This window comes from Hyaena hyaena, unplaced genomic scaffold, assembly GCF_003009895.1.
Source record: "Hyaena hyaena isolate Hyena2069 unplaced genomic scaffold, ASM300989v1 scaffold_932, whole genome shotgun sequence".
NCBI classification, from domain to species: Eukaryota; Metazoa; Chordata; class Mammalia; order Carnivora; family Hyaenidae; genus Hyaena; species Hyaena hyaena.
In genome coordinates, this window is record NW_024081563.1 from 82,096 (window position 1) to 347,866 (window position 265,771).

General features: G+C 40.1%; 1 protein-coding gene and 1 pseudogene across 7 annotated transcripts; one reads left to right on the forward strand and one right to left on the reverse strand.

Annotated features, from left to right (window-relative positions):
• Positions 1 to 64,488: 64,488 nt before the first annotated feature.
• On the reverse strand, positions 64,489 to 75,805 carry LOC120222960 (annotated as a pseudogene).
• Positions 75,806 to 78,592: 2,787 nt separating this feature from the next.
• HUWE1 (HECT, UBA and WWE domain containing E3 ubiquitin protein ligase 1) lies at positions 78,593 to 243,587 on the forward strand. 7 transcript variants are annotated; one of them, XM_039221009.1, is made up of 85 exons: positions 79,037 to 79,089; positions 82,206 to 82,339; positions 87,436 to 87,501; positions 107,752 to 107,820; positions 114,136 to 114,234; positions 114,942 to 115,148; positions 116,253 to 116,405; positions 133,184 to 133,246; positions 136,291 to 136,368; positions 137,436 to 137,483; positions 137,567 to 137,635; positions 138,229 to 138,328; positions 139,603 to 139,703; positions 140,005 to 140,155; positions 140,299 to 140,426; positions 141,023 to 141,163; positions 141,353 to 141,458; positions 143,172 to 143,306; positions 144,107 to 144,208; positions 144,697 to 144,777; positions 152,497 to 152,603; positions 152,777 to 152,954; positions 154,489 to 154,580; positions 155,178 to 155,389; positions 158,887 to 158,944; positions 159,969 to 160,145; positions 163,027 to 163,272; positions 164,531 to 164,664; positions 165,453 to 165,547; positions 178,861 to 179,052; positions 188,198 to 188,414; positions 188,819 to 188,941; positions 189,874 to 190,111; positions 190,498 to 190,728; positions 192,227 to 192,349; positions 192,846 to 192,941; positions 193,525 to 193,794; positions 196,465 to 196,617; positions 198,695 to 198,822; positions 199,051 to 199,132; positions 199,802 to 199,978; positions 200,432 to 200,591; positions 200,889 to 201,247; positions 204,631 to 204,826; positions 205,956 to 206,123; positions 207,143 to 207,288; positions 207,712 to 207,778; positions 208,770 to 208,984; positions 212,444 to 212,655; positions 213,335 to 213,517; positions 216,038 to 216,210; positions 216,548 to 216,696; positions 217,415 to 217,490; positions 218,333 to 218,431; positions 219,019 to 219,152; positions 219,340 to 219,508; positions 220,867 to 221,095; positions 221,718 to 221,896; positions 222,183 to 222,272; positions 222,432 to 222,586; positions 223,960 to 224,005; positions 225,453 to 225,737; positions 226,565 to 226,820; positions 227,021 to 227,151; positions 227,672 to 227,886; positions 227,963 to 228,251; positions 228,394 to 228,496; positions 229,256 to 229,802; positions 230,494 to 231,094; positions 231,788 to 231,909; positions 232,022 to 232,178; positions 233,625 to 233,757; positions 234,029 to 234,231; positions 234,838 to 234,965; positions 236,258 to 236,354; positions 237,232 to 237,387; positions 237,835 to 238,080; positions 238,370 to 238,487; positions 239,151 to 239,291; positions 240,225 to 240,512; positions 240,628 to 240,733; positions 241,305 to 241,422; positions 241,729 to 241,910; positions 242,197 to 242,387; positions 242,967 to 243,587. In XM_039221009.1, the coding sequence occupies exons 4-85, from the start codon at positions 107,776 to 107,778 to the stop codon at positions 243,067 to 243,069; spliced, it is 13,257 nt and encodes a 4,418-aa protein (XP_039076940.1). In that variant the 5' UTR covers positions 79,037 to 79,089; positions 82,206 to 82,339; positions 87,436 to 87,501; positions 107,752 to 107,775; the 3' UTR covers positions 243,070 to 243,587. The 7 variants fall into 7 exon arrangements, with proteins under 7 accessions (XP_039076939.1, XP_039076940.1, XP_039076938.1 ...); XM_039221008.1 differs by lacking the exons at positions 79,037 to 79,089; positions 87,436 to 87,501 and adding an exon at positions 78,593 to 78,849; XM_039221007.1 differs by lacking the exon at positions 87,436 to 87,501.
• Positions 243,588 to 265,771: the final 22,184 nt, after the last annotated feature.

A 265,771-nucleotide genomic window follows, 5' to 3' on the forward strand; every position in this document is an offset into this window, starting at 1 on the left:
GATGTATATATCTTTGAAAAAATGTCATATGTATAGTATTATGTGTAAAGGCACTTGTAAGACAATATGTATAGTATGGTCCCATTTTTGAAAGTGTACTGCTATTAGCAGAGAAAAAATGTATATAAATAATATGTACCAAACTATTGATAATAGTTATTTGGATTTGGAAATGAGAAAGGACATTTTCTGCATGAAATGTTTATGTAATATCCAAATTTTTATAACATGTATGTATTACTTTATAATCCAAAAAATAAATATACATATATTTTTTTAAATGTTTTATTTATTTCTAGAGGAGAGAGGAGACAGCGTGAGCAGAGGAGGGCCAGAGAGAGAGGGAGTCACAGACTGAAACAGGCTCCAGGCTCTGAGCTGGCAGTCAGCACAGAGCCCGACGCGGGGCTCGAACCCACGAACCGCGAGATCATGACCTAAGCGAAGGTCGGACGCTTAACCGACTAAGCCACCCAGGCGCCCCTAAATATACATATTTTAAAAAATATTCTAACCCTCATAACCTTTAGTAGTCAAGGCTCTTTAATGGAAACATCAGCAATGACTTTAGTTAATTATATCAAAGAATGAAATTATTGGGAGTTATGACAGAGCCATTTACTGTTGCTAAATATCTACATGCTCCTCAGTAGTCTTAGATTTTGGTGGGGCCATGTGACTAGTTCTGTCCAATAGGTGGTGCAATTAAGAACTGGTGTCAAAAAGGGAAAAAAAAGAACTGGTGTTCAATCCTCCAGCACTCTTGTGCTGCAGCACCCAGGGAAGGTAGTAGGTGCCTAGGTAGGTGGTAGAGAAGACAGCCACAAGATGTCAGCCTGTATCCCCGAGTTATCACTTGGAAAGGAGCTGTCTTGAAAAACCACTGGAATAAACTTATATGTGTTACGTCATTGAGATTTGGCTGTTATTTATTATTAAAGCAGATTCTACCTATCATGAATAACAGAAAAGGGCATAAGATAATCCATGGGATTCAAGAAAGGCCTGGAGAACCAGGCAGGGTCAGGAACCAAGGGTGGCATGACATGACACAGCAAAGATTTTGCTGCAGAAATGGTCTGATAGAATGATGTCTGTTGACCCCATTGCCAACTAGCACTTGCCACTACTTGCTGTCCCCTGGTATTATTACTGACTGATCTTTCATCTCCTTGACTTAACTAAAATTGCCTCACACCCGGAAAATGGAAATCTGCCCAATCTGCCATTGTCTGGTCAATAATGACCTCAATCACATGCCTTTTCATCTGTCCATCACCGCCTCAACCATAGATGAATACCAATTTTTCACTTTTCTATGTCAATCCTAGGCTCATATAATTTCTAAGATGGGGGCTACTAAAAAGTCTTGGTTCCCGACATTTACTAAGTCCTCTATGTTGTCCAAAAATCCCATTTCCCTGCTCAGTTCTCCAAGACTCCAAGGCAGCTTTCCCACATCCCCATTTCCTCACCCTTCCTATTATTCTTCCATCCCTTTTCCCCTCACTTCACCCCCTACCACACTTAAAATAGAAGACCCCAAACAGCAATGCACTTAACTCCTTGCCACAACTACCTTCAAACTCATGAGCATCCACACTTGACCACTCCTTGCTCTTTGGGTGGGGTGGGGGAGGGAGATAGAGAGAGAGAGAGAAAAGATAGCAGGACTCACCTGAAGCAGGGCTTGTGTTCACCTGATGTAGAGCTCATGCTAACCCAAAGCAGGTGCGCGAGCTCATCCAATGTGGGACTCAAACTCATGAACCATGAAATCATGATCTGAGCTGAAGTCAGATGCTTAACAACTGAGCCACCCAGGCACCCTGATGACTCCTTGCTCTTTTGACTTCTGTCATAGTGGAAGAGGTGCCTTTTTTCTTATTGACTGATATTTCCATTGGAGTTCTGTGTCCCATTTCCCTCTACCTCCTCAGTAAACATCTTTCGGCTTCCTCCTGTATTTTCAGTCTTACCTTTTGACTTAGCCTTTAAACAAATTGAATTTGGAAAAAAAAACTCAGAAAAACCATACTCTCTGTTTCTTATAACATCAAAATTAAATCTATCATGTGACCCAGCAATTCCATTCCTAGGTAACTACCCAAATGGAAACTTATGTTCACACCAAGACATGTACTTGGATGTTTACAACAACAGTATTCAGAATACCAGAAGGTGGAAACAACCCAAATTTAGTTCAATCACTGAATGCATTTGTACAAAACATGGTATATAAATTCAATGGAATGGAATTCAATAATAAAAACCAATAAAGTACTGATACATGGACACCATGAACGAATCTCAAAAATATTATGCTTAGTGAAAGAAGCCAAACACAAAATTATGCACATTATATGGTGCCATTTACATAACATTTTTCCCCCCACCCAAAAGAGGGAAATTTAGAGGGACAGAAAATAGATTCATGTTTTTCTGGGGCTGAGAGTGGGATGGGTGTGGCTGCAAACGGACACAAAGGATCTTTTTAGAGTGATATAAATGTTCTAAAAATGGATTTTAGTGATGGCTGTCCTACTCTGTAAACAAGCTAAAATTCATTAAATCGTATACTTTAAGTACATGAACCTTATGCTCTGTAATTATACCTCAATAGAGATACTTAAAAACAAAAACAAGAACGTTGACTTAACCACTTATTACATTCTAGCCTCTGCCCTATTTCCTTACTCTCTTTACCAAACAGCTTGAGAATGTTGTTGGCACTCACATCCATACTTCCTCACCTACTGTTCTCTTTTTCTTATTTATCTTTTTATCTTCAGGTCAATTCTTTTTTTAAAAAATTTTTTATAGTTTATTTATTTTTGAGACAGAGACAGAGCATGAGCGGGGGAGGAGCAGAGAGAGAGGGATACACAGAATCTGAAACAGGCTCCAGGCTCTGAGCTGCCAGCACAGAACCTGATGCGGGGCTCAAACCCACAAACCGCGAGATCATGACCTGAGCTGAAGTCTGACGCTTAACTGACTGAGCCACACAGGTACCCCTCTTCAGGTCAATTCTTAAGCCATTGCATTTTGCATTCCACTCCTTCCTTCATAACCCATTATAATTTGCCATCCACCACCATTACTCCTTGTTCTCTGCAAGACTACCAGTGACATTGTTGCTAAATCTAATGAATGTTTTTCAGACTTTGTTTCATGTAATTTGGCATGTTGACCCTTTTCTTCATTTGGAAGATGATTTGCTCTTTGTTTCTGTTACACAACACTCTCCTGGTTCTGTTTTTTACTCTTTGGCCACGACTTCTTGGTCCTTTTTTAGGCCCCTCTCCCACTGTCCTTTCTTCAAATGTTAGTCTCTCATAGGGTTATGTCCAAGACCTTTTTCTCTCCCTACTCTGTATAGTCACAGTGGGTGATCTCATCCATTCCTATGTCCTTAATAACCGTCCACATGCTGATTGCTCCTAACTCTATAGCTCCTGCCTACATTTCTTTCCTGAACTCCAGATCTATATATCCAACTGCTTCCTGAATATTTCCCCTTGGATATCCCACAGACACTTAAAAGTCACCAGGTCCAAAATTGAATTCAGTATTTTCCCTCTGAAACTGTTCTTCTTTGGGTGTTCTCTGTCTCAGTGAATCATTCCACTATTCATCCAGTAACCTCAACCATAAATCCAGGCTTCTTCTTTGACTCACTCCCTTAACTACCACATGCAATCCATTCTCTGATACTGTTGATTTTTACCTCCTAAATATTCTCTTATTCCGAGATTCTACACAAAGGTTCATGGACCCCAGAGGATTTTTAGAAAATCTATGAACATGCTGAATTGTAGGCAACATTTGGTACAATTACGTGTGTTTACATTTTTCTGGAAGAGTGTGCAGGCCTTAGCTTTCATCACATTTCAGGCAGGTTTATGACTCGACAGAAACTTAAGCACATTACCTTAACTCGATCCATTTCTCTTCAACCATACCTCCAACTCTGACCAGTTGTAGTCACTACAGAGGGTTATTTCTGTGTAACAGTTTCTTTGCTCTCTTAAGGCTGCAAAAAAGGAGGGGATCTTGCTGAAGACATGGGGTGAAACTAGCAGGGTAGGATGCACTCTATTGCCAGGGGCTCCTGTGGCTTGATCTTCTCTCCAATTTCTGCCAACAGATCATTTATTCTTTGCCTTTTCCTCCCCTCCACCATCTCTCCTTCATCTCTTTACCTCTTTTTCTCATTCTTTTTCCCTTTCTCTTTCTCTTCCCTATATTCTCCCTCATGCTTTACACATAACTTGAAGCCTCTTAAAACCAAGACTAGAGCAGTTTCACCCTTGGCTCCCACTGCAGAAAGCCCCAGAAATCCTTTCATAGAAGAGGAAATGAAAGTGGGAGGCCTGAGCTTGGAGGGGTAGGGCCTGTAAGGAGGCAGACTCCTACCACTGCTATAGCTGTCGTAGGTTAGGAATATGTGGGGCAAATCAAGGAATCACAGACCACACAATGTTTAATTAAAACAAAGTTTGAAAGAAATGTTAAATGTTATTGAACCTAATCTTCCTCCCATCTAGTACCTGTGGTGCTTCTTAACTTCTATTTTCCTCACTCTGTACATCTATCCATCAACAAGTTGTGTTAGATCTACCTCAAAGTATATTCCATTATGTTCCATTGATCTATATGTCCATTCTTTTCTTCATTACCACTCTCTTGTGTGTTGTGGCTTTATAGAACTGTAGTTATCTTGAAATAAGGTAGTGTGAATCCTCCAAATTTGCTATTTTTCTTCAATATTGTTTTGGTTATTCTAAGTCTTTTCCTTTTCTATATAAACCTTAGAATAATTTTGTCTATGCCTACAACATAACTAGTTGGAATTTGGACTGAAATTTTGTTATATATATAAAGTTCAGAAGAATTGACATCTTAATATTGAGTCTTATCCATGTACATGGAAATCTTTCCATTTATTTAGAACTCCCTTGATTTCTTTCATCAGTGTTTTATACTTTTCCACATTCAGATCTTGTACATATTTTGTTATAATTTCACCTTAGCATTTCATTACTTTGCTGCTATTGTAACTAGCATTTTAAATGTTTTTTCAAGTTTATTTATTTATTCTTGAGAGAGAGAGATACATATAGAGAGAGAGCAAGAGAGGGGCAGAAAGAGAGGGGGAGAGAGAATCCCAAACAGGTTCCCTGCTGTAAGCACAGAGCCCAATACAGGGCTCAAACTCACCAACCATGAGATCCTGCCTGAGCTGAAATCAAGAGTCCAATACTTAACCAACTGAGCCATCCAGGCGCCCCAGTAACGAGCATTTTAAAAATATTTATTTGTTTGTTTATTTATTTATTTAAATTTTTGAGACAGCGTGCAAGCAAGGGAGGGGCAAAGAGAGAGGGAGATAGAGAATCCAAAGTAAGCTCTGTGCTGTTGGCAGAGTCTGACATGGGACTCAAACTCATGATATGTGAGATCATGACCTGAGCCGAAGTCAATGCTTAGCCAACTGAGCCATCCAGGTGCCCCTACTATGTTTTAAATTTCAAATTCTAATTTTTCATTACTGGTATATAAGAAAGCAACTGATTTTTGTGTATTGATCTTGTATCCTGTGACCTTCTTTACTTTCTCATTACTTTTATGAGATTTTTTTTGGTAGATTGAAATTTTGTACATCCCACAAATTTCAATAGTTATACATTAATTTTCATTTATTTCAAAATATTTTTAAATTTTTTGAGTTTTTTTGGTTTGCTTACTATTTTTATTAATAAATGTACTGTTTAATTTCCAAATATTTGGAAAATTTCCAGCAATCTTTTATTGATTTCTAGTTTAATTTGATTGTGGTCTGAGAACATACTTTGTATGAGTCCTGTACTTTTAAATTCATTAAGGTATGTTTAGTGGCCCAGAATATGGTCTGTCGTGATGAATGTCCCACATAAGTTTGAGAAGAATGTGCATTTTGTTGTTAGATAGTCTATAAATTCTAATCAGATCAAGTTGGTTGATAATGCTGTTCAGGCAAAAATATATTCTAAATCTGTCCACTTACCTTTCTCCACCATCAATATTCTAGCCTAAGGTATCACGGTTTCTTGCCTGGACCTCGTAACTAATCTGTTTTTAGTTTTGCCTCCACTATAATCCATTCTCAACACATCAGACAGAGTAATCATAAATTAGATCATATCACTCCCTGCTCAAAACCTTCCATTGAAGTTTCAGTGTATATTGAATAAAATCTAAACACTTTCGTATAGCCAGTATGGCCCTACACATACCATACTGTCTCATCTAATACCAGTCTCCCCTCTTGTTCTTTCCAGTCAGACTTCTTCTTGAAGTCCTTTGAATATACCAAACTCATTCCCACCATAGGGCCTTTGCTCTGTTTCACCCTGCATGGGACCCCATTCTTCTGAATATTCATGAAATAACTGCCTTCTTGTCATTCACTCTTGCTTCAACTGTCACCCCCTTGGAGAATACATCCTTGATGACTCTGTTTAATCTTGTTCCCCATAACTACCTAATGACACTACCTTTGTGCTTTTTTTCTGTTTTCATTGCACTTTCGACTTTTTAAAATTATCTTTTTCATGTATTTGTTTTTGTTTGTCAACTTTTCTCTAAAGGTGTGAGCTCCAGGAGAGCATGGATCCTCTTTGCCACTAAGTTTCTAGCACCTACAAAAGGTCCTGGCATCTTGTTCCCCTGATGTCAAGACTGGAGGCATGTAGGACACAGAGGAATAGGTCAAGCATGATTCCAGGCAAGTGGGAATGAGCAGAGCAGAGAAGATCAAGTGGCAGAAGAAATAAGAACCAACTCCAGGTCAGGTTTTTGCCACCTTTATGAGCTTGAAGGCCACTACGTAAATGAATAAACTCAAAATTTCAGTTTTCCCTTCAGTATACCATTAATTAAATTCCAAATAATTACATATTTCATCATGTATCTTCCCCTTGGCTAGGCATGGAAAGAGCCCCAGAGCACTTTCTCCACCTGTTTTTCATTATCACCACCTAAGAAAACTTTTTAGACATTTTTGTTCTAATTGCCTCCCCCATAAAATTTGAATCCCATATATAGATCATATATCTATTTGATAACGATTTGTGCTTTACACATAAAATAGTAAGCATAAATCTTTAAAATTTCAATACAAGGTTAATGACTAAATAAAATGTTTAAGTTAAAAGTTAATTTAAAAATTTTAAAAGCTATTGATGAAAGAAATTGAAGAAGACACAAATTAATGGAAAGATATTATGAGCTCAGGGATTAGAACAATTTATATTGTTAAAGTATTCATATTACCCAAAGAAATCTACAGATTCAATGTAATCCCTATCAAAATTTCAATGGCATTTTCCCCACAGAAATAGAACAATCACAAAATTTGTATGGGACCGCAAAAGACCCCAAATAGTCGAAGCAATCTTGAGAAAGAAGAACAATGCTTCCTTATTTAGACTACATTACAAGCTATAGTAATCAAAATAGTATGGTATTAGCATAAAACAGACACATAGATCTATGGAATAAAATAGAGAGCCCAGAAATAAACCCATGCATATATGATGAATTAATTTATGACAAAGGATCCAAGAATATACTATAGGGATAGGACAGTCCCTGCAATAAATGATATCAGGAAAACTGGTCAGCCACATGCAAAAAATGAAACTGGACTACTATCTTATACTATGCACAAAAGTTAACTAAAAATGGATTAAAGACTTGAACATAAGACCTGAAGCCATAAAACTACTAAAAGAAATAAATGGTAAGCTCCAGGATATTAGTTTTGGCAATGATTTTTTTGGATTTGTCACCAAAAGCAAAGGCAATAAAAGTAAAAATAAATAAGAGGGACTACATCTAACTAAAAAGCTTCTGAACAGCAAGGAAAGCCATCAAAACATTAAAAGTATGCCTACCAAACAGGAGAAAATATTTGCAAATCATGTATCTGATTAAGGATTAATATCCAAAAAATATAAAGAACTCATACAACTCAACAACAACAACATCTTATTTAAAAATGGGCAGGGAATCTGAATAAGAATTTTCCCAGAGAAGACATATAGATAGCCTACAGGTACATGAAAAATACATCACTAATCATCAAGGAAATGAAAATCAAAACCACAAAGTGATATCACCTTATACCTCTTAGAATGTCTATTATCAAAAAGACAATAAATAACAAGTGTCGGCAACAAGATGGAGAAAAGGGAACCCTTGTGCGCTGTTGGTGGGAATGTAAATTGGTGCAAACACTATAAAAGCAGTATGGAGATTCCTTAAAAAAAGTTAAAAATAGAACTGCCATATGATCCAGCAATCTCACTTCTGGATATTTATCTAAAGAAAATGAAAACCCTAACTCAAATAGATGTTGGCATCCCCATGTTCATTGTGGCAGTGTTTATAATAGCCAAGATATGGAAGAAACCTAAGTGTCCTTCAATGGGTGAAGAAAATGTGGTACATATATACAATGGAATATTATTCAGCCATAATAAAGAAGAAAATTTTTCCATTTGTGACAACATGGTAGAACTTGAGGGCATTGTGCTAAGTGAAATAAGTCAGAGAAAGACAAATACTGTATCATCTTGTTAATATGTGGACTCTCAAAAACAAACAACAACAGACTCAGAGATACAGAAAACAGTTTGGTGGATGCCAGAGTTGCACATTCATGAAATGGGTGAAGGAGCAACTTTAAAGGTACCTTATTTACATTGTGATATATCAAATTACATACGAAAATTGGTAATTTTATAACTGTGACAATAAGAGTGTAATCAATTTTTTAATTATTTAGTTTGCTTCTCCAGCAAAAGTAAAATGATTGAAAATTTAAATTATTTTTGTAAAATTATCTTTAATGAACCTAATTTTTAAGTGTTGCTTTTAACTAGCAGTTAGATATTCATTCATGCTTTGTCAACAGTTTTTCTTTTCAGTACTTGACATAATTAATGACATATTGGATAACTTTTGTAGAATTAATACAAACTCTTTTAATTTAATTCTCAAAGCCCAAATAACACAAAGGCCCTGAGGATCAATGGCAGTCAATGGCAGCCTACAGGCACACGCAGGCCACTTCTCATTATATGATTGTAATGGAGGAGCAAATTGAACGTCTTCCAATCACAGCCATCTATTCTCTGAAGTTTTGTAATGCTGATCCTGCATACGTTTTGTGTATCTTCCATGACCTCAGCATCATTGCTGCTCATGTGATACCCAAGAAAACCCAGTTAGAGACATTAAAAACTGAGGAATAAGATTTTATCGGGTAGGCTTGAGCCTTAGAAGGCCACAAACTATGAAAGTGGCTGATTATTTTTGCCTTCCTAAGAGCCAACTTTAGCTCCTCTGGGAGTGATTACCCACCACCCCACCCATCACTCCTGCATTGAAAAGCTGAAAATGCAAGCCCTAGAGTAATATTTCCTTTGGACTGAATAAAACAAGGTAGAATGAATGTTGGGTACCCAGGAAAGGGAGAGTGAGGGGAGTGAGAGAGAGAACAAGAAATATCTGTCCTCAGTTTGTTCTCAACATTCAAGAGTCTCTCATGGTTTGCCTCCCTCCCTCTCCACCTCTATTTCCCCCCATCTTCTCCCCCACGGTACTCCGTGATGGGCATGGAGGAGGGCACTTGAGGGGATGAGCACTGGGTGTTAAATGGAAGCCAACTTGACAATAAACTATTTAAAAAAAAAAGAAATATCTACTAGAGATCAAGCATTTGTGAGAACAAAATGGATAGCAGACATTACCCCAAACTTACACTTTCAAAAATGCCTTTGTCCATATAATGTTACTAATTCATGCAAGATAGCATTCACCCCTTCTCCAAAAGGAGATTATCATAAATCTTATTGCTTACTATCTCCAGCTCTTAGCCCCATAATTTTGGGGTGATATCCTTTCCTGTTCTAGTTCCCTTGCAATCTTTTCTAGATATGCCACAACATATGAATTAAATTATACATTGAACCACCATGCATACACTATACTCTACAATGGAGTGAAGATGAAGAAAGAGGATGGAAATAAATTACACACACACACACACACACACACACACACACAGAGCAAGGAAGGAAAGAGAATGATTGTAGTCTTTGTTATTGAAACCAACCCAGAGGCCATAACTCGGTGTTATTGACTTCCCCTCTCTTTTGAATCCTTGTGTGATCTTTGCCTTTAAGTGTGAAGGAAACAATCAACAAAACTAAAAGGCAGCCTATGGAATGAGAGAAGATATGTGCAAATGACATATCTGATAAAGGGTTAGTATCCAAAATCTATAAAGAGCTTATCAAACTCAACACCCAAAAAACAAATAACACAGTAAACAAATGGGCAGAAGACCTGAATAGACACTTTTCCAAAGAAGACATCCAGATGGGAAACAGACACATGAAAAGATGCTCAACATGATTCATCATCAGGGAAATACAAATCAAAACCATGATGAGATACTACCCTACATCTGTTAGAATGGCTAAAATTAACAACACAAGAAACAACAGGTGTTGGCAAGGATGCAGATAAACAGGAACCCTCCCTCTCACACTATTAGTGGGAATTCAAACTGATGGTACCACTCTGGAGAACAGTTTGGAGTTTCCTCAAGAAACTAAAATTAGATCTACCTGGCAATTCAGCAACTGCATTCTTATGTATTTACCCAAATGATTAAAAAATACAGATTCAAAGGGACACATGAACCCCAATGTTTATAGCAGCGTTATCAACAATAGCCAAGCTATGGAAAGAGCCCAAGTGTCCATTCACTGATGAATGAATGAAGAAGATGTGGTCTGTATATATACCATGGGATATTACTCAGCCATCAAAAAGAATAATATCTTTCCGTTTGCAATGACATGGATGGAGCTGCAATATATCATGCTAAGCAAAATAAGTCAATCAGAGAAAGACAAATACCATATGATTTCATCCATACGTGGAATTTAAGAAGCAAAACAGATTAACATATAGGAGGGGAGAGGAAGAGGAGAGAGAAAAACCACAATACTCTTTAAAATTTTTTTCAATGTTTATTTATTTTTGAGAGACAGGGAGACAGAACATGAGCAGGGGGCGGTCAGAGAGAGAGGGAGACACAGAATCCAAAGCAGGCTTCAGGCCCTAAGCTATCAGCACAGAGCCTGATATGGGGCTCAAACTCACAAACTGTCAGATCATGACCTGAATGAAGTCGGATGCTTAACCGACTGAGCCACTCAGGCACCCCAAGATACTCTTAATCATAGAGAATGAACTATGGGTTGATGGAGGGAGGTGGGTGGGAGATGGGCTAGATGGGTGATGTGTACTAAGGAGGTCACTTGTTGTAATGAGTACTGGGTGTTTATGTAAGTAATGAATCACTGAATTCTACTCCTGAAACCAATATTGCACTTTATGTTAAGTAACTAAAATTTAAATACTAAAAAGAAGCACCTTATCTTCTCATGGTTATTTGCTTGGTAACATGAGGCCTTTGGTGGTCCTATGTGTGTATGGCTACTATGTATACTGGACATGATGTAGATGAAAACACCCAGGAGATTTCCTGGGACTCATATACTCATGTATAGAAAGTAGATTAAGCCCTGCTTCACTGGGTCCATCAATCTTGAGCACACCTTGTAGGAGTTAAGCTGTGAGTTATGGTCCTAAGGAAACCTCAAGGTTACCTCTACAATGATTGCATGGAATCTGAGCCCCTGGAAGTCCTACCTTTACTGGGTTACTGTAATCTGCCTTGAATTTTTGTCACTAGACATGGCAGAGCTAGGGTCACTCAGTGGATCTCCTGGATTCCAGACATGCTCTTTCGTAGTCACTGTGTAACAGACTTCCTATTTTCCCTTGATAATTAGGATCACTCATTCCATCCACATAGTAAACACCCATTTTTTTCTCTTTTGGTTCAATGTTATGGGGAGCTTCAAATAGCTAAGTGGAAGTCTCAACTTCCTGTGAATCAAATTTTCGCAAGAGTTTCACTAAGTCAAGTAATGAGAGGTGGCGCTCCCATTTCCGCCCTTTGGTTCCTAGATCTATGTATTCTTTTTATAGGACAAAAACCATCATATATTGGTTGTTGATTCAAAGAATACACTGAATTTTGTAGAATGGCCCTCAGACTTCACAAAGTGCTGTTCCCTAACGATTGCTACAACTAAATCTTCCATAGGCCATTCCACCCTTCTGTAAGGGCAGTTGTTTATGGATGATGGTGTATGTGATAAGAATAGGAAACCCATAGTCATTAGACCATTGTCTTACCTCTTTCGCTGTGAAATGTTTTCCTTAACCAGAAAACATATGTTAATAAGATATTTCAATGGTGTGTAGAGCATATAAAGAAATGAGAAAATCCAAAGATGATGGTGCCAGTAAAAGCACTGCAGGCAAGATAGCCAAATCCACCTTAGAATATGTGGTTATTTCAGTAAGGATAAATTGATATCCACTCCATGTTGGAAGGAGTCCAATGTAATTCCTCTTTCGTGCAAAGACTTGTTGGTATCCCCAAAGAATGGTGACATATTGGGGTTTCTCTTGTTGAGAAAGCAGGCACTTAACAGTGTTGGTAGCCATGTCAATCCATGTTGAAACCCTGTATAACATCCATCTCTTCTACTATGGCAATTTTTTCGTTGGCTCATCAAACAAGCACTGGGATTTCTGGAGGCAGAGACTGACAGGTTTCCAGAGGCTAGGTCATCATGCTCCCTTTGGTAAGCATTCACATAGGAGACAAATATTCTCATATGCAGCCCATCTTAGGATATCTATTCACTTACTCCTCAAATATATACAGGCAAAGCAATTAGACTATGCTTTGCACACAATAAGCACTCTCTAAGTATTTTGTTGCATTATTGTTATTGCTATCAGTTCTCCAGTCTTGTTCCTTCCCAATCTCTGGTGGCCAGACTTAATTGGCATTGATCAATGTGACTCTTCAGGTCACTTTCTGGATAAAAATATCAATCAGGTGCACAGCTCCCAGTTTTGCCTCCTAGGAGGATTTCTCTTTTTTACTGACCCTCAGGGTCACATCTGAGTGGGGCTATTAACACAACCACAGCTGTCAAACTTCCTATTTATCAAACAGCAGCACCTACAGACCATGCCTCTGGGGTTTTTTTCTTCTTCAGTAACCTGGTTATTGGAAACTACCAACAAGGACCTACGTGTGAGCTGACAGATCGAACAGTGTGGCAAGAGTAGTAGGCCCTATGGGAGTGTGAGCCCCCTATAACTCACTTGTTCATTCAGGACCTTCTTCAGACTGGTTTTGTTTGTACCACTGTCCTTTGGTGACGGAGTGCTGTTATTGCCTGCCCAACTTTTTGGCGTGGTGGATCAGATGGCACCAAGTGCGGGATGGGCACCTTAGTTTGCATGGTCAATTGGGGTCACATGGTAAGATATTTGAACTCTACTAGGGCCAGTAATTTTTTTTTTCCTTTCAATAATTATTTTATTATTTTATTTTTTCTTCAATAGTTTATTATCAAATTGGTTTCCATATAACAACCAGTGCTCATCCCAACAAGTGCCCTCCTCTATGCCCATTCCCCCCTTCCCCTCCCCCCCACCCTTATCAGCCTTCAACTTGTTCTCAGCATTCAAGAGTCTCTCATGGTTTGCCTCCCTCCCTCTCTTCAACTATTTTTCCCCTTCTTCTCCCCATGGTTCTCCGTTAAGTTCCTCCTAATCCACCTATACGTGCAAACATATGGTATCTGTCCTCTGCCTGGCTTATTTCGCTCAGCATAACACCATCTAGTTCCATCCGTGTTGCTACACATGGCCAGATTTTATTCTTTCTCACTGCATGTAGTATTCCATGGTATAGATAAACCACATCTTCTTGATCCATTCGTCTGTTGATGGACACTTAGGCTCTTTCCATGTTTTAGCTATTGTAGAGAGTGCTGCTATGAACATTGGGGTACATGTGCACCTATGCATCAGCAATACTGTATCCCTTGGGTAAATTCCTAGCAGTGCTATTGCTGGGTCACAAGGGAGTTCTACTGTTAATTTTTTGAGGAACCTCCACACTGTTTTCCAGAGGGGCTGCACCAGTTTCCATTCCCACCAACAGTGTAGGAGGGTGTAGGGCCAGTAATTTAACTTTGTTAAATTAACCATCAGCACCAGGAGTTGTTTCTTGAAAAGGCAAGTAATTATTTGACAAAGTGCACGACTTTTGCTCCCAAACCCTAGATGCTTGTGCTTTGATTCTCCAGTTGAACCTTGTCAGAGGCTCCATGCAGCATCCCAATCTGTCACAGATACTCACTTAACTCACTCATTTGTTTGTTCATTCAACAAACATGCATGAGTGACTATGGTATTCATGTAGTACCCTGTGCTGGGTACCAGGGTGTCCCATTCTCAAGACACAACCAGTCCATGGAAGGAAATGATGACAGCACGGAGAGGAACCATGAAGAGCTGTGGAAGCCCAAATGAGCAAGTGATTCACTCTTCTCCTGCATATAGACATGTTATTAGTCACAGATGGTGTGTGATGAACATCAGCACAAATGCATATACACAGGCACACATGAATATGTCCAAATATAGGCATTGTGTACATACATCTAATTATGGATTATGAGTCAGCAGTCAGAGTGCTCTGGTGGAAGGAGCCCTTGATTGGGAGATAGGTGATAAGGGTTAAACTGTCCCAGCTTTATTACATCGTCCCTGTGTGCCCTGGGACACATTCCTGCCTCTCTCTGACCTCATATCTCCTGCCTGTAAGATGCAAACAGCATTAGCTCACTCAGCCCTGTTTCTGTGAGTATCACATTAGATGGTGGACAAGAAGCACCCAAAGTGCTGTCTGACACACAATTGGTTAGAGCCATCATAACTGAATGTGGGTGATAGTCAGTGGCATAGTGCTTTATAAACTATACCTGGTGCACTGTGCCCAGGAGTCTGAAAGTTGGGGCCAGGCATATGCATGTACATGAGCATGTTTGTGTACGAGGGAGAAATGCTGTGTGAAAATGGCCAAGTGTCCAAGCTGAGTGCTGAATTGTGCTGGTACGGGCATGGCTGGCTGCAACCAAGAGACCCAGGCTGCAAGTGGTGTCATGGGGCAGGAGTGGATGATGCCACTAGTAGCCTCTATTCTGCTCTGAAGAATGAGAGGGGTGGAGTCAGAGATCTGAGTCCACCTCAAGGGGAGGCTGCCAGTCTGAAGGTAACAGAAAGTGAGCCATGGGCCTTCCAGTGCAGTGCCTTGCCGAGGACACCACCATCTCTGCAGTGGGGGATGCTGAGAGGCAGGCAGGAAAGCATTGTCTTCAGTCCTGGCTGCATGACCTGGGGCTATTCTTTGCTCCTCCCTGGGCCTCAGCTTTGTCAGGTTTCATAAACTGTTAATGGTAAGGCCCACACCACAGAGCTGTTGTGAAGATTAATTGAGGCCACACATGTGGAAGCAGATGGTACTGTGACTGTGTACAGGTGCCCAATAAAAGAGTGTTGTCCCTCCCTCCTGTACCTCATTTCCCGTTTGTCTTACCCAAGTCATCCTCCCAGCAAGAATAGCTGTGCTAACATGCCCAGGCCCAGAGCCAAACACTAAGGAAAATGTGTGTTTTTATTTTGTTTTGTTTTGTTTTGTTTTATTCTCATAATTCACAGGTTACTATGCTTAGCTGAAGAGAAAAGAGTCATGCCACAGAGTCAGAGAAGGACCAGGACTGGGAGAGATGGAGCCCAGGGCACAGAGACCTGCCTGGGAAGGCAGGGGAGGATAGGGGAGGGCTTCCTGGACCAAACCATGGAGGAGGAGCTGTACCCTGGAAAAGGGTGAGAGAGAGAGAACAGGAAAAGAGCAGCAACTGGTAGGGGACAAGTGTTGACAGTGGGATGACCTGCAATGGGGGCTGGAGGCTATGGCAACAACCCTGAGTGAGGGGGGAGAAGATGGATTCAAGGATGAGGCACATCAGGGTAGCTGTCTGTGCAAGTGATGGTGATGACCAGAGGAGGGTAGGCTAGGTGAGAGAAACTGTACAAGAAAAGGCACAGAGTTATGAGAGAGATGAGGGGATCAGGCAGGCAGGAGTGAAGGGTGTTCACTGTAATGTGACTGGTGGTGCAACCAGATCTGAGCAGGCCTGAAGTGCCAAGGCCAACCTATCAGACTTGAAGATGCTGTTGGCACATGGGTGCCATTCAAGGATGAATGGCTGATGGAGTGGAAGAGTAAGTGTGACCAAAACCTATTTTTACTCTTTCACTGAGCCCCACGCCCACCTCCCCCCCACCCCCCGCTTCCTCAGGACCCAGGCTGTGGCCACACCACCCACCAATAGCCAGCTCAGTCAATGCTTTAGGGTGCATGGGGCCCTTCCTACCTGCTTGCCCTGAGCTGAGAGGCCAGAGTCACCTCCAATGCAGCCTCTGAGGTTGAGTTCACTCTCACCATGCTGGAATAGGTAGATGGAGTGAGGTGTGACATGGATGTTCATGAGATAGTAGAGTGTACAGTTCTGGATGTGGTCCTGCACTCCGTTCACCATGTAGCGTGTGCCCACATCGAAGTTCTTTATCAAATACAGATGGCTGGACCAGCCCAAGGAGGAGCAAGGGCAGCTCAGAAGCTGATGGTGTTGGGCTCTTTTCGTTATTCCCCATTTGCTCCTCTTGAGCCATGTCTATCCTATTCTGTGCCCCAGGAGAATGACTTTCCTTGATTGTATCCTCTGGGCTCCCTTGTTCTGCAAACAAGACACATTGGCATAAGATGAAAGATGATCAAACTTTAGGGTATTTATTCCCATGTGTTCTTATCTGCTGGGTTGTCTTTTGGCCATGTATAAGTTGCCTAACTATGGTCATAACTCCTGTGGACAACTCCTTGTCCCAATTATAAATGTCACCATTCTTATGATCAATTGCCTTGATCCTTCAATTTTTGGAGTGGTAATGGCTTTTAGCTGATCAGTCCTTGGGTATCTGACCATTCCTTGTGGGCTCCCTTAACCCTGCCCATCTCTGAAAACTATGTCTTCACTAATATATCTTCCTTCAGTTACCCACTGAGTCTGTCATCTCTTTTTTGACAGCATTCCAAATGACACAGAGAGTGCATGTGAGAGAGAAATGGAATAAATGAATCTGTGAGTAAAGAAAGAGTGGGTGACAAGGGAGAGGGCAAGGGGAGTGATGGGCATGGAGGAGGGCACTTGTGGGGATGAGCACTGGGTGTTATATGCAAACCGACTTGACAATAAACTATTTAAGGAAAAAAAAGGAAGAGTGGGTGAATATAATGTGAATAAATGCATAAATGAATCAGTAAGTAAGTGTTAATGAGGGAATGACTGGATAGGTTGATCTGTAAACTTCCATATTTATTCCAATAAAGTGGTGGAAACCACACTTGCTTCCTCTCAAATGACCACTGAGAATGAAAGGGCAATGGGAGGTCAGTGTGAAGTGAAGGCTGCCCTTGAGGAAACCATCTCAGGCTCTATAGGCCAGTGAGATGCCCTGGTTGCCATCCTTGTTGTGAATTTCATCTACAGGTGTTTGAAGGCCAGACTAACTAAATCAGATTCACTATGTGAGCTATTTACCTTTGACAACTATTTACCTGGATCAGCCTCAAATTATCTCTGGTTACCTCCTTCAGCCTGTGCTCAAATAAGAAATGTGTAAGAAAGATTTATTTGGCTATATTGGTCATAAAGTCAGCATGGATCCATGACTTTAGGTACTACCACTCACTGACCTGCTTTACTGGGATCCCAAAAGTTCCCTTCCTTTTCCAGAAGGACAATATTGCAAATGTGAGCATGTTAAAACGCTGTATTATAATGTGATAAATCTCTAAATGCAGACCCTCTCCACCTAAAAGAAGACTTGTGTTTTCCTCCCCTTCATCTTGAACTTGATTTTATGCCAAGAGCATTTGGTACTATTGAGGTAAACTTATGCAAGAGAATAATTTTTCAGCATTTTTGTCCATGTATTTGTTTTTACTACTCTTAATTTTGCTTTTCTTCTGTAGCCCTTCCATTATTAAAACTACAAAACAAAACAAAACAAAACAAAAAAAAAAAAAAAAAAAAGAAATATATATTCCTGGATCCCATTCTTCCGGATTCTGTTCAGTAGGTGGGGGAAGGGCCCAGGAATCTGTTTTTAAGCCACTTGCAGGTGAATTTGATACCCAGCTCAATTGGAGACCCACTGAGCTGGCCTATGCACCTCCTCTGAGAGATGAACGGACAGGCACAGAGAAATCATTCATGCCATGGGGCCACCCTCATCAAGCTGTTTATCTTGGACGTCTTGGCCGATTTGACCCTGCTGACCCAGAGAGGCAGGGTAGTATACATAAATTATATTTATACATAGAGACATGCAGACCTGGGTTCAAATTCCAGCTTTGACCTTTTCCTAAAGTGGAGCCACAGGCAAATCACTCAGTTGCTCTTCTTCACTTTTCCCATCAGTACAATGGGTAGATGCCATCTATAGTTCAGGACCATTGCAAGAATTTGAGAAAATTCCGTCCTACAAATCACTGGTGCAGAGTAATGAAGATGTGATGATAATTATAATTGTTAGCATTATTGAGCACTTACTAAGATCCAAGTATGGTTTCAAATGCTTTACAGAAATGGTCTCATTTAATCCCCACAAACACTGTCTATGACATAGGAGATAATACCATTCCCATGGTACAGATTAGGAGACTGAGGCTTAGAGAGTGTGAATAATTTGTCCAGGGGCCCACAGGCAGCATCTGAATCCTTAGAAGCCTGTACTCTTAAGCCCTAAGCTATAAATAGCAGCTCCCTCTCCCTGCTCCTTAAAGGTTTGTAACAGAGGGTAAAGCCAATCCTGTGAGGATAAAACAGAGCAACGACCTCTAAAATGAAAGAAGCCAAAAAAATGTATCTGAGCAGGCACTACAGAAGGTTAGGGGCTCAGTTTGCCCCTAAGCTTCCTGACAACTGTAACAGGAAGATGTAGGCTAACAGAATTCTGAAGTTTGAATTTTCTTGATAAAAAGTGACACATAAGACATGTCTTGGACTATTCCAGGGGACTTGATCTTGTGGCCTGCTCAGTAAACATTTGGGACTGGAAATTTATCTGTGATTTTATGAGACATTAAGAGGCTTATTTATGGGGGCGCCTGGGTGGCTCAGTCAGTTAAGCATTCGACCTCGGCTCAGGTCATGATCTCACGGTTCGTGGGTTCGAGCCCCGCATCAGGCTCTGTGCTGAACACTTGCTCAGAGCCTGGAGCCTGCTTCAGATTCTGTGTCTTTCTCTCTCTGCCCCTCCTCTGCTCTCACTCTGTCTCTCAAAAATAAATAAATGTAAAAAAAATTTAAAAAGAGGTTTATTTATGTAAATGATTATGAACATCTCTCTCTGAAGGCAGAGGGAAATATGAAATTCTATACCATGTCCCTGTAGCAGTTTTGCCAAACTCCCATTGTCCGCAGCCCTCTCACACCTCCACCTAACCCTCACTCTTGCTTCACCTCCAACTACATCAAAAATAGAAGACACCAGACAGCAAGGTCAATTCCTTGCCACAAACTACCTACAAATTCATGAGCATCACTACCCATCCCCTCCTCACTCTTTCCCTCCTTTTACAGTAGAAGAGATGCGCTTTTCCTACTGTTTAATCTTTCCACAAGTGTTCTGTATCCTATTCCCTGATACCTCATCAAGAACCTTGATTAACCAGTTACCTCTCTCCTTCCTGTACCTTCAGCCTCTAATTTTTCTCCTGACTCAGCTTTTAAACATGTTTGAGTCTCTTATATCTTAAAACAAATTGCCAAGACATAGAATCCATTTCCAAGTTGTAAGAGCAAAAGGCTCCATGAATACAAGCTCCCCAGCATACAAGCAAAACTTTTGGAGATAATTTTTAAAAACAGCCATTTAGGGGCGTGTGGGTGGCTCAGTAGGTTAAGCGTCTGACTTCAGCACAGGTCATGATCTCACAGTTTGTGAGATTGAGCCCCGCGTTGGGCTCTGTGCTGACAGCTCAGAGCCTGGAACCTCCTTCAGATTCTGTGTCTCCCCCTCTCTCTGCCCCTCCCATGCTCATTCTCTGTTTCTCAATAATAAATAAAAATGCTTAAATTTTTTTTTAAAAAAACAAAAAAGCAACCATTTAAAATCTCTGGAAGTTGTCCAAGGGTATACACCAAATGAATCATTTACTCAAGAAAATCTATTAAACCTTCATAAGAACATTGAGAGTCTGTGGTTTCTGAGCGGTGACCCACTCCTTCCTTTCCTCTTTCTCCCACTCTTTCCTTTCCCTCTCCCCCTTTCCTCCACTCTGAGTGGATGTGGTCAAAAAGATGAGGCTCCCACTCTAATTGGCACCCATCCAATAATTACCATATCTCACCTGCAGGGGAAGGCCATGAGTATTTCTCATTCTGTCCAACTCTGAACTGAAGAGGTAGGGGGTTCCCTTCTTCAACCTAGCCCGCTACTCATAAGGCAGAGGCTCTACAACAGACATGACAGATCAGGAATACAGATGGTACCATCAACTTTACCCAAGTTTACTCATAAGACAGAGGTCCCACCCTGAGGGAGCACTCAGATTTTTCCCAGTGGGAAAGGCTCTACAAAAGAAAATAGCTCCAGAGCTTTCCCCAAAAGAACTGACGTTATTTAAAACAGAATATAGGGAAGTTCAAGCCTAAGAAAACTCTTGAAAACAATAGCCCTTCTTAATTAAGAACAACAAGCTAAATTATAGGCCAGCTAGTTCACCAGAAAGAATCAGAAAAATATGCAACTAAGATTCCTGCTGGGATCATAACAAACCTCAAAGTCTGACCTCAAAACTCCCTTCACACAAGACATAATGAATCAGATCATGGAGCAAATTATGACCTAGGACATTGTCAAAAATAATAGAGCAATCAGCCAGTAATTAGTGCAGACTGACAGCTGCGTATGATATCAAATGAGATTGAGAGCTTAACAAGGAGGTCAGGGAGAGAGAGAGTCAAATGAATACTGTAAAATCACTGTCATCCCATGGTGACTGTGCACATGTCCAAGGCGAGAACCCTGAGGCAAGATCAAAGGTTTCACACTATGGGGGAAGAGCCTTCACTTAAGTACTTTAGCCAAGCCACTCAGAAAAGCAAACGAGCAAACAAACCACAAAAACAAGCACTGGAGAGAGGAGAATCAATACCCAGAGTTACTACAATATATTACCTAAAATGCCCAGTTTTCAACAAAAAAAAATTGTGAGACATACAAAGAAACAAGAAAATATGACAATATGGGGGGGGGATCAGACAATAGAAACTGCCTATGAGAGGAGCCAGAAATCAGATATAATACACCAGGATTTCCAAGCAGTTGTTATAAATATGTTTAAAGAACTAAAGGACATCTTGCTTAGAGATACAGAAATGCTGATGCATAGGAGCACATGCACCCCAATGTTCATAGCAGCACTCTCCACAATAGCTAAAACATGGAAAGAGCCTAAGTGTCCATCAACGAACGAATGGATCAAGAAAATGTGGTTTATCTATACCATGGAATACTACATGGTAATGAGAAACAATGAAATCTGGCCATGTGTAGCAACATGGATGGACCTTGAGGGTGTTATGCTGAGCGAAATAAGTCAGGCAGAGAGGGACAAATATCATATGTTTGCATGTATAGGAGGATTAGGAGGAACTTAACTGAGGAACAAGAGGGAGAAGGAGGGGGGAAATGGTGGGGGAAAGGGAGAGAGGCAAACCATGAGAGACTCTTGAATGCTGACAAAAACTGAGAACTGATGGATGTGGAGGGGAGGGGGGATGGGCATGGAGGAGGGCACTTGTGGGGATGAGCACTGGGTGTTATGTGGAAACTAATTTGACAATAAACTATTTGTAAAAAAGAAAAAAAGAATAAAAGTAAATGATTGTTAAGGATGATCCTCTACCACAAATTCTGAAAACAGACTTGTAGAAAAGATCAAAAGTGTATGTTCTGAAAACACCATAGGAATGTGAGATGTTAACAGGAGAAACTGGGTGAGGGGAAACTATACTATCCTTGCAACTCTTTTCTAAATCTAATTCTATTCTAAAATAAAGAATTAATTTTTTAAAAATCTAATACATCCATAACTTGGTTGTTAGAAAAATTCTTACATGTAAAAAGTAAAGATATATAATCATAGAATGAAAACATACAACTTAAAAAATGTACATTTTATGTATAAATAAAACCATGAGAAATAATAAAAAAAAATAAAGGACATCTTGCTTAAAGAATTAGAGGAAGTGGACATTCAAAAGCAGGCACATATATGAGAAATTTAGAAAGCCACACACATGTTCAAGCATCCTCACAAATGACCTGAGAAAACTTTAAGCTTTGTCACCTCAGGTGATAGGTAGGCTCAGAGAAAGCCTAACTAATATATAAGGACTACCCTAGCAGAGAGCCAGCCTGCAAAGACTCAGAGAGGTGGGTGACCCCTTTTTCTTTGTTTATTTCTTTGTTTATACTTCTTAAATTCAAAGAAATCTCTGTCCAAGCAGAGATTTAGCTGAAGAAGAGCTAAAGAAACAGGGACATCAGCAAGCACACACAACAATGAATAGTTTTTGAAAAAATAGTTTGGTAAAGACTAAAAATAAACAGACTACTGTAGCCTTCAACAATAAAGAAAATAAAACCCAGCAAACCCTAGGGAAGAATAATTTAATTTCCAGAGTTATGACAACACAATAATCAAATGCTCAATTTTCAACAAAAAAAATCACAGGGAATAAAAAGAACAGAAAAACATAGTTTAATCAAAAGGGCAAAATAAATGGACAGAAATCATCCCCAGTGGGATTTTATGCATAAATAGAAAAATCTACCCAAAAATTTACATAAATCTTAGGAGAACACATATAGCCAAAATTATCTTGAAAAAGAAGAACAAAGTTGGAGGACTCACACTTCCTGATTTCAAAATTTACCATCAAGCTACAGTAATCAAAACAGTATGGTATTGGCATGAAGACAGACCTTTAGAACAGCTTGAAAAGAAGAGATATGAACTCTGATTTAAATGTCTGGTAGACCTCTCACCTCTGCCTGCGTGTCCTCAGGGGCTGGCTTCCTGGATTGGAAGTGAGACCTTCCCCAGCAGAGGCAGGAACAGCATCGACTTTTTGAATACCTTCCCACTGAAATGTAACACATTTTCTCCATCCCTACCCTTAAGAAAGGATATTCAAAATAATAATGACACATTTTACTATAAACTTGGAGTCCACTGAAAAGACAGCCTCATAGGGCTACCTCAAGAAACAAGCCAAAGTACACATGGCAGAGAGTCCCAAATATTACTATGAGTAGGGAAATAAAATAACCAAAGTCTCAACAAGAGAGACCAAGAGACACCATTCAAAGAACACTTCTTGAACAGACAGGCCCTGGACAGTCAATGAGCCTCCTTTAATATAGCAGTACTCGCAGGTGCAGACCTCATAACAAGCTTTTAAAACTGACAAGAGACAGAGGCGCCTGGGTGGCTTGGTCGGTTGAGCGTCCGACTTTCGCTTAGGTCATGATCTCGTGGTTCGTGGGTTCGAGCCCCGCGTCGGGCTCTGTGCTGACTGCCAGCTCAGAGCCTGGAGCCTGTTTCCGTCTGTGACTCCCTCTTTCTCTGACCCTCCCCTGCTCACGCTGTCTCTCTCTCCCTCTCTCCTAGAAATAAAACATTTAAAAAATTAAAAAAAAAAACTGACAAGAGACAGACAGCTAGCCAAAACATGACACAGAAAAACTCTCCTCTAAAGAAATTCCAGTAAGAAGTGACAGCTTAAAAATTGCTCAAAACAGATATAAGCAACATAACTGAATAAAAATTTAGAACAATAGTAATAAAAGTAATCGCTGGGCTTGAAAAGGGCATGGAAAACTTCAGATAAGCTAATGCTACAAAGACTGTGTACCTTAAAAATAGTCGTGATGGATTAAAAATGCTATAAATGAGATGCATAATAAAATGGAGGTGGCCAATGCACGGATTGAAGAGGCAGAGAGGAGAATAGGTGAATTAGAAGACACAATTATAGAAAAAGAAGAAGCCGAGAAAAAGAGAGATAAACTGATCCAGGAGCATGAAAGAATCCAAGAACTGAGTGATACAATCAAATGGAAAATTATCCATATCATAGGAATTCCAGAGAAGAAGAGAAAGAGAAAGGGACTGAAGGGGTACTGAAACAAATTATAGCTGACAACTTCCCCAATCTGGAGAAGGAATCAGACATTGAAATCCAAGAGGCAAAGAGAATTCCCCTCAGACGTACCTTGAATCGATCTTCTGCATGACATATCATAGTGAAACTAGCAAAATATAAGGACAAAGAGAGAATTGTGAAAGCAGATGGGATAAAAGGGCCGTAACATACAAAGGGAGACCTATCAGAGTGGTGACAGACCTATCTACTGAAACTTGGCAGGCCAGAAAGGATTGGTAGGAAATCCTTAATGTGATGAACAGAAAAAATATGCAGCCAAGAATCCTTTATCTAGCAAGCCTGTCATTCAGAATAGAAGGAGAGATAAAGGTTTTCACAAACAAACAAAAATTGAAGGAATTCATCACCACAAAACCAGCCCTACAAGAGATCCTAAGGGGGACTCTACGAGAGAAGTGCTACAAGGAACACAAAGTACCAGAGACACTACTACAAGCATGAAACCTACAGAGAACACAATGACTCAAAACCCATAGATTTCAATAATAACACTGAATGTAAATGGACTAAATGCTCCAATCAAAAGACATAGGGTATCAAAATGGATTAAAAAAAACCAAACAAACAGATCCATCTATTTGCTGCTTACAAAAGACTCATTTTAGACCTGAGGACACGTTCAGATTGAAAGTGAGGGGATGGAGAAATGTCTATAATGCTACTGGAAGTCAAAGGAAAGCTGGAACAGCCATACTTATATCAGACAAACTGGACTTTAAAGTAAAGGCAGTAACAAGGGATGAAGAATGGCATTATATAATAATTACAGGGTCTATCCATCATTAAGAGCTAACAATTATAAATGTCTATGCAACGAATTCGGAGCACCCAAATACATAAAACAATAAATCACAAACAGAAACAATCTTATGGATAATAATGTGCTAATTGCAGGGGACTTTAATACTCCACTTACAGAAATGGATAGATCCACTAGACAGAAAATCACTAAAGAAACAATAGACCTGAACAACACATTGGACCAGATGGATCTGACAAATATATTTAGAACTCTACATCCTGAAGCTATGGGATCCAATTTCTTCTCGAATGCACTCGGTACATTCTCCAAGATAGATCGCATACTGGGTCACAAAGCTGCCCTCAATAAATATAAAATAATTGAGATGACACCATCCAAACGTTCAGATTGCAATGCTATGAAACTTAATATCAACCACAAGAAAAAGTATGGAAAACCTCCAAAAGCATGGAGGTTAAAGTACACCCTACTAAAGAATGAATGGGTCAACCAGGCAATTAGAGAAGGAATTTAAAAATATATGGAAACAAATGAAAATGAAAATAAACAATCCAAACTCTTTGGGATGTAGCAAAGGCAGTCCTAAGAGGAAAATACATTGCACTCCCGGCCTATTTCAAGAAATTAGAAAAAGCGCAAATACAAAATCTAACAGCACACCTAAAGGAACTAGAAGCAGAGCAGCAAGAATGCCCTAAATCCAGGAGGAGAAGAGAGATAATAAAGATCAGGGCAGAAATAAACAACATAGAATAAAAAAAAAAAAAAACAGTTGAACAGATCAATGAAACCAAGAGTTGGTTTTTTAAAAAAATAAACAAATTTGATAAACCTCTAGCCAGACTTCTCAAAAAGAAAAGAGAGAGCACCCAAATAGACAAAATCACGAATGAAAATGGATTTATTACAACCAATCCCTCAGAAATAAAAGCAATTATCAGGGAATACAATGAAAAATTATATGCCAACAAACTGGACAACTTAGAAGAAATGAACTAATTCCTAAGCACACACATACTACCAAATCTGAAACGGGAAGAGATAGAAAACCTGAACAGACCCATAAGTAGTGAAAAAATGGAATCAGTTATCAAAAATCTCCCAACAAATAAGAGCTCAGGACCAGATGGCTTCCCAGGGGAATTCTACCAGACTTTTTTTTTTTTTTAATTTTTTTTATTTATTTCTAGGAGAGAGAGACAGCATGAGCAGGGGAGGGTCAGAGAGAGAGGGAGTCACAGACTCTGAAAGAGGCTCCAGGCTCTGAGCTGGCAGTCAGCACAGAGCCCGACGCGGGGCTCGAACCCACGAACCGCGAGATCATGACCTAAGCGAAAGGCGGACGCTTAGCCGACTAAGCCACCCAGGTGCCCCTATCTGATACTGTTCTTTAAAGAATAAATGGACACATGTCAAGTGCTGAGCAGGCACTGTGTCATTATTCAGATATTTAAATCAGAGTTAATACTGGGGCACCTGGGTGGCTTAGTCGGTTAAGCGTCCGACTTTCACTTAGGTCATGATCTCGCGGTTCGTGGGTTCGAGCCCCGCGTCGGGTTCTGTGCTGACTGCCAGCTCAGAGCCTGGAGCCTGTTTCAGTCTGTGACTCCCTCTCTCTCTGACCCTCCCCTGCTCATGCTGCCTCTCTCTCTCTCCTAGAAATAAATAAAACATTAAAAAAATAAAAATAAAAAAATAAAAATAAATCAGAGTTAATACCCATACTCCTCAAGCTGTAAAAAAAAAAAAAAAAGAAAAGAAAAAAAAAAGAAATGGGGGCGGTGCATGGGTGGCTCAGTTGGTTAAGCATCCGACTTTGGCTCAGGTCATGATCTAACAGTTCGTGGGTTTGAGCCCCACGTCGGGCTCTGTGCTGACAGCTAGCTCAGAGCCTGGAGCCTGTTTGGGAGTCTGTGTCTCCGTCTCTCTCTGACCCTCCCCGGCTCATGCTATCTCTATCTCATAAATAAATAAAACATTTTTTAAAAAAATGGAATGAAAACGTCCAGTCTCATTCTATGAAGCCAGCATCACTTTGATTCCCAAGCCAGACAGAGACCCAGCAAAAAAAGAGAACTACAGGCCAATATCCCTGATGAATATGGATGCAAAAATCCTCAACAAGATACTAGCAAATCGAATTCAACAGCCTATAAAAAGAATTATCCGCCATAATCAAGTGGGATTCAGTGCCTGGTTACAGGGCTGGGTCAATATTCGCAAATCAAACAATGTGATACATCATATTAACAAAAGAAAAGATAAAAACCATGATCCTGTCAATAAATGCAGAAAAAGCATTTGACAAAATACAGCATCGGTTCTTAATAAAAACCCTTGAGAAAGTCAGGATAGAAGGAACTTACTTAAACATGATAAAAGATATTTATGAAAAGCCCACAGCTAATATCATCCTCAATGGGGAAAAACTGAGAGCTTTCCACCTGGGATAAGCAACATAACGGGGATATCCACTCTCACCATTGTTGCTTAACAATGCTGGAAGTCCTAGCATCAGCAACCAGACAACAAAAGGAAATAAAAGGCATCAGAATTGGCAAAGAGGAAGTCAAACTTTCACTTTTCGCAGATGACATGATACTGTACATGGAAAACCCGACAGACTCCGCTAGAAATCTACTAGAACTGATCCATGAATTTATCAAAGTCGCAGGGCACAAAATCAACGTACAGACATCGATTGCCTTTTTATACACCAATAATGAAGCAACAGAAAGAGAAATCAAGAAATTGATCCCATTTACAACTGCACAAAAAAGCATAAAATACCTAGGAGTAAACCTAACCAAAGATATAAAAGATCTGTATCCTGAAAACTATAGAAAAACTTATGAAGGAAATTGAAGAAGACACAAAGAAATGGAAAAACATTCCATATTCACGGATCGAAAGAATGAATATTGTTAAAATGTCAATACTACCCAAGAGCAATCTACACATTCAATGCAATCCCAATCAAAATTGCACAGCATTCTTCTCAGAAACTAGAACAAATAATCCTAAAATTTGTATGGAACCACAAAAGACCTCAAGTAGGCAAAGTAATATTGAAGAAGAAAACCAAAATGGGAGGCATCGCCATCCCAGACTTTAGCCTCTATTACAAAACTGTCATCATCAAAACAGTATGGTATTGGCACAAAAACAGACACACAGGGCAATGGAATAAAATAGAGAACCCAGAATTGTATCCACAAATGTATGGCCAATTAATCTTTGACAAAGCGGGAAAGAATATCCAATGGAAAAAAGACAGCCCCTTTAACAGATGGTGCTGGGAGAACTGGACAGCAACTTGCAAAAGAATGAAACTAGACCACTTTCGTACACCATACACAAAAATAAACTCAAAATGGATGAAGGACCAGAACCATCAAAACCCTAGAGGAGAAAGCATGAAACAACCTCCTTGACCTCAACCGCAGCAATTTCTTACTCAACTCATCTCCAAAGGCAAGGGAATCAAGAGCAAAAATGAACTATTGGGACCTCATCAAGATATAAAGCTTCTGCAGGGCAAAGGAAACAATCCATAAAACTAACAGGCAACTGACAGAATGGGAAAAGACAGTTGCAAATGACATATCAGATAAAGGGCTAGTATCCAAAATCTATAAGGAACTCACCAAACTCCACACCCAAAAAACAAATAATCCAATGAAGAAATGGGCAGAAGACAGGAGCAGACACTTCTCCAACGAGGACATCCAGATGGCCAACAGAGACATGAAACGATGCTCAGCGTCCCTCATATTTAGGGAAATGCAGATCAAAACCACACTGAGATACCACCTCACACCGGTCAGATCGGTTCAAATGAACAAATCAGGAGACTATAGATGCTGGCGAGGGTGTGGAGAAACGGGCACCCTCTTTACACTGTTGGTGGGAATGTAAATTGGTGCAGCCCCTCTGGAAAACAGTGTGGAGGTTCCTCAAAAAATTAACAATAGAACTCCCCTATGACCCAGCAATAGCACTTCTAGGAACTTATCCAAGAGATAAGAGAGTGCTGATGCATAGGAGCACATGTACCCCAATGTTCATAGCAGCACTCTCAACAATAGCCAAAACATGAAAGAGCCTAGTTGTCCATCAACTGACGAATGGATCAAGAAGATGTGGTTTATCTATACAATGGAATACTACATGGCAATTGGAAAGAATGAAATCTGGCCATGTGTAGCAACATGGATGGAACTGGAGTGTATTATGCTACATGAAATAAGTCAGACAGAGAAAGACAGATGCCAATTGTTTTCACTCATATGTAGAACAGGAGAAAATTAACAGAGGACCATAGGGGAATGGAAGGAAAAAAATAGTTAAGGAGAAGGAGAGAGACAAGCCACAAGAGTCTCTTAAATACTGAGAACAAACTGAGGGTTGGTGGAGGGTGGGAGAGAAGGGAAAATGGGTGATGGCCATGGAGGAGGGCACTTGTGGGAATGAGCAGTGGGTGTTATATGGAAACCAACTTGACAATAAGCCATATTTTTTTTTAAAAAAAAGAATTTGTTTCTTGCTCTCTCTCTTATTTTTTTCCCTTTGCTTGATTCTTTAATTCCACATATGAGTAAAATCATATTGTATTTGTTTTTCTCTGACTGACTTATTTCACTTGGCTTTATACTCTCTAGCTCCATTCATGTCCTTGCAAATGAAAATATCTCATTCTTGCTTGTGGTTGGATAATATTCCATTGTATATATATGCTACATCTTCTTTATCCATTCTTCGGTCAATGAAAACTTGGGGTCCTTGCGTATCTTGGCTACTTTAAATAATGCTGCTGTAAATATAGGGGTGCATGTATCCCTTTCAATTAGTGTTCTTGTAGCCTTTGAGTAAATTCCCAGTAGTGTGTTTGCTGGATCATAAAGTAGTTATATTTTTAACACTTTGAGGAACCTCCATATTAATTTCCACAGCGGCTGCACAAGTTTGCATTCCCACTAACAATGCACGAATGTTCCTTTTTCTGTACATTCTCTCCAACAACTGTTGTTTCTTGTGTTGCTGATTTTGTCTATTCTGACAGGTGTAAGGTGATGTCTCATTGTAGTTTTGATTGGTATTTCTCTGATGATTAGTGATGTCGAGCATCTTTTCGTGTGTCTATTGGCCATCTGCATGTCTTCTTTGGAAAATATCTGTTCATGACTTCTGGCCATTTTTAAACTGGATTATTTGGTTTTTGTGCGTCAAGTTGTGTCAGTTGTTTATACATTTTGGATAGTAACCCTTTATTGGATATGTCATGTATAAAAATCTTCTCCCATTTTGTAGGCTGCCTTTAAGTTTGTTGATTGTTTCCTTAGCTGTGCAAAAGTTTTTTATTTTTATGAAGTCCCAACAGTTTATTTTTGCTTTTGATTCCTATGCTTCAGGAGACATATCTTGAAAGAATTTGCTACAGATATCAGAGAAATTAGAGCCTATGTTCTCCTCTAAGATTTTTATGGTTTCAGGTCTCACATTTAGGTCTTTAATCCACTTTCAATTTATTCTTGATATGGGTGAAAGAAAGTGGTCCAGATTCAGTATTTTGCATGTTGCTGTCTAGTTTTCCCAATAGCATTTGTTAAAGAAACTGTCCTTTTCCCATTGGATAGTTTTCCCTGATTTGCTGAAGATTAGGTGACCATATAGTTGTGGGTTCACTTTTGGGTTTTCTATTTTGTTCCATTGATCTATGTGCCTGCCTATTTTTGTGCCATTATCATGCAGTTTTGATTACTAAAGCTCTTAAAAAAACTTTTTATTAAATTTATTTATTTTCGAGAGAGTGAGACACAGAGTATATGTGGGGTAGGGTCAGAGAGAGAGGGGGACACAGAATCTGAAGCAGGCTTCAGTCTCCGAGCTGTCAACACAGATACAGATGCAGGGCTTGAACCCACGAACTATGAGATCATAACCTGAGTGGAAGTCGAACGCTTAACCAACTGAGCCACCGAGGCATCCCTGATTACTACAGCCTTAAAATATGAGTTGAAGTCTGGAATTGCGATGCCTCCAGCTTTGCTTTGCTTTTTCAATATTGCTTTGGCTATTCAGGGTCTTTAATGACTTTATACAAAATTTAGGATTATTTATTCCAGCTCTGTGAAAAATGTTATTTTGGGTTTTTTTTCTTAAAATTTTAAAACATTTTATTTATTTTTGAGAGAGAGATAGAGACAGCGTGGGCAGGGGAGGGTCAGAGAGAGAGAAAGACACAGAATCCCAAGACAGTCTCCAGGCTCTGAGCTAGCTGTCAGCACAGAGCCCGACGCAGGGCTCGAACCCACGAACCGTGAGATCATGACCTGAGTCAAAGTCAGATGCTCAACCAACTGAGCCACACAGGCGCCCCCAAAACGATATTTTGATAGGGATTGTATTAAATGCATAGGTTGCTTTGGACAGTATAGACATTTAAATAGTATTTGTTCTTCCAAGCCATGAGTATTTCCATTACTTTGTGTCATCTTCAACTTCTTTCACCAGTGTTTTATAGTTTACAGTGTGCAGGTCTTTCACCTCTTTGGTTAGGTTTATTCCTAGGAATCATATTATTTTTGGTGTAATTGTAAATGGGATTGTTTTCTTCATTTCTTTCTGGTGGTTCGTAATTGGTGTGTAGAAATGCAACAGATTTCTGTACATTGATTTTGTATCCTGTGACTACTGAATTTGTAGATTAGTTCTAGCAGTTTTTTGTTTTTTTTTTTTGGTGGAGTCTTGGTTTTCTATACAGAGAATTGTGTCGTTGGCAAATACTTCTTCTTTACTGATTGAATTCCTTGTATTTCTTTTGGTTGTCTGATTGCTGTGGCTAGGACTTCCAGTATTATGTTGAATAAAAGTGGTGAGGGTAGGGGTGTCTGGGTGGCTAGTTGGTTAAGCATTCAACTCTTGATTTGGCTCAGGTCAGGATCTCATGGTTCATGAGTTCTTGCTGACAGGGTGGAGCCTGCTTGGGATTCTCTGCCTCTCTCTCTCTGTCCCTCCTGTGCTCTCCCTCTCTAAAAAACAAAACAAAACAGCAACACAAAAACCCCAAAAACCTCAGGAAAACATGCTAAGAGTAGACATCCATGTCTTGTTTGTGACCTTAGAGGAAAAGCTCTCAGTTTTTCTCCATTAAGGATGCTGTTAACTGTGGGGTTTTCATATATGAGCTTTATTATGTTGAGGTATGTATCTCTAAACCTATTTTGTTGAGGGTTTTTTTTTTTTTGAGGGTTTTTATCATGAATGGAGGTTGTATTTTGTCAAATGCTTTTTCTGAGCCTATTGAAATGATCATATGGTTCCTATCCTTTCTCTTATTGATGTGATGTATGACTTTGATTGATTTGCCTATACTGAACCACTCCTGCAACCCAGGGATAAATTCCACTTGATTGTGGTGAATAATTTTTTAAATGTATTGTTGAATTTGGTTTGTTATTATTTTATTAAGAATTTTTGCATCTACTTTCATCATGGATATTGGCCTGTAGTTCTCTTTTTTAGTGGTGTCTTCATCTGGTTTTGGTATCAGGGTACTGGCCTCATAGGATAAATTTGGAAGTTTTCCCTTTTTTTTTTCTATATTTCGAGATACTTTAAGAAGAACGAATATTAACTCTTCTTCAAAAATTTGGTAGAATTTGCCTGTGAATCCATCTGGTCCTGGACATTTGTTTGTTGGGAGTTTTTTGATTACTGACTCAAATTCTTTGCTGGTTATTGATGTGTTCAAACGTTCTATTTCCTCCAGTTTCAGTTTTGGTAGTTTATATGTTTCTGAAAATTCATCCATTTCTTCTATGCTATCCAATTTGTTGGCATATACTTTTTCATATTATTGTCTTATGATTGTTTGTATTTCTGTGGTGTTGGTTGTTATTTCTCCTCTCTCATTTGTCGCTTTATTTATTTGAGTCCTTTCTCTTTTTGACTTGATAAATCTGCCTGCAGGTTTATCACATATGAGAGAGGAGAAATGGATAAATTCCTAGAAACATATAACTACCAAAAACAGGATGAAATAGAAAACTTGGACAGACCAATAAACAAAAAAGAAATTAAATCAGTAATCAAAAATTTCCCAAAAAACAAGTCTAGGTCTAGGTGGCTTCCCAGGGGAATTCTACCAAACTTTTAAGGAAGTGTTAATACCTACTCTTCTCAGACTGTTGCAAAAAATAGAAATGGAAGGAAAACTTCCAAATTCATTCTATGAGGCCAGCATTACTATGATTCCAAAACCAAAGACTTCACTAAAGCAGAGAGCTACAGGAGTGCCTGGGTGTCTCAGTTGGTTAAGCATCCAACTCTTGATTCCTGCTTAGGTCATGATCTCACGGTTTGTGGGATCAAGCCCTGCATCAGGCTCTCCACTGACAGTGAGGAGCCTTCTTTGGATCTTCTCTCTCCCTCACTCTCTCTGTGTCTCTGTCTTTCTGTCAAAATAAATAAATATTTAAACAAATAAAAATGAGAACTAGGGCCAGTATCCCTGATAAACATGTATGCAAAAATTCTCAACAAAATCCTAGCTAATCATATCCAACAGTAGGTTAAAAAAATCATTCACCATGATCAAGTAGGATTTATTCCTGGGCTGCAGGGGTGGTTCAATATTCACAAATCAATCAATGTGATATGCTACATTAATAAAAGAAAAGGTAAGAACCATATGATCCTTTCCAGAGATGCAGAAAAAACATTTGACAAAATACAACATCCATTCATGATAAAAACCGTCAACAAAGTAGGGATAGAGAGAACATACCTCAACATAATAAAGGCCATATATGAAAAACACACAGCTAATATCATCCTCAATGGGGAAAAACTAAGAGCTTTTCCTCTAAGGTCAGGAACAAGAGATATAACCATTTTTATTTAACATAGTACTGGAAGTCCTAGCCACAGCAATCAGATAACCAAAAGAAATAAAAGTCATCCAAATTGGCAAGGAAGAAGTCAAACTTTCACTATTGCCAGATGACATGATACTCTATATAGAAAACCCAAAAGACTCTCCCAAAAAATTACTAGAACTGATATACAAATTCAGGAAAGTAAAATACTTTTGTTCATTTTTTTCTCAAAGAACCAGTGTCTGGTTTCATTGGTCTGTTCCATCATTTTTTAAGTTTCTGTATCATTTATTTCTACTCTAATCTTTCTTATTTCCTTCCTTCTTCTGTTTTTAGGTTTTGTTTGTTGTTTTTCTTCTAGTTCATTTAGGTGCACAATTAGGTTGTTTATTTGAGACCCTACTTGCTTCTTGAGGTAAATTTCTATTGCTACAAACATCTCTCTTAGAACTGCTTTTGCTGCATCTCAGTGGTTTTGGACCATTGCATTTTCATTTTCATTTGTTTCCATGTTCTTTTTTATTTCTTCTTTGACTTCCTGGTTGACTCATTCAGTGTTTAGTAGCATGTTATTTAGCCTCCATATAGTTTTTGTCTTTCCAGGATTTTTCTTGTTGTTGATTTCTAGTTTTATAGCATTGTGGTCAGAAAATATGCATCTTATAATTTCAATCTTCTTGAATTTCTTGAGGTTTGTTTTGTGGGCTAATATGTTATCTATTCTAGAAAATGTTTCATGTTCACTTGAAAAGAATGTGTATTCTGCTGTTTTAGGATAAAATGTTCTGAATATATCTGTTAAATCCGTCTATTCCAATGTGTCACTCAAAGCCATCGTTTCCTTGATGATGTTCTGTTAAGATGAACTGTGCATTGATATAAATGAACTGTTAAAGTCCCCTACTATCTTTGTATTATTATCTATTAGTTGCTTTATGCTTGTTATCAACTGTGTAACATATTTGGTTGCTCCTATGTTGGTTGCATAAATATTTATAATTGCTATAACACCCTGTTGGATTGTGCCCTTTTATTATTATATAGTGTCTTTCTTTGTCTCTTATTACAGTCTTTGTTTTAAAATCTATTTTATGGAAACCAACTTGACAATAAACTATTAAAAAATTGTAAAAAAATCTATTTTGTCTGATATAAGTATTGCTACTCCAGATTTCTTCTGAAATCCATTTTCATGATAGATGTTTTTCCATCTTCTCACTTTCAATCTGCAAGTGTATTTAAGTCTAAAATGAGTCTCTTGGGGCACTTGAGTGGCTCAGTCAGATAAGCATCTGACTTCGGCTCAGGTCATGATCTCAAAGTTTGTGAGTTTAAGCCCCACTTCAGGGTCTGCACTGACAATGTAGGGCCTGCTTGAGATTCTCTCTCTCTCCCTCTCTCTCAGCCCCTCCCCCATTTGCACTCTCTCTATCTCAAAATAAATAAAACTTAAAAAATAAAATGGGTCTCTTGTAGGCAGCATATAGATGAGTCTTTTTTAAAATCCAGTCTGTCACTCTATATCTTTTGATTGGAGCATTTAGTCCATTTACATTTGAAGTAACCATTAATATATATGTTCTTATTACCATTTAATAACTTGTTCTGTTGTTGTTTCTGAAATTTTCTCTGATCCTTTCTTGTCTTTCCCTTTCATGCTTTGCAGATTTTCTTTAGTGATATATTTGGATTTTTCTCTTTATTCCTTGCATTTTTATTAGTGGTTTTGATATAAGGTTATCACTACATTTGTATATAATCTCTTCTGCATAAAGAAGTCCATGTTAAATTGATGGTAGTTTAAGTTTGAACCCATTCTTTTCTCCTCTCCTCCCCACATTTTAGGTATATGTTTATATTTTATATCCTTTTTTGTGAATTCCTTGACTGATCTTTTACAGAAAAATTCATTTTTACTGCTTTTGTGTTTCCTACCGCTATACTATCACTTTTGGTCTCTTCTTTCCACCCACAAAGTCCCTTTTAATATTTCTTGCAGGGCTGGTTTAGTGGTCACAAACTCCTTTAGGTTTTGTTTGTCTGGGGAACTCTTTATCTATCCTTCTGTTCTGAATGATAGCCTTGCAGCATAGAGTATTTTTGGTTGCAGATTTTTCCATTCAGCACTTTGAATATATCATGCCACTCCCTTCTGGCTTGAGAAGTTTCTGTTGAAAATCTCCTGCTAGCTTTTCCCTTGTAAGTTAATGACTTCTTTTGTCTTGCTGCTTTTAAAATTCTTTATCATTATATTTTGCAAGTTTAATTACAATATGTCTTGGTGTCAGTCTGCTTTTGTTGATTCTGTTGGGGATTATCTGTGCCTCCTGGATCTGGATATCTGTTTTCTTCTCCAGAATAGGGAAGTTTTCAGCTATTATTTCTGCAAATAGATTTTCTGCTTCCCTTTCTCTCTCTCTTTCTTTTGGGATGTCTACAATATGAATGCTATTATATTTGATGGAGTTACTGAGTTCCCTAAGTCTATTCTTATTTTGCATAATTCTTTTCCCTTTCTTTTGTCCAGCTTGATTATTTTCAATTACTCTGTCCTCTAGGTCACTAATTCATTCCTCTGATTCTTCCATCCTGCTGTTTATTCAATGAAGTGTGTTTCTCATTTCATTTATTAAGCCCTTTATCTCTGCTATGTTATTCTTTATCTCTGTATTAAGGATCTCACTCATGCCTTCCACTTTTTTCTCAAGTCCAGTAAGTATCCTTATGATCAATGCTTTAAATTCTCTATCAGTCATGTTACTTATATCTGTTTCACTTAGATCTCTGGCCTTGTCCTGTTCTTTCATTGAGATAAATTTGTCTCCTCAATTTGTCTGTCTATCTGTGTCTGTTTCTATGTGTCTAGAAGTCAGCTGCATCTTCTGCTCTTGAAAGTAGTGATTTTATGAAGAAGAGGTCCTGGAGTGCCCTGCAGTGTCCCCTGTTCACTAGAACCTGATGCTTTAGAAGAGTATCCTATATATGATACTATATCTTGCTGTTTTGTCTGAGTCACTTTTCCTTTCAGTGCAGTACTCTGTACTGACTCTCTGCCTGTTGTGTGTGGAAGAAACTATTAAGAGAATGAAATCATGGCCACAGAATGGGAGCAAATATTTGCAAATTATATACTTGATAAAGGATTTGAATCCAAGATATATAAAGAGCTGCTAAAACTCAATAATAAGGGGTACCTGGGTGGCTCAGTTGATTAACATCCAGTTCTTGGCTTTGGCTCAGGTCATGATCTCATAGTCTGTGGGTTTGAGTCTTACATTAGGCTCTGTGCTGACAGAGTGGAGCCTGCTTGGAATTCTCTCTCTCTCTCCCTCTCTGCCTCCCCCCCCCCACTTGAGCACACACACTCTTTCTCAAAATAAATAAATAATCTTTTAAAAACTCAATAATAAAAAAAGCAATTCAAATAAAAAACAGGCAAACAATTTGACCAGACACTTTACCACAGAAGATATATGGATGTCAATAGACAAATAAAAAGGTACTCAAGGGGTTCCTGGGTGGCTCAGTCAACTGAGTGTCCAACTCTTGATTTTGGCTTAGATCATGATACCACATTTCATGGGATCAGGCCCCCTGACAGGAATTCTTTCTCTCCCTCTCTCTCTCTGCCCCTACCCTGCTAGTGTGCCTTCTCTTTGTCTCTCTCTCTCTCTCAAAATCAGTAAATAAACTTTTTAAAAAATATACTTGGGGCGCCTGGGTGGCTTAGTTGGTTAAGCGTCCAACTTTCGCTTAGGTCATGATTCGAGCCCCGCGTCGGGCTCTGTGCTGACAGCTCAGAGCCTGGAGCCTGTTTCAAATTCTGTGTCTCCCTCTCTCTCTGACCCTCCCCCGCTCACGCTGTGTGTGTCTCTTTCTCTCCTAGAAATAAATAAAACATTTAAAAAATATATATATATATATATATACTAAGATAATTAGCGATTAGGGAAGTGCAAATTAAAATTACAATGTGATTACCACTACTCTCTTATTAGAATGGCTATAATTAAAAAGATTATCCAAACCAATTGTGGAATATGTGAAGGAACTGGAACTCTCACACAATGCTAGCAGAATGTAAAGTGGTACAGCCTCTTTGGAAAACAGTTCGATAGTCTTTTGAAATGTTAAATACACATCTTCTATATGATTCAATCATTCTTCTCCTAGGAATTTACCCACGAGAAAATGAAAGTATTTCACACACAGACATGTACAAGAGTGCTTATAGCCACTTTATTTTTAACAGTCACCAACTAGAAACAGTCCAAAAGCTCATCAACAGGTAAATGGATAAACTAATTGTGGTACATCTATACAATGAAATTCTACTCAGCAATAAAAATGAATGAACTACTGATACAACAGCATGAATGAATCTTGAAATAAAGTGCACTGAGTAAAAGAAGCCAGAAAAAAAAGACTGCATATTGCATGACTCCATTCATATAAAGGACTAGAATATGAAAGCTAATTAAGCCACAAAAGGACATGGAGGAATCTTAAATTCACTCTGTGGAGCAAAAGAAGCCAGGCCAAAGAATGTATGATTCCAACTATATGACAACCCTGAAAAAGCAAAACTATAGAGTGAACAGCAAAAAGATCAGTGGTTGCCAAAGGTTTGGGGAGAAGAAGGGAGGGATGAATAGGTAGAAAACAAGGGATTCTTAGGGTATCCTTAGTGAAACCTTTTATATGATACTGTAATGGTAGATGACATTAAATATTTGTCAAAACCAAGAGAACTACACAACACAGAGTGAACCTGAATGTAAACTATGGTTTTAGCTAATGGTAATGCTATCAATATCAGTTCATCAATTGTAACAAATGCACTATGCTAATGCAAAATGTCAGTAATAGGGGAGAATGGGGACATGGAGGAGGGGGGGTAGATGGAAACTGTATTTTCTGCACAATTTTTGTGTATACATAAAGCAGTTCTAAAAAATAAATATTATTAATTTACTTTAAAAAAGAGAAAGTTCAAGCTAATTTATGACAGAAGCAGAGCAGTGGTTGCTAGGAGTAGGGGCAGGGGGAGCCAGGGTAGGTGAGAGTGATTACAAAGGGGAATAGGGAAATTTTGGTGGTGATAGATATGTTCATTATATCGATTGTGGTGATGGTTTCATTGGCATATACATATGTCAAAACCTATCAAATTGTGCACTCTAAATATGTGCAGTTTATTAAATATCAATTAGTTCTCAATAAACCTCTTAAAAAATCTTTGCCTACATGAGTTAAGATGGGTTTTCTATTGCTCTTAACAATTTAAAAAAATGTTTAATGTTTATTTATTTTGGAGAGAGAGAGAGACAGAGCACAAGCAGGGGAGAGGCAAAGAGAGAGGAAGACACAGAATCTGAAGCAGGCTCAAGGCACTGAGCTCAGCAACAGAGCCCAAGGCAGGGCTTAAACTCATGAGCGATGAGATCATTACCTGAGCTGAAGTCAGATGCTTAACCGACTGAGCCACCCAGGTGCCCTACTTTTAACTAAAATCTTTACCTAATACAATCATCACAGCTAAGCAAACTATTCCTAAATGACATATTTAACCAACCTTCAATGTGCCCAGCTGCACAATGGTACATGAAAAAAACTAAATAGCTAAAATTAAAACTCGCATTTGAAGCAGAGAAAAGGAAATAGCACACTGCAGTTACTACCTGTCCAAGGTTCAGACTCTATTGGGGTAACAAGGATTCCATTCCTTCCTAGTACTGTACATTTCTTGATCCGCCAATCTGTCTGCTCCTACCTCTGGGTCTGTCTTGGGAGATATACCCTGACCTATTGTCCCCCTTTGTCCCATTGAAGATGGTTATTGGGAAGAATTCCTCTTCTTGAAGCTGTATCACTTTTTTCTTAATGTTTTATTTATTTCTGAGAGAGAGAGAGAGAGAGAGAGAGAGAGAGACAGCGTGAGCAGGGGAGGGTCAGAGAGAGAGGGAGACACAGACTCCGAAACAGACTCCAGGCTCTGAGCTAGCTGTCAGCCCAGAGCCCGATGCGGGGCTCGAACCCAAGAACCGTGAGATCATGACCTGAGCGGAAGTCGGATGCTTAACTGACTGAGCCACCCAGGCGCCCTGAGGCTGTATCACTTTAATGACACACTTCTTGTTGGCAGATTCAGTGTTTCTGAAAGTATGATCCCTGATCCACCTGAACTAGAATCACCTGTTTAAAATGCAGGCTCCCGGGGCGCCTGGGTGGCTTAGTCGGTTAAGCGTCCGACTTTCGCTTAGGTCATGATCTCGCGGTTCGTGGGTTCGAGCCCCGCGTCGGGCTCTGTGCTGACTGCCAGCTCGGAGCCTGGAGCCTGTTTCAGTCTGTGACTCCCTCTCTCTCTGACCCTCCCCTGCTCGCGCTGTTTCTCTCTTTCTCTCCTAGAAATAAATAAAACATTAAAAAAAAAAAATTTAAAATGCAGGCTCCCGTGGGTCTCACCTCTGGCCTACAGAATCATAATCACTGGGAGTGTGGCCTAGGAATCTACATTTTCTCAATCATTCTTGTAATTCTTAGGTATACTGTAGTTTAAAAAACATTGGTTGAAGCCTTGAATTGTCATTCTCATTTCATACAAAGGAATGTTTAATTTAGGTTTCAATATTATTTATTCTCATAATTCTTTCTGAGACTGTCCTAACAAAGTTTCTCAAACTAGGGTCCATGACCTGGGGTCCCCCCTTCCCTAAGGTCCAAAAGTGTATTCTCAGCTGTTCATAAATATTTTATTTAAAAAATGTTTCTTTTGATGATAATCTAAATGTAACAATTATAATTCTAGATTTGGATAATCACCTCATAGCAAAGTCCAGCTGTATAATTTTGGCAGCCATGTTACCACTAATTTTGTAATAAAGTTGGTACCCAGGCATATTATTTCAGTTGTCAGGTGTATAACAGTGTCTGTGCCCCTCTGTTCCTAGCTAGTGATGTACTCATATGTCTCATTCCTTGTCTCAAAGTGTAGATATAGGAGTTCCTCTTTGACACAATGCAGCTGATGTCCAAGGTAACCTGTAAGCACCCTTCAAGTGCTAGAGCTAAGGGTCTTCACACATTAGCTAGATGATAGTGATATAGGGTCTGGAGGCACATACCGAAACTTGTTTCTAGTCGTGTCACAAGAAGGCAGTGAGAAGGTGAGGTCCTGGAGTATAGGCAGGGGAACTGTTCTGTCATGAAGATGCCTAGGAGGCAATATCTCAAAGAACAAAGTGATGTTTCCATTCATGGGATGGATACCCTTGAGACTTAGCCCCTGGCCATGGTTTTGGGTTCTCTGGTCCAAATCAGTGTTTCTCATGGCAATACTCCTCACCCATTAAGAGGCCCTTCTCAAGCCCTTCTCAGGCTATGTAACTACAGCCAGTGGCTGGTTCCCATTACCTTAAAGGATGGTTAAATGTTTTCATTTTTTCAAGATCTCAACCTAGCCCCAAGGACTTCTTGCCACAATGTGTGTGTCACAATTGGAGCTCTCTCAATCTACTATGCTATGCTCCCAGTGAAAGTCTTTGTGTCTCCACAAGGAAAATTCAATCCCCATCCAAAGCCCTTCCCAAGAGAAAAAAGAATGTGTCATTTTCTAAAACTGATTCAAAAATTCCCATGTAGTCTTCCATTCTTCTTTCTGTCTTCCTCTATTGACAGCAAATCTTTCTTCTTGGTTGCAAGGTGGCTGTAGCAGTTCCAGCATAGCATGCGACACAGAAACATTCTGTTAAGAAGAGGGGAATTTCCTCCTATACATGTCCCTTTATTAGTGAGGAAAACCATTCCCAAAAGTCCCCCAGTAGACTTCCCCTCAGATCCTAGATCACATGTCCATAACTAAACCAATCATGGACCAGGAGAATGAGCCCATTCATGATTGGCATTGAGTATTCAAGGTTCCACCACCACCTCAAAAGAGGGCTGGGGTAAGACCCCTTCCCTAAGCACAGGACCACTTCATGACTATGCCAGCAAGGAAGAAGAGAGAGAAATGAATTTGGGCAAACATTCAGCATCGCCTGCTTTACCTACCTACCTTCATATTTCCCACATATGGATTGGTCCAAAGGGTGCTGCACAGGATCTCCCAGACGTGTAGTTGGGTGGGCATCTTGATAAGTGGCTGTCTCCATCTTCCTAATTGAATTCACCACCCAACCCCCTCACACGTGGTAGTTTAGGTTCTGTTTCCCTCAATTTTGTACACAGCTGAATCCCTCAAAGGATTTGTTCCTGCCTTCTGTTCTGGATATGGGGAGATTGTTCCCTGTCTTCACTGGGGTATGTGGAGGTAGTTTTTCTAGTCAATTAGAAAGCAATAAGTTATTCTGGTAGATCACTTTATCTGCACCTGACTACATTTCTTTTTTTTTTTTAATGTTTTTTTTTTTTTTATTTCTAGGAGAGAGAGAGAGAGACAGCGTGAGCAGGGGAGGGTCAGAGAGAGAGGGAGTCACAGGCTGAAACAGGCTCCAGGCTCTGAGCTGGCAGCACAGAGCCCGACGCGGGGCTCGAACCCACGAACCGCGAGATCATGACCCGAGCGAAAGTCTGGACGCTCAACCGACTAAGCCACCCGGGCACCCCTGCACCTGACTACCTTTCTGACTACACTTTGTACATGGTAGAGGGACCCAAGTTACCTTAACACGTGCTAGGAAATAGCTGTCTCGTGATGGCACACAGAGTGGCCTCAAATTTCACAGCAGCACTCAGGGCCCTTATCCTGTCTTTTCCCTTACTTTCTCCTCTTCTTGGTCATGATGAGAGGCAGTAGTAGCTAGCTTACCAATCACTAACAAGGGTATTAAGGGTAGATGAACACTGAATGAACTTACCTGTAGTCTTGCCTTCCTCACCTATTCCAAATTAGAGATCAGTGAGCAGCCAAGTATATTATCCAAATACCAAAAAGCAGTGGCAAATCCTACAGCATTAATTCATCCTGGTGACATTTCAGATGTGTGCCAAGAACACCTCATATTGGTTCCACTGCATTTTGTGATCAGGCCTGAACATCCCAAATATATCTAATACAAGTTATTTAAACCCCTCTGGTTGTGGGTCTCCCCAGGGATGGCTCAGTCCTGAACTTCTGTACCCTAGCTATTCAAAGTACTGTTGTCAGCAAACGTAAATCTAGGGGATAGGTCATATACGGATAATTTTAGAAAAGAAACTCCCTAAAGTTGTTATACATAGACTTCTTATCTTTGGAACCAAATGGCTACGATCAGAAAATATACTCTGGTGCCTGATTTTGTCCCCAGGTATGTTTGGGTGCATCCCATTAAGGGATCAAAGGCAACGGCTTGCTGAGAAAAGTACTCTAAATTCTCTCCCTCCACCCACCACCACCACCTACTTGTTCCCAGGTCGTCATGCCAGGACTTCTAGACAAGGAAGTTATATTCTGAGGACAACACGAATTGCTTTTCTCTGCCTTGTATAGGGCACTGAAACTCCTGGTACTGCTCCCAACCCCAACCATTAGGTAGTTCTCATTCCCTCCAATATTGCAGCAAAATATCAAGGCCCTGAGGGAAATAGAACCCTTGTTCCTTTTTTTGGATCACTTTCCTCTACTCTACCCCGAAATGAGGTAGCAATGACTAATTTGGTGCCACATGATACCAAGCAGCCCCTAACCGTCAGCCTGTACTGCGTCTTTTGCTGCTCTCTTTTGCATGTACATTTGAACCCACTTCCTCTGGTTAGGGACTTCCCCATCTTATGATTCTTGGAAGGAGTCAGAGCCTGCCTCCACAGACTTAAGAATGCTACATTTACTCTCTCTTGCCGCTAGGGTATTGGCACATAACCTAGACCAATCACCCTAGACTTTGTCTTAGGAGGTTAAGGCTCAGAGACTGAGTCTCTTAGGCAGCACTAGCATTCTCGGCCAGACAGAGCTTCCTGCCGGGGAAACAGTGGTGAAAGCTACAGATTGGAGTGCTCAGAGGTGCTACAGTGGGCTCCTCACCAGACCAGTTCTGCCACGTGGTTTGAGTGTTGTTCCTGCCCGCAAACCTGCTTTGCCAGCCTGCCTGCTCATCCTTTTAATGAATTCTATTTCTACCTAAATCAGCCAGAATCCAATACTGTTGCTTGCAATCAAGTAGCTGGACTGTTACACGGCTGTATCTCCTTCAGGAATTGGTCCTAGTTCCAAGAAGGGCCGAAAGGCTTTCTTTCTTTGTCCCCAGGGAAAGTTGAAGGGGATTCTTCGTAGATTTCCATTTTGTTATAAATACTAAAATTAGAAACAGTAAAGCTACCCACTATTGTCCCACAGTATCTAGTTTACTATTAGTGAACACATATGTTCTGAGCAATGCCAGAAAGCCCCTTTTAAAGAGATCTTGTCCTGGCAAAAGACTTTATAATGCTTCTTGAAATCATTAGTTTCATGACGTCCTTTACATAGTAGACCTGATCTTTGTAAACGCACTATTTTGAAATGGGGATTTAAAATGTACTTTGGCAGGAACTAAATATTCAAATGTAATGAATGTAATTGATTATGTTTCTTTTGAGATGATGCAATAGCTGCCTGGTATCGAGCTGCTTCTCCAGTGTGTGCTGGCAGGAAGATTTTCAAAGTTTACCTTGGCACCTTCAAAATCTAGTAAGCGACTAGTTTCCTTTCTAAGCTCTGGGATAGAAGCTCTCCCTAAATGATAAGGCACTAACAATGTCCTCAAACCTGACCAAAATAGGGCCATATCTTGCTGGGAAATTGGAATTTTAGCCATGTCAGTCTGTCCACCTTTCCCATTTATCTTCACCTATTGTGCTCACTTCAGGAGGGTCAAATGCATTGAGTGTTGTGTCCCTAGAGGCACTAAGCATCTGGGGCTTGAGGGGATGGATGGAAGGTTTCTGCGCATCAAGACTATATGAGCTGGTATGGGAATTTTGGGGAATGATAGAACTGTTCTATATCTTGATGTGGTAGTGGTTGTATAACTGACTCTAGGCTCTGTCTAAAATCGTAGAGTAAATTTTACTGTATATAAGTTAAAGAGAAATTCATTTTTTTCTTTAAAGAATAAGAGTGCTGGAGCATCTATTTTCCATGTGTAAATCATGGCTGGGCAGTAGCACAGCAAGCAGGTACATGACCACCACGAAGGACAGTGCCTCCAGCTAATCTGAAAGCACTATGTGACTGTCAGTTCACACTTAAATAGCCACCTCAAACATGAACTTCTTTTTTTTTTTTTTACAAATAGTTTATTGTCAAATTAGTTTCCACATAACACTCAGTGCTCATCCCCACAAGTGTCCTCCTCCATGCGCATCCCCCCTCCCCCCCACATCCATCAGTCCTCAGTTTTTGTCAGCATTCAAGAGTCTCTCATGGTTTGCCTCTCTCCCTTTCCCCCACCATTTCCGCCCTTCTTCTCCCCCTTGTTCCTCCGTCAAGTTCCTCCTAATCCTCCTATACGTGCAAACATATGATATTTGTCCTTCTCTGCCTGACTTATTTCGCTCAGCATAACACCCTCAAGGTCCATCCATGTTGCTACACATGGCCAGATTTCATTGTTTCTCATTGCCATGTAGTATTCCATGGTATAGATAAACCACATCTTCTTGATCCATTCATCTGTTGATGGACACTTAGGCTCTTTCCATGTTTTAGCTATTGTGGAGAGTGCTGCTATGAACATTGGGGTCCATGTGCTCCTATGCCTCAGCATTTCTGTATCCCTTGGGTAAATTCCTAGCAGTGCTATTGCTGGGTCATAGGGGAGTTCTAGTGTTAGTTTCCTGAGGAACCTCCACACTGTTTTCCAGAGGGGCTGTACCAGTTTACATTGCCACCAACAGTGCAGGAGGGTGCCTGTCAAACATGAACTTCTAAAACTTGTGAGTGACTGCACAATTTAGGGCCAGGAATTCAATTTTGTGAGGAGGGATTTGGGCATGGCTTTCTTTCAGGCTCCTGCTGGAAGCTGAAAGAATCTGTTCCCCTCTTGTCTTGATAGAGAACTATTTATTCCCAGACCCGAAAAGCTAACACCTATGTGCGTAATGAAAGGCTTAGTAGGATCATCTAACACCGAGAAAGCAATTTGCACTGAACAGCTCATAAGGCCCAAATTCTCAGTAATAGGACCAACTTTCCCTAAAAGTTTTATGGGGTGGCTGGATTCCCACCATTCTGCTACTTAGTTGGTGAAGTCCTGGTCCCAAGCGTCTTCAGGTGCTGTGCCGCACAACTCTTGCTTGACCTCTTATCCCAGTAATTCTCAACCTTGGCTGTAGTTTAGAATCATTTGATACCCAGGCTACCACCCAGACCAGTTAGATAAAAATCTCTGGGATGTGGGACTTAACATCAGTGCTATTTTTTAAAAACACCTTAGGTGATGTCTATACTTTGGAAAGGGGGCATCCTAGTGGTGCCTGGGTGACTCAGTCAGTTGAGCGCCCTACTCTTGATTTCGGCTGAGGTCATGATCTTGCAGTTCGTGTGTTTGAGCCCCATGTTGGGCTCAGTGCTGACGGCATGGAGCCTGGTTGGAATTCTCTCACTCCCTCTCTGTCTGCCCCTCCCCTGCTTGTGCTCTGTCTCTCTCTCAAAATAAATAGATAAAAATGGAAAGCGGGCATCCTTCCATTTCATGGACTGGCAGGAACACAGGAAAAGGAATATATTAGTCTGCTCAGGCCACCATAACAAAATATCTCAGACTGGGTGGCTTACACAACAGAAATTTTTTTTCTCACACTTCTAGAGGCTAGAAGTCCAAGATCAAGGTTGGTTTCCCCTGAGCTCTCTTTTTGGCTTGCACATGGATACCTTCTTGCTGCCTCTTCACCAGGTGATCCCTCTGTGTCATGCACCCTTGTATCTCTTTGTGTGTCCTCATCTCCTCTACTTATAAGGACATCAGTCAGACTGGATTAGAGTCCACCCTAATGGCCTCATTTAAAATTTTTTTGTTTGTTTTTAATGTTTATTTATTTATTTACTTACTTATTTTATTTATTTTTGAAAGTGAGAGAGAGCGAGAGAGAGTGAGCACGAGTGGGGGAGGGGCAGAAAGAGAGGGAGACACAGAATCCGAAGCAGGCTCCAGGCTCTGAGCTGTCAGCACAGAGCCCGACATGGGGCTCGAACGCACAAACTGTGAGATCATGACCTGCGCAGAAGTTGGACAATTAACTGACTGAGCCAACCAGGCGTCCCCCAATGGCTTCGTTTTAACTTAATTTCCTTTTTGGGGCTCTGGGTGGCTCAGTCGGTTAAGCATCCAACTTTGGCTCAGGTCATGATCTCTCGGTTTGTGGGTTTGAGCCCCATGTCGGGCTCTGTGCTGACAGCTCAGAGCCTGGAGCCTGCTTTGGATTCTGTGTCTCTCTCTCTCTCTCTCTCTCTCTGCCCCTCCACCACTCATGCTCTGTCTCCTTCTTGCTCTCAAAAATAAACATTAAAATTTTTTAACTTAATTTCCTTTTAAAAGGTTCTGTCTCTAAATACAGTAATATTCTGAGGTACTGGAGTTTAAAGCTTTATATGAGATGGGGATGGGGGACACAATTCAGCCTATAACAAAGGAGATCATGGTTTCTGTAATACTCCTCGACATTTTTAGCTTAATTTATTGGGTTTAATAGACAAATTCATGGTCCTTTGGGATTATGGCTGCCTGCATCAATAGTAAGAGACTAGAGTTCAACAGGACAGCCCAGTTTCTATCTTCACAAGACAATTCTCCCAATACCAACTACTGTTTCTCTTAGGACCAATGTCGGGCACTTTGCTTTGTCTCCAGAAGGCTCTGAAGTGGATAAGAATAGGACATTAATCAAATTAACTTCAAATTCCCTGCTGCACCCTATGCTGTAAAGTCTATACCTATTGTATTTCCCCTACCAGATTATGCCCAGTCACATGGTCTAAAACAGTTCACCAGAAGTTACATGTTCAGCCTGAATGGTAGTATTAAAATGTCCCAAATAATGTATAAATGTCCAAATTCTGAACAATGTGAAATTTCTCCTCTTCTGAAATTCTTGAGAGGAAAATAAATTTCAAAATTCGGAGGAAATTTAGGTCCAAAATAATTTCCTTCCCATTTACTGTTTCTGCTCATTGTCAGCAGGAAGGGTCTCTCTCTGAGGTAGGAAGAGAGTGGAGGTTCCTTTGGCAACTACAACCTGGGCTGCCATCCACTAGCATAGGTGAAGTTCACTTAGGACCTCCCAAAGAGGATTAATCCAACTTCAAGATTCTCATATATCCCACTGTGTAAGAGTTAAAAAAGTTACTTAGACACATAAGATTTTTCCTAGCTCCAATGCCACATGTACAAACGTCAGAAGAAAATAATGCAAAGAAGCAACCAGATAAACCCAGTTAAGTAACATATTCTGCAGAACAATCGGCCTGATATCGTCAGCAAATCAGTATTATTGAAGATGGCCTGTGATAGATTAAAAGAGACTAAGGGACACAAGAACAAGATGTAATGCATGGCCTGGATTGGGTACTACTTTGGTTGAAGCAACTGCAAGGGACATTTTTAGGTCATTTGGGGAAATATAAATATGATCTGGGTGTTAGGTCAGCTGAAATTTTACTGAAATAGCAAAATAGAGGTTGATAACTGGAAAAAAAAAAGGGTAATAGAACAGTATATGTAGCAAGAGCTCAGTTTGGTGATTTAAAAAAGGCATGTATAGACACACATGCTCGTGCACACACGCACATGCACACACACACGTAGAGTGAGAGAGAGAGAAAAAGAGAGAGAGAAGAGATCCTGAAAGCAACGCATCAGGGTCTTACAGTGGTGATTGCTGGGTGGTGGAAATTTTACTTATGTAATTATTTATCATATTTCTGCTTGCCTATATAGTCTCATTTCCTATAATGCACCGGCACTGCTTCTGTATTAACAAAATATTATTTAAAAAATTCTTAGTCACAAGCAAACCTCAGCCACTTGAAGCAGTTGTTTCAAGCAAAATTATGATGCTGGAAAGTAGTATATAATACTGTCCAGACCCACACCGCCGTCCAAAAGCAAAGCATATGTCTATCAGAGACAGTGATATCTGGAGGAAAGAAGAGTAACCACAGAAAATGTGAGAGAAAAAGGAAATTGTCTTGCTTTCAGTCTCAACAGGAGGCAACTTAAATTGTCCTATTTGTCTAGGGTCCACAACTTTTCACTTTGAACTCTACTGGGATTTATCAAGAGATTAACAATAGCACTCAGTTTGCTGTATGGGAGAGGGTGAAGTTCCATGCATGTTTGCTGTTACCTCTCTCAGAGAGTGGCACTTGAGACAATCCTGTCTTCTTGAAAAGTTAAAAGATATTTTTCGGTGGGACCCTAGTCCTTAGGTCATCTTTGTGGTTCCTTTCCTCAACCTTCACTCTATTTGAAACCACTTAATTCCCCATTTTGAATCCTGCACTCCTGGCATCCCGCATTCCACTAAGGATGGGCTTTGTGTGGTGACCCAGCCTCTACACTGTGAGCTGTTACATGTAGTAACCATGGCTCTGAGCATGGTTCAGAACTTTGCTGCTGCAGGAATTTTCTATTGCTGCGGAAACAAATTGCCACAAACTTAGTGGCTTAAAACACACATGTATTCTCTTACAGTTCCAATGGTAAGACATTTCACGAAAATCTCACTGGCTGAAAATCAAGTGTCACTGGGTCAGTTCCCTGTCTGGGGGCTCCAGAGGAGAATCCATTTTGTGCTCATTTGAACTGTTGGCAGAATTCAGGTTTCTTGTTTTTGTTTTTTGCAGTTGTTGAATAGAGGTTCCCATTTTCTTGCTGGCTACAAACTGGAGCTGACTACATTCCTTGGTTTGTGACCCCTCCTCCACCTTCAAAGTCAGCAACACTGAATCTCTCAGACCCACTCTTCCTCCACTTTTAAAGACTCCTGTGTTTAGACTGGGCTATCTCTGTTTCTGACCCCTGGAGAGCTCCTTTTTATTAGTTTTCAAGCTCAGCTATCCATTTTTTTAAGTTTAAAAATATTTTATGAAACTGTGGGACAACTGTTTCAAATTTAAGCAAACTAAAGAGACATAAAATCCAGTGCATGAAGCTTGACTGGATCCTGGTTTTTAAGAAAGCTATCAAAATTATATTAAGATATTTGTGATAGAGGATAAAGAATTTCCCCAATGGAAAGCTAAAGGACAATTTCAAATAAATCCCAACAGCCATATATGTCTCTGGACTACCTCATTGTCCTCGCCAACCAATAGTATAGAGGTTTTCTATGTCTTTTCATGCTTGTGTATTATTTAGTGTTCATTTGGAGAGAAGCTTCCTTTCTTCTTCTCCTACAATCAGTAAGTGACCAAGTGATATTGACACTTGAGATCATGAGCCCCTGAATATTTTGGAATGTTTCGGGTGCTTGATAAGAGTCAGATAGTTCAACATTAATGGAGATTGCTAAATGGGGGGGGGATATAACTTTAATTCACTGTTTTTATGACAGCATTTATAATAGTATAGCAGGGTTAGGGAAAATAGGTTAACTATATTAATAAGATCTCATGAAAACCAGGTAATAACTTTATGGGATTGGAACTATTTGCTTGAACACATCTTCTTCTTATGTTATTTTTTGAGATGACTCGTGTTCTATGTTTTAATTAGCTTCTTTCCTGGTGTTATTACCCATTAATTCAGTAGTAATGAGAAGCTGTATTCTCTGCTCCAACAATAATCTTGATATGATATTGAAAATGGCTTTCTACTAAGAGGATCAAGACTCCTTGATAACGTGTTTAGTACAGGAGAATTCAAGATGATCATGTTTTCTCTTGCTATTATCAGAAATCAAGGACTCACTGAGACATAGCAGGATATCCTTAAAAACAACAAAAACAACAAAAACAACAATGCCTTAGAGCATCCAAAAGGAAATGATAATGAAAGCTAAGTGGATCTACTTCAGTGTGTGTAAAGTAATAAGACATGATGCTTTAAAGAACATCCAAATATATATTGTACTAGAAATAATCCTATATGCCCAATTCTTGCTGTAAATATGGGGGATAAATCATTCAAATGATAAATTTGCAGTGTTTTAATCTGTAAAACCGATACAATACCTTCCTTACATGAGGAGTTTAAATAAATATTACGGTGAAATGGTAATATATTTATATTGCTTTCTTCCTACAGTACATGAAGTGGTAAATTTTATAAACATTCCACAGTATATATGGGTTTGCTTCATTTTGTTTTTATTTACATAGTCACTTAGATTTCAACTTTCTCAGTTACAATTATTCAGCTGCTTTCCACCTTTAAAATTGTTGTTGGTATCTTATCTACTACTGTCCTTGTGGTTTACTTCTCTTATATTCCTTTATTATAATTTTTTTATTTGAGAGAGAGAGAATGAACAGGAGAGGGGCAGCGGGAGAAAGAGAGAGAGGGAGGACAGAGAGAGAGAGAGAGAGAGAGAGAGAGAGAGAGAGAGAGAGAGACCTAAGCAGGCTCCATGCTCAGCATAGAGCCGGATTTGGGGCTCAGTCCCACAACCCTGGGATCATGACCTGAGCCGATATCAAGAGTCGTATGCTCAACCAACAGAACCACCCAGACACCCTTCCTTAATTGTAATTTTGGTAGAGTTGAAATGAGAAATAACAGTGTAAGTGAATATCCATTCAATTATGTTTAGTGTGTAAGTAGGAGGGTTTCTTTTTTTTAGAAAAAAAGTATTTCAGTTATAAATGAAAACAAAAGCTACTAAAGACATTTTTGGGACAACCAGGGAAATCTTAATATGGCCTAGGTAATATTATTAGATATTAAAATATTATTGTGAGAATATTATTGTTTATGTCCTTCAATGTGATAAAGGTTTTGTGATTATGTAAGAGGATCCTCTTTTTTTTTTTGAGGTAAAAAAATGTTTGTTGAGGTATAACTGACAAATAAAATTATAATACATTTAGAGAGCCCAGCGTGATGATGATATATACATATACATTTTGAAAAGATTTCTACCATGAAGTTGATTAACCATCGTCTCATATATTTACTTTTCTTAAGTTTTATTCTCAGCAAATTTCATTTATACAACACAGTATTTACAATACATTATTAACAACTATACATCTGGGTCTTAGGCTTTATTTATCTTATAAGTGAAAGTGCGTACCCTTTTACCAACCTCTCCCTATTTTTCGCAAACCCCAACCTCAGGCAACCACCATTCTATTCCCTATTTCTAAGTATTCAACTTTTTTTTCCCTTTAGATTCCACCTGTAGTGATGCTTGATAGTATTTGTTTTTCTCTGTTTGGTATAATTTACTTGGAATAATTTCCTCAAGGTCCATCCATGGTATCACAAAAGGCAAGGTTTTCTCTTTTTTAAAGCTGAATAATATTCCATTGGATATGCATACTACAATTTCTTTTTCCATTCATCCATCAGTGGGAAAAGACATATTTGTATTCCCATGTTCATTGTAGCATTATTCATAATAGCCAAAGAATGGAAACAACCTAAGAGAATGTTCTTTTGAGATGCATACTGAACTTTTTAGGAACAATGTAAGTCAACTCACTTTCAGATGGTTCAAAAAATTAGATAGATGAAGCAAATATAGCATAATGTTAACAACTGAAACTGAGTGGTGGGCATAATGATATTGTGCTAATTTGGACTTTTCTATGCATTTGAGATTTTTCACAATTAAAAACTGGGAACATTTTACACTAGCTTTCTAGGTATTGGAAACAGGGCTGAGGGCAGGTTTTAGCAAATGCTCAAGTCACCATCTTGATCCAGAAGTTCAACTAAATTTTTCATATTTTAAACTGCTTCTTGAGTTGGTTACCTTTCCTTCTCTAAAGTGTACATGGCTATATTCATTGGCATATAGGTTCAGCTTCTTATAACAGACATCCAAATTGACAGAGGCTTAAATAAAGCAGAAATTTATTTCCCTTGGATGTAACAGACCAGAAGAAGGCAGTCCAGGACTAGTGTGGTAGCTATTCTGTAAGATTATTCAGAGACTCAGGGGCGCCTGTGTCGCTCAGTTGGTTGAGCATCTGACTTCGGGTCAGGTCATGATCTCACAGCTTGTGAGTTCGAGCCCTGTGTTGGGCTCTATGCTGACAGCTCAGAACCTGGAGCCGGCTTCAGATTCTCTCTCTCTCTCTCTCTCTCTCTCTCTCTCCCCCCCCCCCCGCCCCTCTCCCACTTGCTCTGTCTCTCTCTCAAAAATAAGTAAAAACATTAAAAATTAAAAAAAAAGATTATTCAGAGACTCAGTCTCCACCTCATCACCAGAATCATGCTCCTATCCAAATGGTGGAAATGGCTCACATTTCAGCCAGTAGGATGAAGAAGGGAAGAGCTCTTACATTAAAGACTCTATCCAAAAGTTGTACACATCATTTCCAGTCACATCCCATCGGCTCATATTTAGCCACACCCAGCTGCAATGGAGAATAGGAAATGCAATCTTTAGCTGGGTAGGTATGTACATACCTAAAAGGATAATTACCTTGAAAGAAGGCGAGAACAGATATTGAAGGTCAATTAGCAGTGTCTGATGCCTTAGTTACTACTTTTTGAATCACAGTGCACTCCTTCCTTTTTCTTTTATTTTGGATTCAGACTCAGACACTTGGTTTTCCTAGCAAACTCCACTATCTTTTGTCATGTGAACTTCATCATAGTGAAAGACAAGTATTCAAGAAATTGCGGTTAACTAAACCTCTTGTGGCAATCATCTTACAATATATACATATTCAAATTATTATGATGTACACCTTAAACTAATAAGATGTTATATGTCCATTATATCTCAATAAAACTGGGAAGGGGAGAAATCCTAGATCTGGCAAAAGTATCCACAGTTCAACAATTCTTGTCTACCTTCACCTTCCAGAATTAGATAATTCCACCAGAAGGTATTCTCCCATTAAAATCAATATCTATTCCAGGCTTAACTCAATTCATTATTTTCTTGCCTGATTTCCCTATCATATGTCATCTTCCCCATTTCTTTCTCTTGGAGTCCTAACCCTACACAGGTTCTAAGCTTCTGCCCACAAGGATATGTTCCCCCACCCACAACTGTGTTGCCTTGAAACTTATCTAAAATGCTTGAAGTATTTTACAATACCCTCTTAGTCTCTCTTTCATAAATCTGTCCAAATTTTTATACCCACTTAATATTATGGTTTATAGTAGTTTTCTATTACCACAAACTTCCAGGTTTAACAATACAAATTTATTATCTCATTGTTCTGTAGATCAGCAGTCCAGATTGGCCCGACTGGTTTCTCTGTTCCAGATTTCACAAGGCCAGAATCAGGGTATCGGCCAGCCCAGCTCTTACTGAGAGGCTTTGTAAGTAATCTGCTTCCAAAGTTCATTCAAATTGTTGTCAAAATTTAGTTCTTTGCACTGATAGACCTCAGGACTGAGTTCCTTGTTGGCAGTCAGATGGGAGTGGCCCTTAGTTTTTAAAGGCCTGTTTCCAGTCCTTGCATATTGGTCCTTACATCTTATACTTGGAATCCTTCTGACTTATCCTTCTGCCATATCTCTCTTGCTGCCAGCAGTAGGTTCTCTGATTTTAAGGGCTCATGCTATCATATTGGGTCTTGATAGCTTATGCTATCAAGAAAATCTCCATTTTAAAGTCTGCACCTTTAATTATGTCTGGAAAACCCCTTTTGTCATGTAATACATCATATTCGGTTTCTAGGGATCAGAGTGTAAACATTTTGGGGGAGGCGGCATTTTGCCTACTCAACTAAGGTCTCTGAGGTCAGCTTTCAGTGAACACCTTTATATGCAAATACTTGCCCACAGCATTGTAGATCTGGAGTCTCACTGGTAGAGTAATTCCATTGTGTTTTTCTTCTCTCCCTATCTCTCTTTGGTTTCTTTGGGACTCAGAAAACCTCTCTGACCTAGTAACAATTAAAATATCTCCCTGTTTTCTAGTCACATCTTTAATAGCTTTTAGATCTGAGTACCTCTTTTTCCCTTTCATCTCTGTTTAGCTCATTATCCCAAGATCACATTTTCCTAAGACAATCCCTTTCTTTCTCCGGCTTAAATAGCATAACATCTTGTATCTTTTCCTTTCATTCTCCTTCTGCTCTTGTTCTGACAGTAATGCTTATTTTTATTTTTCTAGCATTTTATTATGGGAAATTTCAAACATACACAAAATTAGAAAAATACTATAATGAACCCCTATGAATAGTATAATGAATCACTCAGCTTCAATAATTATTGACACTTTGCCAATTTTATTTTAAGTTTTTTAAAGTTTATTTATTTATTTTGAGACAAAGAGACAGAGAGAGAGAGCAAGCAGGGGAGGGGCAGAGATAGGGAGAGACAGAATCCCAAGCAGGCTCTGTGCCATTGGCACAAAGCCTGACACAGGGCTTGAACTCGTAAACTGTGAGATCATGACCTGAGTGGAGATCAAGAGTCAGATGCTTAACCAACTGAACCACCCAGCTGCCCCAGCACTTTGCCAATTTTAGTTAATCTATTCATACTTTTATCTGGAATATTTCAAAGCAAATCTCAGACATGTCATATCACTCACACATAAATTAGTATAAAGCATTATTTTGAAGGAAATACAATGCCTCCTTGATTTCACAAGCAACCCCTATTCCTAGAGATGGTGGTCTTTACATTTTTTTTGGTTTAGTCTTTAGAACTTTAATAATTTTAAGACTTGTTTCCTCACCTCAATACACTCTATTTTTTATATGATAAGGGCTCCCATTTCTCTATCTATACCTTGATAAAAATCACCTGCCTTCCTAGGTGAAATCCAGAGTCTGGGTCTTTAAAATCCAAAGTCATAATCATAGTTCGTGTTATAAAAAGTCCAACCTGACACCATGCAGAGGAGGTGGTGGTGTTGGGGGGAAGGGGATGAGTCTAGGAGTCTGTGGACATGCAGCAAAAATTCAAGGCAGTTCCTCCATAGTTTTTTCCTTGCCTCTGTAACAAGATGCAGTTCAAATCAAGATAGAGGGATGGTACTGACAGAATGTCACCTACTAAATGCAAAATATATAATCCCACTCCTTATTATTTTGTCGTTCACAAGGAATTTACCTACTTTTGCAGTTAAAAGCCCCAGCCTACAATCCTGAGAAATAGGAAAAAAGGGGAGCAAAAATGTTCCAGCCCTCTGATGCTGAAAAATCTGATTGTTAAAGCTGTATTGAACATTGTAATTAATGTAACATTGTGTGTAAATGATACTTCAATATACAATAAAAAGCTGTTTTGAGGTGAACCTAAGGCGAAAATATTATTTTCCTGATACTCTAATCCCTGTCTCAGCCAAAAAAGCATGCACAGTCTGTTCTTACTAGGGTTCACTTGGTTCCACCTGCTTTTAGACACCTGCCACAGTTGTAAGGTCAAAAACCTCTGAGGCCTGTGATTTCTAAGGCTGCTCTCTATTAAAAGCAGTGTTATGCCTGCAGACACCAATCATAATGCAAACTGCTACAAACTCCCCAAGTCAATGATGAGCATGGCCAGTGCTTTCTAGGGCTTGCCCTGATGGTAAAAACAAACAAAAAGAAAAGAAAGAAAACCAGCTGCAACACTTGTGCACATAGGCCACCACACCCACAAAGAGAACTGCTTCCCTCAAATGTTATTCTAGGTCTCAAATGCATTTTTAAAAACATTGTATTTGTTTCTCAAGGTTTCTCAACCCATACACCATGGGGTACCTCTAAAGGTCCTATCTATAATCACATCACTCTTTCCCCTGAATTCCAAACTAATTAAGAAATAGACACAAGAGGGGCCCCTGGGTGGCTCAGTCCATTAAGTGTCCAACTTCAGCTCAGGTCATGAACTCGCTGTTTGTGAGTTTGGAGCCCCTCATTGGGCTCTGTGCTGACAGCTCAGAACCTGGAGCCTGCTTCAGATTCTGTGTCTCCCTCTCTCTCTGCCCCTCCCCTGCTCTCTCTCTCTCTCTCTCTCAAAAATAAATAAAACATTTAAAAAAAGAAATACACACAAGAGTCAATAGGGGATCCAAATATTGAGAATTTATTGTTGACAAGACTGGTTTGGAGAACCTGAATCAGGTTTTCAACTTTTTTATCCCAAACCTAGATTTTTGCACCTTCCTGAGGGAAGAGATGTGTCTATGCAATGGAGCCTTACCCTGCTAAGCTGGCCTTAGTGAGGCTTGCCCACATGGAGGGCAGATAGGAGGACACAGCATGCTATAGGCAAGGGAACTCTGAAAAACAGAGGGCAGGGAGCTCAGCAGGGGCTGACCAATAAGCCCTCAATTAAATTTTGGAATCTCACCATTAGTCACTGTGAGGAGGAGGTGGTGAGTGAAAGAGGTGGCGTGACACACAGTGGGAACTGGAAAGCTCTCGTCCCAGTGTTTCTGAATGGACAGAAATTTCTAGTTCATGTACAGATGGAAATACTAGAAAGGGAAACATCACATAACTAATAAATATGGTCAAAGGGAAAGAACCAAGAGAAGGGCTCCTTCCCCACAAAGCCAGGGCTTTCTCCATTGGCCAGCCTTACATGCTCATTGCATGACTGGAACAAACCAGAATGCAGTAATGTGTAGAAATGGGTACTCCAGTGTCCAGTAGAAACACTGGAATGTACTGGTTTCGCTCCACGAAGATCTCTTAAGAGTCTTGCCTGATTACTGTGGCCATATGGGAGGGAGAAAACTTTAGAACTAATTTAAGCCCAGTTATTGGTGGTTTGTTTTTTTTTTTTTTTGCCCCAGATGGTAGAAGACATGAAGTCCAAATGCAAGAGAGAGGATAAAAGAGAGCTTAAAACAGAGCTTGCAAAATGGTAGCCTGCTGAACAGATCCAGTCCACAGATGTGCTTGATTTGGCCTGTAAGAATTTTAAGATTTTTTTTAAAGTTTATTTATTTTGAGAGAGAGCACACGTGCACGTGCACATGAGGGGGTGAGGGGCAGAGAGAGGAGAGAGGGAATCCCAAGCAGACTGCACACTGCCAGCGCAGAGCCCAATGCAGGGCTCGAACTCACGAACTGTGAGATCAGGACCTAAGCTGAAATCAAGAGTTGGATGCTTAACTGCCTAAGCCATCCAGGCACCCCTAAAAAGTTATTTTTAAAATTACTTGTCAGCACATACAAATTGGTAGAGCTCCTATAAAAACCCAGATTTTATGGCTTCTCTGGAAAAGTTGAAAGATTCTGGCCAAGCGAATGTGCGTTTCTGTTTGGCAAAATCAGCTGGACATAGTAGCCCCTGCTGCTTCTTTTAGCAAGGACTGTGCCCCACCTAGGCTTTTGTGTGACCTGCCTACATTTGGGCTTGTGATCTCAGATTTAAATTGACCAGCATTAGCGATTGTTTGTGATCTGAAAGAAATGCAAATCACCCATCTCTGGGAGTGTTTAATCATGTCAGAGTGAATATTTGGCAATGTAGAGAGTGCCAGGGAGGTGTGTGCCAAGAATCTGACCATCCATCAGGAGGGGGAGGGATGAGAAGACATCTGTCTATGTAACGAGGATGAAGAAATTGTTATGAAAAGCAGGAGAAAAGGGGGCCACAGCCCGCAGTGTGGAGAAGCAGGCTAGGCTGGAGCAGGTGACAGCGGGAGTCAATTACAGCCAAGTGTTGCTAGGGCAACTCAGTCTCCATGAACAGCCTGGAGGGCCTCTGGCCCTCTCACTGCTAAGGCAGCTGATTTAGGAGGCCAGAGCTCTGAGGTCAGGGAAGTTTATGAGGAAAAAGATAAGGTTGCTGAAGCATTGTCCTGGGTTAGGACTCAAGTCTTGGTAGTAGGTACAGAGGGAGCCACAACATCCCACATAGAGCTAATGGTGGCTACTCTAAAGGCCTCTGGAATTAAGAACCATTACGTCTCCACCCTTCAGGCCACTTCTTTCCAACTGCAGGTTGTAATTCATTGGCAGGCTATGCAATTAATTTAGTGGGACAAGATCGGTATTCAATTTTTTTTAAATATTTATTTTTGAGAGAGAGAGACAGAGTGCAAGTGGGGGAGGGGCAGAGAGAGAGAGGGACAGGGAGACATAGAATCTGAAGCTGGCCCCAGGTTATGAGCTGAACTGTTAACACAGAGCCCCATGCAGGTCTCAAACCCACGAACCACAAGATCATAACCTGAGATCATGACCTGAGTTGAAGTTGACACTTAACCGACTGAGCCACTCAGGCACCCCGATTAGCATTTTTTAAAACAAAAAAAAAGTGTAGACAATATTTTATAATTTTTTAAAATGTTTATTTTTGAGAGAGAGCGAACGAGCGAGCGAGCAAGACAGCGAGAGAGAGAGAATGCAAGTGGGGGAGAGGCAGAGGGGGGGCAGAGAGAGAGAGGGGGCAGAGAGCGAGGGGGACAGAGGATCTGAAGTGAGCTCTTGGCTGACAGCAGAGAGCCTGACGTGGGGCTCAAACTTAAGAACTGTGAGGTCATGGGGCACCTGGGTGGCTCAGTCGGTTAAGTGTCTGACTTTGGCTCAGGTCATGATCTCACGTTCGTGGGTTCGAGCCCCGTGTTGGGCTCTGTGCTGACAGCTCAGAGCCTAGAGCCTGCTTCATATTCTGTGTCTCCTCTTCTCTCTGTCCCTCCCCCTCCCCTTCTCATGCTCTGTCTCTGTCTCAAAAATAAATAAAACATTAAAAAAAAAAAACACGACTACTGTGAGGTCATGACTGGAGCTGAAGTTGCACCCTTAACCAACTGAGCCGCCCAGGCACCCCTGAATACAATATTTTAAACAACAGAGTGCATTACACACAGTAAATACTGTTTTGTGAAACAGTGGTTTCAGATGTGTGTGTGTGTGTGTGTGACTGGAGCTGAAGTTGCACCCTTAACCAACTGAGCCGCCCAGGCACCCCTGAATACAATATTTTAAACAACAGAGTGCATTACACACAGTAAATACTGTTTTGTGAAACAGTGGTTTCAGATGTGTGTGTGTGTGTGTGTGTGTGTGTGTGCATGCATGTACTGAATTATGATGTCACATATGTTTCTTATTCTGTAAATTGAGCACAAAGAAGTTTGAAAGCCTCTGTCACAGGCTATGGAGTCAGTCCCTGAAGTCAGCTGACTGGATGTGCCTCATTTGGCATGTCTAGTGGAGCTTTTTGCTCTTTTGTTTTTGTTGTTGTGAGCAAGAATGGCAGATGTAGGCCAATTATAACCTTCTACGGAGCACTCTCTGGTATCAGAAAAAATACAGGTTATGTTGGGCCAGCTGGGAAACAGGTTTTGAGGTGTGTCTTCTCAGGAGAAGCGCAACTCCACTCGACTGCTTGAGACTCTACCCACTGGGAGTGGTAGCACTGCAGGTGAGTGTGCAGGTGAAGCCAAAAGGAGAGCCTGCTCCACAGTAGTGCAACCAAATTATGTTTTTGTCTGGAATTTTCCAGGTTTTTTTCCTCAAGTTTTCATTTAAATTCCAGTTAGTTAATATATAGTGTAATATGAGTTTCAGGTATAGAATCTAGTGATTGAACACTTCCATACAACACCCGGTGCTCATTACAACAAGTCCCCTTCTTAATGCCCATCACCTATTTCACCCATCCCCCCACCCACTTCCCCTCTGGTAACCATCAGTTTGTTCTCTATAGTTGAGAGTCTATTTCTTGGTTTTCCTCTCTTCCCCTACCACCATGTTCATATGTATTGTTTCTTAAATTCCACATATGAGTGAAACCATATGATATTTGTCTTTGACTGACTTTCACGTAGCATAATACTCTCTAGCTTCACCCCATGTCACTGCAAATGGCAGGATTTCATTCTTTTTTATGGGTGAGTTATATTCCATTGTGTGTGTGTGTGTGTGTGTGTGTGTGTGTGTGTGTATGTATGTATGCATACCACATGTTTTTTATCCATTCATCAAAGGGTATTTGGGTTCTTTCCATAATTTGGCTACTATACATGATGCTATAAACATCAGGGTGCATGTATCCCTTCGAATTAGTATTTTTGTGGTTTTTGGGTAACTACCTAGCAGTGCAATTGCTGGATCATAGGGTAGTTCTATTGTTAACTTTTTGAGGAATCTCTATACTGTTTCCAGAGTAGCTGGAACCAGTTTGCATTCCCCCTAACAGTGTAAAAGTGTTCCCCTTTCTCCATATCCTCGTCAACACCTGTTGTTTCCGATGTTAATTTTAGCCATTCTGACTGGTGTGAGGTAATATTTCATTGTAGTTTTCATTTGTATTACCTTGATGATGAGTGATGTTGAGCATCTTTTCATGTGTCTGTTAGTCATCTGTATGCCTTCTTTGGAAAAATGTCTATTCATGTCTTCTGCCCATTTCTTCAATGGATTGTTTTTTGGGTGTTGAGTTGTATAGGTCCTTTATATATTTTGTATGCTAACCCTTTATCAGATATGTAAATATTTTCTCCCATTTGCAAATATTTTCTCCCACTTTCTGAGTTGCCTTTTAGTTTTATTGTTTCCTTTGCTGTGCAGAAGATTTTTATTTTGATGAAGTCCCAATGATTTATTTTTGCTTTTGTTTCCCTTGCCTCCAGAGACATATCTAGTAGGAGTTACTACAACTGAGGTCAAAGAGGTTGCTACCTATATTCTCTTCTAGAATTCTCATGGTTTCCAATTTCGTATTTAGGATTTTCATCCATTTTGAATTTATTTTTCTGCATGGTGTAAGAAAGTGGTCCAGTTTCATTCTTTTGCATATTGCTGTCTAGTTTTCCCAACACCATTTGTTGAAGAGACTTTTTCCCAATGCATGTTCTTTTCTACTTCGTTGAAGATTAATTGATTATATAGTTGTGGGTTCATTTCTGGGTTTTTTATTCTGTTCTATTGACCTATATGTCTGTTTTTGTGCTAGTACCATATAGCCTCGATCACTACAACTTTGTAATATACTTGAAGTCAGAAATCGTGATGTTTCCAGCTTTGTTTTTCTTTTTCAAGATTGCTTTGGCTGTTCAGTGTCTTTTGTGATTCCATACAAATGTTAGGTTTGTTTGTTTTAGCTCTGTGAAAAATGCTGGTGATTAATAGGGATTACATTAAATGTGTAGATTGTTTTGGGTAATATAGTCATTTTGACAATATTCTTTCAAGCCATAAGCATGGAATGTCTTTCCATTTCTTTTCGACATCTTCAATTTCTTTCATCAGTGCTTTATAGGTTTCAGACTACAGATCTTTCACTTCTTTGTTTAGGTTTATTGCCAGGTATGTTATGGTTTTTAGTGCAGTTGTAAGTGGGACTGATTCCTTAATTTCTCTTTCTGCTAGTTCATTATTGGTGTATAGAAATGCAACAGATTTTTGTACCTTGGTTTTGTATCTTGCAACTTTACTGAATTCATGTATCAGTTTTAGCAATTTTTTGGTGGAGTCTTTTGGGTTTTCTATATAGAGTATCATGTAGTCTGTAAGTAGTGAAAGTTTGACTTCTTCCATCCGATTTGGAGGACTTCATTTCTTTGTGTTGTCTTATTGCTGTGTCTAGGACTTCCAGCACTATGTTAAATAACAAGGGGGACAGTGGACACCCTGTCTTGTTCCTAACTTCAGAGGAAAAGCTCTGTTTTTTCCCCCACTGAGGATGATATTAGCTGTGTGTTTTTCATATATGGCCTTTATTATGTCGGGGTATATTCCCTCTATTGCTACTTTGTTGAGGGTTTTTATCATGAATGGATGTTGTACTTTTCAAATGCTTTTTCTGCATCTATTGAGAGAATCATATGGTTCTTATCCTTTCTTTTATTAATGTAGTGTATCACATTGACTGATTTGTGAATATTGAACCACCCCTGCAGCCCAGGAACAAATACCACTTGATCATGGTGAATGATTCTTTTAATGTACTGTTGGATTTGATTTGCTAGTATTTTGTTGAGAATTTTTGCATCTATGTTCTTTAGAGAGATTGGCCTGTAGTTCTCATTTTTAGTGGATCCTTGTCTGGTTTTGGAATCAGGGTAATACTGGCCTCATAGAATGAGTTTGGAATTTTTCCTTCCTTGTCCATTTTTTGCAATAGGTTGAAAGGATAGGTATTAATTCTTCTTTAAATGTTTCGTAGAATTTCCCTGTGAAGACATCTGGCCTTGGACTTTTGTTTGTTAGGAGATTTTTGATTACTAATTTTTGATTACCAATTTTTGATTTTTGATTACCAGTTTCTTTACTGGTTATCAGTCTGTTCAAGTTTTCTATTTCTTCCTGTTTCAGTTTTGATAGTTTGTATGTGTCTAGGAATTTGTCCATTTCTCACAGGACATATATGATTTGTTGGCATATAGATTTTTCATAATATTATAATTGTTCATATTTCTGTGGTGTTGGTTCTTATTTCTCCTCTCTCATTTGTGACTTTATTTATTTGGGACCTTTCTCTTTTGTTTTTGATAAGTCTGACTAGGGGTTTATCAGTTTTATTAATTTTTTCAATGAACCAGCTCCTGGTTCCATTGATCTGCTCTACTTTTTTTGTTTGTTTTAGTTTCTATATCATTTATTTCTGCTCTAATCTTTTTTATTTCCTTCTTCTGCTGGCTTTAGGCTTCATTTGTTGTTCTATTTCTAGCTCCTTTAGATGTAAGGTTAGATTATTTATTTGAGATTGTTCTTGCTTCTTGAGGTAGGCCTGTATGGCAATATACTATGGAATTTTCCAGGGTTTTTAGGAGTGACACCATTCGCATCATCAGTTTTTCATGTCCTACATTGTTGGTACCCTACCCAAGGGCCATCCAGTTTCTCCCTCCCTGATACATCCCCATTTCTGTTGATATTTAGGGCAACCCTAGACTTCACAGGAGCTGGGATCTCAAAAGAAGACCTACAAAATGTCAGCCCCCAATTTTTATTACATTCGAAAGACATCACAATTACTCAGTCAACTTGTTATAAAACTTTATACATGTGTAATCTCAATTGCTGCACTTAGTTTGTCTTTGACTTGTAACCAACAGTTTGTAGACTAGCACCAGCCCAGGGACCAGTCTATGAGTGGCATTGGTATGATCTAACTAATTATGGTTATTATAGTTCCCTTGCCAAATGATTGGTTTGGACATGGACAAGAAACATGGACAAGAGGGTATGTTTACTGGGGATGCCTGGGAAAAGTTTCTCTTGGTCTTAATAAGGGACACATGACTTTTATAATCTTTCTTCCAGACTGTTGATGTTAGTGTATGACCATGTGATGCCTGAGTAGCTGCAGCCATTCTGGGGTCATAAGGTGAAGCACCAACAGGCTGAGGACAGTGGAACAGGATGGCAAGGATAAAAATGGTTGAACAAAGCTGCAATTATGTACTGATCCATCAGATATACCAGGTGTCATTCTAAATCTAGCTTCATTTTTCTGTATTTTAATTTATTTTTTTTTCAAACTTTCATTCACTTTATTTATCTTGTACAAAACTGTGTGGTGGCCCCAGCTGGAGCCTGGTTCCCCTGCACGAAGACTCTGTTGTGGGTCTTTACAAGATGGTCAGTGAATTCCTGATAGGGAGACTTGGTGAACACAGTCTCTTTCCAAAGGTCAGAACTGAGATAGCTGTAGGTCTTGGAAATAGTGTCAAAAGTGGCCTTGGCAAAATTGCTCACGGTGGCAGTGCAGCCCCTGGCTGAGGCATAGCAGTCATCAATACCAGCTGTCAGCAGCAGCTTTTTGGGCACAGGGGCTGAGACAATGCCAGTCCCTCTGTGGGCAGGGATGAGGTGCACTAGCACAGAGCCATGGTGGCCTGTCACCTTGCATGGGGCACTGTGGGGCCTGTAGATCTCGTTCCCCCAGTAGCCTCGCTGCACGGGGATGATGGAAAGCTTGGGCAGGATGATGGCCCCACGGATGGCAGTGGCTACCTCCTTGGAGCACTTAACACCCAGACCGACGTGTCCATTGTAATCTCCGATGGCAGAAAATGCCTTGAACCTGGTCCGCTGGCCAGCACAAGTCTGCTTTCACAAAGGTATAATCTTTGAAACGTCCTTGAAGGATGCCCCCAGGAAAAAGTCAATGATCTCAGATTCCTTGATGGGCACGGAGAACAGATCTCCAGAGACTTGATCTTCATGTCCTTCACCAGGTGGCCCAGCTTGGTGACGGGGATCCACTCCTCCTCCTCGGTCTTTCTTCGTGACCTCTGTGGTCCCGGCCCTACCCTCCTGCAGGACCAGCGTCATCCACCAATTGGTGTTTTCCCAGAGAAGAAGCTGTATTTTAATTTTAAATTAATATACAGTAAATTTGATTTTTGTGTGTATAGGTCCATGAATTTTAACACATGCAGAGACTCATATAACCACCAACATAATCAGGATACAGAGTAGTTCCATCATCCCATAAGACTCAATCATGCTATTGCTTTGAAGTCACACCCTCTCCCCACTCCAAACCACTGATCTCTTCTCCATCACTATATTTTTGTCCTTTCAAAAATATCATATAAATGGAAGGAAACAGTACATAACATTTTGAAGTCATCTTCTTTCACTAAGTGCAATGCTTCTGAGATTCATCCAAGTTCTTGCATATTCATTCCTTTTTATTGATGAGTAGTATTCCATTGGATGGACGTATCAGTTTATCCATTCATCCCTTAAAGTGTATTTGGGTTGTTTCCACGTTTTGGTGATTATGAATAGAACACTTTTAAAGATTTTATGTACAGGTTTTGTGTGAACACAGGTTTTTATTTCTCTAGGGAAAATACCTAGGCTTGGCATTGCTGGGTCATATGGTAAGTATATATTTAACTTTATAAGTTGCCTGTTTTCCAGGGTGTCTATAGCATTTTCCATCCTCACCAGCAATATTAGAAAGTTCCAGATGTATCCCTATATTTTCCTTAAAAAATCTTATAATTTTATGATTTACATTCAGATATGTGATCCATGTTGAGTTAATTTTTGTATTAAGCGTGAGGTTTTAGTCAAAGTTCATTTCTTACATATGGATCTCCAATTGTTCTGATATCATTTGTTGATATTTGTTCTGATATCATTTCCCCCATCGACTCTTTGTACCTTCGTCACAAATCAATTGACCATATTTGGGTGGGTCTATTTCTGAATTCTCTATTATGTTGCATTGGTCTATATGTCTGTCCCTTCACCAACACCACACTGTCTTGATTACTGTTGCTATATAGTAAGCCTTAAAATCAGGTGGTGTGACTCCTCCACGTTTATTAATCTTTTCAAAATTATTTTGGTTACTTTACTTCTTTTACCTTTCTATATGAATTTTAGACTCAATACAAGACTCTATTTACAAAAAATCTTGAGATTTTGACAGGAACTGCAGTAAATCTATAGGCCAACTTAGGGAGAACTGACATCTTTAATATTTTGTCGGTTCCAGTCCATAAACATGGCATGTTTCTCCAGTTATTTAGGTCTTTGGAAATTTCTTTTGTCAGAATTTTATAGGTTTAAGCATATAGATCCTATACATTTTTTTTAAAAATTAAAAAAAATTTAACATTTATTTATTTTTGAGAGACAAACAGAGACAGAGTATGAACAGTGGAGCGGCAGAGAGAGAGACACACAGAATCCCAAGCAGGCTCCAGGCTCTAAGCCATCAGCACAGAGCCCAAAGCAGCACTCAAACCCACAAACCGTGAGTCCATGACCTGAGGCGAAGTCAGCCACTTAACTGACTGAGTCACCCAGGCATCCCTTTAATTTTTTTTAATGTTATTTATTTTTTGAGAGAGAGACAGAGCATGAGCATGGGAGGGGCAGAGAGAGAGGGAGACATGGAATCTGAAGCAGCCTCCAGGCTCTGAGCTGTCAGCACAGAGCCCAATGTGGGGCTCGAACTCATGAGCCATGAGATCATGACCATGAGATCATCTCTTAAGTCGGACACTTAACCAATTGAGCCACCCAGGTGCCCCATGATTCTATACATGTTTTGTTAGATTTTTCCATAAGTATTTCATTTTCTAGAGCTATTATAAATAGTACTGTTTATTGCTAATATACAGAAATGTGATCCATGTCTGTGTGTTCATCTTGTATTCTGCAACCTTGCTAAATTCACTTATTAGTTCTAGGTGTGTGTGCATGTGTGTGTGTTTGTGTCTGGGTGTGTGCTATTTTGGGGTTGTCATCTGTGAATAAGGATGGTTTTATTCAACCCCTCTCTTTTCTTCTCCTCTCCATCCCTAACTGCCTAGAGTTGAGCTGCCTAATTCATATGGAATATAAGAGTGGAGGATAAATAGAGTTGTTATAGGTCATCTGCAAATTATTAAAATTGCTTTGAAGTCATTCTACAGCAAGGTGACAAAAATATTATATGCAAATGATGTGATCATATACTATGAAAAATGGTAAAGCAATAATAAAAAATTTACAATAATAAATATTACAAAAATACTAGTATTTCTTATGTGCCAGGGACTGTTCCAATTATTGTACATAAACAAACTTTTATAATCACAACCCTATGATGTGGGTACTATTATCCCCATTTTACAGATGTGTAAACTATAAATGGCAGAGCTGGGCACAAGCCCAGGTAGTCTGGCTCCATTGCTTGCACCCTTAATCATTATCCATTGGAAAAGAAGATTCTAGAAACGGACTCCAAAATATCTGAGAGATTAGTATGATTTCAAATAAATGTGTAAAACATTGACTATTCAACAATTATATAGAAATAATTGAATAGCTATTGGGAAAAATTAAAGTTGGAAACTTAAATTTATACTGTACATCAAAATAAAACCCATATGGGACATGCATTTAAAGGTGAAAATTAAAAGCATAAAGGTGTTAGAAGAAAACATAGAGAAAGAATTCTATAATCTTAAGGTGGGGAAAGGTTTTTAAAGTACAGCACATAAGCCAGCTATGATAAATGAAATAACCAGGGGTGCCTGGGTGGCTCCGTCGGTTAAGCGTCTGACTTCAGCTTAGCTCATGATCTCATGGCTCGTGAGTTGAAGTCCAGTGTTGGGCTCTGTGCTGACAGCTCAGAGCCTGGAGCCTGCTTCAGATTTTGTGTCTCCCTCTCTCTCTACCCCTTGCCCACTTGCTCTCTCTCTCTCTCTCTCAATCAAAAAGAAATAAACATTTAAAAAAGAGAAATAATCAGTAATTTGATTATATAAAATATTTTAAATTCGTATATTCTAAGAAATTTACAAGGTTAAAAGGCAAATAACAGGGGCGCCTGGGTGGCTCAGTTGGCTAAGCATCCAACTTCGGCTCAGGTCATGATCTCACAGTTCATGGGTTTGAGCCCCGCATCAGGCTCTGCTGACAGCTCAGAGACTGGAGCCTGCTTCAATTCTGTCTCCCTCTCTCTCTGCCCCTCCCCTGCTCATGTTCTGTCTCTCTCTGTATGCTCTGTCTCTCTCTGTTTCTCAATAACAAATACATGTTAAAAAAAATTTTTTTAAAGACAAATAACAAACTGAGGGAAGTATCTGTGACAGGAACCCAAAGTGTTATTAACCACAATATAAATACAACTATTCCAAATCAATAAGAAAATACTAAATTCAATAAAAACCTGGGCAAGCAACACAAACAGGCTACATATTTGAAAAAAGAAGAACACAAATGGCTAAGAAACAAATTAAAAGGTGTTCAATTTCACCAAAACATCAAAAACATGAAAATGAAAGTCATGACATATCATTTTGTATCAGATTAGCAATGATAAAATGAGGGAAAATACAAAGCTTTGGCAAGGGCATGGGGAAAAAACATTCTCATACTTTGGTACTAGGAATACAGATGTGTATAATCTCTTTTAGAGGGATAACTGGCAATATCTATCCAATTGTAAAATGTGCATACCCATTGCAGCAATTTCATTTGCAGGCATTCGTCTTACAGAAGTACATACATGTGCAAAGCAGTTTACAAGGATGTTTATTTTAGTACTCTATAATGATGAAAACTCAGTAACAATCCAAAGAAGCATCTACCCTATGCAAATAATTAAAAAACAATGTACACCTTTAAATATTGACCTACTAAGAAACTCATAATTGAGTGTTATCTCATCTACTTATTTCTGAGGATTCTCAAGGGATTTCATACAGGTTGACTAAAATGGGTATAATCATGCTTGCCTTACAGGGATTTTTATTCATTCAGTCTTTCAAAAAATATTTATTGAAAAGATACAATTGCCAGGCACTATGTTAGGTGCTGGGTACAAATATAAACACAAAAGACATGGGCGCTGCTCTGAAGAAGATCACTGTTTAGTGTAGGGTATATGTGGGGGTGTGTGTATGCAGAGAAGGAATAGAGATTAATCACACAATTGTACTGTTGTCCTGGGTGCCAATGAAGGAAAATAGAAGAATATTATGCAAGTATTACAGGGTGTCCTGATCCAGTTTGGAGGGTCAGGGAAGGCTTCTCTGAAGTGATATTTGAATTAAAAAGAAATATAGTGATAGGCCAGGTACTTGTACAAATGCCAGTTCCAGAGATTAGTTTAAAATAATAAGGTATATATATGCACACACTGACATAGAAAGAATGTCAAGAATACACTCAGTCATTCATCAGTCAATGGACATTTGGGATCCTTCCATAATTTGGCTATTGCTAATAATGCTGCTACAAACATTGGGGTGCATGTGTTCCTTCGAGTTAGTATTTTTGTGTTCTTTGGGTGACTACCTTGTAGTGTAATTGCGGGATCATAGGGTAATTCTATTTTCATCTTTCTGAGGAACTTCCATACTGTTTTCTAGATTGACTGCACCAGTTTTCATTCCCACCAACAATGTAACAGAAGGGAGGTGGGTGGAAGGATGGGTTAAATAGATGATGGGGATTAAGGAGTGCACTTGTTGTGGTGAGCACTGGGTATTGTATGTTAAGTGTTGAATCTCTAAATGTACACCTGAAACTAATATTACACTATAATGTTAACTAGCTTTAGTTAACTTAAATAAAAACTTCAAAAATATATTAAGTCAATAAAGCAGGTTGTAAAGCATATATAGCATGATTCTCTCCCTTTTTATGATTTAAAAAGTCCTATATTATAACACACATATGTATCAATATATAGAGAGAAAACAATCTGGAAGTATATAAATTATACTAACAGTTGTTAACTCTGTTTGAATAATTTATGAGTTTGCCTGACATTCTGTAATCAGAAAAAACCAATAAAGATATATATGAGAAGTGACAGCATTAACATTAAAAATATTAGTATTCAAGGCAAAAAGTTTTAAAAAGCATAAAGAAAGATACTGATAAAGAAACTATCTACCAAGAATATTTTTTATCATAAATATCCGTACCAAACAATATTACATAAAAATATATGAAAATAGAAAATCAGATAAGTTATATCTTATAATGTGTATTTTTTAAAACAGTGTCTATGGAACACTTGCAAAAATTGATGATATACTGAGTCACAAAAGAAAGCACAATATATTTCCAATAGTAGAAACCATAAAAGTCACATTATTGGACCACAGTGCAATACAACTAACTTCTAACCACAAAATCAGAAAAAAAAGTTGAGTCACTTCAAGTATCAAATAACACTTCTAAATAACTTGTGGTCAAAGAATAAATCAAAACCAAAATTATAGACTAGAAATTAATGAGAATGAAGGCACTACATATTAAGGTCAAACACAGAAAAAAAGTTCTAACTTTAGATGCTTTTAGAAATAAATAAGACTGAAAATGAATAAACCACACATTTCATGTAAGCCATTACAAAGAAAGCAGCAAGATACACTTGAGAGAATTAGAGGAATATATTAATAAGGATACAAGCTGAAAATAATTATTTCTCGAGTAGAGAGTGGGGAAAAATGGTAGAATAGGAAAATAAACCAAGAAATGGTCCTTTGAAAATATCAACAAAACTGAAAAAACCTCTATAGTCTCGTTAAAGAGAAAGAAATAAATGCATCAAAAAATAAGACTGATTTATGGATAGATCAACAATAGCTATGTGATAAAGTAAGTGTATTAAAACATTACTGGTAAAATCTATGTTGTGGGTATGCAGGTTTTACTATAAGATTCTTTCAATTTGTCTGTATTTTGAAAAGGTTCATAATGAAATAGATGAAAATCTATTATCATCCAGAACATAAATTTTGGGAACACTACATTAGAAGTTTCATTAAAACTAGGAAAAAAGACAAAAATGCCCACTGTTACCTCTATATTTAACGTTTTTCTAGAAATTCAGTAAAATGTAATATGTCAAGTCAATGGACATAGGAATTATAAATATGATACAGAGGGGAAATTATTGTTTGCAGATGATATCATGACCTACCTCTAAAACCAAAGAGGGTGAATATAAAAACCATTAGAACTGATAAAGAAGGTAGATAGGGTGACCAGTTACAAGAAGATGTCCCATTATGCACAAAATATATAAAGGTCTACTTCCAAATAGAGGTGGTAGTGAGAAGAGATATGTGAAAGGTATCTTCCATGTTTTGCTCCATGTTCAGTACTCCTGATAGTTAAATCTTTTATGACCAAAATGATTCACGTAGTTGTTTGAAAAAGGGAAAATAAACCTATGGTAGGCAGAATCCTAAAATGCTCCCTTCCCCAGATTTCCCATCCTAATTTCCAGACTGTGAATATGATCATACCTGTGACCATATATTACCTGCCAAAAGGTATTTTGCAGATGTAATTAAAGTTCCCCTTAAAATGGGGAAATTATTCTGGCTTATCCCAATGGCTTTAATCTGATTGCATAATAAGCTTTTTAAAAGCAGAGAGTTTTCTCAGGTTCATGGCAGAAGAGAAAGGCAGAGAGAGTCTAAGCAAAAGAAGGACTCAGCATGCTACTGCTGGCTTAAAGATAGAGACAAGTAAGGAGAAGAAAGTGTGGGTGACCTCTAGAAGCTGGGAGCATGGTGATCTCAGTCCTACTAAATATTGACAACAGCTTGAATGAGCTTGGAAATGGATTCTTCCCCAGAGCCTCCAGATAAAAGCCAAGTCTAGGGACACCTTGATTTTGGCATTGTTTGACCCAAAGCAAAGAACTCAGCCAAGCTCACCAAGACTTCTCACACACAGAACTGTGAGACAATAAGCTACTATTTTAAACTGCTAAATACTTAGTGATTTGTTATGTAAAAGTAGAAAACAAATACAAATACTTTACACGTGCAAAACAATGAGATATGTAGCCTATCAAATTTTCAAAGGTTTAAAACCCTTTAATGACCCAGTCATGAAAGCAGGATAGGGAAATGACTCACCTATATGCTCCAAGGGAATGTAAATTGGTAAAATCTTTCCCAAAGGACACTGGGCCCCTAAAATGTGGATATGCTTTGCCTTGTTGAAATTTAGTGTAGTTGAATAATCATAGCGGTGAGCAAAGATTTTTCTGAATATCCTTTACAGAACTACTTATAACAGTGGACAATTAGGAACAACATGAGTGGGACACCTGGGTGGCTTAGTCAGTTGAGCGTCTGATTCTTCGTTTCGGCTCAGGTTATGATCTCATGGTTTGTGGGTTCGAGCCCCATGTCAGGCTCTGCACTTGTCGTGTGGAGCCTGCTTGAGATTCCCTGTTCTACCTCTCTCTCTGCCCCTCCCCTGCTCTCTCTCAAAATAAATAAACATTAAAAAAAGAAACAACATGCTTATACAGCAATAGCAGACTGGTTTGTCAAATCTAATATCCTACAACCATTTGATGAAATAAACTTATGCAAACAGAAGCCAGATAGGAATTCTTATAGAACTTTACAAGCTAATTTTAAAATTCATCTGGGAAAGAAAATGCACAAGAAAAGTCAAGAAATTTGTGGGGAAGAAAAGAGAGGGGGTCTTGGCCTAGCAGATATGAAATAATAATTTAAAGGTCAAGTGCTTAAAAATGTGTGGTATTGATCCTTGTCTGGATTTTAGGACTATTGAACTAATTATTTACATTAAAACCTATGTCTATGCTTAGGAATTTGGTTTTTGATAAAGGGAAAAGAATGATCTGTTCAATAAATGTTTAGGGCCTAATAAAAAATACTAATAAGTACTTAGTATTACAAGGGAATAATAGTCATGTATTAAGCATAATATTGTTAGTTTGTTTAATGACTTAGAAAAATGTTTACCAGAAAAATTCCAGATAATTAAAGAGCTAAAATAAAAAAAAATATTACAAGGAAATACAGAATAATGTTTCTAATCTTGGAGTAGAAAAGCCTTCTCATGCAAGATTCAAAATTCAAAAGCCATAAAAGAAATGACTGATAAATCTGAATACACCAATCCTTTAAAACATTTTATACCCAAAAAGACCCCACGAGTGAGTAAAGTTTAAAAATAAGCAGAGGTCTGTGAAACATTTCCCACAAATGTAACAAAGATTTAGTATATGTGCTGCCAAGCGAGCACACGTAACAGAGATTTATATCCAGACTACATAATTCAATAACAAGAAGCCAAATAATCCAACTGGAAAACAGATAAAGGATATAAACAGGCAAGTCATGAAACAACACAAGCAAGTAGCCAACCAACATATGAAACTGTCCCTTAACCTCACTGACAATCAGGGAAACACAAATAATAAGACATTTTTCACCCATTGTATCGGGAAAATATTCAAACAATTGGTTAATATTGAGTGTGGATAAAAATTAAGGGGAATGGTTATTATTATTCACTGCTGGTGGAGGTGTACTGAGTCATTCTACATGGCAATTTGGCATTAAATATTAAATATTAAAATTTCAAAATGTGCTGTCTTTGAGATACTTATTTTGCTTTTCCATATTTGTCTTACAGAAATATTTTAGCATATGCACAAAAAATGTACAAGGATTTTCACTGCAGCACTGCAATAGTAAGAAAAACAGCACTCTAATAGTAAAAAATTGAAAACAATATATATTTATCAATAGGCAACTATATCAGATGACTGTAGTACGCTCATTCAATGGAATACTATGCAGTACATAAAATAATTGAGGTAGGTTTATATACACTGACATGGAAAGATCTTCAAGCCACAGAAAGTGAACAAAGCAATGAATAGAACAATACATAAAATAGGATGTCATTTATATCATTTGAATCTAAGAGGAACTTTAAACTTATCTGTGTTAAATGTTTTGCAATAATGTATTCAATCATGTGTAGTTAGGAAAACCTTTGTAAAATGAAAAAAGAACCAAAACAAAGCTAAAGAAAGGAATGTTTCATCTTGCCATTAAAATGATGTTATCAAATAAAATAAAATGTTATAGACAATATTTCATTACATGGAAAATATTTACTAGGTTATTAAATAATAGCCTGCTATATTTTGTTTAAAACTATAAATACATACATAATTCATAGTAAAAGGCAAGGAGGACAAAACTAAAGCATTAATAGCGGTCCTCTCTAAGTGGTGGGATTACAAGTTTTTTATCTTTTGGTATTTTCTTTATGCTTTCATATATTTTCTAAATATTCTACAATAAGAAAAATAGAAGTGTGTGTGTGTGTGTGTGTGTGTGTGTGTAAGGGGATGCTCGTTGGAATTAAGACTATAAAAGGATTGGAACTGGTAAGAGAACTAAAGGATGCTGCAGATTGAAATTATAACAAGGATTGTGGGGTAAGTGGGATTTTAGAATTAGGAGTTGGAAAACTAGACTTTATGGGGCCTCGGAATTAACAATAGAAATGTAGGGGTTAGAATTGGGCATAGAGCCCATGGATTATTAGAATTAATGCAGATGCTGTAGGAGATTGGAATTAGAGTCAAAGGCCTTACTAAATTAAAAGGTTTTTTGAAGACTATAAGCAGTATTGATGAGGATATTGGAATATCCAAATAAATTGGAATTCTCATATATTCCTGGCGGGACTGTATATTGTTAAAATTGTTTTGAAAAGCCTGTCATGTGTTTTTGGGAGAAGTGACCTTTTGACCCTATCGATTCCACTTTTACAAATTTCTCCTTGAGAAAAATCTTAGAAATATGCACATATTTAGTTACTTCAAAGTTCATGTCTGTATTTTTTTAAATTAAAAAACCTAAACATGGAGTCCTGGTTAAATAATTAATATTACAATGGAGTAACATTCACCCATTAAATATTTAATGGATCAACCTCTCTCAAAAGGGGCCTCCATAAAGCAGAGCTCATACACAAAATTTTATGTATAAATATTTATTTGGCGGGCAGAGGATCCATTCATCAGACTCTCAATTCGAGGCATGAACCACTGTTCTGGAGGGTTAGAATTAGAACCGGAAGGTATAATTATAGTTTTTATTTCCTCTATGTCTCAAAATTACCTTGGATGGAGCCTTTTGTCTTTATACTTTAAAATACTAAGTTAATACATGCTTTAAAAAAATTCAAACCTTACCGAAGTACCTAAAGTTCCGATTCAAAGCTCCCCTCTCTTCTCACCTTCTAATCTCATTCTGCAACCCAGATGAAGCGCGGTTAATAGAGGTATCTCCTACCAGGTCCTTTTTAATTCCTATTCATTCACAGGTGCAGATCCTCTATAAACTCTTTGCCAGTCGCACAACCACCCCACATAATACCAAGGAGAACAATAAAGGGGATATTTATTTGGAGCTTACTATGTGCCTACAGTACGTGTTCTAAGGGTTTGCCTGGCGGGGGGCGGAGGGGGGCGTAATTCACTGTGGTCGGCGTCCCCCTGGTCTCCAGCCCTCCACACCGTGTCCCTGCTTGCCTTCTTGCCCCCCATTCTTCACAAGGCGGCTGGAGAGATTGTTAATTTTTAAACGTAAATCAAATCAAATCAAATCACGTCACCCTTTAGCGGCTCCCATCGTGCCTCGAATCAGATCCCAATTCCTTAGCGACTCTACTATCCTCTACCATTGGATATGTTGGACCGGGAACAGCTCAGGCGCAGTCCCCTGTAGGGGACTCTGCTCCACCGCGGAAGGAGTGCCCTCCCGAGGGGCAGGGGCGGGGCTTCTCAAGCGGGGGGTGGAGCCTCAGATCGGGTGTGAGGAGAGCCGGAGGGGTAGGTTTTGCGCGGAGGGCGAGCGAGGGGAGCAGGGCTGAAGCAGGGCCGCGGACTGGGCACGCTCTCGCGGGCTCCGCGGAGCTACTGCCACCGAGGTAAGCGTCTTTCCTCCGGGTTGGGGGGCGGGCTCTGCTCGCGAGGCCGTCCTCGGCTCCTCGCGGAGTGTTGTTCCCACGGGACCCTGCGAGGAGTCGCGGAGGTGGCGGCCTTGGGGAGCCAGCCAGGGAGGCTGGTGAGGGGCCCGGCGGCCTGCCCAGCCCTCCCTCAACCCCGCCTTCTCTCCCCTCCCCCAGGCCTCAGCCGGCGCCAGCCAAAAGCTAGCCGCATCTTCAGGGGCAGCCGGGCAGCGGCAGGCAGCGCGGCGGGAGAGCGGCTGACAGTGCTGACAGTGGGGATGCGAGGTACCGGCATTAGCCTTGGCCAAGTGGCTCTAGAGAGGGAGTAGAGGCCGGGCCTTCAGCGTTTCTCTCACGGGTTCTCGGAAGGCGGCCTCAGAGGAGGGGGAAGGTGAGGGGTAGGCAGGCTTCGCGGCTACTAGGCGTTGTATGTATGTTTTGATATCTAAATGGTACTACACACACACACACACACACACACACAAGCGCGCGCGCACATTCATTTCGGTTAATTGCTTTTTAAAAACTTAATGTGTCTTGTAGCTTCATATATCAGACACTCTAAATTTATCTCATTTATAAACAGCTGCATTGTATGATTGTACTACAGTTTATTTAACCATTTTCCGATTGGTGTACATTAGCTGGTGTTCCTTTGGAGGGGGAAGGGGACTATTACAAGCAACGCTATAATGAATGGGTTTGTATATATACATTTCGTGCACATGTATGAGTATTTCCGTAGGAGAAATTCTTAGAAGAGTAATTGCTGCTCAAAGTGTATATGCATTTTGAATTCTGATAGATTTGTCCAAAATGCCTTACCAAAAGGCTATAGTGATTTACACTCTCCAATGTTGTGCAATATTGCCCATTTCCCACAGTTGTGCCAACATGAATTATTATCAATCTTTGTAATTTGGGCCCATTTGAAGCGCAAAAAATGGTATGTCATTGTTTTTATTTGCATCTCCCTGATTACCAGTGAAATTGAACCTATTTTTTATTTTCCCTATTACAAAAGTAGGCAACTATAAAATATCTATAAGCAGTAAGCATTGTGGAAATTTAATATTAAAAACCCCATTCGCAGTAGCAAGAAAAACGGAAAAAAAAACCCTAGAAGTAAACTACAAAACTTTATTGAGGTATGTAATAAAAGAATGTTTGCATACATGGAGAAGGGATACCGTGCTTCTCAGTAAGAAGGCTCAGTTTTGTAGTGATGCCCATTTTTCCTATGTTGAGTTATACAATTGGTGGAATTTCAATAAATATGCCAAGTTTTTGGAACTTAATATGATTCTAAAGTTCATCCAGAAAAAAAGATGGCTAAGAATAACCGAGAAGATATTTTAAAAGATAAGTAAAGATGGGGGTATTTGTACTACCAGCTATTAAAATGTTCTGTAAAGGAACAGTATTTAAATTAGAATGGACAGAACAATGCATTAGAATAGGAAAAGCCCACAAATCGAGCCAGATTAGATCCAAGATTTATTGGAGAAACATTGTTGGCTAGACGTGGAAAAACTGCCATATTAAAAACTGCAAGAACTCACCCCCCCCCCTCCGCCCCAGCTTGAATTTTCCTTTGAGGGCAGACTCCTTTGTTTGGAGAAAACCACTTTATTGGATCTTTTGGTTATGCCAAGGTAAAGCGTCAGGAGTTAAAAATTAAGTGGCTTTAGAGCTAGAACTAACGATATGAGCCTTTCGTTATATTAAGATGGATTCAGGTTAGCCTGCAGTGCGGCGATGGAAGGAGTGTGGTTATTAGGTCTTGAAAATTTTTTCCCCGATCTAATGGGCAAAAAATGTTATGTCATTGTTTTCATTTGCATTTGCGAGCTTATTGTGAGACTGAACGTCTTTCATGTGTTAGTCCAGGATAATATGTGATTACTGGAGGCAGGTAACAATGGGGGGACCCATTGCTCCTCTTCCAGAATGCAGTTTGGCTAATTGGCACAGCTCTGCCCGGGAGCATGAGAATAAACAGGTTGACTTTTTAAATTTTCCTCAAGCACCAGGCTCTAGACACCTTAGATCGGGGGCGGAGGCAGTTTTCAGGACATGGCCGAGATTTGGCGCTGAGCTGTGTCATCGCGAGGTTTGGCAGCCAGCTCCGCAGTGGGTCGGAAACCTCGTGGTAGGCGAGATCCCTGCAGGACGGGAGGTTCCTCCCTTCCCCCCGAAAAACTCCCAGTCATTTTCATGAAGCCCCGCCTCTCTCCTTTTTAGGAGCGTGCAATAGGTCTCGCGAGATCTCGTGTTTCCTAAAGGCGAGGCGCGGGCGGCATCCTGCGGTGAATTCGAAGGTCTCGCAGAGACGAAAACGTAATATCGCGATAGTTCTCTTGGCGCATGCGGGAGCCGGCGGCGGCGGCAAATTGGCTCCGCCCCTCGGTGCTTCGTGAGGTTGTGCGTCATTTTCTTTTCGCTTCGCGTAGGATGAGAGAGGAGCAGTAACGACTTCGGCTTTGGTGGGAGGAGGGGTCTGGGAAGGGCTGGGCTCCGGCTTTTCCCGTCCGGTAAGAGGTTCTCGCGGGATCGCGCGGAGGCGGCCGCGGGTAGTCTGCGGACTGCAGTAGCCGCGGAGGCGGCGGTAGCGTCTTCTGCTTGTGCTGTTCTTACCCGGTGAGTTCTCGCGCGAGCGGGTTTACGTCCTCGTGGGATCTGTTGGCGGTGGCGGAGGTAGCTTGGGGTGGGGGTGGGGGGGCAGTGACTAGGGTCGGTCTGCCTGCTGTTAAGATGGCGGCGGAAGATGATGTCTGTCCGGCCAGGACCCGAGACTGAAGTGTTGGCTGTCCGCGTTTGTGACGCTTCTCAGGCACCCGACGTTAAGGAGGTGAAGGTTGGGGAAACACCGAGGTGCCGGTAAGCCAAACTTGAGGCGAAAGCTACGCCGTCTCAGTTCGGTTGAGGCGACACCATTTCCCGGGCCTCAGTCGCGTGTGGGCCCGCCTTTGCCCCACCAATCGGTTAACGCCTCCGTTGTCACCACTGCAGTGGGCGGGTTGGGAAGGGTGGGGGGGCGGGAGTCCTGGAGTTAGTTAGGGACTGGGATTGGGGGTTAGATTGGGTGGTGGGGGAAAGGGGACCAACCTACGACGACTGGTTTTCTTTCCACTACCTTTTTTCGGGCCTGCCTCTGTTCTCCGCCCCTTCAGCGGCCCAAATGAATCCCCTGGTTTTTCTTGAGTTGAGGTGGGTTCTACTTACCCAACTGCCTTGGTTTGAACTAAGATTTAGGGGTCTAGCATTGGTGTCTCTGACGTACTCCTTCCCCTTTCCCCTTAATTCTGTCCTCATCCACATGGATATTTGAGGCTTGTATTTAAGAGGGGCAGTCTAGGCTTTTCCTTGTCACCCCTACCCCATCACTGCTAAGGAAAAGCTTAGCCAAGTCCTCTAGCCTGTCTTGTCTTCCATTGGTTCTCTTGACGCAAGCGTTGAGTAGAGCCTTTCCCATTCCTTGCATTTACTCCATCTTTGTAGATGGAACTATACAGTAGCCTTCCGTTTCCCCAGGTCTTCACATGTATATGACCCTGATTCTAGTATAGGACACTGATTTCTGCAACTTTGCAGGCTGCTTGACCACTCTTAACTCTTAGATGGAACAGTGAATGGATTGGTGATTGCAGATCACCTGTCTTGGGGATGTTAGCCTTTCCTTCCCCATAACGCTCCTCGCCGCCGCCCCCAAACCTAAAGGAAAGGCGGTAGAGGATAATCCTCCAATAAACCAACTTTTTGTCCTCTATCCCCTGCAGCCCCTAATTGCAAGCTCAGGAACCGCCCCTTTTCCCTGCCTTGCTCCGAGTTCCTGAGTCCTCTTGATCTGTGGACCTCTGTCTTTGCTGCTGACTACCTCCTAACATGCTTCTCAGTTCTTTTATCCCTCTCCCCTCGCCGCGTTCTTTTTTCAGGACTTAAATCCCTTAGAAGATACCATCCTGTCAGGCTCCACTACATTTCCCCTCCTCCATGTGCTAGAAAATAAAATAGCTTTGATTATCTTCTGACCCTCAATCATTGCCCTGTTGTACATTTTTCTGCCCTTCCCCCATTCCACCATTACTGTAGACAATTTCCTACCATTTGTTTTCTTCATAGATTACATGTTCAGCATTGTTTTCTCTTAGCCTCTTAGGCTCCCTTTGCCTTGCATAGACTGAGGAGACACCAGCATTCTCCAGTCAAGGGAGGCACCCTGGTGTGGTGGAAATAACTGTGCTTTGGGTTCACATCAATCTTTGCGACCTTGGGCAAAAATTACTTTTCAGATTCTCAGTTTTTTCATCTGTGTAATAAGGATAGTAGCGCTTTATAGGTGTTAGAAGTGTCCAGCTTACGGTACACACACAATAAATTGTGGTTTTTCTTGATGTAAGAATAGATTGGAAGAAGGATCTGTATCATATGGCAGGTTTATGACCTGGGACAGAAGAGTATTTTATTCCTCTAACTGTAAGTTTTTGGTATATTTCTAGGCCAGTCCTATCATTTTTGTAGTTTTTTCCTCCTTTTGGATCACACTATTTTATTTCCTTTGGTTCATGATGTTTGACTGGGATTCCCACCTGTGTTAACCTACTGGTCTAGGAATTTTAGTGCAAAATCACTATCTTGAAATGACCACTGGCCATAAGATTCCTATCAAGAACCACATCCAGGTGTTCTGCCTTTTAGAAGGGATGTCTCATCCCTTGCCTACTCCCACTGCTTCAAAGAGAGTCTGTCCTGTTATTCACCCAAAGATAAAATTTGTTGCCGTGCTTTACACAGTAAGCAAGGGAACTTCTGCCAGCTAGTTTTCAAGTGTTCATACTGCTTTTCTCCTATCTCCTTTCTTTGGTTCCTCACATTAGTGTGAGGATCTGCTATTTGGCTTTACCTGCACAGGGTAATTCCTATTTGAGAGAATTTAGGAAAGTTGTTTGGAATACCAAGCTACTTTACCATAGTGAACTACTGCTAGTTTTTAATATACTATCTCTTGTTGTGTTTTGCCATGTTATATTTTCCAAAATTCTTGTTAAATAGAAGAGAGCGTATTCAGTTTGAATGTAGTTTTTCTTACTGTTAATATTTTGATTAGACCAATATTAAGCGTAACATTTTTATGTATTACCTTGGCCAGGTGATGAGATTTGAAATATGAATATATGGTGAAAAATGTAACTAGGATTGAAGATTTACCATAGATAACCATCTGGTAATTAACAAATGGGCACTAGTTTTGAGCTTTTGGGTTTGCTTTGTTAAGTTTAAAGTACTTTGGAGGTAATAGAGTTTTCCCCGTTTTCATTCAAGATCACTTTCTGTTTTGCGATATTGCCTTGATGTTTCTTTACAGTGGGTCAAGCGATGAATCAGAAGTTAACTAAACCTCAGTTTGATTCTTGTTCAGAACTAGAATAAATCTGGGAATGATCATCTAGGTGTGACCTAAAAGGTTTAATTTATTCTAGGTAATCTAGAAGAGAGGAAGGAGTGGCAATACCAGTTAAAAGCTTTGTGCGTGATTCAGTGGCAGAGTTCAACCTGAGTTTCCCAGGTGTTTAACAGTTGTCTCCCAGTATGCCAGAAAAAAAATGTGTGAAGTTGTAAAGTAGTTTTTTATGTGTGCAGTTGTTTTCACAAAAAAATAATAAATTTAATATTGCCTTAGTATCAATTTACAGTGAGGATATAAAATTTTCTGTAAAGTAATTACTGTCCCCTATAATTTCCTTTGGGTTGAGGACTGAGTTGAGTTTTCAGGGGTGTTGTCTAAATGTCAGAATAGAAGAATTGGTTTGGCTGTTGATTTTGAATTCTTGTTACTGCCTAAAGCAGGTACTTAGAAATGCAAATTGATATGTGAGGGCTCTTACTTAGCAAATAATAACTGTATGTTTGAACATTTATATAATGGTTAACTCCCCCACACTCTAATAAATGTGTATCTCTCTCGCCCCACCTTTTTTTTTTTTTTTTTTTTGTAGGTCCTCCAGTAGTCTGATCTGAGTGGGTTAGCACTCCGGAGGAACCAGCAGACCAACTTGGTCAGGAAGGTTCAGGAAGCTGTAGAAGTGTTGGGATTTCCCACCAGGATGAGTATGATTGGCTGTGATTTTAGGTTAGTTTTTGTAGATCTTTGGGTAGTATTTGTATTTTACTTCCTGGAATGGAGGTGGTGGTGGGGTGTATGTATTTCTATTTTGTAATTGAGCTACTTTGGTTTCTTTCATTATTTGAATCTGATGTGGCATTGGTTGCATTTCATGTTGTTATTTAAATGAATTCTGTCTGCACATGATGTTTAAATCACCCTAAGCACCATTCAGAAAATAAAGTTACTAGATATTATGTCTAATCAGTTCTTTTTCAAAGAGTTATGAAGAACATCAAACATACAGAAACTGGATAGTATAGTGATCCCCTTTTGTACCCATAACCATCCATTTTTAGTATTTTTTGTACTACCCCACCCATTTTCCCTTCATCTGTATTTCTACCTACTACCCCACCCATTTTTTTTAAATAAACCCCTGCTGTCATATTTTTATCTGCAAGATATTTGTATCTCTAAAAGAGAAGGGCTCTTTATTTTTTTTTCTTAGTTTATTGTCAAGTTGGTTTACATATAACACCCAGTGCTCATCCCAACAAGTGTCCTCCCCCATGCCCATCACCTCCCTTCCCCTCTCCCCCACTCCCATCAGCCCTCAGTTTGTTCTCAGCATTCAAGAGGACTCTTTAAACATACATAATCTCAAAACCATTATTACAACTCACAACATTAACAGTGGTTTTTGAAGATCTCAAATATGAAGCTAATGTTCAAACTTTAGTTTGTATTAGGGTCCAGAGAAAGTTTGTCACAAAGGTGGATTGATGTTTATTTCTTAATCTATTTTAATCTGCAGGTTCCGTCTCTCTTTTTCTGATTTATGTGTTGAAGAAATTGTTCTGCAGTTTCCCTCACATTTGGTGATTACATCCCAGCAGTGGTATCTAGCTCATTCTTACTAAGTTAAAGACCCTGGAGGGACCCTCATTATAATGGAACAATGGCAGTAATCTCCTGTATCCCAGTTGGAGTTGATACTGCTGGCCTAGGCACTATCCCAAAATAACTAGTCATGGATTCCCTTTTCTGTGGTAGAGTCTGATTTAATTGATACCTGACCTCAGTTCCATGTCTTGGCCCTGCTTACTGCTCCACATGAAAAGTAGGCCTACTTATGGAAGAAGCTAATGTTTCCTAATGTCTCCACAGCTAATGACCTGACTGTGCCTTTGGGATTTTTCATTGTTTCAATTTCCTAGGTGGTTTAGTTATTTTTATACTATCTTAAAATGTTGGTTTTTATTCTTTTGATGTTGCTATCTCAGCTGCTCTGACCCATAACTGCTAAGCTATTAAGACTTAGTGATGAGTTCTTCTGGCTAGAATAAAGTTTTTGAAATGGCAATACTAAACAGTTTTTGAGAACTTTCATTTACATCCTGATTTTTAGCTATTAATATACAACTATAGTTTTTCTGTTATTTTTCATTTTTTTTTTTTGGAAATAATGATCTACAGCATAAAGTCCTTTAAACTGTTGATTCCTTTCCTTGTGCAGAATTGGTTATCTTGATCTACTGTATGTACCTTCTATGGTCAAAACCTGGGAATGGAAGTTGCACATAAAGGCTCCAGTCAGCCTTTGACTTGAGCATAAATGTGGGCAGAACAAGGCCACTTGTGCCTACTTTTAAAATGAGAGTGATTTCCAAGTTGTAGGGGCAGAGAAGATAGAGGTCATGAATGAAGGTTTTTGAGGTAATTAGATGAAATATGATTTTGAATCACCAGTGCTATGGATCATGAGTTCAGGTTTTTCAGTTCTTCGTTCATTAATGGAGAAATCAGGTCACTAGTTGAAAAGTGACCATGTAAAGAGGTGAGTTCTTGGGAATTACAGTGAAGTCCACTTATTCAACAAAAAAATTTTGAGCATGTTGGATGTAGTGGTTAGGTATTTACTCTTGTCTTGAGTTTTCTGTAGTTACTAGGAAGTTTGAACAAAGTCGTTTAAACCTTCTAATCCAGAGTTTTGAATCTGGGATAACTAGATTTTTGGAACAGAGTTTTTACACAGTAGGCATTTCAATGTTTGAATTGTTTCCAGAGTTCTTAACAACTACAAGTTTTTAATGGAAGTGCTGTTGGTTTTGTTCTCTTTTGTTGTATGTTTTCAACCATGGGTTCAAAGTATTATTGAAATGCCAAACTTGGTTGCTTTGAAAATATTTGCCCTTCATGTTCCCTGTTACCTTTCCTGCAGTTAGATTAAGCTGTTAAAAATCTCATGTGTAGCTGTAACCATACTAAGCTGCTTTACAACGATCTCACCATCCATAAGGTTGATAGTCACAAGTACTTGGGCTCTGGGTGTTTGCTGTATTGTTCCCCGACTTATTTCCTCAGTGACTGGTTACCGGATGTTTATATGTTAATGTCAGGGATAATTCAGCTCCGAAGATTCTTTGGAAGCCCTCTCATTTGATGTGTCATAGGGATTGAGTTCCTAAAACTTGATGTACTTGTTGATCGGCTTGGTATTCTGGTTATGGAAATGTTTTCAGGTAGTGAAAGAGTGGCTGTCTGAGTAAAACAACTGTAGGTTTTATTTGGACTGTTAATACTGAGCATTTTCACATTTCAGTGCTCTTATAAGTTTTTTAATCATTTGGCTTTAAAAATTACGATGGTGACATGGATTCTTCCCAGAATGTGATTTTATAAAAGTTGGAATTTGTTTCCGCTTCTTATGAATATTGAATGGAAATTGGTATTGTAGATCGATTCAATCTGGATTGCTCATTGGACTAGAAGAGTGTGAAGTTCTTTTTCAAACCCTAGATTCTGATTGTAATAGGGACTAAAAATGACAGGGAGTAGGGAGGTTCAAATTATTCTGGAATGACCTTTTAGTATAAACCATTTCGATTTTAAAGATTGGTAAATGTGAACATTACTGCCATGAATTTATGTACCATCTTTAGCATAACCCAGATTTTAAGGCCTTATAATTAGATACTAAAGATAATTGCTCTGGAAATACTGGGATATATATACATTTGGTGGCTGCTTATGTTTTGGAATGTTTTTGGAAGATTGCTTTTTTAATGATAACATTGTTTGCCTGATGATTTTCTTATTTGCCTGTCTTTATAGTGAGATGTATTTTCTCCTGGTCTTTGCATTCCTTTCATCCACTAATTCTTTATTATTCCATTCTGCTGACTGAGTTCTTATAGGTAGAAAGATCTTTCGGCATAGTGATTAAAAACATGGACTCTAGAGCCAGACTCCCTAGGTTCAAGTTATGGCTCCATTTTTTACTAGTTCTCTTGTGCAAATTATTTAATCTGTGTGCCACAGTTCTTAATCTGTAAAATGCTGATAATGTTACCTATTTCATAGGGTTTTGGAGAAGTATAGCTGAGTTAATGCATTTAAAGTGCTTAAAGTAGTAGCTCTGAAACTTCAGGGAACATCAGAATCACCTAGAGGGCTTGCTGAAATAGATTGCTGTGCTCCAACCCCAGTGGTTCTGATCCTGTAGGTCTGGGAGGGGCCTGAGAATTTGCATTTCCAGCAGGTTCCTAGGAGATGCTGGTGTTTATGGTCATGGAATAAATGAAATAGAACATGCTTGGCATAGTGTTAACTGTTTTTTTCTGGACTGATTTCTCAGCTTCTGAGTAAAGCACTTTACTTTCCAGTGCTGTTTAGTACTGCTTAGAGCTGGAAGCGTTTAAAATCCTCTGTTGCAGTGGTTCTCAAAAATGTGGTCACCAGATTGGCAGCAGCAGCAGCAGCATCTGGGAACTTGTCAGAAATGCAGATTCTTGGGCTCTATCCCAGTCTTTATTTATTTATTTAATGTTTTATTTATTTCTAGGAGGGAGAGAGAGAGGGAGGGAGACAGCGTGAGCAGGGGAGGGTCAGAGAGAGAGGGAGTCACAGATTGAAACAGGCTCCAGGCTCTGAGCTGGCAGTCAGCACAGAGCCTGATGCGGGGCTCGAACCCACGAACCGCGAGATCATGACCTAAGCGAAAGTCGGACACTTAACCGACTAAGCCACCCAGCCCCCCCCCCCCCGTCTTTATTTTAAAAGTGTGTCTTGGCTTAACTGGGATGTCTTAGACTTTTTTTTTTTTAACAGTTTTATTGAGATGTAATTCCCATACCATACAATTTGCCCATTTAAAGCATACAGTGGTCTTCAGTGTGTTTTTGGTTGTAGAGCCACTACACATCAATTTTAAAACATTTTCATCACCCTTAAAGGAAACCCAGTACCACTACTCATTCTATGTTTCTATGATTTGCCTAGTCTAGGCATTTCATAGAATAGAATCATATCATACATAAGCAGCTTTAATGTGATTAAAGTACTTTCCTTTTATTGTAACTAATAATACATAAGTAGGGAAAACCACCCCAAAACAAATTTATGTTTAATTATTTTAAGGCAGACACTTTTGTAACCATAACCCAAATCAAGAAATAGAACTTTGCCTGTTACCCTATTAAGTCCTTACGTGTGCCCATCCCAACCACAGAATCCAGAAAGTATCTAAACTTAATGTATTTTAAATATCTGTAACTTTCCTTTCTTTTCTTTATGCTATATCTATTGAAGAACTCAGGCCGTTTGGCCTGTGGAGTTTCCCACAGACTGTGTTTTGCTTATTGCATACTCAGTACAGTTCTTACATATTCCTCTGTCCTCTATATTTCTTGAAAATTGACAGTGGATCCAGAGTCTTTTATAAATTTAGGTTCATTCCCTTTGGCAAAAATATTGGTGGTATGTTCACAACATTAAGTTGTAATGATGTATTTTTTTTCTATTAACATTAGTCATTGGGAATGTCAAAATGGTGATGTTCTGTCATTTTGTTTTCATATATTAAGTGGAATAATTATATAAGGTTACTCAATGATACAGTTTATAGAAGGATAGGATTAATGCTTAATTAATAAAAAATTTTTTCTGGCCATGTATTTTGTCACGTTGGGCAGGTTAACATATCAGTTGCCTCATCTGGAAAAAATAATATTTGCGGGGTTATTGGGCTTAAATGGGAAAATGTAGGTTATTAGTACACTCTACGTGGTCAATAGATGGTTATTTCTTTAACATACTATTTCACTTAACCCCTCCAACAGCTCAGAGATGGGCAGTCACGGTGGTGAAGTGATGGCCAGTTAGCAAAGCCTGTCTGGACCCTTCAGGTCTGTGTTGGGGTCATCAGTGGTGGGGAGGAAAGGGTTGTTCTTTGGTCATTTTTGGGCTGACTCTGGCCAGTGATAACTGGGTGTTCACCAGAGTACTTTTTCACTTTGCCAAGCATTAGGAGTCACATTCATACCCTCTGGAAGGTCTTATCCAGTTCTGTGGTAATGTGTAATACATTGGTTGCCTTTATCTTCCTATATCTACACAGCCCCCTATGGTTCAGCTTTGTTCTGTTCAAGATTCTACTGTAACCTTAGTAACCCATAATGAGTCTTCGTAATGGTCATCAGTATCACCACTGTTAACATACTTCAGTAGCACCATACACAGCAGATTAGAAAAGAGGTAAATATTATCCCTTTTAACATTTTATATATTCTCTGAAGTACAGCGCATGGCACATAGTAAGTGTTCAGTAAATTGGAAGCCATTGTTTTTTAAATTAATATTGTATGTTTTTTCTCACCTTTTAATCTCTTTTTAGTTCAGTAAGCACTTACTGAATGGTTTTAAGTACAAGGATCTAGGAACATAAAATGAAAGAGTTGGTCTCTTAAGAAATTCACAGTTCATTTAAGGACTGTGGGATGATGTTTAAAGATCCTCAGCCTTTTCCTTTATGTTTCGTTTTCCCCCTGCTTTGTCCATGCGTGATACAATCTGTTAGATTTTAAAGCTCTCCTTAGCTCTATATTCCCAGCCTTTGAGACTGCTGATAATGTGAGAAAGCCTGCAGTTGTCTTCTATGAATACAGGGAAATATCAAGAAATACTTTGGATTTCAAAATGACACATGTGGTTGAACTGTGATATCAGTTTATAGTCTTCAGGTGGACCTATAACTGGTTTCCAGTCTCTATCCTATTGCTTTGACTGTCTTTCCCTCTCCCTCCCCTCCCCATCGTTCCCCAAGATGCTTGCTGCATAAAGATAGAGGCTCCTATACCTTAATTAGTAATCTATAAAGTATGTAAAGAGACAGCTGTGCTTCATATAGACTAGGATTTGAGTGTGCCTTAGGTTTCATTCTCACCTATGAAATGGTAATCAAAAAGCCTACTTCCTAAGTTGCTGTGAGCATTAAAGTTAGATGATGTGTTATTTAAAATGTTTAAATTATACAGTACACTACAAGGTGAGGCCATAGTAATTTATGTAGAATAAATATTTAATAGCTATGTTACTTGGGACAAATTACTTCATCACTGAGCCGGTTTCCTCATACTTTAAATGAGGGTGATGATATCTCAATCACTCAACAAATACTTGAGGACATACTCAATAATGCTAGATACTGGGAATACAGAGATAAGCAACTGGAGGATGGAGAGCAGCATGGTGTACAGGAGAGGGAGACTTGTAAATTACAGTCAAAGGGATCATTACAATGTGGAAGAGGGAACAATATGTGCTATAGCAGTTTATAGGAGGGCATCAGAAAATGTTACAAAAAATTTGTTAAACAAGGTACCTGAAAAGTACGTCATGAACTCAAATGCTGTACAAAAATGAAGTTAGTTAAATGTGTCCCATATGAATCAGTAGCCACAACCATTATTTCATTTCTTTACAAGGCTTGTGCTTTAGTTGTGTTTATTTCCTTAAGCTGGATTTTATGAACTCCTCTGGGGTGTTATGTGCTCCTCTCATAGGGTATCCTGAAAGAACTAAGTAAAACCTTGGTTTGAGAGCACAGTTCATTCTGGAAACATGTTTGTAATCCAAAGCACTCCTATATCAAAGCTAATTTCAAGAACCATTGGTTGAGTTGTGGTCATGTGACATTTGGCATCACTACTCACATTGCAAGACATTGCTTGTTTATCAGGTTAAAATTTATTACAAATGTGTGCTCGTTTTGTGGAACTCAGAGAAAAAGTTACTCGCAATCCAAGGTACTTGCATCTAAAAGGATCTTTTTCATCCACTTTATCGTTTTCTAGTTTCTGTTACTGAATTAATTTAGGAAAAACTAGAAAATGTGTTCTTATTTTGGAAAAGATTCCTACTCCCACAAAAATATTCAGTCATCATTAACATCTTGGTTGGTGTGTTCCCATCTTAATGATAAGAGAAATAAGAGCAGCAGAAAATTAGGGACAGGCTTTTCCCAGAATAGGAACTAAAACTGTGTAGTAACAAGTAAAGATACTCAAATACCAGAATTGCAAATTAAAATGAGATATTTTTTAACCATTAGATTGGCAAAAATAATTAGGTACTACCACGTCATGGCAAAAATACAGGTGAGAGTATGGTCTTAGGATACTGCCACAAGTGGTATAAATTAATACAGCTATTTCTATGGAGATAATTTTGGCAAGTTGAAGGATAGCATGTACTGTATGGTGCTACTTATATATTTTTTAAAAACTAAGGTAAAATTATTTGGAAGGAGTGGTCAAGGTGAACTTTAGCTCTTTCTGTAATTATTCTTTTTAATTATTTGCATTTCTTTTTCTGAGAAATTTAAAATATACTGAAGAATACAGAAAGTAATACAACAAAAACCCTTTCCCTACCCTCCTCTCCTGACCTGATCATCTTTAACATTTATTTTTACCTTACATCTTTTAATGGGGAGGTTTGATATGAGGGGAAATCTTTAAATGCTTTCACTAAGCATTCCCCTCCCTGCTGCTATCTTTACCATGAATTGCTTGAATTTTTATACTGTGAGAATGGTATAAATTATTTATGTAAGTAGAGATCTAAAAACTATGTGATGTTCACACAATTTATTGCAATATGTAATATTGTATGTATACTTGCTTAAAGTTTGTAAAATCATTTAATAAGCATGCTTTGGGAGTGGGATATTATTCAGTCATTTGTTCATTTTACTATAATTCTTGTTTGAAAATGCATTCCTGACTTTAAGTAATGTCCCCTGTGATTATAGAAGTATACATGGCTTACTATTGAAATAATACAGATAAGCGCAGAGATCTCTTGCCATTCAGATAAATACTATTAGTATGTTGGTACGCGATATATTCTTCAATGCTTTTCTTTGTGTTTGAGTAGCATAAGCATACTTTTTTCAAAAATTCACTTTTTAAAAATGTAATTCATAACTTTTTCTCCAACTTTTTATTGTGAAAATTTCCAAACGTAAAAACGTTGAAAGAATAGCACAATGAGCATGTATATCACCAAAAGTTAAAATTTGCCATATTTGATTTGTATGTACACATGGGCATTTATTTTTTCTGAAGCATATGAAGTAAGAGTGACATTTCATCCTTAAATCCTTTGGCAGGCGTATCTTAATCAGGACCTACAATGCCATTTATCATACCTAGGAAATTTGTTCTTTTCCTTATTATTATTTAATATCCTGTCCATATTTACATTTCCTTGATTGACCGCCAATTTTTTAAGAATAGTTTATTGGCAAGTTGGTTTCCATATAACACCCGGCGCTCATCCCCACAAGTGCCCTCCTCCATGCCCATCACCTCCCTTTCCCTCCCCCCCAACCTTATCAGCCCTCAGTTCTCAGCATTAAAGAGTCTCTCATGGTTTGCCTCCCTCCCTCTCCTCCACTATTTTTCCCCTCCTTCTCCCCCACAGTCCTCCATTATGTTCCTCCTAATCCTCCTATACGTGCAAACATATGGTATCTGTCCTTCTAATCTGTCAGGAAATCTGTCCTGACTAATTTCGCTCAGCATAACACCCACAGGTTCCATCCATGTTGCTACACATGGCCAGATTTCATTCTTTCTCGTTGCCATGCAGTATTCCATTGTATACATAAACCACATCTTCTTGATCCATTCGTCCGTTGATGGACACTTAGGCTCCTTCCATGTTTTGGCTATTGTTGAGAGTGCTGCTATGAACATTGGGGTCCATGTGCTCCTGTGCATCAAGCACACCTATATTCCTTGGGTAAATTCCTAGCAGTGCTATTGCTGGGTCATAGGGGAGTTCTATTGTTAATTTTTTGAGGAACCTCCACACTGTTTTCCAGAGGGGCTGCACCAGTTTCCATTCCCACCAACAGTGTAAGAGGGTGCCCGTTTCTCCACATCCTCCCTCTGATGTGCTCATTTTAGCCACTCTGACCAGACCGCCAATTTTTTAGCTGTTTCTCCAAACCAACATAGAAATGGTGTTTTTCAATTTGCTGTTCCCTCTTAATATACTGTTCTCTGTTTCCTGTCATAATATGTACTTCTATAACATTTTTAATGGCTGCGTTATATTGTGTGCCTGATTTATAATTTATTAACCAATTCCCTGTGTTCAGACCTTTAAGTCCTAGTCTTTCGTGATCTTTAAACATGCTTCCTAGCCCATAGTAGCTCATTTTGTAAATAAGTGCTAAGTAAAGGAAAGAAACTCAAGAACATCCAAATGAGAAAGAAGTCTTTGTGACATTGTTTATTCCCTTAAGAAATTTCTAGAACTGAAATGCAAAACTATAAGATGTTGGATATTTATCAAATTGCCCTTCTGAAAGATAATCCTGCATAATTCACTATGGTATGTTTAGTATATAATCCATGTTGATTTACAGTATGACAGCACCTCAGTGTAAGCCCTGATACATTAGTATTAGAGAAGAGCATACATCTGGATAGATCCAGTATCCTTGCTATAGGTGGCTCTTTCCTTACATCTGTACCTACTGCCATATTTTGTAAGGGGCTATCTTGACTCCTCCAGCCTAGAGTACCTTGCAGTCCTTTGACCTAATCTGGGGTCCATTTCCAGGCTCCTCAAATTTCCTTAACTGTCTTGGCAAGGCCATCCTTAAGAGGAAGTGTAGTCTGGAGAGATGCAGATAACACTTGATGACAACCTTTTACATAAAGCATTTTGTTTTTTTATATTTTTATTTTTTAATTTTAGAGCATGAGCTGGGATGAGGGGCGGAGGGAGAGAGAGAATCTCAAGCAGGCTCCACCCAGTGCCAAGCCTGATTGTGGAGCTCTGTCTCACAACTGTGAGATCATGACCTGAGCCGAAATCAAGAGTTGGACACTCAACCAACTGAGCCACCCAGGCGTCCCTATATAGAGCATTTTAGATTTTTGTGCTTTTTCCCCTAAACTTTTTAATACTTATTTTTGAGAGACAGAGAGACAGAGCGTGAGCAGGAGAGGGAGACACAGAATCTGAAGCAGGCTCCAGGCTCTGAGCTGTCAGCCCAGAGCCTGATGCAGGGCTGGAACTCACGAACTGTGAGATCATGATCTGAGCCGAAGTCGGCCGCTTAACTGACTGAGCCACCCAGGCACCCCAGATTTTTGCTTTTTAAAAATAAAGGCAGTTAGGAGGAACTTAATGGAGGACCATGGGGAAGAAGAAGGGGAAAAATAGTTGGGGAGAGGGAGGGAGGCAAGCCATGAGAGACTCTTGAAAGCTGAGAACTGAGGGCTGATGGGGGTGGGCGGGAGGGTAAGGGGGTGATGGGCATGGAGGAGGGCACTTGTGGGGATGAGCACCGGGTGTTCTATGGAAACCAACTTGACAATAAACTAATAAATGAATAAATGAATAAATAAATAAATGTAAAGGCAGACTGCCTGCATAGTTAATTCAAATCTCTGCCTCTAGTTAAACAAATTACCAGTGGCTTTAAAGTGGTAGTCTTCTCCATGTCTAACAGAAGAGCTGAGAAAGAGCCTGTATTTGATATTATCCATATCAAACTCCTTATTTTATTTTTTTAAAAGTTTATTTGATTTTGAGAGAAAGAGACCGTGCAGGGTTAGGGGGAGCAGAGAGAAGAGGGAAACAGAAGGCCAAGCGGGTTCTGCATTGTCAGCACGCAGCCTGATGCAGGGCTTGAAGTCAGGAAACCATGAGATCATGACCTGAGCTGAAATCAAGAGTTGGTTGTTTAACTGACTGAGCCACTCAGGTACCCCAAGTTTGTGCCTTTTTAGTTTCAATCAGATTGTCTAACTGCGTTTTGGGAGTTCTTTCTATATTAGAAATACTAACCTTTTCTGTATCCTCTTGCAAGTATTTTCTGTGTTTATAGTTTGGAATTTTTGTATAGTCCAGTCTACCCTTTGGTTTTTTCCTTTCTTTTATGATTCTAAGTCTTTGCCAAGATTACAAGAATATTTACATACATTGTCTCCTAATATTTTTACAGTTTAGCTTTTTATGTTTACATAATGATGTGAAGTAGGTGTGTGCTTTTATTTTTGTCCAAATGGTTAACAAGTAGTTCCTGTTTTATATTGGGAAAGACTATTTGGTTTTTGAATATATGCTCAGCTTAAAACCGAATTATTTGGAAAAGTATAGTTTGTTAAAAAATAAAAGTTGGAATTTGTGCCAAGTAGCAAACTGGCTTGGTTACTTTTTGGTTTTTAGTTTTTGAGAATAATTTAGATTGTCCATATTTAATATTTAACATTTGTCTTGGCCTGGAAATAGTGCTTTAAGTGATTATAGTTACTTTATTGTCATTTTACATGGTTGAGGCCCAGAGTGTCTTAAGGTCACAAAGTTAGTTGGTGGCAGGGAATTAGAGTACCTTTGCATACTATTTGTTCATTTTCAGCAAACATCTTTCATGTTATAGATATAAATGTTTTAAAGCAGCAGATTGGTCACATTGTTTGGTTTATTTAAAGAACATTGGACATGAGTGTATGCCAGGCTGTGTGTGGTGCTGTTAAATTTAGACAAACAGCCAGTTTTGTCTATATGTTGGGACATAGTTTTTTCTAAAAGCGTATTTTAAAGTTTTCTTGTTAATGAACTAATTTCAGCCTCATAAAAAACCTATGAGGTTGGAGTTATTTTATACTGAGAGGAATTTGCTGCCATATTGATAATTGCTCTAATTATTTTTTTTATTTTTTAATTTTTTTAATGTTACTCATTTTTGCGAGAGAGAACACGAGTGGGAGAGGGGCAGAGACAGAGAGAGAAGAGAGACACAGAATCTGAAACAGGCTCTAGTCTCTGAGCTGACGCGGGGCTGGAATTCAGGAATGGTGAGATCATGACCTGAGCCAAAGTTGGATGCTTAACCGACTGAGCCACCCAGGCACCCCAGTTATTGTTCTTTTAAACCATATAAAAGAATCTTGGCTTCTCTTACTTCCAAATTCATTTGAACAAGCTCAGAATAGTTGAGATACACTTAAAATCTCTGATTCTTAAGTTTTATGGCCCAGACAGTAATTAGTAGACTGTTTAATCTTTGGAGAGTTTATAACTGAGAATGAGATCCAGAGCTTCCCAATCTCGTCAATGTTGAGTTTAACTTTTTGGTTCATGTTAGTACTTTAATATTCTGGAGACTGATAATATGCTTAATTCTCTTTCATATGCAGATAACATGTAGAAAGGTTGAAAAGACCAGCTCTTCTTTGCTTTTGATTCTTCCTGGTGTAACACCCATCATAAGAAGATTGTTTCCCTTCGGGGCGTCTGGGTGGCTTAGTCAGTTAAGCACTTGACATTGGCTCAGGTCATTATATCGAGGTTTGTAGATTTGAGGGTTTGTAGATTTGAGGCCTCCGTCAGGCTCTGTGCTGACAGCTCAGAACCGGGATCTTGTTTCAGATTCCGTGTCTCCCTTTCTCTGCCCCTCCCCCACTCACTCTGTCTCTCAAAAATAAACAAACATTAAAAAAAAAGACTGTTGTTCTTAGATTAATCTGGAGCTAGAAGAAGTAGAATAGGGATGCCTGGGTGGCTCAGTTGGTTAAGCATCTGACTCTTGGTTTCACCTCAGGTCATGGTCTCATGGTTTCATGAGTTCGAGCCCTATATTGGGCTCTGTACTGACAGTGTGGAGCCTGCCTGGGATTCTCTGACTCACTCTATCTCTGCCCCTCCCCTGCTCTCTCTCTCAGAATAAATAAATCTATTTATTTAAAATACAAAATAAAAGAACTAGAATAAGAAATAATATGGTTTACTCATTGCCAGATATGGTCCCTTGAGATGGCTATCGTTGTTTATTTTACAGAGGTTACCCACTGAGAGTGGTATAGTAACTTGTCTAAGATCATACAGCTGGTAAATGGAATTTAAGCCCAGTCCCGTCTAACCTCCCAGGCCTTTCTACTATGCTGTTGTCCTCTACTTCATTTTGACTTTCTTCCAGTAGTATTCCTCAATCTCTACCTTTAAACTTAAATAATCCACAGTGTATGGTAGCAAGTAACTATGTTGCTGAGTTCTCTGCTCCTCTCCCCATACAGATATTTTTTCTGTTAGATTATTTTAATAATCTAAAGATTATTAAAGCTAAAGTTAAAACTTAGCTTCTTTTAGAAATATACTTAATCTAGCCTCTTTATAGGTTTGTGCTTCTTCTACCTTTCTTCAGGATACGGGGACTAGAGGATTTTATCCAGGAATACAGAATTCCCTTTTATACAGAGAAGTTTTAATCCTTAGAGATGCTGCATATTTCTTTGTAAACCCAGGGATATGAGACCATTGGAGCTGAAAAATGCAAAAGGGTTGGAGTTCTGTTTCTTGGTTTCCTGCACTGTCTTTATTGTATTTGACAGTAGCCTGTCACATGGCTTTAGGGGGAAATACCATATGCCTGTGTTTCGCAAGTGAAAGTGAAAACATTGTAGTCACTAAGGCTATATCTTGGACATCTTTCTGTGGGGTGATGGTTCCTAATGTTTTCAGGTCCTAAATTTCTTTAAGAAGTCAGTGAAAGCCATAAACTGTGTTCTCATAAAAATACCAACATATGCAGAAACTTTCCATAGAACTTCAGAATTATTGTGGAGATCTCTTGGTATAGGACCAGAAGAAATCTAAAGATTTCTTTATATGTTTTGAGTACGTCCAAATTGCTGTGTTTTTATATTTCCTTGTATATATTGATCCAGATTAAAGCACTATGCCCAAAAAGTGAAACTGGGCTAATTGTTTCACTTTTGCCAAAGCTGTACTCTGCTTTATGCAGTTTGAATCTCTAAAAATCCAAATTTTTAAAAAAGCAAGAGGATTGTAGTTGGTGTTAAGGATTTATTTCATGTATTTTGTTGATCTCTTGTAATTATGTTTCCAGCTTTGCTTTGGCCACCAGGGAGTTGTAATTTCATTGTGCGTTTTCATGTACTGACTCTTTGTCAGTTTTACATAATCACTTCTTCTAGTTTTCCTTTTTCTCTGATTTACATTTCTGAACACCTAGCTATCTTCTAGCACCTATTGCAATGCCCTTTGTATAGTGTGTTCATACCTATATGTTGAATAGAAAGATTCAGAGTGAATGAATCATAAATTGGTTTTCTCAGTGAAAATTTCACCCAAGAGTGTGACTTGGACTTTTTTTAGCTTCCTTAAACATTTACTGGATAGTTCTTTGTATATTAATCTACTATGTGACAGTTCCCATGCTGGTGATAGTAAAAGTAAATAGACACAGTCCCACTCCTACAGAACTTACCCTAGTGGGGAGACTGACATGTAAATAAAGAGGTGTGTTGATTGAGGGTATACGCAGGACATGGTGGGGGCACAAAGGAAGGAGTGATCAATTTTACTCTGGGGAAAAAGATATCTGAAAAGGCTTCATAGAAGTGACATTTAAGCTGAGCTCTAGGGGATATGCAGAGAGCAGCCATTTTAGCAGAAAGTGGAATCTGAATCAAGGTATTAAAAGTCTTAAATGTTAGGGGAACTATAAAAAGCCTCACATGGTTAAAGCACTGGGGAGCCAAGGGTAGTAATATGTATTGTTGTGGCCCTGATAAGAGAGGTGAGCAGGGACCAGGTCTTAGAGGTCTTAGATGCTGGGTTAGGTAAGGAGTTTGCGCTTGATGATATAGGTAGATTTTGAGTTTGAGAGAGATTGCTCTGGTAGCAATGTGGAAGATGGAGGGTTCTGGCAGGATATACTATTTAACAAAGTGGCTCTTAAGTCTGGCTGTGCAGCTAGATCATCTATATAGCTTGAAAAAAGAAGTTCCCACCTCCTATCTACTGAGTCAGATATGTGTATGGCCAGGCATTCTTTTTTTTTTTCCTTAATTTTTTACTGTTTTATTTATTTCTGAGAGACAGAGACAGCGTGAGCAGGGGAGGGTCAGAGAGAGAGGGAGACACAGAATCTGAAGCAGGCTCCAGGTTTCGAGCTGTCAGCACAGAGCCCGACGCGGGGCTTGAACCCACGAACTGTGAGATCATGACCTGAGCCAAAGTCGGACGCTCAACTGCCTGAGCCACCCAGGCGCCCCTCTTAGTTTTTTAAAATAAGTCTTAGGTGATTTTGCACAACCAGGGTTGAGAACTCTGGATTTAATTTTTAAGTAAATCATTTTTAAGATAATTCTTAAACAACTTCTAGTAGACATGAGTTTTTTCTGAACTCAGCTGAATGCTGCCTGTGGCCCTTCTGGGTGAAGTTTACCTATTAGAAAGTGGCACGCTTTTTTACGGTTAAGTTCTTAATATTAGTTTGAATAAAGAGTATTAATTTAAAGGCCGATGTCTTTTTTTAAATTTTTTTAATGCTTTTTATTTATTTTTGAGAGAGAGAGACCGTGTGTGCAGGGGAGGGTCAGAGAAAGAGGGAGACACAGAATCTGAAGCAGGCTCCTGGCTCCGAGCTAGCTGTCAGCACAGAGCCCAATGTGGGGCGTGAACCCACCAACTGTGAGATCATGACCTGAGCCGAAGTCTGACGCCCAACCGACTGAGCCACCCAAGCGCCCCTAAAGGCTGATGTTCTAATTTTCTGTTAGATGTGGGCAAGACTGAAAAAGCATTTGCATCTTTGAAACTGGATATGACAAAAAGGAAATAAACATTGTTAAATTGATCTCTTGCACCAGATCCAACCACAAATAAGGAAGGGGGTGGGAGACAGATCAGTCTTAAGGGTGGACTAGGATTATTCTAGAGGACCAGTTTAAAATGGGTAGACAAGGAATCTCTTCCTCTCTTCCTTAATTTGCATAATTTTCATGCTGGCATTGCCATTTGGGTTTTTGTGTTTTTTGGGGGGCCATTGTTGGGAATGCCAGCAATGGGGCTACTTAGCATGCTGCCATTTCCTTTCTTCTGGCAAAACTGATCTACGACTTTGGTGAGCCCTGTTTTGTTGCCTGATTTTTCAGATGCCAGTTTGTCTCTCTTAAGTAATCGGGAGTAATGACCAAAAGGATAACTCTTGGATTTGTAGCTTTGCAGGGCTGTAGAGTAGAGCATATTGTAGTATGCATTCTCAGACAACATTCTTTTTTTTAATATTTTTAAATGTTTGTTTATTTTTGCGAGAGAGAGAGAGAGAGACAGACCGAGCGTGAGCAGGGGAAGGGAGAGAAAGGGAGACAGAATCTGAGGCAGGTTCCAGGCTCTGAGCTGTCAGCACAGAGCCCGCTGTGAGGCTTGAACCCATGAACCATGAGATCATCATGATCTGAGCTGGAGTCAGATGCTTCACTGGCTGAGCCACCCAGCTGCCCCTCTCCGACACCAATCTTACCTCCAGGTTTCAGATTCCTCCTCCGTGGTATCCCTGCAAGAGATTTTTTTTTTTAACATATTGGAGAGCAAGGATATACGTGAGGTATAGCGTTTATAGATTTTGAAAGAGTCTCAGACAAGGTAATTTCCAGATTTGTCTTGCGTGAATAAAAGCTATTTTATCGTTGCTTTATTATTACATTTTACTGTCGGTGTCCAATAAAATCTAGGTCAGCAATCCTCAGGGTCATGTTTTATTTATATGGCCCAAGGATAGGGATATTGGTGTCTATAGGAGGGGGTTGGCAGGATGGCCTGTGCACGTAGATGTTTTGTGTACTGTAGAGTTGTGGAGCAAATCTGGTTTTAATCCAGGTCTACCACTTACTGGGTATATGGCTACTCTTGGCCTTAGTAAACTGGGAACAATCTTCATCTTCAGGTTGTTACAAGGATTAGAGATAATGCATAGTGAGGTGGTCAGTAAATATTAGCTGTTATTATGATGACAAATGGGTTCTCTAAATATTTGTTGGATGGATATTAATATAAATAATCAGAAACTAGGCTGGATGCAAATGTGTCCCTTTTAAGAATTCAGTTAATGTGATGTCTGTGTCTTCGTAATCAAGTGGTGTATAGCAGGCCAGGTTTCAAGAGTCATTTTGCTACTTCCTAAGATAATGATGGTCCAGGCAGTTCTCACCTGAATTTTCTTTCAGAGACTTCAGTAGAGGCAAAGGCTTTTTGCTTTGTGGCACATTGGAGTTTAGTGTTCTCTAACGCATTTTTGTTTACAAATGGCCATAATGCTTTTCCATGATTTCAGTGGGAATTTTAGGCTGACTTGGATTCAACCACTCTCCCATACGTGTTTGAAGCATTTCTTACCCTACCAATATTAAACCAATAAATATTGAATGCTTGCTGTATGCAAAACTCCAGGATGAAACAACAAAGGGTATAGGAAAGAAGCTCCAAGAGCCGGCAGCAGCCACTCCAGGGCATTTGTTTAGATGATACTGTTCTTAATTTGATTCATGCCATTTGGATTAGGGGCCACTCTTTTCAACCTTAAGAAAAGATGTATGAAAGGAAAATTCTCATTATAAATGGATGCGTGATTATAGAAAGTTTGGAAGGACCTGAAAGCATAAAGCATAAATAAATAAAAACTGTGTTATCCTGCCACCTAGAGGCAACCACTGATATTGTATATTTTTATCTCCCTCCCAGGTTTGTGGGGTTTTGTGTATATGCTTGTTTTAAACTTCCTCACCTTTGTGGCAAACATTTTCTCATTAATAGTCAGGGATGTGATAGGTACAGGATACAATGTAAGCACATACGGAAAGAGTCAAGTTTTAAGAGATTGGGGAGAGGACTGTTCTAATTCTCGTTAGTATTTGTACTTTCAAAATCCAGGTAAGTGTTCATTATGTGAAGGTGAAATAGTGAGGCTAAAGGGTTCCCTACCCTCAATTTTCTTAGGTATTTTCTTTCTGATATCTTATCTTCCTCTCTACCTTTTAATAACCCCATAATTCTCTGCTTGCATTTACAACCAACCTTTTCAGAAGAGTTTTCTACACGTGCTATCTGTATTGCCTCACTTTCCATTTGTTCCCTGACTCACTACAGTTTGGCTTCCCTTCCCACCACCCCACTGCAACTGTTGTTGGTCAAGTTACCTCTATTCCCAATTTCAACATACATTTTTCTGGACATACCTCATTTCAACATTGGACACAATTGATCAGTCTTGCCATCTTTTGTCTTTCACGATAGCATAATGAACTAATTTTGCTTCTACCTCACCAACCTCTCCTTTTCTGTAACATGGGGGTGCCTTTGTGGCTCAGTTGGTTAAGTGTCCGACTCTTGATCTCAGCTCAGGTTAATATCTCACTGTTCGGGGGATTGAGCCTCGTGCCAGGTTCCACACTGAGAGTGCGGAGCCTGCTTGGGACTCTCTCTTCCTCTGTCTCTCTGCTTTCCCCTCTCCCTGTTTGTGTGCAAGCTCTCTCCCAAAATAAACATTAAAAAAAATAAATGTTATATCAAGTAGGAACTTAGTTCTGGGCTTCTTCCCTTCCTTCTTTGTAAGTCATAATCTCCAGACCCATGACTTCAAATACTGTCTATATGCTGGCATTCACAGATTTTTATTCTCAGTGCATACTTTTTTCATGAACTCCTTTCTTTAAATATTTGTCTACATATCATGTGGAAGATGCTGTGCTAGATGCTGAGAGCTTAATACTGTAAAAAGTCACCTAGTTGCATTGTTACTTGTATGAGAGAAACAAGAAGGGTAATGTAATAGAAAAAAAAAAAAAGACCAGCTTTAGGTGGGTTGCCATGGGAAGCCGCTTTGGGTCTTAAAGTTACTCCCCAAATGGAACTAGCAGAGGGAAGAATAGGAGTGTTGGGGCAGAAGCATTCCAGTGGAATGGCACTTGTAAGGGTCTAGAGGCCAGAAGGAACTTAGAGCATTCTAGAAACTAAATGGAAAGACTAAAGTGGTTGTGCAGAGAGGAGATTGGAGAGAGTTGAAAGAACCAAATCATCTCAGAGCCCTGAGAGTCATGGTTAGAGTTGAGATATAATTCTAGGGAAACTGTTGAAAGGTTTTAAGCAAGGAAGTAACATGAACTGATTTATGTTTTAAGAAGATTACTTTTGCTGCTCTCTGGAGAATGGATTGGATGAAGGTGAGTGTGGAAATGAGGAGATCAGTTGTCCCTATTTCACAGTTGAGGAAACAGAAGTGCACAGAGGCTGATTGTTCTTGCTCATATAGTGAGTAAGTGATACAGCAGGGATTCTAACCTGGATTTCCTGATTTTGAGCCTGTAATCTGATCTGGTGCTTCTAAACTTTAAATATATTAATCACCTGAAGATCTCATTAAAATACAGATTTGATTTCTCAGGTCTGGGTGAGATTCTGCATTTTTAATAATTCCCAGATGATTTCAGTACTACTGATCCTTCAACCATACTTTAAATTGAAGGCTAACCTGCCACTGTACTCAACTGCTATTGAGCCAGACTGGGAACTACTCTGCCTTTAAGCTGATTCAGTAGTAAAAGTCATTCTAAATTTTATCGCCTGGTGGTGGTTACACAGAGTGAGGTACCCTTTAAAGAATGACTTCCCCTATCATTTTTTAAAAATTTTTAAAAAATGTTTTATTTATTTCTGAGAGAGAGACAGCGTGAGCCGGGGAGGTTCAGAGAGAGAAGGAGAAAGAGAATTTGAAACAGGCTCCAGGCTCTGAACTAGCTGTCAGCACATAGCCCAACGCGGGGCTCGAACCCACGAACCATGAGATCGTGACCTGAGCCGAAGTCGGATGCTTAACTGTCTGAGCCCCCCCCCCCCAGTATCATTTAAGTGAATGCCCTTGTCTTGATGTAAATCCTACAAAACCAAGATTCAAGCCTCAAAGGTAAATGAAGTTTGGGGGAGAGGAGGAAGGGAAAAAAGAAGTGGTTAATTAAGTAGAAGTATTAAGTAAAGTGTAGCTGTGGATGGTGGTTCATAATAATTCATTAATTTCCTTAAAGTTGATCTTTAAACCTTAGTTCAGGAGGAAATCTTCATTACATATAAAGATTGTTTGGTGCTCAGAGTTCTGGTCTGTACCAACAAAGGCAATAGGCCATTTCCATAGATTTGTTTAGAACTAGTTTCTTTTTGTTAGAGGCTTTTTTATGTAATAGGATTTTCACTTGTTTAACTTCTAAGCATTAGGTAGAACTCATTCCCTGGTTATTAGTGTGATTTGACAGTATCTCAGCTTCTCACATTGTGCCCAGCTTCCTGTCTTGCAATAATTTTCTGAACAGGATCTAATAGTGTAGAACAATCTGTCACAAATGTGTGTTTTATTCTGCAGGAATTTATTGTAATAAAACTAGTTAAGTGAACAGCATGTTATTAAAAGCATGGACTTGGGAGCCAGAAAGGCCTAGATTTAGATCTTGGTGTCAGCATTTACTAGCTAGGCAAGCTACTTAATTTCTCTGAGACTTCATTGTCTGTCTTAAATGGGACAAAACTTGGCTTGAGTGGTGAGGATTGTATGAAAGACTATTGTACGAAGAATCTAGGCAGCAGGTCTCAAAGTTTGCTCTTTGGGATACTTAGAAAGGTGGACTTCGAGTAGATAACACTTGAAAAAATTGTTCTCTGGCCTAATAAGTTTCCTTTACTAAAGATTTCTTGGAGCCATTAGTAATGTCAGTCAGCTACCTAGCTATTCTAAAGGAAGATTCCTTTTATAATTCCATTTGTAACATTTCCCAAGTTATTGGAACCTTGTCTTCCTTCATGGAGCAAAATGCTCTAAAATGCTTTAGGAAACACCAACCTGAGTATTTTCTGGCTTCTAGTGAGTGCTCAAAAAAATACTTTCCTTCCCACTGTGAAACCAGCTTAGAAATAGAATAACTAGGAACACAGAACTTTTGAAATTTTCTTAATTGACAGTGATACCTTTCTTTTTCAAACTATAGGTGTTTCTTGCAACAAAATTACAGAAACCAGGTTAACATTGCACTGGTTACTGGGGGGGAATGTGTATTCATTCATTTATTTTGGATTAGTTATTTAATTGGGTGCTTATCATCTGAATCTGCTTATGAAAAGTTTGGAGCCCAAACATTGGTAACTGAGAAAGTACTTGCTCTCCCTGAACCTTGACAGTTAGGGCCTGGACTTACCCCTGTACTTGACCAAGCAGATGCTCACACTTGGAACGTTCTGTGTCTAGAGCTGTTGATGCAGATAACCTTAGTTCAGAAATCATTCTGCCACCAGCAGTAGCTTCTAGGCATCCAGAGTCTGGTGTTGGCAGTAGAGGTACCCCCAACTAAGCTGTTCCTGTGGGAGGTCCTTGGCTATAGTTGTAGAGGGCGTAGCTTCCTTGGTTCCTTCCTATTTTCTGAATGTGGATCAGTAAGTTTTCCTCTTGATTCCCTGAGCTGTCTGTTATCCTTCCATTAAATCACTTTTCTGCTTTAGTCAGCCAGAGTCCATTGTTCTCAACTCGGACCCTTGACTGGTACAGAATCCTAAGACAAAATAGCTGTAGTTAAAGTGAGATACGTTGTAAAGATATGCCCGTGACCTCATCTCCATTTTCTTAAGCCATTAAAATAGTTGGAGCTACAAGCTAATCAGTGCTCTTGTTTTGGAGGATTGTTTGTTTTTTTTTATTGTTGAATTTTGGGAGTTCTTTGTATATTCTAGATAGTATATATACTTTTGAAAATATTTTCTCCCAGTGAGTTTTATAGTATGTGATCCTTTTTTTTATTTTGTATTTTTAAATTGAGATAATCAACATACAACATTGTAATAGTTTCAGGTGTACCATATAGTGATTTAATATTACATATATTGTGCAAAGATCACAGTCTAGTTAGAATTTTTTCTTGCATTGAAAAGTTTTAAGATCTGCTCTCAGCAGTTTTCGATTATATAACACAGTAATAACTATAGTCACCATGCTACACATTACATCCCCATGACCTATTTGTTTTATAACCAGAAGTTCGTACCTTTTAACCACCTTCACCCATTTCACTCCTGCCTCTGGCATCTAACAGTCTGTTCTCTGTGAGTTTAGTGTTTTTGGAGTTTTTTTGTTTTTTGATACTCTGCATGTGTCACCATACAGTATTTGTCTTCCTCTGACTTAATTTCACTTAGCATAATGCCTTCAAGGTGTAGCCATTGGTCACAAATGACAAGATTTCCTTCTTTTTTATGGCTGAATAATATTCGTGTGTGTGTGTGTGTGTGTATCCATTCATCCATTGATGAACAATTAGGTTGCTTCCATGTCTTGGCTGTTGTTAAGTAATGTAGTAAACATGGGATGCATGTATCTTTTTAAGTTAGTGTTTCCATTTCCTTTGGCTAAATACCCAGAAGTGGATTGCTGGATCATTTTTTTAATGTTTTAAGGACCCTCCATACAGTTTTCCCATATTGGCTGCACCAATTTACATTCCTACCAACAGTACACAAGGGTTCACTTTTCTCCACAAATGTCACATGATTTATTTTGAGTTAATATTCATATAAAGTATGTGACTTAGGTCAAAGTTCATCTTTTTGCCTATAGATGTCTACTTGCTCTGGCACCATTTGTTGATGAAACTATCCTTTGATTGAATTGCTTTTTAATCTTTGTTAAAAATCAGTTAGGCATATTTGTAGGAGTCTATTTTTATTCTATTCATATATATGTCATAAATTTGTGGAGAGAGCGATTCCTATTTTTTCAAAATTATTTTAGCTATTGTAGTTTCAGCTATCGTAGTTCCTTTGTCTTTCCATTATTTTAGAATAATCTCAGTTTATTTACAAAGAAATCTTGCTGGGATTTGGAGAGGACCTGCATTAAACTTGCATGTCAGTTTGAGGGGAATTGCTATCTTTACTGTGTTGACTGATCTTAATCTATGAGCATGGTATATCTCTTCATATGTTTAGATCTTTGATTTTTTTAAATCAACATTTTATGGTTTTTAACATACACGTCCTGTACATGCTTAGTTAGATTTACACCTAAGTATTTCAAGTTTTGTTCTGAGCAATTGTGAGTGGTCGTGTGCTTTTAGGTTTGGAGTGTATGTGTCCGTTGCCGGTATATTGAATTAGATTGATTTGTGTATGTTTGTCTTATATCCTGCAACTGTACTGAGATCATTTATTCAGGGAGGAGGTTTTTTTTTCCTTTGGGGGATTTTCTACTTAAATAATCCTTTGTCATCTGCAAACAGTTTTGTTTCCTCCTTTCTGATCTGTATACCTCTTATTTCCTTTTCTTATTACAGTGGATAGAACTTCCAACACTTCTTTGAATAAAAGTGGTGAGGACGGACATCTTTACCTTGTTCCTAATTTTGGCTGAAAGGCATTCAGTAATTTGGGTTGTATGGTGTTGGGTCTGGCTGCTACTTCCTGCAGCAGAGTTAGTCTTGTAGGCTCCCAGCAAATGACTGCAGCCACAATAATGTGATAGCCACTTGCTTTAGTTAATGAGCTTGAGAAGTTTTGTGAGAAAAAGCAAAACTGAGTATAAGTAGCTCACTTATAGTTTCCATTACATGGATCAGATTGTTGCCAGAATCCCGTTGGCATGATTTTAGATATTTTGGAAGTTGTTGGCAGCTGGCACTTGGTTCATTTTTTTTTTTTTATTTAGATGCTGAGGTAATTTTTTAAAAAGTAATCTGGAATTGGGGCGCCTGGGTGGCTTAGTCGGTTAAGCGTCCGACTTTCGCTTAGGTCATGATCTCGCGGTTCGTGGGTTCGAGCCCCGCGTCGGGCTCTGTGCTGACTGCCAGCTCAGAGCCTGGAGCCTGCTTCAGATTCTGTGTCTCCCTCTCTCTCTGACCCTCCCCTGCTCACGCTGTCTCTCTCTCTCCTAAAAATAAATAAAACATTAAAAAAAATTAAAAAAAAAAAAGTAATCTGGAATCACATACTTTAAAATGTGAACTGTAGAGGGAATACATTTTTTTTTTCTTCCAGGGATGCATTTTAGAATATACTCTGGATGTTTCACTGGTTCTTCCTGAATGACCATTGGTTGAAGAGATGCCAACCATGTAGGCAAATAAATTTTATTTCCACAGTACTGAGTATGTTGGACTAAATCTAGGCCAAAAGCTGCCTGAAATTTATACCTGTGCTTGGTCAGTTTTGATAGCCTTCTTGGGGAAGGGACACTGGCCTTCAGTAAATGCTGTATAGCAAATACATTATTAGCAAGAGAATCTTTGGTTGTGTAAATAGCTTTCAATTCACCTCTACCTCTGTCCATGTGTCCTAGTTGCTAATGGGAGAAACCTTTATTTCTTCTTGTGTTTTGGTCAGAGCATCTTGAGGGACCTGTCTGCCATGAAAGATCACCTAGGTTTATACTAGGGGTTACCCATTTTTGTGCCTTCCAAACTAAAATATCTTAGTAAAATGATTGTGTTCTGTGCTCAGGAAATTTCTAGTGGGAGTCTCTATCTCATTTTCTAATTAAAAAATTAAAGTATTATCCTGCCTTTGTTCTTATAACACAACTAGTACATTTTTATTGGTTAAAACAATAAAAGATACAAGGATGCATCTACATAATCCTTGTGGTTAGCAACGAGTTAACATTTTGATGCATACCCCTTTTAAGTGGTTTAGACATAGGTTTATACTACTTGTTTTGTAGCCTTTTTATTTCACCATGAACATCTTTCCATATATAATTGTGTGCAGTGTTTATTAACAGTTGTGTAATATTTCATTTTAAACCAATCTTTTTGGACATTTGTTCCTTTCCAAATTTTCACTATTACGTATGGTCCTGGAGTATAGATATTTATGGTTAAATATTTGTGTACATCCTTATGATTTTCTTTGGCTAAGTTCCCAGAAGTGGAATTGCTAATAAGTTTTCCAGAAAACTGCAAGAATATGGTGAATTTTTCCATTCTGAGGTGTGTTAAAAACATTCTGATCTTTTATTTTCAATTATGGGTTTGAGAGGTTTATTTTCAAAAAGTGCTTTAATTTTGGCTTAAATTGATTACAGTCTTATACAACATATGGATGTGGGCCAGTTTTGTCTGGACATATTCCTTATCCCTCCCTACCTCATAGCTGTGCCTCTGAGTTCACATAGCGTCATCATAACTCCAGAGTTTTTGTTTTAAGCATTTTGCATGCTCTTCATTCTATCTTGTTTATGTCAAGCATGTAGAGCTCAAGATTGCAACTTTAAATTCTTAACTTTTTTGGGTGAATTTTCTTTTCAGATCATAAAACAGAAAATCGAAAACATGAAAGTAGACAGGACTAAACTGAAAAAGACACCTACTGAGGCTGTAAGTATCCAAAAGAATGCTCTATATTTTCATTTTAGAAAAAGTCCTTGTAGTTCACCATACTGATTTTCCAAATATATCATTATTTATATATACAAAGTGCAATAAAATAGCAAATTGTCTTGAAAAGATCAAATTTGCTTTTGAACTTCCCTTGTTTAAAAAAGCAACTAAGCAAAAGAGAGGAAAGCAAACCATTAAGAGACTCTTATCTACAGAAAACAAACAAGATTGGTGGAGGGGAGATGGGTGGGGAATAGGCTAAATGTGTGATGGGTATTAAGGAGGGCTCTTGTTATGTTGAGCACTGGGTGTTATATGTATATGTAAGTGATGGATCACTAAATTCTACTCCTAAAACCAATATTACACTATATGTTAACTGACTAGAATTTAAATAAAACTTTGGGAAAAAGTGAATAAGCTAGTCGCCAGTGGAAAGTAAGCACTAAACTGTTGTAGCTGTGTGTACCTGAAGTAGGCTCTCTGGCTGCTTTTCCTGTGCATTGAAGGCACTATGGTATAATGGAAAGAGCCGATGTGGATTGAAATTCTGTCTGTCCTTGGGTGGCCTTTCTCAATTTTGTTTTCAAGAAAATTAGTAGCACATTACTTTTATTTTTTAATGTTTATTTTTGAGAGAGAGAGAGAGAGTGTGAGTGGGCGAAGGGCAGAGAGAGAGGGAGACAGAGAATCTGAAACAGGCTCTGAGCTGTCAGTACAGAGCCCGACTTGGGGCTCAAACTCATGAACTGTGAGATCATGACCTGAGCCAAAGTTGGATGCTTAACCAACTGAGCCACCCAGGTGCCCCAGTAGTAGTAACAACATTTCTTAACTAGATTTTTGTGAGGCTAGTGGTGTAGCTTTTTAAAATCATGGATTCTTAATCATACAGTTTAGCTTAACTTTATTAACCTGTGTGTTGGGTGACCATGTCAGTTGATCCTGTGTCAGCAATAGATATCCTAGCTTCAGTCCAGTATTCTATCAGCTGGCTTAAACTGCATTTTGACGTTAAGAAAGTGTTGTATTGTTACATTCCTGTAGACCCCATTGTGCTATAGTTGAAGGAGCACAAACTTTGGAATTAGACATGAGATTGAATCTTACTAGATTTTTGTGGCTGAGCATTTATTAGCTCTCCTGGTTTTCACAGTGGTAAAACAGGTTGATAATTCTTCCCTTCTTGGTATGAGGCAGATACTTAGCAAAGGATTTGGCACATAATCAGTTAATTTGCTAAATACAGGCCACTTGGTTTTTAAAAACTACCTACCTGCCAAGTATCACTATGAATATCACTATTAATATTTTGCTATATTTTTTGTAGTCTTTAAAAGATTGTTGCATGGACCTTCTCCTGCCCTTTTTTTGTTAATTATTATACTAATGAATGTGAAAAATGTTGTCTTCCCATACCCTCTCTATCATTACAGATTGTCTTTTAAATTTTTGTTAATAATTAGGGGGAAAAATATTACATAGTACTAATCTGCATGCCTTAAATATATTTTCAAGTTTATTGGCCTTATATTGGTTTTCTGAACATGCTGTTCATTTCTGTGTTTAATATTGAAATGTCAGGTTGTTTCTTCTTGAATGCTGTATGTATCGAGTATATTCACTTTCTTTTTTAAAAATTTTTTAGGGGCGCCTGGGTGGCTTAGTCGGTTAAGCGTCCGACTTTCGCTTAGGTCATGATCTCGCGGTTGTGGGTTCGAGCCCCGCGTTGGGCTCTGTGCTGACTGCCAGCTCAGAGCCTGGAGCCTCTTTCGGTCTGTGACTCCCTCTCTCTCTGACCCTCCCCTGCTCACGCTGTCTCTCTCTCTCCTAGAAATAAATAAAACATAAAAAAAAAAATTTTTTTTAATGTTTATTTTTGAGAGAGAGCAAGAGCAAGGGATGGGCAGAGAGAAAGGGAGACACAGAATCCGAAGCAGGCTCGAGGCTCTGAGTTGTCATCACAGAGTCTGACACAGGGCTCAAACTCACAAACCATGAGATCATGACCTGAGCCGAAGTCGGATACATAACTGACTGGGCCACCCAGGTGCCCCAAGTATATTCACTTTCATAGCTGTTGCAGATACATTTGATTTGGTTTTGATGTGTTTTGGCATCTTGGATTTTTAAACATTTTTTAGTGTTTATTTTGAGTGAGAGTACAAGCAGGAGAGGGACAGAGAAAGAGGAAGAGAGAATCCCAAGCAGGCTCTGCACTGTCAGCAGAGAACCCAATGTGGGACTCGAACCCATGAACCGTGAGACCATGACCCGAGTCAAAATCAAAAGAATTGGATGTTCAACTAACTGAGCCACCCAGGCTTCCGCTTTTTAAATATATTTTTTAATGGGCATCTTGAATTTTTGACAGTTAATATACTCAAATTATTTTGGAAACTAAAGAGCAGATAGAAAACTTGCCTTAAGAAATGACACAAATTAAAATAGTGACATCAGTGTAAGAAAATAACCTAGAAAAGGATCCTTTTATTTATGTGCATAAGAACTTAATGTATGATAGTTACAGGAATTGTTAGTTATTAGGGAAAGGCAATATTAGTCAAGAAATGGTGTCGGGAAAATTGTTTGTCTTTTGAGGGGTGGTGACTATTATACCGAAAGAAATTCTAGATAAAATTCAAATATTTTTAAAAGAAATTCACACCTACATTATAGGTATGAAATATAGATGGATATTTACCTAGTCTTAGATGGAGATGGCCCTTCCAAGCATTAAATGAAGGGGGAAAAATAATGGAAGCATAAAGTAGGATATCCAAAGTAAAAAGGCACATGACAGGCTGGGGAAAATATTTGTTACCCAATATACAGTTGACCCGTGAACAGCCTGGGTCTACTTATGTCGATTTTTTCATTAAATACAGTACTATAAATGTATATTCCTTATGATTTTCTTAAAAATCATAACTTTTTTTCTAGCTTTATTATAAGAATGCAGTATATAATATACATACCATAAAAAATATGTGTTAATTGACTGTGTATGTTTTAGTAAGCCTTACTTTCCCCTTCTGGCCACCTCTGGCACTTACCAGTCTATTCTCTGTATCTGTGAGCTTGGGTTTTTTAAATTTTGTTTTGTGTTTTTTGAATTCTTTGTATACGTGAGATCGTAGGGTATTTGTCTTTAACTTATTTCACTTGCTTCATGCCTTCAAGGTCCATCCGTGTTGTCACAAATGGCAAGACTTCATTCTTTTTTATGGATGAATAGTATTCCACTGTATATGTATACCACATCTTTATCCATTCACCTATTCATGGACACTTAGGTTGTTTTATATCTTGGCTATTATAAATAATGTTGCGTTGAACCTGGGGCTGGCTATATTCTTTAAAATTATTGTTTTATTTTCTAGAGGTAAATACCCAGAAGTAGAACTGCTGGATCTTATGGTAGTTCTGTTTTTAATTTTTGGGGGCAATTTCCATACTGTTTTCCATAGTGTCTGCACAAGAAAGACATATATTGATCACTTTGTATATCAACAGCTGTGCAAAGGATTTTTCCCCTAGATTTGATATCCTTATAGGAGCAAATCAGTGTGAACTTTGGCAGTTAATATGCAGCCATTGAATTGGCATCTACTTTCTTTTGCATTGCCAGAGGAAAATAATAATCAGTTTGCATTATTGCATTTATTGCATTTATGCAGCAGGAACAAGATGGTAAAGATACGCTTTTGTCCCTGGTGCATTCTGCAAACTATGGACCTTGATACTACTGATAAAACAGAACATTGTGCTGGCACATTAAATTGATGCTATTAGGATGACTGAATCTTGTGGGAAGAAAACCCAAGTACCTTAGATATCTTAGGCATATGTGTACCAGAGAGTAGTACCCTTTGAAGCTTGAGGGCCTCCCACATCAGGAAACTTTCTAGGGGTCCAGAGGTCTTAGAAAGGTCAAAATTTCTCTTCTAAAGTGAGAGATTAATTGCTGCACCTTGTACCATGCACTGTGAAGACAGAGGAACAACATACGAGGTCCTCTTTGGGTTTTGGAACTAGCATATATAAAATTTGGGCTTGCTGTTTTGACTCATTTACTAGATTACCTCTAAAGTGATAGTGAGGTCTGGATCTAGAAAAAATACTGAAAAAGGTTCAGCTTATGAGGCAAGCTGCCCTATTATGTGGACATTTTGACATAGTGGATCCAGATGTCTGACATAGGTGTCAGCCAAAGATGCCTCTGGCAAGCCCTGATAAGAGAAGTACAGCTAAGATTCCTACAACTTGGCAATGCTGTTACCTGCCAACAACTATTTTTTAACATTCAGAAAAGCAGTTTCTGGTTTGCTGCTGGAACTTGATAAAGATTGAATGCCTGATTATGAGATACCAAGTGATTATAGGATTCAAATGTTCATCATGACTTGAGTGTAATCTAACCCATAAAATCATAAAATTGGTTCTGCATAGCTGCAGATTAGATTTGAAGTGGTATATTTGATACTAAGCCTCAGTAGGTTGAGAAAGCACAAGTGAGCTACATGAGTAGATGGTTTAGACTCCCATGTTACATTTATCATGCTTCATCTCCTCTCCTTCAACCTATATGACTTCAAGGAGAGGAGAAAAAAGTGCAAGCCTGGTTTATGGAAGGATTTTATGCCAAGGATTTTACATGCATTTAATTACCACAAAGATTTGAGGTAGCTTTTAAGAATACTTATGTCAGAGGGAAAAATGGGACTTAGCTTAAAGAAAACCTTTAAACTTTGGGTACTGAAAATACCTCTAGTTTAAATTTTGTTTAATTTTTTATTTATTTGGGGGAGAGAGAGAGAGAGAGAGACAGCTTGAGCAGGGGAGGGTCAGAGAGAGAGGGAGTCACAGAATCCGAAGCAGGCTCCAGGCTCTGAGCTAGCTGTCAGCACAGAGCCCGATGTGGGGCTCAAACCCACGAACCGTGAGATCATGACCTGAGCTGAAGTCGGACGCTTAATCAACTGAGCCACCCAGGCCCCTGAAATACCTCTAGTTTAAATCTCATGATAACATTGCTGGATAAATAGGTGATGTTAATTTATTTTGCAGAAGAAAATAATGGAGTTTCAAAGAGGTAGCTTACCAGCTGTCTAATTCCAAAGCTCAAAGTTTTGAAGTAATACGCTGTATCTCAATATTTAAACTCCTATTATGTGAAATAAGTGTTTTATGTATGTGGCAAACATTTGAGCTTCACATTACCAAAGTAGTTATTAGGTCTCTTTTCCTGGTAAGAAAACTGTGGCTGAGAGATTTGGACTAGCTCATGATCAAACACCTTAGTAAATATCAAACTAAGAACTGAACCTGGGTTTGTTTGGTTGCAAATCTAGGCCCATTTCCAGGATACTATGCAAGTGTAGTCATTTCCAGTTGCCATCCATAATAGAAGACTTCTCTGTCCCAGTTCTTATCTTTCCTCGTCCTCTGCTTTCAGAAACTTTACTATAAACTCTCAGTCCACACCTTGTTACCTGACAAACAGACCCTTTCGTCAGTGAAAGAGAGCAGGAATGTATGGCAGTGGGAACCCCGTAAGAATGAAGTCCCAGCGTTACAAAGTTCAGAAGCTTTTTGCCCTCCTACAGTTAAGAGGATTTAGTAGTTGCAGGAAAATATAGCCAATCTTCACCTTTAACTGTGAATTCACTAGAGCTTTTCAGTGTTCCTCTGATTTCAGCATTTCTTATCAGGCGTTCTAGTTAACTTTCAGACTGTGGTACAGATTCCTTCCTTCCTTCCTTCCTTCCTTCCTTCCTTCCTTCCTTCCTTCCTTCCTTCCTTCCTTCCTTCCTTCCTTCCCTTCTGTCCTTCCGTCCGTCCGTCCTTCCTGTCTAGCATGTTTTATTTCTGTTGTACGTACTCTTCCAAATAGACGGTCTACATGTACAAGTATCCAAGTTAAAAATGTACAGATGGAGACACCTGGGTGGCTCAGTCAGTCAAGCATCTGACTTCATCTCAGGTCATGCTCTCACAGTCCACAAGTTTGGGCCCTGTGTTGGGCTATGTGCTGATAGCTTAGAGCCCGGAGCCTGCTTCAGATTCGGTGTCTCCCTTTCTCTCTGCCCCTCCCTAACTTGCGCGTGTGCATGCACGTGCTCTCTCTGTCTCAAAAATAAACATTAAAAAAATTAAAATGCACAGATGGATTGTTTTATTACAAGTGATTGGCAAATTTCCAGTTTTCTAAATTGCCGTGTGTTGGCTTAAAGATTCCTTTTCCCATTTTTGGTTTTTGTGTCTCCCTCATACTCCAAAAAACTCTTTGTGAATACCTGTTTTTCTCAGCCTGCAGACTGCAGAGCCTTAATAGACAAACTCAAAGTTTGTAATGATGAGCAACTCCTCTTGGAACTGCAGCAGATCAAAACATGGAACATTGGAAAGGTATGTGAACCCATGCTTCCAAAAGGCAGGGCTCCCTGGACTAGTACATCATTTTGTTTGTTCTGATATGGAAAGAGAAACTACAGTGAGGTGGCATCATTCATCAGTTAACCAGTATCTAATAAGCTGTATGTCTATAGCTTTGAGCTGTATTATCTAGTAAGCTGTATATCTAGTATAGCTCTAGATCAGTAGCTTTTAGCTTATCAATAGTTACCAAGGAAATTTTGAAAGAAAATGTGAAAAGAAAATTTTGCTAGCTGAGGGTGAGGAACATTTACTCGGGTAATGATAAAGAATCTCAACCACAGAATTCCTTTAGTTTGGCAATATGAGTTTGAGATAGTTAAAAGAATCTTCTTTAGATAACTTTAAAAGAACATTTTTGATAAAATGGGTTCTGGCAGGGAAAGTCATTGTTTTGTAGACCTCAGAATATAGCCAGAATTCTTCCTCTAAAGACCTAGTTAGGGTGTCTACTCATGTTTGTACAAATGTACTTTGATGGATATAACAAGAATCACAGGTCTTTGTGGCTCAGAGTATGCTCTTTGTCATGAATTTCTGTACTGTTGGGGGATTTAAGAGAAGCAAAGGTGGGAAGTGAACTCGTCTAGGTGTTCTGCTCAGCAGTCCAGTGTAGCAAAGTACCCACACAGCACTTACACCTTATTCATACATGTTCCTCTTTCTCTTCCCCTCTGCAGTGTGAGTTATACCACTGGGTGGATTTGTTGGACCGATTTGATGGAATTCTGGCAGATGCTGGACAAACAGTGGAGAATATGTCATGGATGCTCGTGTGTGATAGGCCGGAGAGAGAACAACTGAAAATGCTTCTCTTGGCTGTGTTGAACTTCACAGCCTTGCTCATTGAGTACAGCTTTTCCCGGCATCTGTATAGTTCCATAGAGGTATGAGAGGTTCAAGCCTATGTGATCTGTTCTTAACTAAAATTGTTCATGTCCGGAAATAAATTGCTATTTCTCTCTGATAAAAAAAAATATTTCCTTTTCATTATAGAGCTCTGGGGTTTTCAGTGTCAAAGACAGTGATAAATTTGGTAATGTAATACATATATTGTAGTATTCCTGGAAATTTGCAGGAATCGATCTTTGTTTCACATTATTAGAGCAGCCCCAAATCACTTAAACTATTGGAAATAGTTTGATTTCCTTGACATACTACTCATTGCCTAAGTGCCCTGTTGTTAGTGTTAATTTTCTAAGTCTTTGGTAAACAGAATCAGAATTGAAAGGAAATGGTTTGGGAAAAGAAGTGGAATAACTGAACTAAAGTATAGCACCCAGAGTTTTAAGTGAGGAACAGGTAAGCAGTCTGTTAAAAATAAAATAGATGAGTTGCAAAAGGAAGGCCAAGGCCTTCAGGATTATCAGCAACCAGAAATACCTAGGTTTATTGCCATCTGAAAGACATACTGATTTTAACACTGACCAAATGCTTAAATGTGTTGATGCAATTTGATTTTACTAAAAAAATCAAAGCAATTACTCTTGGGTTACTGTTACATACACTGTACTGTAACAGTCATAAATGCCATGTTGATATCTTTAGCTTCCATATGGAGGATCCTACATTTTAATTCATTCTGTATCTCAAACGATACAGGAGCATAAAATTATCTTTCTTTCACAGTACTTTTACCCTAGCTGGAGACTTAATATTCTTGACTTCCACTTTGTATTAAAATATCACATTTGTCTCTTTTGTAATTTTTTTTCTTGCGGGGACACCTGTGCAGTTTTGGGTTGCTGCTCACATGTTTGATTGTTTGTTTTTAACCTTTTTGGGGCTTTGTGGCTTGCTGTCAGATTATAAGCTGCTTGGGAACAAGGTTGCATGTTGTAGGTGCTCAAATGTTTATAAATGTTTTTTGTATTGTTAAACTTCTTAATAGCTTTGTATATATTGACATATCTATTACTACATTGACATTTTATGTTTTCCAGGCCTTGTGTGCGTAATACCATGAACTTGCCCTTTTTTGTTCCCTGTAGCATTTGACAACTTTATTGGCTTCTTCTGATATGCAAGTGGTGCTGGCAGTCCTTAATCTTCTGTATGTATTTAGCAAAAGATCAAACTATATCACACGCCTTGGATCTGACAAGAGAACCCCATTGCTAACCCGGCTGCAACACTTGGCAGAGGTGAGTCAAGGGTAAAGAGTGGAAGGGCACCATCCTTTTCACGGTGTTTTTTGCATTGTTAAAATGGATAGTGATCCCTAAGTTTACTGGCCTAATTGAATGGAATTATGGGGGCCCCATTAGCTAAGTTCCCCCAAAACCTGAGAAGTATTCTTAATTGTTATGAAGTAATCTTGAGAGATTTCATGAATCACTACTCACAAAGCAGAATCTCTTTTTTCAAAAATGACAACTTTCTGAAAAGAAAGCCCAGAATCAGATTCTACTTAGAAGGGAGTTGAATAAAAGATGTGGATTTGAGTCTTGTCTTTTCCCTGCTTATTAGCTCTGATACCATTTTTTTTAATCTGGGAATTTAGTATATCTCCCTTCAAAGTAGTTTCAGAATAAAATAAAATAAGGTACGTTGTGCTATGCTCAGTAATTGGTTTCTGATGGTAGTAATTGTAATTGAAAGCAAAAAGAACTCTCATGTAAGGGTTTAACTCAACCATACTATTGCCCAATGTTTCTAGGGACAAAAGGATGACATGCACTTAGAATTAAGATAGGTAGCCATTGCTAGAATGCTTTCTTAAAAAAAAATTGATATGGCTGACTTTTTATTTATTTTTATTTTTATTTTTGTACAAATAGTTTATTGTCAAATTAGTTTCCACATAATACCCAGTGCTCATCCCCACAAGTGTACTCCTCCATGCCCATCCCCCCTCCCCCCCCACATCCATCAGTCCTCGGTTTTTGTCCGCATTTTGTCCACATGAGTCTCTCATGGTTTGCCTCTCTCCCTTTCCCCCACCATTTCCCCCCTTCTTCTCCCCCTTGTTCCTCCGTCAAGTTCCTCCTAATCCTCCTATACGTGCAAACATATGATATTTGTCCTCTGCCTGACTTAATTCGCTCAGCATAACACCCTCAAGGTCCATCCATGTTGCTACACATGGCCAGATTTCATTGTTTCTCATTGTATGGCTGACTTTTTAAAAGCCAATTAAATGGTTAACTCAGAAATAATACAACTCAAGTTTCAGATACATGATTCCTTAAAAAATCATTTTTGTAGGATAGTAAATGCAACATGTATTTTGAAAATTCTAGGACATATAGAAAAGTATAAAGAGAGGGCCGCCTGGGTGGCTTAGTCGGTTAAGCATCCGACTTTCACTTAGGTCATGATCTCGCGGTTCGTGGGTTCGAGCCCCGCGTCGGGCTCTGTGCTGACTGCCAGCTCAGAGCCTGGAGCCTGCTTCAGTCTGTGACTCCCTCTCTGACTCTCCCCTCCTCACGCTGTCTCTCTCTCTCTCGCTCTCTCTCCTAGAAATAAAATAAAAATATTAAAAAAAAAGTATAAAGAGAATATTAATCACCTGTAACTTATCCATATGGAGTGTCCTTCAAAATTTGAGCATATTTTTCTTGCATTTGCAAATATGCGTATATAGACATGCAACCTCTTTTAATACAAGTAATTTTCTCATGTTATTAAAAAAGCATAAGACAGTTCAACATTGGCTACCCAATAACAGTAAAAGGAAAAAGAAGCCATATCTCAAGTAGATGATGCTTCAAAAGCATTTGATAAACTTCAGCATGTAAATAAAAACTAATATAAACTCTTAGAAAGTTAGGAAAACAAGCTTTTAAATTTATAAATCATCTACCAGAAGTCATAATGGGAAAACTGAAGCATTTCCATTGAATTCTAAAGTCAGACAAAATGCTACCTACTAGTTTTGCCACCGAAATTTGTAGTAGAGGTCTTGACAGATATAAGAGAAAAGGAAAAAAAAATGAAGGATACATGTTTAGGGAGAAAACTTGTTACTATTTGAAGGTGATAGGTTTGAGGCTTTTAGAGTTTTGGGGAGATAGTATAAAATTATTAAAACTAATAAAAGTATGGTGAGGTATGGGGCGCCTGGGTGGCTTAGTCGGTTAAGCGTCCGACTTTCACTTAGGTCATGATCTCGCGGTTCGTGGGTTTGAGCCCCGCGTCGGGCTCTGTGCTGACTGCCAGCTCAGAGCCTGGAGCCTGTTTCAGTCTGTGACTCCCTCTCTCTCTGACCCTCCCCTGTTCACGCTGTCTCTCTCTCTCTCTCCTAGAAATAAAGAAAACATTAAAAAAAAAAAAAAAAAAAACTATGGTGAGGTAGTCAAGTCAACAGTCAGTGTACAGAAACAGTGTACCTACTGATGTGGTTGACTAACTTTCTGGTACAGATTCATTTTGTCATGGACCACATTCAGACAGTTCGTCTAGCAGCTGGTCTGTGGACAGTAGTAAGCAGCATTGCCAAAGACAAAACAGAGTAGTGATAGATTGAGAAGTGTTTATCCATGTTTAAGGACTGTCAAGGGACTGTCCCTGCAGTATATTTAAGGAGTTTCTGTAGTATATTTAAGTAACTCCTCCAAATTAACATGGATAAGCAAAAATATGGATAGATAATTCACAGACCAGAGAACTTAGCACATTAATAGATGCTCCAAACTCATTAGTGATTAGAGAAATCTAACTAAAGCCAGAAAGAGCTTTATGTAATGGTAACTGCTAGCAGGCATGTGAAGCTTGACTGTGATATTTCTGGTATATATCCCAAGGATAATATCCCATTATTCCATCAGTTATCATGTGGGAGAATATTGCATCATTGTGGCAGTAGATTGGATGAGTAAAATGGGGTTCATGCCTATTATGGACTGTATAGCCGTTAGAAGCAGGGGACCAAATAATGCGCATAGCAACATCAGTAGCTTTTGAAAATAATGCTTAGTGAGAGGGAGTTAAAAATGTTTATTGGCAATACCATTTCTGAAACTTAAAGATGTACACACAAAGCAACATACAGTTTTGAAAAAACAAAAATTAAAGGGTATACAAAGTGAAAGGTATTGCCTCTGGCAAGGAGAAAGGAATGTGAATGGGCAGTAATCAGACGGACATACGGTTTACATAAATACGTAAAAGAAAGTAAACCTAACCAGCAGTATTGAAGATCTGTTAGAACAAAACAACCTTTACTTACAGATTTAAAAAATGATACAAATTTGTTAGCAGAGACAGATGATGGCATTTTTTTACGTGAGAAGACTCAATATAGTAGAAGCCCTCTTTGATCAAATTAGGGTCAGTAGTTGGTAGGTTAGTTGTTATTAAAATGTTGTTAAAGCAGAACTTAATTTTTATTTATTTTGAGAGAGAACATGTATGCATACAGGGGAGGGGCAGGGAGAGAGAATCCCAAGTGGGCTCTGCACTTGTGGCACAGTTTGTAAAGGAACTTGTCTATAATTTACCCCTGAACCTCTTATCCCTAATTTGACACTATTTTTATATTTTTTATTTTATTTTTTTAATGTTTACTTATTTATTTTTGAGAGGGAGAACACAAGCAGGGGGAGGAGGGCAGATAGAGGTAGACACAGAATACAAAACCAGGCTCCAGGCTCCAAGCTGTCAGCGCAGAGCCCAATGTGGGGCTCAAACCTACAAACTGCAATATCATGGCCTGAGTCAAAGTCAGATGCTCGACTAACTGAGCCCCGAGGCACCCTGACACTTTTATTTTAGCATCTTGCCTTTTAGCCCTTGCCAAATAATTCAGATTAGTTTTTATTTTTCAAAAAAGTTCCTTTTTCAGTTTAAGTCATTGTTTTAAATGGTATTTTATTTATATGTTTTAACGACAGAGTGCGCGCATGCGTGTATGAGTGGGTGAAGGGCAGAGGAAGAGAGAGAATCTTAGCAGTCTCCATGCTCAGTGCAAAGCCCAACATATGGGGTTCCATCTCATGACCATGAGATCATGACCTCAGCCGAAATGAAGAGTCAGATGTTTAACTGACTTAGTCACCCAGATGGCCCTATATCGTATTTTAGCTTAACATCCTTCTGTATTCAGGTTCCTTTACAAACTAAAGTCTTTACACCATTGTTGCTCTACAGACAGCTGACATAAATGAGTTTGGAGACCAACACCTGGCTTGGTACACATACAGATAACTGGTGGGAGCAAAAGAGTTACTACAGCAAGTTTGCATTAGTCAATATATTTTAGAGAAGGCATGGAGAATACAGTTAATCTGTCATATTGATTAAGTGGAGGCCCTGTTAATAGCATCAGCTGGAAAGCAGAAAGGCACAAAAATACCTGGGAAAATACTGATTAAGAATCAGGGCTATTTGCTGTAGCAGATAACAAAATATCATAAAGCTGTAGTAATTTTAATTGGTATAGGAATAGACATATATGCAGAATAAAATAGTAAGCATTATGTTATTTATAAAGAAAAGTGGGACAGTTGGCTGTTTGAGGGAAAAAATGTGTTGTAGATATTTCTTCACCCTCTTCACATAAATCCTAGAAACATATTTAGAGGTAAATATAGGCAACTCTTGAACAGCTTTCCTGAGGAAGGATTTCCTAAGTTAAGAAACCTATAAGCCACTTTTAAAGTTGACAGATTTTATGTGAAAATATTAAAACTTCTGTATAAAAATTAAAAGGCAGGTGACTTCTTAAGCTGGGAACAAATATTTGTACTATATACAACAAAGGAATAATGTTATGTAAACGATATCTACAAATTAATAAAAATGTAAGTAATTCAGTAGAAAACATGCAAAGGTATACGAATAGACACTTCACAGAGGAATATGAAATATTTTTAAGGAATTGGTCAAGAAAACATGAAAAGATTACAGTAGGAATAATAGGGAAATCTGTATTATGTGAGGTCTTTTTTAACCATTAGATTGTCAGTAGTATCTAGTATTGCCCAGGTTGTAGGGAAACAGTACTTACAGGTATATATAAACTGGTGGTGTAAAAATGCCCTTTTGTAGGGTTTAGCCATACCTTTCATTTAAAAATGTATACATTTTAGGGGCACCTGGGTATCTCAGTCAGTTGAGCGTCCGACTCTTGATTACATTTCAGGTCATGATCCTAGGGTTGTGGGATCAAGCTCTCCGTTGGTCTCCATGCTGAGCGTGGAGCTTGCTTAAGATTCTCTCTCTGTCTCTCTCTAAAAAATAAAAGTAAATAAAAATGTATATCCTGTATTTCATCCAGTAGTTCTATTTTAAAGAAATTATATTAGAAACATATTTAGGTGTGTGCAAAAGTTATGCTGAAGTTTTCTTATTGCACCATTGTTTGAGAAAAATTTTTGAAATGTCATAATTAACATGGCATCAACCTATATATGACTAAAAGAGCTCCACATCTAGTTGTAAGCTCTGAAAGGGAATTGGGGGAAAAGATGATGGGTGAGTTTCACTTTTTCTGTTCTCTACTTTGAATGTTTTATAGCCATCGTGTATTATGTATTATTTTTATAATTAAATTGAGAATTTGTAATAATTTTGTAAATGTATTTTCAATGGCTATTACATTCCATTGTTTGCGCTATAGTTGTTAACCTGAGTTTATGCCTATTATATGTAATTCTTTTAATACTCTGGGGCTAGGAATTCTTATTCTCATTTTACACATGAAGAGTATGAGGTGTTAAGGCAAAGTGATTACTTATAATTCCTACAACCAGGCATTGATGCCCTGGGGTTTAAAACCTGATCTATTTGCTTATATGTGCCATACACTTTCCAAGAGCTGTACCATATCAAATGTTTTTCATATTTCAGAACAAACTTTACATTAACATTTTTTAAATGTTTATTTATTTATTTCTGAGAGAGAGAGAGAGAGACTGTGTGAGCAGGGGAGGGTCAGAGAGAGAGGGAGACCCAGAATCTGAAACAGGCTCCAGGCTCTGAGCTAACTGTCAGCACAGAGCCCGATTCGGGGCTCGAACCCACCAACTGAGATCATGACCTGAGCCGAGTTGGACACTTAGCTGACTGAGTCATCCAGGCACCCCAGAACAAGCTTTATAGTTTAAAGATGGAAGAACATTCTAGTTAATTTAATATTTTGTGTAGAGCCATAATAGCACCTACCAGAATTAATATCTTGTCAAATATTAATTTAAAAAGTAAAAGTTAAGATGAATACCGTACTCTTACATGGCACACATATGCAAAGTGTGAGGTTTTTTTTGCTGTTGTTTTGGATAGTTCAGGATTATCAGATTCATTTCTTCCCTTGGATCATTCTGTTACCAGGAAGATTGCTTAAATTATTGCTATTACAGTATTCTACCTCCCCGCCCCCCCCCACACCCCCACACCTTATCCATGGGGGACACATTCCAAGACCCCTACTGGGTGCTTGAAAGTGTAGATAGTACTGACCCCATATATACTGTTTTTTCTTGGGCATAAAGTTTAGTTTATAAATTAGGCACAATAAGAGATTAACAATAATAAAATTGAATAATTATAAAAATATAGTGTAATAAAAGTTACATGATAATGGTTTCTCTGAAAATAAGTTACTGTACTGTGTTCACTCTTCATCTTGTCATGATATGAGATGATAAAATGTCTATGTGATGAGATGAAGGGAGGCGAATGACTAGGCGATATGAGTTAATTGTGATATAGCCTTAGGCTACTGTTGACTGACAATATCTCAAGAGGATCATCTTTTTTCATATTGCTGTTGATTGTGGGTAACCAAAACCATGCAGAGTGAAACTGCAGATACTGGGGACTGCTATGTTCTTTCGTGTTTTGGACTCCTTTTACCATTGACAGATACTCTTTCTTTTTCCTCTGAATTGGGCTAACATAGAGACTGTAAGTTGAAGGTTGATTTTTTAAGTCCCAGACAATTTAGAATCTTGATGGGTGCAATACATTGCAACTTTTATTACTATATTATGTGCTTGATGCTTTGTTATTACAAATAAGAGAATCTTGCAGGTTTTTAATTTTTTTAATTTTTTTTTGAGAGAGAGAGTGTGTGTGTGAACGGGGAGGTACAGAGAAAGAGGGAGGCACAGAATTTGAAGCAGGCTCCAGGCTCCAAGCTGTTAGCAAAGAGCCCGACATGGGCTCGAACCCACAAGCTGTGAGATCATGACCTGAGCTGAAGTCGGCTGCTGAACTGACTGAGCCACCCAGGTGCCCCAAATCTTGCCGGTTTTTAAGGGGTTGGACATAATATGCTAGGTGTTAAGTAATAATAACTATCACTACTCATACTCCCTATAAAAATTTAAAACACTTTTCTCAAAAATGTAAAATTCTCTAAAAATGTAACTTGTTGACACGGTTTGCTTTCTCCTGCTTCTTCCTTTTGAAATGTAACAGTTTTTGTAATAGTGGTTTTCATAGACGTTTTGGTCCATGTCTCTTCAGATTTTAGATTGCTTTTTGAATCAGAATTCTTTCTGTCATCCATGCCCTGTGTAACATACACATGTATTCACTTGCATGTGGTTGAGAACTTGGGTCTAGAGGACCTAGTGCTCTTAACAGATTAAATTAATCTCAGTTTATAGATCTGTAAATTGGCGATTATGATAGGTACCTCATAGATTTCAGTTGTAAACTAGCTGAGGTCATAAATAAAACATATAGGTTTAATGCTGATCATGTTGCAAGTACGTAATAAATGGAAGCTATCGTCGAAGATGGTTGTCAGCACATAAGTACATGATATTCCCTTTTATATTTATTTGCTTTCTTTTAAAGTTTTATATATACATACACAGTTTTTTGGGTGCAGTCTTTTTTTCTCTTGGGTCATCTTCCTACAACCTAAAATGTATCCTGTATGTATTTTCTCTTCATATTATGTTGACATATATAGGGTATTTTAAAGGTATTTTTGTCATTGAATTACAAAGGCAGGGTACTTTTACATCTCAATTTTCTTATTGTTTTGTTAAAAATTCACTAAATCACTGTATAGCAATGTCATTCCTCAAAAGGCTACATAATATTCCATAGTTTGGATGTTCTATAATTTATACAACTTTCCATATTAATGCATATTCTTTTTTTTTCTTGTTAACAGTGATTGTTACGTTAAGCAATCTTGTACTTATGCCCTTACTTGTAGTTTTGATTCTGTGAAAGAGTTCCAGTAATATCCATGTTACTTTAATTGGCCCTTACTTGATGAGTAGTGAATTTTAGCATCTTTTCATTTTGGGCTGTTAGGATTTGCTCTTGTGAATTGTCTGTTCGTTTGTCCATTTTTCTCTTAATGTTTTTCTCCTATAAAAGCTCTGTTGTAGATGTTAGCCCTAAGTATTTTTTTCCATGTTGTCTTTGTTTATTGTGTTTATGTACATATTTGTTTTCAGAATGGTTCAGAAAAAGTGTTGAATGGCTTTTAGAATAAGTGTTGAATATCATGTTTTGGTCTTTATGAAAAATGACTGTGTTTGTGGTATCTTTTCTCACGATAGTTTTTTCATGAGTCCGTCAGTCCACTGATGTGGTGCATTGTAAATATGAAGAGTGGCTAGTGAACTGCAAATGTAGGGAAAGTTCTCCAAGAAGGCTTATTGAATTTTTAAAAGCCAGCTGGTTTGGTGAAGGTCTAATACACTGTTTCTCAAACTTGACCATGTATCAGTCAGTTTATTAAAACATAGATTGGTCCCATTCCCCTGCTCACACTCCTTTATGTCTTTCCCCCTCCAGTTTCTGATTCAGTAGGCCTAGGACATGGTCTGATAGTGTGCATTGTGAACAAATTTCTAGGTGATACTAAGGCAGGCTGTTGATCCAGGGATCACACTTTGAAAACCACTGGTCTAGTCTATCCTATTGAGTAAAGCTACAAAATCTTACTGAATTCATAAAGTTTCATCTTGGAGAAAATCAAGCCTTTTTCCTGATGTCTGAATACTTATTCTTTAGCAAATCCCATTTAGTGAGGTGGGATCAAATATGCCTCAGTGGCATGGTTGATACACTAGTCATTTATTGGGTGTCTGCTTAATTGCTAGGATCATACGTTAACACTATAGGGTAGATGAGGATAATGAGATTCAGAAGTTATATTATTTAGGGGAAAAGCCTATAGTATAGGCTCTTAATCCCTCATAAAATGTGAAATGTATTATTTGCTGTTATTGTCTTACATGTTTGGGGTTGTTATAGTTGTTATAGCATGGTTTTTATTCCAAACCTGGGTGTCCTGAGACTTGCCTCTCGAATCCACACTTAAACCTTCCAGTTGACACCATTCAAGAAGTATATGACCGACCCTGTGGTAGATGTAATATAAAACCTGTTATTTATAAAGCTCACATAGTAGTTGAGAAAGCAGATACACATGCATAATAAAAAGGACAAAGAACTAGTTGCTCTGGGTAGTACTAGTACGTACCCTAGAGTTTCAAACATTCCATAGATTTAACCTTGTTGGCTGCTAAAGAAACTTTCTCATAATAAAATATGTGCTTGTTACTTAAACAAATTTAGAAATGTACAGAAAAATACACAATTTATCATGATTGTGTATCCTTAGAATTTTGGTAGATTTTCTTGGACTTTATGCATATTTCTTTACATAGCTGAACACATAGTATATATAATTTTATAATTTCCTTTAATGTACTAGCATTGGTGTTTTTCCCTTGTTAAGTTTGCATAATTTTGTAAGAAATGTTTGTGTTTAATATAATGGTAATACCATAAATGTCACAGTATCACAGACTTTCATGAATCAGGTGTGACTTGGCACATGGTCTTTAAGGATTCCAGCTTATTAGCAGAAGTCATTGGTGCTTGATTTTTATTAATCACAAAACATGGAAAGAAAGATTTTGATGACATGAGTAAGTAGGAGTAATGCTAAAAACAATTAGTTGTGACAACAGAGAAACAAAAGCTAAATAATTCTGAGGGTGTACAGCTTTTCAGTTTATTCTGCCTTGCAAATTCATATCCTTGGCTTGAATCTCGGTCTCTTCTTTGTGGCAACAAATGGTTGTACTACTTACCCTCATGGCTATCAGCAAATTCAGTGTTTCTTCACTGGAAGCCCTGGGAATAGCCAAGAAAATAGAAAATGTAATTGGGAAGTACTTTTCTTATTGGGTATTAAACTTTTTAAATAAATAAAGCTATAAGAATTAAAGTAGCATGGTAAGAACAGTGGAATTCAGTTGAATGTTCCCACAAACAGATCCAACACATAGGAGTTGAATTTATAGTAAAGACAGCATTTCAGATTAGCAGGGAAAGGATGAATTATTCAATAAATAATGTAACAACTGGGTAGCTATTTGTAGGGTTATTAAGTAAGGTAGATTCTACCTTATCAAAGTAAAATTAAGATGTATTAAAAGGTTGAGTGTTTGAAAGCATGAAGATAAAAGCATTCAAAGAAAGTATAACTGCATATTCTTAAGTTGTTTGGGTGGGTAAGGTCTTTTTGGGGATGAAACTAATACAATACCATCAGAGAAGAAATTGATACTAAGATACGTTTTAGGGGCGCCTGGGTGGCTCAGTCACTTAAGCCTCTGACTTCGGCTCAGGTCATGATCTCACGGTTTGTGGGTTCCAGCCCCATGTCGGGCTATGTGCTGACAGCTCAGAGCCTGGAGCCTTCTTCAGATTCTGTGTCTCCCTATCTCTCTGACCCTCCCCAACTCATGCTCTGTTTCTCTCTGTCTCAAAAATAAATAAACATTAAAAAAAAAAGATACGGTTTTATATCTTCTGTAAGTGAATATTTTAAATACTGTGAAGTTATGCCATCATATAATTATCTGTTTACATAATATTGCTCATATTGTTTGGGTTATTTTCAGTATATTTCTATTGTAAATAATGCACACAGTGAATATCTTTAACCATCAGTATTTGGTAACAGATGCTTTTATTAGGTTATTAATATTGGACTTTCTAATTTACACATTCTTGGTCATTTAATCTTGAGAAAAATCCTACAAGCATCATTTTCTCAATTCTTTTTAATGGGAATGGTTCATTTTTTGTTTTTACTTTATTTTTTTTGAGAAAGAGAAACTGCGAGTGGGGGAAGGGCAGAGAGAGGGAGATAGAAGATCCAAAGTGGGCTCTGAGCTGATAGCAGAGAGCCTGATGCAGGACTCAAACCCATAAACTGTGAGATCATGACCTGAGCCTAAGTTAAGACGCTTAACTGGCTGAGCCACACAGGTGGGTTGCATCATTTTCTCAATTTTATACACAGGTTCAATTTTGAAGTAAAGATCAGAAAAATCGAGTAACTTGTTCTGGCTGTCAAAGGTGAATATAATAGTCAGCTGCCTTAAATTTTTCCCTTTTCACTGGTTTGTCCTATCTTTATGTACCTTTGAAAAAGAAAGAGCAAGAGAAAGGAATAACTTAACATTTCTGTTTCATTTATCGCTGCTCTAAGTTTTATTATTTTCTTCTTTCTGTTTGCTTTGGGTCTAGTTTTTTCTTTTTTTCCCCTAGTTCCTTAAGGTGAAAAGTTAGATTACTGATTTTAGATCTTTTTTTTTTTTTTTTTTTTTTTTAATGAAGACAGGGGTGCCTGGGTGGCTCAGTCGGTTAAGCATCCGACTTTGGCTCAGGTCATGATCTCACAGTTTGTGGGTTTGAACCCCGCATCGGGCTCTGTGCTGACAGCTAGCTCAGAGCCTGGAGCCTGTTTCAGATTCTGCGTCTCCCTCTCTCTCTGACCCTCTCCTGCTCACACAGTCTCTCTCTCTCTCTCTCAGAAATAAAACATTTAAAAAATAAATAAAAATGTAGACAATTACAGCTGTGAGTTTCCTTGTAAGTACTGCTTTCAGTATATCCTATAAGTTTTGGTATGTCATGTTTTAATTTTCCTTCATCTTGGGGAATTTTCTAATTTTCCTTGTGACTTCTTTTAGCCATTGGTTGTTCAGAGTGAGTGCATTGTTTAATTTTTACATGTTTGTGAATTTTCCAGATTTCTTTCTGTTTCAGATTTCTAATTTCCATTGTTCTGGAGATTCTCTCTAGATTTCTTGAAGTTTGTTTTGTGATCTATCTAGGAGAAGTTTTTGTTTTTAATAGTTTATTGTCAAGTTGGTTTCCATATAACACCCAGTGCTCATCCCCACAAGTGCCCTCCTCCATGCCCATCACCCCCTTTTCCCTCCCCCCCACCCCCATCAGCTCTCAGTTTGTTCTCGGCATTCAAGAGTCTCTCATGTTTTGCCCCCCTCTCCCCCCCCCACTATTTTTCCCCTTCTTCTCCCCCATGGTCCTTCGTTAAGTTCCTCCTAATCCACCTATACGTGAAAACATATGGTATCTGTCCTTCCCTGCTTGACTTATTTCGCTCAGCATAACACCCTCAAGTTCTAGGAGAATGTTTTACATGTACTTCAGAAGAAATGTGTGTTCTTCTGTTGTTGGGTAGATTATTATATATATGTTAGGTCTAGTTGCTTTAATGTTCATGTTCTATTTTCTTGTTTATCTTTTGTCTAGTTATAAATTATAAGTTATCTTTTGTCTAATATTGAGGTTTAGACTAACATCTTGATTTATGAGAAGTTAGTTTGAGTTAATACAACTTAGTGTTTGGGAGCTTGGGTGGTTCAGTCAGTTAAGCATCTAACTCTTGGTTTCAGCTCAGGTTATTATCTCACTGTTAGAAAGATTGAACCCCATGTTGGGCTCTGTGTTAGCAACGTGGAACCTGCTTGGGATTCTCTCTCTCACTCACTCTCTTCCCCTTCTCCACTTCTCTTTCTCTCAAAATAAATAAATAAACCTCTTTTTAAAAATAGTTTTAATAGTACACAAAAACTTTATTTATTTCTAGTTTTGTAACATTGTAGTTAGAAAAGATACTTGGTATAATTTCAGTCTTCTTAAATTTGCTATGACTTGTTTTGCGACCTGTCGTATAATCTACCTGGGAGAAACGTCCTACGTGTGTTTGAGAAAATTGTGTATTCTGCTGCTATTCAGTGAAATGTTCTGTATACTCCTGGTAGGTCCATTGATCTAAAAAGTATAGTTCAGGGGCGCCTGGGTGGCTTAGTCGGTTAAGCGTCCGACTTTCGCTTAGGTCATGATCTCGCGGTCCGTGGGTTCGAGCCCCGCATCGGGCTCTGTGCTGACTGCCAGCTCAGAGCCTGGAGCCTGTTTCAGAGTCTGTGTCTCCCTCTCTCTCTGACCCTCCCCTGCTCACGGTGTCTCTCTCTCTCTCCTAGAAATTAAAAAAAAAAAAAAAAGTATAGTTCAATAATTCAAAGGGATACATGCATGCAGTGTTCCCCAATGTTTATAACAGCATTATTTACAATAGCCAAATTATGGAAACAGCTCAAGTGTCCATCAACTGATGAATGGAAAAAGATGTACACACACACACAGGAGTATTACTTAGCCATATAAAAGAGTGAAATCTTGCCATTTGCAACAACATGGATAGAGCTAGAGAGTATTACGCTAAGCGAAATAAGTCAGAGGAAGACAAATACCATATGATTTCACTTATATGTAAAACTTAAGAAACAAAACAAACAAGCAAAGGGGGAAATAGGCAAACCAAGAAACAGGCTCCTAACTATAGAGAATTCCCAGAGGAGAGGTGGATAGGGGGATGTGTTAAATAGGTGATAGGGATTAAAGAGTACACTTGTGATGAGCACCAGGTATTGTATGGAAGTGTTGAATCACTATATTGTACAACTGAAATTAATATCACACTGTATATTTACTTGAATTTAAATAAAAACTTAAAAAACATATAGTTCGAGTTCAATGTTTCCTTATATTTTATCAGGCCAGTTTATCCATTGTTGAAAACAGGGTGTTGACATTCCCTGCCATTATGTATTATTATCTGTTTCTCTCTTTAGATGTTAGTATTTGCCTAATATATTTAGGTGCTCAAGTATTGTATATATATAATTTACAATTGTTATATGGTCTTTGAATTGACTACTTTATAAATAATAACCTTTTTTGTCTGTTGTTACAGGTTTTAAGTAAAAATCTATTTTGTCTGAAATAAGTATAGCTACCCATTGAACTCTTCTTTGGTTTCTTTTGCATAAAATACCTTTTTCCATCCCTTCACTTTGAGTCTGCATGTATCCTAAGGGTGAAGTTAGTCTCTTGTAAGCTGCTGGGTCTTGTTTTTTATCCATCCAGGCACTGCGTCAATGCCTTTTGATTGGAAAATCAGTACATCTACATTTAGAGTAATTATTGATAGACAAGGACTTCGTAATGCCATATTAATGTTTTCAGGCTCTTTTGTATTTTCCTTGTCCTTTCTTCCTCTCTTGATAACTTCCTTCATGGATTGCTTTTCCATAATAGTGTGCTTTGATTCTCTCTGTTTATCTTTTTTGTATCTAACTAGGTTTTTGTTTCTGGCTACCATGAGCCTTACATAAAATGTGCTATAGATATAAAAGTATTTTAAGCTGATAACAGTTTTGATCACATACAAATATTCCACCCTTTTACTCCCTCCAACTTAATTTTATGTTTTTAATGTTCAGTTTACCTTTTTGTAGTGCATTTTCTTTAAGAAGTTATTTTAGCTTTTAATATTTTTAATACTTTTGCCTTTTAACCTTTATCATCTGTGGGTGATTCTTTAAGACTGTGTTCTTCTGGAGTTCCTCAGAGTGGCTACAGCTGGTTCACAGGCCACTGCAGTGTCCATAGCTGAGACCAAGGTCTGTAGGTCTATTACCCAACAGGGGGGTGAGACTCCTCCCCATCCCTTGGCTTATGAGGCTAGATTTCCCAACTCCAACAAAGACACTTATGTCCATGGATGGATGGCAGATTGTTGTTGCACAGTGGCAGTGAGAAATGTCTTATTTGGCCATCATGCTGACATCACTGCTCATACTCCTGTTGCTGTAATTTATTATTTTTTTTCCTTTGTGTGTTTCAGTGTCTCATTTCTTTGTATACCTTGTAGGTTTTTTTGTTGTTGTTGAATAATGGGTATTTTTTAATATAATTTATTGTCAAATTGGCTTCCATATAACACCCAGTGCTCATCTCAACATGTCCTCCTCAATACCCATCACCCACTTTCCCTTCTTCCCCACCCCCCATCAACCCTCAGTTTTGTTCTCTGTATCTAAGAGTGTCTTAATGGTTTGGCTCCCTCCTCTCTGTTTGTAACTTTTTTTGGCCCTTCCTCTCCCCCATGGTCTTCTGTTGAGTTTCTTAAGATCTACATATGAATGGAAACATATGGTGCCTGTCTTTCTCTGACTTATTTCACTTAGCATAATACCCTCCAGTTCCATCTACATTGCTGCAAATGGCAAGATTTCATTCTTTCTCATTGCCAAGTAGTTTTCCATTGTATATATAAACCACATCTTCCTTATCAATTCGTCATGATGGACATTTATTTTTAATATTATAATGTGGCAGCTCTGGAAATCAAATTTTCACTCTTTCCCAGGGCTTGTTATGGTTTGTTGTTGTTTGGTTAGACTTTTCTGAACTGATTTCATAAATAGTTTTTATGTGGTCATTGAAGTCGGTTCTCTCAGTTTAGTGGTCAGCTAGTGATTTGCCTTAAACTCCTGGAACAAAAAAAAATACATATTTTCCCCAGACTTTGTAGGTGGGTTCTGTGTGTATGTTGGTATCTTTAGTGGCAATACTCAATATCTTTAGTACTCAATCAGGATGTTTATAACTCTGCCTTAGCCTTCACTTCTGACTTGCACAGAGCCTTGATGCTAAGCCAGAGGTGTGGAATTTGGGACTTTCTCAGGTCTTTTCTGCGAATGTGCTTAGTTAGCCTCAGGCATACACATGGCCTTTTAGATTCCTAGGAATTTTAGAACTTTTCCAAGTCCTTATTCTCCAAAGCATCTCACTCCCCAGCCTTTTTCCCTAAGTCTTTCACTTTGTCTGTTGTTTAATCCAATTGTATTATGTCTTGTCCCAGGAAGGGAGGACTAATGTGTTTGCTCTTGAAGGTTTTCAATAGATGCTCACCCCACCCTTTATAGCATCCGAATCAGACTAAAATAAAAATGTTTGAGATCTCAAACATATTGAAAATGTAAGCTAGTTTATTAAGCTGGACTATATGGCTGGAGGTTTGGATTTGAAAGCCATTAATAGTGTACAATTTAGTCATTCTCCTCCAATACCTTAGGGGCTAGTACTTCATGAGTTTTTAGACTTTGTGGAGGCAGAGTATAGTAGAAGTAAGCAATGTAGAGTCTTCTGCTTGGGATTCTCTTTCTGTACCACCCCACCCCTCCACCTCAATATAAATAAATGAACTTAAAAAAAAAAAAAAAAAACTATAGAGCATGTGATTCCTTAGTCTAGAGAGGGAGGTGAAAATGTATTTGGAAAGCAGAATACTGAAGGCCTGATCAGGTAAGACTGACCTGTCAGCAAGTATGACTACAAGCATGTATGGTGCAGTTAATTGCAGTAGTTGTTTATGTTCTTCCCACTAGCATCCTCACAGTGAACAGTGAAAATTGATCTCCTTGGAGAAATCAACTTTAGGCAGATCATGCCTTTAGGTTTTTTTCTTTTTAATGTTTGTTTATTTTTGAGAGAAAGAGCACAAGTAGGGGAGGGGCAGAGAGAGAGGAAGACACAGAATCCAAAGCAGGCTCCAGGCTCTGAGCTGTCAGCACAGAGCCCACCTCAGGGCTCAAACTCCTAAGCCGTGAGATCATGACCTGAGCCGGAGTCGGACGCTTAACTGACTGAGCCACCCAGGCTCCTTGAGTCTACCTTGCCTTGGTTCTTGCTTCTATTTCTTCCTTCTCTTTGTTGGACTTTCACATTGACTGTCTTCTTGACGCTGTGTTCCGAGCAACCACATATTTTTGAGTATTTCATATGCAAGGCTACCTTAAGCACTATTTTAACACTGTCTTTCTCCTTTTTTAAGAGCTGGGGTGGAAAGGAGAATGGCTTTGGACTTGCAGAATGTTGCAGAGACTTGCATATGATGGTAAGTAATTCTTGGATATGGGTGTCTTGGCAGAGCTATTATTTTGAGCCTTACTTTGCAATGAATATATGGTATATTAAGTTGCCACTTGAAATCAAGACCTTTGAGGAACCTGAGATCAGTTAAGACATAGCACACCTTGTCTAGGTGTTTGGGCCCACAGAGCGCTGGCAGTTGGAAGAATTTCAGAAACCCAGTGTATGTTCATACCCAGCTCTGGAGTAGAAAGCTGCATTTGGTGAATCAGTTTGAAAGTGATGAGAAACCCTAGAATGTGCATTTACTTGCATTCTCTCACTGGAACTATTGGAACTCTGGGCAGTATGGTGCGATTTTTAAGAATGAATGCTTGAGGGGCACTTGAATGGCTCAGTCAGTTAAGCATCTGCCTTCAGCTCAGGTCATGATGTCATGGTTTGTGAGTTCAAGCCCCGCATCAAGGTTTCTGCCCTTAGCACAGAGCCTGCTTTGGATTCTCTGCACCCCCCCCACCCCCCGCTTACATGCATGTGCGCTCGCTCTCACTAGCTCCTTCTCTTCTCTACTCTTTCTTTCTCAAAATAAAATAAACTTTAAAAAGTTTAAATACACAGGGGTGCCTGGGTTGCTCAGTTGGTTAAGTGTCTGACTTCAGCCCAGTTCATAATCTCGTGGTTTGTGAATTTGAGCCCTCCATCAGACTCTGTGCTGACAGCTTAGAGCCTAGAGCCTGCTTCTGCGTCATTCCCGCCCCCCCCCCCGCCCCCCGCTCTTCCCCTATTCACACTTTCTCTCAAAAAATAACTAACTAAATAAACATTAAGCACACAGACAAAATAAGAATGGATGCTTTGGGAACAGTTCTGCCATGAGCATTATTGGGAACTTACAATGTTACGTACACTGTCTAAGTTTACCCCTCATGCCCTGTCCTACTCCTACCTTTTTATTTGTGCTTAGGTTACAAGCTTAGGCCATCCTCCCTTCTGCTTTGATATGTTACTTTGGGATCACAAGGTAAAATTGGATTTGTTACAACAGTTCTATGCCAAGAAGCAACTTTTTTTTCAGCAGATGTTGCTGCTTTTGTCAGCTTGTTGTGTATATGACAAATAGCTGTGATGAGATGTAGTGAGTTTATCTTAGCAAGCTTTTTTCCCTTGGGGGAATGGTTCTTTTTCTGGTCAAAGAAAACTACAAATTAGGACAAATTACTTTCCCATCTTAGTTGGTGTACTTTCTTTAGTGTTCATTATAGGAATGAATATTGGGTAATGTGGGAAATAGGTGTTGTTTCTTTAAAGAGCAAAACTACATAAGTCTTAAAGAATATTCAATTTGGAATTCTAATTCTGACAAAATAACATTTCATCTTAAAGTTAAGTTGGTTAATTCTGAGCCTCCATTTGTATATCAAGCTTGTTCTTTACCCCTTGGGCAAAACAGTATGATATACTCAACTAGGTTTGTATGATGTCTGTTTTGGGCCCAGCCTGTGTTAAGAGATCGTACATCCTTTTATTATTGATATTTGGTGTATCAATGAGACTTTGAAAAGTATGTATACTTTAAAAGGAAGTGATACACACACACACAAACACACACACACAAATTTTTAAAAATTCTGAGAATTATTGTATACAGTAATTTTCCAGAGGCAACCACTGCTACTGTTTTTTTTTTTTTTAATGTTTTTTATTTATTTCTAGGAGAGAGAGAGAGAGAGAGAGAGAGAGAGACAACATGAGCAGGGGAGGGCCAGGGAGAGAGGGAGTCACAGACTGAAACAGGCTCCAGGCTCCGAGCTGGCAGCCAGCACAGAGCCCGAAGCGGGGCTCGAACCCACGAACCGCGAGATCATGACCCAAGCGAAAGTCGGACNTTTTTTTTTTTTTTTTTTTTTAACTTTTTTTTTTTTTTTTTTTTTACAAATAGTTTATTGTCAAATTAGTTTCCACATAACACTCAGTGCTCATCCCCACAAGTGTCCTCCTCCATGAACATTTTTTTTTTTGAGAGACAGAGCACAATCAGGGGAAGGTCAGAGAGAGGAGACACAGAATCCAAAGTAGGCTCCAGGCTCTGAGCTTTCAGCACAGAGCCTGTTGCAGGACTCGAACTCATGAACTCTGAGATCATGACCTGAGCTGAAGTCGGATGCTTAACCCACTGAACCACCCAGGAGCCCCATACTGCTACTGGTTTCTTTCAAGGATTCATTCTAATGGACGTGCTATTGTGGTCTTAATTTTGTTTTTGCTTTTTTAGAGTTAAAGAGGATTTGTTGCCAGGGTCTGGTTCATATTGACTTGGGTATTTACCTGTGCAGAAAAGCATTTTGATATCATGGGAAGCAGTATAGAATGATATGAAAGGGATTATTTGAAGAATTAAGAAGGTATGCTAGTGAGTTATAGTTTGAATAAAATATTTCAAAAGGTGATAATGTACACTAAAATTTCCAAAGAATGTTCTTTTCACTTCTTGAGCTGGTACCTAGACCCTTGTGTTTGTTCTCCATCCTTTTTTGGATTCTTACTCATTATTGGTTTGTGGACTTGCCTCTTTTTTTCCCTCTTAAGAGTAGCTGCAGCCAGAATTGATCTCTTGGAAGAAAGGGCAGCTGATAACTTATAAGTTAGAAATGTGAAGGCATTTGGAGCTTTGGGTTCCATCCTCCCGAGTGAGTGAGTGTGTTTGTGTGTGTTCAATGTTTGTTTATTTATTTTGAGAGAGAGAGAGAGAACTGGGGGTGGGAAGGAGAGAATCCTAAGCAGTCTTCCCGATATCAGTGTAGAGCCTGATGCGTGGCTTGATCTCACAAACTGAGATCATGACCTGAGCCAAAATCATGAGTCACTTAACCAGCTCAGCCACCCAGGTGCCCCTGATTCTGTGTCTTATAAGACATCTGAGTTCTGCTAAGATAAGGAGTAAACTCACTGTAGCTGCTGTGACTACACTGCTTATTCTGCTGCTACCATGAGTTGGGTAAGTGGTTAGGACTTGGAAGGAAGATTGGGGGAGAAGATGGTATCTAATTCTTTCGTGTGCTTTATATACAGAAATACCCACCCAGTGCAACTACACTACACTTTGAATTCTATGCAGACCCTGGGGCCGAAGTCAAAATCGAGAAAAGGGTAAGTTTCATTAACAGACTTGTTCTGGTAGAGTCTATGATGTACTGTAACTGGGATTGACTTTTTCTAGGACTCCTCAGTGTTAAATGAGAGAATGGTTTTGAGCTACACTGCTGCCCTCCCAATTTAAATATACCTACCAGCTTCTCAGGAATAAGTGTTCATTGTATGCCAGCTCTGGTAGGTTTGGATCTTATGTTGGAGCTGCTGAAAGATAGGACTCTCCTATGGTGTGTTGCCATGACTTGTGCATTTTTCTCCGTTTCAGTTGAGAATTCCAATATGCAGTTTAATAGTCTAAATAGTGATCATTCAACTTGCTCTTCTTAAGCCAGTTTGCAGGAAGTCTACATATTGCTTACAGGGTCTTGCTTCAATTATGTGGTCATTGCATATTCTTTGAGGAGATAAAAAAAATTTTGTTTAGAAGTAGCTTAGTGAATAAGATCTTCTCTTTGATCTATAGCATAATAAATCTTTATAGATTGACTCATTGAAAACAGCTGTAGTGCACATTTAGAGTGAAGCCATTTTCATGGATTTGGTCTTTGCTATGAATACAGAGGCTGTATGGATAAGGAAGAGAAAAAAGAGACAAAAAAATAGACAAATACAAAAAACAGACTGGTGGTTGCCAGAATGGAGGTGGGTGGAAGGGTAGGTGAAATAAAGGCGATAAAGAGTACCCTTACTGTGATGAGCACTAAGTAATGTGTAGAAATGCTGAATCCTTATACTGTACACCTGAAACACTGTATGTTAATTATACTTCAATTTAAAAGTGACAAAACTTTTTTTAAAGGAATGAGAAAGAATATGAAATGTGTCTGACTGTGTGCATTATATTTTGATACTATTATCTTCAAAGAAGATTTCTTGAGAATATCCTGTATATAAAGTGGATATTTTGGGGCATTCTAAAGTTGCTTTAATTTTTTTAAGAGCATTCAGTTAGGCTTCAACCTAGGGTGGCATCTTGGTTTTCGGACCATTCTCTTGGAGTCTTATGGCAGGGGAAGCTAAGGTATTACAGTGACTTCTAACAACTCTCCTATCTTAAATTTCAGACGACTAGTAACACACTACATTATATTCACATAGAACAACTTGACAAGGTAAGAGGAATCTTTGGCTATTGGCTAGTTTCCTAAGATTCAGTTTACTTTTTGTTCCTAAACATTTTTTTTTTCTAATGTAGATTTCAGAAAGCCCTTCTGAAATCATGGAATCTCTTACCAAAATGTACAGCATTCCTAAGGATAAACAGGTATGATAGGTCCTAATAATTATCTAAAGGGTGTCGTTGTTATCCATATAGATTAATGATATGTGCTGGGCTGGGTAACAGCATATCAGAAAGGATCATGGGTAAATTAGCCTCTGTGAGTCTTAGTTTCCTCATCTTTTATGAGGCCGACACCTACTAACTTCCTAGGTTGTTATGAGAGTTTGAGGAAAACATAAGCTGCCTTACTCACCATGTGAATCTAATAAGTGTTAGTAGCTTGACCCTTTGCACACCAAAGAAGAAAACTTTTAGTTGTGTTATTTTTTCTGTTCATTGTTATGGTAATAAAATACTTAGTTTGGTTCATTACAGTCAGAACTCTTGCCTAATGTCTTCAGTTTCTTGCCGGTCAGTATAGTGATAGTTCTTGGCTTGTGTTAGGATATTAGGATTCTCTGAGCCTGTGTTTTGTGACTCTCATTTTGTCAGCTAGCCTCAAAGTAAATTGTTCTGACACCTTAACAGACAGCAACAGTAAATCCTTTAACATATCCCAAGAGGTAAGATTTAGCCTTCAGAAAGTACAGTCCCCTTTTTCACTGATTCCTAACTTAGATCTTATGTCTTTACAGATGCTGTTATTTACACACATACGGCTGGCCCATGGCTTTTCTAATCACAGGAAGCGATTACAAGCTGTTCAAGCCAGGCTGCATGCTATATCTATATTAGGTAAGAGAATAACACTGTAATTAATAGGTCTTGATTAGGCAGTTTAGACATAAATTCCTTTGAGCTTCATCTGTCTTTGATGTTGTCAGGTTTATTGTAGTTACTTAGCTGGCAAGTTAAATTGTAAAATTGCCAGCATTTCTAATGTTCACCGTATTCATCATTCTTGAGCTCCTTAATGTTACATTAGAAAAAGGATATAATAGTTATGGACATATCACATGAGTTTAGTCTGGATTTTCACCCCTTTTCTTTTTTTGATGGGTGTTTAGGCAGTCCTCTCCCCTGGCCCCTATTCTTCCTCTTGCCATTTCAGCTTCCTCTTCTGTCCCTTCAGTAGTATAATTTTGAAGTCAGAAGGTATTCATTAAGAAGTCAATCCTGTGCATTTTACTTTTATTGTAGAGTGGTAGAGTGGAAAGGACACTGGTTTTGGAATCATTCCTGGGATCTCATCTTCTGGCCTCAGCTTCTTCGTCTAATATTGGGACAGTACTTCCCTTATAGGCTGATACAAAAATTAAATGAAAACCTGTAAAGCACCTAGCACAGGCCAGGCACATAGAAGGTATAAAATGGTAGCTGCTCTTAATATTACCAGCCTCAGTATGTTATTGTTTGTCTGCTCTTTTAAACTATGAGTTCCTTGAAGTGAAGTTCCTACTCTTCACTTTGCATTCACACCTAGCATAACTTCTGCCATATTAGTGGGTACATTTTTGGTAAACTAATTAAATATGTTCTAATCCCATTAGTTTGCACTTTAGCAGACTGTCTAGTATTACCTCTGTGTGGGATTCTTGGAAAGTGGATTATACACATTTTCAGCTTTTACTCCACAGGGACATACAAGTTTCTGACTTAGTCTGCAATCATCCAAAATTCTGTTCTATACAGCTTATATGAGTGTTTCCAGTGAAAACCAGAAGCACATGAAGAGACTAAAACGGAAGTCTGTATCCAATGTATAATAGTTATTATATCAAGTAGTGATGTTATAAAACACTAACTCTTCACGTTCTTTTCATTCTTTCATTCTCCCAAAATCCTTGGTCATGACAGCTGATACTAATAATAGAAGAATTTATCAGTTTGGAGGGTATTTAGGGCTTATCACTATATTTGATCTATCCTCTAGAATTCAATGATTCTGTCCTCCAGTGCTGGTTGGAAGGGAATCGTTTCCTAGAACCAGTAGGTGCCAAAAGGTGTGTCATAGGGCAGTGGCTTGACCACTGCCTTCTTGCCTAAAGTGTTTATTTCTCCTTTTGCAGTGTATTCCAATGCTTTGCAGGAGTCCGCAAACAGTATCTTATATAATGGGTTGATAGAGGAGTTGGTAGATGTCCTTCAGATAACAGATAAGCAGCTTATGGTAAGTATTTATTAATATTCTCCTGTGTATGTTAGGCTCATGTGTATTTATTTTCCTTTTGGTTTTTCCCAGGGGTTGAAAATGAGCCCCAAGAAGGAAGCTTGGCTCTTTTACTCTTTCCTCTTTGGATATTTACCTACAGAGTTAACAAGTGCTGGATTTTCAGTGTTGTTCTCAACAGACCTCTGTCTCCCCTAAACAGTTACCAGTAGATTGACTTAAATTTTGGAGTTTTGTGTATTAGCAACTTAGTTCACATCCAGTGTTTAACACATCCCATGTTTGCCTTGTACTTTCATAGGAGATTAAAGCTGCTTCTTTACGAACATTAACATCAATTGTCCATTTGGAGAGAACTCCCAAACTCAGCAGTATTATTGACTGTACCGGAACTGCCTCTTACCATGGGTTTTTGCCTGTACTTGTGCGGAACTGCATCCAGGCCATGATTGGTAAGTTTTGATGGTTGTTATTTTAGACAGCAAGAAGAACTTTACCCTTTTGCTTGTCAGTCTTTGTTTAATTTAACATTTTGCTAGCTTAACATCAAATTTTGACCTTGTTCTTTTTCTGTCTCTCCCAACTTCCCTTATAGATCCTTCCATGGATCCATACCCTCACCAGTTTGCCACTGCTCTCTTCTCTTTTTTATACCATCTGGCCAGCTATGATGCAGGTGGTGAAGCCTTGGTCTCCTGTGGAATGATGGAAGCCTTATTGAAGGTGCTCTACTTTAAAAAAAAAAAAAAAAAAAAAACATTTATGAGGATATGAACTAAGAGCAAGTATGGAATTAAAAGTTTGGAATGGTTCATGGTGAGAGCAGATAGCATAAGAAAGCTTACCCAGAAAACATTTTCCTTAATTTTACTAGTTGACATTCTAGTCATCTGTCTCATTAACAACTTTTAAGAGCAGCTATCTTCATTATTTAGAATTGATTAAAGTGCAGCATGGTCTGATAGTCAGAAGACCCCAGGTAATCTTCTGATGAACTTAGGCTATCACCCTAAAGAAAACATATGTAAAGGTACCCTGTAAATTGTGCTATTAAGGTATTAGACTTTAGTGTGTGCTGGGCACTGAACACCAGCTTTTTTTCTCCCTGAATATTTTATTTCATCTTGAAAGGTAATGTAGGTCCCCATTATCTCTGGAGGTTGAGTCTCAGAAGTTGACAAAGCTATCATTTGACAAACACCTGTTGTTTTTTCCCCCCACACCTCCCTAAGACCCTAGAGTGCATGTTTCCAAAAGAGATTTCACAGTTTTGTGCTTTTTCCTTAGATTAGCTTTGCCTACTTTTCTCTCTTCAATAGGTCATAAAGTTTCTTGGCGATGAACAGGATCAGATAACATTTGTCACCAGAGCCGTCAGAGTGGTTGACCTCATCACCAACCTGGACATGGCAGCTTTTCAATCCCATAGCGGACTTTCTATCTTCATTTATAGACTTGAGGTATTACTATACAAGGAGCACTTAACATAGACCTACCCAGTAAGAGTTGAGCCTAAAGAGCCATTTTAAGCCCTTTTCTGTTTTTAGAAACCCAATTTTGTAATCTGCCTGCGACATTCTTTCATTATAATTATTTATATTCCCTCATATATATGTAGGATTTTCTTACTGTTTTCCCCTTGATCGTAGCATGAAGTAGATTTGTGCCGAAAAGAATGCCCATTTGTGATCAAGCCAAAGATCCAGAGACCTAGTACTACACAAGAAGGAGAAGAAATGGAAACTGATATGGATGGTAATTAACAGTTACTAAGTCTTTTTATTTGTGCTCGACATTTTCCTAATTTTCCCATTCTCCCATACAACCCCAATTTTCATTCTTCCTTGTCATAAATTCTAAAGTGCACAACTGATTTCAATATACATTTGTACAAATACAAAACCGTATTTTTCTACATAAGTGATTTGTATGTTGTTTTTTATGAGGAAAATTCTAAAAGACTGAGGCACAAGTTGTCAGGAATAGAGATGGAAGGTGAAACAGATGGTAGAGCTGCAGTAGAGCCCCACAGTCACTCTGTGATGTTAATCTCTTTTATTTCAAGACTTTAATAGCTGTTTTCTAAGTATTGGTTCATTATCTTATTCCCGCTAAAATGTAAACTCCATGAGATTAGGATACTGTTTTGTTCACTGCTGTATCTTCAGTAGTGCCTGATAGGTGTTTAAATATGTATTTGGGAAAAATGAGAATGTAGACTCTAAAATGGGACCTTTTGAAACTGTTGGACTATTTTGCGAAGGTTGAAGACAGGTGAAAAAGTTGTTGAATAGAGAACATGTTTTAGATCATCAAGTCAAAAAGATAGGTGACCTGATATTCTTAATCTTTGGGTTCATCATCATGTGTGTGCTGTTTTTAAAACCTCCCTGCCGCTTGCATGCATAGTTCATGATAATAGTAATAAAAACAAAAAAACTGTTCTCCAAAACCGCTTTCTTAGAACTTAAATTCTTGATGGCCTGGGATGTCATTACATGATCTGTTATCATGCTTATAATAAAAATACTACAATTTCTAATGCTCTCATTCTTGACACTAAATACTCGTAGGTTGCTGTTCCTTTTTTTCTTTGTTTTTCCTGAATACAGTTATTTATGTGCATTGCTATCCCTGGAAACTCATTTACCCACTATCTACTTTTGGTTTATTGTGTGCAAGCTGCCATTTAAGTTAATAGGTGAGATCCCAGAGTGTTGATTAAGATGTGACATCTATTAAATAGACTATTTAAAGCCTCACTGTTGATTGTAAGTGGTTGTCTATAATAAGCATAAGACTAAATTAAAGTGCTTGCTAAAGATGTTGTTCCTATCTGCAATTCTTGATTCAGTAAGTGTTCAAATGAAGAATGAGAAATCCACATTTTTAACAACCAATCCAGGTGATTCTGATGTATTCGTAGAGAAAATTTTCTATTCAACAAAAAAATGGGTTACAAAACCATGAGTTGTGCTTCCATGTATGTAATAGGTAGGCACAAGTGTGAATGTTTATGTATAAAAAGATTAGAAGAGAGTATTTAAAAATGTAAACTGGTTAATTGCTAGTGGAACTTTATTGTACAAATTGTAAGAAGTAATTTTGTATCATGTACTGCGTTAAAATTCCAAAAAGCTCTGCCTGCTGTCTGCTACCCACCAGTAATATATGAAATTGCATGTTTTACTTACCACTGTTTTTCCTTCCACATTTGGTGGTTAAGAAATATTGAAAGGGATTTCTTTTGAAGGATCGTTTTTAATTTGCATATCTTAAATAACGCATGATGTTAAATACTTTTCTATCAGTGAAAAGCTACATTTTTATTTTGGATCTCAGTGTCCTAATCTAGTCTTCATTTTTATATCCTTCATCTCACCTTAATGGGATAAAAATTCTCTAACAGTCGTTCTTTTGGTGGTGCCTTTATTCTAACAAGTGTCTTTATCATAGCTTTTCCTTTAGTTGCAGATGTGACTATGGAAAGTAGTCCAGGCTTATCCATCTCTATGGAGCACCGGCTAGATGTTGACTTAAGGGCATCAAGTTCCAGCAGCAGCACTAGCATCTCCTCTGGCTCTGGACCTGGCCCCCGTCCTGGTGTGTAACTAGAATTACTAAACTAATAAGGTGCTTTGGGAATAGCTTTAGTGGTATATTTGGAGGTTTGCTTCTTAGGACTGTGCATGTTACTGTGCCATTCTGGTGTCCATTTGCTTATAATGTGTATTTCATACTTCTCCAGCTTTTCACACAGTATCTTGTTTTATTTTTATTTTTTATCTTTTAAATAGTTTATTGTCAAGTTGGTTTCCATATAACACCCAGTGCTCATCCCCACAAATACCCTCCTCCACACATTAATTATTTTATTAAAGCAGCCATTTCAGAGAGCAGATAATATCTAAAACAGGAACTGAGGATCAAAAAGTTAATCTTTGGGGCACCTGGGTGGCTTAGTCGGTTAAGCGTCCGACTTTTGCTTAGGTCATGATCTCGCAGATCGTGGGTTCGAGCCCTGCATTGGGCTCTGTGCTGACTGCCAGCTCAGAGCCTGGAGCCTGTTTCAGAGTCTGTATCTCCCTCTCTCTCTGACCCTCCCCTGCTCATGCTGTCTCTCTCCTAGAAATAAATAATAATATTAAAAAAAAAAAGTTAATCTTTTACTTTGTGGTTTTATTTCAGGCTTTTAATTTTAGTATTAGTTTTGTGTAGGCCTTAGTGATTTACTTTCCCAATTTCAAAGCTTAGTCTTTTTCCCACCATTCAGAGATGTCACTTTGAATGTCTGCTAGTGCTGATAGAGTGTGTATGCGTCTTCTAAAAATTTGTTTTATGTGCCTGCTCACACTAGTCTAATGATGAATTCAACATAATCCTCCATCTTTCTCCCTTGCCAGGAGTCCAGTGTATTCCACAAAGAGCAGCACTTCTCAAATCCATGTTGAATTTCCTCAAGAAGGCCATTCAAGACCCTGCTTTCTCAGACGGCATACGCCATGGTATTTGATTGTACATACTTTTTTGAAGGATGTTTGACTTTCTCAGAGATCAGTGATTTTCATACTTTCTTATGTACTTTTCTTTTTTATAAGACAAGTTTAAGAAAAGGCATGCCATTTTGAATAGCTTTTAGTTATTCAGTGTCACTTTTCCTAGACCTAAGAATTCTAGCTATTTATGTAATGATTCACCTATTTTTTTTTCCTTTTTGAGCTTTTGACTCTGCTCACTTGCAGCCTGCTACTCCACTTTGTCTGTATTCTTTTGTTCTTTCACCCACTGTTAAGAGGCTGTTTCACGGACAAGAGATAAATAATAGAATGTGAGGGGGACACAAGCTAGAAACCATTAGACTGAAATCAACACAGGAGTTTGTTTATTTACCACAGTGGTGGTATATGTAATATATTGCTCCATCAACTCTACTCATAAAACTACTCCTGGACTAATCATGTTCTCCTTGATGTTCACTTTTCTTTTCTCTTAGTGATGGATGGTTCTCTCCCTACCTCCCTGAAGCACATCATCAGCAATGCAGAATACTATGGCCCATCACTCTTCCTCCTAGGTAAATTGTGTTAATAATTGGTTATACCAAGCTGGAATGACCTGGCAGTTCTCTATATACAATTTTATATCCTTATAGCGTTTTACTATCCACATTTGTCCACTGTGTGATTATGTATCTTTCTAGTTAGTGATGAAATAAAGATCAGAGTTCAGTTTTAAATATCCATTTCTTGAATACCAAATATACATTATATAAGCAATACATTATAAACCATGTGTGATAAGTACTGTTGTACATTTGTGCCATACTTACTGTTTAAGTGTGACTTTATTCAGTGGTTAGTCCTTAATCTTGGTCTGGAAAATTCAATCAGAATGGTTTCCATTCTTAGAATTGAATGTCAGACCCCACCAACTACAGTATAGAAAATCATTTCTCACTGTAGAAAATGCAGTTTCAGAAGCTATGAGTACTGTGTAAGTATTTGTGAAAACATCTTTGCAGTTTTATGTTGGCAATACTTTGAGTATTGCTATTGTTAAAACCTCATTTTTATTAACTGGCATTTATTGAGTGGCATGCATATTTAGGATAGTGTTTGAGATACGTAGCTTCTAGAATTTTCATTAAAACTAAAGGAATGGGGGCACCTGGGTGCCTCAGGTGGTTGAGCATCCAACTTGATTTCAGCTCAAGTCATGACCCCAGGATCATGGGAACAAGCCCCATGTTGGGCTCCATGCTCAGCATGGAGTCTACTTAGGATTCTTTCCCTCACCCCCTCCCCCTTTTCTCTCCCTCCTCCCCTTCTGCTCCTCTCTCCTTATCCACGGGTTCTCGGTCTTGCTCTAAAATACGAATGAATGAATGAATGAATGAATGAATGAAAGAAAGAAAGAAAGAAACTAAAAGAATGTGATGGGAAGTGCAGAAATAGAGAAAACCTCCTTGTACCAGTAGCACGTGTTTTTTGATACTTCGGAGTGTCTGGAGGGGGAGTGGTTTTAGGTACTTCAAATTGGTATTTACTCCCCTGTTGAAGCAAATTAGGATTTTTATATTTTAAGTTGATATCCTGTGACCTTGCTAAAATCATTTAGTAGTTTATAATTGCTTTGTTTTTATATTTTTAAAGATTTCTTTTCAAGTTTATTTTGAGAAGAGATAGCACATGCATGAGTCTGGGAGGGGCAGAGAGGGAGGGAGAAAATCCCAAGCAGGCTCCATGTTCAGCACAGAGCCCACACCTTGGGATCATGACCTGAAATGAAATGAAGAGTCAGACGCTTAACTGACTGAGCCACCCAGGTGCATCCCCATAATTGCTTTGTTAATTTCTTAAGCTATTCTATATAGTCTTGTCATCTACAAATGGTTCTTTTTTTTTTTTAATAAATTTTTTTGCTTTTTATGTCTTCCTGCATTGGCAAACATTTCCAATATGATGCTAAATAGAATTGGTGAGAATGGGTCTTTTTGTTTTGTTCCTGAATTCAGGGGAAAGCATTCAGTATTTCACCTTTAAGTTTGAGGTTAGTGGAAGGTTTTGTTCCTCTTTATCAGGTTGAGGAAGTATTTCTTTGTATTATAGTACCTTCATCTTGACATAGACTCCCTCCCAAGGTTAGGTTCATATGACAACTCAGGACAGCAGCCCTTTGTTATGATCAAAGATTTGTGACACAAATGGAGAAGTCCCAAGTCAAGATGCAGAGAAGGATGGCTCTGTCTGGGAGAAAGCCCCAGAACAGAGAAAAGAAGGTGCACAGGCATCTTATAAAAGGGAAGTTTTAAGGAGGCAGCAAGAGAACACATGTGGGGTGGGGTGGGGAGCAGGTAAGGCCTCTCAGAATGATGCAGGAAGCCAGAAATGAGACTTAGAACACTAAAGCAAACATTAGTAGAGGACAGAATTCCTTCTCTAGAGTCTTGATTCATCCCTGTTGTCTGAATTAACATAGCAACCTTCCTAGTTTCCTGTAAATAAACTTGTACTTGAGAGGAACCAAATTTGCAAAGCCAATTTAAAATAATTAGGCCAACAATGATTATTTTAGCTCCATAAGTGATAGTAGAGCCTTTCACCCCAGGCAGAAGGAGACAGCCAGGAAACGAAATTAATGGGGTTTTGAGAATCTCTTGGTACATTTTTATAATATAGTTTGCTGTTTAGTTTGTTTTATTTTATTGAACTATTCTGGGTACTTTAACCCATATATTGACCCACATGCAGCAGGAAGTCCCTTTAAGGCACAAATGCCACCTTAAAATAACAGTAGATAGTTTAATGCCAATCTTTTTTTACCAACTATCATAGCAACTAGACTGCTTTGTCCCTCATTAAGGACTTCTAAGGCTTGAGCTGTTTGGTTTATGTGGTCTGCCAGTTGTGCCTTTGTTGGGATAGCCTCTGTAAAAGCTATCTGTGTTACAGAATTAAAAACACCTCTAAGGTGCAACTCCCTTTTGTGGCAAAACTTGTTGGAAGAGCTAAACATTCTGGTTGGAACTAGGGTACCTGAGTACTAAATGTTCGTAGGACACAGGTCAGTATATGGATTAGAGGGGAGTAATTGATGGAGTATAATGTATGACTTTGCTGAACAGGAGTTGTGTCATAGGAGATCCAGTAGCCCAAGGTGGTTGGAGGATGGAGTTTCTAGTGGCCGAATTATATCAGGGTTGACATTCAAGGGCAAAATAGTCTCAACAGGGTGGGGGGCATCATTGTGTAGACTGGATTAATGAGGGAAGCTGGAAGGGCATGAAGGAAGTCAATGAGGAAGCATATGGTGAGGTTGTGATGTGTTGCTTCAACAACTGTGTGCAGAAACCAACCAAATAAGGATTCTGACTCCTCCCACTCTCAGCCGCTGGCCCTTTTACCCCACTTTTATACCCAACTATATCCTTTTAACTTCCCCAACTGTCTTTTCTTCTCTCTCACCTCCTGTCTTAGTGCTGCCACGTTTTAACATGTTTCATGTCTGCTTGTGCTCTATTCCTAGCTTAGCTGATGCTAACACCATGATGGTTATTATGCACTGCTTAACCAGAGAGGGTGGCAGGTAATCCATATGAAGATTGCCAACAAGGAGACAAGAGTTACTTATATAACTGATTACCTGGGCTTGGGCATCTGTTAACATTGCTAGAGTTTTAATGCTCAGGTTACATTCTCTGTTACTATTACATAAATATTGTCCATTAGGTTGAGGATGATGGGAAATGTTGGTGCAGCTTTGGTGGAATAATGGAAATTGAAGTGTGTGACTCTCAGATAATGGGGCCCTTGGAATGGTTACAAGTGATGCGGCCACCCATTACAGGTGCAGTTAACATTTGGGGGTGTTACCACTGAACCTGGGACAACCCATTGTACTGAAATCATCATCTAGGTTGCTGGGTTGATGCGAGTCCTGGCGTAGCCCCAAGCCTTTGATGGAAGATTTTAGACATTTGAGAAATAGTTATAAAAGTGACTGAATATCAGTATGCTCTTGTCTCTAGGAGTAATAGAGTAATTTTTTTACAGGGAACTGTGGACTGTTTGAATATCCCCCAAACAGTTGAGGTCATAGCATGGGCATAAAAGGAGACCGAGGAGTTTGGCATTGATTGAGTTGGAATGTTGGATTCCCAAACCCAGGCCATGAGCCATATCCGGCATTGCCAGGCCAACCAGAACCAGAATGTTCCATAATATTTTCAGACCTGTTGTGGTTTATAGGCCTTGTTATGGTGGAGGTGCCCATTTATTATGGAAGTCACAGGTATTATTATCCCAGATTCTGTACTGAGTTCCCATTCATTATCTCTGTAATAGGGTGGATCCAGAGCTAGCATCCTATTTGAGAATGTTAGTACTGGGAACTAACCCAAGATCTTCCTTTCCTCTTTAGAATAACCATAAAATTAATAGATGTGGGAACAGGCAGGCACCAAGATCTACATTTCCTACCAAGAGGAACTTCCAGTTAATGAACCTTTGAAACTAAGTGGCATACAGAGGAGTATGAGAGGGTGAAGGCCTTCAGTTTTCAGTGGATACCTTTCTGTTAACCACTCAGTACAGGCACCACCAATCTAGCATAGGTTACACCAGGATTAAAAAGTTTTTAAGTGATGAGGGATGGATTCTATTAGGCATTATAGATCCGTACATGGAAATTGTCCCTTTTATGGCTAGAAAAGGAATATAGAGGTCCATTTGTTAGGATGTCATATGACTAAAAGGTTCACCCTTTAGGTAAAGGAAAAAGTGGCCAAAGAGAGACCCATTTAGTAGACCATTGTCCATTTTATAAATTTAAGAGCATGTCCTTAAGTAGATTATTAGGTTTTTGTATTAGGTCTGCTGTCTGCAGGTGGTAAGTCAGAAGTCCCAGGTAATGCCTTGTTTTTATTGCCCATGCTCAGACTGAATGAATAAAATGTGTACCCACATCAGTCAGTGTTATCTGAATGCTAAAAGGAAACTAATATTTAGTGAGGCCTATATTAAGTGTTGGTAGTAGCATGGCAGGAAGGATAAACCAAGAGCAGGCTTGTGTAACACTGAGTCTTTGTGAGGGCATAGTACTTGAACCAGCAGATTGGGGCAGTGTCTTGATAAAATGAATTTCCCAGTCAGAGAAGGAGTGTTTATCCCCTTTGTATGGATTCCCATTGACCATGATGCCAATGGCAGGAAAGGGTGCAAAGATCACATTGGGAGGCTCGAGTTTGGGCCAAGGCCAGTAGCATTGGAGCATTTAGGCCACATTTTAAGGGTCTGGGGACTACGATGGCTGGAGGTCTTATGGGGCCTGTTGAGCCATGGGTAAGGATTAATATCTGAGCTTATTTGAAAAGTATGAACAAGTCAGTCAGCTATGGCATAATGAGCTTCCTCTGTGGCAGTCTTGACATTAGTTGAGACATCAGACTTTAATTGTAATATGCAAAGTTTGAGAAGCAATATATTCCCAATGTAGAAAGCACTTTGGGCATATGTGGTCCTGAATGTGGTGACTTTTGAGCCCATTGACCAAAAAAACCCATAAGGCCATTAGCTACCATCCAAATGTCTATAAAAATATGAACAGTTGTCACACCTTTATTGAGGTATCCTCCAGTATCAAAATGACTGCAGTCAGCTGTCTAGGTGGGCTGACTCTTGAGCCCTGTCCTTTATCAGGAGTGACCTGGTCATGGGTTAGAAAGCAACAACTTTCCAGCAGGCTCCATCACATATGATTGGTGTTACTGCCATCTGTAACAAAAATGCATTCCCTTTCTACTGGATTTTCTACTCAATAAAGGTGTAGCTCTGTGCTTTTAAGACAAAAGCCTGAGGTGGTAAGTTCACACCTTGACTTATTTTGTACCTTTTAACTATAACTTACTTTGTCTGCTCTTCACAGTTTAAAAGATGTTTCAAGTATTTAATCCACCTTTTAATTGTTTTTGGCCCAATGATTTATTCATTCAACTATTGTGCCTTTTTTATCTTAAAGGAAGAATTTTATATGTCGATGAAGTTTTAATTTTCTTACTCCTTTTTTTTGGTAATGGTTATTCCTATATTGTTTTATTGACATCTAAACTTAAAAATTTCTGAGGCGCCTGGGTGGCTTAGTCGATTAAGCGTCCGACTTTTGTTTAGGTCATGATCTCGCGGTTCGTGGGTTCGAGCCCCGCGTCGGGCTCTGTGCTGACTGCCAGCTCAGAGTCTGGAGCCTGTTTCAGTCTGTGACTCCCTCTCTCTCTGACCCTCCCCTGCTCACGCTGTCTCTCTCTCTCTCCTAGAAATAAATAAAACATTTAAAAAAAATTTCTTACTTTGTCTTCTGCCAGACTGGATAAAATAAGACTTTCAACCTGCCTTCACCCCTTTCTCATCATTTCCTTTTTCGTCTTTTTTTAGTAACTCTTGACTTTCCTTCTCTGGTTCATTTTTTAAATTTTGTTGGAGTACATCTTTGGGTAATTTTTGAAGTGTTTACATTTCTCCATTGTCTTCTAATGTCACATACTGTAGATAACCATGATGTTAAACTGGATCTTGTTCCTTTGTAGGTAACTTCATTTTCTCTATTCAAATATTTCACTAGGAAGTATTTCATTCTGTTTCTTTTCACTATTCTCTCATAGCACTTGGTATAGGCCCTTTTTAATATATGAATATTTTTTCTTCAGGAAAATTCCTTTGATTCCTCTTAACTTACATATTTTCTCCTGGGAACCCTGTTCTATAAACTAGTAAGCCTACCATGTTGATCTCATGTCACTTTCTGAGAGAATTTCTCTGTATAATTTTTCAAGAGGCCTATTAACAAATTTTTTATTTTTTACAAAGTTTCAAAATTTCTGTTTCTTTAGTCTTTGTTTAAAGATTTTCTTAATGTTTATTTTTGAGACACAGAGATCGAGCGCTAGCAGGGAAGGGGTAGAGAGAGGGAGACACAGAAACTGAAGCACGCTCCAGGATCTGAGCTGTCAACACGGAGCCTGACACGGGGTCAAACCCACGAACTGCAAGATCATGACCTGCGCTGAAATCAGACACTTAGCCAGCTGAGCCACCCAGGCGCCTCTCTGTTTCCTTATTCTTAAGGGACCTTTTGTCTTAACACATCATTGCTGTTTTATGGGTTTTGTAGATTCTAGAATTTTAATTTAATCATTAATTTTTTGAGAGTTGTCTTTCGTTATTTAACTCTTAGGAGTCAGTTGTTAGGTCCCATATGGACCCAGTTGGGTTTTGTGTGTTTCCTTTTTTTAAGTTCTAATATTTGGTTATCTGTTAATTTTGAAAGAGGATTTAAACTGTCGCATTGCACAGTAGCATTATCACATAGCATTTTAGTGAGACCTCTGTAAAAATAACAGATTTGATGTCCTAGTAACCTCTAGTAGAATACTAGTTGTAGTTTATGAATACTCAATTTTAGTGACCCCTTGGAATTCAGACATTTGTAAAAAAAAAAAAAAAAAGAAAGAAAAAGTCTATAGAAAGGTGTATTATATACTAGTAGGAACGCACAAAAGGAGTTAAATTTTCCATTAAGTTTATAGACCATCAGAAATCCCAAAGGCCATTGATAGCTGTTGTGCCCCAGTAATTGTCATATATTTGCCATTTCAGTGACATTTGGAATAGATGAGAGGTGCTCTATTCACCATCTTAAACTGAGAAAATCCTTTGATATCTTTTAGGTCTCAGGTATCAGCATTACAAATTTGTTTTACACATGGTTTATTAATATTGTATGCGTGTGCACCTCTTTGTCAGGTTTTAAAATCAAAAGTTTTAAATCTCATAAAATGAGCTGGCAGGCCTTGTGTTAATTGCTCTTAGAAGGTTTATGCCTGTACATATTGCCCATAAAAATCTTAAAGGTTTGTCACCAAATTCTTTTTTTTTTTTTTTTTAATTTTTTTTGTTTGTTTTACTTATTTTTGAGACAGAGAGAGACAGAGCACCAGTGGGGGAGGGGCCGGGGGGGGGGGACACAGAATCTGAAGCAGGCTCCAGGCTCTGAGCTCGAACCCATGAACTGTGAGATCATGACGTGAGCCAAGGTCAGATGCTTAACTGACTGAGCCACCCAGGCACCCCTGTCACCAAATTCTTAATAATGATCTGTTGATGATCAGCGTTAGGAAGTTCTGTTTCAGAGACATTTCAGTTGTACGTTGAGTATGTTTTGTTTTGTTTTTTAAGCATTTGGAGTGTTGTTGTTAATACCTGTACCGAATCTCCCGGTTTCTCATATTTCTCATCTTTTTTAGCTACTGAAGTGGTGACTGTGTTTGTATTTCAAGAACCATCACTGCTCTCCTCACTCCAGGACAATGGATTAACAGATGTCATGCTTCATGCACTGCTTATCAAAGATGTGAGTCCTTTTCTGCTTCTGTGTAATGATTGCTCTATATATACCTCTCCCCGCAGAGGGGGATACAGAGACATACACCCTACTGTCTCTGTGAAGTACCCTGGTCAAAGTTCCCTGGCATCTACACCTGAATTAGTTTAGATGTCTTCAAACTCACTTTATCTTCTCTCTAGGTTCCTGCTACCCGTGAAGTCCTTGGCTCCCTCCCAAACGTATTTAGTGCACTCTGCTTGAATGCCCGAGGTCTTCAGTCATTTGTACAGTGTCAGCCTTTTGAACGTCTTTTCAAAGTTCTTCTGTCTCCAGATTACCTCCCAGCCATGCGAAGGAGGAGGAGTTCTGATCCTCTTGGTAAGTCACCAGGATTTACCTTATAATAATTGGTGCCAAGATTTTAGATGATTATCAAGCCACCAGTTGGCAAGTAAGCTCTTTCTTGAACTCACATCATTTCTCTATCTAGATGTGCTAAGCTTAATGGGGATTATCACTATATCACTGTATACATTGTATTGCAGGTAGAAAAGAATACTTCATCCTTATCATATTTTCATGCTTCTCAACAGTTCATTGTGTGTGTGTGTGTTTAAGTTCAGGTTTTATTCCAAATTTGGACAAGTGTTGGGAAAACCAAACTTTAGCCATTGGAAACTTTTTTCTTCCTAGGCCACCAAGGGGGACCAGATCATGTCCCCAAGTGCCCTGAATGGCTCCAGATTTCTGGGTGGTACCTCCAGGCCATACCCTCATGCTTCAGTTGGCTGCAGTTTTTGGGCTGGTCAGAAGCTGACTATAGCAGAGTGACTTGCAGAGGCTATTCCCCCTCCTCTTGGGTCAGGGCAAGAGAGGCAGTCCCAGATTCCCTATGTGGGCTCCCAGGTGGTGGGGCCTATACTGTGCCTTTACCACGATGGGAGAACCTAGGGAAGCAGGAATTATCCAGTGGAGATCTTGGGGACGAGGTTACCTAGGGCATGGGGTCTGACAGAGGCAGCAAAACAGGAGGAAGAGGGTCTCCTTGGGAGTCCAAATTTCCACCTGTCATCATTCTGTACCACTGTGACACCTCAGTGGCCAGAGCTTGAGAGAGGCTGAGGACTGTTTCCAAGTGACCTTTTAGATGTCAGCAACAAAGGAGTGGTGTTCCTCAAACTATCAACCATTCATTGTTAAATGTACAGTCATGGTGCTAGTGAGAAACCGGTATTAGGGCAGTAGATTTCCAGGCCTGCCATCTAGTCTCTTTCAACAGGAGATACAAAATCTCAAGGTGTTGGTCTTCGTGATTCTAATAATGTTCAAGTCCCTAGGATAGTAAGAAATTAATAGATTTCCTTCTCAGCATATTTGAGGCCAAATTATTATGGAATAGTGAGAAGGTAGCGCTCCAGAAGGAATCTGGTTTTCACAAGTGTGCTTTGTGCTTTCAGCCATCACTGTAGCATTCTAACCATTATCATTGTTTATCGGGGCATCCAGTGTGTTAATGGTTTTATGCTCCTTTCTCTCTCCCTCCCTCCCTCCCTCCCTTCCTCCCTCTCTCCCTCTCCCCCTGCCCCACAAGTTCAGACCTTGGCATTAGAGATTGCTGGAGTAGAATATAGAATACATGGTTATTTTTAAATGTTTTACTAGGGGCACCTGGGTGGCACAGTTGGTTGGGCATCCCACTCTTGATCTCATGGTTTGTGGGTTTCAGCCCTGCATTGGGCTCTGCGCTGATGGTATGGAGCCTGTTTGAGATTCTGTATCTGCTTCTCGCTGTCCCTCCCCCACTTGTGTGCTCACTTTTGTGTGCCCTTTTCTTTCCTCCTCATATTGGCAGAGAAAATAGCTCAAGCTCTGTTTTCTTCAGTCTTTCTAACAGTTCATTTTTTGCTTTAAGGGGATACTGCATCTAACCTGGGGAGTGCTGTTGATGAGCTCATGAGACATCAGCCCACCCTCAAAACAGATGCAACGACTGCGATCATCAAGGTAGGAAGTGATAAGGCTGGAGAGAGCAGTTCAGGGGGAGTTTTTAAGAAGAAAGCTTGGCTTACTGGAGGTCATTAGGATTCTTGGGCTATGCCTAGAAGATTAGGTCTACCTTATTTTCTTCATGTCCTTGGGGTTGGTCCTTGCCCCCGCCCTCCCCCTCCCCCATCCCCAGAAAGTCAGTTAAGTATTGTGTTCTTCTGTAGGATATTAACAAGGTGCTAGGATTTAGCTTCTGTTTTTAAAAACATATTTTTCTAATCTTTGTTTCTTGATTTTTTTTTTCCCCCTACATATAGTAGTCCTGCCAGTTATAGTATAGTATATGCCTGGTGCTTATGAATTAGGACATGGAATCAGGTTAGTCACTTAACAGCTGTGTGACTCTGAACTAGTTATTTAGCTTCATGGAACTTCAGTTACCTTGTTTACAAAATAAAATTGATGACTATTCCAGGAGTGATGTATGTTACATACATATGTCAAGATAAAGTATTTTGTGTCGGCACTTCTGTGTACAACACATAGAAAATGCTCCAAAAATGTTAGTTGTCCCATTTCTTATTTACTAATAATTATATTTCCTGTGTCTTTCAGTTACTTGAAGAAATTTGTAATCTTGGAAGAGACCCTAAATACATCTGTCAGAAGCCATCAATCCAGAAAGCAGATGGCACTGCTACTGCTCCTCCTCCAAGGTCTAATCATGCTGCAGAAGAGGCCTCTAGTGAGGATGAGGAGGAAGAAGAAGTACAGGCCATGCAGAGCTTTAATTCTGCCCAACAGAATGAAACTGAGCCTAATCAGCAGTAAGTTTTTCAAGACCTAGGTTCCCTAGCCTTGTGAACTTGAGCATGTCATTTTCATCCATAAAAGCAATTGAGTTGTTGGATTAGATCATTATAAGGTTCTTCTAGCTCTAAGAGTCTAGTTTTTCTCTTTTTGACCATTGTGTATCATTTATCCTTTCATATTTAATTGTATCGGTTGCTTTAGCAAGGTGTCCTTCCTTAAAAAAAAGTCCATGAAATTGAATCAGTTCACTATATCAAGTTGATGAGCTTTTCCCAGAGGACTTGTGTTCCCAGTGTTGATTTAGTATTTTTTTTTAAATTTTTAATGTTTTATTTATTTCTGAGAGAGAGAGAGCATGAGCAGGGGAGGATCAGAGAGAGAGAGACACAGAATCTGAAGCAGGCTCCAGGCTCTGAGCTGATGGTCAGCACAGAGCCCGACGTGGGGCTCAAACCCACGAACAGTGAGATCATGACCTGAGCCGAAGTCGGATGCTTAGCCGACTGAGCCACTCAGGTGCCCCTGATTTACTATTTGTATCATTGGTTGATTGTTTGCATAAGTGAGTACATGTGAACATTGCACTTTTGAAGCCTGTCTCCTAAGAAGTCCTTCAGAATTACAGGGATTTGTTGGGGTGCCTGGGTGGCTCAGTCGGTTGAATGTCCGACTTCAGCTCGGGTCATGATCCCATGGTTTGTGGGTTCGAGCTCCGCATCGGGCTCTGTGCTGACTGCTCAGAGCCTGGAGCCTGTTTCAGATTCTGTGTCTCCCTCTGTCCCTGATTCTGTGTCTCCCTCTGTCCCTGATTCCCCCCCCCCCCCCCCGCCGCGCTCTCTCTCTCTCTCTCTCTCTCTCTCTCAGAAATAAATAAAACATTAAAAAAAAGAATTACAGGGGTTTGTTGTTGGTTGGTCTTTGTTTTTTGTTGGTTTGATTACTATCTGTCCATTCCAGATAAATCAGAAGTCTTTGGAATGTACTGTATGATTGTAACCAGGCACAGTAGATTTTCCTTATTTCTATTTAAGGTTTGTTTTATATTAAAATCGACTACCTAGATGGTGAAATGGGGATGGTGGTGGGCTTAAAGACTGCTGGATGGTAGTGGATAGTCCACCAGGCTTTTTGAGCTTATATTGTTCACATGCAAGGAACGAAATGTAACTGTTGTAGGTGTAACTCTTAAGGGTGTGATCCCTCTGGACTGTCATGCATGCATTTATTCATTTAATAAGTGCTCTTTTGGTTTATAAATAATTAGTTCTGAGAAAAGCATAAATGTTTTAGGTGTGGATATGAATGGGTTTAGGCTAATCTTAAAAGATGGCTCAGAACTTAAGAGAAAATTATGGTCGATAGAAGGAATGGAGGCCTACACTCAAACTGGTGCCCTCTTGCAACTTTAGGAAGTAATGAGCCTGTTGGTATGAGTTTTATTTTTTTCTTTTTGAGGAGAGGCATTAACCACTAAGTACTGTATATTGCTTTGTTGAGCAGATAAATGTCTTAACCCTTGTCTGAGAAGGCAACTCTACCTTCATTCTAACAGCATCTTTTATTTTGATTAAAATGTTCTCTTTCTGGAAGAGGAAGACACCTGAAAGAAAGCAAGACTTTACATGCAGAGGAGTCAGAATCAGTGTTTCCTTGCCACACCCTTGATTGTCAGCCACCCTGCTGGGATAGGATTTCCTTTCCCGGCTACAAAACAGGAAGGATTTCTTAAACTTGAGAGGTGGAAGGCTGGTTTTGAGTGAAGCTGGGCATGTTCACCTGCATATAACTTTTTCTCTACCTGGACATCTTACACCTTAGATCTAACGTGCCTAGATTTCAAGCTGTCATAGTAAATTGACATTTTCTCATGGCTTCATATTTTTTCACTTCGTGCTTTTCTTGGGATATGTGTCACTGTGTTATATCCGTACTTATCCCCATCTGCAGATTATTTTATCTTCTATCTACCAAATTCCTACAAAGCCAGCTCAAATGTCTCATTCTTAAAGGAGCTTTTCCTTTTACCTCCAAAGGGGAGTTGATTGTGTTTACTATTCCTACATGGTGTTCTGAGCCTGGAAGCCAAAAGATGAGGATAGTGAAAAAAGAGGTTACTGAGCCGATTTGTTCTTAGATATGGATTAAGAACCACAATTGGTTTTCTCTCTTGTTCTACTTCCTAACTTCTATCTAGCAAATGAAGGAAGTACCTGGGCCCCATTTCATAATATTACTTTGGCTCGTTGCCATTATCTTTGGTTTTTACAAAGGGTAAGTGTTTCATTTGGGCTAGAGCCACAGCTGCACTCCTTAGCTGTCGAGATGGATCTCTAGGTTCTTTACCAGGAGGTATAGTCAAGCCCGGTTGGATGATTGCTGTAAGTAGGGATTGCTGCAGTGGTTCTGAGGAGGAACTTAATGGTCAAGGAAAGTTGCAGTCTTCCTGTGGAATCATTTCACTCCTGGCTTACAGGCCCTCCTTTTGTAGTAAGTTCTTCCCTGTATTCTTCATTGAGAGTGTTAACAGTATCCTTGCCAAACCCTAGCTCTGGATATTTTATCACTGAAGCCACTTTCTAATCTACATTTTGATGCCTGGCAAATCTTTATTTACATCTTACGGACTATTAACTTCTTGCTAGTTTTCTTGCCCTCTTTCTCCCCCCACCTCTCCCTTCTTTTATTTCTGCCCTTTACCAAATGTCTTCAAGGGCCTATATCCAGAATAATCCTTATTAGACTCAAGTTTTGACCCTTCCTAGGGTTTATCTTTGAGTTAGATTTTGTTTTATTTTAATGTATTTTGTGGGTTTTCCCCCTCTGTTTCTTGCAAAAGCCAAGGTTGGGCTAAAGCCTTCATTTTCTGCAGCCATGGCATTATTGCAGCCTTCTCGTCTGTGGTGCAGCATTAAAGTATTTGAAGCAAAAGACCTGATCACAGTTTTTGGATAGTTCAGGGACTGTTGTGATACAAGTATAAATTGTTAGGGAAGGAGGGCCTGGTTGTTGGCTTCATCTTTGATAAATTTTATTCTGAATGGTTTGTCAATATAAGCATGGAATTTTGAATGAAATTAAATTCCATTTCCTGCTGTCTGTTATAACTTTAAACCTGATGGCAAAAACATAGTAAGATGTTTGTTGTATTTGTTTCTTTGTCTGGCTCCTATCTTCAAGCAAATGTTTCGGTAGTCTCGATTGAACTTATTGTTTTCATATTTTCATATTGATGAATTCCTCCTATGATAGTTTGCCTAAGATAAGATAGTTTCTTTTGTGATACATGCAAATGCTGAGTTTGTGGAGGCCTGGGTTTTTGTTTTGTGTTCTCAGCCTAGTCAGGCTAGAAAAGCTAGCTTCAGATTTGATTTCAGCTCTTTTTTTCCCCCCCTGTGCTGACTAAAGACTTAACATAGAGAAAGGCCCTAGAATTTCATGCTATTTCCCTTTCCTTTGTTTTCTTGTACTGGCATTGTGAATTTGTATAACTCACTCTTTTCTCCCTTAACAGGGTTGTTGGTACAGAAGAACGTATTCCTATTCCCCTCATGGATTACATCCTTAATGTGGTAAGACTTATGGTAGGGCAAACTGAATAAAGGTGTGTGTTATTCTGGAAAATGTGTGGGATTACCAAATAGTCCAGTGATTTTTGTACTTATTTTCATTGGAGCCCTTACAGGGCAAAGCAGTGGGCAAAGATGTGCAAACCTTGTTCTGTGAGACTGGTTTGCCAAAAATGGTCAGCACTCTTCCCCTTTTTTAGATCCTCCCGATTTTCTGTTCATTGCTACTATTCCCAATTGAAATCCAAACAGTAAAGTGGGATTTGTTAGGCCAATCCAGTATTATGTTCTGTGAATATGTCCAACATATATTTTTCCCTTTATTTGCTAGATTTCCCATTGATTTCTTTTATATATTAAAAATATAGTAATGTGTGGCCTTTTCTTTTAACTTCCTGTGTGTCTCAGGAGAAAAGTGAAGAGTTTGAAATTTCCCACAATTATTTCCCTATAAGGGGAAGCCCGCTTAGCAATTATTCTAGCCCACTAAGCATTTCTAAGACTTCCAGAGATGGTGTCTTTTGTGCCTGAGTGTTTGTTTCCCACATTTTAGTTTCTTACCCTTAAAAAATGTTTTGGTACAAGTCACTCTTCTGGAGTTCTAGTTTTCATTTGTATTATAAACACATTGAGGGAAAGTATCCCATATTTGCTTCCAGGGGAGAGGTAACACACTATCTTAGAAGGAGCAAATTAAGAGAATTAGATCTGATTTTGCCACTAATTCATGGGTGTAGCCCTGAGCAAGTCATTTATCCTCTCTGTGCTCTCAAATTCTATAACTTTAGGTGTGGCCAAGAAAGGTAGATTTGGGAGAAATAATTATTCCTGTTTGTGTGTGTGTGGGGGGGGGGGGGGCAGATGTTTAGGGTCCGTATCATATCTCTATACCTATTTACCAGAGGTTTTGGTATTCTAGAAAATACCAATTTTATGAATACAAAGCTACCCCTGTCCTTACTCCAAGCTGGCCTTTTAGTTCCAGGTGTTAGGCTCTAACATTTTTTTTTAAATTTTCATTACCTAGATGAAATTTGTGGAATCTATTCTGAGCAACAATACAACAGATGACCACTGCCAGGAATTTGTGAATCAGAAAGGACTCTTGCCTTTGGTCACCATTTTGGGTCTTCCTAATCTGCCCATTGACTTTCCCACATCTGCGGCCTGTCAGGCTGTTGCAGGTGTCTGCAAATCCATATTGGTAAGAGCATCTGGCTAAACATTTTCGTTTCTTTCTAGAATCAATTTTGCACTGCTTCTGTATACATGTTTTTATTGTGGTCTCCCTTTACCTTCAACCAAAAAATAATGAAGAAATTTGTGGTTATGTACTACAAGTGAATCTTGTGCCTAATAAAGTATGTCACATCATTTTCTTTTAATGTTTTATTTATTTTAGAGAGAGAGAGAGAGAGAGACAATATGAGCAGGGGAGGGTCAGAGAGGGAGGGAGACACAGAATTTGAAGACAGGCTCCAGGCACTGAGCTAGCTGTCAGCACAGAGCCCAACATGGGGCTCCAACCCACAAACCATGAGATCATGACCTATCATTTTCATTGAAAAGTTGAAGTCGTTCGTTGTTCCTAGGTTTGGTACATACTTCTAACATTTGAGTTTATTGGAAGGGAAAGAATATCGTTAAGAAAGTTTTAGAGCTGGGTTTTATTATTATGTCATCCTTTCTCATGGATGCTTTTTAACACAATCTGGTATTCTTTAGTTAATGTAACTTTTCCTTTTTCAAGATTAGTCAAGTTTTGCCAGGAAATTAAGCACTTTATTTTAAATAGTGGTAAAATACACAGCACATGATGTTTACCACTTTAACCATTTTTAACTGTATATTTTGGTAGTGTTACGTACACACCTTCCAACCAGCAATGCACAGGGCTTCCAATTTCTCTGCATCTTCACCAACACTTGGTATTTTCTTTTTTCCCCCCCATGATAGTGGCCAACCTAATAGATGTGAAATTCAGTCTCATGGTTTCAGTGTGCATCTTTCTAATGATTAGTGATGTTGAGCATCTTTTTATGTGCTTATTGGCTGTTTGTGTATCTTGGAGAGATGTTTATTCAAGTCTTTTGCCCATTTTTTAGTGGGGTTTGTTTTTTCTTGAGTTGTAGGAGTTCTTTATAAATTCTGGTTATTAATTTCTTATCAGATAAGTGATTAGTAATATTTTCTCCCACTCTGTTAATAGTGTTTTTACCTTTTACCTCTGTTAATAATGTTTTTTGATGCACAAAAGCTTTCAATTCTGATAAGGTCCATTTTATCTTTTTTTACTGCCATTGCTGTGCTTTTGGTGTCAAATATAAAAAACTATTGCCAAACCCAGTGTCGTACAGCTTTTTCCTAATGGCTCCTTCTAGGTGTTTTTATATATTTAGCTGCTGCTTTCAGGTCTTTGATCTATTTTGAGTAATTTTTTCATATGGTGTAAGGAAAGGCCCAACTTCATTCTTTTGCGTGGTAGGATATCCAGTTTTCCTACCACTATTTGTTTAAAAGCCTTTCTTTCTCTATTGCACCTTTGTCTTGACACCCTTATCAAAAATCATTTGATCATAGATGCAAGAGTTTATTTTGGGACTTAATTCTATTCTCTTGGTCCTAATGTCTGTCTTTATGCCAATACCACATTTTTTATTACTATAGCTTTGTGATAAGTTTGGAAAATAAGATGTTTAAGATCTCCAACTTTGTTCTTTTTCAAGATAGTTCTATCTATTTGGGGGTCCCTTGAGATTCTTCTTAACAGTTTTTAAGAGAGTTCTATTTCGGGGCGCCTGGGTGGCTTAGTCGGTTAAGCGTCCGACTTTCACTTAGGTCATGATCTCGCGGTTCGTGGGTTCGAGCCCCGCGTCGGGCTCTGTGCTGACTGCCAGCTCAGAGCCTGGAGCCTGTTTCAGAGTCTGTCACTCCCTCTCTCTCTGACCCTCCCCTGCTCACGCTGTCTCTCTCTCTCTCTTAGAAATAAATAAAACATTAAAAAAAAATTAAAAAAAAAAAAGAAAAAAAAGAGTTCTATTTCTTCCCTCACGAAAGACATTGACCTTTTCATAGGGACTTCATTAAGTCTATGATGCTCCTTTTTTATCTGGGTTGTACAGTGGTAAGTAATGCTGCTAAAAATCAGTAATCCAGTTGTTTATGGATTTGGAAGGATCTATAATTATTACATAGCTATATTTAATGTTTTATTATGCTTTACTCTTTGCAATATTTAAGTACTGTTCATAAGAGAGGAAAGGGGGCTGTGCTCCATCTACGTCTAAGATACTGTGTGAGAATGGATAGGTTTGTTTATTTCTGAGAGAGAGAGAGACAGACAGCTAAGCAGGGGAAGGTTGGAGAGAGAGAGGGAGACAGAATCTGAAGCAGACTCCACGCTCTGAGCTAGCTGTCAGCACAGAGCCTGACGCGGGGCTCGAACCCACGAACCATGAGATCATGACCTGAGCCGAAGTCAGACGCTTAACTGACTGAGCCACCCAGGCACTCCTGGATAGGTTTATTTAAAGCCACAGGAAAGACACATAATTTCTTCTTCTTTGGAATGGGAAGTGATAGTGTTTTACTGTCAGATTTTTCTATAGATTCAAAAAGCAAATTACAAGGGCCGTATAATCTTGAGTTGTCTCATAAAAAAGGAAATTGCCTAGCTGATACCTATTGTAGAATCATATCTCATTTTTGGAAGAGAACAGTTGTATTGCTGGTTCACTTCCATGCTTTGGAACCTTGCCTCATATTGCTCCCTATTGAGAAAAATTTGCAGTTAATTACACACTGTGGAGTCCTTTCTATAACAGTATTTCAGTTTGGCCATCACAAGCTTTTAAATATGATTGGCTTATCACATTTGAAAACCTTTCATTTGAGAGAAATAAAATGTTGCTCTAGAAGGAGGCATTTAGGAATGTCATATTTTGGCTCTACCATTTACCAGATGGGAGACCATGGCCAGGTTTGAAATTTGTGAGACTTATTTTGCACTTCTTCTATTGTGACTATTAAAGACATCATGGGTGTGAAATTCATTGTACATTAATGCTTTATTATTCTTGTTTCAGACACTGTCACATGAACCCAAAGTTCTTCAGGAGGGTCTCCTTCAGTTGGACTCCATCCTTTCATCCTTGGAGCCGTTACACCGCCCAATTGAATCCCCTGGGGGCTCGGTGTTGTTGCGAGAACTGGCTTGTGCCGGCAATGTTGCTGATGCTACTCTCTCAGCTCAGGCCACACCTCTACTACATGCACTTACTGCTGCCCATGCCTACATCATGATGTTTGTTCATACTTGCAGAGTTGGACAGGTAAGAATTAAGGGTGAGCAAGTTGGTTTAAAGTTGGTAAAATACCTAGGGCATTTACTGAGTATCTTAATGTGCTTAGAAGCAGTTCTACCTGGGCTAGCTGCTTAAGGAAGAGCTTTTTTTTCAGTGAGTGATACAGGTTTATGTTTCAGGTTGCTGTCTAGTTTCACTCCCCCCCCCTTTTCATTTTTCATTAGAATTTGGGTTACCATATAATTTGTGAATTGGACTTTCTTGAGAGGGATTCTTGAGAGGGAAAGAGGTTGGTATAAATAATGGACAGCTATATAGGCCAAGTGGGATATGTAGTGATCTCTTTTATTTTATTTTATTTTTTATTTTTTTTCAGTGTTTTTATTTATTTCTAGGAGAGAGAGACAGCGTGAGCAGGGGAGGGTCAGAGAGAGAGGGAGACACAGAATCTGAAACAGGCTTCAGGCTCTGAGCTGGCAGTCAGCACAGAGCCCGACGCGGGGCTCAAACCAACGAACTGCGAGATCATGACCTAAGCGAAAGTCGGATGCTTAACCGACTAAGCCACCCAGGCGCCCCAGTAGTGATCTCTTTTAGTAGGCAAGCCTCAGTTGGGTGCTCATCTGGCCTTACTATTTCCTAATCTTTTTTCAAATCTGTGTAGGCCTAATGATGGATGGCACATAGGAAATTTGACCACAGAACATTTAATTCAGTGGTAATTAACAGATTGATAAAGATTACTTAAATATCAAACCCTATGCCTGTTATCCATGTGAGGTTCCTCTTACAGTTCCAGAAACTGTTTTGTTGTGTGCTCAGTTTTACAGCCGTTTGTTCTCAAGTTATCAGTTCTAAAGATTAATGGTGTAATGTTTCAGCACCCCTGTTTTATGCTGTTGAGCAGGAGTGTATTCTTTGGATCAAATCAAATGAAAAGCACAGATACAAACTATTTAGAAAACAATTCAATTAACATTAAAAAACTTAGGGATTTATTTTCATGACTTTCTATTAAATGAAATAAAATTAAGGTGAAATTTTCACTTCAAGAAATTAAATCCAAACATTTATTGAAGTTAAGAAATAAGAAGAAAATAACAAGCTCCCTACCACCTACAAACTTAAAAGGCTGTCAGTGAATCTACAGAACTGTTTGTTCAAAAAGTTGCCCATGACTGTTGTCTTTCACTTTACAGAAAGCAGTGAGTAGGGATGTTAGATACAGACTGTAAATGATGAGGAGAGCATCACAAAGATCAGCTTCTGTTTACTTTGATTGCAGAGTGAGATTCGTTCCATCTCCGTAAACCAGTGGGGTTCTCAGTTGGGTCTGAGTGTTCTGAGCAAGCTGAGCCAGTTATACTGTTCCCTGGTATGGGAAAGCACTGTCCTTCTCTCCCTGTGTACCCCAAACAGGTAAGGGAATGATCATCTCTTTATTGTCTCTATTGTCTTTCCTAATGGAGAAACTAAGTTCAGTGATCCTGGAGGATTGCTTTGGTCAAGGATAGAAGACCATTTATTAGTAAATAGTTCAGAGGGTTCCTTGTCTAAGTGCATTCAGGCTGCTCTAACAAAATAATAGCACAAACTGGATCCTTATAAACATCAGAATTTTATTGCTCATAGTTCTGGAAACTGGAAGTCTGAGACTGTGGTGCTGGCATGGTTGGATAAGGGTCCTTTGCTGAGTTGCAGACTTTGAATAGTTTTATCTTCATATGGTGGAAGGGACTAGGAATCTTTGTAGAGCTTCTTTTATGCTTAGTCTCATTCATTGATAGTAGTCCCATTCATCAGGGATCTCCCTCAAGATATAAGAACTTCCCAAAGGCCTTACCTACTAATACCATCACATTGGACATTAGGATTTCAACATACGAATTTTAAGGAGACAGAAACATTCAGTCCATAGTATTGTCCTTCCCATTTTCCAGCCTGGGGGCTTGCTTACAAATGTGTTCTCGTCTACATCTTTGATCTTATGTCCTAATTATGCTGTGTGAGCATGATAGGTGTTTTAAATTTGTTAGCTAAATCCAAAGCGTTGAGTTCAAAACCTTGTTGAATGCTACCTCGGGAATTTGATCACTGCAGATATTTCAATTAGGTTAACTTACCTATTATAGGAAGGATAGCGTCAGCCAAGCATAACTTTAGAAATGAGCTATGAGGGTTTTTGTTCATGGTTTGTCTTGTTGCAGCTTACCATCTGGGTGTGAATTTGGCCAGGCGGACATGCAGAAACTGGTTCCAAAGGATGAGAAGGCAGGTACGACCCAGGGCGGAAAAAGATCAGGTAACTCCAAGAAACTAAAATCCTAGCCATTAATTCTTCAGAGTTCTGTCTCTATGTCTTTATAGGTCTTTTATGAAAAATTTAGTTAGTTCTATTCTCTTTAGAGAATTTTTTCCTTTCATTTTTATTTTAAAATTATTTCCATCATTTACTCTGTAAAATGTATATACACAATGATAGAAATTATGAGGTGTAGTAGAGAGAACAATCACTCATTTGTATCACAAATAAATAATATTTTGGAAGTATCTACCTAATCATTTCCCCTGGGGATACATTTTATTAACATGGTTCTGGTTATCTTAGAGATAATATTTTAGATCTCTTTTTGCTTGACATTAAGTGCCATGTATAAAGGGTTTGTGAATAACCCTTAATAGGGAATAACTATTCCCTATTAAGTTTCTAATGTACTATTTTTAAAAATGAGCATCTTTTTATATAGTTTTCTGCAAACGGAAGGTTAATTCCTAGAAGTTACTGTATCAAAGTATGGTGGGACTCTAATTTTTGTATGCTTGCTTTTCACAAGCTTAATTTCACTGCCTAAAGATGGCAAATGATAGTCTTAGGTGTCTTTGGAACACTTTAGAACCACACTGTTCAATATGGTAGCCACTGGCCACGTGTGGACTATTGAACGCTTATAAGGTGGCCAGTACAGCTAAAAAATTGAATTTTTTTCTTCCTCTTTTCCTCTCCCTCCCTGTTTTTTTAAACGTTTATTTTCGAGAGAGAGCACGAGGGGAGGATAGAGGATCTGAAGGAGGCGCCGCACTGGCTGCAGGGAGCCTTATACAGAGCTCAAGCTCAACAAACCATGAGATCATGACCTGAGCTGAAATCAGATGCTCAACCAACTGAGCCACCCAGGTGTTTCCCCTCTGCCCCGTTTCTTATTCCCCTTTCTCACTATCTTGCCTCTTGCTCTTTTTTTTTTTTTTTTTCTTTATTCCCCCTTATAAGGGGAGGGTATTATTGAATTGTGTGTCTGTCTCCCCACCACCACCCCACCTACACAAAAATACTATGCTGAAGCACTCACCCCCCAGCACCTCAAAATGCGACTTTATTTGGAAATAGGGTTGTTAAACATGTAGTTAAGATGAGGTTATAGATTGGATGGAGAAAACTGAATTCTTAATTTTTATTAATTTAAATATAACAATCATTACTCTGTTCAGTTGTTAGAAGGCTTCTAAGTATGTTTAGAATAACTTCGGTATGTGAATGTAATTTTGTTTTTTTTTCAACTGAATTGTATTAAAGGGGCTCCTGGTTAGTTCAGTTAAGTGTCAGACTCTTGATCTCAGCTCAGCTCTTGATCTCAGATCCCAGGTTGGGATCCACATTGGACATGGAGCCTACTTATATATGTACATACAAACATATATACATACATGTTATAAAATGTATAAAATAAATGTAGATCAGTTATTTTTATAAAAATATAAAATGTCTAAATTGAGATGTGCTCTAGGTATATTTATAGATAACTGTATTTTAAAAATGCCTGAGTATAAAACTGTGAAAACTTAACAATTTTTATATATGATAGTATGTTGCAAAATAAAAATTTGAGTATATTGGGTTAAATAGTATATTATTAAAACTTGCCTGTTTTTAATTTTTAATGTGGCTACTAGAAAATTTTAAATTATATATGTGGCTCACTCATATATGGACAGGGCTATTTTGTTTTTCTGATTCCATGTTCTATATTTAACAATTTTCTTTTTCTTAAATATTTTAAAGTTTTTAATTTAATTCTAGTAGGTTAACGTGAAGTGTTATATTAGTTTCAAGTATACAGTATAGTGATTGAATAATTCCGTACATCACCTGGACAAGCTCATCAGGACAAGTACACTCCTTAATCCCCATTACCTATATAACCCATCTCCTAACCCCTCCCCTCTGATAATGATCAATTTTTTCTGTATGATTGTTTCTTGGTTTGTCTTTCTCTTTTCATTTTCCCCTTTGCTCATTTGTTCTGTTTCTTAAATTCCACATAGCAGCAAAATCATGCAGTATTTGTCTTTCTATGACTTGTTTTGCTTAGCATTATACTCTCTAAGTCCATCTACATCCTTGAAAATGACAAGATTTCATTCTTTTTTTTGGTTGAAGAACATTCCGTTTTCATGTGTGCCTACTCTTCTTTATCCATTCATCAGTCGATGGACACTTGATCAGCTTCCATGTCTTAGATATTGTAAATAATGCTAATGTAAACATAGGGGTGCATGTATTCCTATGAATTAGTGTTTTTGCATTCTTTGGATAACTACCTAATAGTGCAATTACTGAATCGTAGGGTAGTTCTATTTTTAACTTTCTAAGGAACCTCCATACTATTTAACAGTGACTACACCAGTTTCCATTCTCACCAACAGTGCAAATGGATTCCTTTTTTTCTACATCCTCACCAATACCTTTTGTTTCTTGTGTTTTTTATTTTAGCCATTCTGACAGGTGTGAGGTGATATCTCATTGTAGTTTTGATTTGTATTTCCCTGATGGTGAGTGATGATGAACATCTTAGGTCTTTTTACCATCTGTATGCCTTTTTTGGAAAAATGTCTGTTCATGTCTTCTGCTCATGTTTTGAGTTGGATTATGTGTTTTTTGAGTGTTGAGTTGTAAAAGTTCTTTGTATATTTTGGATAGTAACCCTTTATTGGATCCGTCATTTGCAAATACCTCCTCATATACCATAGGCTGCTTTTTAATTTTGTTTCCTTCACAACAGGAAATAGGAAAAGCAGAAGCTTTTTATTTTGATATAATCCCAATAGTATATTTTTGCTTTGTTTCCTTTGCCTTAGGAGACATATCTAGAATATATTACTATGGGCTGATATCATAGAGGTTACTGCCTGTGTTCTCTTCTAGGGTTTTTATAGATACAGGTCTCACATTTATTTCTTTGAGCCATTTTGAATTTATTTTTGTGTATGGTGTAAGAAAGCAGTCCAGTTTCATTCTTTAACATGTTGCTATCCCATTTTTCCTAACAACATTTGTTGAGGGGATTGTCTTATTCCCATTGTGTATTCTTTCCTGACTTGTCAGAGATGAGTTGACCATATAGTTGTGTTTATTTCTGGGCTTTCTTTGCACATTGATCTATGTGTCTGTTTTTTGTGCCAATACCGTACAGTTTTTGATAATTGTAGCTTTGTTTATAACTTGGAAGTCTGGAAATGTGATGCTTCCAGCTTTATTTTTCTTTTTCAAGATTGCTTTCGCTATTGGGGGTCTTTTCTGTTTCCATACAAATTTTAGGATTGTTTCTTATGGTTCTATAAAAATTCATGCTGGTATTTTGATAGGGATTGCATTAAATGTGTAGATTGCTATGGAAAGTATAGACATTTTAACAATATTTGTTCTTCCAATCCATGAGCATGGAATGTCTATTTCTTTGTAGTCTTTTCCATTTCTTTCATCAGTGGTTTAGAGTACCTCTCTGGTTAGGTTTATTCCAAGGTATGTTATTTTTGGTGCATTTGTGAATGGGATTGTTCTTAATTTCTTTCTCTTCATTATTGGTGTATAGAAATGCGGCAGATTGCTGTACATTGATTTTTGTATCCTGTGACTTTACTGAGTATGTATATCAGTTCTAGCATTTTTTAGTGGAGTCTTTAGGATTTTCTTTTTTTTTTTTTTTTAATGTTTTTTATTTATTTCTAGGAGAGAGAGAGAGAGAGAGAGAGAGAGAGAGAGACAGCGTGAGCAGGGGAGGGTCAGAGAGAGAGGGAGTCAGAGACTGAAACCGGCTCCAGGCTCTGAGCTGGCAGTCAGCACAGAGCCCAACGCGGGGCTCGAACCCACGAACCGCGAGATCATGACCTAAGCAAAAGTCGGACGCTTAACCGACTAAGCCACCCAGGTGCCCCATTAGGATTTTCTATATATAGTATTATGTCATCTATAAATAGTGAAATTTCACTTCTTCCTTTTGGATTTCTTTTATTTATTTATTTTTTTGTTTTTGTTGTCTGAGTCCTGTGGCTAGGGACTTCGAGTACTGTGATGAATTGAAGTATTAACGGTGGGCATCCTTGTCTTATTCCTGACCTTAGAGGAAAACCTTTCTATTTTTCCCCATTGAGGATAATATTAGCTTTGTTTTTCATATGTGGCCTTTATTATGTTGAGGCATTTTTCCTCTAAACCTACTTTGTTGGGGTTTTTTTTTTTATCATGAATACATATTGTTCTTTGTTATGTACTTTTTCTGCATCTATTGACATTATTTTATGGTTCTTATCCTTTCTCTTATTGATGTGATGTATCACACTGATTGATTTGCAAATATTGAACCATTCTTATAACCAAGAATAAATCCCACTTGACAGTGATGAATGATTTTTTTAAAATATATTGTTGAATTCAGTTTGTTAGGAATCTATTGAGGTTTTTTGCATCTGTGTTCATCAGGGATTAGTGACCTGTAGTTCTCTTGTTTAGTGGGGTCTTTATCTGTATTGGTATCAGTGTAATGCTGGCCTCATAGAAAGTACTTAGAAGTTTTCTTTCCTTTTATGTTTTTTGGAATAGTTTGAGATGAATAGGAATTCAGTCTTTGAATGTTTAGTAGAATTTGCCTGTGAAGCCATCCAGTCCTGGACTTTTGTTTGTTGGGAGTTTATTGATTACTGACTCAGTTTCTTTGCTGATTATCAGTCTTTTCAAATTTTCTGTTTCCTCCTGTTTCAGTTTTGGTAGTTAATATGTTTCTAAGTATTTGTCCATTTCTTTTAGGTTGTCCAATTTGTAGGCATATGGTTTTTCATAATAATCTCATGATTTTTTGTATTTCTGTGGTGCTGATTGTTTTCCTTTCTTATTGTTGATTTTATTTCAGTTCTTTCTCTTTACTGAGGATTGAAGAACCAGCAGCTGTTATCATTAATCTGTTCTGTTGTGTTTTTTTAGTCCTAGATCATTTCTACTCTAATCTTTATTATTTCCTTCCTTCCACTGATAATAGGTTTTGGTTGTTTTTCCAACTCTTTTTGGTGTAAGCTTAGGTTGTTTGAGACTTTTCTTGCTTGTTGAGGTAGGCCTGCATTGCTAAGTATTTTCCTCTGAGAATTCTCTTTGCTGCATCCCAGAGATTTAGGACCATTGTGTTTCCATTAGTTTTTATGGTACTTTTCAAATTTCTTCTTTGATTTCCTGGTTGGCCCATTCGTTGTTTAGTAGCATGTTATTTAACCTCCACGTTGTTGTGGTCTTTCCAGATTTTTTTAAAAATGTTTACTTATTTTGAGAGAGAGCATCTGCAAGCGAGGGAAGGACAGACAGAATCCCAAGCAGGCTCTGTGCTGTCAGCACAGATGTGGGGCTCCATCTCCACAACCCTGAGATCATAACCTAAGACAAAAATCAAGAGTTGGACACTTAACCAACTGACACACCCAGGCACCTCTCAGATTTTTGCTTGTGGTTGACTTCTATGTCATAGCATTGTGGACAGACAAGATGCATGGTAATGACTTCAATCATCTTGAATTTATTGAAGCTAGTTTTCTAGACTAATGTGTGATCTATTTTGTAGACTGTTCCATGTGTAAGTGTATTTTGCTGTTTTGTTTTAGGATGGAGTGTTCTGAATATATCTGTTTAAACCCATCTGGTCCAATTTGACAGATCTATTTAGAACTCTACATCCTGAGGCCATGGAATTCACTTTCTTCTCAAGTGTACATGGCACATTCTCCAAGATAGATCACATACTGGGACATAAAGTAGTCCTCAATAAATATAAAAGAATTAAAGAGCAAAAATGAACTGTTAGGAATACATCAAGATTAAAAGCTGCTGCATGGCAAAGGAAATAATCCATAAAACTACTAGGCAACCAACGGGACGGGAGAAGATAGTTGCAAATGACATATCAGATAAAGGGCTAGTATCCAAAATCCATAAGTAACTCACCAAACTCCACACCTGAAAAACAAACAATCTAGTAAAGAAATATGCAGAAAATATGAGCAGACACTTCTCCAAAGAGGACATCCAGGTGGCCAACAGACACATGAAACGATGCTCAGCATCCCTCCTTATCAGAAAAATAGAAATCAAAACCACACTGAGTTACCACCTTACGCCGGTCAGAGTGGTCAAATAAATCCGGAGACTCTAGATGCTGGCGAGGATGTGGAGAAACGGGCACCCTCCTACACTGTTGGTGGGAACGTAAATTGGTGCAGCCCCTCTGGAAACCAGTGTGGAAGCTCCTCAAAAAATTAACAATAGAACTCCCCTATGACCCAGCAATAGCACTGCTAGGAATTTACCCAAGGGATCCAGGAGTGCTGATGCATAGGGTCGCATGTACCCCCAATGTTCATTGCAGCACAGAATGAAATCTGGCCATGTATGGCAACATGGATGGACCTAGAGGGTGTTATGCTGAGCGAAATAAGTCGGGCAGAAAAGGAGAGATACCATATGTTTGCACGTATAGGAGGATTAGGAGGAACTGAACGGACCGTGGGGGAGAAGAAGGGGGAAAAATAGTGGGGGAGAGGGAGGGAGGCAAACCATGAGAGACTCTTGAATGCCAAGAACAAACTAAGGACTGATAGGGGTGTGGGGGAGGGGAAAGGGGGTGATGGGCATGGAGGAGGGCACTTATGGTGAGCACTGGGTGTTAGATGGAAACCAACTTGACAAACTATTAAAATATATATATACATATATGTGTGTGTGTGTGTGTATGTATGTATATATATATAAAAGAATTGAGATCATACCATGCACACTTTCAGATCACAATGCTATGAAACTTGAAATCAACCAGAGGAAGAAGTCTGAAAAACCTCAAAACCATGGAGGTTGAAGAACACCCTACTAAAGAACGAATATAAAAAGTTACATTGCCAATCAGGCAATTAGAGAAGAAATTTAAAAACATCTGTGGAAACAAAAGAAAACGAAAATGCAATAATCCAAACTCTATGGGATGCAGCAAAGGCACTTCTAGGAGGAAAGTACATTGTTCTCCAGGCTTATTTTAAGAAATTAGAAAAAGCACAAGAACAAAATCTAATAGCATACCTAAAGGAACTAAAAGGAGAGCAACAAGAGCACCCCAGACCCAGTAGGAGAAGTGAAATAATAAAAATCAGGGCAATAATAAACCATATAGAATCCAAAAAAAGCTAGTTGAACTGATCAATGAAACCAAGAGTTGGTTTTTTGAAAAAGTAAACAAAATTGACAAACCTAAGCCAGGGTTTTCAAAAAGAAAAGAGAGAGCACCCAAATAGACAAAATCTTGAATGAAAATGGGCTTATTACAACCAATCCATCAGAAATACAAGCAGTTGTCAGGGAATACTATGAAAAATTATATGCCAACAAGCTAGACAACTTAGAAGAAATGGACAAATTCCTAAACACACACGCACTACCAGAATTCACACAGAAGGAGATAGAAAATCTGAACAGATCCATAACTAGTGAAGAAATTGAATCAGTGACCAAAAATCCCCCAACAAATAAGAGACCTGGGCCAGATGGCTTCCCTGTGGAATTCTACCAGACATTTAACACAGAGTTAGTACCCATTCTTCTCAAGCTATTCCAAAAAATAGAAATCGAAGGAAATCTTCTGGCCTCATTCTATGAAACCAGCATCACTTTGATTCCCAAGCCAGACAGAGATCCAACCAAAAAAGAGAACTACAGGCCAATATTCGTGATGAATACGGATGCAAAAATCCTGGGTGGCACAGGATGTTAAGCGACCGACTTCAGCTCAGGTCATGATCTCACGATCCGTGGATTCGAGCCCCGCATCAGGCTCTGTGCAGACAGCTAGCTCAGAGCCTGGAGCCTGCTTCAGATTCTGTGTCTCCTTCTCTGTGACCTTCCCCTGCTCGCTTGCGCGCTCTCGCTCTCTCTCTCTCTCTCTCTCTCTCTCAGAAATGAATAAAACATTAAGCAAAAAGATGATGTGGTTCATCTATACAGTGGAATACTACATGGCAATGAGAAAAAATGAAATCTGGCCATGTTGTAGCAACATGGATAGAAATTGAGGGTGTTATGCCGAGTGAAATAAGTCAGGCAGAGAAGGACCTGTACCATATGTTTGCTCATATAGGTGGATTAGGAGGAGCTTAACAGAGGACTATGGGGGAGGAGACGGGGAAAAAATAGTTGGGGGGGGGAGAGAGAGGCAAACCATGAGAGACTCTTACTCTTTTTTTTTTTTTTTTTTTGTTTTTTTTTTTTTTTTTTTACAAATACTTTATTGTCAAATTGGTTTCCAGAGACCAATCTCTCTTGAATGCTGAGAACAAACTGAGGGCTGATAAGGGTTGAGGGGGGAGGGAACGGGGGTGATGGGCATGGAGGAGGGCACTTGTGGATATGAGCACTGGGTGTTATATGGAAACCAATTTGACAATAAACTATTTAAGAAAAAAAATAAATCCATCTGGTCCAATGTGTCATTCAAAGTCATTGTTTCCTTGTTGGTTTTCATTTTAAATGATCAGTCCATTAACATAAATGGGGGTGTTAAAGTCCTCTATTATTATTGTATTACTGTGAATTAGTTCCTTTATGTTTGTTATCATCTGTATTGTGTATTTGGGTGCTCCTTTGTGGGTGCATACTCATAGTTGTTACAGTTTTTGGTTGGATTGTCTCCTTTTATATTATTATATAATATTCTTCTTTGTCTCTGGTTACAGTGTTTGTTTTAAAGTTTTTTCCAGTTATAAGTATTGCTATTCTGATTTTTCTTTTGTCAACCATTTGCATGATATATGTTTCTCCATCCCTTCACATACCACCTACAGGTGTCTTTATGTCTAAAATGAGCCTCTTAGGCAGGATGGGTCTTCCTTTTTTATACATATTGTCACTGTATGCCTTCAGTTGGAGTGTTTAGTCCAATAACATTCTAAGTACTTATTGATAGGTACATATTGCCATTTTGTTACTTGTTTTGTGGTTGTTTCTGAGATTTTCTGATCCTTGTCTTTCATGGTTTGCTGATTTTCTTTAGTGATATATTTGGATTTTTTTCTCTTCTTTGAATATTTGTGGTTTTTGATAGATGGTTACCATGATATTTGCATATAATCTCTTTTGCATATAGTAGTCTATATTAAGTTGATTGTGGTTTACGTTTGAACCCATTCTTTTCTCCTCCCTGCGTTTTAGGTATTTGTTGTTATATTTTATATTTTTTTTATGAGTTCCTTGATACTGTCACTTTTTTTTTTAATGTTTATATTTGAGATAGAGAGAGAGATACAGAGCATGTGCAGGGAAGGGGAAAAGAAAGAGTGGGGGAGAAACAGAATCTGATGCACGCTCCAGGCACTGAGCTCTCACCACAGAGCCCAATGTGGGGCTTGAATTCACAAACCTCAAGATCATGACTTGAGCTGAAGTCAGATACTTAACCAAGTGAGTTGCCTGAGTCCCCTGCTATTGTCACTTTTGGTCTCTCCTTTCTACTCAGAGTCCTCTTTACTATTTCTTACAGGGCTGGTTTAGTTATCATGAACTCCTTTAATTTTTGTCTGGGAAACTCTATCTTCTATTCTGAATGAGAATCTTGCTGGATAAACTATTCCTGGCCACAGATTTTTCCCATTCAGCACTTTGACTATATCATGCCACTGCCTTCTGGCTTGCCACGTTTGTTCTGAAAAATCTGCTTGCCTTCTCTGTTTTCCCTCATAGGTTACCAACTTCTTCTGTCTCGCTCCTTTTTTTTTTTTATGTTTTATTTATTTCTGAGAGAGAGACAGCATGAACAGAGGACGGTCAGAGAGACAGGGAGACACAGAATCTGAAACAGCCTCCAGGCTCTGAGCTAGCTCCCAGCACAGAGCCAGATGTGGGACTCGAACCCACAAACCGTGAGATCATGATCTGAGCCGAAGTTGGACGCCCAATCGACTGAGCCACCCAGGCGCCCCATGTCTTGCTGCTTTTTGATTCTTCTTTATCGTTATATTTTGCTAATTTACAGTGTGTCTTGGTGTTGGTCTGCTTTTGTTGATTCTGTTGGAGGCTCTCTGTGCCTCATCTCATGCACCTGTATATCTGTTTCCTTCCCCAGATTAGGGAAGTTTCCAGCTATATTTCTTCAAATAAATTTTCTACCCCCTTTTTCTCTCTCTTCTTATTGGCCTTCTTGTAGTAGTGAATGTTATGTTTTGTGGACTCACTGAGTTCCCTAAGTCTATTTTCACGTGCATATTTCTTTTCTCTTTTGTTCAGCCTGATTACTTTCCATTACTCTTGTCTTCTAGGTCACTAATTCATTCCTCTTCTTCCAGCCTGCTATTTATTCTATCAAGTGTGAGTTTCATTTCATTTATTGAGCCCTTTATCTCTGCATTAAGGGTCTCACTTATGTTGTCTTCCACTATTTCCTCAAATCCAGTGGGTGTCCTTATGATTATTGCCTTAAATTCTCTGTCAGGCATGTTACTTATATTTGTTTCATTTAGATTTCTGGCTATGACCTTTTCCTGTTCTATTATTTGTGTCAAATTTCTCTTCGTTTTGTCTGCCTCTTTGTCTCTGTTTCTTTGTTAAGAATTTCAGCTATGTCTTTTGCTCTTAAAAGTAGTAGTGACCTTATAAAGAAGAGATCCTAGAATGCCCTGCAGTGTCCCCTGTTCACCAGAACCTCGTATTTTAGGAGAGTATCCTGTATATGATGCTTATGTCTTAATATTTTGTCTGAGCCACTTTTTATTTCACTGCGGTCATCTGTACTGACTCTGTCTTTTGTGGGCTGTACATGCTCTGTGTGGCATATTTGGGACCCAGGCAGGTCAGCTCTGAGGGGGCACAGCTACTGGTGAACTTGAGAGCTGGGTGGCAGTGTTAGGAAAATAGGAGTTGGACCACTAGTCCTATGCCAGATTCTCCAAAGTACTGCAGCAGCTGGGGACACAGTGCACAACTGTGCACCAGGTGGCTGGGCAGGACATGTGCAGCTTTAACAGAATTTGCCCTGGGTGGGTGAGTCCTCAAGAGACCTCATGGCCATGGGTCACTGCTTGCTGGTTAGTCAGTGTCTCTGTAGCCTCACCTCCTGCAGGTTGCTCTGTGTTAGTAGCTGCATGGCAGGGGAGAGAAATGGCACCTGCTGCCTCTCTCCTTTTCAGAGAAATCCCCCAACATGCTCCAAAATCAGCATGAAGAGATCTGTCTCCCTTTTGCTCCAGTACTGTGTAAACTGCTGTTTTTATGTTGCTTCTCCACATAAGCTGCTGTCTGTTAAAGGGTAGCAACCAAGTGATAGCTGGCCCATTGCTGAGTCAGCAGAAGTTTAAAGCTCCAGACTCCTAAGTCCCAGTGGTTTTATAAACTGATGGAATTCAGCCCCTCTGGTGTTTTTCAATTTTTTGTTTGTTTTTTTGTTTGAGAGAAAGAGATCACACGCTAGCTGGGAGAGGGGAAGAGGGAAAGAGAGTCTTAAGCAAGCTCTTTGCTCAGCAAGGAGCCCAGTGCAGGGCTCTATCCTATGAACCTGGGATCATGACCCAAGCTGAAATCAAGAGTCGAATGCTCAACTGACTGAGTCATGTAGGTGCCCCCAGCCCCTCTGGTTTTTAAAGCCAAACATTATGGGGATTAGTCTCCCTATATGAGTTTCCTGGTGTGAGTGCCTGTTTTCCCTGCCCTCTCTATATACCCTGCTCCCTCCCTTCTATGGGCAGCCTCTCTTGGCCTTTTCTTACCTTCCTAACTTTTCTGATGTAGGTGTTTCTCTGTATATTGTTGTGATCTTTGTTCTGCTGGTCTTTGAATTGCTCTTCAGACTTGGATATGGATGATATCTAGTTATAAATGTGGAAGTAGATGAACTCAGGGCCCTCCTACTCTGCCATCTTTTAGGCTCCTTTGTACAGTGGTTTTTTATTTTTATTTTTATTTATTTAAGTAGTCTCTACAGTGTGGGACTTGAACTCACAACCCCGAGATCAAGAGTTGCATGCTCTTCCAACCAAGCCAGCTAAACAGGCACAGGGGTACAGCGGTATATTAGAAAATAATTTTTATGTTATATCACAATGAAAGTTCCAAATTGGGATGAGCAGAAATTATACACAATTTTCAGACTCTAATGAAACAAACCTAAAATAAATAAAAGCAACTTTTGGAGCACCTGGGTGGCTCAGTTGGTTAAGCATCCAGCTTTGGCTTGGGTCGTGATCTCACGGTTTGTGGGTTTGAGCCCCATGTCGGGCTCTGTGCTGACAGCTCAGAGCCTGGAGACTGCTTCAGATTCTGTCTCTCCCTCATAAAATAAACACAAAACTTTGGCGTGTTTAAATTTGGAGAGGGGCGTCTGGGTGGCTCAGTGAAGCGTCTAACTCTTGATTTTGGCTCAGGTCATGATCTCACAGTTGTGAGATTGAGCCCTGTATTGGGCTCCGTGCTAAGAGTGCTTAGGATTCTCTCCCTCTCTTTCTGCCCCTCTCCCCTACTTGCATTCTCTCTCTCAAATAAAAAATATAAAGTATTAATAAATTTGGAGAAAGTGGACCAAACCAAAAATTAGAACCTCGAATTTAGTCCAGATACACCAAATTTGAGTCAAGGAAAGTGTAAAATAATTTACTAGGAACTAAGAAAAAAATTTGACTCAGTATCAAAAAATTGCTTCACCTAACAATCTGGATATATTTTTTTCTAGCAGTTTCTTTCACACATTTAACAAAGATGACTCCATCTCTAGTTTTTTTAGAACATTACAAAAAAAACCTTGGTGATGTGTTTTATTAAAGTTTATCTAAAGCTGATTATTAGATCTAAGAGCACACATTCCCACCTTAAAAGAAAAAGATACATCTCACATTCATATGCAGAAATCTTGAATGCTAGAAAATGTATTTCTCCAGTGGTAATCTATGATATTTAATTTGAGTTTATTAGCCAGCCATAAAATTCTAATCGTATATTCACCTTGACAGCGTTGGTTGGGGGCGGGGGGAGGGTGCACCACTCACATTGTAGTCTGTGTGAATGGTGCCCCCTGTGACGTGCAGTATCTAGTCTTACAAGGTAGCCCTGGGTTAAGACAGTGCATATGCTCTTGCTGGAAGATGTTTGTATTAGCTTAGAAGGGCTTCAAGGAGAGGACCATATTATTGTGTTTGTTTTTTCCTTTTCAGATTTAGGAAGTTAGGGACATTTAAAGTATAACAAGCACCATAGGTAGCTGTTTCTTGTGACTCTTCAGAACAAGGAACCAGGTAAGTGACAACTCAACATGGTCTTACTGCTTCCCTCTATGTCTACAGATGGGGAACAGGATGGAACAGCTACAAGTATGGATGCTTCTACCCAGGGCTTACTAGAAGGTATTGGGCTTGATGGTGATACATTGGCTCCCATGGAGACAGATGAACCTACTGCCTCAGATTCTAAGGGCAAATCTAAAATCACACCTGCTATGGCTGCCAGAATCAAGCAAATCAAGCCTTTATTGTCAGGTGAGTGATTCTTTTTCTTCCTACTCCCTTTTCTGGGTTTCAGAGTCTTAACCAGTTCTCAGACAAATTCAGTTGATATGGCTGTGTTGTTTCCTTTAAGGAACTTTTAAACTTGGGTGGCTTGTCTTCAGATGTATTTAATACAGTGTCTACTATGTGACAGGCTCTGTACTAAGTGCTCGAGAACAGAGATAAAGAGACTCGTTTCCTGAAAGCCATGTCTACACCTCCTTTTCTTTAATTCCTTCCTTCCTACTCATTTTTCAACTATTGCAAATGGCTTCTGCTCCTACCATTCCACTGAAATGTCTCGCTGGAAACTTGTTGCTAAGTCCATTGGATACTCTTCAGCCCCTTTCTCATTTTTCTGCAGCAAAATAGTTGGCCCACCACCTCAGAAAACTCTTTTCTTGGCTTCTCTGGTATGAAACTGTCCTGTTGCCCTGTTACTTGTCTGGCTTCTCCACCCAGTCTTCCTTTTCCTTCCTTTTTGACCCTTAAACATAGTTGGCAAGTGACATGGTTGATTCATGTTTTAATAATGTAATTTTAGCAGCTCTGTGGAGACCACATTAACAAGATACAAGACTGCATTAAAGATGTGCACTGATCTTTGTCTTCTTTTGCCCCTTAATGTTTAAGGAACATATTTTGTATGTTCCTCAATATTTGCCTCTTTCTGACACTTTAATGTAGAGGAAAGTGAGGACATAACTCCTGGGAATCTGGAGCTGGGCCCCAAAACAAGCAGAAAATGGCCTTTGGTGGTTCTATTTGTTATTTTAAACTCCCTTGAACTTTACATTCTGTTCTAATTTGTTTAATTCTACTCCTTTTGTTTTAATTTGAAAATCTACCACCACAAACCCTATATTGAAGGACCAAGAGACCAAGAAGGTGCTCATGGTTTACCTCTACTTTTCTTTGCTTGACCTCTTGGACTACTATGACCTTAGTAAAATAAGGGGTTTCTGTGTGGGCCCGGCCCATGCTTTTAATGTCTATTTATCTGTGGTTACTGGCCTTTTATTTTCCTTTCTTATCCTTGCTAACAACTTTTGAGCTGTTTGTGAAACAAAGTGTAGTCTTAAGTTCGGATACATTGGTTTTTCAAAGTCTGGGCATAACCAGCATCCAGCCAAGCAGTGCAAATATCTGTACCTAGTATTAGGAGATCCTGATTTGGATGGATTAGGAAGAACGGCATGTTCCTTTTTTCTTATGCTGTTTAACTCCGTGTACTAAGCTTTGGGTATGATATGTACTGCCAGCTCTAGTAGTAATAGAGCCTATTTTTCACAGTGCAGGTACACAATTAAGAAATGTTACTTTGACTCAGATCTAACCTTTCTTATCTCTGGATCATGATGAAATGTTTCTGAAATTCTGTAGCAGTATTTTCATTCATGATTTTGAGTAATATTCATTGTAAAAATATAAAATACAGAGAAGGGGCGCCTGGGTGGCTCAGTCGGTTAAGCGTCTGACTTCGGCTCAGGTCATGATCTCGCGGTTCATGGGTTCGAGCCCCGCGTCGGGCTCTGTGCTGACTGCCAGCTCAGAGCCTGGAGCCTGTTGCGGATTCTGTGTCTCCCTCTCTCTCTGACCCTCCTCTGCTCATGCTCTCTCTCTCTCTCTCTCTCTCTCTCTCTCTCAGAAATTAAAAAAAAAAAAATCCAAAAAAAAAACCCCCAAAAAAAGACATTTAAAAAAAATACAGAGAAATAAATGGTTTAAGAAAAACAAGGAAACGCCCAAATAGAATATGTCTGGACATGTTTCCTTTCTCTTTTTCTACATTTCCTTTTATAAGTTTATATTTGGATTCTACTCTCTTTTTGGTTCAACGACATGTACCAAAAAGCATCCTACAAAGATGAGAACTTGAAATACTTATAGTCAATCTACCTAACACCTTAGCAAAGGCATTTATAAAATTGTTAAGCTTTTCCTAGCAATATTTTTAAAGTTCTGTAGGCATTTTAAGTGATTCCATAACCCAGTAGATGTATTCATTTACTTAACTGATTATATTGCCGTGTTGCTTTTTCTACAAAGATAGTTTCGATTTATACTTCCTTTAACAGTATGTTTACCTTATTTGTCTTTCACATTTGTTATATAATGAGTGCCAACATAGTTCTCTGTCTCCTGCCTTCAAAAGAGGCATTTATTGGGGGAGGGTCAAGATGGCTGAGAAGTAGTGAGCTCCGTGCATTGCACTTGCTCCCATATCTCACACGGAAAAGATCTGAAGCCATAGGAAACCTTACAGAACCCAAGTGACTGGGAGAAAAAGTACACAGAATCCACTGAGAAAGCCTTCTAATGTGAGTGCGAACTGGGGAAGATAAAATCGGGCTGGGATCGGAGACTTGGGGCGATCCCCCTCTGCGGGGAGTAAGAAGGGAAAGAGAGAGTCCGAAACTACTCAACACATGGTCCCTGTCGCTGGGGAACAGAAAAACCTCCGCTTGGGGCACAGAAGGACCATGCGCACCAGGTCCCCGCGCGCCAACTTGTCCGGGAGGGGACGCGCACCGACCGCTCCTTTTTGCTCCTGGCTGCCTGGACCCCTAGAGAGGCCCCATGCCGACCGCGCCATTGTGCTCCTGGTTGGCTGGATCCCTGGAGGAGCTGCACGCGCATGTACTGGGCCTCTGCACTCCTCGCTGGCTGGACCCCTAGAGGGAAGGCAAAGGGCTTAAATCTGGGATATTTGCCCGCGAGTTCATGTTTCGGGTGATGAGACACAGAGGGACCCGGTTTCCCGCTCTCCAGCAGGCCCAGCGCGCCCCCCAGGCAAACCCCCATCCTTGCTCCCCAACCCGACCTGGAGGAGAAGAGAGCAGTGATTCTGACTCCATCCCCAGGGCTAGGCTAGAGGCTTGGAATTGCCCTGAGGGGATTGCCTGCGAGGTTGTGTCTATGGCAATATCAGTGGGGCACGCTGACTAGGATTTGGAAACTAGGCCTGGCCTGGGTGAAAGAGCGCAACGCACTTTGGCTGCGCCCCCGGCACAGGGAGTTTACACACCCAAAAAAGCAAGGTGCAACACTTGGTTCAAGAAGGGACTGGAGCGCCGCCACTCTCCTCCCCACAACCGCCAAAGCAGAACTCCCGCCTGACACATTGGATCACACCCCACGCCCATCCCTGCTAGAGAGCTGCCCTCCTCACCCCCCCCTCCCGGAACACTGACCTGATTAACTCTGGTCACCAGCTTGCTTAAACAGCCACATTTAGTCTATTCTGTAGATGTAAATTCAACACTACCTAACTTATCATCTCTGTCTCTCAGGAGTAATTAGACTATATAGTTTCTCTCTGTTATCTCTGGATAACACCAGTGTCCCTTTCTCACCCATCCAACCAAATTCCACCCTTTAGCTCTTTGGAAAAAGCCTCTTATCCCTTCTGCCTGTACATACTATTTCCAGTTTTGCCTCATCCCTGCCCTGTCTTCTCTCTCTTTCTCTATGCTCTTCAACCAGCACTGCATACACCCGGCTATGTAATTGTAGCTAGGAAACCCAGTTATATATGCTTTAAACCATTCTTTGTCCATCGGTTTTCTTCTTTTTGACCTTTTCACGTATTTTTTATTATCTATTATTCGCCTTCCCACCTCCGTCTTTTCTCTTAACTTTTTCGTTTTCCCTCTTGGTTTGCAAGTTTGTTGGATTTGTCTGTGCGTTTGTGTGCCTCTGCTCCCTGTGTGTGTCTGTCTGTTTTCTTCTCCAGAGCTACCTCAAGAAACAAGCCAAAGTACATATGGTGGAGAGTCCCAGATATCACTACGAGTAGGAAAATAAAATAACCAAGGTCTCAACAAGAGAGACCAAGAGATACCATTCAAAAAAAACACTCTGAAAGGATACGCCCTGGAGAGTCAAAGAGCCTTCTTGGGTACAGCAGCGCTCACAGGTTCAAAGAGCATAACAAGTCTTTAAAACTAACAAGAGATAGGAAGCCAACCAAAATGACAAAACGAAAGAGCTCTCCTCCAAAGAAATTCCAAGACGAATTGACAGCTAATGAACTGCTCAAAACAGATATAAGCAGCATAACTGAACAAGATTTTAGAATAGTAATCCTAAAATTAATAGCTGGACTTGAAAAAAGCATAGGGGACATCAAAGAAACTATGGCTACAAGCAACATGGAACAAAAAAGTAGGCATGATGAATTAAAAAATGTGATAAATGAGATACATAATAAATTGGAGGCATCCAATGCACAGATTGAAGGGCAGAAAGGAGAATAAGTGATTTAGAAGACACCATTGTAGAAAAAGAGGAAACTGAGAGAAAAAAAAAAGACAAACTGATCCAGGAACATGAAAGAAGAATTCGAGAACTCAACGGTATGGTCAGACGCAACAACATCCGTATCATAGGAATCCCAGAAGAGGAAGAGAGAGGGAAAGATGCTGAAGGAGTCCTGGAACAAATTATAGCAGAGAACTTCCCCAACCTGGGGAAGGAAGTAACGTTGAAATACAAGAGGCACAAAGGACTGCCCTCAGACGTAACTTGAATCCGTCTTCTGCACGGCATATCATAGTAAGAATGGCAAAATATAAGGACAAAGAATTTTGAAAGCAGCTAGGGAGAAAAGCGACCTAACATACAAAGGGAAACCTATCAGAGTGGTCACAGACCTATCTACTGAAACCTGGCAGGCCAGAAAGGAATGGCAGGAGATCTTCAATGTGATGAACAGAAAAAATACGCAGCCAAGAATCCTCTGTCCAGCAAGCCTGTCATTCAGAATACAAGGAGAGATAAAAGTCTTTCCAAATAAACAGAAATTGAAAGAATTTGTCACCACAAAGCCAGCCCTACAAGAGATCCTGAGGGGAACGCTCTAAAGGAAATGTTGTAAGGAACAAAGATACCAGAGACACCACCACAAACATGAACCCCACAAAGGACACAAAGACTCTAAACCCACATATTTCAATAATAACATGGAATGTAAATGGGCTGAATGCTCCAATCAAAAGACATAGGGTAGCAGAATGGATGAAAAAAACAAAATCCATCTATATGCTGTCTACAAGAAACTCATTTTAGACTGGAAGATACCTTCAGATTAAAAGTAAGGTGATGGAGAAATATATATCATGCTACTGGAAATCAAAAGAAAGCCAGAGTAGCTATACTTATCTCAGACAAACTGGACTTTAAAGACAATAACGAGTTGAAGAAGGGCATTACATAAAAATTACATGGTCTATGCATCAGGAAGAACTAACAATCATGAATGTTTATGCACTGAATATGGGAGCACCTAAATACTTAAAAAAATGACAAACAGAATCTTATAGGTAAGAATGTGCTAATATCAGGGGACTTTAATACTCTGCTTACAGCAATGGATAGATCATCCAGACAGAAAATCACTAAAGAAATAATGGACTTGAAAGACACATTGGACCAGATGAATCTGACAGATATATTTAGAACTCTACATCCTGAGGCCAGGGAATTCACTTTCTTCTCAAGTGCGCATGGCACGTTCTCCAAGATAGATCCCATACTGGGACATAAAGCAGCCTTCCATAAATATAAAAGAATTGAGATCCTACCATGCACACTCTCAGATCATAATGCTTTGAAACTTGAAATCAGTCACAGGAAGAAGTCTGGAAAATCTCCAAAAACATGGAGGTTAAAGAACACCCTACTAAAGAATGTATGTGCCAATCAGGCAATTGGAGAAGAAATTTAACAATATATGGAAACAAATGAAAATGAAATCACAACAATCCAAACTCTATGGGATGCAGCAAAGGCAGTCCTAAGAGGAAAGTACATTGCACTCCAGGCCTATTTCAAGAAATTAGAAAAAGCACAAGTGCAAAATCTAACAGCTCACCTAAAGGAACTAGAGGCAGAGCAACAAGAATGCCCTAAACCCAGTAGAAGAAGAGAAATAGTAAAAAATCAGAGCAGAAATAAACAACATAGAGACCAAAGAAACAATTGAACAGATCAATGAAACCAAGAGTTGGTTTTTTGAAAAATTAAACAAAATTGACAAACCTCTACCCAGGCTTCTCAAAAAGAAAAGAGAGAGCACCCAAATAGACAAAATCTTGAATGAAAATGGACTTATTACAACCAACCCCTTAGAAATACAAGCAATTATCAGGGAATACTATGAAAAATTATATGCCAACAAATTGGACAACGTAGAAGAAATGAACAAATTCCTAAACATACACTCAGTACCAAAATTCACACGGGAAGAGAGAGGAAATCTGAATAGACCCATAACGAGTGAAGAAATTGAATCAGTGGTCAAAAATCTCCCAACAAATAAGAGCCCTGGACCTGATGGTTTCCCTGGGAAATTCTACCAGACGTTTAAAACAGAATTAATACCAATTCTTCTCAAGCAATTCCAAAAAATAGAAATCAAAGGAAAACTCCCGGACTTATTTTATGAAGCCAGCATCACTCTGATTCCCAAGCCAGACAGAAATCCAGCGGAAAAAAAAAACAAAAAAAACTACAGGCCAACATCCTTGATGAATACGGATGCAAAAATCCTCAACAAGATCCTTGCAAATCAAATCCAACAGCACATAAAAAGAATTATCCACCAAGATCAAGGGGGATTCATTCCTGGGTTACAGGGCTGGTTCAGTATGCGCAAATCAATGTGATACATCACATCCACAAAAGAAAAGGTAAAAGCAATATGATCCTGTCAATAGATGCAGAAAAAGCATTTGACAAAATATAGCATGCCTTCTTAATAAAGACCCTCGAGAAAGTCGGGATAGAAGGAACCTACTTAAGCATCATAAAAGCCATCTATGAGAAGCCCTCAGCTAACATCATCCTCAAAGGGGAAAAACTGAGAGCTTTCCCCCCGAGATCAGGAACACGACAGGGATGTCCACTCTCACCACTGTTGTTTAACAGTGCTGGAAGTCTTAGCATCAGCCATCAGACAACAAAAGGACATCAAAGGCATCAGAATTGGCAAAGAGGAAGTGAAACTTGCACTTTTCGCAGATGACATGATACTCTACATCGAAAACCTGACAGACTCCACCAGAAGCCTACTAGAACTGATCCAAGAATTCAGCAAAGTTGCAGGGTAGAAAATCAATGTACAGAAATCGGTTGCATTTTTATACACCAACAATGAAGCAACAGAAAGGTTAATCAAGAAGCTGACCCCATTCACAATTGCACAAAAAAGTATAAAATACCTAGGAATAAACCTCACCAAGGATACAAGAGATCTGTATGATGAAAACTATAGAAAACTTATGAAGGAAATTGAAGAAGACACAAAGAAATGGAAAAACATTCCATGTTCATGGATCAGAAGAACAAATACAGTTAAAATGTCATTACTACCCAAAGCAATCTACACATTCAATGCAATCCCAATCAAAATTGCACCAGCATACTTCTCAAAACTAGAACAAACTGTCCTAAAATTTGTATGGAACCACAAAAGACTCCGAATAGCCAAAGTAATACTGAAGAATAAAACCAAAACGGGAGGTATCACCATCCCAGACTTTAGCCTCTACTACAAAGCTGTCATCATCAAGACTGTATGGTATTGGCACAAAAAAGACACATAGACCAATGGAATACAATGGAGAACTCAGACCTGGACCCAAAGTTATACAGCCAACTAATCTTTCACAAAGCAGGAAAGAATATCCAATGGAAAACAGACAACTTCTTTAACAGATGGTGTTGGGAGAACTGGACAGCAACATACAGAAGAATGAAACTAGATCAATTTCTCACACCATACACAAAAATAACCTCAAAAGGATAAAGGACCTGAATGTCAGACAGGAAACCATTAAAACCCTAGAGGAGAAAGCAGGAAACAACCTCCTTGACCTCCACCGCAGCAATTTCTTACTTGACACATCCCCAAAAGCAAGGGAATCAAGAGCAAAAATGAACTATTGGGACCTCATCAAGATAAAAAGCTTCTGCACTGCAAAGGAAACAATCCATAAAACTAATAGGCAACCACCGGAATGGGAAAAGATAGTTGCAAATGACATATCGGAGAAAGGGCTAGTATCCAAAATCTATAAGGAACTCACCAAACTCCACATCCGAAAAACAAACAATCCAGTGAAGAAATGGGCAGAAGAGATGAACAGACACTTCTCCAAAGAGGACATCCAGATGGCCAACAGACCCATGAAACGATGCTCATCATCCCTCCTCATCAGGGAAATACACATCAAAACCACACCGAGATACCACCTCACGCCAGTCAGAGTGGCTCAAATGAGCAAATCAGAGGACTCTAGATGGTGGCAAGGCACGTGGAGAACCACGCCCCCTCCTACACTGTTGGTGGGAATGGAAATTGGTGCAGCCCCTCTGGAGAACAGTGTGGAGGCTCCTCAAAAAATTAACAGTAGAACTCACCTATGACCCAGCAATAGCATACTAGCAATTTACCCAAGGGATACAGGAGTGCTGATGCATAGGAGCACATGAACCCCAATGTTCATAGCAGCACTCTCAACAATAGCCAAAACGTGGAAAGAGCCTTAGTGTCCATCAACAAATGGATCAAGAAGATGTGATTTATGTATATGATGGAATACTACATGGCAATGAGAAAGAATAAAATCTGGCCATGTGTAGCAACATGGATGGACCTTGAGGGTGTTATGCTGAGCGAAATAAGTCAGGCAGAGAAGGACAGATACCATATGTTTCAACGTATAGGAGGATTAGGAGGAACTTAACGGAGGACCATGGGGGAGAAGAAGGGGGGAAATGGTGGGGGAGAGAGAGAGGCAAACCATGAGAGACTCGAATGATGAGAACAAACTGAGGACTGATGGGTGTGGGGGCATGGGGGGAGATGGGCATGGAGGAGGGCACTTGTGGGGATGAGCAGTGGGTGTTATATGTAAACCAACTTGACAGTGAACTGTAAAAAAAAAAAAAAAGCATTTATTCTCTTTGGAACTTCCTTTTTCGATTGTCAGATGTAGAAAGAAATCCAGGTATTTCCCAGGTATTGTGAGGGAGGAAGTGGTCGATCGTAAAAGTATATTGTCACTAATATTAGTTATAATGAAATCATTCTGAGAATACTCTCATGCCTTATTTGACTTTTGGGTTCCAGCTTCCTCCAGATTAGGCCGAGCACTTGCTGAGCTATTTGGACTCCTTGTTAAACTTTGTGTGGGGTCTCCTGTCCGCCAGAGAAGGAGCCATCATGCTGCGAGCACCACCACAGCACCAACACCTGCTGCTCGATCCACAGCCTCAGCCCTCACTAAGCTCCTCACAAAGGGCTTATCTTGGCAACCTCCGCCATATACACCTACTCCCCGCTTCAGGTGAGATTCTGCTTGAGATATAGAATCAAATTCATTCCTTTTCTACTTGTATGGAGAGTGAGCCACTGAACTAGAAGTCTTGAAAGGTCCCCTGTTAACTATAGATGTGTAGCCTACATGCAGTTTAATGTACTGTCTTGGTTTCTTTTAGTCTAGAATATACAGGTTTCTCAGATACTTATAATCAAACTGTATTTCAGTAACCTTGTATTTTTTACTAGGTAAAAATTCTCACTTTTTTGCCTTAGAAATTTTAACAGCCAGACTACCCACCTACTTGAATTCCAGTCAGTCTCAGTCACTTCAGTACAATGTTAAATTTAATAGGCTTCTATATGAATTTTCCTACTGCTTCTGTGACTACTTCAAAGAAATCTAAAATTTTGCTTTTTCCCCTCTTTCAGGCTGACCTTCTTCATCTGTTCGGTTGGTTTTACATCTCCAATGCTGTTTGATGAGAGGAAATATCCTTACCACCTCATGCTGCAGAAATTTCTCTGCTCTGGAGGCCACAATGCTCTTTTTGAGTAAGAATTGAGTTGTTTCACAGAGAAGCATTTTTTGGAGTTTGGTCTTCTTGTGTGCCTTAGCAGCACACAACTTTCTACATCTCCTATCCTGTGACAGTGAGCTACATAGAGACAACCATTAGTTGTACCCTTTTATACTCTGGGAACTAGCCATGTTTTTCTGCCTTCCTTGGAGTTGGGATTCACCCTGTCTTAGAGGTGTTCATAAGAATCTGTTTTTTCTCATTTGGTTTTTAGTGATGGGTACATATTTTTCTAATAGACTTGTCTTTTTCTATTGTTTCTCTGACTGATAATTTTTCTCCTTAGTTTGAAGATTCTAAGCTGAATTTCACTTTTTTTTTTTTTGGACGTATAGTTGACATACAGTGTTAAACTTGTTTCAGGTGTGCAACATTATGATTTGACAATTTCGTGCATTGTGCAGTGCTCATCCGGATAAGTGTAGTTACCATCTGTCACCTTACAAAGTTATTACGGTGTTTTTAACTGTCTTCCCTATGTAGCAGTTTTCATTTCTTTGATGTGTTTGTGTTTATTTTATATCTAAGTTTGTACTTCTTAATCCCCCTCACCTATTTCCCCACCCCCTTCCCTTATGGCAACCACTTTGGTTTTTCTGTTTGTTCATTTTGACTTTATAAAGTAAAGCTAAAAGTGATAATTGTTTTTCAGTCTGTATGTGTATCAAGTCATCACATTGTATACCTTAAACTTACATATGTTATATGTCAGTAATAGCTCAGTAAATCTGGAATAAACCCTCCTCCCCAAAAAGATAAAGCTAATAAATATTGGATAGATTAACAGCTATAGCTCCAAGAGGAGAGACATGTAGTGCCAGTGTAGATACTGGGAACCTTCTGAATGCCCCCCCCAATCTAAAATACTAATATTCTCTCTCCATACTTTTTTTTATTTGAATTTAGAACTTTCAATTGGGCTCTGTCCATGGGAGGCAAAGTTCCTGTTGCTGAGGGATTAGAACATTCAGATTTACCTGATGGCACAGGAGAATTCCTAGATGCCTGGCTAATGCTAGTGGAGAAGATGGTGAATCCCACCACGGTGCTTGAATCTCCACATTCACTGCCTGCCAAATTGCCTGGAGGCGTCCAGAACTTTCCACAATTCAGTGCCCTCCGCTTCCTTGTGGTAACTCAGAAAGTAAGTATTGAGCATTCTGAAACCAAGAGGAATTTCTCGTGCTGATTAGGTAGCTCTCTTTTTTGGTCCTCAGTGAAATAACTTTATTGTTGGAGAACCATTGGATCCTACTCCCAGATAAGGGCTGCCTTACAGAAGGGGATAGAGACCATTGGAGAATATCCTGTGGTGTAAATATTTGTACTGTAAACTTGAGATTGGTTCTTCAGGTTGGGTTCAGTGCTCCTTCTGTGTACTTCTTCAGGCCCCCTCAGTACTGACCAAGGATTTTATTGTTGGCACTGACCTTTTGAGGAAAGACTTTCCTATAAGTGTTTGACTTACTCCTCCAGTAGCTTTGAATTGAGATAGAATGATCTTCACGCAGCTTTTCAAATGACTTCTAGGCGGCCTTTACTTGTATCAAGAACCTGTGGAACCGGAAACCCCTGAAGGTATATGGTGGGCGAATGGCTGAGTCCATGCTGGCCATCCTATGCCACATTCTCCGAGGAGAACCTGTGATTCGAGAGAGACTAAGCAAAGAGAAGGAGGGGTCTCGAGGAGAAGAGGACACAGGGCAAGAAGAAGGTGGTTCTCGCCGGGAACCTCAAGTCAACCAGCAACAACTGCAACAGGTAGGGTCCTGGCCTCCCACTCCAGGGCCTAGGCTTTGCACCAGATTGAATACTCTTTTAAGTTTACATGCCACTGAGTGGCTGGTCCTCTTAACCAGGAGATAGGTTTAAATTTGTTCCCTCTTAGAATTTCTGTTTTCTCCTGAGAGAACTGGGGTGTAATTTTAATGCTCCTAACAGGTAAAAGATTTGTGTCCTCCCAAGCATGTTGTTCAGTAGTATTAAAGCTCTTTTACAGGGCCCTAGGTGGCTCAGTCGGTTAAGCGTCCGACTTCAGCTCGGGTCATGATCTCACGGCTCGTGAGTTCGAGCCCCGCATCAGGCTCTGTGCTGACAGCTAGGTCAGAGCCTGCAGCCTGCTTCAGATTCTTGTCTCCCCCTCTCTCTGACCCTCCCCTGCTCTCTTTCTCTCTTAGAAATAAATAAAAAACATTAAAAAAAATTTTTTTTTAACTCTGTTTACAGTATTCTCAATAAACTGTGGCTGTCATGTTCTATGGACACGAACTGTTCTCAGCTACTTTTTCATTAATCTATAGAAGGGAAAGATAGGAGTATAATGACCCAAATTTATTCTCCAAGAAGAGCTCTCTGAAACCTTAACCTACAAACCTTTTTTTGTTTGTTGTCTTTAAGTAAATATATAAACTACATTTTGAAAATTGGAGGCCAGAAGTAGACGCGGGAGGCACTTAAGATCCTAGACATTTTAGTGTCACAGAGCATTTAGCATATTCCTCTAGAAATAGATATGTGTTCTCTTTATGTTGAGTCCTTTTCAAATACAAATACGTCTTCTACATGTACATACAACTAAAATGCTCACTTTAAGAAAATTTGGAAATATAACAAAGTATTTTAAAGGCCTTCATAATGTCAGCAGACAAGATGGTTTTTCATCACTTAATTTTCTAATTTTTACATACTTAACATCATACAGTATGTAGAATTGTACTGCTGTCATTCAGAAAGTGGGTTGTTTTTTTTTTTAGCTTCCTGTCATTCTTTTATTACTGGATGTTAGTTTTCTTATTTGATGTTGTAAATCTGTGGTGCATAGTTTCTTTTTGTACATATCTTTCTGTAAATCTCATGATTATTTCCTAGTAGTAAAATTCCTGGTCATTTTCTCAGGCTCTTGTTCTGTTGCCCGTTGTTTTCCAGAAGAGTGGGGACCCATTTTTTCCTCTGTGTGTGAATCTCAATCTGTGAATTAGAATGATCCCGTTCATGATGATAACTGTCTAGCCCCATTTTCTTAGAGGATAGAATTGAGAATCACCTTGGCTACCTGCCCCAATGTGTGGCTCTAATGTTTGAATGCTATGGAAGCACCAAATGGAAAGGATTGTTACTTAACTGCCTTAGCTTATTTAATGTTCTCAGTTCATGTGAAGTTAGAAAACGTTTCTTGCATCTCGAAAGGGTTTCTGCCTTTTAAAAATGTATTTGAATTTCTCTTTTATTGTGGTTCTGAGCTCCTGCATTCTTTTTCTAGCTCATGGACATGGGCTTCACAAGGGAACATGCTATGGAGGCCCTCTTGAACACCAGCACCATGGAGCAAGCCACAGAGTACCTTCTAACCCACCCTCCTCCAATCATGGGAGGAGTTGTTCGAGTAAGTTGGCTTAGCAGCTCTAATTTTCTAGGACATTGGTTTGGCTGCTGCTGTGTTTTTTCTTATGTTGTATTTCCATCATTGGTCTTCCATTCTATAAACTACTTTTCATTTTCAGACTTCTGCATGCCAATATTTTCATTTTGTGATAACATTGTTCTAGAATGTAATGAACAGAAGCTTCCTATCTCCCAGCCATGCAAATTACTGGACTTTTTTGCAGAAGAGCTCTTAAAGTATTGACAATCAGGAAACAATAGAAGAAACACTTTTCTGAGATGCAGAATAGGTAGTCACATTGAAGTCCCCTTCCTATGCTTTATTTCATTGTGATTTCCCCTCTGTTTTTGTAGTGACCAAGTAAGCCTAGGATTTGACTTTAGAGAGTAGCATTCAGGACACCTTCTCTTTTTCTCTAAAGCTTAAGCACAGCATGTCTGATTCCTTGTGAGTTGGTATGTGTTTTGTTGCTGGATTTTCTGTTGCTTCTCTGTAGGATCTGAGTATGTCCGAAGAGGACCAGATGATGAGAGCAATTGCCATGTCTCTGGGACAGGATATCCCAATGGATCAAAGAGCGGAATCACCTGAGGTAATTAGGAAATAGGAAATCCAAAAGGGTCTGACACATTACTCTTTAGTACTTTTATGAACATTCTGCTACTACTGCAGAGTAATTGGTGGAGTTAATGGCTAAAGAAAAGACATGAGAGCATTCATCCCAGTCTTGCCATCACTGATGTACATTGTATTGACCCGAAGCTAAGTGAGGCAGATGAAATGTTAACCTTTAGTGTCAAATAAGAAACCCAAAATATACCTGGTAGTGTTTATTAGGCCAATCTTGCTTATCTGTTCTTAGATAACAATTACTTCAGTTTACTTAGACTGGTAGAGAATGCAGGACAATTTCTCTAAATGATTTTGTTGGGAGGGTGTGATACAAGAGAGACTACAAATAAATTTGCAATGCTTTGGGCATTAGAAGTGTCCTTTCCTGCTTTTTCTGTCTTGCCTTTGTGGCTGCCCTCATGAACAGTTGCCACCCCTGAAGAACATACCCCTGCTTGAGGAGAAAGATAGTCGGTATTCAGTATGGTAGGGCCAGTACATTTTAGAGTGTTTCCTGTGTCTTCAAATCTCATATACTATCATTCTTCCTTCCATGCCTCCAGGAAGTTGCTTGTCGGAAAGAGGAGGAGGAACGGAAAGCTCGGGAAAAGCAGGAAGAAGAAGAAGCTAAATGTCTAGAGAAGTTCCAGGATGCTGATCCATTGGAACAAGATGAGCTCCACACTTTCACAGATACCATGTTGCCAGGCTGCTTTCACCTTCTTGATGAGCTGCCGGACACAGTGTACCGGGTGTGTGACCTGATCATGACTGCAATCAAACGTAATGGAGCTGACTATCGAGACATGATTCTGAAGCAAGTAGTCAATCAGGTGAGCTCTCCAGGAGCCAGAAGAAGGGAATGTGTGAAGTACTTTTTCTACCATTCATCAGAATCTGATTTATTAATTTTTTTTTTAATAAAACGGTTTGGGGTTGAGGGGGTGGTTTGTTTTTGCATTTTGCCCAATATGGATATATTCTGTTTGAATTCTTTAGATCTGGTAATGTCACTCTTTCTTGAGTGTTCTCTGCAAAAAGTGAATAAACTACTTCACAAAAATATATCTTTTAAAGGAAAAAAAGCTTTCTTCTTCTAGGCATCTCTTCGGAAATCCATCTAAAATGTCCCAAATCTGTCTCTTGAGCCAAGTTAGGACCATTAGACTAACTGTGAATAAGTGTTTTATTTTTCCTTTCCTATGCAACAACCACTTCGCCAAACAAGTCCCCATTTAATGTATATAGTTGTGACCTGGTATTTGTCTCCTTTTAAAGTATTTTTCTTTATTATGAAATTAATGTGTACTAGTAGTACAAATAGGATAAGAAATAACCCCTTTCTCCGAAATAAATTTTAAAAACATTAAAATTTTTTTAAAGAATGGGCCGCCTGGGTGGCTTAGTCAGTTGGGCGTCTGACTTTGGCTCAGGTCATGATCTCACAGTTCGTGGGTTCAAACCCCACGTCGGGCTCTGTGCTGACTGCTAGCTCAGAGCCTGGAGCCTGTTTCAGATTCTGTGTCTCCCTCTCTCTCTCTGTCTCTACCCCGCTCACGCTGTCTCTGTCTCTCTCTCTCTCTCTGTCTCTCTCTCTCTCAGAAATAAATAAATAAAACGTTAAAAAAAAATAAAAGGGCGCTGGGTGGCTCAGTTAGTTAAGTGTCCAACTTCGGCTCAGGTCATGATCTCACAGTCTGTGGGTTCAAGCCCCACCTCGGGTTCTGTGGTGACAGCTAGCTCAGAGCCTGGAGCCTGTTTCAGATTTTGCGTCTCCCTCCCTCTCTGACCCTCCCCTGCTCACGCTCGCGCTCGCTCTCTCTCACTCTCTCTCAGAAATAAGTAAAACATTAAAAGTTTTTTTTAAATAAAATTTTTTTAAAAAACTTTTACACCAAGAGATAGTATTTTAAGTTCTGTTTCCCTCACTGGTTTTTTTTCTTTGTTTTGTTTCACTATTCATGTTTTTAAACCCTTGGAAAGAAGCAGAGGAAGAAATTAAAAAGTCATGTATTTAAACATAACTTTAGTGTATAGAGAGCACAAAAGTAAAAGGAAAACTGAGTAAACCTTTTTTCCCAAGATAGGACCTAGGTTTAGTTATCTTTATATTAAGAGCTTATAGAAACGATTTTAAGAAAACTAAAACCTAGAAAAGATCAATTATGTCAAATTTATAAGAAACTTAATATACAAAGTAAAGACCAACATTTCTAGCAATCTGGTTTATTTTTGTTTTTAATGGTAATTCTGGGGCAGATGCAGTAAAAGATTGTTGATGGAAGTGTAAGTTTGGGAGAACATTTGAGGTTGACTTACAGTGCAATAGAAATGAAAATGTTTTTTTTTTTTTTATGTTTGTTTATTTTTGAGAGAGACTGTGCGTGATGGGGGAGAGGCAAAGAAGGAAGGAGACACAGAATCCAAAGCAGATTCCAGGCTCCACGCTGTTAGTGCAGAGCCTGACATATGGTGCTCAAACTCATGAACAATGAGATCATGATCTGAGCTGAAGTCAGACAGTTAACCAACTAAGCCACCTAGGCACACTGAAGAAAATTTTTTTAATGTTTGTTTACTTTTGAGAGAGAGCGAGACCGAGTTTGAGCAGTGGAAGGGGGCAGAGAGAGAAGGAGATACAATCTAAGACTCCAGGCTCTGAGATGTTAGCACAGAGCCTGATGCAGGACTCTATCTAACTCATGGACCATGAGATTATGACCTGAGCCGAAGTTGGACACTTAACCTACTGAGCTACCCAGGCATGCAGAAATTTTTTAAATATTCCATTTCCTTTAAGTTAAAATTGAGGCTTGTTGTAATTTAGCCTAGGAAAATCCTCTTTTTAGAGGCATTCCTTGGATAGCCTGCATCTTTTGATACACTAAATCCCTTTAGTTAAAAGTTTTAATGGGGCGCCTGGGTGGCTCAGTTGGTTAAGCGTCCGACTTCGGCTCAGTTCATGATCTCACGGTTCGTGGGTTTGAGCCCCGCGTCAGGCTCTGTGCTGACAGCTCAGAGCCTAGAGCCTGTTTCAGATTCTGTGTCTCCCTCTCTCTCTGACCCTCCCCTGCTCATGCTGTCTTTCACTCTCTCTCTCAGAAATAAATAAAACATTAAAAAAAAAATTTTTTTTTAATTTCCTATTTACTCTTCAGTAAATGTGTTGGGAGTGGAGGGAGTATTTTACAAGGATAAGAATGTTTTGGGGCGCCTGGGTGACTTAGTCGGTTGAGCGTCCGACTTCGCTTAGGTCATGATCTCGTGGTTCATGGGTTCGAGCTCCGCGTCGGGCTCTGTGCTGACTGCCAGCTCAGAGCCTGGAGCCTGTTTCGGAGTCTGTGTCTCCCTCTCTCTGACCCTCCCCTGCTCACGCTGTCTCTCTCTCTCTCTCTCTCTCTCTCTCTCAGAAATAAATAAAAATATTTAAAAAAAATGTTTTGACAAACCTCATCATATTCTATCTACAGTTACCTGACTTGGCCACTTCTCTCCTCTTCTAGGTGTGGGAAGCTGCTGATGTATTGATCAAAGCTGCTCTTCCCCTGACAACGAGTGACACAAAAACTGTGTCGGAGTGGATCAGTCAGATGGCCACCCTGCCCCAGGCCTCCAATTTGGCTACTCGAATCTTGCTTTTAACACTACTGTTTGAGGTAAGATTTAGATCTTTTGGTTCCTGTGATTCATCATTAAAGAATTATAAAACACCTATCATTTGAGACCTTGAAGAAGGTAGAAATGTAAGACATATAATCTCTTCATTTCATGAGTCCAGAGTTTCTGATAGGCTATAAGACATATAATTAAGTACAAAATGCAGTGTTCTGTGCCACATGAATAGTATAAAATTTTTCTCTGAGTTCAGGAGGAAGGCAAATGTATCACTTCTGTCTGGCTAATGAGGGAAGGGCTTCTCAGAGCAAGTGTTAATTAATTGAATCGTGTCTTAGAGGATTTGGGGAATGATAGTTAAAAGGTTTTTAGAATGACTATCCTAGTTGTGGGATAATTTTGGCCTCTCTGAGGAAACCTCATTGGTAGCCAAAGAGTGGGGTCAGACGTGGAAACTGGATAATAGGCAGCAGATAGAATCTGATTCTTCCGTCATACTTGGTCAATAAACAGATTATTTTAGGCAAGAGAGTGGCCAGTCCATGTTCTTATTCCGTCCTATATAGCAATTAGGAGGCAGTTGACCTTGAACAAATGACTCTTCGTTTGTAGGTCAGATTTAACAGTAAAACCTGAACTTAATGGAATAAAGCCTTTACAACAACTCACAAGATTAAGTCCAGTATATGTGTCAAATTGTGTGTTTACAGTCTTGGGGTTTTCCTTTTTTGATGGAAGTGTTAATTCTTACTTTAGCACTTGTGAATAGATAATTTTTGGAAAGATTGCAAAGTACTGAATGCTGGGGGTCCCCAACAACATTATAATACAGAGAGAAATCACTCATGAACCTCCCTCCCCTTTTTAAAAAACACAAGTAACAGTGTTGAAATTTTTTCTAGCCCTTTTTCTATGCATTTAAAACAATTAGGATCAGACCATATGAAAAAGAAAAATTTGCATTTTGTCCTCTCAGTATTATGAAGCTTTTCCCATGTCATGTATACATTCCATTTTCTGTACGTCCTCTAGTTTATTTAAGTAATTGCCTGTTGGACATTTAAATTACTTACAGTGCAGCCCCTACAAAGGAATTACTTTAGTGTAGCCCCTGTAGGGAAACTACTAACTAACCATTGCTATGTTTAATTAATTATTCCATCTTCCTGGAAAGAATATAAAGGTTCTCTGTAAATTAGAAGCTTTTCAACTTCAACATAATTAAGATTGTATATCCTACAGAAATGCTGAGGCATAGGAGCACGTGTACCCCAATGTTCATAGCAGCACTCTCCACAATAGCTAAAACATGGAAAGAGCCTAAGTGTCCATCAACAGATGAATGGATCAAGAAGATGTGGTTTATCTATACCATGGAATACTACATGGCAATGAGAAACAATGAAATCTGGCCATGTGTAGCAACATGGATGGACCTTGAGGGTGTTATGCTGAGCGAAATAAGTCAGGCAGAGAAGGACAAATATCCTATGTTTGCACGTATAGGAGGATTAGGAGGAACTTGACGGAGGACCAAGGGGGAGAAGAAGGGCGGAAATGGTGGGGGAAAGGGAGAGAGGCAAACCATGAGAGACTCTTGAATGCTGACAAAAACTGAGGACTGGGGGGGGGGGGGGGGGGGGATGGGCATGGAGGAGGACACTTGTGGGGATGAGCACTGAGTGTTATGTAGAAACTAATTTGACAATAAACTATTTGTTAAAAAAAAAAAAAAGATTGTATATCCTAGATGACAATCCTTAATGATAATGATATTAATGATCCTAATAACAGCTTCTGTGTTAAGTACATACTAATGTGCCAGGCAGCGAGTTGGGCAATAAGGAGAGTGAACAAATGTACACACACACTTCATTTAATCCCCACAGTTAACATTTGAAGTAGAAATTCTTTCTTTCTGTGACCCCTGAGTGTCTAAACACCGAAGGCCTAGAGAACTTAAGTAACTCATATCAGATCACACTACTAGTAGGTGGTGGAGGTGGAATTTTAATTCGGCAGTTCTCTTAGTGTTCACCTTTGTGTTCTCCTATAATGTGCTATGCTAATCTTTAATAATAAGTAGAAGTTTTTTTTTTTTTTTCTTTGACCAATTAGGAGTTGAAGCTACCTTGTGCCTGGGTGGTTGAATCCAGTGGCATCCTTAATGTCCTAATCAAACTCTTGGAAGTCGTTCAGCCCTGCCTACAGGCCGCCAAGGAGCAAAAGGAAGTCCAGACCCCAAAGTGAGTGATCTTGTATTTCACCTGGTTTCACTTCTGTTCCCCCCTCAGACTTGGGCCTAAAGCTTAAGGCCCGGAATCAAGCACTTTTCTGGAGCATGTATGGGGCAAATCTTTGGTACCTTTTGTGGTTTGAAAATAGTTGAGGTGCCTAATGAAATCAAGGTAAGTTTTCCCATATTGTACAGGTTTTCTGGCTTGCCCTAAGTAAATCATTTCTTCTTCTTTTAGGTGGATCACCCCAGTGTTACTCCTGATAGATTTCTATGAAAAGACAGCCATTTCTTCAAAAAGGAGAGCCCAAATGACTAAGGTATATCATATATAATTATAATATATACCTGCTTAGCCTTTTGAGATAAGAATAGACCAGAAGAGAATATGGCAGAGTAGTAAAGAATGAATGGATATCTCCCTGATCAAGACCTAAATCTCTTGAGGAATCTCAATAGCTATATTTCTCTTCTGAATGGTGAGTTAGAATTATTTTTTTAATGGAGCTTCTTGCTGAAGGGCCCAAGAACTTACCTGAAAGAAAATGTTAAAGGAGTATTGTGCTATCTCCAAAGGAGAGAGTGGCTTTTATGTGAAGGACTGAGTGTACAAGCAATTCCTACGAAAGCCAAGTGCTCTTTTATACAAAAATTATATATGCCACATTATCTCAGTGCCTTCTCAGAAACAGAAATTTTGTTCCTGCACATCTAAAATAATGTTTCCATTTGTAGAAAATAGTTGGAAACAAAAGAAAAGCAGAGGATTGCAGGACAAGGGTGTAGAGGTCTTTATGCCTTATGGAAGGGATCAGGAATGTGAGAGTTAATGTATACAAAAACTTGTCTTGTTTCTCAAAATTTTATTAAATGTTCAGTATTCTTTCTTTTTTCCTGGTTAGCTTTAGTAGTGAACAGATGAAGTTACTGTTTCTTCTAACAACCAAACTTGTAGAAAATACAAAGAAATTTTGTGTTCTTATATTTAGTATCTACAGTCCAACAACAATAACTGGCGCTGGTTTGATGACCGCTCTGGGCGTTGGTGTAGTTACAGTGCAAGCAACAACAGCACTATTGACTCTGCCTGGAAATCTGGAGAGACAAGTGTACGTTTCACTGCAGGCCGAAGAAGATACACTGTCCAGTTCACTACAATGGTACAGGTACGTGCTCACTCACTGCTGTAAACTATGGAAAAGAGGGGAAGGTGCTGAGTGTGTCTTTTGGTTTGCTTCTTCCTGAACCAGACGTCCTGACGTGTTATAGGAAGCACTATTACCACTACTAAATTTGGTATAGTTGACAGAGATTGGAGTCTTCCTAAAGTCATTAGTTAGACCATGAGTATGTTTGTGCCAATTTGATACTGTCCCAACCAGAAATGATTTTAAGTGTTAGGGATGGTATCTGCTCTATAGGAAAGTTTCCAGTTTGTTATAGGGCCTTGTGTATGCTAGTTTCCTTCTGGGTAACTTAAGGCTTTTTCTCTGTAGGTGTTAAGGATGGGGTAAGTTGCCAGGGTTCCTTCCTATTACAGCATTTAACCTACGAGTTTCAGCCCCTCTTACCGTTTCCTTTTTTTTGTAGAGATGTTTTTTGTCTTCTTGAATTTCTAGGTTAATGAGGAAACAGGGAACCGGCGCCCTGTGATGCTGACTCTCCTGAGGGTACCACGGCTGAATAAAAACTCAAAAAATAGCAATGGACAGGAACTAGAGAAGACATTGGAAGAAAGCAAAGAAATGGATATCAAACGTAAAGAAAATAAAGCCAGTGGTATGGACTTTTAGTTTTTGAAACTTTCAAGGAGTATTACATAAAGCTTCATGTGCCTTTATGGCTTAAATTTTAGCCAATTTTATCATGAGTGATTTTTTTATCCATTAGACTGCTTGGTGACTTAAAGATAGACAGTCCTTTTTACATGTCCTTTTATCTGGTCTTAGAATTTGTGTTTGGTATATTTCTCTTAATAGAAACAAACCCAAGTGCTTGACCTAGCTATATAAATAGGGAGAGATATGGGAGGAAATGGCAAGTTAAACTTCTGAACTCTTACTTTTCCATTTGTAGATACTCCTTTGGCCCTAGAGAGTACAAATACTGAAAAGGAGACAAGCCTGGAAGAAACAAAAATTGGGGAGATCCTGATCCAGGGCCTGACAGAGGATATGGTGACTGTTTTAATCCGGGCCTGTGTGAGCATGCTCGGAGTCCCTGTGGACCCAGACACTTTGCATGCCACCCTTCGCCTCTGCCTGAGGCTCACCCGGGACCACAAATATGCCATGATGTTTGCAGAGCTGAAGAGTACACGCATGATCTTGAATTTGACCCAGAGTTCAGGCTTCAATGGGTTTACCCCCCTGGTTACCCTTCTTTTAAGACACATCATTGAGGATCCCTGTACTCTCCGTCATACCATGGAAAAGGTGAGTCTTTTTTTTTTTTAATGTTTTATTTATTTCCGGTGGGGGGGGGGGGGAACAGCGTGAGAGCAGGGGAGGGTCAGAGAAAGAGGGAGATACAGAATCTGAAACAGGCTCCAGGCTCTGACCTAGCTGTCAGCACAGAGCCCAACGTGGGGCTTGAACCCACAAACCGTGAGATCATGATCTGAGCCGAAGTCGGACACTTAACCTACTGAGCCACCCAGGCACCGCAAGGTGAGTCTTTTTGATGTCAGCAGCTGGTTTCACTTCATATCATACATTTGTTGTCCTTGGTCTCAGATATAGTTCTATTTCTTCATAGGCTATATAGTTAGATATATACACTATATGCTTTGTCCAGCAAACTTTCCTGGCTATGTGCTCTGGTGCTTGCTTACGTATGAAAGATTGTCCCATTAAATGACTTTTTTTTTTTAAATAGAAAATAACATTTTCTGTCCTTACATTTATTATAGTAATAAATCTTACCTATAAAGTTCTCTCTGGCAATATAGGTTTCTTGAACCAAAAATTGTTACTGAGGAACTGGGATACCTTCTGCGAAGTTCATGTCTTACAGTTGATTCCTTTATAGGAGTATTTCTCATGTATTCACCCATGAGCACATTTTCCAAACATTGTATTTTGGAGTTGTAAAGGTAGTAAAGTTTTGGGAATGTATATAATATGCCAGACACTTTAATGAGCTCTTTACAGATACCCATATTCAGATTGGAAAACTAAGGCACATATATGTTTATTTTAGGAAACATAAATTAGTGGGAAAAAATGACACCGTAATTAGAGAAGAGAAAAATGTTTATGGGGCACCTGGGTGACTCAGGTCATGATATCGCAGTTCATGAGTTCAAGCCCTGCGTCGGCCTGCCCACTGTCAGCACAGAGCCTGCTTCAGATCCTCTGTCCTCCTCTCTTCTGCCCCTCCCCCACCCATGCACATTCTCTCAATAAATTTATTTATTTATTAATGTTTTATTTATTTCTGAGAGAGAGAGAGACAGCATGAGCAGGGGAGGGTCAGAACGAGGGGGAGATACAGAATCTGAAGCAGGCTCCAGGCTCTGAGCTAGCTGCCAGCACAGAGCCCGACGGGGAGCTCGAACTGACGAACCGCAAGATCATGACCTGAGCTGAATTCAGTCGCTCAACTGACTGAGCCACCCAGGTGGCCCCCCCCCCATTATTTATAATTAGTATTACAGCATGCGTTTTTGTGCACAGCTTTGTCATATTTAAGATTTGTTTTTCTCAGAGGTTCCTAGAAATTGGATGAAAATGTATGAGTATTTTTTAACTTGCCAGAAGGTGTTACCACTTTATACTTCTGTGTGTATGAAGATACATCTCACATTCATTCACCCAGCTTATTTGATTTCATCTGACATGAGTGAAATCAAAAGAAGGAGCGCTAGTAAAAGCAGTGTATACACTGATCCAAGGGCATGAGATAGCCCAACAGGGAAGAATTACAGACAGAATTACATTACAGACAGAATTCTGACTTACAAACAAAATACTTAAAATGTTTGATGTTTACACAGCTTAAAAAATGCTAGGAAGGGGCACCTGGGTTGGCTAGGTAAGTGTCTGACTCTTGATTTTGGCTCAGATCATGATCTCATGGTTTGTGATTTCAAGCCCTGCTTTGGGCTCGGTGCTGACAGTGTGGAGCCTGTTTAGGGTTCTCTGTTTCTCCCTCTCTTTGCCCCTCCCTTGCTAAGTCTCTTTCTCAAAATAAATAAAACTTAAAAAAATAAAAAAAACTTAGCACCTAGGTGGCTAAGTCAGTTAAGCGTCTGACTCTTGATTTCATTGCAGGTCATGATCTCATGGTTCGTGGATTCTCACATCAGGCTCTGTGCTGGCAGTATGGAGCCTGCTTGGGATTCTCTCTCCCTTTCTCTTTGCCCCTCCCCTGCTCACTTGCTCTCCCACAATTAATTAATAAACATCTAAAAATTTTTTTAATTTTTTTTTTAATTTCTGAGAAAGAGATACAGCGCGAGCGGAGGGGGGTCAGAGAGAGAGGGAGACACAGAATCCAAAACAGGCTCCGGGCTCTGAGCTAGCTGTCAGCACAGAGCCCGATGTGGCGCTCGAACCCACAAAGCGCCAGGTCATGACCTGAGCTGAAGCCAGACGATTAACCTACTGAGCCACCCAGGCGCCCCTAAAAATTTTTTTAATGCTTGGAAAACATAGGTTCTTATTGGATGAGAGAGCTTTCTAAGCTTAATTGTATTTGAGAGTATGAGGAGCAAAGGAAGATCAGTGGCAGTTTTAATATATCAAGTTGGTAAAACGTAAATGCTTGATAATACCCACTGCAGGTAATGGGTGTGGACAGGCAGGCATACTCTTGGTAGGAGTGGATATTGGTGTAGCCACGTTGGAGGGCAGTTTGGTACTGTCAGTTTGAGATATCCTTTGACCTAGATATTCTATGGCTAAAAATTTATTTGATACTTAAAGTCATGTATGCCAAGGTACATATACAGAAATGTTCACTGTAGGATTGGTTATAATAACAAGAAATTAGAGATCTAATGTCCAACAGAGAACTGAATAAATTACAGTGCATTCTTTATAGTGAAATTAGACTTTTCAGTGTTTAAAAAGTGAGAGTTTAGAATTGAGTTTTGTAGGCAAGCTATTGGGGTTAATATGTTCAACTAAAGAGCATGACTGATTTGGTAAGGAGTGCATTAAGATTCCAAATGATGTTTGTCTTTGTGAACATAGTTCACAAAGGAATGATAATAGAAAATACAGTGGAGTTATTTTCTTTGTACTTTCCTGTATTATTAATCGAATGATAAGTCCTTTCATGAAGATAAAAAGCATAATGATTTCTACACCCTGTAGTATTAGAGCAAGCCATTTGTAAATAGTTCAATATTTCCTGTGTCTAAGACTGATGATGGACTTTGAGTCACAAAGAAAACATTTAAGTTTGTTCTATACACTAAGTGGATATCGATAAAGCATATTTTAGAGTTTGAACCATTCTGGTTTAAAATTGGGACGGCATTTGGGAAGGCTGGGAGCTGGCATTTAATGTGAGAGCTATAATTTAGATGACCAGTGGTCTAGATACATTTTCCAGTTTCTATAAAGATCACATCTGGTATAATAGTTGATAGTTTGGGGACATACTGAATCCTGTAACTTTTTAATAAACCACATAATTTTGAATCAGGAAGGAATGGGATGACTTAAAAGACCCAAGTGCATCTTTTCCCAAAAATCTAAAACTATCACAGTTTGGATAGTATTTTAATTGTTAGTAACTCTTCCTTGAATGCAATTGGATTTTTAGAAAGTGGTCTTTAATCCACGTTGTTTCTTCCTTTCTTTACTAGGTGGTTCGCTCAGCAGCTACAAGTGGAGCTGGTAGTACTACCTCTGGTGTTGTATCTGGCAGTCTTGGTTCTCGGGAGATCAATTATATCCTTCGTGTCCTGGGGCCAGCCGCATGCCGCAATCCAGACATTTTCACTGAAGTAGCCAATTGCTGTATCCGCATAGCCCTTCCAGCCCCTCGAGGCTCAGGAACTGGTGAGTTTCCCCTTCTCCTGGCCTTTGAGACATTGAAGTCTATGGCGTTGTATAACCCCAGAGATAACTTGGAAAGCCTCCTTAGGCAAGTGTTGGGACATGTGGGCCAGTTCAGAGGAACTTAAAGTGTCTATCTGTTTTACCCTGTGATAATCCCTGCCAGAGATACCAAGGACTCATTTGGTCTAGTCCTTTCCTTTAGAGAATTAGTGTGGCAACAGAGCTTGCATACAGCTCTGCATACAGAGTGTTAATTGAGGGACACGTGGACATGTGACTCACATGGTGCAGTAGGAAGTATACCATATCATCAATATGTTCTTGCCCAAAATGTGTGCCCTGTATTTAATTATGAGGAAACAGTTAAATGCAAATTGTGAGACACTTAATAAGACAGCCCACTTGAATTCTACAAAATATTCATGTTATAAAGGTGGGGAAAATGCAAGGTTTTTCTAGGTGATAAAAGGAAACTAGAAAGAACTACCAACCCTGATGTGATTCTGGACTCAGGTAAAGAGATGTGGAGAAATTTGAATACTGTGTATTAGATGATTTCACCTGTGTTAAATGTCTTGGGTGTTATGATGGTACTGTGGTTATGTAGAAAAATATCCTTGATCTTAGGATTTAGATGAAAAGCATATGGGTATTTACTAACCTTTCAACTTTTCTGTAAGGTTGTGGGGGGTGTTTTTTTGTTTCTTGTTTTTTTTTTTAAATGTTGGGAAGGGAGCTAATTATTTTTGGAAGCCCCTGATAATGTGCCTGTCCTCCTGTGCTGGGCATTTCTCCTGTATGATCTCATTTAATCCTCAAGTTTTAGAAAATTAAGGTTTGTTGAAGTAATCTGGCCATGATCCTATAACAGAACTGGATTTCAAAACCAAGTATCCCCAACTGGAAAGCCTATACTGTTTTTACTATTTGGTGCTGCTGTAATAAATTCTGTGGAATTTAGGGAAAGTAAAAGCTAGATTTTTCTAGTAGGCTACTTGAACATTGTTCGGAAATGGCCATTTGTTCTAAGCATTTGTGTCATACAAACCCCCTTCTGAGTCTTTTGTCAGTAATGAACTGTAGTTACTGGGTCACTGTTGACTGGTTTTTCTGTCTCACTTTGGCTTAGCTTCAGATGATGAATTTGAGAATCTTAGAATTAAAGGTCCTAATGCTGTACAGCTAGTGAAGACGACCCCTTTGAAGCCCTCACCTCTGCCTGTCATTCCTGATACCATCAAGGAAGTGATCTATGATATGCTGAATGCCCTGGCTGCATATCATGCTCCAGAGGAAAGTAAGTATCTAGTCTACCTCAGGAGGCCAGGCACTTTGCCTGGATCTTTCAACCAACTTATGGCTTAGTGAGCACTCACTGTGTACCCATGTACACTGCTCTGAAAAAACTAATGGTCATACATTATGACAGATGACAAGGTAGTGGTGAGTCCTAGAGCAAGCCATCTGACTTTGTGGGGGTGGGACCTGTAGAAAGTTTCTGTAGAAAGTGGTTTCTGAAATGTATCTTGAATGATAAGGATTAGGAGAATACTGTCATATGAGAGTCTATCCCATACAGAGGGAAGAATGAACAAAGATTAAAGAGAACATAATAGCATCTTTTCGGCAGGAAAATTAATACCAAGAAATCTCTAATGTTTCCTTCTCAGAAACAAAAACATCTTTATTTCCAAAAAAACTGGAATCAGGATTAGGAGGTGTGATTAGGCTTCCTGACCTTTGAGACCACCATCCCAATCTATCTTTATTCCAGTTAAGGTACTACTTGTAAGTAACCTTCTGGATTTTATTTAGGACATACTTAATTGATAGGTCCCACGAATTGCCAAAAATTGGTGAATATAATCTTTAATAAGACAAAATCTGAGTCTTTGGTGCTTTTGGTCCATTTAACACTTTGATCCATATAGAGCCCCTTGCTTCTACAACCATAGAACCTTTATTCTACCTCACGTATCATCCTCCACCCCCCAAAAATAATTTAGCCTATATAGCTAGGGTAATCATTTATTGACCTCTATTGCTCTAGGCATAATACCAGGTATGTTCATTTAAGCTTAATAGTGAAGCTGAGGAAAGTGAAAAAATAAGTAAGTTGCCTGTGGTCACAAAAATAGTAAAAGAATGAGGCTTTCAACAATTCTCCCTTGGTCATACTACGTTTCTTCTCATAAGTGAAAGCCTAGCCATATCACTATGTAAATAGTCATAATAAGTGGAGTAAAATTGACCAAGATGCCAAATAGACATTAGCATTGCATAGTTACCAATGAGTTTTGTTTTTTGTTTTGCCAGCAGAGAAATCCGATCCTAAACCTGGGGGTATGACCCAAGAGGTTGGCCAACTCCTGCAAGACATGGGCGATGATGTATACCAGCAGTACCGGTCACTTACTCGTCAGAGCAGTGACTTTGATACACAGTCAGGTTTTTCCATTAATGTAAGTCAATTCCAACCTTCTATCTTCTATCTTCTTTCTCCCTTTCTGATACCTGTGTGTTCTCCATGTTTAGGGTTATGCCAGGGAAATTTCAAAGGCATTAATTTTGATGTATCTGTAAACTAACTATTACCTAAGAATGAAGATAGTTGTGAGGTGTCCCTGGGACTTTTCTCTTTAGATTAGAAATGTTAAATTCATTTTTCATTCTCATTTTCCCCTGTATGTGCCCCACAATCTGCCAGTCACTGTTTATAATGATAGCTTCCCACATATTATAGTGTGTAGTGGGTAAAGGTGGTTAAAAGATCAGCCAAAGAGAGTCTGTAGCATTCATAATGAGTACACTGGGAAGGATTCCTACCATTTAGAGACAACTGTCTTTGAAGTTAATAATAGCTCAGAAGTATTCTTCCTCCATAGAGTCAGGTCTTTGCTGCAGATGGTACCTCCACTGAGACCTCCACATCTGGGACATCCCAAGGAGAAGGTAATGGTTTACTTGTCTCCCTCTTTTGTTCTTATTTTCTTGAGAGGACAGAGAAACTGTGGGTGTCTTGGGCAGGGGATATGGGAATACAGACAGAATTGTCACATTTACTTGTCTAAGTGAGTTTTTCTCAAGAATGAGGTCCACAGTCTGTAAGTAAAGGGTTTCTATATGTCAAAATTAATAGAACTATGACTTACCAAACCAGTTAATGGTTGCTGCAGTGTGATCCTTTAGATCTACTCTTTAAACCACCACATATATTTCTTACGGTGGCTTTCATACTGGCATATTAGAGCTTTTGTGCCAGTGACCGAATTCTAGCTATAAGCCTTGCATGGTGAATTCTTGGCTTCTAGCAACATCACCAGAGCCCATTGGCTACTTAGCCAACAATTAGAAAAATGTCACATGGAAACAGTTCTAAGGATACCTTCCAAAGAGCTGTTGCTTGGATAGGAAAGATACTTTGAGATTTAAGCAAGGAGATACCATACTTAATAGAACTTCTGGAATGGAGGCATGCTGAGATAAGGTACAATGGGCACGTGTACTCACTCTATCTACCCACTATATTTCCTGGATGAGACAGGAAAGTATTTATGGAGAAGATCAGAATTTGAACCAAGTTAGATAAGCAGATGTGTGCCAGGAAGACATGTGGGAAAGAAAGGTAAAAGGGACTACATATGGCATCTTTGGAGAACTCTTAGTACAGTATTTCTGGAGTGCAAAATTATGTATAAAAGAAGGGAAATGGCAGAAGATATGTGAACAGTTGGGCAAAGCCTCCCTGCTGGTCCATATCCACAGATGATATCGGAGACCTGTCATCCTCACTATCTGTCCTTCCACTGCATTATGAGGAAGATATTCCATTTGTACCAGTGACCTAAGTGGAAGAGAAGTAGTAGTCTCTTTCCACATAAGCCTTGATGTTTGCCAGTATTTCAGTGTGAAATTGAACCAATGTTTGGCTCTTTCCCAATAGCATCAACTCCGGAGGAGTCTCGTGACGGGAAGAAAGATAAAGAAGGGGACCGAGCCTCTGAAGAAGGCAAGCAGAAGGGCAAGGGCAGCAAACCTTTAATGCCCACCTCCACTATTCTTCGTCTTCTGGCAGAGTTGGTGAGGTCCTATGTTGGTATTGCTACCCTGATTGCCAACTACAGCTACACTGTGGGCCAATCTGAGCTGATTAAAGAGGTAATATTTTCTAGTCTGTTTAAGATTTTATACTGTCATCATTTGGATACAAATGTGTCAGTTTGCTAGGAACCTGCATATGTTAGCCCAGTGTTGAGAGGCAGAGTCCTCATAGACTCATTAAAGAAGCTAGGCTTTTCCCCATGATGTAGAGCTATCAGGCTCATTACAGGGAGTGAATTTGTGCCATTTCTTAATTTGTAGAAAATCACTCGTTCCACAGTGTAAAGACTGCAAAAGGCAAGATTTGGAGTCAGACCAATTAGGAATCTGATGTAGATAGCAATCTAGGTAATACAGGATCTTGGTGTAGTTGTAGGAAAAAATGGGTGAGTTGAAGAGATATTTTAAACGTAGAAATGGAGAATTGGATTTGGAAAATAAAAACAAAATCAACTCCGATGTTTCTTGTTTTATGTTTTTCTATTCCTTTTATGTTAGAAGAAGAAATGGTTTGAAGAGAAAATGTGTAATTTAAAAGGTATCTGTGGTTTGTCTACATAAGGGTGTCTAGGGGACAGTAGAATAAGGCAAATAGACAAGAATATGGCTGTTTATCTTCCACATATACTCACACCTGTGCAAAGACACCTGATGTGGTAATAGTACTGGTAACAGAATATAAGGAAAGCTTAAATGTCTATCAGAGCTGTGGGAAAGAAATGTCTTGATATGGAATTATCTTCAGGTTAGATTTTTTCAAATGAGAGGACACTTTAAGAAACTAGATCATGTTCCCATATATGTAAAAGGGGTGCCCAAGGAGATTTTTTTCAAAAAGGGAACCTTGTTTTGGGAGGTTATACTGTAATTTCATGGTTAGTAAGCAGTAAAGGGTCTGAGAGTAGAATAGGGCCAGTAATGTTGCAGGCAAAGAATATGAAAGCAGCTGCCATTTTCAAGCTAGTTTTACTTTAATCCAAGTTTTTTAAAATACAAAAATATGCAATTCCTGAACGATTCATTAATTTTTCTTAGATGACCATCACCCAAATTAAAACATTAAAAACGCCACAAAAGCTTACCCCTTCCCTTTAAACTTCCATAATGTCAACCTTTATCTTGTTCTGTTGCCATAGATTGGTTTTACACTTTATATAAGTAGAATCATACAGTATATATTCCTTCATTTACAATATCCATTTTTGTGTGTGGTTGTAGTTTATTTGCTATATAGAATTCCTTTGTGTGAATGTAACAGTCTTCTCTATTGTAGTGCTAATAGACAATTGGGTAGTTTTCCATTTTACAGGTATTAAAAGTAGAGTTGCTACAGTCCATTCTTATAAATGTCTTGGTAAATATATACAGTTGACTCTCAACGCAGGGATGTTAAGGGTGCTGACACCTCCTTCCCTCCCCTTGTGTATGTAGCTGAAAATCTGCATTTAACTACTGAAGCCCCAAAAACTTTACTAATAGCCTCCTGTTGACCAGAAACTTTACCAATATCATAAACACTCCATTAACACATATTTTCTGTGGTTACATATATTAGAGAAAGGAAAATGTTATTGCCACTAAGGAAACACAAATAAAATTGTGATTACTTTCCCACTTGGATTGGTGACTAATTAGTTCTTAGATTGTTTCAACCTTGAGCTGAAACTCTTAAATACAAATTTGCTTGTTCACAATTTTTTTAAAAAATTAAATAGAAAAACACAGTTCAATCTAAATTACTTAATTTCAAATGAAAAGACAAGGGAAATAAAAGACTTGCTAATGGTTTCAGTAAAAAAAAGAAAAGAAAAATCATACGGTAGAGAAAATGTATTTATAGTATGGCGCTATATTGAAAAATGTCTACGTATAAGTGGACCCACACAGTTCAAAGCCATGTTCCAGGATAAACTGGATAAGTATTTCTGTTAGGTGGTATGTGCCTAAGGAGTAGAAATGCTGGTCGTTTTAGCAAATGGCACCAAAGGTTTTCCAGAGTGGTTGTGTTCATTTTATATTATCATCAAGCACAGCATATGGGAGTTTAGATTGTTTCACCTCCTTGCCCAACACTTGGTATTTTTCTTGTTTTTCATTTTAGCTGTTCTAGTGGATTTGTAGTGGTAGTGCATTATGGTTAAAATATCCTTTATTGGCTATTTGTGTATTCTCCTGTGAGGTGTCCAAGTCTTATCTTCTTGTTCTCTACTAAATTCTTTACCTATTCTGGATAGAGAACTCTTCTGTGGAGTTTTGTATATAAATATACATTAGGCTTTTATTTCAAAGCTTTTACTCATTATGCCAGCATTCCATTTAGTTGCAAATTTATGAAGTATCTGTTTATCATGTGTCACATGACCTTCTGGTACTAGGTACTCCTAGATGCTTTACGAATACTGTTAATTAATCCTTACCTCAGCACTAGATGGTTGTTGGTTGGCTCAGAAAGGTTAATAACTTGCTCAAGGTCAAACTGCAAAGTAACAGGATTAGAATTGGAATCCAAGTGTTTTACTGCATCACACTGCTTTCCCAAATTGCAAAACTTTTTTCCCCAGTTTTTACTAATGTCATGTAACATATTTACACAATTTTGAATTTTGTTCAGTACCAGGGAATTTTTATTTCTAATAGTTCCATTTTCACCAGGCCACATACCTAATTTTCCAGACTCTAAAATTCTTCAATGCATTTTTTTTAATGAGGCAAAATTTACATAAAATGAAGCATTTTAAAGTGTACCATTGAGTGGCATTTGGTACATTCAGTGTTATACAGACATTCTTTCTAATTAATTCCAAAATTTTAATCCAGTATCTGCTTAAATGACAACAGAACTAAGTTCCTTTCTCATATAAAGAATTACCAGGGCAGAAATCATTGTTAGAATGAACAAGTTTCAAGTAATTTGTTTCCCTTGTTGGGCCTTTTTTTGCTATTTACTTTCCATTAAATATTTTTGCATATCCGTATCTGTGGCTATGCTGTTTCTCTTTTAAATGCCTCTTTTTAGCCTAGGGTCCTTAGCACATTGTAGGTATCAGTAAATATTACAATTTAATTGAATACTTGAAGCCATTATAGCACTCAGTTATGAACAAGATTTGAATCCTTGCCATTGGTTACATTCTATGTGCAGGCCATGTTTCTTTGGGCCTCAGAGTACCCATCTGTCATATGGGGGAATATATTTGAACTTGTCTTATTATAGGTTTACTGTGAATAGTTCTTTTAAATATCACACATAAAAATCTTTTGAAAAATACCAAGTGACATGTAAATGAAGATGTGTAAACTATAGTGAGAAATGAATGGAATTTAAAAGCATAAAATCTGGGTTTGCTCCCTTAGCTTGTACTTTCAACCCTTGGTCTTCTCATCTATAAAGTGGACTTGATAATCACTGACTGGGTGACTTCAAGGATCAACTTTGTGTATGTGTACCTTGTTGATGTGCAAACAATATGGCATAATTGTGCTTGTGAATAAATGTCATAATTAATGATTTTTCAGGACTGCAGTGTGCTAGCCTTTGTTCTGGACCACCTCCTCCCACATACCCAGAATGCAGAAGACAAGGACACACCTGCCCTGGCCCGCCTATTCCTCGCAAGCCTAGCTGCTGCAGGGAGTGGCACAGATGCCCAAGTGGCCCTTGTGAATGAAGTAAAAGCAGCCCTGGGACGGGCACTGGCTATGGCTGAGAGTACAGAGAAACATGCCAGGTAAAACCCATGCCTGACCTAGTGCTGATAACCAGTAGCATCTCCTACTCCATTCTTGGCCCATGGGATTCCTAGCACTTGAACAAGAGTTCTGGTTACACTGGCACTGTATATTTTCTGGTCCTCTCAAATAGTTCTAGTGCTTCAAAATAATAGAGAACTGGTTACATTTGGAGGAGGATAAACAGCATAGTGGGGGGGGTTTTGGGTTTTTGTTTTTATTTCTGAGAGAGAGAGCGTGAGCAGGGGAGGGTCGGGGGGGTGGTGGGAGATATAGAATCGGAAGACAGGCTCCAGGCTCTGAGCTAGCTGTCAGCACAGAGCCCCGTGTGGGGCTCGAATCCACGTACCGCGAGATCATGACCTGAGCCAAAGTCGGACGCTTAACTTACTGAGCCACCCAGGTGCCCCAGGAGGGTAAACCGCTTAGAACAAAGGGATATTTTCATTATAGTTCTGAGGTCCTCAAGAAGTTGAGCAGGTTATTCAGTCTTATTTTTTTAAATTCTGTGTGAAGAAAATTAAGAATCCTACCACTCAGGGAATTAGCTCTCACCAGTTTAAATGTTACTTCTAGAAGGAAACACAGGGCACAGGAAGGTTATCTGAGGCGAGTTAGTTTAAGACTCCTGAGAATGGGCAGTACTCATATGATAGAGGTGTCAAACATCTCTCCCAGGCTTCAAGCAGTGATGTGTATCATCAGTACTATCATGGAGTCCTGCCCCTCAACATCCAGCTTCTACAGCAGTGCCACAGCCAAGACCCAGCACAATGGCATGAACAACATCATTCGACTCTTCCTGAAGAAGGGACTGGTTAATGACCTGGCAAGAGTGCCTCACAGCCTGGACCTGTCCAGGTAAAATTATTCCTGAACTCCCAACTGCAGGCTTTTGCCATCTCTTTAATTATGCTGCTTTTATTTATTCATTTGCTTGTATTTCATGTATCCTTACCAGATCAGTAGTGAGCCACCGGTGTGATAGGAAAAGTTTGGGTATAGATAGGAACCTGAGTTCTTAGTATTGTGGCTTTTTAAGCAAGGCACTTGCCTTTCTTTAGACCTTAGCTTTTTCATTTGGTTCCAACTCAAGAGTTGGACTGTATCAGTGATTTTTTTCTTCAAGGTCCCCCCATCTTAATTAAAAGTAATCTTTTTTATAAAATTATGTGTATTAAAAAATACAGATGAGCAAAAAGTAGATGCTGTGTTTCTACTGCCAGATATCACTGTTATCTTACTATGTCTTCGATGATTTTCCTCATATACATACAAAATGTATTTTTTACTGAAATGATATTATATATGCTGTTGTGTAACCTAGGTTGGATTAGGGTTTTTTGTTTTTTCAGTTAGTAATCTCTCTGCCTTGCTTTTGTAAGTAAATTTTCATCATATGTAACACCCAAATCCATATTCATAAATTTTTGTCTGAACCAGAATCTAGTTACAGACCTTGCATTACATCTGGCTATAGCTTCTGAATCTGTTATTCTAAAACAATCTTAATTAATTTTTTAATCTTCATTTTATTTCTGCTAATGACACTAACTTGTTAAGGTGACCAGGCCAGCTGTCATGATGAATATTTTGCCTTCTAGATTTGGTCCATTTGCTTCCTTGCAGTGTCATTTAACTTGTTCCTTTACTCCCTGTTTTCTGTTAACTTCAAATTAGAGCTAGATGCTTAATGGAGCGACTTAAAATTCTTGGTTAGAATATATCATAAATTATGTGTATCGCATATTCCATCATGGGGAGACATCGCTTTGAACTATCATTAATAATATGGTAAAATTGACTTATTCTACAGTACCGTTAAGTGTTCCCTTTCTTACTAGAAAGTAACGTATGTTACTCTTCTGGCACTATATAAATGTCTGGTTTCCTATCAGCCATATACCTAATTAATGAGCTTAACACCAGCTGATAATCCTTTCCTGTGTCAGTTTCTTTGGGTATTATCAGTTACTGTTTTCTAATTTCTGTCATCCCTTTTACATTATTAGCTGGAATTTTTCTGTGACAGAGCCCCCCAGTTCAAGGGGGAGAGTCTGGTCACCTGAAGTACAGTTCCTACTTAAAAGGCAGTATAAAAACTTAAATTTTTTTCTTAAGTCACTGATCTTTAGAGTAAAGTCAAAATAGATTTAATCACTAACTCATGCAACTTTTATCTGGCTTTTCTATTTACATTATTTAGGTCGGTGATTGAATTATTTGGATCATTGCAGTCATTATTCTTTTTCATTACACCTTTGGCCCATGGGGCCTCTTCAAGTTGATTTTGTCCTCTTGATACAAGCTATTAAGTTTTTAAAAATTTTAAACTCACAGGAGTATAATGAGCACCATATGTTTCATATAGATTAACCAGTGGTTATCATTCTGTCCTATTTGCTTTAGTTTCCTCCCTTCCTTCCCCCTTTCAGGAGTGGAATCATTTGAAGTTTGTTGCAAACAGCATGATGCTTAACCTCTGAATACTTCAGCCTGTGTCTCCTAAGAGTAAACATCCCTATACATGGCTAGAATATTATCACGTCTTAGAAATTTTACCATTGATACAATAATATTCAATATGTATTTCATATTTCCAATATTGCCAGTTATTCCAAGTTTGTCTTTATAGCTTGGGAGAGAGTGTTTCAATCCAGGATCCAGTAAGCATCACTAATTGCATTTGATGTCATATGTCTCTTGTTTTTTATGACATTTGACTATTTTGAAGAATCCAGAAGGCACCAAATGTCTTATTAGAATACTCCATAACCTGGATTTGCCTAATTGCTTCCTTATGGCTAGGTTCAGGTTAAACTTTTGGCCATCCCTGTTTATTAGTAGGAATTCTTTTATAGTGAAGATTTCCTTCTGCTTGTGTTTGCACCCCTGTGGCTTCAGTTTCTTTTTATATTTCTTTTTTTTTTTTTTTAATGTTTTTATTTCTGAAAGAGAGAGAGAGAGATCGTGTGAGCAGGGGAGGGTCAGAGAGAGAAGGAGACACAGAATCTGAAGCAGGCTCCAGGCTCTGAGCTAGCTGTCAGCACAAAGCTCGAGGCAGGGCTTGAACACATGAACCGTGAGATCATGACCTGAGCCGAAGTCGAACACTTAACTGACTGAACCACAGGCACCTCAGTTTCTTTTTATATTTAATGAAGTATAATCCGCTATGTCATTATTTTTAATTCTTAGATTTGGCCTGTGGTAATGGCCCCATCAATTTTTTAAAGCCTTCTGGCACAACAAGAGGTCTCAGGCTCACCTTGTATCCTCCATGCCCCATCCCCTGGAATCAGTTGTTACTCTGATGAGCTTTGGTTCCTTTTAGTGTAGGTTTCTGTGCTAAGTCCATCTCTGTATCTTCCTTTGCCTCAGTCCAAACATGGCCAACACAGTCAATGCTGCTTTGAAGCCTTTGGAAACACTTTCCCGGATTGTGAACCAGCCTAGTAGCCTTTTTGGCAGCAAAAGTGCTTCTAGCAAGAGCAAGTCTGAACAGGATGCCCAAGGAGCTGCTCAGGACTCCAATAGCAACCAGCAGGACCCAGGTAGGGAATCAGAGCCAATGGACTGGAGAGCTGGGTGGGTGGGCATGGCATCACAACTGTTCTGGGTTGGTATTGTTTCCCTGGGAAATTGCTGGCCTTCTAGAGATCTGTCATAGTGGCGTGGGAATCTGCCCCACAAAGAATTCCGTAAAATTGCAGCCTTATTTGGCTATCCTCACACGTAGCCTTGTCTTTTCCTTTGTCACCCATTCATTTTTTTCTCTGAGAACTTGTAAACTTGCCCAGGGAAGGGACCTTACTGTCTTTCATGCTTGCCTTGTGGTGCCCTGCACATAGGCACCCTTTGATTATTTTGCTGGTTGGTTGATTGTTTCAGGCGAGCCTGGGGAAGCAGAAGTGCAGGAGGAGGATCATGATGTCACTCAGACAGAGGTGGCAGATGGGGATATCATGGATGGGGAGGCTGAAACCGACTCAGTGGTGATTGCTGGGCAGCCTGAGGTGCTCAGTTCACAAGAGATGCAGGTAGGGAGGCAGATCACCCAGCATACCCCTGTTGCGGCGCTGAACAAAACCCCCAAGTGGTGTGGGTGGGTGAGTACCTTAGATCCTTGCCTCAGTGCTATCTGCTTTGCAGAGGAGCACAGATGATATGCTTAGTAGATGCTCAGTAAATGTGTTTAAATTGTATTAAATGAGAGGCGGGGACAAGGCCAGGATGCCATCCATGTACTATGAAATAGAATGGATCCCAGCAGGAAAACTTAGGCACATGTGAAATGTGGATGTAGAAAACTGGCCTGAGCCCTTTGGGCCCAAGATCTATGATTTACCACTGTTGTGCCTATAGCACCAGGTCTCACTGGAGCATTCAAACGGCTATTTCTAAAGACCCTAAAGAAAGCATTCTAAATTTCTGGAGCTGATAGCAGTGGTAAGAAATGGGGCGTCCAGTCCTAAGCTGCTAGCTCTGAGGAGATCTGCATGTATTTCTGGATAGTATAAAGACTAACTTGGTCTGAGATAACTGGGATGAGTCCATTTGAAGGACAGTCTGAGTGTGGATTGGCAGCACATGGTAGTTTCTGTGCTCTTAGCACCAAATGTGTAGTGTTTATGCAACATCCTCTGTCACACGTTAATCCTGGAAATATGTACTCCCTTACTGGCTTTTTTTAGGGTTTCCGTGCTAGCACAATGATAGACTTGTGTGCATCCATATATATGTTCTATTTCTCTCCAGGTTGAGAATGAGCTGGAGGACCTGATAGATGAGTTGCTTGAGAGGGATGGCGGATCTGGGAACAGTACAATTATAGGTGAGAGCCCCAGAACTGAGTATAGCCTCTTCCTTTGCCTCAGTCTCTCTTGGGAGGACCCTTTTTCTCATCATCTGCTTGCTCAGCTCTGCCTAAGGGCTCATAGACAGCCTAGATTGCTGCTTGTCTTGATGTTGACGGTCTTACAGATGAGAAATTTCACAAACCATCTACAGACCTGTGGCGGATATGAAGTGTTGCCTATGTGGGGGAGGTGGAGGGGGTGGCCATCAGTATAGATGATACATCAGGCACATCAAGAGTGTTTTTTATTCATGGAAGCTTAGAGGAGGCTGTAGAGGCTGTAGGGTGAGAAAGCGCTTTCCTTGCAGTTCTTCAGCAAAATCCAGGGGCTTTCCGCCTCTGAGTCTCAGTAGTGTAAAAAGTGTGATCATTCCCTAAGGGTGGCCCATTTTTACAACTCAAAGGGAAAATGGCAAAGATACCCTACTGTCACCTGGCTCCAAGGGTCTATGTGTTACTTGTTTTTATTTTACTAATGAAGGAAATCAAAGGATAAACAGAAGTAGACACATATTCTTAAATTTGACAAGACTTTTTCACACCCATTATCCTCTGTGGTTTCACAATTAGTAGGATTGGCAGAGCAGATGTGATCATCCCATTTTACAGATGAGAAAACTGAGACTCAGACAGGTAAAGTGACTGGCCAAGCTCACCTAGCTAGTCAACAGCAGAGAACCTAGGTCTTCTCCCTCATCCAAAAAGAAAAAAAAAAAAAAGTGGATATCTGCTGGGTGTACATAGCTACTTTAGACACACCCAATCTGGAAAGGGAAGTCCTCTGTTGTTCAGTGAAGGCTCTGCTCTGTAACCTTCAGTGAGCAGAAGTGGAGAGGATGAATCACAAGAGGACGTGCTGATGGATGAAGCTCCTTCCAACCTCAGCCAAGCTTCCACCTTGCAGGCCAACCGAGAAGGTGAGAGTGCCGAGGCCAGAAAGGCCTCCCTTCTTGCCCTGCACGTCTGACAGACACTACACTAGGGTTTTCCTGGAGGCAGCTGCCCACATGTGCAGAATAAGGAAGCATCTGTCTGCATGCGCTGACATACACCATCCACTTTATCCTCAGCCAGTTTTTCAAATAACATTTTACTACTGCTTGCCCGAAAGTTTGTCACTTCTTACTTGGTTCGCTTTCTTCTCACCCACCTGCTATCATCGCTCCAGATTCCCTCTTACCAACAGGATGTAGTTAGTAGCAAAGTAGGGCTGGAAAGGCAAGGGGGCACCAGCAGACTTGGCCAAGTCCTAGACCATGGCTCCTGAAGCACCACCCTATAGCCAGCCTCCATATTCAGCCACCCTGCTCAGCGTGTTGATGCATTGATTGGCACTCTCAGGAAATCAGGGCTGGCTCACTAAGTCTGTACATCACCCCAGATCTGGTTCTTCCTCTCCTAGAGTCAGATACCCCATCGCCTTCCCACTCAATCTGCCGGCCTGCACAGTAGCCTGTTTGCTAGCTACTCAGTATAGTCCTCCAATGTGCTCCCTTTGTTTTAGATTCCATGAATATCCTGGACCCTGAGGATGAGGAGGAGCACACTCAGGAAGAGGACAGCAGTGGCAGTAACGAGGATGAGGATGATAGTCAGGATGAAGAGGAGGAGGAGGAGGAAGATGAGGAAGATGATCAGGTGAGGGGGGACTGTGTTTGGGTTGGTTCAGACAACCTCTTCCATGGGAACACAGAGCTGGAGAAAACCAACAGTCTGGGTTGCTAGCCTCAGCGCCTCCCTCCCTCATGTGCAAATGTGGCCATGACACCAGACTTCAGAAAACGCTTACCTCCAGCAATTCTCCATCTCCTATTTTCCCCTTAAGGAGGATGATGAAGGTGAAGAGGGAGATGAAGACGATGACGACGATGGCTCTGAAATGGAATTGGATGAGGATTACCCTGATATGAACGCTTCTCCCTTGGTCCGATTTGAGCGCTTTGACCGGGAGGATGATCTCATCATTGAGTTTGACAACATGTTCTCCAGTGCTAGTAAGACACAGGGGCTCAGCTGGGTTTTATCTCTTGATTCTTATACCCTTCTCTAGGGTAAGCCAAGCAGTGAACCAGAGCAGCTATCAATCCGATGCAGACAGCACTTCTTTTCCTATGCTGACTTCCTGGGGCAAGGGATATCTGAATCCATCTCTCTCAATAAATGTATACTTAGAAGAAAGAATTGTGAGAGGCTGCTTTTTGTTCTCTCCACCTCAGTAAAAAGGCAGCCGTTTTAGAGCCTGGACAACTTGATGATTTGCTTGAGTGTCTTTTTTGTTTTTTTTAAAGTGAGACCAAGGCTGATTGCATCATGCACCCACGTGCACCCTACAGTGACAGGGCAATCAATAATTCTTATGTCTGTAACACTGGATCTTGAGAGTTTGGATGAATACCTTTGAGCTTTGCATTGGGGAGTAGATTGGAACACATTCACTCTGTTCATCAAGGACGCATCTTTTCGGAGGAGAGAGTGAATCTCTTCCCTTTTCCCCCATCAACGTCACAGTTCACCTTTAGCATCTAGTTCTTAAAATCAAGCTGTCTTGAGAAGGCAGGTCTTGACCCCAAATCACAAGCATAATATAGCAGAAAATACTGAACTGTTCTGGTCTATTGTCTTGGCCAAGTAGTCTCTTACCTCTTTGAGCCTCAGTTTGTCACCTGTAAATGAAAAGTTTTAAAAGGAAAAAAAATGGGTTGTATTACACAATTTTCAAGATGCCTTCTAGTCTGTGACTTTCTTTGCATTTTTGTGATTTCCATCAGTCTTCCTTATGTTGAGCCTCCCTTCATTTAGTAAATCAAAGTGAACAAATGTTCGAGGATACCTATGGTTTCCTAGGTACTAAGGATACAGCAGTGAACAAGAAAACAGTCCTTTCCCTCAAAGGAGCTTATGGTCTATTAGGAATTATAAGTAAGCAGGCATTACATTGTAGTGTGGTAAGAAAGCCCAGAGTAAAAGGTTATTAAGCCAATCTTAGAATCTGAGTAAGTGACATCTGGGCCAAGAACAAAAGAGCAAGTAAAAAAGGGGGAGAGGATTGGAGTCTTCAAGATGGAGGGAGTAGCATGTTTCTGAGGGGTCTAAAAGTATCACTGCGGCTGAACTGTGGAGAATGGATTGGGAGAAGGTACTAGTTAGGAGGCTGTTGCAACATCTAGGTAAGAGATGGTGGCATAAGCTATGGTAGCGTCACGGATTATACATGAGGTGTGGGAATGAGGGAGAAAGGACAAAGCTCAGGTTTCCGTGTGAGGAAGTAAGGCCCAGGAGACATGGCTCTGTTTGAACAACCATGGAAGAAATTTCTTTTTGGCACTGACCCCTTTACATATTGTCCTTGCAGCAGACATCCCCCCATCCCCAGGAAATATCCCTACCACTCACCCACTGATGGTACGCCATGCAGACCACAGTTCTCTGACGCTGGGCAGTGGCTCCTCCACAACACGTCTCACCCAGGGCATCGGGCGCAGTCAGAGAACCCTAAGGCAGCTGACAGCCAATACAGGCCACACCATTCATGTTCACTACCCTGGGAATCGCCAGCCCAACCCTCCTCTTATACTCCAGAGGTGAGTTACATTTGTCCCATTTCTTTGTGGGTTATATGTGCAGGATTCGGGGGCATACCAGATTGTATCTTTGCTTCAATGTCGTATGTGTACATTCAGCAATCAGTGAAGCATCTCATATGCCAAACACTTAACACTTTAAATGTAAACAAGATGGAATTTCTGCCCTCAGGCTTAGAGTTTAGTGAGAGAAAAGGACATAATAGTCCATGTACAGGCAACAGTTGGTATACAAGAGAGATATTATATACCCTAACATGGTTCCTGGAGTTATCAGTGACACTCTACAAGGAACTATGGAATAATACGTGATTTCAACCCAAATAAAGTTCAAAAACTGATGAAATGATTAGAAAGATAACTAAGACTTACACTTAGTGGGGCATCTGGCTGGCTCAGGTGGAGAAGCATGCGACTCTTGATCTCAGGGTCTTGAGTTAGAGCCTTGCGTTTGGGTATAGAGATTTACCTAAATAAATTTTTAAAAAAAACAAAACAGATTTAGGTATGACCAAGTCTATAATCAAATTAAGCATTTCCTAGAGGTTACAGAAAGGATCACAACAGATTGCAAGACACCTATGGATTGCAGTGACCATGGCACTCCACCATCACCCTACAGGTTGCTTGGTCCTTCTGCTGCTGCTGACATCCTTCAGCTGAGCAGCAGCCTTCCCCTACAAAGCCGAGGCCGAGCCCGCCTCCTGGTGGGGAACGATGATGTCCACATCATTGCCAGATCTGACGATGAGCTGCTGGATGACTTTTTCCATGACCAGAGCACAGCTACCAGTCAAGCAGGCAAGTTTGTGTGGTTAAAGGGAAAGTAACATTGCTTTTTCACATACTTTTTCCCTGCTGAGGGAAAGAAAGACATTATCTGCCTTGCCTGGAGAAACCACATTTTATAGGAGCCAAAACCACTTGATAATTTAGCCAAGGTCAAAACCTTTACTATCTCTGGATACCTGTGATGTGCCAAACCTTGTGATAAGACATTGGGTCCTGTTAGAAAAATACGGCAGTTTTTGCATCAGATGACAACATGACCAGGCAAAGAATCTCACTCTGTTTTGTTCCCTTACAGGGACCCTGTCCAGCATCCCCACAGCCCTAACCCGCTGGACAGAGGAATGCAAAGTTCTTGATGCTGAGAGCATGCATGACTGTGTTTCAGGTATGTGGCAGCTTGGTTATCTGAGTAGTAGTAAGTCTTCCACAGCTGGGATGAGTGCATGGGAGGATGTTGCCCTCATTCCCTGGCCACAAGCTCTGCCTCTTGGCTTCCTCCCCCACCTCCCCTGAGCAACCTCTAATCTTTGTTTCTTTGATCCAGTTGTTAAAGTGCCCATTGTCAATCATCTGGAATTCCTGAGGGATGAGGAGCTGGAAGAAAGACGGGAGAAACGCAGGAAACAATTGGCTGAGGAAGAAACAAAAATAACTGACAAAGGCAAAGAAGATAAGGAGAACAGAGATCAGAATGCGCAGGTGATTTGCAAGGGCTGGAAGAATTCACCTTTGGCTGTCTCTGCCTTTACTTTCATGTGGTTTCACTAGTCATTGAAGAGTCCTGGGATGTTCATATTGAACCTGAGAAATGATTCATTCCAAATTTACCATACATTCACATGTTTTTTAGGAAAATGAATTCAAACCCAGAGGGAAAAGTATTTCTCCATTGTCTTCTTGCTAGGGAAAACTGGAGAAAAAACCAGAGTTGCTCCTGACCTTACTAGTCACACTGTTTAATCTCTACCTTCAGTGTCTGCAGCTAGATTAAGAATGACTTTGATTATGCCCATGCTCTTGGTGGTTCAATTCCACTTCACTCCGAGAATTGACTTAAGTGTGGGGGGCAGCCTTACCAAGATGGCTCCATTCCATCATTTGAATAAGTTAGGCTTGGGCTTCAGATCAGGAAATGTTCCTACCCTGAACCCCATCACCACATGTCATTTTCTAAGGCTTGATTTTTCAATTTGTAAAATCTCTAGCATGATTTTGGTTAGAAGGAAGCTACTAGTTTTGAAACTCTTGGGACTTTAAACAATATTAGCTTTAAAATATATGAAGTAAAAAGTTAACAAATATAAAGAAAAGACTTGAGTTGAAAGACTTTATTATATTCCATTGAGCAGTTAAGATAATTAGATTAAGGATATCGAAATGTTCAGTTAGGATAACAAGCTTGATCTGACAAATAACTTTGTGTGGAAGTTTTGCTTAATATAAACAATAACATCGGGGCGCCCGGGTGGCGTAGTTGGTTAAGCGTCCGACTTTCGCTCGGGTCATGATCTCGCGGTTCGTGGGTTCGAGCCCCGCGTCGGGCTCTGTGCTGACTGCCAGCTCAGAGCCTGGAGCCTGTTTCAGTCTGTGACTCCCTCTCTCTCTGACCCTCCCCTGCTCACGCTGTCTCTCTCTCTCTCCTAGAAATAAATAAAACATTTTAAAAAAACAACAACAACAACAAAAAAAACAATAACATCATTTCAAACATGTGAAAAGGGATAGATAAGCAAGCCTGGCATATGATTTAAAAAGCTGGAGTGGACAAAATAAACCCAAGGAAGGGAAATAGAGATGAAACTTTTAGAAATTCTTCTTGGCCTCATGATTGTGTTTAGGTCATGTCTTATGCCCTGCCCAGCCCTCTGGAAGTTCCCCCTCTCCCCAAGCCATCCTTGAATACAAGTATATATTAGAGAAATTGGAGATACATTTGCACACTAAAGTGCTCTTCTTCCATCCAGGTCATTGAACTTTTAGGTGGCTTATGTGGGGGATGGTGGCTATTATAGTTGACCCCTATCTTAATGTGCTTTCAAAGTCTCACATTGGTCTGTCCCTTCTCTTTCCAGTGTACTGCATCTAAGACCAATGACTCCACTGAACAGAACCTCTCAGGTAACTCTACCCTCCTTTTCACATTCTTGCTAATTGGTTGGCTCTTTTTCCTGACCCAAGTAGCTGGCCCAGGTGGGCTGAAGATGAATACTGGTGCTCTGTGGGATGAGGTAGTAGATTGTATAGTTTTAGGGTCATACCCCATCTTGGAGATAACTATACAGTCTACTGTCTTTCCTACGGTGGCATACTTCCCCTCCGACGTGCTCTGTTCAGGTTCTCACTCTGATCATGTTGTGCTGTATTCTGGCATGTCCTGCCCCCTTTGGTGACCACCATGATGTGGTGCTTTATGAGAATACCTGATGGCACTGGTTCCCAAATGCCAGTCCTTAGTGGAAATGAACAAAATAAAGAGGGATTAATGAGTTTTTCTGAAAGATAAATTTATTCAATTTAAAGAAGAGATTATGTCCTTCCTAGGTCTTTGTTATCAAAATATTTTTATTAAGTGATATTGATGGGATTCTTTTTTATTTGGCTAAACTAAAAGTTGGTAAACCTATGTTAGTCTCTTCCTACTTTTTCCTTTTTATGTAAACTTTGTGGGTCTGTGGAATCTAGAAATCTACAGATCTAGTCTTCAGCAGTCTGCTTTTGGGGAAGGTAGCTCTGTGGGCTAAATGGTATTAACTATATGTTTTGTATTCCTCCTTCTAATCTTAATGTCAGTAGCTATTTCATGATTCTAATAACTGGTCTGTGTGGTATTATGTCTCCCCCACCCCTATTTCCTCAGAACTTTCTTCCGCTTCCCTGTACTTTGTCTCCTTTGGCATTTGAGTTGCAAAATGATTATACTAAAGCCTACCTGGTATTTTTTTTAAAGCAGTGAAAGTGGGTGGTAGGTGTCCTGGTGCCTTTAATCTAATGAAAGGTCTTTGAAAGGGTCTGTCATCAGGTAAAAGGGCCTTTTGCCTGCTGCTACCCTTGCTAGAGGATTCTGCTCATACTGGGGTGAGGTAGTAAGTTGTATTGTTGTGGGGTAGGGATTTTAGACCCCAATTAGAAGATAACTATACAACTTACTACTTTCCCTGGTGTGTGGCATATTCATACTTAGTCTTAGCCCCATTGCCTCCATCAGAGTTGTAGATATTTGTTGGATAATCAGGACGGGGGGGGGGAGGTGGAAGGGGATAGGTGATATTTAGGGTGAGGCAAATATTATGAAGTGATCTGAACTCTTTACCCTTCCACCCAGGGCACAGAAAGATTTAGTTCATAGGATCTACAAAGATTCAGATCTCGAGTTCTTGAGACTAAGATAGCACTGTGCCTTAGCCCTCATCCTAGGTATACCAGACCAGCCACGAGCTGTTCTAGGAACAGTTGTAGCCTGGGGGTGGGCAGGGATACTTGTCAGGCCACATGGGCTGATTGAGTGGTTCCCTGGGTTCTTGGCTGATTGCCCCTTAACACCCCCATTGTCATTTTTTCGAGAAAGATGGGACTCCTATGCCTGACAGCTACCCAACAACCCCATCTTCAACCGATGCAACATCTGAGTCCAAAGAGACCCTTGTCACTCTGCAGCCCTCACAACAGCAGCAAACACTCCCACCCCCACCAGCCTTGGGAGAGATTCCTCAAGAGCTGCAATCCCCAGCTGGCGAAGGGTCGAGCTCTACACAGCTATTGATGCCTGTAGAGCCAGAGGAATTGGGTTCCACAAGGCCAAGTGGAGAAGCAGAAACGACTCAGATGGAGTTGTCCCCAGCTCCCACTATAAGTGAGTAGAATTTAAAGGTTTTGGTGGTTGGGGGGTGGGGTGCAAATCAGGAGTGGAGAATGGACATCTTTGTAGTTTCTCTTTACTCTCCTTAGAGAAATAATAGAAGCTTACATTCTCAAAGAGTATGTTATCACCTTGCACATTAGCTTTCCTAAAGTTGAGGTTTCTTCTCTGTGTCTTCAAGTGATAATATATCTGAGTGAGTGTCTAATGATACAAGTGATGGTGCCAACAGTTTATTGAGGTAATTAAACAATCCTCCTGGCTGGCTCAGTCACAGAAGAGCATGCAAAAATAACCCTCCTAAGTAGGCATTGTTATCTCCATGAGTAAACTGAAACTCATGGGAAATTTTTAGCCGAAGATCACTCAGTAAGTGGTTGAGCTGAGATTAAAATCCAGATCTGGGTGACTTTAAAGCTTGCTCTCCTTCAGCATCCTTCAGGGATGGCAAGCATGTGACCCACACACACATATAGCTCTCTCATCCTGGAAGACACCATTTATCTCATGGCACTGTTTCCCACTAGTTTGAAATGGGGTCTCAAGATTTTTCTCTGCAGTGTTCCAACGGGATGAATTGAAACCCTGATTACTATTCCTGCTTTGTACCATGCTGCCTGTGATGTGCTCTGGAAAAACCTTAAGGTGTAGGAGTTTTTTCTTCAAGGAACCTTGTTTATTTAGATAAATAGAACCAACACACATGTATAAATGTTACCTGCAGGGAATCTGAAAGTGACAGGCTCCCTTAATCGGCTGCATCTTAATTCAGCCCCCTCTTCTAGGCAGAGATCTAACCTCTCCATGTGACTTCCTCCTAGCCTCTCTTTCCCCAGAGAGAGCTGAAGATTCTGATGCACTGACAGCTGTCAGCAGTCAACTGGAAGGCTCTCCTATGGACACGAGTAGCCTGGCTTCCTGTACCCTAGAGGAAGCTGTGGGTGACACCTCAGCAGCTGGCAGTTCTGAGCAGCCCACAGCAGGCAGCTCCACTCCTGGGGATGCCCCACCAGTTGTGACAGAAGTACAAGGCAGGGGTGATGGATCAGGGGAACCTGCCCCACCCCCTGAGGACAGGTAAGTATTGTGTACAGAGCAAGAAGAGGGCAGGATGTGATGGTGGGTCTTGCAAGCCACGTGCAGACTTGTTAGCTACTGCACATGCTTGGTGCACTAGGGAGGTCAACATAGCTTCTATGAGAAAGGGATATTGTAGGAGTATTTTATAAATAGGAAAACATTAATACAAAGAACAACCTGAAATTTATTTTCTTCAGCTCTCCCCCTGCATCCTCTGAGAGTTCCTCCACCAGAGATTCTGCTGTGGCCATTTCTGGAGCAGATTCCCGGGGAATCCTAGAAGAGCCACTGCCTTCAACAAGCAGTGAAGAAGAAGATCCCCTTGCAGGTGAGCTCCATGTGTGCTCAGGCCACCCTAGGGTTGTTTAGGCTTCCTGTAGCCTTTGGCATGGAAATGCCCACCCGTCAAACAGTTCTATCCAGATAGAAGGCGGCATATGTGTGGGAGGACTAGCGGTAAGGGCATGCTAATGCTGCATGATGGGATGAGCCCAGGCTTTAGAGTCAAACAGATCTTAATTCAGGTTTCCCCCTCTGAACCACCAACCTTCAGAACCTGGGGGTGTTATGTAACTTCTGATCCTCATTGATACTGAGGAAGTAATAGCAGCCACATTGTAGGGTCTTTATGAAAGTTAAGTGACAGTGTACACATAGAATCTGACATATAACATGCTCTTTGAGCTTAGGGACGGTGAGTAGGCCTTCTGTGTGTCCTCTGTCCTTTGTGTGCAGTGAAGACAGACAAAGCTCGTTCTCCACAAGCAAGGCCATGGGTTTCTTTACTCAAGTACATCTTAAGGATCAGTAGTGGTGTGAGCTGCTTCACATCTTGCACCTTCCCTCAGGTATCAGTCTACCCGAAGGTGTGGACCCCTCTTTCCTGGCTGCTCTACCTGATGACATTCGCCGGGAAGTCCTGCAGAACCAGCTGGGCATTCGTCCACCAACTCGGACTGCCCCTTCAGCAAATAACTCAGCTCCTGCAGTGGTGGGGAATCCTGGTGTGACCGAAGTGAGCCCTGAGTTCTTGGCCGCCCTGCCTCCAGCTATCCAGGAGGAAGTATGTGAGCAGGGAGCTGGTGGGACCAGGCTGTCTGGGTGTGGGTATGCCCCCATTGACGTCTTTTGCCCTATAGGTGCTGGCACAGCAAAGAGCTGAGCAACAGCGACGGGAACTGGCACAGAATGCTAGCTCAGACACCCCCATGGACCCTGTGACCTTCATCCAGACCCTGCCCTCAGACCTGCGCCGTAGTGTCCTAGAGGACATGGAGGACAGTGTGTTGGCTGTAATGCCACCTGACATTGCAGCTGAGGCTCAAGCCCTGAGGCGAGAGCAAGAAGCCCGGCAGCGACAACTCATGCATGAGCGGCTCTTTGGCCACAGTAGCACCTCTGCACTCTCTGCCATTCTCCGAAGCCCGGGTACAGAGGGAGGCAAATGGGAGGGCTCTGAAATGTTTGGATTTAGATATACAAGGCTCTGTCGTTTATAGAGCCTGTGTGTTACTTGGACCCGGCACACCACTCGCCTCCTTAGTTTCAGATCCTATATTTTTCCTTCCAGCTTTCACCAGTCGCCTCAGTGGCAACCGTGGAGTCCAGTATACTCGCCTTGCTGTGCAGAGGGGTGGCACCTTTCAGATGGGGGGTAGCAGCAGTCATAACAGGTACCTTCATCTTTTTTCACCTTTCCATATCATCTCTCCCATCTATTGCCAGTCCAGCTCCCTCAGTTTATAGGCAGAGAGACTCAGTGGTCTCTCTAGGTGTTGCTTTGAATGAGTGGGGAGCCAGATCTTTGGACTTCCCCTTCAGAAAGTCGCACTTTTGGGTTGGTGTAGCTGCTATAGACCATAATCACAAAGTAAGGCAGGCTGGCAGCAAGTTGTGATTGTAATAAGGAAAGTCATTTGCCTAGAGATTGTAACATCTAGGCCATGGAAGAAGAGGAGTTCGTTACTACTCAGGCTGAAGCAGACTGCTCCCAACATGCCAAAATGTAAAGGGACTGATCAGTCCCTATGAGGCAGGCAGGCAACCCCCTGGTGGTCTAGAGAAGGCAGAAATAAACATTCTTTTTTTTAAGACTTTAAGTGCAGTCCAATTTTACCAACTGATGATACGGACATCGTGTGATGTAGGGCAAGTCACTTAACCTATTTGAACCTCTTGTTCATCACCTCAAAAATGGGCAATTCTTTAGTCTTCAGCAGCCCCATACCAACTGATAGGACATTGTAGAGTGCTTGGTACCCAGTAGACACCACATAAGAGGGCAGCTCTTAATATTAAGAGCCATTAGAGTAGGCACGTCCCCTTCTTATGCCTCCTTTGGGAGGTATGCAGCTCATCCCGCATACCCAGGCCTTTTACCTAATCCCAGCACTCTAGCTCAAGTGTTACCCAGAAGCTACGCTCTGTTCCAGGCCTTCTAGCAGTAATGTGGACACACTCCTCCGCCTCCGAGGACGACTCCTCCTAGACCACGAAGCCCTATCCTGTCTCCTGGTCCTACTTTTCGTGGATGAGCCAAAGCTTAATACAAGCCGTCTACACCGAGTACTGAGAAATCTCTGCTACCATGCCCAGACTCGCCACTGGGTCATCCGCAGCCTGCTGTCTATTTTGCAGCGCAGCAGTGAGAGTGAACTATGCATTGAAACACCCAAGCTCTCCTCAAGTGAGGAGAAGGGTAAAAAATCAAGCAAGAGCTGTGGGTCAAGCAGCCATGAGAACCGGCCCCTGGACCTTCTACACAAGATGGAGTCTAAGAGCTCCAACCAGCTTTCCTGGCTTTCAGTATCCATGGATGCAGCCCTAGGCTGCAGGACTAATATATTCCAGATCCAACGTTCAGGGGGTCGCAAACATACCGAGAAGCATGCAAGCAGTGGCTCTACTGTCCACATCCACCCCCAGGCTGCTCCTGTTGTCTGCAGACATGTTTTGGACACGCTCATTCAGTTGGCCAAGGTGAGGAGCTTGAACCCAACCAACTCTTAGGGATGGAAATGGGATGGCAGTCACAGCCTAGATGAAATCTGAACTCTGAGAGAGCAAGTAGGTCTTTCTTCACCATTAGTGCTGAGTCCTGTATTTCTGAGAGTTGTCCAGTGAATAATTTTGTGACCTTTTTTTTTACTTTTCATGATTTTTGTGCATTATTTCATTTAGTTATCAAAACTTTCAGTGGTCTGTATGATTCCCATTTTACAGATGAAGAAGCTGGGGTACAGAAATTTTTAGTGGCTTTGTCATGTGGCTAGTAAGTGATGGAGCTGGACCTAGAACTTAGTTCAGGTTTTGTTTTAATAATCATTGCTGCCATTTGTTGAGGGCTTGCCTTGTGCCAGGCACTATATAAAAACACATAATCTTCCTTTAATCTCAACAATTTTTCAGTGCTGCATAGGTGCCCTCCCCATTTCATAAGTACAGAGACCAACCAATGCTTAGAAGTTAGCTAATCATCCCCCTTCAAAGCCCTTGTTTGTTTCTCTGGGCCACTTCACCATCAGTTAGATAAAACTCCTGTATGACATCTCATGTCACCAAAACTATCCAAAGGAATGGAGAGTCTAGGAACCAATTGTCTTTCCTTGTCAAGAAGACATATTTTCTCTGTGTACCCCCTCGACCAAGCCTGTCCTTCTCTTGCCGGCAGGTATTTCCCAGCCACTTTACACAGCAGCGGACCAAAGAAACAAACTGTGAGAGCGATCGGGAGAGGGGCAGTAAGCAGGCCTGCAGCCCATGCTCTTCACAGTCTACCAGCAGTGGCATTTGCACAGACTTCTGGGACTTATTGGTAAAACTGGACAACATGAATGTCAGCCGGAAAGGCAAGAACTCCGTGAAGTCAGTGCCAGTGAGCGCTGGTGGTGAGGGGGAAACCTCCCCATATAGCCTCGAGGCCTCTCCACTGGGGCAGCTCATGAATATGTTGTCACACCCAGTCATCCGCCGGAGCTCTCTCTTAACTGAGAAACTCCTCAGACTCCTTTCTCTCATCTCAATTGCTCTCCCAGAAAACAAAGTGTCGGAAGCACAGGCTAATTCTGGCAGCAGTGCTTCCACCACTGTTGCCACCTCAACCACATCTACCACCACTACCACTGCCGCCTCCAGCACGCCCACTCCCCCTGCTGCAACCACCCCTGTCACTTCTGCTCCAGCTCTGGTTGTTGCCACGGCTATATCCACCATTGCCGTAGCTGCTTCGACCACGGTGACTACCCCCACGACTGCTACCACTACTGTTTCAAGTAAGTGTGGATGTAGGCTGGGAGCCTGGGGTGTGTACACCCACATCACCCCTCACTCCCCCATCCAGGTATTACTCCCTAAACAAGAGCAGTCAGCTTGGTTTGTGTTTGTGAGAGCCAGAGGTATTTGTTCTTGACCTCATCAGTCCCAATTCACTCTCTCCATCCTTTCCCTTCCCACACTCATCCACCCACCCACATAGACACTTGTGAAGACCAACAGGCATTCACTGAATGTGGCTTCCGTAGGCTAAGCACCAAAAGGAAAAGAGAGAGAATAAAAGTCCCTATTTTCAAAGAACTCCCAACCTTTCCACCCTGGTTGAGGGATCCAGTTCTCGGGAAAGAATTCAAGAGCAGGCAGGACATCATGCGAATCAGTGCAATAGCTAAGCTGTCCTAGGAAGTAAAGGGAATGAGCACTACAGCAGACTAGTAAATAAGAATTATTTGAAGAAGGTTTTGAGGAGGGGACTCTAATGGTATGGAAACAGTCGAGAAAAGTTTGGGATTATCACTTTAGAAGGTACTGTCATGAGAGTCCTTGACAGACCAAGTCACTAGGATTTGGCTTTGGTGGGTGGCTTTTCATTTTCACTACTTTACCATATTGAAGCCCTGGACAGTTTAGTGATTGCTTTGTTCTGGCCTGTGAGTTTTAGAGGCTTATACTGTTCATCTGTTTCCTCAAAGCTTCGACAACTACTAAGGCCAGCAAATCTCCAGCAAAGGTGGGTGATGGGGGCAGCAGCAGTGCAGACTTTAAGATGGTATCCTCTGGCCTCACGGAAAACCAGCTACAGCTCTCTGTGGAGGTGAGTCTAGGCTCTTCTGAATTCCCAAGATTGGGGGAGAAAAGGTAGATGGGAGTGGATAAAGTTTTAGTTCTCAAGTTGAGGCTCACCCCTTCTCTTTTCTTTTTCCCAGGTGTTGACGTCTCACTCTTGTTCTGAAGAGGGTCTGGAGGATGCAGCCAATGTGTTACTACAGCTCTCTCGGGGGGACCCTGCAACCCGGGACACTGTTCTCAAGCTGCTACTGAATGGAGCTCGCCATCTGGGCTATACTCTTTGTAAACAGATAGGTAATGACAGGAGTAAAACATCTTGTCCTTCTGAAACCTTCCACTGAGGTGTCCCTCTTTATGGAAGCCTTCCCCAAATCCCCAGATTGAATCAAACTGCTCTGTGTTTGTATAGCACAGCCCCCTGTACTCTCATTTGTTGCAACACTGATAATTCTGGGTTGTCATCTGTTTTTTTTTGCTCGGTTGTTCATGGAGAGCAAGGCTGGGCTTCTCTTAACATTGCCAGTACCTGGCACATGGCATGTAATCAGTGCTTATTAGTAAAGGAAAATGAGCAGTGCTCTTCCACTTCTCCATTCTGGGCACTTGCAGGAGTCCTATGATGAACCTGCTAAGGCAACTTCACCATCTCAGAAATGCACCTGCACTTAGGTTAGGCTCAAGAATTGAGAGTCGAAATGGTACCCTCTGCCTTTGTGCACTTCTGAGGGTATAAAAGTTCTAAGAACACATAAAAATTGTCTAGTTTCAGTCTTCCTTCCTGTTGTTACCAAGAGAAAACTAAAACCCCAGGTTGATGAAGCAGTTGAATTGAGGAGTAGAGCACGATGTTCTTTCATCATAGAGAGCCTGTTTGCTCTCTTCCACTCCCATCCCAATCATGGATCTCCCTAGATTTTAGATACCTGGTTAGTTCTCTTTTCACAAATGTGCCTAGGGCTGAGGTGATATGGGTGTTGATTAAACTGTGTGATCCAGGATACTCTTTGCTACATGAGAACTATAAGGTTCTTCTGGAAGGAATTTGGCCACAGTCTCTGATGTTTCTTGACTGCTACCATTCAACACCCATGGGCCAGCCAGTGTCCCAGGCATTCCTACAGTTCTTTCCTTATCCTCAAAACAGCCTTATAAGATTAGTCTCCTTAAAATGGATAGTGAAGGGGAGCCTGGGTGCCTCAGTCGGTTAAGGGGATGACTTCAGCTCAGGTCATGATCTCCCAGTTCATGGGTTCGAGCCCTGCGTCAGGCTCTGTGCAAACAGCTCAGAGCCCGGAGCCTGCTTCGGATTCTGTGTCTCCCTCTCTCTCTGACCCTCCCCTGCTCACACTGTGTATCTCTCTTTCTCTCCCAAAAATAAACAAACATTTAGAAAAAGTGGATAAGTGAACTAGGAGAGGAAGCTAAGCAGTTTGCCTAAGATCACCACAAAAACTTCAAAAGTTCATAATGTATATAGGCTCCCAAACCGATACTTTTTGCTTCTGCACTGATCTGTGTTTCATGTAGATTCTACAGATTCTTTAGGCAGGGTAAATTGACAGTCTCTGGATAGTTGATCCATGAGCACACATAGTAAGGTGAACAGCAAAATTCCTGTTCACTCCAGCTTCTCTGCAGCTGAGCAAAGACGATAGATTGGCAGGCTTCTTGCAAAGGTTTGGCTTTCAGCTGCCTCACTAGGGAAGTCTGAATACTTGCTGGCTCCTCTACTTGACCCAGGTACCCTTCTGGCTGAGTTACGGGAATACAACCTAGAACAGCAGCGGCGAGCCCAGTGTGAGACCCTCTCTCCTGATGGCCTACCTGAGGAGCAGCCACAGACCACTAAGCTAAAAGGCAAAATGCAGAGCAGGTGGGTGGTAGACACTGAATTGGCTATGGGGCCGGAATCTGGGATATTCTAAAGGTGGCTCTTGCTGGTTTCCTGGTTTGTTTGTTTCTTTTCCCCTCTCTGGACAGATTTCCTTATCTGTCCTATACATACCTGACCCTATTTTTTCCCCACTGTGGGATTTCCTTCTGAGATTCTTTAACCCTCTAGTCAACACCAAAAAACCCTGCTCACTTTGGATGTTTATGCTTTGATGCTGTCAATATACGCAAGCCACCTCTACACTGTCCAGGTTTGACATGGCTGAGAATGTGGTAATTGTGGCATCTCAGAAGCGACCTCTGGGTGGCCGGGAGCTCCAGCTGCCTTCTATGTCCATGTTGACATCCAAGACGTCTACCCAGAAGTTCTTCTTGAGGGTACTGCAGGTCATCATCCAGCTCCGGGACGACACACGCCGAGCTAACAAGAAAGCCAAGCAGACAGGCAGGCTAGGTATGGAACTGGAGTGTCCAGTTGAGGGGCAGGGTTGGTGGTGGCAAACTTGGAGTCCCTGGAGGGCAGAACCTAATGTCATTGTCTCCATCCTGCTTGAACTTTTCAAAAAAGGAAATGATGATTCTTTCCTAGAATGTTGATGGCTGCATTCTGTATTTCATTCAAGCTGTCTGCATAGGAAATTCATTAGGGCAAGTGAGAATTAAGGGGGAGTAGAAATCTGGCAAAGAAATTGGGGGCAGATCTTTTGCTGAATAAGATTTAAGTCACTGTGTCTCCTTTCTGCTTCTTGGCTCACTCCTGACTAAAACATTGCAGCCATGTTGCCTCAGCTATGGCCTGCCAAATCCTACTTCTTTCTTCCTGTCCCACAGAACCTTCTCCACCTGCCACTATCCATCTGCCTACCACCATGACCCCTCCCCTTACTTATAACGGTAGCTCTTAGTGCCTGGCGATGAGCACTGCAAAGCTGCCTGAGCTAAATAAAGCTCAGAGACTTCAGCACGATGCCCTGTGGCAGCCCAGGAGATGGGAGAGAGAATAGTGGGCATTCCCTCATTCTACATTTTATATCTTGCCCTTTTTTTTTCTTTCTCCCAGGTTCCTCCGGTTTAGGCTCAGCTAGCAGCATCCAGGCAGCTGTTCGGCAGCTGGAGGCTGAGGCTGATGCCATTATACAAATGGTACGTGAGGGTCAAAGGGCGCGGAGACAGCAACAAGCAGCAACGGTTAGCATGATGCCTGTGGCCCCTCATTCATTTGTCTCTCTCCTCTACCCCACCACATCACCAGTGGGGTTTCCCTGCCCTTACCTTGTATGCTTTTGCATTAAGTTTGCTCTATGAATGCTTCTGGACAACAGGGTTACTTTCTGTTGGTGTTTTCTCTACTGTTCGTTCATTGTTTTGTTGGTTTGGTTTGGATTGATATGATTTAAAGCTTGGCCATCATACCCCACTCCCAGCTATCCAGTCAATAGTGGCGCTTTTGCAAACTGCATAATGCTAAGTGTCTGGGTTCTGAGGGGTTGTGGGATGAAGATTTTTCAGTCTCCTGGAATAATGCAAATACGTCAGGAATCCTGTCCTTGAAATTTCCCCAAGCTTGGTCTACATCCCATGCAGCCTCTTCTAGGCTATGGCTGGTCCATCTACCCTGGCCTCTGCTTCTGTTTTCCATACTCTTTGGGTACCTTGGCACCTAGGCACTCAGTCACTTGTAGCAAGAAACCTTCAGGTTTCTAGATAGCCAACTCATTGTTGGGATCCCAGCACAGAGTGGCTGCGGGAAAAGCCTGGCATCATGTGTGTATGCTTTGGCATTCTCTCATTGTTTTGCTGTTCTTGCAACATGCAAGTCACCTTCCCAAGATCCAGGAAATAAAGGTATCCTGAGGCTTGGTTTTTCTTTAGGTATAATTACTATTCTACAGTATGATTTCATTGAGCATGCTGGGAACATCCTAGAATTTGAGGGCTATGGCTCCCAACAAGGTAGAAAGGAAAAACAGCTATTCTTCTGAAGTACCTTTTTCTGCCTCATCTTTCCCACACCCAATAGGACAGATGTTGGCTTTGTGAATAATCCCACCCATCTAAGATTTTCCCTTATTATTTCCCCTTTTCTGAGCATACAGAAACAGCCGCCAAACCTACAGTCTGCTCACTTTTTAGATGTATATGTGTATGTATGTAATCTATGCCCAGAAGAAGTCTTCCAAGTCTGTATCCAGAAGGCTGGTGTCTGACTAGATGTAGGTGTGGAATAGAATGGAGGCAGTGCAGGCATCCAGGGAGCTTTTCGGAAAAGCTTGCTAGCTCAGGCTGGAGGACAGCAAAGGAGGTGGGAAGGCCATCCTTTTGTTCTGGAAAGCCATAGAGTTTTCTGACCAGATGTATAGGATACCTCTTTCCAAACTTATTATGTGTGACAATGGGTAGAAGCAGTCTATCTAGCCTCCCCCTGAGGAAAGCAGAGTTGCATTGCACCTTTTATGTGACTTTGTCTCCCTTTTATCCAGTCGGAGTCAAGCCAGTCAGAGGCTTCTGTCCGGAGGGAGGAATCACCCATGGATGTGGACCAACCATCTCCCAGTGCTCAGGATACTCCATCCAGTGGTCAGTACTACTTCCTGTTTCCAGTGCACCAAAAGAGCCAGTCTTCATGGAATGTCTGCTGGATCCCCTGCTCTCTACATACATAAGCTCTGTTTTCCAGTTTGTTCCACTGAAAACTGGTTTTTGTAAATGTTAATAGTCTTTTACCAGCCAAGATCACTATCACCACCTTGCCCTTGTTAGAGATTCGTAGCATACACTACAATTCCTGTAGTTAAGAAACTGTGATATGATATTAGACATGGAGACAGCAATGTGTTTCAGTTGTGGCTCCCCCATTTAGTGGCTGTGGTACCTGAAGCAAATCTCTCTTAGCTTCAGCTTCCTGGTTTAAAATCAGGATGCTCATAGTTAGCGTTGACCAAGTTAACATACATATAGCACTTAAAGCAGTACCTGGCACACAGTGGATGCTATTAGTAACAGCATTTCTCAAAGTTAATTGTACATAGAATAACCTTTTTGATGCCCTTTTAACACATTTCTGTGGGATAGTGTTGTCATAGGACATCCATTTTTTAAATACATTAAATCATTTAATAATCCACAGGTTCTTGGAGAGCTAATGAGGCAGTGAGTAAAAGCCAGCACTGTCTGGTAGAACTTTCCTTCAGTAGCCACTAGCCACATGTGGCTATTGAGCACTTGTAATGTGGCTATTGCAGCTGAGAATCCAAAATTTTTATTGTATTAATTATATTTAAATTTAAATGTCATCCAGTGTAGGATTAGAGCTTTACTTTCAAATGTCAGCTAGTATTACTTAGTAGCCAGTGGACCAGTCTACTTGATCTAGTGGCCTGCACAGGTGTTCTGGGGAAAAGCTAAAGGAAGGAAATACCTCGGAGGCTTTCTGTCTCTTCTGTATGGCCTGTAGGCTCAGATGGAAACTCACAGGGGGAGAAGGAGAAGGAAGAGAGGCCACCTGAGTTACCCCTGCTCAGTGAGCAGCTGAGCTTGGACGAGCTATGGGACATGCTGGGAGAGTGTCTAAAGGAACTGGAGGAATCCCATGACCAGCATGCCGTGCTAGGTGAGTTGTGGCCTTTGGGCCACAGTCCCAATCCACTGATCTACTCTGGGCCCTTTCTCTCAGCTTAGTTTTTTTCCTTCTGGATCACCCTTCTCAGTGTCTCTGTAATGAGAATTCAGAGGAGAGGTGTTGTTTTGTTTTTGTTTTTTTTCTTCTCACTTAGTGTCAAGGGAGAAAAAAAGATTTGTCTTCTCTTTTAGTAGCTGGTATTTTTCACTTTTTAGACCGTGGGAATCTTTATAGATGGTAGCCTATTCCATCTTAGTTTCTTTAGTTTCAAGGAAGCTCAGACTTCCTCCATGGCTTCATTTTTCTTTGCTACCGTTGTATTTCTCCTGCAGGTTTTTAGTACGTCTTCTTCCATACTATACTTCTGTAATTTGATCATGAAGGGAAAGAGGTTTGTATGTTGAAGTTTCAAAACTTGTCTATCATTCCTACCCCCAGTGCTACAGCCTGCCGTCGAGGCCTTCTTCCTAGTCCATGCCACAGAGCGAGAGAGCAAGCCTCCTGTCCGAGACACCCGTGAGAGCCAGCTGGCACACATCAAGGACGAGCCGCCTCCACTCTCCCCTGCCCCCTTAACCCCAGCCACTCCTTCCTCCCTTGACCCATTCTTCTCCAGGGAGCCCTCGTCTATGCATATCTCCTCAAGCCTGCCCCCTGACACACAGAAGTTCCTTCGCTTTGCAGGTACAGGGAACTCCTAGGCCTCCAGTGTAGAAGGCTTCATTTTTTACAGGATCATTTCATACATTTTATTCTTAGCTGTTTCATGGGGGAGAGGGGTAAAAGAAAGGTGAGGGGGGTAGGGGGAGAAAGAGAATAAAGCTAGTGAGATAGGGACTAGGTATGAAAGCCCTTGTGTGCCACACTGTCTTTTTTTCTCTAAACAAGAAAGAGAGTTGCTGGCTGGTTAGCTGTCATATAGTCTTCTGGGAGCCAGGATGTACTGATTCCTGCTGTCCCTTTCTCCCCACAGAGACTCACCGCACTGTGTTAAACCAGATCCTACGGCAGTCCACCACCCACCTCGCTGATGGGCCTTTTGCGGTCCTGGTAGACTACATTCGCGTCCTCGACTTTGATGTCAAACGCAAGTATGTACCCTGGAGGCTGTGGGTATGGGAACTTTTCAAATGCTCTCTCTCCTCCCAGAAAGGAGCCAGAATTCCTCCCGAAGGAGTGTTTTCAGAGAAAGAAGTTTCCATTGGTGGCAGCTCTTGGGAATGGTGCTTGGGTGGGAGGGAAGAGATTCATCTGTGCTTCTGACAGTCACTGTACCTAAATACTCCCTGGCCTTCTCCATTCTTCCTCAGCCAAGTGCAAACCTTTGTTTAATCACATTACAAAGTTCCATTCCATTCTTTGGGGTAATACAGGAGGTGAAGGTAGCCATAGTACACTTAACAGCAGGGCTTGGGGATCGGGGGGTGGCTCCAAAACACTACTGTCATCCGTACCTTCTCTTCCTTCCTATGCACCTACACATGCTTACCTGTTTGGTGCAGAAATACTCTGCCACAGACTCTGTGGGCGTTTTTTCGGTACAGATGGGAAAAATTTAGAATTGGTAATGAATAACCTGCCTCCCAAACTACTGGACATTTCCCCAGGGGAACAGATGGGGAGCAGAGATCAAAGTGTTTGGAGGATGGGAGGAGCATGCATCTTTGTGGGTCTTCATTCTAATCAAGATCAAGCAAACAGAAGTTTCCTCTGCCACCCCCAATCCTATTTTCCTTCCTTTACTACCTCCCAAGGTATTTCCGCCAAGAGCTGGAACGTTTGGATGAGGGGCTTCGGAAAGAAGACATGGCTGTGCACGTCCGCCGTGATCATGTATTTGAAGATTCTTACCGTGAACTGCACCGGAAATCCCCTGAAGAAATGAAGAATCGATTGTAAGAGCCCAGAACAGAGAAAAGAGGATGGGAGGGTGGAGCAATGTCTTTATGGTAGTGAAGGCTTACTCAGGCACCAGACGTGCATGGGAACTGAGGGAGGTGCTGCCCTCCCCATCAGGAATTCCAAATAGGAACCTGGTATAGATAATCTCCCTGAGCTGTCTCCTGTCCTCTCAGCCTGGTCTCATGAGACTGGTCTAATGCTGGATAGGTTGGTCTTTGGGCTGACCTACACAACAAATCCCAGAGAGAGGAGTTTTTGGCATTTACAAAGACAAACCTGATGACTTTACAGAGAGCTTTCTCTGTTGTTAATACTAGGACCGGGAAGCCTGCTGAGCAAGTGGTAATGAGTGGCCCCTCACCAAATTGGTAATTGCTCACTGGTGATTCTGAAGCCACCTAGAGGAGATCAGCAGTTTAATATTAAGTGTCGTGAGAGCTAGTGAGATGAAAGACTTGTTGGAGTGGTTTGATGCTCCTGAGCTCAGGAACTGGATTCCTCCTCTCCCTCGTGGCATGGGGTTCCCCATTCATGTAATCACATAGGAACTCAGAGACACTTCTGAGACAGACTGAGCCCTGCTCCTCCACCACCAAATCCTTAATAGACATCAGACTGAGCTCAGCCCTCTCTGACACCACTTGACTCTTCTCCCTGCTTTCCCTAACTGAGGTCCTCATTTAAGCCTCTGTACCTTTCCTGTTGATGAGCCTTTACTGATAATTTAGGACTTCTTTTCTAACAGTTTTTTTTTTTGTCCCAGATTCCTATCCTTCCTCTGGGCTTTCCTGACACTCTGCATTCACTTCTGTTCTCTGATCCTGCACTCCCCAGCCATTACTTCACTTAATCACTCGGGTCATAATACATAAATGAATGGATTTGTCCTGGGCTTTCTGCACATCTGTTTCTGGTCTCTTATGCAGGTATATAGTGTTTGAAGGAGAAGAAGGGCAGGATGCTGGAGGGCTCCTGCGGGAGTGGTATATGATCATCTCTCGGGAGATGTTTAATCCTATGTATGCCTTGTTCCGTACCTCACCCGGTGATCGGGTCACCTACACCATCAACCCATCTTCCCACTGCAACCCCAACCACCTCAGCTACTTCAAGTTTGTTGGACGCATTGTGGCCAAAGCTGTATATGACAACCGCCTCCTGGAGTGCTATTTTACTCGGTCCTTCTACAAACACATCTTGGGCAAGTCTGTCAGGTGAGGATGTGGCAAAGGATCCACATTCTCTTTTGATAGGTTCTTTTCTTGTGTTCCACCCCCATACTTCTCTCTTGCACCCTAACCCATGATGACCCTGATCGTGTTTTTCTAGATACACGGATATGGAGAGTGAAGATTACCACTTCTATCAGGGCCTGGTTTATTTGCTGGAAAATGATGTCTCCACGCTAGGCTATGACCTCACCTTTAGCACTGAGGTAGGTTAAGAAATCTTTGCCGCAGCACATCCTAGCTAGTCCAGGAAACCCATTATGGGGCCACCCTTGAACTGGGATTAGATTAGCTCTTATGCTTCTAAGGAAGCATTTCAGTTTCTTTAAAATCCCATGTTCCATTCCCCATCCAGCAGTGAGCAGTGGGTATTTGTATGAGACCTCACAAACAGAAAAACCAAAATTTATAAAACAATCCAAGCTGTCTCCTAGTTTCCTCTTTATATATATATATATATATATTTTTTTAAAGCTTCCAATTCTGTATGCTTCATTCCCAAAACTAGTTCATGGTAGAAAAATTCTATAAATAGATATAAAAGCTTGTCTTCCTCCAAGTTGTTTTACGTACAGATAGTGCTATGTCACATTACACGTTAATCATGCCTTTTCTCTATTACAAAGTTATGAGCTCCTGAGAAAAGGCACTTTTTTATGACCTTGCTTCATCTCTCTGCCCAGGACATGGCAAAGGGTTTATGTATTCTCAGGTAGCTGTATAAATCCTATCCTGGACCAAGCCTGGTATGAGTGATTGGTGTTTTCGGTGTTCCAGGTCCAAGAGTTTGGAGTCTGTGAAGTTCGTGACCTCAAACCCAACGGGGCCAACATCTTGGTAACAGAAGAGAATAAGAAGGAGTATGTACACCTGGTGTGCCAGATGAGAATGACAGGTAGGGGAAATGCCCCTTAGACTCCTTGTTGCTCATATGGGAAGAGTTCAGGCCTCACTCATTTCACAGATAACTTTTTTTTCCCTCTTTTCCTCATGCCAGCCACAAATCCCTTGCACAGAGTCCAAATGCCTGACCAAAAAATATTTCCCTTTATCCACCCTGTACAGGAGCCCAGAAACAGTGTTAGGGGAGGCAGGCAGAGCATTCACCATCCTAGTTACAGCTGGAGCCAGATTGAGGATCTCTGACCTCTAACAGTTGTGTGAGTTTAGACACCACATGGCTTGTTGGTTCTCTCCCCAGGAGCCATCCGTAAACAGCTGGCAGCTTTCTTAGAAGGCTTCTATGAGATCATTCCAAAGCGCCTCATTTCTATCTTCACTGAGCAGGAGTTAGAGCTACTCATATCAGGACTGCCCACCATCGACATTGATGATTTAAAATCCAACACTGAATACCACAAGTACCAGTCCAACTCTATTCAGGTGAGCTGCTGCTGGCATCTTCCTCATATCCCTAAGTAGTGATAGTTGGTATGATACTACATAAACCAGTACTCTTTGGGGGCATGAAGGGGATATAGGTGACCGCTTACTTATACCTAACTCTTCATCCTCCTAGAACATGTTTTCAGGTGATGTTCTTGTTTATCTTATTAATGGAGGGAAGCCCATTTCACAGAAGGGACTTGCCTAAGATTTCAAATTCCAATCCCCCTCCTTCCAAGAGCTGTCTACCTATAACACTAGCTTCTTGTGTCCTTTCCCATAGATCCAGTGGTTCTGGAGAGCATTGCGTTCTTTCGACCAGGCTGACCGTGCCAAGTTCCTCCAGTTTGTCACGGGTACTTCCAAAGTGCCCTTGCAAGGCTTTGCTGCCCTTGAAGGCATGAATGGCATTCAGAAGTTTCAGATCCATCGAGATGACAGGTCCACAGATCGCCTGCCTTCAGCTCACACATGGTAAGAGAAAGGGTTTGTTCCCCATTTTAAGCATTCATGATTGTGCTTGCATACTAGCTACTTCTAGGCCCCTACCCAAAGGCAGGGACCCAAATCTGGCCCCAGCTATGCTAGACCTTGGGGTAGCTCACAGTTTGGTGGTTTTGTAGAAAAGGTGATGTTTGAGATAAGAAGCTGGCCCAGATTCACAGTGGGCTGGGGAGACATTGCAGGTGAACACTGCCACATGAGAACACAGTGTACTCCAGGGTTCAGTTGGAGCAAGGAGTTGCAGACAACAGAAGGCTAAAGAACTCAGCAGAGGTTGGGTCACCAGTGACCCCGAAGGCCTCCTTGGAGCTTGTATATTAGTCCATAGGCGAGGCTTTGGTGTTTAAGGAGTGCTAAGGTCAGATTTACATTTAGGTGCCTGATGGCCAGTGCTGGGGCCAGATTAAAAGAGGGCAGACCAGGCTAGGACAAGACTGTAAGTCTTCAAGAAATGAGTAGGTTCCCTCAGGGAGGAGAGATCAGTGGGCACCATGGGAACACAAGGATTTGGTTATCATCTTTTGTCAAACATCTTTCTTCTTTACCTAGTTTTAATCAGCTGGACCTGCCTGCCTATGAGAGCTTTGAGAAGCTCCGCCACATGCTACTATTGGCCATCCAGGAGTGCTCTGAAGGCTTTGGGCTGGCCTAATAAGGCTCCGCCCACCACTGTGGGGTTTTTCTATCATTGTTGGACCTGGGAATGGGGGGAAATGAAAACAAAAAAGAACCAGAAAAGAAATGTCAAAAACCAATAAATGAAATCCATCAACTCACCATGTGTGTGTCCCAGCTTCCCCAGCGCATACCCGTTTCCCCTCTCCTGCTCATTCTCTCTCCCTCTCCCTCTCCCTCACCTCCTTCTCCCTGTTCCATGCCGTCCATGATCCCCAGCCCATGTGTTAAAAAGGCACTAGCCTTTGCAGGGACCTGTTTGTCCCAACTGTTTGAACAGTGTGCTCCTCAGATTCTGTGTTCAGAAGGATTTGCTGCATTGAGACTTGAAACCTTTGGATAGGGGAAAAAATTATATATATATATATTTTTTTGTTCTGTTTGCATTTCTTAATTTGTGCTTGGAATGTGTTGATGTGCACAGCTAATGATTCAATGCGAGACAAGATTGGCGTCTGTGTTGTGGAGGTTTCAAATAAAGAGCACTCTTCATAACTCACTTTTCACAATGGAGTTTTTTTCAAACTTAAAAGAAACAACACTAGCACATGCTAGACATCTAGAGAAAAGATGCAAATGGACTCCAGAAAACCATCTCTGGCACCACCACTGGTGCATCTTCCTTCTTCAGAGGTGGTTTTCCCATTGTCAGGAGAGAGCAGCAGCCACCAGGAATTGAGGGGAGCCTGTTTTTTAGAATAGGATCTGCAGTTGAGGGCAGTGATGGTGTTACAGATTGCAGTCAAGGACAAAGCATCACCTTGCTTGAGGGGAACAAACCAGCAGGTTGTAAGAAATATTCTGAGAACTCCACCCAACCAACAGTTCTGTTGGGTGAACCTTTATAATACTCTCAAGTCTAGAGCTCAGTTTAAAATTCTTATTTAATGTTTTGGTTTATTTCTAATAAATTTCAGTAAGCAAGTGATTTGACAAGCTTTCCAGAAGAAGTCTTCCCATCCTTTTTGGCTTTGTTTCATCATCTGCCAGTCTGTTCACAAATCACCCAGTAGTCTCTTGTGGTTTTTACTCCATCTAGCAGTTAAAGCTGATCTAAGGACTGGTTCCAGCCTTCAAAGAAAAAAAATAATAAAGGTTTAGTTAGAAAAACAACCCCGAGTGATGTTTGCTTTGTGTGGCTTTTCTCATTCCCTAGAGGTCCTATTTCATGAAGATTTTCTCCTTAACCTGATCCCCCTTGGCCCTGATGCAAATGGCTGCTAGACATTATCTCCTTTGACATGTACCTTTGCCTCATCCAGCTGACAACTGAGAAGACAGATGAATTGGCCCTGTTTCTGCTACTGAGCTTCTAGTCCAAGGGGAAGGAGACTGAGTAGTTCTGTGACAGATGTAGGAAGCGGTCCCCAGGTTCCCAGAGAAGTACCTGACCTAGCCTGGAAGATACGGGAAGGCTTTCCATTGTCAGTCACTCTTGAGTTTGATCCTAAGGCTAGGAGTTAAGATTAAGGAGAGATTAGTCTAGGTCAAGGCAGGAGGAGTCCAGTTGACACAGCTTAAGCAAAGAATGGTGGTAGCCTGAGATGAGGCTGGGAGTCCAGCAGGGCTTTGAAATGTAAAGAATCAGCAGAAATTCAGTAGAATTGATCAATGAGCTTAAGAACTGATTCTTGGAAAAATCAAAGAATAAACCTCTAACATTTAAATTGGAGAAGTACAACAAGGTTTGGGAGTTGGGTATGGAGGCTGGGAGTACAAATAGAATAACCCTGAAGAAACTAAGTCTAATTCAGTGGCATACTCCAGAAACCTAATGTGACCCAGGTATGATGTGCCTTTGGTTATATGTGTGTGGTGTAATATCATTTATCACCTCAGTGTCAAATAAGAAAAATGCTGTCAATTGATACAAGGCATTTGCTAACAATTATTACTGGTAACTTAAAGACAGTACCTTGATGAGGTTGCCTCAGGTCAACAGGCAACATCACACTGGAAGGAGAAGGTGGCCAGTCACCACTATCCACACTTAACACAGTTCCAACCAGTTCAATAAAGCAGAAAATGAGGTATAACTGCTGAGAAACTGTTCACTAAACAAAGACAACCACAAGTTGTTAGAACTTAAAATTTGAGTCCGACAAGAGGACTGCTTACCAACGAACAAAACATTCACCCATGTAAACATCTCTTGTCCAACATGCATGAGTTGCTAATAAATTCGTACAGTGCAATTCTGAGTAGGAGTAAAAATATCCATTTTATCAACATGCACAATCTCAATGAGACCTGTCTAAAAGTCACGAAACCCATGGCATATGTACCAAGAGCGTGAAAAACTACATCCATGTGAAGAGTATGATAATCGATGCAGGAGTGTGACAAAGTGCTGCACAGTGTCCAGGAGAAGTTCTGGGGGACAAAGATGAGGTTTGGAAAAGGTAATTACACAGCCTCAACTACGTTGGTGATTTTTTATTTCTTAGGCTGGGTGGTGCTAGACAACGTGGATGTTCCTTATAATGCTATGTACTATAATACTTTATAACATCTGAAATATAATAAATTTTTTGAGATAGACAATTTATTACGTTTTACGATGAATTTGAGGTAGGCAGCAGGGGAGTCCATAACAGGCCTAATTCTACATGAAAGCTAATTAGTAGCTGTTGTCCTGTTATGATTAAACAGTTCTCTTTTTGCCCCCTAGTAATTCCCTCCACTGATCTGCCTGTGCATTATGATTATCATGGGTTGTTTCCTTATTAAAACAGTCCTCCGGGGCGCCTGGGTGGCTCAGTCAGTTAAGCGTCCGACTTCAGCTCAGGTCATGATCTCACGGTCTGTGGGGTCAAGCCCCGCGTCGGGCTCTGTGCTGACAGCTCAGAGCCTGGAGCCTGCTTCACATTCTGTGTCTCCCTCTCTCTCTCTGCCCCTCCCCCGCTCACTGTCTCTGTCTCTCAAAAATAAAGACCAAAAAAAACACTGTTTTTAAAAGGATGCTCTCAGTAATTACCCTGGGCCACAGGCACAAACCAGATGAACTGGAATGTATGGTTCTATGTTTAGGATGTGTATATGCCTTGGCTGGGGAAACAATTATTACCCATAATAAACAAAATATTATTGAGCATTTGCCATGTACTGACAATGCTGACAAGGCCATACTTTATAGAAACTCACTGAAAGGAAGGAGGCAGGTGTTAGGAAAGTACAGGGGGCAGTGGGTACAGAGACTTAACAGGCAGGGGTAACAAGATTAAACATTTTCTCAAATACAAGCAATAACCAGTTAGAGAACATAACAGGAAATAGATTATCTTCACAACGATAACAAAATACTCCAGAATAACCTTAAGAAAGAGTATTTAGGACTCATGAAAGAAAACGGCAAAACTCACAAGAACCATAAAAAGGCAAATAAATGAAAAGACTTATCAATTTGCATTAAAATGCAAGTATAGCTGGCTTTGAGACTGGGGGACAGACTGACATGCTAAGTAAGATGGGAGTTGAAATAGGCAGGCCTGGCAGAATGGCCTCAGCCATGATCTTCACCATGCTGTGGTCTGTAAAGAAAAAAAGTGCCAAGAGTCAGTTACAGAAGGAATAGCTTTGTCAAGGTTAGGAAACTTGCCTAACTATTGGGAGGGTAAAAGATACAAGTTTTGCCTTTTAGTTTTGTTGCCTGTTTCCTTAGCTGTGCAGAAGCTTTTTATCTTGATGAGGTCCCAATATTTCAGGTTTGCTTTTGTTTCCCTTACCTTCAGTGACATGGCTAGTAAGAAGTTGCTATGGCCAAGGTCAAAGAGATTGCTGCTTATGTTCTCTGGGATTCTGACATCCAAAAACCAAACAACCCAGGTAAAAAGACATGAGACACTTTCCCAAAGAAGAGATCCAGATGGCTAACAGATACATGAAAAGATGCTCAACATCACTTATAATCATGGAAATACAAATCAAAACCACAGTGAGATACCACCTCACACCTGTCAGAATGGCTAAAACTAACAAGAAACAAGAGGTATTGCTGAGGATGCAGAGAAGGGGAAACCCTCTTGCACTGTTGGTGGGAATGTAAACTGGTGCAGCCACTCTGGAGAACAACAGTATGGAGGTTCCTCAAGAAACTAAAAATAGAACTACCCTATGATCCAGCAATCACACTATTAGGTATTTACCCAAAGGATACAAAAACACAGATTCAAAGGGGTAGATGCACCCCAATGTTTATAGCAGCATTGTCAACAATAGCCAAAACTATGGAGAGAGCCCAAGCGTCCATCGACTGATGAATGGATAAAGATGTGTATGTGTGTGTGTGTGTGTGTGTGTGTGTGTGTGTGTATACACACATACATACACATAATGGAATATTACTCAGCCATCAAAAAGAATGAAATCTTGCCATTTGCAGTGACGTGGATGGAGCTAGAATGTATTATGCTAAGCGAAATAAGTCAATTGGAGAAAGACAAATACTATATTATTTCACTCATATGTGGAATATAAGAAACAAAACAGATGAGCGCATGAGAAGGGGGGTGAAGAGAAGAGAGGGAAACAAACCGCAAGAGACTTTTGATGATAGAGAACAAACTGAGGGTAGATGGAGGGAGGTGAGTGGGAGATGAGTTAGATGAGTGATGGGTATTAAAAAGGACACTTGTGGGGCGCCTGGGTGGTTCAGTCGGTTAAGTGTCTGACTTTGGCTCAGGTCATGATCTCGCAGTTCGTGGGTTTGAGCCCCGCATTGGGCTCTGTGCTGACAGCTAACTCAGAACCTGGAGCCTGTTTCAGATTCTGTATCTCCCTCTCTCTCTGACCCTCCCCTGCTCACACTGTCTCTCTGTCTCAGAAATAAATACAACATTAAAAAAAAGTTTTTTTTTTAAAAAGGACACTTGTGATGACCACTGGGTATTGTATGTAAGAATCACTGAATTCTGCTCCTGAAACCAGTATTGCACTGTATGTTAACTAAAATTTTAATTAAAAATAAAAAGTTTGCTCTACACTTCACACTAAATAAGTTCCAAATGGAAGAGTCAAGTGTGAAAAATATGAACTTATTCTTTAAAGCACAAAATGAAAATATGGGCAAATAATAACTGATCTGGGATATGGAAAATCTAAGCTAAAATCTGTAAGAGACATCATAATGGAAAAGACTGATATATTTGACTACTAAAATGTTGGCAACACCGTGAACAGAATTAAAAAGCAATGACAATCTATGGGGTGCCTGGGGGCCTCAGTCGTTTGAGTGTCTGACTCCTGACTCTTGATCTCGGCTCAGGTCATGATCTCATGGTTCGTGAGTTCAAGCCCTGCATTGGGCTCTGCACTGGCATTGCAGAGAGAGCCTGCTTGGGATTCTCTCTGTCCCTCCCCTGCTCGCTTGCTCACTCGCTCTCTCTCTCAAAAAGTAAACTAGAAAAAAATAAAAAAAGTAATGACAATCTAGGGAAAAATATATCTCTAACAGGCAATGGGTTAATCATATATACATACATATATATATATATATATATATATATATATATATATATATACGGTGTGTGTGTATGTGTGTTTATATTTAAATATATTAAAATATATATATTATGGAGCACCTGGGTAGTGCTGGGAGCCGCACTGGCCTCTCTGGATGGCAGTCACAGCAAGGAAATGGCAGTGTTTGCACAGCTCCTGCCATGAGAAATGAAAACTGGTATCTCCTGCTACTACTGGCTCATGTTGTGCTAGTATTGACCAGGCCTCACAATATTCCATATCAGACCAATATTCTGAACACAAATACCTCATAAGGAAAAGCATATTCCTGCCTTTGCAAGAGAGATTTTAGATGAAAGCTCTGTGGATGATTGTCAAAAGGCTCTTCCGGTGGGCCTTGCAGATCCAAGACTTAGGGGGTTAAGAACACAAGAGTTAGAACTGAGCCTGGCCCCGGGACAAAGAGCCTAATTTAGAGTTAAGGTACAGATAAGGGCAGAACTTAATACTTAACACCTTCTCCTAATCGGTGATGTATGGCAGTCCCTTCCCCAAGGCCTACTTTCTGTAAACACCCTCCCTTACAGGGGTGGTTGGGATGAGGAGAGATAAGAGTAGCTAAAGCATTACCCACAAACAAAAGGCTGACACATTTAGGGCCTCCATGGTGTTCACACATTCAGCATCAAATAGGTTTCCACAAACAACTTATTAACCAACTCAAAAACATTCATTTGAGAGCCAGACAGAATGACTCTTAGCCCATCTATACACTTAACCTATGACTTAACCTTAGCGTTATTAACTTAGAACAAATATGTATCCTTTTACTAAGAATACCCTGCTAAATCTTTAGTTATAAGATTTACTTAACGTCACTATAATTGGAATAGTTCTGCAAGAATATTTCTGTAAAACCTGCTTCTGTACACTTTCCAAAGCATCTTATCACCAAGAGTTTTCCATTGTAAAAATTCCTTTTTCTGATGTCATGTTATCATTTAACCTATAAATAAAGACACCAAAACTGACAGGACAGAGATGCCTGCCTGGTGATCAGAAAGAATCTCGGGGCTCTCTCACTCTCTCTCGCCGACACCATCCATCCTTCAGGGACCCCTGGACCTGCTGGAGCCGGCTCGGCCTCCAGCAGGGTAGCTCAGTTGGTTGAGCATCCAACTTCGGCTCAGGTCATGATCTTGCTGTGCCAACAGCTCAGAGCCTGGAACTGCTTCTGATTCTGTGTCTCCCCCTCTCTCTGCCCCCCCCATATTCTCTCTGTCTGTCTCTCTCTCTCTCCCTCCGTCCCTCCCTCCCTCTCTCAAAAATAAACGTTAAACAGATATCATATGTTTTCACTCATATGTGGATCTTGAGAAACTCGGCGGAAGACCATGGGAGAAAGGAAGGGGGGAAATGGTTACAAACAGAAAAGGAGGGAGGCAAATCATAAGAGATTCTTAAATACAGAGAACAATCTGAGGGGTGATGTGGGTGAGGGAGAGGGGAAGGAGGGTGATGGGCATGGAGGAGGGCACTTGTTGGGATGAGCACTGGGTGTTGCATGGAAGCCAATTTGACAATAAATTATATTAAAAAATAAACAAAAAATTTTAATATATGTTAAACTTACAAATCACTAAAGAAGCAAACTCCCCAACAGAAAAACATGCAAGGACATGAAAGGTGATTCACAAAAGAAGAAATATAAATGAGCAGTAAGCATATAAAAATGCTTATCTCTGTGATAATCATTACTACCTCTGTAATAATCAAAGACCCACTAAAAGCTCAATGGAAACCGCTTACCAAATTGAAATATAAGACGGTTATCAGACGGGATGTGGGGTTGGGGGAAATAATTTAAACAGGTGATGGAAATTAAGGAGGGCAAGTTCATGATGAGCACCAGGTGATGTATGGAAGTGTTGAATCACTATATTGTACACCTGAAATTAATGTAACACTATGTTAACTGGAATTAACATAAAATATATGAGTGTGTGTGTGTGTGTGTGCGCGCGCGCGCGCGCGCGCGTTAACACAGGTGGGAGAGAATGTGAAGAAACAGGCATTGTTGTATAGTGCTGAGAAATTGGCACCACCTTTGTGATGTGTTGTTTTGTAATGTCTACCGAGAAAGAGAAAAGCAGCCCCTGACTTCTGGGAGCTGGCTGGCCTGACTGACATTCACAGTTAAGCTTTAATGTTCTCCTGTTGAACATAAACAATCTCATAGAATATCAACATTAGAGAAGGCCATTCTGGAACCGTGGTGGATTAAGACAAAACTGAGGGGTGCCTAAGTGGCTCAGTTGCTTGAGCGTCCAACTCTTGATTTCGGCTCAGGTCATGATTTCACAGTTCATGAATTCGAGCCCCACATTGAGCTCTGTACTGACAGTGCAGAGTCTGCTTTGGATTCTCTTTCTCTCCCTCTCTCTCTGTCCCTCTCCTGCTTGCCCTCTTGCTCTCAAAATAAATAAAAAACAAAAAAAAAAGACAAAATTGAAACCACCTCAAAATCATGTCTGAACACAAACAAAACATGAGAGACATTGTCTAAACCACAGAAATCACCCAACATCCCCTATCCTGATTAATGAGTGGATGCTTTTTTTTTTTTAGCCAATTACAGTTTTAACCTCTTTCTAGTCCTCTCTAGAGAAGATGTATTAGCATACCCAATCATAAAATTACCCCACTTCTAGATAGTATTCAATCTAGAGCAAAACTTCACTTCTTTGAATTGTCCCCAAATCACCTAACAAGCCCAAATTCTATGATCCATCTTTCCTCTGAGATACCCCACAGACCCCAGGCTGTGTGTTCTCCCTCACTACTTTCTTGACTCAGAGCAGGTTCATGCTCCTGAACTTTGGCTGCAGGAGCACTGACATGATGAAGAACCTTCAAATATACACAGTAAGGTGCCAAATGATATGTATCCTATACTCCTGTTAATGCTTTTTAATATTTAGAAATTCATATGGAAATTGGCAGCCCCAACTCTTTGGCTTACAGACAACAACATAGTGAGTATGTGTGCGGTGGGGGGGGGGGGGCGGGGAGGAATGTTAATGTGAAAGTTTTGGGGTAGACCACAACATCGAGGCCCCACAGCCTCCACCACTCCTAATTCCACTTCTATCTTCCTGCTTTGGTCATTGAACAAGCATTTATTGAGCATGTGCTGTGTGACAGGCTAGGGATGCAAGCAGTGAACATATGAGATGTAAATAGCTTCCTGCTATCATGAAGCTGACATTCTAATGGGGAAGGCAGACAATAAACACATATATCAGGGAGTGAGTGACGTATTTTCTTTTCTGAAGACAAATACAGATGTAAAAAGAGAGTTGGTGGGGAGGCTATGTTAGCTGAGGTGGTCAGAGGAAGGCCTTTCTGAAGAGATGATATTTAAGCTTAGAAGACCTGCTTGAAAGAAGCAAGAGTATAAGCCATCGGAGGATCTCAAGGAATAGTGTTCCAGGCAGAGGGAACAGCCAGTGTAAAGGCTCCGAACTGGGAATTCACATGGCATCTAGAAGGAAGACCAGTGGGGTTCTAGAGAGGTGAGTGATGGGAAGTGTCCTAAGAGTTGAGGTTAGAGACACAGACAGGGGCCAGATCCCAGGCTTTAACTGTGAGTAAGGTGAGAACTACCAAAGGGAATATATTGCACAGAAGAGATGTGAGGCAGACCTCACATGTTGGTGAAAAGTAGGCGGGAGGGGCCAGCGTGGAGGCCGGGGAAGCCTGAGGAGTCTGCAGCTGCCCTCTTCCAGGCGGAACAAGGGTCACCAGAGTCACCAGCGAGGACTCTGAAGAGTCGTAAATCAGCTTACGCAGGGTTAGGGGAAACAAAGCATTGTTAAAGGGAAAGGGGACTGAAGGCCTAAGGTAAACCAGAGCCTCCTCTGAATAATGATGGTGGTGATGATGGTGGTGGTGGTGGTGGTGATGATGATGATGATGATGATTTCCTTGCCTATTTTTCACCGTGAGCATGTATTTTTACAACTGAAAATAAATAGCCTAGTTCCAGTGGGCACGCCCTGCTCCCTCCCAGATGCAATCTCTGGGATCTAGAAGCGTCCCACCCAGCCTCGGTCGCCACTGCAGGGAAGCCTCGCCCAATTCTCCTGAGTTTGCCGGGGTCTCCCCTGGTTTTAATACTGAAAAATCCCACTTCCCGGGAGAACCAACACAGTAGGTCACCCTCTCCAAGCCAACTTGCTCCTCGGCCGCTGAGGAAGGAAGCCGGACGGCAAGCCCCGCCCCAGCGCTGGGCCTTCAGCCAATGGGGGAGCGGGACGCGGAGCCCAAGGGCGCTCTGCCCGGCAACCCCAGCACCTACCAGAAGCAGCTCAGCCTGAGGCCCCACCCCGAGACCGCCTTCCCCCCCGCCCTTCCTCCTGGAAAATCAGTGGGTGTACTCGGGGCGTGTAAGACTGGACGACTTCGGGGAGGAGACACTGTTACTGTGTTGGGGAGACTGCGTGTGGTCTAACTGCAAGTGATCGTTACACTGTGTGCACTGCTGTGATCGAATGGGCTTGTGGGGGCTAACTGTGCTCTGTCGTTCCAGAAGCGGATGTGTGACTGTGTGACCGCGCATGGCCCTGGTTTGGTGACTTGAGTTATGGTGCTTGTGTTGTTAAATAAAAGTTTAACCAAATAAATGTTAATGATCGAATTGGTCTTATTAATCCTTTCATGAATAGGGCAGCATCCCATCTAACAAGGAGAGGGAAGCTCCAAAGGCTTACAGAAAGAAAAAGGTTTTTAAAAGCAGGACAAAGAAGTCATAAACAGAAAAAAGGATTATTTGGGATGAAGTCACTTTCTTTGAGGGAAAAGGGGTCTTATTAGGTGGATGACCTCATTTTCCTTTTGGAGATGGAGAAGGAAGGCCCATGTAGCAGATTACTTTTTTGGTGCTGACCAGAAAATTCCTGACTAGTTGGTTAAGACTACTTGTCTGAGGGAGGTTGAAACTATAATTAGGTTAGGTATTAAGCCCCAGTTTGGTGACTTGGCCTACCATAAGTGACTCCATTTTGGGCCTGTGGTTTCCTTTTTAATAATTCTCCCCTTTTTATCAGACTGTCAGCTTAATTTAGAGATGTGATCCAAGTTTAAGGAATTAGAACTACTCCCAGCTTTCACTCTGAAGTTCTTGCAGCTTTTCCTTTTGTGTGGTATCCACAGGTCTTAACCTTTGTGATATTCACAGGTCACAGTTTTGGGGTCACAGTCTTTAAGTTGGTCATTCTCTTAGTCTCTTTTCTGACACCCCAGTCTTAGGGAGATCATTTGCTTGGCGTGAGCAGCTACAAACATGCATTTCAAGCTTTGGAGAGAGAATGTAATGGGGAGGTTATTATGATTATAATGAGCAGGAGAATTTCCAATGTTTGGAATGCACTTTGGAGCAATGGTCCCCAAGACCCAAACCACAAAAAATCAAATAAGTCAAAGAAAGACCCCACTGAAGGAATCCCCTTTATAAGCCAAGTGGCTTCCTCCGTGATCTTATGTAATTGTTTCAACTTCCCCAGGGGCACCTGGGTGGCTCAGTCGGTTAATGGTCCAACTCGTGACTTTGGCTCACGTCATGATCTCACGGTTCAAGAGTAAGCCTCATGTCAGGCTCTGCACTGACAGGGAGGAGCCTGCTTGGGATTCTCTCTCTCCCTCCCTCTCTCTCTGCTCCTCCCCCACTTGCTCTATCTCTGTCTCTCAAAATAAATTAATAAACATTAAGAAAAAAGAAGCGTTAATCCAAATTCAGCAGGTGGTGTTAGCCACAGCACAGACACCTCCTTACTCAGCTAAAAGATAGTCAAGAGCTATCCTTATTATCAAGAACTACTCTGGCCAGAGAGTCTAAGGATTGTTTTGGGGCAACTATTGTCTTAGGAACAAAATCTACAATATCTTCAAGAGTTAAGGAGGGGTTCCTGATCATAGCCTCATTTACATTTATTCCTAGCCAGAGAAGTAGGGCAATGGTTCAGTGAATTCTGAGTCATTGAAAGCCTCCTGGTAAGTCCTTGCTAACTCAATGATATAAATACAGGAGAGTCGACCAATGACGTATCTTAGTTCAATTGTGGAAAGTTAGGGCCACAGTTAGAAAACCTAAAAGGCATTGATAGTTACATGCCAGCCATCTAGGCATTCATAAACCCATAGAGAATTACACAAAGACAAACCCTGTCTTTGCACAGAGCATTCTCCTTAGGGTGATACTGTTAACAGACTCACTCACAGGGATTGCTGCATTTCCTTATTCAAGCCAGTGGTCAGTGGTTTTCAGTGCATAAGGGGAAGAGAATCCCTGAGCCTGAAATAGTCATTCTGAATGCCTTGCAAAGATGGGTGCTGCTTGGGAGATCTCAGTGAGTGGGGAGTACATCTAGATAATCATGGGAATGTGGGGGTGCAAGTGTACTAAGATTTATGTAGGCAGTTGTATCGAATTGGGTATGTACAATTATAATTGAAGAGAGGAAAAACAAGGCACTGGATGTTCTGGCCATAAAAGTTGAATTTAGGGGGCACCTGGGTGGCTCAGGCGGTTAAGTGTCCGACTTCAGCTCAGGTCATGATCTCGCAATTTGTAGGTTAGAGCCCCACACTGGGCTCTGTGGTGACAGCTCAGCGCCTGTAGACTGCTTTGGATTCTGTGTCTCCCTCTCTCTCTGCCCTTCCCTGCTCTCTCACAAAAATAAATAAACATTAAAAAAACTTTTTTAAAGTTGAACTCAGTAAGAGACTTCTAAGGGTGAGGGGGTGGTTGACTGTAGTTTGAAGTGACATTCGAAATAGAAATTGGTCACAGGGAGGACCAGGGGGTCTCTGGCATCATGGGTAGACTGCTATCTTGGATGACAATCCAGCAATCTGAAAGGTTACTGCTCCTCTTGGGGTGCCTGGGTGGCTTAGTTGCTTGAGCGTCCGACTTCGGCTCAGGTCATGATCTCACGGTTTGTGGGTTCGAGCCCCGCATCGGCTCTGTGCTGACAGCTAGCTCACAGCCTGGAGCCTGCTTCAGATTCTGTGTCTCCCTCTCTCTCTGACCCTCCCCTGCTCATGCCATCTCTCTCTCTCTCAGAAATAAATAAAACATTAAAAAAAAAAAAAAAGAAAGAAAGATTACCACTCCTCTTAGCAATGACCTAGGAGATACAGATGAGGGCATTATGCTTCCCAGCCAATGCCAGTAAAGGAAATGGAAAAAAGGAGAAAGGGCTTCATGTTTAAAGTAGGATGTCTTGATTTGAGGTCTTTTTTTTTTTTTTTACTTGTTTGTTTGCTTGTTTTTCCTTATTTTTAGATCTGATGTCTTGAGCAGAAGTAGTCTACCCCAGTGTCAGCTACTTGTCAAGCTTCCTTGTCAATTTGTGGGTGAGGGGGCTATTTGTTTTTTTGCTTGACAATTTATTTGCTTTGGAGGCCTCCAGTCTGCACAGGATCAGCTGTCAGGTGAAATCTTCTTTAGCTGTGAGATGTGTATGTACCCCAGGCGCAATGCCGCCTAGATTTGTAGCAGTGTCAGTGGTCAGGAGCACTTGGTAAGGTCTCTCTCAATGGGGGCGGAGGGCTGTCTTCCTCTGATGACATTTCCAGAATACTCAATCACCAGGCTTTAGACTGGGACCAACAGGATCCTTTTTTTGTTCTTTCATAGTTTATTGTCAAGTTGGTTTCCATATAACACCCAGTGCTCATCCCAACAAGTGCCCTCCTTAATAGGATCCTTTGAATTGGGATATGGGGAAGCTTCTTTAACCTGTTGATAGGCTTGAGCATAAGACATTAAGGACTTACAGTAGCTGGTCATACTAGCTTGAGATAAGGGATCAGCAGAAGGTTTATGCCAATAGACACTGGTCTACTAGTGGCCATCTTGTATGGAGTGAGTTTATGGTTTCCAAAGGGGGTGCTGCGAAGTCAGCAGGACCAAAGACACCTTAGGCCAAGGGAGTTGGGTAGTTTCCGCAAGTTTAGAGATTTTAAGTTTGAGGATTTCATTGGTTCTCTTGACCTTGCTTGATGATTGAGGGTGATAGGACAGTGATAATTCCAAGAAGTTTGCAAGTTTTTTTGTTACAGCTTGTATGATTTGCCCAGTGAAGTGAGTGCCTCCATCCCTGGAGATCGTGGAAGGTATAACCCAAGTGGAAAACACATTTAACAGTATCTTTGTCACTGTGAGGGCATCAGCCCTGTGGCAGGGTAATGCTCCAATTCAACCAATAGAAATACGTACTGTACCAAGAACATATTGGTACCTTCATATTAAGTGACTGCCGAGCGAATTACAACTGCAGGTGTTCAAGGGGTCCAGAGGAAGGTCTGAGACCTCAGGGAATGAAAATGCTTTTTCCGGGGCGCCTGGGTGGCTTAGTCGGTTAAGCGTCCAACTTTCGTTTAGGTCATGATCTCGCGGTTCGTGGGTTCGAGTCCCGCGTCGGGCTCTGTGCTGACTGCCAGCTCAGAGCCTGGAGCCTGTTTCAGAGTCTGTATCTCCCTCTCTCTCTGACCCTCCCCTGCTCACGCTGTCTCTCTCTCTCTCCCAGAAATAAATAAATAAAAAAAAAACATTAAAAAAAAGAAAGAAAATGCTTTTTCCAAGATAATAGACCTGACAAGTCAGACATTGGTGGTAAACTGTTTTTGCAATTTTATAGAAGTCTCCCCACCGATGTCTATTTCCAGTTTAAGTCATCTTAAATGCACCATAGTAGGTAAATGAATGTAAAAAACGAAACATGGGGTTTGCCAGGGAGCTGGGAAGAACTAAGTAGCCATCTGGGGTTTCCCACAGTCATGACTGTTCGTTTAATTCACAGCCATTGTTTGCCCATCTTAATTTCGGTGATTCTGACTGTGGCTGTGTTGTAAGGACATCATGATGGCAAAAATCTTCATCCACCTGTGCCACAAACTTTATGGATTCTGTTGCAGCTGCCTTTGCATGAGAGTTACCCAGGGCATTTCCCTGATACTCAGGTTCAGTCCTTTCAGTGTGAGCCTCAATTATATTTTTTTTAAGTTTATTTATTTATTTATTTTGAGAGAGAGAGAGAGAGAGAGAGAGAGAGAGAATCCCAAGCAGGTTCCATGATGTCAGTGCAGACCCGACGTGGGGTTTGATCTCACAAACCATGAGATCACAACCTGAGCCAAAACCAAGAGTCGGATGTTTAACTGACTCAGCCACCCAGGTGCCCTGAGCCTCAATTTTAAAGACAGCATTTACAGAAGGCAGAGAATAGTAGTGAGAAGGTCATTTACTTGTTGCCCACTTTTGATTGGGCTCCCAAAGGATGTAAGAAACCTCCTTTGTTTCCATAACATCCCCAAATCATGGATAACCCCAGAGACATGCTGGTGATCAGTATAAATATTAACAGTTTGTCCTGATAACTGGCATGCTCTGGTAAGGGCACAGGGCTCTGCTCGTTGGGCTGATTTAGCTTGGGGGAGGTTTCCCCTTATGAGTAGTCCATATCGGATAGTAATAGTACAACCAGCCTGGAAATTCCCTTTTTCATTTCTACAGTATGACCTGTCCACAAACAAGATTAAATCAGGATGAGTTAAAAGGGTGTGTCATAAATCAGGATGCAGTGCAAGGACCTGGGGCATTATTACCTCCCAGTCATGGGGCTGCCTCATTGGGCAGGCTAGTAGTGTAGCAGGATTAAGGATGTTACAATGTTTAAGATGTAGATGAGGTGGCGGAAGCAGGAGGATCCCATAGGAGGTTAATCTGCTTACAGAGAAAATGGTTTAGTCAATTCAGAATTAAGAAAACTTTGTACAGAATGAGGAGTTTGTAAATCGACATGATTTTCTAAAGTTAGATCCACTGAGGCTTCTATTAACTTTGCATTTGTGGCTATAGCCTTAAGACTGCTGGGACAGGTGCAAGCAAGTGAAGCAAGTTGTGTGCTATAATAGGCAAAAGGCATATGTTCATTACCTTGTTCTTGCATGAGCGCTCCCAGGGCTTCATTATCCCTTTCTTGCACAAATAAGGTGAAAGGTTTTGAGGAGCCAGTTCTTGTAGCACTTGTTTTAGGCCCTTGAGGGCCTGCTCATGTTTATCTTCCCAAGGAAGGGGCTCAGGGACTGAAATTTGAGTAAGTTCATACAGTGGAGAAGCTAGCAGAGAAAAATTAGGAGCCCATAGTCTGCAATTGCTGGTCAAGCCCAGAAGCCCATGAAGCTGTTGCTTGTGGGCCTAGGAAATCCTGCATTAGTTTAATTCTTTTTGGAAATAGCTGACTTCCTTCAGTGCTTAGATTATGACCTAGGTAATGAACAAAACTTAAAGACAATTTGCAACTTTTCCTTAGAGACTTTGGGTCCCTTTTTAGCTAACTGTTGTAGCAAATAAATGGAATCCTTTATGGATGCCTCTCTGGTAACTGAGCACAGCAAGAAATCATCTACATATTGTAAAAGGCTCCATTTCTTGAGGAACTGGAGGGTACTTAAATCTTGGTGTAGTGCTTGGGAGAAATAAGAAGGGGCCTCAGTGAGCCCTTGAGGCATAACTGTCCATGTATATTGTCAATCATCTCAAGTAAAGGCAAACAGATATTGGCTGTTGGGGTCTACAAGGATGCTAACAGATGCTGAACAAAGGTCTACAGCAGTGAACAATTTGAGTTCAGTGGGATTTGTGACAGAAAGGTGTTCAGGTTTGGGGCAACTGGGAAATAAGGAATAACTTATCTTATCAATAGCTCTCAAATCCTGGACAAATCACCATTCCCACCCATTAGATTTAGGACCTATGGGTGTGTTACAGACGCTGGCACAGGGAATGGTTAGCCACTGGGTGATCAGGTCTTACACTATGGGTGTGAGGTTTGGCCTCAGACTTTAATGGATATTAAGGCACTTTAAGAAGAGGTTTAGTTATGTCTATTTGAATTTTTATAGGCTCTGCAGTTTTTATTTTTATTTTTTAAACATTTTTATTTATTATTGAGAGACAGAGAGAGACAGAGCATGAGCAGGAGAGGGGCAGAGAGAGAGGGAGACACAGAATCTGAAGCAGGCTCCAGGCTCTGAGCTGTCAGTACAGAGCCCTACACGGGGCTTGAACTCACAAACTGCAAGATCATGACCTGAGCCGAAGTCAGACGCTTAACTGACTGAGCCACCCAGGTGCCCCTCTGCACTTTTTATTCTTTAAGTGTCAGTATTGGAAGTAGCCCACAGATTTGGGGACACTCCGATGAAAATTAGAGGACTTTTGTTAGAGCTCTTGCTCTTCTATGTCAGGGACAAATTGTAAGGAATATAAAAGATTGGCTTGGGGGTGACTGGGTGGCTGAATTGGTTAAGCATCCAACTCCTTATTTCAGCTCAGGTCACCATCTCATAGTTCATGAGATCGAGTCCCATGTCGGGCTCTGTGCTGACAGTGCGGGGCCTGCTTGGGATTCTCTCTCTCTCTCTCTCTCTCTGCCCCTCCCCTCCCCTGCTCTCTCTCTCTCTCTCTCAAAATAAATAAATAAACATTCAAAAAAAAGATCAGGCTTGAGTTGATCAGTAAATTCCAAGATGAGGTATCCATTGGAGGCAAAACATATTAGCCCTTTTAATTTAGAAAGGAGATCTCACCGCGTCGAGCTCTGTGCTGACAGCTAGCTCAGAGCCTGGAGCCTGTCTTCGGATTCTGTGTCTCCCTCTCTCTCTGACCCTCCCTTGCTCACGCTGTCTTTATCTCTCTCTCAAAAATAAATAAAACATTTAAAAAAAAATTTTTTAAAGGGAGATCTCAACCTAATAGGTTGACTAAGGCTGCATCTCAGCAAAAAGGAATATTTCTCAGTGCAAGATCCCAGAGTTATTTGTATTGGCTGAGATATAAACTCTCTCTGAATCTAATAAAATTAGATACCCTCACTATGGAAACCTCCTTATTACTCCAAGGGATTTGTCCTGTGATGGTGGAATTTAAGGTAGAAGAGTGTAGTTCTGCTATCAACTAGAATTTGACACTGTTTCCCATTAATTTTATTTTAGTTTCCTCTTGGCTGTTTAAGGGGATTACTGGTAATACTTTACCAGAGAACCCCCCTAAGTCCCATCAGCTGTGGGAGGGACGCATATGGGGGCCCTCCTTTGGAGGTACATATAAGGGCCTTCAGGAAAAATTTGCATAGGACCTTTGAGGACAATCTCTTTTTCAGTGTCCCAGGTGATTACAGCTGAAACATGGATCCTTGAGCCAGTGTCTTGATGCTGGACCCCTAGGAGGGTGCAATTTGAGAGGCCCAGGTGTTATTTTAGGTCTTTGGCCTTGGAGCTGCTGTAACTATAAGGCTAATAGCTTGACAGATTGTTGTTTGTGGTCTCGTTCCACGGTTATTCCAAAATGCTCAGCTATGGTCATGAGTTCAGTCAGGCCAGTGGCTTCCCATCCTGTTTTCTGTTTTTTTACCAACCCACTAATTTCAGGAGATAATCTATTTACAAATAGAGCAGGATGGGTGACCTTATTTATTGTGTGGAACCCCAAATGCTGTAGAAAGAGGGCTTCTAAACAGGCTTTAAAGTCTGCCACGGATTCACCTTCTTTTTGTTTGCAAGTTTGTATAATAGACCGATTAGTGTGGGCAAGAAAGACCCTAGGAATGGCCTGTAAAGGTTCCGGTGTCATTTCATGTGAGGTCTTTGAGATATTGAACGTCGAGAATCTTGACTATCGTCCTTGAGGATTTACCATCTTGCTTCTTGCATCCTTTTCTGGGCTTTACCAGGTCCCACCAGCATGGTCCAAGCTGATAAATATCTGGAAGTCTGCCCCCATAATGACTATAAATTCTTCAGAAAAACTTTTGGGGTTCCTCCCTAGGTTTAAGAATTAACTATGGGGGCACCTGGGTGGATCAGTTGGTTGGGCGTCTGACTTTGGCTCAGGTCATGATCTCACAGTCTGTGAGTTCGAGCCCCGCGTCGGGCTCTGTGCTGACAGCTCAGAGCCTGGAGCCTGCTTCGGATTCTGTGTCTCCCTCTGTCTCTGCCCCTCCCCCCTGCTCATGCTCTCTTTCTCTCTCTCTCTCAAAAATAAATAAACATTAAAAAAAAAAAGAATTAACTATGGCCCTTAGTTCAGTTTTTGTCCAAGGGTAAAATATACCTGAGGAGGTCTATCTGCAACCTCATGTAGTTTCATTTTTTTAAGGTAGTTTCATTTTAAAAGATAACTGTTTAATAGTCTCTCCAGAGTAGACAGGCAGTTCAGACAGTGAATTAGTAAAACGTGAGTGCTCAGGTAAAGAAGGACAGAGGGCAGCAGAAGGGGTCACATCAGTCTTACTGTGTTTTGTTTTACATAACCTCTTGTGCCTTTAATTTTTCATTAGCCTTCTGTGATAAATCTCCTAGTGAAGCTATTTTGGAATATTAAAATCTTTTGGAGCCTTCTGCATACCAATTAAAACAGGGATCTCATTCTGTTGTTTCATTTGGGATCCCTTGCCTTCAAGTGCGCTTCGTATATGAACAATCTTGTCTAATTGGAACATTCCCTGTAATAGCCATTGTAATTCTAGGCTGCTTTTAGTATATGCGCTGCCGAAGCGAGCACGCTTGGCTGCTTTCAGAAAGATTTTGCCATTTTACTAAATAGCTGCAGCTTCAGGGACTATAGTTTTTAGACATAAGCAGGTGTGCCTGAAGGTGGCGCACTCAACTCTTGGAATTTAAAGGATCTCACTTCAATTAACCAGACCTTTGGGTTTCTCAGAGCCAAACCAATGCCTAAGAGGGACATGCCATGGGTTTTGGAATCGGGGGGTGTTTTACAGGCCACCTTGTTGCAGAGAAATTTTCTTAAGGTTGGCAAGTGTCACTCTAACCCATTCTGTGACCAACTTATCCTATCGGGGCAGTTTTCTTGAGGTGTCAAGTGCTCGAATAACCTTTAAATGTTTGACCCATTCCCACTAGTGTTTGAGGCTTTTTTTTTTTTTTTTTTTTTTTTACTTCCATTTTTTTTTTTTTTTACTAAGCTTTATTTAAAATACAATTTTACTGACCTGAGGCCTCTAGGCCCAGCCCAGCTTAAACTGGACCCAGTCTGATCCTGAACCCCATCTAGTTTTTAAGCCAGACCCAGTCCAATTCAGTCCGGTAACCTACAACAGTTCGGAATGTGGAATCTGGGGACTGGGGAAAGGACTGAGGTTTTTCAGTCAAAATAGGGAACTGTGGAAAGCCCATTAATATTGGGAGCTCAACACAAAGAAAGCTGTACTCAGAACTGAGAGAAAATTACCAATGGCCCTTGCAAACAGGGAGAAGCACAGAGAACTCAAGAGCTCACAGGTGCCACACCTATGTTTCTCATTGTCCCCAAATGCTGTCAGAGGTTCACTTTGGATCCTGATGCTGCCACCAAATCTGTTAAGTAACAAAAATTCAACCAAGTAAAATTTAAAGATCTAATTGGCCATATTAATCCATTCATGAATCAGCATCTCATCTAGCAAGCAGAGGAGAGCTCCAACGGGCTACAGAAAAGGAAGGGTTTTTAAAGGCAAGACAAGGAAGTCATCCCCAAAGGGAATTATTTGGGGTGTGGTGACCTCCTTTGGGGGGAAAGGGTCTTATTAGGTAGACTACCTCATTTTCCTTTTGGGGATAGAGAGGGCCAATGTGACATTACCTTATTGGGGCTGACCAGAAAATTCCTGACTGACTGCTTAAGACTACATGTCTGAGGGAGGTTGGAACTACAATTAGGTTAGGTAGTAAGCCCCAGTTTGGTGACTTGGCCTAGCATAAGTGACTCCATTTTGCGCACGTGGTTTCCTTTTTAACAGTGTGAATGTCAGTCAGTATTTGACATGAAAGAGTGGCCATCAGTGAGTGTGGCCACACACACACACAGACTGTGTGAGCTCATGTCTGCATGGGATTGCGTCTGAGAGAGAGAGAGAGAGAGAGAGAGAGAGAGAGAGACTGTGTGAGCACATGTCTGCATGGGATTGCGTCTGAGATTGGAACTAGCTTTCTTATGGCCAAAAATTTTCTCTGTGTATCCCTGGGTCTCTCTGGACTTGTGTGTGACTTGCATAGTAGTCGGGCCATAGGTTCTGGAATTAGACAAACTAGCCTGGGTATGATCCTGGCTCTGACACTGGCTAAGTAACCTTGAACAAAGTACTGAACCTCCCTGTTACTCAGTTTCCTCATTTGCAAAACACGAATCCTAATCATTTCTTTAAAAAAATTTTTTTAACATTTATTCATTTTTGAGAGAGAGACAGAGAGAGAGGGAGACACAGCATGTGAAGCAGGCTCCAGGCTCTGAACTGTCAGCACAGAGCCCAATGTGGGGCTTCAACTCACTGACCACGAGATCATGACCTGAGTGGAAGTCGGATGCTCCACCAACTAAGCCACCCAGGTGCCCCAAATCCTAATCATTTCTATTTGGTGGAACAGAAAATGAAACAATACTTATGTGGTGCTCAACACAGTGCCTGGCCCATAGGAAGCACTGGGTAAACATTTGCTTATATTAAAATGTGGCTGTATCTGCAGGAGTGTGCACTTGTGATTCTGCTGGCATTTCAGAGATCACGCATCTATGCGTGACTCTCATGGGTTTCATTAGTTTAAGAAATATTAATTTGGCACCTTCTAGATACCAGGCACTACACTAGACATTGCATGTGCAGTTATGAAAAACAAAACAAGCTAGCCATAAGCCCCTGCCTTTAGTCAACTGCCACCTTCAGGATCTGACCACACTGACCACTTTTAACACTACAGATTCACTTGGACACAAACATATTGCAGGAAAGAGTTGAAGATTATTTAAATCAGTGGGTGACTAGTTACACCTGTTGTAGCCCATCCTCATGATGCCCTTTAGGCCGCTTCTATTTCTTGACTCTATTCTGTTCCATTGATCTATTTGTCTATCTTGATTCCAATACCATGCTGTTTTGATTACTGTAACTTTATTCTTTATTAGGCCCCACACCCAATGTGGGGCTTGAATTCATGAGTCTAAGATCAAGAGTCGCATTCTCTATCGACTGAGCTAGCCAGGCACCCCTGACTGCTGTAACTTTGTAATAAGCCTTGAAATCAAGTAGTGGTAGGCTCTCCAACTTTGTTCCTCTCTTATAACGTTGTTTTGGCTATTCTAGATACTTTGCATATGAATTTTATAATAAGCTTGTCAATTTTTACCCAACCCTCCAAAAAACCTCTCCTGGTATTTTGATTAGGGTGTCATTGCATCTATAGATTAATTTGCAGAGAACTGACATTGCAGTAATATTGAGTATTTCAATCTGTGAACATGGTATATCTCTCCATCTATGTTGTCCTTCTTTAATTTCCAGTGCTTTCTAGTGTAAAGCATTTGCAAGTCTTTTGCTAAATTTCCCCCAAGTATTTCACCTTTTTATGGTATTGTATTTTTTACTTCAATTTCTGACCATTCATTGATAATATATAGAAATACAATTGATTTTTTTTCTATGAAACATGTATCCTGTAGTCTAGCTAAACTCACTTATTAGTTCTAGTAGGTTTTTTTTGTAGATTCCATAGGATTTTCTATATAGGTAATCATGTTGTGTGCAAGTAAAAATAGTTTTACTTCTTTTAGAGTCAGTCTGACTTTTATTTCTTTTTCTTGCCTTATTGCTCTGGCTAGAACCTGCAGCACAATGTTAAACAGAAATGGTGGAAGTAGGCATCCTTGACTTTTTCTGATCTTAGGGTGAAAACACTCTGCCTTTTACCTTTAAGAATGAAACTAGATTTAAAAGAAGAATGAAATTAGACGTAGTTTGTATGTAGGTACTTCAACAACCTGATATAGGTTGAAGAAACCCCCAAATTCCTAATTTTGTAAGAGATTGTTTTTGTTTCTTCTTTTTTTTAATTTTTTAATGTTTTATTTATTTCTAAGAGAGAGTGAGACAGCGTGAGCAGGGGAGGGTCAGAAAGAGAGGGAGACACAGAATCCGAAGACAGGCTCCAGGCTCTGAGCTGTCAGCACAGAGCCCGATGCGGGGCTCAAACCCACGAGCTGTGAGATCTTGACCTGAGCTGAAGTCGGATGCTTAACCGACTAAGCCACCCAGGCGCCCCTGTTTCTTCTTCTTTTTTTTTTTTTTATGTTTTATTTATTTATTTCTAGGAGAGAGAGAGAC

What these genes read in the sequence shown, in the direction of transcription:
- HUWE1 (XM_039221008.1), top strand. Translation starts at nt 107,776, where the DNA reads ATGAAAGTAGACAGGACTAAACTGAAAAAGACACCTACTGAGGCT. An exon ending in ACATAGAACAACTTGACAAG is followed by an intron (nt 137,484 to 137,566) that starts GTAAGAGGAATC and finishes TTTCTAATGTAG; the next exon opens with ATTTCAGAAAGCCCTTCTGA. An exon ending in AAGATGAGGAAGATGATCAG is followed by an intron (nt 219,153 to 219,339) that starts GTGAGGGGGGAC and finishes TTTCCCCTTAAG; the next exon opens with GAGGATGATGAAGGTGAAGA.